This window comes from Dipodomys spectabilis, unplaced genomic scaffold, assembly GCF_019054845.1.
Source record: "Dipodomys spectabilis isolate Male_0828 unplaced genomic scaffold, ASM1905484v1 ptg000026l, whole genome shotgun sequence".
NCBI lineage: Eukaryota > Metazoa > Chordata > Mammalia > Rodentia > Heteromyidae > Dipodomys > Dipodomys spectabilis.
Genome location: NW_024870703.1, coordinates 13359575 through 13647932, shown reverse-complemented (window position 1 = coordinate 13647932; position 288358 = coordinate 13359575). Strand labels below are relative to the sequence as shown.

The following is a 288358-nucleotide window of genomic DNA, read 5'->3' as shown; positions in this document are numbered from 1 at the left end:
ATGGTGCCCAAAAAGCAAGGGAAAGGTTAATGTGCTTAAAGTAAAAGTCTGAGGGTTGTTGAAAGATGACATATCTGTTTTTTCAAATTATATTTCGATTACCTGTATGTAGTTAAACGAAGTTACCATTCAACAAATCAGTTAGGGAATACAATGCAAGATGAGCTATCATTCACAGAAGTTCACTTAACTTATGGTGTTATGAGAAAATGAATTTTAAGCCTCCATGGGACAATATATCTGTGGGGGTTTTGTTCCTCAGTGGTGGTCTCCTTGGAACCATATGCTAATGGATATCAAGGGGCTATTATAAATTCACAAAAGTGGAATTTTGAAACCTAATAAGCTAGTTAGTCATGGTTGTGCAGACAAGCATTAGCTCTACACTCCCTTACATTGGTAAGACACATCTGAAGAGTCTGGTGTCTTCTCCATTTTAAGCTATTGTATGCATCTTGGCAAGGAAGATGTTAGGGTTTGCAAAACTCAGACTGGTTGGCTCATACCTGTAATCCTAACTACCCAAAAAGGCTGAGATCTGAGGATTGAGGTTCAGAGCCAGCCTGGGCAGAAAATTCTGTGAGACTTTTATCTCCAATTAACTACCAAAAAAGCTAGAAATGGAGCTGTGGATCAAAGTGGCACAGCACTAGCCTTGAGCACAGAAGCTCAGGAACAGTGCCCAGGCCCTGAGTTCAAGCCCCAGGACCAGCCAAAAAAGAAAAACTTTCAGGAAATAGCTAATGGATCCAACATTTTACCAACTAAGTAGCCATCTGTCTTTGACACATAGGCACATTCACATTACCTCTTCCCTTCCCCTAAGGGAGAATGCACCAACTTCAAATAGATGTGCTGCTGAAGCACCAAGGCCAGGCCTAACAACATCCCACCTAGCAGAAACTGAAAAGCAGAGGTGACAATGGTCAATATAAATGTATGTAACCCAATAGGTTGATATTTTGATATGCCAATTAATTATTACAGAGAGAGCACTTAAGAGAGCTTTTCAAATTACTAAAGCCTATTAACATATAAAATAATGTTGGAAATGAGTATGTTTAAGAAAGCCAAATGAAACTGCATTCATTTAGCACTATATATGACTTAAGGCAAATGTTTATTCCAGAATGGTGTCCTTAATATATTTCTTACTGGCATTCCAGTGATTTCTGTAGTGTATATAATGTGTTTATTCTATAAAAAACCCTTTGTACAATGATTTAAAGAAAAAAAAATAAATAAATGTTTTAAAAGTGTCTAAAATTCAAATATTCACTGATTAAATTTCATTAGCTAGTCCAACAGTCTCCATTTTATGAGATATTTACAATATACGATCTGAGACACAACAAGACTTAACCAAGGACAGAGTTTCAACTTTTGTTTACTAGTATTCAATACTGCATACTCACTCCGTATTAGACACTGATTTTGCACGATCTCATTTAATGCTGCAAACATCACTCAACTTGGTAATACTATGAATCCACCTGACAAAAATTCGTACACCTGGGCACTTGGACAGGACTGTGGTTGCCCAAGGTGATATTACTAGTAAATGACAAGTCAGGAAACTCACTTCCTGTCTCTCTGCATGCTCTATCGGACTCTGACAGAAAGGTTAAGCTATCCATACATAACAGGATTTCAGTTAAAACTGTTTAAGATTTCGCCTAAAACATATACCTTTCCTTTATATTAAAATGTTGAATAAGTTGTACAATCTTCAAATGATTTGTACATTGAAATTCAAACTGTCTCATCTATATATGACAGTTAATGACTTATAACACCAATTAAACAAAGAAAATTAGTATATTGGTTCAGAGTGTAAAAAAGTAGTCATTAAGTAGCTACTTTGGTCTTTACTTAGGACACAGGGTATATAATGCAAGATTACAGGAAGCTGGATTTCTTGGCTAAGAATTAAGTGAAATATTTTTCAATTTTACCATTTATTAAAGCCTCCAAATCTTGGCTGTCTTTATCTGTGGCCATGTAGTATCCTTGCATGAGCGACAGAAACACATAGGGATGGCAGGGCTGACCAAAGAGACTTATTTCTCCTTGGAAACAGAAATCTGGCCCTGTTCCTGGACAACAGAAAATCTTGCCAATCTCCTTTGCAAATGCCTGCTACTGATTACCAATTTGGTCAGGCAAAAGCCTACACTTGATGTTGCCCAATGCACACCTCCTTTTAATGGTGGGCTAGTAATAACTTTTCTACAATTGACTTTTCATTCATTGATAAATTATTATGGAAAGCCATTAGATAGATGGCCGTTATATGTGAAAATAAATATTTATTCTCGGCTACAGTCATTCCTTCTCACTTTTGATTAAGTTCTCTTCTCACATCTGTTTTCAGACAAGGGTCAGCTTTAGAATTATAATACAATTACTTCACAGGGTTCTGTTCCTCAGAGAAAAACAAAAATAAAGCCTGAGGGCTCCAATTAGCTTTATTAGAATGCCTGGAAATAAGACCGCATTACTGGAAAATGCCCTGAGATATTACTTTTTGAATCATAAGTATTAATATTTGAAATGAGAGACCTGTGCTATTCTCCTAAATATTTACTCCAGTGATTTCTGGAAACTGGTATAGTCCAAACCTTGCAGCCTTCATAGTGCTGGCTAGCCTGTATATTCTCACAGAGCTCTCCTTCTGGAAATAACCAGAAGTGAGGGACAAACACTTGGAGGTTAAACGCTAGCAAACGTAAGGTTCATAAGAGTGTTCACATTCAGTAATGTCATGATTTGTCTCAACAGTATTATCACTATTAAATTCAGTGTCAAAGAAATCAGTTACATCTGTGAATAGCATTCGTGATAGTTAAAAAATAAAGTCTTCTGGAGAAGAAAGGGAGAAAATAAAACTTCACCACAAAAACCTGACAAACAAACCTGGGTATTCCAAGCAGTAACATCTGTTTATTTCCCGACATGAATATATGCTAAGTGTTGAAGACTAGGTTTTCTTAGCTCTCTGCCAGTCATAGAGACCAAAGGCAGTGTTAGCTAACCCTATGAGTCACATAGCAAACTCAATAGCAGTGAAATGGGGACATGGCCAGGCCCATGCCTCAGTCTAACCACAATCAAGTTGACTCCTAATGAGGATGCTCAAGAATGTGTGTAGAATCCCTTACCCACAGCAGCTTCCCAGAAGGCTAGCTTCACTCCAGACACCATCCTCTCCTCCTAACCAGGTAAAACCCTCTTCTTACTTCAGAAATGCAGACTGATAGCTCTGTTGCACTATATCTCTTTCACACTCCCCTGTTCTCTGCTTGAGTAGATGCAGTGGACCCTTCCTGGTTAAGAGATGGGCTCCCCAGTTCCAATCTGCATTTAGCAACTCGGTTTATGTCTTCTCTATATAAAATACAGATCATTACTGTGATAACACTTTCCACTATTGCTGCGAGCCAGACATTTTCTAAATGTCTGGCTCAATAAGAGTTAGCCATTACCTTTACTAATTGTTATCATTCCTACTATTATTCTCCTCACCTGTTGAAACCAAAGTCCCTGGACTCAATGTCTGGATTAGAAAAAAGGAAAGACTGGCCTAATATCATAGAGATAAGACACTTATGTTCTCTGGACTGTGCTTCTCTTAAATTATGCTTCCTAGGAGTCAGTTTAGAAGGCTAGCTTATATAGAGATTCTGCCCCAGGGGCATGATTTGACAAGCTTGATGCGGACCTTCAGTCTAGGTCCAATAAGCACTACAGGGGTGTCTGATGGTGTCTGAGGCTTAGGAATACCACTGAAGACAGTGCCCCCTCACGCCACAACTGACCAGAGCTTTCTCAAGTGACTCACTCTTCCATTCCATCGATTTCTTCCTTCTGCTTCCAAAGACCACCCCTACATCTATCCCCTTGAAAAATTAAGGCAAAACATGAATAATTTCTTAGAAGACTCTCAGTTCTGTCCATGTCAAGAGAGATGTTTATCAGATAGTTCTCTTTATAGACAAACTGTGCTGTTTTCATTTTACAGAGGAGGAAAGAAGGACACCAAGAAGTTAAACATTTGTCCAAGATCACACTATGAAATAAAAGAACAAAGTTTCAAGTCTATACGGCAACAACAACGAAGCCTTTTCCTCCATTCTAGTAGCAGGTGTAGGATACGTCACCTGAAGAATTTTGTAAAGATCTGATTTTTCTGAGCCCCCAAAAGAAAACAAATATTCTAGTTCAATAGGCTTAGCTGAAGTCAGGAAACCAACACTGCCGGCAGCCTGTGTACTTCTTTTTTTTTTTTTTTTTTGTCAGTCATGGGGCTTGAACTCTGGGCCTGGGCACTGTCCCTCAGCTCTTTAGCTCAAGGCAAGCACTCTACCACTTGAGCTACACCACCACTTCTGGTTTTCTGGTGGTTTTTATTGGAGATAAAGTTTCATGGACTTTCCTGCCCAGGTTGGCTTTGAAACATGATCCTCAGATCTCAGCCTCCTGAGTAGCTAGGATTACAGGTGTGAGGTACTGGTGCCCGGCTAGCCCATGTACTTCTGATGCCCATGGTCTGAACTCACATTTAGGAAGTACAATTCAGTAACAATTTGTGTTACTTTGATTTTCAATCTCCTCAACCTTAGTGAATACAAAGAGGTTTCAATGAATCCCCAATTTTTTCCTACCACTATTGCTTTGGGTTGATTTTTAAAGGAGTTGCTAGAAGTTATATGATTAGCACTTGCTTTGGAGAAAATCTTGACTCTATAGTTATCTCCTCAAATGTCAGGAGATAAACAACCAAGGTCCTGTTGCGGTTATGTCTATAGTAGAGATAAAAGAAGATTGTTTTTAAGAGGGTAGTGAATGTTACTTTTTCTGGTCATGTTGTATGAATGAAATAACTTCTTTTTACTTTACCTTGAAAGTGGAAATTGCGTATAGGTTCATAAATAGAAGACATAGACTTTTCCATTTTTTCTTTTATCCTTAAATACCTACAAAAAATCTTCTACACATCTTCAGGACAGATAAATAGAAAGTTGCTCATTTGCAACACAGCATACAATAATATTAATCTCAAATGCATGTATGAAACCAGAAAAACAATGACTGCATTTAACCTCAAAATTCAAATGGGGTCTTAGTATGGTTCTTGTTGTACAGGCTGATAGTGAACACTGGTTTCATGGAAAGATTATTAGTTTGCTTCCTACAAAGTACACGCCCCATACTTGACCCAGAGGAGACCCTGGTCACAAATCAGTTGAATGATGACAGAATCAAGGTGTGACAGTGAGTCAAAATGAGAAGCATTCAGAATATCCCATTCTATGATAAGCTCCTGCATCTTGTCCTCAAAAGCATCAACAGGGGCAGACAGGCCAGAGAAGCAGGGAAAAGCAAGACTTCAGCCAAATCTCTTAACCATTCTGTTTCTCATCTATGAATTGAGGCTAATGGATAGAGAGATGAGAGACATTGCCTCCCTAGTAGAGTTATTATTATAAGAATTAAATAAGATCACTTTTATGGAGCTCTTACCACATTGCTGGCACAGGACATGGGGAAACACTCTAAAAAGATGTTGCTGGGTTATTCCTCTAACAATAAATAAGTTAGAAATGGTTAAAAAAAAAAAAAAAGCCCGCTGGGCACAGTGAAAAAGAAAAGGGAAACGGTTAAATAGTGTTCTCCTGAAGTCTTTTAACAGTGGTGACATTGCTCACATTAGCAAAGTGCCTGCATTTAAAATAAATGGCTTCACAGTCTGATCTTATATAGAAGCAGTAGTCATTTACACAGGAGGCAGCCTGGGGAGTGCACCTTTCATTGATGTTTTAGGCAACAAATTTTACCTAAATACAAATGAGTTTGCATCAGGCTCTTCTGAGGTGTCAATGTTCTCTGCTACAGGAAAGCTAAGAAAATCTGTTTATGTTCTTTTTTGTAGCAAACACCCACTAATCGAAGGTAAAGGATTCTCTCTGGCCTTGCTTCCCTGATTAATGACCCAGCAATCTGCAATGGCTGCAAAGCCAACATTCTCACATTCTAAGAGAGTCAGCTACCTCTCTGCCCAGGTGTTAAACTAATGCCCACGTCCTGGAGGGCATTTGGTAATTAGTGGGACCAGCAGGTGTTTGCATTGCTGCTGTTACTGGTAGTTGCACATATGTGTCAGGTGCCTGTTGGGGGGAAGGAAGAGGGTGAAATAAATGATTCTCCCCAGCTCCCCAGCTCCAACAAGGTCAGCTCCTCCTAGGAAGAAAAGACAAACTTTCTGCTTCTGCATCAAGCACTATCCTTGCTCAGCCTCTTCAAACATTCAGCCAGCCTCCAAGTTGGCTTTGGCACTTTTTCCCACTCCCATTTAAAGAAACCTCTTTATAATGGCTCTTACTAAAGATCCCTTGCAATTTGCTGAGCTCTGGGCCTTTATTATCTGATTTTTCACAATGGAAATCTCTGATTTGAGTTTTACCACATTCTCTCAGACCCTGCTCTGACTTCCAAGGAAATGCCCTATGAGCCTAAAGTATAATGCACACAAAAGTGTTACTGGGGAAAGTTAACCCTAAACCCACATTAAAAAACCATCTCACAGAATATACTGGATCTGCTAGTGGGGAGGGGCAAGATTTGTGGTATTTGCCCATTTCCATGGTGTAAATGCTTCCATCAAAGCCAATGTAATGCTACCAGTGTGGCAGAATTTGGAAAAGGCACACAGGATTGACTCTTACAAATTGGAATCAGTAAGTCACAACCTAGCCTGAACACTACATGATTCACAATGGTTTTCTAAAAGAAAGTGTCATTACTCCCAAGAAGTGAGGATTAAATGACTAGACTTGGTTAGTTAAGAATTGTTTTAGGGGAAAGGGGTTTCATATAACACTTAAAATTGCACTCAGGTTGGCTATAGTGACACATCTATAATCCCAGTTATTGGAAGTCAGAATGAGAAGAATTGAAGATTAAGGTCAGCCTGAGCTACATAGTGAGAACCTGTCTCCAAGCAAATTAAAAGATGAAAAATGAGAAATAAAAATGATTGAGTTGAGGACTTCTACAAGATGAATGCCTTAAAAAAAACCAGAAGATAACTCCTGCAAATGAGAGGGAAGGGGGTAATAAAAGGCAGCTGAGGACAGTAGATCCTAACAAAGTTCTGTAACACACAGATCCATAGTTCAGCGGTAGATACCACAGCACAGAGGAAGTTGCCTTAGGAATCCTTGCAGAAGGACTGGGTAGAGACTTGATCTAGCCTTCCCAGTCTCCCCAAATTTTCCTTCACTCCCTGGGAGGACAAAAGTTGTGGAGTGAATGACATATGACTGAAAGTTACAAAGATGTCCAAAAAAACAGCTTACTGGTGCTTGCCAGTAGAAATGCCAGGCCTCTTTTAGCTGACAAATGATTGGGTAAAGATGGAAGAGCAATGGCATATGAGCAATGAGATACTATGCTGGGGATTCAGCTTCATCACAAAGCACTAGGGCATCTATGCGGTTATATCTGCATTGGGGAGTGGTATACAGTAGTGAGCAGCTGTGTTCATGTGTCTTCGAGTGAGAGTAGCCTCAACATGTTGCTGGTATACCGTACATTCTAACAGAAAAGAAGATCAGAGAAGATGAGCGAGACACTTCGGGGTCTGCTAAGTGTTTTGTGAAACACGAACTTTAGGCAGCAGATAATGCTGCTTTCAGGAAAAGGCTAAGGCCCAGAAGAACTTGCCCATTCAGCAAATGTTCTCATTTCAAAGATATCAATGTACTGTGCATCTCTTAAACAAATATAGATGCACGTTACCAACTAGGTGCCAGTTCTTCTCTGCTATATATTGTGTAAGTAAAGAGATTGATTAGGTGAGGTTTGACTCCAACAGTCTTCAGTAGAGGAAACATGAAAAAAAAACTCTCCATGTAAGCCAGGAGCCAATGGCTCATGCCTGTAATCCTAACTACTCAGGAGGCTGAGATCTGAGAATCAAGGTTAAAGACAGCCCAGTAGGAAACTGATTTGAGCTAGCCTGGCCAGGAAAGTCTGTAAGACTCTCATCTCCAATAAACTACTCAGAAAAAGCCAGTAGTGCTGTGGCTCAAATGGTATAGCACTAGCCTTGAACACAAAGAAGCTCAGGGACAGCGCCCAGGCCCTGAGTTCAAGCCCTAGGACAAGCACTCCCTGCCCCTACAAAAATCTCTATGTAATTTTAAGGGAGCCATAATGCCTGAAGAGAAGGGGATGGCATGGTGGTCCATAAGAGAGATGTAATGTTTCCAGTTGAGGACAGACATTAAGATAGTAGGATTGTGCGATAACGAGTTAAGATACCCTGCACAATCTTATTTTCAGGCCAACCACAAATACTTCTTTTAACCTAAGTACAGATATGACAAACATGAGAGTTGAGTTTTATAAGGCAGGGTAGACTACTGAATTTTTGTGGACATTGGAAGCAATGTGTTCCAGGCAAAATAGGAAATACAGCTAGTTATTCTTTTTCTTTTTAGCTTAAATATAGTATTTTTCTCCACAGTAGTTCTCACAACATGGAATCTAGTCTGCTTGTTTGTTTATCTTCCCCTTTGCAGAGTTTTATAGCAGAAAAAGCTATTTTTGTTTACTGTTCTCTACCCTGTTGCCAATCATGGGTGGCAAAAAGTAGGTACTCAATTAATATTTGTTGACTGAGTGAATGACAAGTGAACAACAAATACGTGAAGAAAATTGGCAGGAATTTATTCACTTTTTTTTCTCTTGTGATTGAGATTTGGTTGATGCTTAGTTTGGGTTTGTTGAACTGTGGCTCACACCTGTAATCCTACCTACTAGCCTGTAATCCTACCTCTGCTAGCCTTGAGTAAAAAGCTCAGGGGCAGCACCCAGGGTCTGAGTTCAAGCCCCAGGACCCAGACAAAGAAAAAGAAAGAAGAAAGAAGGAAGAGGGGGAAGGGGGAAGGAGGAAGGAAGAAGCAGGAAGAGGACGAGGAGGAAGAGGAAGAGGAGGAGGAGGAAGTAAAGGAGAAGGAGGAGGAGAAGGAGGAGAAGAAGGAGAAGAAGAAACTTGAGAATATTTACACAATCCTCATTCTGCCATTGTATTCAAACTAAATGGGGACAGGGAAAATACAATCTATATGATCATAAAGAAATATAAACCGAGTGTTGTAAAATTTCTTTCATTTCAGGCATGCCACTGACTGTCACAGAACTTGCTGGGCTCATCTGCAGCAGTGACACTGTAGGAGAGTGGGTTTAGACATGGAGGAGGCATAGCTCCCGGTCCTTCTGGGTCTCCAGAATAGTGACATTCTTGGCTCTCAGGCCCATGTCCCTCTAAAGGCCACATCTCAGAAAGCAAATAGAACCAAACTGAAAATAGAAAATCAAGCAAAAGAGAAATCAAACAGACCAGAATCCTACAGCTGAGCTCTGCCAGTCATTGTCCAACCTTGCACATGTACGGCAGAGGTAATAAAGAAACCAAGTGCCGGGAGAGCATGTCTTCTGAGAAGAAATGATGATACATGAAGATGAAAATCCAGAACACATTTTTGTATAGCACCTATAGAAGTCAGAGATTATTGAAAGGTTTCTCAGAATCGACAAGATGCTGTAAATTGTGGTAATGTTTCCTTCTCTCCACCTCAGGGGAAGCATCCATAAAAAGGACAACTCTGACAAATAAATCCAGTCCCCGTCCTTGGCAGCCTGTCTCACATGTAACACGCTTTTTGTCAGGTAAGAGGCTCGTGCCTGTAGATGTTAATTGACACGTCGATTTAAGATAGGAGAATCTCAGAACAGAGTTGTTTAGTGGAAGATCCACTAAAGCACTACACTACTACATCACTAAGACCCTTTATCACTTGGCTAATATAGTAAGGTAACCCTTAATGCTTCCTGAATGCGTAGGTAGGCAAAAAAATTGGCAAATATAGATCAAGCTGTCTCTTAAATTATGGTGCATTTGTGCCTCTGGCTTCCTGTTTCTCTGCTTCTAGTAACATCTGAAGACCTTAATTTTCCATTATTACACTGTCAGTCACTATCCTCAGGTACTCACGACACAGACTAACACTGATAGAAAGAAGAAAATAGAAAAAGGAAAGGGAAGAATTAAAATAAAGAAGAGGGAAGGGAGGAGAAGGGAAGGAGGGATGGGAGAAGGAAGAAGAGGAGAGGTGAGGTTTCTGTCAAGGTTTTATTGTCTGTGTGTTAGGTGGTACAAAGATGTTAAAATGGAACAAAATAACATGCGTGTCATTCTTACAACCCAACAGTTACTACCTTCTGAAGTAGCATCCTGTACTTTCTTATTTTAATGATAAGCTACAGACTATGGATAGGTCATTAGAGAGGATTTAGAATTGCTCTCAGGCTTTTTAAACCAAAAAGATTATGCTGTGTTCCCTCTGTGTGTGTGTGTGTGTGTTTGTGTGTGTGTGTTGTGTGTGCGCCCGCGCACACTTACACATTGAGGTGTTAAGTCCTTCCATCTTGCTGCAAATGTAAAATGCTCATAATTACATTACCCTAGTTAGCAATTAAAAAATAAACACAATCCAGTGTCACCCATGGCCATGGTAACCCAGGTACATAGTTTTAATCCAATACTACCATTAAAAAATCTTGTTGCCGGGCACCAGTGGCTCACACCTGTAATCCAAGCTACTCAGGAGGCTGAGATCTGAGGATCACAGTTCAAAGCCAGCCGGGGCAGGAAAGTCTGTGAGACTCTTTCTTATCTCCAATAAACCACTAGAAAACCGGAAGTGGCGCTGTGGCTCAAGTGGTAGAGTGCTAGCCTTAAGCTGAAGATCTGAGGGACAGCATCCAGACCCAGAGTTCAAGCCCCATGACCAACAAAAAAATTTTAAAAAACTTGTTGATGATAATACCATATGAAATAAGATGCATTAAAACCAATATATGGGGCTGGAAGGTGGCTCAGTTGGTAGAGTGCTTGCCTTGCATACATGAGGCTCTGGGTTCGATTCTTCAGCACCACATAAGCAGAAAAAGCCAGAAGTGGCATTGTGGCTCAAGTGGTAGAGCACTAGCCTTGAGCTGAAGAGCTGAAGGACAGTGCCCAGGCCCAGAGTTAGGCCTCATGACCAACAAAAAAAAATTTTAAATAATATATATATATATATATGATATCTGTATTGCTTTCCCCTTAGGCACACTACTCAAAGGAAACTACAAGCTTTTGACATAATCAGCTCTTCCCAGAACTGGATGACCATGAAGGATTCTCCAGCCTACCTTCTACTTATCCATTAAAGATTTTCATTCTTTAATTAGTATATGTCTAGGACAGTCCTACCAGAGGATCTCAATAGCTCAATAGCTATGTACATATAACTATATAAAATGATGCTGATTAAAATGAACTCCAAGATATGGAAACAAGGGGGTTTTGTTTTTGTTTTTTAATGTACTGTGTGGAGTTATTTTTTCTTTCATTTTTTTTCCTTTGTTTTATCCCCTGTTGTCACTGTTTCTGCTTTTGGTACTCTGTGTCTTGTATATACATTTATCTAATTTGGTAAAGGGAAAGGGAACAACAAAATGGTAAGACAAAGGGTGAACCAATGCAACAGAGATACTCACAAGATACTATGTTGGGAATGAACTTTACAATTTGGGGGAAGGGGAGTGGGGGGGGGTTTGAGAAAGTGGGAGAAAACAGGGAGGGGTAACAATGTTTGACAAGAAATGTACTCATTACCTACTTATGAAACTGTAACCCTTCTGTATATCACACTTACAATAAAAAATTTTTAAGATTTTAATTCTTTATGACCCCATATCAGAACTGTATACACTTCCTGGTGATACTTTTGTCCAACTCAGCATGTACCGAATCACTAGAGGCTGTTCACATTTAGTATTATTGTGGTTGTGGTTTTCTATTCAATATTCTCCTTATACTTTATATAAATAAACTCTTAAAATATGACCCATGAAGCCTGCATTCAATCCCAAGCACAAAAAAATTAATTAATAAAATATAAAACATCTAAGTTCCAGTAGCTTCAATTATAATACAAAGAATATTTCCCAAGGGCTGAGAAGATGGCTCAGAGTGCTTGCCTTGCATGCATGAGACCCTGGGTTTGATTCCTCAGCACCACATAAGCAAAAACAAAGCCGGAAGTGGCGCTGTGGCTCAAGTGGTAGAGCGCTAGCCTTGAGCTGAAGAGCTGAGGGACAGTGCCCAGGCCCAGAGTTCAGGCCCTACGACCAGACCCCCCCCCCCAAAAAAAAAGAATATTTCCCAGCCAGGTGCTGGTAGCTCACACTTGTAATCCTAGCTACTTAGGAAGCTGAGATCTAAGGATCACAGTCTAAAGCCAGCCTGGACAAGAAAGTTTATGAGATAATTCTCTCTAAAAAACCAGCAAAAAAAAAGTCAGAAATGGAGCTGTCACTCTGGTGACAAAGCTCTAGCTTTGAGCTAGATATATAGAATATATATAATGTTTATATGATATAGATGTATACCTATATACATGTATACACATATTTGTATATATGAGTGCATATACATGTGTGTATAATCATATATGTGTGTGTGTATATATATATATAGTTCCCACTGGAACAATGTTGGACACAATACTTAGAACCCACACACTTAGAAAGCACCCTATATTAGTCAGCACATGATCTATACTATTTTTTATTTGTTTGTCAATCATAGGGCTTGAACTCAGGGCTTGGTCATTATCACTGAGCTTTAATGACTTTCCTGCCTGGGCTAGCTACAAACCACAATCCTCAAATTTCAGCCTCCTAAGGATTATGGGTATGAGCCATCTGCACCAAGGCAATCTACTTTTTTTTTTTTTTTTTTGTCGGTTGTGGGGCTTAAACTCTGAGCCTAGGCACTGTTCCTGAGCTCCTCAGCTCAAGGCTAGCACTCTACCACTTGAGCCACAGTGACACTCCTGGTTTTCTATGATCCTCAGATCTCAGCCTCCTGAGTAGCTAGGATTACAGGCGTGAGCCACAGGTTCCTGGCAATATACATTTTTAATAGCCTATCTTATAATGCATTGGGCAAACACACACATTAATTTACGTTTTTAATTGACCAATTATTAGTGTTCTTATTAAGCTAATTCAAATTATATTAGCATTGATTAGGACACATGCTAATCTGGAAATCCTGAGTGTTTAAGAATCCTACCTACTCAGGAGGCTGAGATCTGAGGATCGTGTTTCCAAGCCTGCCTGAGCAGGAAAGTCCATGAGACTCATCACAAATTAAATACTACAAAATCTGGAAGTGGAGCTGTGGCTCTCATGGTAGAGCTCTAGCCTTGAGTTAAAAGCTCAAAGTAGCTAGGCCCTGAATTCAAGCCCCAGAACAGGCACACAAACACAGAGACACAAACACACACACACAGAGACACACACACATAGACACACACACACACACACACACACACACACACACGAAGAAAAAGAAGGGAAAAAAAGAGCACATAGTTTGTACTATTATTCCAAAAATTTTATATGACCCAACAACTTATTGTCTGAACATTCCCTGTGTGAATATTCCTTTAAGCAATACTCAAAATAGGCAAAGCTAAAACTGATCATGTATTGTGATACACATGGAATATGATATGCATGTGTTATATGCATAATACGATACTTAACTAACTGAATACTGGTTGTGGTAAGGAAATAATAATTATGCTCAGAAATTTAATTACTGCTGTATCATACAATATAGGCATGATGGACATTATACTCTTATCTTCCAGCAGCAAAAGGAAAAAGAGCCCCCAAACACAATTCTAAATAAACGCATTTACAAGGCTAAGCAAGTCTTTCTTCCAGTCTATATTCATTCCATGAAAAGACGGATTTTCATACTGGAGCAGAACATGGCTCTGAAAATTCCAAACTCCATGTTTCACATGAATTTTTGAAGCAAATAAAACAGACAGTGGTCTTTTTTATGCTGATCTCCTTACCCAGCTAACAAAAGCCCTATGACTCATCCTTGTCATCATAGTCCAATTCCTACCTCTTTCAGTGTCTGTGTACCCTCCACGTACATACATACAGACCACATATGGGTAATTTATACACATTTCATTTGAGATCCCATTGTACCATCTGTTTATCATGCCTTCCTCGGTACCTTGAAGGGATCATAATAGGATTGTCTGTAAGTATGTCTCCCCATTAGTCTATAAGCACACAAAAAAAGTATGCATTGAATCTATATATTGTTAACTTGTATCTTTACTGTCTAGCAAACTTCCTGGCATGGGACCGACAAGCACTCAATAGATATTTGTTACATTTGTTAAATAATTAAATTAAATTAAAATTGATGATAGTCTCATTTCTTATCTTCAGCAGAGAAAAAAAAATGGATGGAATTGATCTGATACTTTCAGACCTGACTTCATTAAGTCAGTCTATACTTCTATTTTATAGTTCTCAATTATTTTTGAATACTTTACTTGACATTACTTTGACCTAATCATGTATATTTTTATGGAAGTGATTACCTCTCCTTTTCATGGATGAATGGCATGAAATGAAGAGAGGAAGAACATATCATTATATAGCCAAAGAGTACAAATTACCACCCAAAAGCATGGCTCAGAAACCTGCCACCTAGAGAGTCATAAGCAGGTTACTGAAGCTTGCAGGACCTCAGTTTCTGATTTGTAAACCAAAGATAAAGATTTGTAGAAATCAGCTATTAACATGTAAAGCCCTGGCATTTCACTTAGTACATAGTAGTTGTCCAAAATCATAACATAGAAAGTGCTTCTAAATGAAAGTACTTTCTAAGCTATGGAGCACTATATGTTAGTTTGAGTATTATTCCCAATTGGTACCTTTGTATGAGATTTATCATAATTGTAAACTGTAGATCACCTTTTAGGAAGAATCCATGATAAAGCTCAATGCTACTAGTACTGAAGGAAGGAAAGCAGAAAAGAAATACAATTCAGGGCTGATTGATTTAGGTTGTATTCATTGTTCTTTGTAGATAAGCAAAAGTCTCCTTCCCTTTACCACCTAATTGCATCTTGGCATGATTAACTATGCTTTTCTATTCCTGAAATTCTGAGTAATTGCTGGCCTTTCTTTTTCAGGACTGGAGATTGAACCCAGGGTATTCGTATGTTATACAAATGCTCTACCACTGAGCTTCATTTCCAGCACTCCACTTCAAACAATGAGCATCACTTCCAATGTGTGAGTTCAGTTGTGGCCTCCCTGAGTCTTCGCTGGGTCTGTTCTTTGTTCCTTTCTCCTATATTTTTATTAGAATCAATTCATTGCACAAGGGAGGTTGAAACTGACCTTTCTATCTCAGTCAAACTCACCCTCAATGTCATTCTCCTTCAAATTTACTCTTTCCTTCCCAAACCAATCTTAACAAGTTTCATTATTCCATTTGCACACTGGTACACAAAATAGCTGGACCATATTCACTTTCCTTCACCCTCTGTTTTTCACACACACACATACACACAAACACACACATACACACACCTATACCACAGAGAGAACCTGTTTTACAATCTTGTCATTCATTTTTTTTAATGTATGTTATGTTCAGTGCTTCTCTTGTCTATCTTCAGTCCTCTCCTTAGTCCATTAACTTGTCTAAAACACTGAGACCAAGTTCCATATTCTGGATACCTTATAATCAATAAGATTTATCTGACAGTTCTGGATGCTAAGAAGCCAAGGATTTATATTCCAGCAGATTCGGTGCTTGGGGAGAAGCCACTTTCTCATAGATGCCCCCTTTCCTGTGTCTTCATATGGGTGAAGAACTATCCAACTCTCTAGGGTGCCTTTTAATAATGATACTGATCCCATTCACGAATGCTCATACCTTAAATGCCTCCTTAAAGGCCAACTCTTCTTATTATCACATTGAAGATTAAGTTTCAACATATGAATTTGGGGGTAGACAACACATTCAGACCCTATATCCTTCAAAGATCAGAAATGGTGTCAACACTAAACTGAAATGGAAGCGTGTATGACACCTTCAAACGCATACAACTCAGAAAGCCCAACCAACTGGACAAAAAGGAATCAAGAAGAAGTAAAACCAGACACTGAAACTACATTAGGAATCCAGAAGACTCATTTGCTCAACTCTGCTTGCCTGATTCATTCATTCTTTATTTTCCATTTTTTTTTTCCTGTTTTTCAATTTAGTCTCCAAACCTCTCTGCAGGTCCATCTTCTACTTTCCCATCAGTGCTATTTTCACCTGGTCTTCAACTCTGACTCCACATAAAAATTAAAGTAGTTACACACCTGTTCTTGTCCACACCAGTGGGGAAAGAATAAGACAGTGCTGTAAATGTGGGAACCAGGTTGGCTTCCGTAGATGCACAGGTGGTTCTCAGGAGTCATGATGATTACAGAGGTCAGGAATACCTGCATCGAGTAAAAGTTTGCACAAGATAAGGTATTTGAGAGTTCCAGAGTGTAGGTAATTACATGATAACAGAATTTAATCACATCATGTAGATTTTAATATCATTCAATACCACCCCTTTTCCCTGGCCAATGAGAGCTCAGGTTTAAAACCATCAGTAAGTTGTAAGAACAGATGCTATTCATCATAATTCTATTTAGTCTTCCCCATATCCATGAAACTTATCTTTGATTAACAACAAAACCAGAAATTAAGCTGTGTCTCAAGTGGTAGAACATTAACCTTGAGACAAAAGCTCAGGGACAGTATCCAGACCCAGAAGTTTAAGCCCCAGGACCAAAAACATATACACATAAATTATTTTAATATGTAAATATATATGTATATGTGTATATGTATATAAAATAAATATGTGTACATAAATTATATATTCGTATATTCATATTTATCTACATGTATATATGTATACATGTATATGTATATGCATGTATAAATGTATAAATATATACATATATAAATTCCTTATATAAATACAATATGTAAATAAATTATATTTTATATTTATATACATATATATATAAAGAATTTGACACCTCAGACTTATTCAGATCCCTGATCCCATTATAGAACAGACAGAAGAGATTTTTCCTCTGTCTCTTATTCTTCTTTGGGTATATCCTTGGTTCAGAGTCCTGTATTTTTGAGGCTCATCAGAAAATGAGATATAGAAAATATCTACAAGATAATGAATAAACTCTATAAACCTGAGAGGTTTATGAAACCTGGAAGTGTTTTCCTTGACTAGTGGAATACTTTGGGATTGAAATAACAGAGGCTTTTCAAATGTTATTATTAGAAATAATCAGTAATTTTTTTCCTTGTCACTCAAAGAAATAAAACTAATAAGAGGATATCAAATGGGTATAGGTGTTTTTGTTTACACAGTATAAAGCTAGATCTTCCTACTTATTACCTGAAATTAAAGTAGGTGACTTGGAGATGGAGTAATCTTCCAATCCTTGGAGATACTTAAAATCACAGGACAGGCTGCTGAAATTGTGTGAGCAGGTTCCACTTTGAACCTTGCCTGCTAGTACTTTCTATTACTCCATCAACCACACTAATGAGGCACATCCTAGAGTTGGGCCTTAGTCTCAGTTCACAAATGGTTGAGAAGAGACCATATCCCAGGAATCAGACTGGTGTTAGTTAAACCTTTCAAGACAGTATCCCCATTTTTTTCTTGGTTATCTAAATCTCAGTCCCTTCCATTAATATGGTCATTTAACTGTAATTCGTACTTCTAACTGCTGATCTGCATAAGATGGTGAAATCAGCTATCAACTTGGTAGATGACAAATTGATATTTTAAACACATTTTCAAAAAAATGTCTGGACAAACCTGCATAGACTTCAACTTCTTTTTAAAAGATCACATATTATGTGACTTAGATGAGTACATTTGGTGATATCTAGCTAGCCATTAAAACATAATAGTTGGTGGCGAAGAGCTTTTTGGTTACAAGTTTCTTTTCTAATACCTGAATAATACATCTCTAAAGGAAAAAGGCAAAGAAGAAATTGGTCATGCTGACATGACCCTCATGCTTAATTCAGTCTTTATATTCTACCTTTTCCTCTTCTCCCCAAACACACAAGAACAACAATACTAATTATTGCTTTGTAGATGCATTAAATCTCCAGTGTGCAACTGTATATAAGGAGGTAGCTTAAGAAACTCAACAAGGCAGAAGTTGGTAGTAGCCCTATCTCCCCAACCCCTACTGCATTACTATCCAAAAATGCCATTGTATTTTGCTCCAAATGGAACACATACATGATCTGCCAGGCTCTGTGGCTCAGGAGTTCACACTTAACTTTTCTGGGTTCTGTACTCAGAATCTCACAAGAAGACATCAATCAAGGTGTCAGTGAGGCTACATTCTTGTCTAGAAACAAATCCACTTCTAACTCCATTTAAGATTAAGAGGAATTTATTTTTTGTGCTCTATGATTGATGCATTTTACTGAGGAACATCTCAGATTACAGACACAACCTGGACCAAAAGGCTGCTCACAGTGCTTTAACACATGGATTTCATTGTCATGGCCACTTGCTTCATCAGGCCCACAAGGAAAATCTCTAGCTCGAACCTACTAAGCATTTCCCATAACAAGACATAATCAAATCTAATCTAATCAAAAGGGTGATATCCTATCACCTTTGTCATAATCTGTTAATTGGAAACAAGTCACAGGTCCCACCCACATTCAAGTAAAAAGGATTGCATATTACACAACAGTGAGTGTTGGGAAATGGGGATTATTAGGAGCCACCTTAGTGTCTGGCCACCAAACCATGCAATGCTCACGACAATGAGGTTAAACCAACAAACAAGAGAGAGGAGGTCTGCCTTTGTAGGGAAAAAAAATTGTGTGTGTGTGAGAGTGTGTGTGAGTGTGTGTGTGAGTGTGTGAGAGTGTGTGTGAGTGTGTGTGAGTGTGTGAGTGTGTGTGTGAGTGTGTGAGTGTGTGTGTGTGTGAGCGTGTGAGTGTGTGTGTGTGAGTGTGAGTGTGTGTGTGAGTGTGTGTGTGACTGTGTGTGTGTGTGTGAGTGTGTGTGTGAGTGTGTGAGTGTGTGTGACTGTGTGTGTGAGTGTGTGTGACTGTGTGTGAGTGTGTGTATGTGTGTGTGTGAGTGTGTGTGTGAGTGTGTGTGTGTGTGAGAGTGTGTGTGAGTGAGTGTGTGTGAGTGAGTGTGTGAGTGTGTGTGAGTGTGAGTGTGTGTGAGTGTGAGTGTGTGTGAGTGTATGTGCATGTGTGTGTGAGTGTGTGTGAGTGTGTGAGTGTGTGTGAGTGAGTGGAGTGTGTGAGTGTGTGTGAGTGTGTGTGTGAGTGAGTGTTTGAGTGTGTGTGAGTGAGTGTGTGTGTGAGTGTGTGTGTATGTGTATGTGTGTATGAGTGTGTGTGAGTGTGTGTGAGTGAGTGGAGTGTGTGAGTGTGTGTGTGTGTGAGAGTGAGTGTTTGAGTGTGTGTGTGAGTGAGTGTGTGAGTGTGTGTGTGAGTGTGTGTGTGAGTGTGTGTGTGAGTGTGTGTGTGTGAGTGTGTTGTGTGAGTGTATGTGACTGTGTGTGTGACTGTGTGTGTGTGAGTGTGTGTGTGAGTGAGTGTGTGTATGTGTGAGTGTGTGTGTGTGAGTGTGTGTGTGAGTGTGTGTGTGTGAGTGTGTGTGTGTGACTGAGAGTGTGTGAGTGTGTGTGAGTATGGGAGTGTGAGTGTGTGAGTGTGAGTGTGAGTGTGTGTGTGAGTGTGTGTGTGTGTATGCTTCTTTATAAACCTATAGCTGTGCGTGTTGGGTCATGCCTGTAGAACAGCTGACTCAGGAAGCTTATTCTAGAAATCTGAGGCCACCCTGTGTAACATGGTAGTAAGACCCTCTCTCAAAATAAAAACAAATACTATACATGAACTCTTGCATCTTGCCATTTGATCTTATAACTTATCCTAGATGGTTTTCCACTCAAATATTTATAAAAACTACTTAATTTATGTAATAGCTGTATAATATATAACCATGACCCTGTTTATATATTCCAAGTTTGCATCCGGTTTTCTCATTTAACAATGCTGCACATTATAAAAGCTTGCACAAGCAATCTGAACCTTTGTATGTTGTTTTCCTCATCTAATTCAGTGGCAATTTAAGTGGACTCATGTTCAGAAACATAGAATGTAGTGTCACTTCTTATATCGCTTGTCCCTTCTATGAATCAAAGATGGATAATACTGTCCTCTTTGCTCCTTGATAAACTAGCCTTTAAAATACATATTCGGTGATCTAATTCAGTCCAATTTGATTGTCTTAACCAAGATCTGTTCCTTCTTCTCTTTATTTTATTTATTTGTGGAGTTTTTTTTGTTTTGTTTTTTGCTTTTTGACAGTTACAGGGCTTGAACTCAGGGCCTGAGTGCTGTCTCTAAGCTCTTTTACTCAAGGCTAGTACTCTACCACCTTGAGCCACAGCACCACTTCTACTTTTTTGGTGGTTAATTGGAGATAAGAGTGCCAAGGACTTTCCTGCCCAGGGTTGATTTCAAACCATGATCCTCAGATCTCAGCCTCCTGAGTAGCTAGGATTACAGGCATGAGCCACCAGTGTCCGGCCCTTCTTCCCTTTATTAAGTGACGTATATACTCTTAAATCCACACTGTCTTCCAAGGAGATATAGCGATAACAGAACTTCCACTTAATATATTTATATAATTCAATTTCATGTTCATGTACTGGTAAGGAACATTATGTAACATACCTCTAAGTAGCATGATGTTCACTTACATGATATACTTGACCCAGGGGTAAGACTTGACTGTCTGACCTTTGCTCCTCATAGAAAGTACTTACTAGTAAAAGGATATTTGAGGTACAAAAAAAAGTTCCAAAAGACAGTAGGCACTGGTGGCTCACACCTGTAATCCTAGCTACTCAGGAGGCTGAGATCTGAGGATCATGGTTCAAAACCAGCTGGGGCAGAAAAGTCCGTGAGACTCTTATCTCCAATTAACCACTAGAAAACTGGAAGTGGCACTGTGGCTCAAGTGGTACAGCACTCACCTTGAGCTGAAGAGCGCAGGGATAGCACCCAAGCCCAGAGTTCAAGCCCCACAACCGACAAAAAAAAAAAAAAATTCCAAAAGACAAAGCTTCAAATCATACTGGGAAGTTAACTCCAATTCTCTTAAGAATTCTGAGAAGCCAGTCACTGCTGGTTCACAAGTGTAATACTAGTTACTTAGGAGGCAGCCCAGGTAGAAAAGTCCTGGAGACTCTTTTTTTTTTTTTTTTTTAGTTTAATTTTATTTTATTTGTGAACATACTGTACAGAAGGGTTACAATTACATGGGCAGGATAATGCGTACATTTCTTACCAAGCATTGCAGCCTCCTCCTTTGTTTACCCTTCACATCCCTTCCCAGCCTCCCCCCTCCCCCCTAATCTCAATCCTTCTCCTCCCCCCCCCCCCCCACCGACGTTGTAAAGCTCGTTTTGGACATGACAACTTGTACTTCTCATTGTTGCAACAGGTCCACCTGTATCCTTAAACAACTGTTTTTTTCTGGAGACTCTTATCTCCAATTAACTAGCAAAAAGCTGGAAGTGGAGTTGTGGTCAAGTGGTAGAATGCCAGTCTTGAGTGAAATGTCAAACAGAATTCAAGGCCCTGTGTTCAAGCCCCAGTACCAGCACATATACACACACACACACACACAGAGAGAGACAGAAAAAAAATTAAAAAGGAGAAGGAAGGAAGGAAGGGAAGAAAGAAGGAAGGAAGGAACAGAGGAAGGAAGGAAGGATCTATCTAAGGAGACGCTACATATTTAACCTGGTGTCACTTGACAGAGCGTGACTAATTTAATCACATACATGCACAAAGAACAAAAGACGCATATGTTTCTTCATTCAAAAATGGCTTTTCTTTAGCTGTGAAATAACCAGAAAGGAAGATGGACAGGAGAAATGGAAAGCAAAAGGGTTTCTTTCATATCCAAATAAGGGGTAGCGTTTCTTTGAGAAAGATGAGGAGGGGCAATCACAGTCAGTGGGTGCAGTATCTTTTCGATGTTACGCTGCAAAGGAGAACAGCTTTACCAAGGAACCCAGTTCTTCCTTGGCTTTTACGTCGACAAGCACAGGGATCTGTGCAGAGTGACACCTAGTGGCCTCCAGAATGCCTTTAGTAGAAAGCGTAAGGAAGGTGCCCATGTGTCTGAGCATTTGTAAAGGAGCTTCTTTTCTTCCAACATATTAATAAGTTGTAGAAAATCAAGTTATCAATTAATATTCATTCCAATACCACAAATTTATGGTAACATGTTCACTCATTGTCAAATCATAGAGTTGCCCAGAGAAATCACCAAGTGGAAAAGAATAATGAGTATGATATGTGCAAGAAATTATCCTGTCTCAACCTATACCCTGAAAAACACAGTATTAAGCAAAACCACAGGATCCATATCAATGGATTTCAAAGAACCAATAGCTTTTTCAGATGGACTCTTCAGAATGAATGTCAGAGTTTGTTCTCAAGAATCCTCCCTCTACCTTTAATGCTTCTGCTGGGTGGTCCCACCCAGTTGCTCATCTCTACCCCTGATCAGACTGAGGAAGTCAGAGACTGAGACATGAATAATCTTCTGAAGACATTTAGCTTATCCTTGAGCTTATCCAAGAAGCACTTTATATATGTAGTGCAGTAAGAGAAGGGTTTATACTTCCTTTCATCAACAAATTATGTTTCTGAAGTGGTATCCATAAATTATGGCTTTCAAGGTCTTCTAAGGTAATAAGTAAAATTTAAATAAGCAAAATAGAAGAAGGTATGGAGAGCCACATAGATTGTGTCAAAGTTAAATCTTATAATCTCCAATTCAAGGGTCAGAAAAATAGGACATAATAAACATCAGAGTTTGACCACAAAAGCAGGTGATTGAGGACAGACTCTAGAAAATAACGACTAGAGGAAAACCTTTGGTAGGAGAATTTAAAGAAGAAATGTGATGGTAACATAAGAGCAGACATAAACATCTATGGAATAGATTTGAGAGCCCAGAAATAAACCCTACATTGTCTGTCAGATCATTTGGAGGTAAATCTGTTGCGATAGAGAACAGATTAGTGGTTGTCAGGAACTAAAGGGAGGGGGAATGAAGAATGACTGCTACTAGTTATGGAGTTTCTTTTCAAGTGATAAAAGAAAAACAGTGTGGATTTTCATTGCAATGATAGTCGCACAACGTTAAAAACAGGAATTCTACACCTTAAAATTATTGAATGAATATTGCAAACCATTTCTCCTAGTTCTTGACATTTAGTAAAGTTTATCCTATTACATAACTACGTCTAACCATCCATAGCCCCATATGTAGAGATTGTATAAAGATTGAGGACAGGGCTCACTCACCTTTGTGTCAAGCAAAATATTTGAACCTGGTGAAAATCAATAAGCCCTTTTTGAATAAATTGGTGTTCCCAATACTTCAAGCTTTCTAACATTTACATTTCCCTGAGAGATGGCTTTAGTAGACTCCAAAACTGCAGATCCAGCCTTGCCCACTTAACTTCGTGGAGAGTCTCTTATGCACTTACCAAATGACTAGAACCAACAGCTTGCTTATGTCAATGCTGATTTTATTCTATTTCTTGTCTGAAGTGCTACTGTGCTTGAGTGTCTGTTCATTGGGAGTTTCAGTTCAATTCTCTGTGGTACTTACCTTCCAGATCTCCCAGGTCCCACCTGATCAATAATCTAACCTTTCCCTTCTCTACCCCTATCCTTCTTAATCCTACATCTCCTGCTTTCTAAGTTTTCACCTTGATTCAAACAGTATAAATCAGTCCATTTTTAAATCAGTCCATTTTTATGGTTGCCAGGTTTATATTTACCTCCACCTTCTCCTTTGACAGTTATTCATTCATTAAGTACATATCAAGAACCCAGAATATACCCTGTACTGTTCACGTTGTTCTGCTGTCCTGATTACTTTCTATGTTTATTCACTGATGTGGAAACAGTGTGTTTGTTTACTTACGCAACTGAAGGAATTTATGTCGCACAGGTAATAATGTGAGAGGAATTTGGTGTTTGTCCATACTAATACCTAGAGATAAACTAGCAGACTCACTGATTAATAATTTCCATATCTGAAGGATCTCAGAAAATGAGTCAACTCCTTTCCATCTGCGATATGCACCAGTATTTTAATCAATGCCAATTCCAAATCCATTTTGCAATTTAAGCAAATTACCATCTGTTGCTGGGGTTGTCCTAGTTATGGCTTCCGTGGGGCTGTTACCATCACCCCTTAAGTCAATAAAAAGAAAAGGGAACAGGAAAAACGGAGCCTTGACATCTTGCTAGTATATGCAGTCATACACTATAACATTATAGGCAGCTCTCCAGAAAACGTGGCCTAGTTTTGGAACCCTCTTTAGTCCATCATACTCAAAAATGCATGACAGTTTAACCAGTTCAAGAATTTGAGAATCTGAACCTATCTCTTCTTTTCTTTTTTTTCAAACAGATTTGAACATTTAATAAGACTTGTAGAAACTATTCAAATCATGAGAAGGCAGACTTAAAACAAAAATTTTATTATTTAAGAACTCATATTTTTGTTGACAGATACATTTTTATATGCATATTAAGGAGGCAGCAATAAGAAATGCAGATAAAATTGAAGAATATATAGAATCCACAAGATAAAATAATTTCATCAGTTGCATCATTCACATCCATGATCAATTTTTATTGGCTGAGATAAAGAAGGCAATTCTTTTTTTCTTTTTTCTTTTCTTTTTTTCCTGTCATAGGCCTTGAACTTAGGGCCTGGGCATTGTCCCTGAGCTCTTTCGTTCAAGGCTAGAAATTTACCACTTTGGCCACAGCTCCACTAGGAAATTCTTATATTCTTCTATTCAGTCAAGAACAAAGGTTTTCCTCGAAGAAAAGTGTTAACAGATAAAGACTGAGCTGATTTAGTAAGGTATAATTGAGAGAAATGACAATCCTCCCATGGCCAAAATAGTAAATGGAACAAACAGAAAACATCAAGTCATCCAATCTATATTTCCCTTTTTTCTTTTTTTCTTTTCTTAAACAGCGCAACCAAACTCTTCAGTACCATTTTAAAAGGGTTCCAGAAACATGGGCGAGCTTCCTTAGCCAGGCGGCTGACACTGACTGCTGAAGGCTCATTACATAATGACAGCCTTTGTAATGAGGCTGCTGTCCCCTGGAGTGACTGCTGCCTGAGGATTGAGGCTCAAAACCCGGTGGACCAGCTTCCAAAGAAACTGTGTCTATGCACATGCTTGCTCCCCATCCCCTCTTCATCTCAGACAACCATTAGTCTCTGTCTTTGTTGTTCCCCAGCCCCTTCTTTGTTTTGCCTCAGCCCCTTCAATCTCAGTCAGTTTTCATGGACAGCTGCCTGGTTTCTTGAGCTCAAAATCAGATCAGTCAGGAACTGGCCACCCTCCACCCACCCAGATTTCTCTCTCTCTCTCTCTCTCTCTCTCTCTCCCTCGCTTGCTCGCTCTCTCAGTCACTCAGGTCTCTCTATCTCTAGCTCTGTTTCTCTCAGTCACTCTCTATCTATCTATCTCTCTGTCTCTGTCTTTCCTTATCTCTGTCTCCCCAATCTGAAAGTGAATGTCTCCACTGGAAGGTTCAATGTTTATTTTTTTAACTGTATTTGTGTGTGTGTGTGTGTGTGTGTGTGTGTTTTCTTTTTTGGTACTAGGGACCAAACCCAGGATATTGTACTTGCTAAGCAAGTGCTTTGCCACTGAGCTACCTTCCAGCACAGGGTTCAATGTTTAACAGATCAGGTTATCATGGGGCTGGAAAGAGACTTAGAACCTGGATATACTAAATGTAGTACATGGGCAGCATACCCAGACCAACATCCCTTGGAAATTTGCAGAAATGCCAGATGTTAGAATGCCTTCTAGAACTTGACAGAATCAGAATCAAGCCCTCCAGGTGATGCTGATGCTGAATCAAGTTTAAGAAGCCCAAGTACGGTTATTGTCTGGTTCTAATACTCTGCTCCCTTGCCTAAAGCCTGTCTACCTCTTTCTCCCTTCCCCCAGGCCTGAATTTCTGTTCCATTCTTTTTTGTCCCTGCCACATTGTTTTTCCTAGATTAGCCTCTACTGACAGCCCTGTATAGACCCCACAGCAGGAAGTATGTCCCTGCATTGCTTTTCTGAACTGTCTGCCTGTGAGAGCCATGTTCATTCTTCACCTCACTTTCTAGCTAGACCTGTGCTCTTCTCCCCTGACTCAAAAGGGTAGGATCTACATGTGAAAGCCTCCAGGGCATGTGGTCCATGAGCACAAGTCTCCATCAATTCTCTGGGCCATCTCTCCCCTCTTGATGCCCATCTTCAACACAGCCACCAGTTACTTTTCCAAGTTCAACACCAATAAGATCTTCAACCTAAAATCTCATCCAGATTTCTAGTTCTCTGTATCAGATCCAGACTTGTTAGCATGACTGTCTAGCTGACTGGAACTGATTTTCGTCTGAAACTCTTCCTGCCCCCAGCACCACACATCTCTCAACCCATTTGTCAGCTTTGCTTACCTGACCACTCACATCCCAGGTGTCTGGGGGGCTTTCTACCTGCTATTTATTTCCTCTGCCTGGCTTGCTCTTCTTATCTTCCATGAGGGAACAGTAGATGTCTTTCAAGGCAGCTCATCCACCATCCTTTTTGTAAGGTCCTGACACCTCATCCAGATTGAGTCATATGCACGGTGCCCTGCACACAACTGTTAACAGCTCTCACCTCATTACCTGTGTCTGAGTTGTTAGTTTATACATATTCACAATCTAGAAATTGGTCATAGGCAGAGATAATGCTGGATCTTCCCCAAAATATCCAGAATCTAGTATAGTTAGGAACAAATATTAGAAACTCAATCAGTACTCTCAAATGAATGTTAAAGATTCTGAGCAGGATTCAGTAATCCTTCCTACTCAAAAGGGGGAGAGATTGAGAGGCTCACAGAGGCCAATCTAGGCAAAAAGTTAGTGAGAGAGCATTTCAACAAGTTAGCAAGGTACAATGGCACATGCCTGTAATCTCAGATAAGCAAGAGAATTAGGTAGGAGAAGGCTGAAGCTAGTACTAGGCAAAACACTATAGCCTGTCAGAAAAAATAACCAAAGCAAAAGGTTTAGAGACATGGCTACAGTGGTAGAATTCCTTCCTAACAAGTGGGAGGCTCAGAGTTCAAACCCCAGTACTGAAAAAAAGAATACTACATTCTTAAGAAGTAGTGTAAATCAAGTCATTTTACATTGTAATAAGGAATCTTTATAAAAGTGCATGAGGCATATGGCCCCCTTTCTAAATCAGAGATTCATTTGTAAAGAAAATAATTGTCAGCTAAGAGCCAGTGCTCACGTTGTAATTCTAGTTACTCAAAAAGCTGAGATCTGAGGATTGCAGTTCAAAGGCAGCCTAGGCAGGAAAGTCCATGAGACTCTTGGTTCCAATTAACCACCAATAAAAGCCAGAAGTAGAGTTGTGGCTTAATTGGTAGACTGCTAGCTTTCAGCAAAAAAGTTCTGGGATAGTGCTCAGGGATAGCATACTGGTCCTGAGTTCAAGCTCCAGGAATGGCACACTCACCCACCCACAAAAATTAAAATTGAAAAAGGAAGAAAGACTTGTCTTGTAATAGAATATAATTCCAGGTTTTCTCTATAGTATGCATTTTCATAGCTATGATTGTATTAATATGGAACCATGACTAGTATTTTTTTTGAGTACTTGTAGGTTTTATTGTCTTTCTAGCTCAAGAATGTCTTGCTTCTTTGAGTGCCTCTAGATATGTCTTCCTCTGGCTTCTGATAGGAGAAAAACACAATAGGGTTATGGCTTTATGAGTATACTGGATTTTTAATTTTAAAAAACTTTATAAAGTTTAATTTTTAATACATGCCATAAATCTTGTAGCCCTCTATGAAGAGAGATACAGCCTGAATAATTTAAAGTACTACTAAAATGAAACTGTTTAAAGAAAAATGTCATGTTATCTAAAATGTAGATGTGCTATTTTCACATGTAATTTGATGGGGTCCAGCTTATGTTTTCTATCTGGTAGGTAGAGAATTGCTCAGAATCCTTGTGACTAGCGTTCTCTGGGTTGTACAGTGTCTGTCCTGTATAACCAGCCTTGAGAGCCTTGATGTAAAGCAAGTAGTCTATCTTTCATCAGAGACAGTCTCTTTACTCTTGTTTGTGCTTTTTTACGCCATCAGCTAAACTGGGGCTTCAAGTTAAACCAGGTATTTAAACCTATTAAGCCTAAGAGAGATAGATTGTATGATGTCAAGAATTTCCGAGAAACGGAAGAGTATTCGAAAAAAAAATCCCTTTCTTTTATTTCCCTCCAGCTTTTTACAAATACCAGCCCTTGGTTATTTTCTCAGAGTTTCTAATTAGTAAGATTGAAAAGAACAAATTCAGTGAGCCCAGAGAAAGGCAGAAAACAAGCAAGGTTTTCAAAACCCTTCAAGAAAGAAAGTATTCTTACATAAACACAACGAGATACCAAACTGAATTTTGAATATGATCTCATTTTCTCATTTTTGTTTATTTGTGTATGTTTGAATTTATATCAATCTGAACAGATAAGTAAGATTTTATTTAATGGTTATTGATCAAAGGCTCTTGATTCTCCTGTGCTGAATATGTATTAACTATACATCAGGAAAAGCAATGAAATAATCATTTGAAAAACTAAACAAATGCAAAATATTGATTTTAAAATAGAAACCCTACAGTTATCATTTTTAATATTAATTATGCCCATGCTGGGTTTCTATAATATCTGGGATCTTATCTCAGTAATAAAACTAACTGAAAAACTTCTTAAACTATTTGCACTTCATGTGCGCTTCTATGTGTACTCATGGCCAAGCCTGTCGCAGTTTTGGCCTTTACTCCATTCCCATTTATCACTTCAGGCCAGTTTGTATCATTTTTCTGGCCCTCTCAGCAATTGTGACATTTCTAATTCCATCTGCAGATTTAATTAACGCACTGCTTATGCACCCTACTACTGCACTGATGACTAGAGACATAAAGCTGGACACAGGGCTGACTGCTGCACTACCTCCACACCTCCCCCAGCCGGACACTTCCGCCTGCTTCACCTAGTTCCTGAGCCACGCTGATTGAAACTGATTTTGCAAGTAAAATCCACTCAGGCATTGCATCAAATGATTTATGAAGTCCACACAGCCGTGTGGTGTCCCATTAATCACAGACACTACAATAATCTATTTGTGTGCAGCAGTCCTCATAAATCGGAATAAAATAAATTCCACAAGCGCATCTTCAGCTTGTGCAACAGGGCGCATGGTGTTATTCAGGGCACCAGCCATATAATGCCATGTTAGCAGACTTGCAGATTCCTGAGCTTGGTCAAGCAAGTGAAAATATGCATTCATTTCCCAACGCATGCCAAAGCTAAAGAAATTATTGCTTGTTCATCCATAGGGTGAGAAACGTCTTTAGGATTCAGCTCTCAAAAGAATTTTTTTTATAGAAGCTGAGGTAAATAAACAGAACAACCATAAAGATGGGAAGATGGTTTTGTTAACAAACTGTCCAGAATTACACCTTCAGATAAAATATTGAGAACTAAAGCACTTTCACCGTTTGGAGTCTCTTGCTTCCATAATGTTATGAAGGAATCTTAGAAATTCTCGCTTGAGGTTGAACTGTGTTTCATGTAGCTAACATGGATTGTCGGAACTGGCAAGTTTATGTCATTTGTGAACTGGTTTCATTTCTTAAAAAACAATATAACATTTCTAAGTCTGTATCCATTAAAGTTTATGAAAGAATGACCTGACTAGGTAATTAATAACTTTTTTCCAAAATATAAGTAAAGATATTGTGTGCTAATTAGGAAAAAAGACATTATTAAAGATTTAATAATAAAAATACACAAAATAAAATTAAAATTGCATAAAATTTTAATATACAAAGACAATAACTCTTCAAGTATTGATGAATACTTTTCCAGAATTTTATTTATATGTGTGTGGTTTGGGGTAGAAAGATAGATCTAGAGATGAATGAAGATATAAATAAAACAAGATAAAGTAAGATTCTAGTGTGATTATCATATTATTATATGCTTTTTTAAAATTATTTTACTTCATTGTTATTATAGGGGTGATGTACGGAGGGATTACAATTTTATGAGTCAGGTCATGAGTACATTTCCTTTTAAACTGTGTCTTCTGTTCCCTTATTCTCCCCTAGTCCCTCCTTCCCACTCCACCCACAAGTTGTATAGTTCACTTTCATCTGTGTCCAGTGAGTTCCACTGCTGCACTTTTCCACCCTTTTTCCCTTGAGTTTGTACCTTGAGTTGCTCAAGTTTCCCTTGAGTTGGTACCTTGTACCCTTCTCCCAATTCTCTTGAAGATACACATTTGAATGCACTATACATAAGGAAAAGAAGACAGAATCATCAAAAAATAAGTAAAAAGGGAAAAAAGAAAAATAAAATAAAATAAAAGACCTCTCTAGGTCTCTTGCTTCCATATCTTGTAGTTCATATATATGTATATATAATTTTATGTTAATATAAGATGCATATAAGCCTTGCACCTTTGTGTTTCTCTCTTAAGAGTATACTTTTTTGGTCTCACTGTGTGTATCTAGAATCCTGTATAATTTATCATAACCCAATGTATTTTAGATCTAATTTCCACATGTCAGACAGAACATGTGCTGTTTGTCTCTCTGAGATTGGCTTGCCTCGCTTAACATGGTTTGTTTTAGCTCCATCCATTTCCATGCATATGACATTATTTTATTCTTTCTAATGATTATGTATTCTATTGTGTATAGGCACTCATTTTTTTGGATCCATTCGTCTATTATGGGGCCTCTGGGTTGTTTCCATATCTTGGCTACTGTGAATAGTGCAGCAATCAAAGTGAATATGCAGGTGTCTTTAAGATCAGTGGAGTAGATTAGAAGACCCAGAAATAAAACCATACACTCAGAGTTACCTGATATTTGCTAAGGAATCCAAAGACATAAATTGGGGGAAAAAATAGCTTCTTTGATAATTGGTGTTGGGAAACTAACAGAAAACTAAAAGTGGATCCCTGTTTTTCATCATGTACTAATATCAATTCAAAGTAGATCAAAGACCTCAATGTTAGACCTGAAACTTTGAAACTACTGCAAGAGAGAATGGGAGAAACATTAGAACTTACAGGTATAGGTAGAAACTTCTTGAAAAGAATCCCAGGGGCACAAGAGAGAAGAGAGACTTGGCAAGTGGTACTATATCAAAGCAAAAAGGTTTTGTATAGCTCAGGACATAGCTACTGAACTAGAAAGACAGCTAACCAATTGGGAAAAGATCTTTTCCAGCAATACGTCAGACAAAGGCCAAATATCTAATATATTATATGCCTTCTAAAAATCAATAATATACTGTGGACATCTTTTCAAATACAGCCAATATACAATAAGTTGCATAGATTGGGCATTCGGTATATTTTCAAGTATGAAAAACATATCCTGGTTTCTAGATATTTGTACATTTGTCATTATTTTTTCTTCTTAGGAAAAAAACCCAAAACTATTCTTAGCCAGGCACTGCTAGTTAATACCTATAATCCTAGCTGCTCAGGAGGCTGAGACCTGAGTATTGCAGTTCAAAGTCAGCCCAGTCAATAAAGTCTGGGCGACTCTTATCTCCAATCAACCTCCAGAAAATAGGAAGTGGAGCTGTGGCTAGCCTTGAGCAGAAAAGCTCAGGGACAGTGCCTAGGCTTTGAGTTCAAGCTCCACCATTGATCCCCCTCCCCGCCCCCCCCCCGCCCCCCACCCCCCAACACCGGCAAAAAAAAACCAACTATTCTTAGAATAACCAAGTGTTTTAGAATAAAATATTGCTCTTAGAATAACCTCTTTCGAATTGTGATACCTGTTTTCAGGTGTACATCCAGATAATATTTGTCATATAGTGCCAAATTTGTTTCTGGAAAATATTTACCAAACCATACTTTTCCATAATCCATGATTCTTACCAATCTGGGCATTGCCAATCTTATAAAATTTTTGGCAAACTAATAGCTGAAAGATGTTTTCTCATTAGTTTGTTTGCATGTCTTTAATTCTATATGTTTAAATGTTTTTCCTAAGTTTATTTGTCAATTTATTTCTTCCACTGGGAGTTATTTGTTCATTTCTATTTCCATGAAGAGGGCACTATTAATCTATGTTATTAAGAAACCGTGGTGTGTGTGTATGTGTATGTATGTGTGTGAGAGAAAGACAGACAGACAGACAGACAGAGAGCGACAGAGAGAGGGAGAGAGAGAAAGAGAGAGAGAAAAAAAGGAAAGAACACAATCACGCACACACACATGATGGTTCTCAGGCTTGAACCAAAGGCCTGAGTGCTATCTCTCAGCTTTTATACTCAAGGCTAGCAGTCTACCACTTGAGTCACAGCTCCATTTTTAGCTTTTTGTAGGTAAGAGTTTCTTAGACTTTCCTTCCTATGGTAGCTTCAACCTTGATCCTCGGAAGTCAGCCATCCTGAATAGCAAGGATTACAAGGCACCTGGCCAAGAAACTATCTTTATATCAACTAAATTAATGGTGCTTTTTAATCAAAAGCAAGCTATGATTCTAACAAATCAAATTTCCTTGTATATTTAAGATTGAACTGAAGGTTAGTCCCAAAAATATTTTGAGAAATGTCCACATTCTAAAATGTTACAACTCTTAAAAACAATATCCATCTGTTTATCAGATTTATTCTCTTTTTGGCAGTAGTATAGGGGTTTGAACTCAGGGCTTTGCACTTGCTATACAAGCACTCTACTATTTCAGCCACTCACCAATAAAACATTAAAATTCTTTAGGTCTGATTAAGTGTTGTACTCTTGGATCAGACAGCCTATCATAAAATCCGTATTCTCCTATTTATAACCTATAATCTGACTAGAGTACATTACTTTTTTTTGAAAATAGGTTTCCTCACCTGTAAAACAAAAACAATAGTAATGCCTGTTATATAGAGTTGCTGTGGGAGTAAATAAAATACATACAAATGATAGAAAAGAAATGGAAATGATGTAAATATTCAATAAATATTAATTACCACTAATTGAAATATTGTTTAGATTCATGACCTGTTTAAATCTAGATATATTACCAGGTTTAATTTAAAGTATTTTTATTGTGTGCTTTATCACCCTGTTTTCAGATAGACTACTATAATAATATGCTTAGACTCTTCGAATGCAATGTTAGAAACTTAAAAGAAGAGATCAGAATGAAAAGCAAACCAGAAGGGATTTTTTGGGGTCTTTAATTCTTTGGTAGATTATAGAATGTAACCAGGAGAGATTAAAGTTGTTCAAATCTTCACAAAGGTCTGACAAGATTTCGATAGGTGAACAGCAAGACATGGATGAGGTGGGCTGATGGAAGAGGAAAGTAAGACTAAGCTGAACTCAAGGTTCTGAATGGGTAAATAAACACTACCCTAATCAGCAGGAAGGGCATGCAAGCACCTTGCAACCCAGAAAAGGCCCTCTGAAATGGAAAAAGATGAGCTGATCTGACTCTGTATAAGATCAGTTGATCCTGGATAAAAAGCAACATAGTGTCAAGACATAAAGATAACAAGACCTGCACCTGAATCCTGACTCATATACATGGCCTGTGTGATTTGGATTATTTTTGTAATGTCTGTGAGCCTCAGTTCCTTTTCTGTAAAAATATGTCTGATCATAACTTACAATGAAATTTTCATAAGGATTAAAAGAGACAAGACATCTAAAACATGTAACCATATATTCAACTCCAGGTGCTCCACTAATAGTTACTAGGCAGCATTGTAAACATTAAATATTTGATTAGTTCTCAAAATATTCAAAAACTTGCTGGACGTCCACGGCTCACGCCTGTAATCCTAGCTACTTAGGAGGCTGAGAATTGAGGACTGCAGTTCAAAGCTAGCCAGGGCAAGAAAAGTTGTGAGACTCTTACCTCCAATAAACCACTCAGAAAACTGGAAGTGGCACTGTGGCTCAACTGGTAGAATGACAGACTTGAGCTGAAGAGCTGAGGGACAACGCCCAGGACCAAAACCCATGACCCACAAAAATAAAAATAAAAAATAAAAAATAATGTGTGGGCAATGATCATTTGTCCAATGTTCAACTTGTAAAGATGCCTACCCTATTGTGGTATCACCAAAATAAAAGGATAAATGGCTTGTACTCACTCAAAAAATGTTGATGTATTTATATTTTATTTATATGTAAATTATATGTATGTTATATTACGTATGCATTTATAGTTATGTGTAAATATGTTTGTGTGTAAATTATTCATCTGAGAAAAGACAGTTTTTAAGGAAAAACTAGCACCATTTTTAGGGGGTCCTAACATTACAGCAAAACAAATAACAAAGTGGAAATCCAAAAGGTAGATTTAACCCATTACACTCAGGAACTCCTAACCTATTTTGCAAATTCAGATTCTGGTGGCACATTTTATTTTGCACGATAGCTCACTATGTCACAGTTGTGCTATTTGATAAGACTCCCAAATGATTTACGTGATACCCTTCATTGCCCCTCTGTTTCTCTGTCCTAATTTCAATTTTTCACTGAACGTAAAATGCTATCATTCATAAGCAGCAACACTATTTTTTGTATACCACTGAAAAAGCAACTGAACAACTGTCAATGAAACTATGACATTCCATCAAGTGTTAGAATAATTTCAAAGTGTGCCTTAGAATCATATATATGATCCAAGACACAGATGCACTGTTTCTTCCTTCTTATTTTCTGCGTGCCTACTATGCTCTAAGCCCTGATTGTAGGCACATCACTATTTTCCTTGCTTGGAAAATCTCCACACACCCCCCCACACACACATATACACACACACACACACACACAGAGATACACACACACACACTCCCAACCTTACTCCGCTCCATTAAACTTTTTAAGTGGCTAGGTTTCCTTCAAGATCCAATCAACTATATTTATGAGACACTTTTTTTTGAGACTTCCTTCAATTTTCTGGAATTAATTTTATAAACTTCTCATTTACTATGTTGAAATTATTGATTTATCAGTTGCTTGTTCTAGGCAGGGGTGCCTTCAGGCACAAGGAAAGCGACCTTTATGTTTGCAATCAGAGTAGCAATTAAGACAGTAGCATTCAAACTCTGGCTTCAAAGTCTCAATCCTCCCTATTGGAACTCATATATTCAAAGTGAGAAGACAGGCAGGGAAAGTGCCAATATCAGAAGAAGCACAAACTGCTAGGGAGCAGACTGACTGGACCAGAAAGATGAAGTTTAAGCCTAAATTCCACAACCACACATTAGACTCTATAATATCAAGCTTTTAATGTAGCAAACATTCAGTAAATATCTGGTTCACTTTTTAAAAAAATCTCCATCACCAAAAAAATTCCCATCATTGCCTGGTACCAATGTCTCATATCTGTAATCCTAGCTGCTTGGGAAACTGAGATCTGAAGATCACAATTCAAAGCCAGCCCACACAGATAAATCCAAGAGGCTCTTATCTTCAATTAAAAAAAAAGCAGACCATGTAAGTTTGGCTCAAGTGGTAGAGTGTCAGGCTTAAGTGAAAAAGATAAGCAAGAGCACAAGGCCTTGAGTTCAAGCCCCAGAATCAGAACAAAGAAAAGATGCTTTCATTAAGGCTTATTGAATATCTATATACTCAGAATCTTATAGCTGTTAATTTCCTAAGTGACTGATAGGTAAAAATGAATCTAAGATAGATTGAAACTATTCAAGCTCACACATTGACAAAAACAGTCAGAACTTGACCTTAGGTCAATCTGATGCCCAAGATCATGTTCTTTCCATTAGAACATTATATGTCTCATAACTCTTCATCATTGAGGACATTCATTTAGCCAACTGTTTGTCAAATTAAAAAAAAAGAATAGTTCCCCTCTTCAAACACCTGGATTGGCATTGATGATTAGTTACTCTCCTTGGCAAAGCCTAAATGGGAAACATGACTTGATCTTTGGCAATAATCAGCTCATGATGGAAAGATTCTTGGAATCTGTTTCCTACATTGTCTCTCTATACACTTCCATGCTAATGAGCTCAGTATTCCACTTGTTCTTGCCAATGTCAGGCTACGAGTCATTCATACAGTCATAGTACATTGGCAACTAGCTTTTGGTTAATAATCTTGATCTATTTTATAAATTTCAGTTTGAGCCTGAAAAAGCTGTGCAGTACAATAAATATAACTCTGTAAGATCATTAAGACAAATTAATCTATCCAGGATATTTAATGATAAAGATTATGAGACTATTTTGGAACCCAACATCATCATATTAAAATATTTTTAAGGTATGAGCCACTGGTGCCCAGCTAAGAATTGTTACTTTCAGTAATATAATGCCACTCTGTATCCTCAACAAATTTGTCTGCTCTGAAACAAAAAACGCAAAGATAAACAAATGAAATATTTTAGCTTCAAACGATCAATAAAAGGAGGTACTATTTATCATTCATAATGAATCTGCAGATACTGGTTCAGTGAAACGTAAGACTGGTAAGAAGAGTGTCAAAGAGGGAAGTCATATGTTAGTATTACAAAGGAGGTTCAAAGAGGAAATAACAGACTCAAGAACTTGGGAGAGAAAAAAAATAGAAGGGTCATGCTCTCCTTTGAATACCTAGGGTCATATTTCCCCATAATGAAGTCATGGAAGAGGCCGTCTGATAATGTGGAGACTTAGGGAATAAAACTTACTGCATATCATGAAACAGCCATCCTCACTCTTAAGGGAAATATTTCATATTACTTATTATAATCTTCACTAATCAGCACCAATAAACAGCTGAAGTTTTCTTAGAATATTATAATACTGAAAATCCTTTAGTGGTGAGGATTGATAACCTAAGCAATCTTAGATTATTGTTATAACATAGCACAACCAAATCCAACTTAAGCAGTGCATGTTAAGACTGCATTTTGTCTGAGCACATACAACAACAGAAAAAGACAAAGCCTAAATAAACAGTTAATGTATTTCTATTTAAGCTAAAATATTATGTTAGGATAGGTTGAATACTGTAACAAGCCCCAAATAACAGTCATTTATCTTAGTAAGGATTTATTTCTTACTCCAATTAGAATCCATCAAGATTCAATGATTCAATGAGGTTGTATGTATGTGAATTTCCTATCAGAAAACTAGTCATGAATCTTCATTCAATGGCACAGCAGTTGTGAGATAGAGAAAATAGGAATAGAACAGTATTCTAAGGAGCATTATCAAACCAAAATTTCTCAAAATGAGTGGTATCTACGAAGGCAGTGATTTCTTGGAAAAGCCACATGTTTGTTCCACGACTACTACTAATGCCTACATTTTTTGTTTTCTAACTCTAGATATTTTCTCTAGGACATGTTTTGATTCTTTAATCTTGTCAATATGACACATCTCTGAGGATGAATTTGATAGCAATTATAAGAAGTAACTCAGTGCCACTTCTGATGAATAAAGAAGATCACACACTTGTGTTATATCAATAAGCCTCCATACCTATGACAATAAGCCTCATATGTAAGGCTTATTTCATCAAGGAAAGATACCAAGAATTGTAAGGATGGCTGAAACTGGAACTTGATCACATTTCCTGACATAGATGCCATATAGATTTGAGGAAGAATGGCAATTTGGATCTATGAAGATTCTAATGTTAAGATTATGCAATAGAAAAGGAGATGAGTGAAGTCAGAAGTAGATGGCATTGTTGCAAAGGGAAATTTCTCCTCCTTTTTGTAATACATGGCTAGCTCCTCTCAATTTTCTTACACTTGCTTTTTCTCTTCCATTTATTGTTTTATTTTAATTCATTCGTTCATTCACTCATTCATTTACATAGGGTTTTGCTATGTAGCTCATCCTAGACTCAAACCTGTGCTCCTTCTTGCCTTATGAAAGCTAGAAATACAAACACAGGCCATGTAACCTGACTTGTACTCTTGCTTTTTACTAGCATGAAGAATTACAAAAGAATTGTAAGTCTCTGTCTCTCCAAATAGCCTCATCTTGAGGAGGGGGCTGTCTCAATAAGTTGTTCAGTTTTTAATAGTTCAGCTTTATAAAAGCATCCCTTCTTAGCACAAAAATCTAATTGAGTATATATACTTTCTCTTCTAAAAACACAATACATAATTTTCCAGGTTAAGGTTAGAATGTATTTCAAAGCAGGTGTTAACTTCTGACTCACAATTTCACTTTAGAAATTTACCAACTAAAATAATTGGTCAAATATTTGAAAGTTCAGTGGAAACACATCACAGCTTTATGACACTGAACATGTAAAACAAAATCTCCAAAGATATATTGGTATGGCATCAATTAAACATAATGTGGTATATGCATCCATTGAGGTATTATTCAGCAGAAAAGTATGTACTTATTAATTCAAAAGGTTGATTATAATTCATGAAGCCAATCATGAACTACTTTCATAATGGTGAAAAAGCAATTCTAAAGGACGATGTATATCTCATTTTGTATTTTATACTTTATAGGGGAAAACAGGTCTTTAAAGATGTCTAACAAGGGTTATTAGTGGTTATATCTCAGTGGTCAAATTACAGGGGTGATATGTCCCTCCTTCCCTCCTCTTCTCCTTCCCTCCCTCCCTCCCTCTCTACCTTCCTTCCTTCCTTCCTTCCTTTGTTATTTGGATGTATGTTCTTATATTTTCCCAATAATCACATACAATACCTCTAAGAGCACACATTAGTAAGTATTATTGCATAGTATGGATTCTGGAACTATACTCCTTAAGTTTAAATTCTAATCTTTCCTCTTTTTCCTTTTTTTTTTGTTATTTGGTTTTATTGTTTGTTTGGTTTGGTTTGGTTTTTGGTTGGTCATGGGGCTTGAACTCAGAACCTGGACGCTGTCACTGAGCTTTTTTATTCAAGGCTAGAGCCCTACCACTTTGAGCCCAGCACCACTTCTAGTTTTCTGGTGGTTAATTGGAGATAAAAGTCTCATGGACTGTTGGAGGTAAAAGTCTCATGGACAGACCTGCCAGGGGGTTGGCTTCGAATCATGATCCTCAGATCTCAGCCTCCTGAGAGGTATGAGCCACTGACACGCTGCCTCTAATCCTTCCTCTTAAAGAAGTGTGACATTGAGTATATTATTTAACCTCTCTGTGCTTCAACACCCCCACCCCATGAAATGCAGGTTAATTCAAATACCTACTTCATTTGTTTACAGGGAGGATTAAGTGGAGATAATAACTACAGTAACTAGCAAATATTAACCTAAACAAACAACATATATCAATGTTTGTTATTGGAAAAATAATTGGAAAAATAACCTATTCCCATTTTGGAAAAAATATTAATCACTATTTTAACTATTATACGCAAGCAACCAAATAAACTAAAATATTGTTATAAATGTTAGTGATTTTACATAAGTATCAGTTTTTTTTAAAAAAAGCAATAGTAAAAAGAAAGCAACTCACCATCTTCCAATCTGCTATAAAGGACACAGGCTCCTAAGGTGGAACAGGACTGGGTTCAAAACTTTACATTCATATGCACAGACTTCTATGCTTCAGATTCCTCAATTGTGAAATGAAAACAACATAAGACCTGGGAAATATATGAGACTTTGAACTGACAGAGGCATTCTCTAGATTAATTAAAATAACCCATATGATGAGTTTAGTATGGTAACTTCTGTAAATGTTAGCTTTCTATTCATTATTTTTATCATAATTCATTAGTGCCCTTTGAAATAATTATGAGAGTCAAATAAGAATCAGAAACTAGAACCGCAAATCAAAACAACAAATACCACCTCACTCCAGGTTGGAATGGCTATAATCAAGAACTCTAATAACAACAGATACTGGAGGGGATGTGGACAGAAGGGAACTCTACTGCATTGTTGGTGGGAGTGTAAACTTGTTCAACCACTTTCGAAAGTAGTATGGAGGTTCCTCAAAAGACTCCACATAAAACTCCTCTATAACCTAGCAATCCCACTTTTGGGAATTTACCCGAATGATCACAAACAAGACCATACTAAAGCTACCAGCACAACTATGTTTATTGCAGCATTATTTACCATAGCTAAGATATGGAACCAACCCAGATGCCCCTCAGTAGATGAATGGATCAAGAAAATGTGGTATGTATACACAATGGAATTCTATGTCTCCATCAGAAAGAATGACATTGCCCCATTTGTTAGGAAATGGAAAGACTTGGAAAAAATTATATTAAGTGAAGTAAGCCAGGCCCAAGGAAACATAGGTCTCATGGTTTCCCTTATTTGCAATAACTAGTATATGTCTGAGACAAGCAGAAACAGGTAAGTTGATGTTAGGTGAAATGAACCCCAAGATAAGGACTCAAATGTTTTTTTTTCTTCTTGCTATTGTTTCTAACATATTTATAAGATGATTTCTTTGTTGCTTTGTATGTCCCTCCCCCACGGTATAACTCCTGCTTTCACTGTATTTGATGTTGGTATAATTTGTGGAGGGGAAGGAAAAAACAAATTGTTTAAATAGGGATACAGGTGGACCCATTGCAACAATGAGAAGTCGAAAACTGAACTTTACAACTTTGTTGGTGCAGGGGTAGGGAGTGGAGATGGGAAGGGATGGGAAGGGGAAACAAAGGAGGAGGCAACAATGCTTGATAAGAAATGTACTCATTACCTTGCTCATGTAATTGTATCCCCTCTGTACAATATTTTCACAATAAAAAAAATCAGGAACTATCACAAAGGCTAAAGTCGCAAGACTTGGCAGACTACTAATGTAGAGCCAACAGAAAATCCTAGGAAGAAAAAAAAAATAAAAAGCAAGTACCTGATCAGACAAATGTCAAATAGCAATGGGTGCTGAAATAACAAATAGCATCGATTCTTGTGCAAGCACAAGTGTGAGGAGACATTCAGAGCAGGACTTTAAAAATGATAGGAGAACAGATGTTATCCATACATTACCTGTAAGGTTTGGATTCTTGTCTCCAGTTTACAGAGGGGAAAATAGATTCAGAATGGATAAATAATTGTTTAAACATGGGGGTGGGGAGATGACCTTAAAGTTGAAGCTTATGGAGAACCTGTGTAATGTGCATAGATCTTGCTAGTGTCTTCGGAGTAGCTTCCGGAGACTAGCAGAATGAGGACAAGAACTCCCTTAGTATGTCTGAGGTGCTAGGTACAATAACATACATAGCCCAAGAACAAGCCCAGAGACCAAGATGAGATGGTTGATCTTTCTACTACTGGTCTGCTTACTTCACTGAAGTAGCTTGAGCCTTTTAATAAGAACCTCCAGCTCTGGGGACAAGAAAGATGAAGGAAGAGTTTGCAAGGGGCCAGATTTGTTATTCTGGTTTCTTCATACATACATACGCATGTATATTATATATATAATATCTATATAATATGCAATGTTTTGTGAGTTTTTTTCTCTTATACAATTCTGATTACATATGTATCCAACTCAAAAAGCAACTTACACATTTTTCTTTTCACTTCAGGAAAACACAACTCACATACACACCCCAGAGAACAGGATTCCAGTGGGGAGGCTAGGTTAAACATTGTGTCAGGGAAGAAACCTTTAATATTGGCCTTTGGTGCTGTCATTTTCACTTCATGCTAGGGCTCCAACTGGGTGCTTTGATTTTCAGACATTTTCAACAATTAGTTCATCCCCTCCCATCCAACCTGCCCAGTGACCAATAGAGGGCAGAATGCCTCTTTCTCTAGATCTCTATCAGGAAGATATTCTAACTTCCTGTCCTATGTTTTTCCTCCAGTTTGGAAGACAACCTCCTGTCCCAACCATCCTTTTCAATGGTCACTTTAGGGGGTTAGAAAAATATTCAAATGACTTTTTTGTCTGTAATTCTTTCCTCTCCCCCCTCTGCAACTCATTCATGCAGGCATGCAGTCTTCTAAATCCTGTGCCCTCCAATGAGCTGACATTTAATGGGGTTCAGAGCTACTTAAAGAACTATTTATAAAACAAATGATAAATGTGACAAGCAGAGGTATTTTCAAAATTTTGTAGAACAGATAAGGGATTAAGTTCAAGAGGTCTTCCCGGAGAGAAGCATGAAATCCTATTCCTTGTATGGCTCTAATATTCCTTGTATGGCTCTATATTCCTTGTATGGCTCTTATATTCTTATATTTGCACATGCCTTTCTGGGGTCATGTAATTTTTCCCAATCTTTGTTATTTTTGTTGGGGGGTGGGCAGGGTTTCTGGGAATTAAACTCAGAGCCTCAAGGTTGTCTATCACTTGAGCTAGGCCTTAAGCCCTTTTTGCTTTTCCTTTTCAGATAAGATCATGGGCTTTAACCCAGGGCTGGCCTCAGACTGTGGTCCTTCTTCCTCTGCCTTCTGAGAGGCAGGAATAGGCCACCCTGCCTGGCTCTTGGTCCATTTCTTAAGACAAATTCATTCTGTAGTTACCCAGACACTATAAATTGAGTATCTAAAGATGTACAACAAGCAATGATGAACAAATAAATAATAAATCTGTGCCAGGTAGAGAGAATTATGGATAGAAAAAAGCAGATTCAGGTGGATTGGGTGCTTTGAAGTAGTGCTAGGTATTTTTATGTGTAAGATCAAGAAAAACCTATTAGGTGATATCTGAGCAGAGACTTAAAGAAAGTAAGAGAATGTATGATGTGGTTTAATCAGTGGAGTGGGGCTTCAGGCAGGGAGAAGAGCAAGTGTGAAGTGAGAACTAAATGTGCCTAATGGCCCAGTTTACTTCCTTGTATTAGGCTAGTTTCACCCTATCCCTTTTTGTACCCTTAGTCTGGTCTCAGAAGATGAGGGAATCTTGTTTGAGCTGGAGCCTAACATCACTGTCTCAGCTTCTGATACCTTATAGTCTCTGCTGGAGCCCAGAGAAGTTTAACCTCCTAGCTCACACACAAATTTCTTATTTGCCACTAGTTACTAGCTTCAAGTAAGCTTCAAGTTTCTATGACTATTCCTTTTATGGCAAACAACAACAAAACACACCTAACTTGATTCTTCTGAGTGGCTATATCCATTTTAGTCTGAAAATCTTTCTAGTTCCTCCTAAGTGTGACTTGAATTCCTGTGAGAAGCAAGCCTTGTATCTATCACTCTCCAGGTGCTCTGTCTTTGGAATCCTGGGAATGATTGTTGGTGACCTCCATATTGTCCCTTGCCCATGCTCAAATTGGCAGTGCTCTTTAATCCTTCACATACTGCCTTTAAACATGAAAATCACGTATAAGAAAGGCAAAACTTGGGCATTGATTATTCCTCCTTTAAAAAAAATTTACAGTGGCCTTTTTGATTTTTGTTTTAATTCCATCACTTATCCTTGGCTTTCCTGAGCCCTATAATGTTATTGGCTACATTTTAATAGTGCCTTTATACTTATATTTGAACAGAAATGTAATTTCCTCTGCAAAAGTGGAAAAGGCCTTCTAACACAGGGCAATGATGACAGCTTGTTGGCAGATTGCATGGTAAAGTGGTGGAGCCTTGTTGGGTTACAAGAAACCATCTTTTTTTTTCAGGGAAAAATATTCGTGTTTGTTTTTTTTTAATTGTGAGAATACCGTACACAGGAGTTACAATTACATGGGCAAGATAACGAGTACATTTCTTATCAAGCATTGTTGCCTCCTCTTCGTTTCCCCTTCCCATACTCCCCCTACATCCCCCTACCCGATCCTCCCCGCCCCCCACCAAAGTTGTAAAGTTCATTTTTCGACATAATGTCTTCTATATCTCATTGTTGCAATGGGTCCACCTGTATCCCTAGTTAAACGATTTGTTTTTGCCCTTCCCCTCCACAAATTATACCAATATCAAATACAGTGAAAGCAGGAAGAAACCATCATATTTAACACTGTCGTCTGTTTTATTATTCACCTTTACTATTAGAAAACCTACCATGCTTTAAATGATTCTACCAACTGATATTAGAGAACCATAGTTTGTGAGGTCTTTTGGAAGTCATCTGATCTGACCTTTCAAGCCATTGCAGAAACTATCTCCATCCTGTAAGCTAGTCCTTCCAGGAACCCTTTGAGCCCATTGCAGATGGAGCACTCACTCCCCCTGTTCAATACTGAACAGCTTTCCTTCTCTCCTCTAATAATCAATGATAACGATAATTAATGGCCTCTCTTTCCTCAGGACAACAACATATGATGGGAAGTATGTTTATAGTTTTCTGATGCCAATGATGGGGTAATATTCCACGGGGTAATATAACTGTGCCTTTTGGGTTGAAGATTAGCATGGTTACTCCAAAATATTCACCATAAATACAAATGTGTTCCACAAACAGATTTCAAAGGTATCTTTGTTTCCACTCTCCTTACACTCCTGCCATTAACTTCTGGTTCATTAGTCATGACTTTCAGGATCCACTTGGTTGCTGCCTTCCTGCATGGAGACAGAGGTGAGAGGGTGGACAGATAAGTCCACTTCACCACTGCGGAAGGATCCGACTCCCCGCCCTCCTCCCCTGACCCATATGGATCCAAGTCACTTTCTGTCAGTTCATTAACTTTATTCATCCTCCTGTGAGTGGGGGCCCTGCTATTCCAACCATCCTTGGTTCTCCTCACCTGGTCACTGGGAGAACCTCTGTTGAAAGCCACAAATGAAAACAATCTCCACAGGAAGCATTTGGCTTTCTTCACCTCGATTCATCATTTACTACGATCTTCTTGATTACTACAATCGCATTATTTTTTTTTAAGAGAGGGAACCCCACCGCTTTGCCGTGAGCTTGGACGCCAAAACGGCTGTCAGAGAACACCAATGCACCAAATCCACGGGTCTGGCTTCCCCAGACGAACTGTGCCGGGCCTGCCCTGCTCCGGGGAGGAGGGCTCAGCGGCGTTACTTTCCAGGCGCCCCCTCCTATAAGACAGCACCCCGCCCTGGCACAGAGAGCAGGACGCACCGCTAAAATCCGACGGTGCCACGGCCCCCCCCCCCCCGCGTCCTCCTCTCCCCTTACCCACCCGCCCCCCGCGGAATATTTACCTAGACCATTTAAAGCACTTAATTAATTCTCCAGCAGCCTCGCTGGAGACGTCTCGAGCTCCCCGAGACTCCATTACATAATATCTTTTGCAAAGTCTATTCCCGGCTCGAGTTGGAAGATGGATTCTCATTCCACTTTGCGAAGGTTCCATGCCTGCGCTCCCCGGGCCTGGGGAAGGGGGCGAAGCGGGGGAGGGGGTGGCGGTTTCTATTCAGCGGGTGCCCCAGCTTAGGCTGCAGCCAGCGCCCCTGTCCCGGGAGCTTCAAGGAGAAGCTGGGGGGGGGTCCCCGTCAGTCTTGGAATTCAATACTCCCCCCCACCCTCTTTTTTTTTTCCAGGAGGTGCAGCAGTCTCGCCCTCTGCGTTCCTAGGCTGAGGGGGGGGGGTGGACACGCGGGACGCCGCGACGCGGGGTACTCGCGGTGCGCCCCGGGAGCCGGTCCGCAGCGCGCCCCGCGGTGCCGGCCCCCCCAGCAGCCCAGGCCGGCTCGGTGCGCCCGGCTCGGAGGAGAGGAGCGGGAGAAGGGGGGCAGCTAGTGGAGGAGGAGGAGGCTTGGAGGGAGGGAGGGAGGGAGAGCTGGGCGGGGAGGGGGAGGGGCGGGGAGGGGGCCGGCCGGGCCGGGCCCGGGAGGGAGGGGTGCAGCCAATGAGCAGCGTGCGGCGCGGGGGGGGGGGGGCGAGGTCTGAGGGAGGAGGGAGGAGGGGAGGGCGCAGCCCGAGCGGCGGCGGCTCCAGCCATAAACAAGCGCCCGGAGGAGCCGCGCAGGAGTGAGGCGAGCCGGGCGCGCGGAGCGGAGCGGAGCGGACGCCGCCGACCTTCTGCCGCTGCGCCACCGCGCCCACTCGGCGGCTTCGGAGGCGGGGACCGGCCCGGAGGGAAGCTGTGGTGCTGCCGCCGCCGCCGCCGCCACCGCGAGGCCGGCCGACCGACCGACCGACCGACCCGGACGGGGGAGGAGGAGGAGGAGAGGCGCCGCCTGCCCCGGCCGGAGCTAGCGCAGCCATCGCCGCCGCCGCCGCCGCCGCCGCCGCCGCCAGAAGTTTGGGTTGAACCGGAGCTGCCGGGAGGAAACTTTTCCCCCCTCTTTCTCTCTCTCTCTGTCCCTCTCTCTTTCTCTCCCTCTCTCTCGTTTTCCCCCTCCCTCCCGGGAGGAGGAGGAGGAGGAGGAAGAGGAGGGGGAGCCACCGCTGCCGCTGGCGCCAACGCTAGTGGGCTCGGGTCGGCGCGGCCCGCAGGAGGGGCGGGGGCCTCGCCCCGCGAGGGGAGGCGCGCCCCGGGGGCCCCGAGGGGGGCGGCGAGGACCGCCGGCTGCGGGCGCCCCGCGCAGGGGACGGCGCCCGCCCCGCTCCCGGCCCGGCTGCGAGGAGGAGGCGGCGGCGGCGGCGGCCGCGCAGGAGGATGTACTTGGTGGCGGGGGGCAGGGGGCTGGCCGGCTGCGGGCACCTCCTGGTCTCGCTGCTGGGGCTGCTGCTGCTGCTGGCGCGCTCCGGCACCCGGGCGCTGGTCTGCCTGCCTTGCGACGAGTCCAAGTGCGAGGAGCCTCGGAGCTGTCCGGGGAGCATCGTGCAGGGCGTCTGCGGCTGCTGCTACATGTGCGCCCGCCAGAGGAACGAGAGCTGCGGCGGCGCCTACGGGCTCCACGGAGCCTGTGACCGGGGGCTGCGCTGTGTCATCCGCCCCCCGCTCAATGGCGACTCCATCACCGAGTACGAAGTGGGCGTCTGCGAAGGTACGGCCGCCCGCTGCGGGCCACCTCACAGCCCTCCCCCCCCCCCCCCGTCCTCCACCCCGCGCCCTCACCCCACGCCATCCCTCCTACCTGGCGCCCGCGCCGCCCCCTCGGCGCTGGCTGCGCCCAACAAAGTTTGGCTGAGACTTCTCCCCCACCCACCCGAGGAGAGCTGGGCTCGGCGGGGAGGGCGCTGGGGCGGATGGGCGCCGCCCTCCCCGACCCCAGATGGTGCCCGTCTGCCGGGTACCCCTGCGGGCTGGTGCCCTCCCTCCACCTAGTACCCCTTGTGGGATGGTACTCCCCCAGTATCCCTCCGGGATGTTGCCCGCTCTCCCCCCCCCCTTAGACCCCTTGCATCCTGGCTCCCGGTCCTCCCCGACGCCCTGCTGCGTCGGACGAGGTTGGTTGCCGTGGGTGGGCGGGTGAGCGGTTGGGTCCCTGGACCCGCGCTTGTGTGAAGGTTCCGGCTTCCGCTGGGGTGGCCCGCCCTCGCCCCCCGAAGTTGGGGTGCCGTGGATGGAGGGCACTGCAGAGGCGCGGGTCCCTCCCCGCCCTCCCCTCCGCTCCCCTCCCCTCCCCGCATAGCGCAGTGTGGCACCGGGCGCCGGCCGTGCCCCGGGCCGCCCAGCCAGCGCTTTGGAGACGCGTCTCCAGCCCGCACTCTCCGTGTGTGCCCCCGATGATCCCCCCCTACCCCCCAGCCTGCGCTCTTCCCTCACCTCCTCCCTCCTCTGTCGCACGTAAATTAGTCTAAGCTCCGGAATCTGTCAGGCCGAGGCGAAGTTACGTCGGGTGGTTACTCATTTATTTGCCTATTGAAAGCGGTCAAAGGCTTTTCTGGGCTGAAAGGGAAGGGGGTGGGGCTGGGGGTTGCACCTGGGAGTGCGAAGTTGTGGCTGACTCTGGGAGCGACGGCCGCCGCGTGTGAAGAGCCGATCCCCGCGTGTCTCCAGGCGTGTGGCCCGCGCCGCCTTTTGCGTGTGTTTGACAGCGGGGGTGGGGGCGGTTCTGCCAGCTTCTTCCCCGCAACGACGATCGTGCGGGGAGGAGATCCCCGACTGGGGAAGCCCTGAGGATGCACCTGAGCCTTCCTCCCTTCCCGCCTGCCTCCACCCCGCCCTCCCCATCCTGCCCGGGGTGGTGGTGCTAGGTGTGGCTTGGGGTCCCGCGAGAGGCTAGGGATTGTTTTTATTTGACTATTAGGCAGGACTCAGTGAGCGCCCCTTACAAGTGCCCCCCCCCCCGGGCTGATATGGGGCCAAGGATTGGGTTCTCAGAGGGCCTGCTAGGGAATGGTGAGGAGGGACAGGTGCCCTTTGCACCTCTCTACCCACAGTCAGCACCTAGGAGACTGGGAGGGGTTTATTCGGAAGCATCCTTCCTCCCCCCCCCCCCTCTCTGAGTGTGTGTGTGTGTGTGTGTGTGTGTGTGTGTGTGTGTGTGTGTGTGTGTAGGGATACGGAAAAGAAGGTAGCAACCCTGAGGATAAAAATGATTCTATTTAAAGGCTCCAGTGGTGTGATACTCTTTAAATACACTCGTATTTATTTTTACCTTGCAGTTAGGGTTTGGACTGTGTTGGAAGGCTGAGGAGACCTTCCTGGCTTGGCGGCTAGTGGGCAGTAATGAGTGGAGGAAACTGTTCTGGGAAGGGAGGGAGGGCCCTTCACGGCTGCGCCCCTACATCCTGTGGACCTCGGTTAGGAGACCCTGCTTTGCTCACACATCCCAAGCAGCCTCTCACCCGGTATGAAGTCTCATTCTCTGACAACGGGCTTGTTTCTCCGATCAGGACAAATGGCCATCACACCGATTCTGACACAGTTTTATGTGTTTGACTTTGGGAGGTGTGAATGACTTAGACTAAAGCGTCTTTGAACTTTACCACTTCGGAGCATAACTTGATCCAACCTCCCATAAATCTGCAAAGAACAACCAGCAGGAGACGAGGTTAAATGCAGTGGAATCTGCTGTGCTCTGAGAAGGTCTCTTGGAGGCTCTAGAGAGTCTAAGCCTTGTTTGTTTCCTCTTTGTGTGTTTCTGGTGAAGGAACTGCTCAGGGAACATTTACAGTAATCAAGTGTTTTGGCAGCAACATTGCATGTCACAGTATGGAGTTATTTTGGCAGTTTGTTGGTGAGCCTTTCATTCCTCTGGAATGCTGGGATCCCTCATGGCTTCCTTTCTTCTGGTAACACCCGTGCACTTGGTGTCAGCTTTGAAAATGTTTGGAAAGTATTTCTTGACATGATCATACTTCAATTAATGTTCTCTAGAGATGCTTTTTCATTTTGCAGGCCTGTTTTCAGAAACCAAAAGAGCGTTCTCAAGGCACTTAAATAAATTTTTTTCTAAGAATTCTAAAAGCAGCAGTCAGGTTGCATTCTAAATCCATGAAGAAGGACAGTGCTTTCTGGCATGGTATTTAATGGTTGGATTTAGAGAGATATTTTCAACTGTGTGTCTAAAATTACAAATAATTTCATATTATTACACGATTTATGGAAAGTATATGATTAGTAGGTAACCCATTTTCTTTTCTAAGATTTAAAGGAGTCTTTAGATATCACTAATTATCTAGAAGGTGCTGGCTTTCCCCCCTTTTTTTTCCTGCTACTCTGCAAGAAAGTTCTTAATGGACAACATTTCTGGGTTCCCATTTTTATTCAGAAACTTATTTGTGATTATCAGAACTAACATGAGTAGGAATTGGCATATTCATGTAAAACTCTTGTGCTGCAATTTTTGCACTAAAATGACCCCTACTGGTTATGTCTGTTAATGAAAAGTCTTGAAACTTTATGGAATTGGCTACCCTGAGAACACATTGCCTGCTATAGAAATATTATCATCACTCATCTACCTGCTTTCAATGATGAGATTTAAACACAAATTATGTTGTTCTGTTTGCCAACTTGAAGCAATTTTTTTACTCCCACACTAGCTTTGTGTGTGGATCAAGTCATGTTTTCACTAGCAGCTCACAAAATGAGTTAGATAAATCAAGGTTCAAAACAGACTCCTTTCACCACTGGCCCACTGTTTTAGGTTGCTAAGATATAGAGACCCATGTTGGGCTCTGAGTGGATGAACAATCCTGTCTAGAGAAAGAACCCCAAAGGGGGAAAAATGGCTGAAAGCTAAAGTGAGGAGTTGTATCCTGTGAATCATGTGAGATGTATGCGTCGATTTCTTCACAGCATAATTTAGATTGCTATTAAGTAATTTTGACTATGTTTGAAAACTCTGGAATGGAGCCAGGTACCTAAAGTTCCCTCTGTTCTCCCAGTCTTAAAAGGGGGCTTTTGGCCCCTGGGAGGGTACAGTTCCCTTCTGTCTCCATTCATCTTGCAAGTTTTCCTGTTGCCCTCTGCAGAACCCTAACTTGCTTGACCCAGGCAGTCTACCTCCAGAGGAGTCAGAAAAGAATCACCTAGAGGCCAAAGAAACAAGTTTGGCTTCTAACCCCAGGGGAAGAAGTCTGGATGGGAGATCTCTTTGGGGGATTAGAGGTTTAGAAAACTAATGAAGTGGAGATTGTCTAGAAAGAATGTTTTGATTGGAGAGGGAGAACTGTATTTTGAACTAAAGGAATGAAGTCCAGTTTTTGAGGATTAGCATTTTATGCTTCTGAAAAGGATGGGGACAAGGTGAGTAAATTTGACTGCCTTTTGTCTCTGGGTAGGAGAAGGGCAAGATAAAGGCTTGAATTTGACAGTTTGTAAGGACCAAGTGATTAGGAGTCAGAGGACCCTCTTGTGCCCACTCTGAGAACCTTGTTATACCTACTGTTGGTAGGTTAGTACCAACTCCTCGCTCCTGACTCCCCCCAAGTGAATTTTTACTGTATGGCTTCAGTCTTCATGAAACTTAATTTTCCATGTTGTTGTTGTTTTATGTTTATTTGTTTAAAACTGCCATTTAAAAGCTTCTCTTTTAGAAAACAGTCTTTCTCTTTCCCCTCCTCTATTTTAGATTTTTCTTCTCGTTTTTCACAGGGCAGCGAAGAGAACTCAGTATGTGTAGTAGCCACTACTATGTGCAGCAAGGAATAATATTTTGTCTTTTTAAACTGTGGCCATGAGCTTAGAGTTTCTTTTCTTATCCCCAGAGGACAAAGTGGTGGCTGCTAGGAAGACAATGTGTAGATCTAAGCTGAGGCCCCTTGAGACTGGCTCCAGGAGGCCACCCAGTGTGGGACCCTGCACATTAGTAGCTTTTGCACTGGCCACATCTGCAACCTACTGTCCGTGTTCTCTTGGAATTAACATTTCATGAATTTTAGTTTTTGTACAGTAAAGGAGAGGAAGAGCAAAGTTACTACTTATAGTGGAGTTTGAAAAGTTTAACAGCCCATGTCTGTAGACTTTTGGCTTTTTGACCAATGGGTTTTTCTTCTCCATCTCAAAAGTCTTTAGGTAGAGTGAATTCTACCAGAGAGAAGGCAAGCACAGGGTGTATAAAATTATGGGTATGGGAAGAGAAACTAATCCAAGTAAACAAGGAAGTAATTAGTTTCTCTCCAATGTAAATATTGACAAAACATGGGGAGACTAGCTATTCACTGCACATGTATCAATGACAGGACTCTGTGACCTTCGCCTGACTGTCAGGCTTATAGAATCTCATTGTTATTAAGGAGTCCTGTCACATAAAACACTTAGCAAAGGACAATGAATTGCACACTTTGTAGCAGAAAGGCAAAATAGCAAGCCTGGAGTGATTTGCTGCCATTAACATGGTTATTGGTGAACAGAAAACCAGAATATGTTGTTAGTACAATTTAAGCTGTAAGGTTAATTTTATAGGAAAAGTGAAAAAAATCCTAAAACAGCATTTTATCCATTTGTGGGAGGTGGTTTTAAGTGAATTAGTGCAGGTTTCTGTGTTTTTCATAGCTTGAATAAGGTCCAGTAGTCTGAATGAACAGCTTGAGACATAGGAGAGAAGGTAAGGGATTGAGAGAAAAGCTGGGCATGCTAGTACATCTATAAACCCAGCCTTGGGTGGGCAGATTGAGGCAGAAAGATACAGAATCTTAGGCTAGCCTGAGCTACCTACCTAATACATACCCATGTAGCCTGGGCTGTACAGTGAGATTCTATTTCCAAAACCCAAGCAAATTAAAAAACAAAAAAAAGGGCCATGAATAGATAACAGTAGATGAAAGACAAATGGAAGAAAGGAAAAAAAAATCTGAATTCATCTTAGTGAACATACCACTCTTTGAAGAATAATACAAAACACATTCTAGACATTAATTGTAAAATTCCTAAAAATTGTAGACGTGCTCAGCATCTTCCAGGCAATGGTGCTGGCAGGAGAGGTAACGGTGCAGCCCTAGGAGGTAATACAGTACATTGAAAGGTGAAGGTGAGCAGTGAGTGGAAGGTAAGTGTCCTTGGTGAAACAGGTCCTCTAACACTGTGTTCCACATGGCATACTTCATGTTAGAATTTTGATGGAGACAGGTCAGTAAAGCTTATTTAATTATCTGAAGAAGACATGGTAGGCTAGCCAAGTAGGCATGAATAACACACTGAAAGCCTGCTGTCTTCAAGATCTAATTCTCCAAAGTTTGCATTTGCAAAAATCTGACTTTATAAAAATTAATCACTGGTTCATTGATTTCTCCCTCCCCCCCCCCCCCCCCCCCCCCCACTCTATACAAGACCTTCTGCTGGGGTTTGGGGCAGCTGGGATCCTGGGAAATCTCACAGGGATATCCTCTATTTTATACATTTCTTGAATCAAGACAAACAGTAAGACCAGAAAAATTAGACATAATCATGTAAGTTCAAGCAGAAGTGATTTTTGTGAACCTGTGTATGATTAATCAGCAATGAAACATGTGCATAAAATCTGTTCTAAGAATTGCAGGATCTGAGGAGATCACTTCAGGTTCTGGTGGGCAAGTGGAAGCCGAGAATTTGAGTTTGAATGAGGCTTAAAAGTATGAGTAGGAGCTCTAGTTAGGTGGGGAAAGGAGCCTACCCCTTCTTAGAGTCTGTGCAGCACCTTGCAGACTGTTTCTTAATATCTAAGGATGAGGCTGCATTCTTCACATGATTCACAGTGGCAACTTTCTTTTTAAGAGTGTTTCTCTCTTTGTTCTAGCTTGTTCCTGTAGGCATATGAGTGGGAAGTGAACTGGGCGGTGAACTTGATGAGCACTTCTCTCCTCCTACTCTGCCACTTGGCTTGGCCAGTACCTGGTCACTTCTCCAAACACCTCTCTGCCCCTTAATAGTAGGGACAGAGGAGTATTTGACAGTACCTATTCTTTGAAGAAAAACCCTCAACGTTAACACTGACATTTCAAGTGTTTATTCTGAGCCCAACTGGAGATTAAGATTAAAAAAAAAAATCACAAAATGACCCTGTTTTTTGCTAGTTGCAAAGTGAACAGATTTTAGTTCCTTACCTCTCTCCTCCAACTCCAGTTAATTCCCCAAGTGAAATACCTATCCTTGGTAGAAAAGTACAATGGAAGTTGGTCTTTGAGGTAGAATCTGCACTTCTGTGTATGTCATTTTCTTGTTCATAGGTTAATGGTAGGGTAGGAACTGTATTGGTGGGGAGAACTAGGAAGGATTAGCTTATGGAAAAGGCTTTCCGTCTACTAATCAGAATAAGTAAAACAATTTGATGTAGTCTCATTCTCTTGCTCTGCTTTACTCCAGACTTCCTGAGTTCTTGATTCAGTAGTGAGAAGTTTGAGTTTTTACAAGGAGGTGAATTGTTCAAGACTCTTCCCCATTCAACCATAATCCAATACCACAAATGCATGAAGATAAACTTTAAGGCCTCTGAAATTGTTACCTCTCTTCCTTAACAACCCTGTTTGTTATCTTGTCTAAATAGCTACCACAAAATTTCTGTGTTTGAGGTAAAAATGTGGGCTCTGAAATGTTTTGTTATGGGGTAGGAATTGTAAATTTAACCACTTTCATTTTCATTTGTGGAGGAAGGAGGCCTAATCGCACCGTAATCAGTAATATCCAGTTTCCTTCCCATTGTATTCTGGAAGATTTTGCGGCTAACTCTTGGAGTGTTCTCTTTGGTGGTCTCCTCAGGGTTGTGCCTTCCCTGAGCTAAGGAAATGGCTTACCCTGGCACAGCTCCACCTCCTTCCCAGGCCCACCTGCTACAAAACCAAGGTCTAACCGGTCTATTTCTTTATAGCTTAACCATTTATTCTCCTCCTATCTCAAGCTTGTTTACCTATTGAACCACGGATTCTTCTTATGCTGACAAAAAAGTTTATTGAGAGTGTCAGCTGTGGGTCTTGTCTCTGCTATCAAGTAGTGACACCACTTGTATAAAAGTGTGCAGTCATGAGGAGTTTTGCTACTTAAAGTGTGGTCCTGTGCCAACAGCACTGGCAAAGTGTCACCTGGAGTTTATGGGACATGCAGAATCACCAGCTTTAGCACAGGGCCTGCCTATTCCCAGCCTGCTTTTTGTTTGTTTGTTTTCTTTAACCCAGGATAACAACAAGTTAAGACCTGAGGTCTCTTTTCCCCCTACTTGTTTCTCCTATTTCTCCTGTTCAGAATGTTCAAGGAAAAAGAAATTAGGCCCTGGGGCTAGACAAACTGTATGTTCCAATCTCAGCCCTGTTATTCTTTTTAACTGTGAAACTAAAATTGCTTAGTTTTTGTGGACTACTTTTTCTCATGTGAAAATGTATGTCAGCTTTCTAGCAAGTACTATTGTGATGATTAGAGATGATGAATATGTTTATGTATGTTTGCATAGATAATGTGTAAATGTAAGATTATTGTATTATTTAGTTGCTAGTACTGTGTTTGGTACCAAAGAGGCTTTTTCATACTCCCATTTCCATTCTTTCTCGTTATCTTTGTTGGCTTTCCCTATATATTTAGAAATATCCTTTGTGGACCACATAGTTCCCTCCTCCACACTTCAGCAGGATGGATAATTCTAGCCTCAGATGTTTGTCCCAGAGAAAAGAACTCTGGTACAGAGAACCAGCCATTCCTGGTTTGACCTAAGAGCAGTTGTAGTTAATTCCCAGCCCCCTTGCAGTTCTGTAGAGAACCTGCACATTGCTTGATTTTGTGGCTCTGGCTCTTTCTTTTGAAAGAGCTATGCCAAAATTATACATATTTTTAAAAGGTAACATCTAATGCTTGATGGGATATGATTTTCTGACAGTGAGGCCCAGAGCATATCTGGGGTGGGGTCTTCCTCCCCCTGGGCATTTTGTCTTTTCACAAAGGAGTATTGCACGTTTTCTATGTATTTGCTCTGTGTGGTCAGTGGAAAGTGGTACAGCTCGGGGGAAGCTGAAAAGGAAGATTGCCCAGAATTAAAATATCTTCTAGTTTCTTTTTCTTTCTTTTTTTTTTTTTTTGGGTCCGGTCGTGGGTCCTGAACTCTGGGCCTGGGCACTGTCCCTCAGCTCTTCAGTTCAAGGCTAGCGCTCTACCACTTGAGCCACAGCGCCACTCCGGCTTTTTCTGCTTATGTGGTGCTGAGGAATCAAACCCAGGGCCTCATGCATGCAAGGCAAGCGCTCTACCACTGAGCCACCTTCCCAGCCCCATATCTTCTAGTTTCTTCAGTTCTTAGTGTAGGTGTGGTCTCACCATACTGCTTATTCTCAACTGTGACTCCTTCCTTTACTATACTTGGAGACTAGTATCATTTTTATCCAGTTAATGTTGGCTAAGACTTCGTGAGAAAGAACTTGAAGATAAACTCCTTAGAATCAGTGGATTCAAGCTGATTTTTTTCTTCTCAAAAGGCAAACCTTATTTTATTTCTTTTAATAGAAACTGGATTTTTTAGAAACACTCCTTCAGTACTTGTCATTGTAGTAAGCTCTGTCTTTCTGTTAAGAATATTGGTGTTCATCTGGGAAGGTGGCTCAGTGGTAGAGTGCTTGCCTTGCATGCATGAGGCCCTGGGTTCAATTCCTCAGTACCACATAAACAAAAAAAAAAGAAAAAAAGCCAGAAGTGGCACTGTGGCTCAAGTAGTAGAGCGCTACCCTTGAGCTGAAGAGCTAAGGGACAGCGCCCAGGCCCAGAGTTCAGGCCCCACGACCGGACCCAAAAATAAATAAATAAATAAATAAAAAAAATAAGAATATTGGTGTTCAAACTAGTAACCTATGAGCAAAATGGGAAGACCTACAAAAATAGTTCCAGGATTTCTTTAATGTATATGTTAATCAAACCCACGTATAACAGACCTATTTGAATTATCCTAAGTGTATTTGTCTGAAGAATAGCTAAGAAAAAAAAGGAACTGTATTTTAGAATGTTGTCATTTTAGTGTTTGAGAATTTCAAGCATCTATTTTTTGGGGGGAAATTTTAGTTAAGTCTTTAATAATCAACTGCTCTGGCTTTCATAAGGTTAAGAAAAAATAGGTATAAGCTGTAACTAGAGAAGATGCCTGTCTTCTGTAGCATTTCAAAACAAAAACCATAAACAAACAACTCAGATTCAAAACAGAATGGAATTTCTGGCCAGGCAGGATGAAACCTGAGTCTGCAGAGCCCAGTCTACTGGAGGTAGCTTCTTCTCCAAAGGCCTTGAACAAACTGGTTCAAGCTGTGATAAAAGCAAAAAGCCATCCCTAAGCTGGAGAAGTGTAATCCTTCCTCTCAAGATTGCAGAGACCTGCCCAAATGAGGCAGAGCTGCCTTGGGATGTTCCTCTCAACTAGACTTTGCTGATAATTATTCCAACCCCTTTGGACCTCATAACATGACATAGCTTATAGGTGAGCTGTGAGAATTCTAAGGACAAAGCTCAGAAATCTCATTGTACTTGAGAACCTTGCTTTAAAAAGTACAATTAGTGAATACAGGTTTAGGACTACATCGTTCAAATTAAGAAAAGGGCTGGGTTTTAGGAAATTTTATCTCTGGAAATGAAAGTAGAGGAATTTTTTTTTTAAACTATCCTGAGAAAGAGTGGGGATGCTGTGTGCCTTTCAAAAGCAATGAGTTTCTGTACTTCAGGCAGATTTTAGGAAAACTTATTACCACTGAATGTGACATAAAAATGAGAGAGCTAATACGTTTCTCAGCTTCAATCAAAAGAGTGTGAATACGTTTGTTTATGTCCTAGCTTGTCATGTAATGGATTTTCAGTTGTGCAAAAAGGCAAATATCATCAGATTCTTATGTATGAGAATAACATGAAAAAGTCTCAGCCATGGTTTCTAGATCTTCCTCCATTGCTTGATGGCTCAGTGACTTAAAAAACAAAACCCCCTCAACCATCCTCAGCTTCCTTTCAGCTTAGGTTGTTGAAAGCAATTCAGTAGTTACCTACCTAAAGTCAGGGGAACTGAGTCAGACAGCATTGTATCTGACCTCTGGCCATAAGATCTGTGTTTTCATGACTGAGAATACTGGGCAGAGATCAAGTATTGCCTCTGTGTTTACAGAGCCAAGGAAGAAAAAGTGGTATCTACTTGACACTTTGCCAGGTGCTATGGACAGAAGGGCTTAGGGATAAAGCCTAAGAATTCTGCTACAGTTATGCATATTGGGAACACTGGAGACTGCATTCCCATTATTATTGGGAAGTCAATGACAGCTTTTACATACTTGCAATCTGTTTAGTGTATTAACTTTGGCCAGTCTGGATCTAAGGTAGACCTTCAGCCTCTCTTCCCTGTCTGAGCTGGCCTGCTGCCTTCATTCTTTCTCCTTTGCTTCATTAATTATTACAGCTATGAGGTAGGTAAGTGACACACTGCAAAGGGTGAAGCTTGAGCAAAGACAGGCCAAAACTTGCCCAGGTTCCCATGCTCCTCTCTGCCTCTGACACTAGGAGAGAGTTGAGTAATTGCTCTTCTTCCTAATACTGCTGGGAGCAGCCAAATTCTCTGCATTCTTTTACCTTTGCTGCTGTTTTCACTTGCCAGGGAGTTTCCTTAAGGAGCAGGCTGAATTTAAAGAAATATAGCAGTAATAATACATGAAAAAGGGAAGGTAGTCACAGACTAAATGTAGCTCTTCAGTCCTGGGCCTCAAGTTAGAAGGATGAAATGATTGTTCCTGCCAGGGATTATGCAGGGAGGGGGTTTCGGGGTGAGCCACTCACCAAGGAACCTTTGGCTTGTTTATAAGACAACAAATCTTCACTGAATATAGTTTCAAGTATGTTCCTACTGTGAGGCTTGGAAAGTTGTCTCTTGAGAGCTAAAGAAGCTTCACGCTTTCTCTGCAGATTGTTCAGCAACAGGGGATAGAATGAGGTTTGATGGTCTGAACGTGTGGTCCTAAAAAGTTGATGTAATGCGTGTTATTCTAAAGCATGTGTCTGGCTTAGCACCAGCCAACTTGTTCTGCCTTGTGGACATGACATTTTTGCCAGCAGCAGCCTTCCAGAATGAGGCACTGGTTAATTCCAGCTGAGCATGTATTTGTTAATAAGTCTGCTGAATGTTAAATACCCCTCTTGGGTTATGTGACTTGAGACAACTCTGGAGCTAATTATTATGTACCTCTCTTCACTGACTCTCAATTTAGTCACCTAAGCCGCCAATTCCTACTTAATTTTTAGTGTTTTTTGTAATATTTTGTTTTTTGCCCCTAATATATTTTTTCCTTCATTCTATAATTAGTTCAATGTTTTATTCTACTGTGGCTTGTTTGTTCTTTCTTTTCATTTTCTTTCTTTATTTAAAAAGGGTATTGAAAGTTAACTCCTGTTCCAGATCTTATCATGTCTCTTCCAGGGTAGATTTCTGGATAGCTAATAGTAGTGGCTGTTTAAAATAGCCATTGAGGAGTAGGAGGGCCGTGTTACTTGACTAACCTGAGCTTTGCCTAAGATAGGTTTTCCTGTATTCTTCTGTGGTATATAAATAGATCTTTATTTGCCTTTTTTTTTCCTGCTTGGTTGCTGCATATTTAGCTTTAGAACTTTGATGAGAGTCTGAAGGCCTGGGTCCTAACACTTCTGCCTTGAAAGCAGGCTGATAGTACTGTATGTATTTACATACATAGAAACACTCACTGGGAGAGTTTGTGCTGCTGAAAGTCCATTAGATATTTCCCTTCTTGCTCACTTCTCTACAGGGTTAATTGCCCTCCTTCATTACCAAGTCCCTGCTGGGAACCCAATGTAAACTGGATCTCAGCTGCCTTGAAAGCCTTTGGAAAGATGCTTTCTAGTCATCTAACATTTGCATCCATGTTTTTCTCAGTATGCTTACCATATAGCCCTTCATCTATATGTAACTTACTGTTCACCAAAGTTGGTGTCTAGTATCCTGCTCTGTGAAGATCCCTCTCAATAGTGGTGTCAGCAGTAATGGCTAAAGAATTCTGTTTGGCAGGGGAGCGCTAACCAGTAGGTCAGATTCATTTATGTTGTGGAATGGGAGAATACCTGTATTTTTAGCTACTCAAGAGATTGAGATTGGAGGATTGTGGTTCCAAACCAGCCTAGGCAGGAAAGTTCATGAGACTCTTATCTCCAATTAATCAGCAATAAACTTGAAGAGGAGCTGTGGCTCTTGTGGTAGTGTACCAGCCTTGAGGGAAAAAGTTAAGGGACAGTGCTCAGGACCTGAGTTTAAGCCCCACTAATGGAGGGGAAAAATAAAAGTTCATAGAACAAGGATCTTTACAAGATTGTGATAGATCTTTTGATCTTCTGGCCTAAGAAGTGCCCAGGACAATAAAATATTTCCATGGCATCAGCACCTGGGCCCCTGGAATGTTAAGGTTATAGAGTCTTTGAGAGAGACTGGAAGTTGTAATGGTTTTTTTTCCCCGTTTACAGTTGACTTTGTACTTTGAGTGTGAGTGGTGTGTTTTCTGTTGCTGAGCACACAACAAAGAATATTCTGCATTGATTGCCAGTGTGCTGTAAACTCTTCCCCAGCTTGAGGCACATTTAGTGTAGTCACTGTGGATCAGCAAACCAAAACTGACTTCTTAATAAAGATCACACATTGTTGTATTTATTACATCTGAAAAAAAGAACAGTTCTAATTAAAGTGCTTTGATTTTTTTTTAACTGCCCAGCTAATTGGAATATCTATAACTAGGCAAGTGAATATTACTTACTTTGTTTCTTGATGGTTGAGGTAAGTTTTGTTATCTTTGTAACAATGCAGAATGACTATGGCAGGCTGTTAAACATAGTTTTGTTTTTTGTTTTTTAATCTTCTATAGGGATTTTGGATGTGATAGCAGGAAGAAAAAGCTGAAATTTGTGGGGTGAGAAATGGAAGATGTCTGTAGGGAAATAAGCAAAATGAAAGAAGCCGAAGGTGGGTTTTTGTTTTGGGGTATCTTTTTTTTTTTTTTTTTAAATAAGATCAAATTATTTTCAAAGACTATGCTGGGAAAAGGTGAGCCCTCAGCAACCAAGTTTATTGACTGTCTATTCCGGAAATTATATTAGATACATTGGAAAGGGAGAGGAAAAAGACTGTCTGCCAGCAGAGGTTGGAAAACTTGAGGGAGATAAAGTATTTACAGGCCTTAATAAGGTAAAACAAGTCCAAGAGAAATATATAATTGCAGCTGCATTTGGCTCTGAATATAGTCCATGTATTCTGTTTTTTAAATTGTGTGTGAATATGTAAGCATATGCCCTCCAGTCAGAAATGCTTGGGTGATATTTCTTGAGAAGGGAAAAGTAGAGGGTAGTAGGAATTAAAAAGAGAAGGCATAAACGATGATTATGAGCAAAGGAGCAACAGTAAACTTTTGTTCTAACCTTAGAAAGGGGGGTATATTTCATGGGCCTGATTATTCCAACTATTTCTAATCTTCATATAATAAGCCTTGGACTTCCCATAGGACCATAGTAATTTGCTTGCTATTACTGAAAGCCCATAGGTAAAGGGAAAATTGGATCCCTAAATTCATGTTCTGATTCTGTTGCTCCTTCAGTTTGAGATTTTTTTTTTTTTCCAACCTTATTTCAAGCTTATCTCAGACAAAGATTTTTAGTCAACTCAGAGTCAGGAGATAATAGTCAGCACATATATCCTAATATCTAGCCCAACCAAAGGCTTCGAGGCAAAACCAGCAACTGGAAAAATGGGTGTGGTGTCAACTTTCAGATTCCCCAAAGTTGTCTTTATAGCCTTTAAAATGTGTTCTCATCCTTCAAGCCTTACAGTTTATGCCATTTCCTTTGTGAAGCCTTCCTGCCCCGCCCAGGAAAAAGTAATGCCATCTCCTACCCCCAGTGTCCTGTAAATAGCACTTTCTCCTCTTGTTATAGAGCTTTTCCTACTGTGTTAGAGTTCACATTTCTGTCTCCCTGCCTCCTCGTTGTGATCTACTCGAGTGCCAGGATTGTGTGTTATTCTAGTGCTTGGCACACAGGAAGAACTCAATGAGCATTTGTTGACTAAATCTAGACTCAAGGTCATCCAAGATACTATACACAAACTTTTCTATCTGAACTGTTTGTTTTGCATTGTGGAAACAAGTGGCCCTTGCTTACCTGTTCGCAGATCGCAGTGAGAAATCCTGTCATGGAGAAGGAACTTGAGCCTGGTTAACTCTGTCCACTTTAGTCAGGTTTTTTTTAGCCTTTTCCTGATTGGTTAGTTTCAGTAAGATGCATTTTGGTAAAAATTTGAAGGTGATCTTCATTTGTGAGTCTTGCCAGTTTGTCATATAGGTGTCATCTCTCATCCCTTCACCTGCCTCTTAAGAGTTTTGTTTGTTGTGGTTGGTGGTGACCTCACAACCAGGCATCTATTCCACTGATCAGTAATCAGCTGCTTAGAAGCATAACCCATTACCGCATTACTTTGTAAACATACTTCAGATGGTTATAGGTTACTTGATGACAGTTAAGAGAGACTTTCAAATTCTTAACTCCAGGATACTGTCCTAAACATACACTTTGGCTAATCTAAAGGGAATTTAATTGAACAAAGATGTAGTGAATGTTCAGTTTATGTTAATTACAGTGAAGAATGTTACTTACTCACTTCTCCTTATGGTCTCCAACTGTCCTAAGGAATTTCACTGAACCATAATTTTTTTTTTTCCGGAAGGAAATCTGAAGCGTTTCGCCAGGATGGTGGAAGTGAGTGACTGAACAGTAAAAATGCCTCACAATAGTTTAAAGAGGAAGTGTACAGGAATGCAATATAAAGAATTTAGGAAAGCAGAGTCCTATTTGGATTTGCTCCAAACCCTGTAATTTTAGGGACTGATGATTAGTGGCCAAGGTCCTGACTTCTTGTATTTAGTAGCAAGGAAATTGTTTTTCCTTTAGCACCAGTCTTGAACTCTTTGTTTGTTTATTTTTCTAAAGGTCTAAAGTGGTTTACAGGTGAAGACAGAATACAACATAAAACATTTACAATAGCAAATTAGACCTTTGGGTGATATTAATCAGTACTAAGTCTTTGAACTGCTGAAGGAGAAAGGTTTAAGAAGATAACTTTATGGAGTCCTAAATTCATATAGAATTATCCTGCAGTTACAGAATTAGGCACCTCTGCTGTCTTAACACCTAAGTGAATGAACCCTGAAAACCTCATTTTCTTGATTTTGATGTTTCTACTATATCATATTCATCAACTTCCTTATGTTTAAGATGCTTATCTCTCTCTTGATGGGATTGTTGATAATGTTCAAGTTATCAGTAGTGGCTTTCCCAATTTTCTACTTTAGATCATTTTGTTCGTGTTACAAAAGGTTTGGGAAAGAAGGAGCTGGAAGCTGAAGTAGATGGCCAAGTTCCCAGTTGTAGAGTTTTCATTGGTTGTCATGCTTTAGTTGGCAATGACTTCAAAGATTTCAAAGCAAGGTAATGTTTTGAAGATGCACTGATGAATTTCCTATAACTCTTTACTATTTTTAACCTTTCTATGGCTTCCTTATTGTTGAAAGTTCAAAAAACAGCCTGGGACTTGGGGTACAAGTATGTTTTCTCTTTGGGTGTTGCCTGGCTTAAGATTTGCTCATCAGGAAGAGTATCTGATTGGATGTCTAAATGAGATTCCATTGTGAATTCAAGGCGTTGGGACCCCTGCGCTGCTGTTGCTGCTGACATAGCACACTTGTCCTCAGTCTTCAGCAAAAGAAATGAATGGAGGCCTAGCACTGGGAAGCACTCTTGAAGAGGGAGTGCCCAACAAACTGTAAGCCAAGGTAAACAGTCCTTGCAACTGAAAAACAGACTTCCTGGAAGGAGAGAACTGGAAAAGTGGGTGTGAAGTACAACCACCAAGTACCACTTTCAGCCACGTAGGTAGCTGCTTGGCAGAGTCCTGCAAGATTCTCTCAGACCTGTCCAGGGAGGGAGTTGCTTGAGGCAGCCTTTGATTGGCCTGCTGTGCCTACACTTAGGCAGAGATGACATTTGAGGAGAAAAGGTGATGTTTGGGTTGGAGACAGCAAGCAGATGGGGCTTTTGAGGGGATAACTTTCTGTAAATTATCATCTACATGGGGATGGAACCTTGTGAAGCCTGTGGACTTGCATTGTTGTGGGAAAGTGTCCCTGAGTCTGCATGTGTGAAAACAGACATTCTCTGCCACTTATCACAGTGGAAAAGTGTATCGTCAGAGTAGACAAATATGTACATGTTACAGACATGAAGTGTGCTCATTCTTAATACATATGTTCATGTCTACAGCATGTACACATATGAAAAAGATTCCTCACAGGTCCTGAACCTGACCTGACATACTCTTTCTTCTTGTCTGTTCTTTTGTGATAGTACTGGATTATTTTTCCTCAGCTCCCTAACTGGAGCTATTAGATTCTGTTAGATCCAATAAAAAAAAAATAAGATTTGCTTGTCTCTGACCATCATTAAGTAATGTACAGAGATACATACATGTAGATTATTTCTAGCAGTGTATATAAAGCTGTTCCTTTCTTACCCTCTGGAGTGGCAGAGGTCCTCCCTAGGTCTGTACTTGCTGGTGTGCTAACTTAGGGTAGGATATACATACTGCATTCACCACCTCTTCATTTGTCTACCCCTTTGCCCTTGACCCCACTCCCACCCCTTTTAAGTACCAGCCTTCTGGTGTTTATTTTGTTGAACTTTGACTTTGCCTTTCTAAGGAATTACACTATTTGAGTTCTCCCTTGAGTCTACCATATTTTAGTTAGTACATTTAGGTATTCTTGGATACCACCCGAGGGAAAGAGTAGGTTGGAGAGAGATGTATGAGAATGTTGAAATGGATGATATTGATCAAAATGCATTATAGTCATAAATGCTTTATTATATGACAATTCCTTTGCACATCTACCTAATGATAATTTTAAAAAATTACTAAAAAGAAAAAAAGATAGACCACTAGAAAGGATTGGTAGGGAAATTCCTTCTAACCTTTCCTACTAAAGCTTCTTGGAGCTTAGTTGTATAATACCTAAATTCTTTCTTTGTAGTTTAGCTTTTTAATATCTTATATTCATTCATTCATATATCCACTACTAGTTATGTGTGCTAACCATCTTTTTAAAAAAATCAATTATGAGAGTAACATAAGTTTGGGAGATGGAGAAGAAACACAGTGCTTTTGTTCAAAAAAATGTTTACTATTAGTGCATTCATTCCCATCTTTTTTACCTTTATATACCTACTTTTTCCCTTTAACTTTTTTGCTCTCACAGTTGAGTCACAGCTCCACTTCTGTTGTTTGTTTTGTTTTGTGTGTGTGTGTGTGTGTGTGTGTGTTTTGTTGTTGTTGTTTTGGTGATGAATTGGATGTAAATCTCAGGGACTTTCCTGTCTGGGCTGGCTTTAAACCATGATCCTCAATCTCAACTTTCTAAGTAGCTAGGATTACAGGAGTGAGCAGTGGGTGCCTGATTATTTATCTTGTATCCTGCTTCTTTCTGGTTAGCATGATATCAAATACATTCTCGTGGATTGTCTCACTCTTCCTTATTGTAATGTTAGTGGAGTAATGAGTATGCACAGATTAGAGCTGTCCACCCAGTTTCCTTTCCTTCTTTCTTTCTGGGCCACACGAAAAGAAGGGTAAGCTGAACAGGGAATTCTAGATGAACTGAATAGAGAATTCCATGTTATCTTAATAGAATTTTATTTTCCTAAGTGCCTAGATGCTTCAAGCAGATGACTTCAATTGTGTCATCTCCCCCAACTAAGGACTGACCACGTACCACTTCTGAGTCTGCTGCTTTATGTGTAGAGTCAGGGCATGAGTGTGGCTCTTGTTTGTTGTGTGTTTGCTACCACCAGTTCTGCATTGACTCTGAAGAGCATGGAAAGTTGACTAATGATATGTAGTTTTCTGTAAATAGTAACCCCACTGGGTAAAGACATTTTAATTCCATTGCATCTTCCTTCTTTTTACAGCATATTATACTATTACATGTTTAGTGTGAAAAATGAATATAATTAAGTCCTAAAAAGGGATGAGATACTAACTTCAAGATGAATTCTCAACTCTTATATATACCATATGCTGTTGTTTCAAGGATTTTGCATGAGGATTTAAAGCAGTTTTTTTTTAAATTTATTTCTGTCATTTTATAAGTCAGACCTGGAGTTCTTAATGTTATCTAGCAAGGCACCTGCAGAATGTGGCAGAATTCAGATCATCCTTAAGATTAAATCTGTCCAATCTTATCAGGAAATTAGACCTATTTTTTTTTTTACATTATTGAATTTGGGTATTAGCTTTGTTATTGACTGAGTTTTTATGCCTTAGTTCCTAGTTTTATATACAACAAATAGCATCAGCTGTGATATTTCAGATTCATTTTTGCAATCTTTATTCAAAGGTACAGTTTCTCAAAACCATTTGCAAAGAAAGTATGCCACATACAATCATCAGGCTTCAGATAAATTTTGAATACATTTTGAGTGCTTTTTTGTTATCAAAGGGAGAAAGAAATTATTACCACTTTCATGTTTATGATTTCTGAATTATAAACTTTTGAGAAATTTATATATGTTTGATATGCCACTCAACATATTCAGTCTATAAATTCACCATTTATTGGTTCCTTGTTATTTGGCGAAAGAGCCTATTGACATTTTAAAGTGTGTATTACTTTTATAAAAGGAATTTCATTGTGATATTCCCTACATGCTTATTTCTATCCTCTATTACTTTTCACTGTTTACACTTCTTCAAGCAATACTGTACCCACTGCTAGCCTATTTCTGGAGGGGTCTTTGGGCCTGGACTTAGGCTTTGAACTTTCTAGGCTAGGCCACTTTCCTATTTGAGCTATATACCAATCTCTTTTTTGCTTTAGACAGGGTCTTAACACTTTGCCTAGACTGGCCTCAGATTGTGATCTAGGTAGCATCTCTCCTGTTACCTTTCCCCTTTAAGTGTGCACTACCACCACATCTGGCTTCTTTGTTAACATGGGGTCTTTGCTAACTTTTTTCCCTGGGCTAGCCTTCAACAGTGATCCTTCCAATGACCCCTGAGAACGCTGATATTGCAGGTACCCAGCCCCACTAGAATTTAGCAGTTTTTAAAGGAATAGACAGACTTAAAGGAACACACTTGTATGAAAGTACTTTGAAGGTGAAATAATACCAAGTTAAACAGTTTAACTGTGGATACTATGGGAACTTTTAATTACGAGATAGTAACATTAGAGTTACTGTGTAAAATTTAGGAAAAAGCATGAAATTTAGTAACTCCATTTCAGTAATAGTACACAAATGTTATTCCCTCCAAAAATATGTATGCTGAAATCATATTTCCAAAATGAAAAATAGGAGTATGAAGAAGTTGATTGTGGTTCTAGAAAGATTTAAAAAAGGGGAAAGGCTTGGGGCTGGGAAGGTGGCTCAACGGTAGAGTGCTTGCCTTGCATGCATGAGGCCCCGGATTCAATTCCTCAGCACCACATAAGCAGAAAAAGATGGAAGTGTTGATGTGGCTCAAGTAGTAAGAGAGCTAGCTTTGAGCTGAAGTGCTTAGGGACAGCTCCCAGGCTCAGAGTTTAGGCCCCAGGGCTGGCAGAAAAAAAGGAGTCTGGGAAAGGCTTGAGACTTTCCTGTGGCTCTGGCCCAGTGTAGTTCCTATAGCTGCCATTGACATCAATTGATGAAACTTTTTCAATAGAGTGTCTCCAGTTCTGTATAGTAAATGTTTAAATAATTGATTCTTATTAGTATCCAAAACTACAAAGTTTTGTTTCCATAGACTTAATAATGTGGTTGTAATTTTTTAAATCCGGATTTAGTGTCCTTCCTTGTTCGATGTGGATACACTGTGTAAGGTGTCTGTGTGAGCAGTATAAGTTACTTGGAGACATATGATTGAATAGTAGGTGTTAATAGTAGGCTGTTCTTCTGGCTTACAGTGCCTTGGAGCTTTGCCAGCTGAGATGTGGGGGGAGGGAGGAGTTCAGTTTTGAGAGACCTGGGTTATTTCTGGCTGTTAGGCTATGAGACTGTAGGAGAAGACATAAATATAGTTTGATATTCTGGCCAGCAGTAAATGCTGGATGGAGTTTTTTTTAATGGATGGATTTGTTTATGGATTCTTTGCACTTTGACAACCTCCTTCTCCTCCTCTTCTTCTTCCTCCTTCTCCTCTTCTTCTTTTTTGAGTCATTCATGGGACTTGAACTTGGGGCCTGGGCATTGTTCTTGAGCTCTTTTGCTCAAGACTAGCACTCTCACTTTGAGCCACAGCGCCACTTCCAGTTTTTTGGTGGTTAATTGGAGATAAGAATCTGATGGACTTTCCTGTCTGGGCTGGCTTTGAACTAGTCTTCAGATCTCAGCCTTCTGAGTATCTAGGATTACAGGTGTGAGCCACAAGGGCCAGGCTTTGACAGACTCTTGGAGTTGGCACTTCCAAGTGGTGATCTTGATGTCTGAATCTTCTTTATGGGTATCTCTGAAGTTCCTGTGTACCACCTTCAAACCATTCTCTTCCTTTTCTTTCTTTTTTTGTATCCAATACCCAACGGCCTACCCAGTAGTGAGAGTTGATCTTCCTTTTAAATAATGATCACCATACTTTAGGTCGTTCAGTATGGAGGTACAAGATTTGGGAGTTTGTGGTTCTGTACCTGTGTCCACTCTCTTCAGTATAGAGAGCTGGGGCAGCAGTTCCTGAGGCCTGCCTTATATCTCTTTATGTATTAGTCACTGAGTTTTCCTGCTCAGGGCCTAGATTCATTCTTTTCTTTGCCTGTATCCATGTTGCTCAGGAAGACCATCAACAGTTGTCTTAGGTCACAAACCCCTGCTCCCTCCTCACTCCTCTTCGCCCCACCCCCTTCTGGGACCCAGCCCTACCCAGAGGTGCTCTTTGCCATGAGAACTTGGGGACACTGCCCAGCTAGTGACCACAGCTCTCGTCACTGGAATTTGTCTGCCTTCCATAGGAGCACCAGTCTCACTTCCAGTGCATACTCCCCATACAGAAAAAGCAGCATTTTACCCACCTGTACAACTACTATACATTGCTTCCATTTGCTAGGGAGTGCTCAGAATACAGTTTCAAAGAAAGGAAAATGGCTAAAGGAAATGGCTTCTTCAGGAAAAATCTATGTGGTTAATTCCTTAGTGAATAACCATATTTTATTTATGAGAGTAGAAGTATGTCCTGGAGTATATGGAGTTCAGGCTGTCACATCATTTCACAGCCTAGCTTAAACATATGCCTGGTATGTGGCACATTGCTTTGGCTAAGCTACTCAACCTGTTTGTGCTTTCCAAGTTTGTAAAATGGGAATAATAGTAGTATCTTCTCATTTGGTTGTTAGGAGGAATGACTAAGTTAACTCATTCCTGTAAAGGATCCATTCCATATTATGAAGCTCACAGTTGTCATTGTATCCTTGTACCTCAGCATCAGACGCACAATAGTTTTTACACAATAGGTGCTCTTTAAATGTTTTGTTAATTGTAATATTCAGGGTGTGTAAAAGTGATTTCTTCTTTTTGTAATATAAGATAAAAGTACTGTTTAGTTGCAGTTAAGTACTGTAGTCACAAAGATATCTAACTCTCTGGTTGGGAGTTCCAGATTCTATATTAACAACATGATTTGTTTATTGGTTCTACTAACATACTGGTCTGTGAGAAGTTCCAATATAGACTGGTTCCTTTTTTTTTTGGTCCGGTTGTGGGGCCTGAACTCTGGGCCTCAGCTCTTCAGCTCAAGGCTAGCACTCTACCACTTGAGCCACAGCACCACTTACGGCTTTTTTCTTTTTGCTTATGTGGTGCTGAGGAATTGAATCCAGGGCCTCAGGCATGCAAGGCAAACGCTCTACCACTGAGCCACCTTCCCAGCCCCTAGACTGGTTCCTAAGATAAAACATGAAGCTGTTTCATGGGGGGGAGGGTCATTCCTTTCTAATAAGCATTATTATTTAGACATTGATAATTCCCAGCATACACAATGGACATACTAAGAAGATTCCTCCCTTTCTTTATGGCTTACTCTATGTTCTACTCACATTTGCCATTGTGGTAGAAGTTAAGTAGGTTGAATCGCACACTGGGCTTCCTTGTAGTCCCTTCAATGCCCAGTATGGGCTGTATGGTTTTTTGTTTGTTTTTTCTTGTCAGTTGTGGGGCTTGAACTCAGGGCCTAGATACTGTCCCTGAGCTCTTTTGCTCAAGGCTAGTGCTCTGCCATTTTGAGCCGTAGCTTCACTTCTGGTTTTCTGATGGTTAATTGGAGATAAGAGTATCATGGACTTTCCCATTCAAGCTGGCTTTGAACTGTGATCCTCATATCTCAGCCTCCAGAGTAGCTATGATTATAGGTGTGAGTTACTGGGGCTTGGGCAGGACTGTAGTTTTCTCATCAGTGGTAGCAAGAAAGTGCTTGTGAGGATGTCTTGTTAACGATTTTCCTCTTAGATGGGGCACCACTGACTTGTTTTGCCCTTGGTGTTGGGGTAATGAATTTGAGGGCAGTCCTCAAGAGTTTTACTGCTCTTTTCATATAAGAAAGAGGTACTTGTTCCACAAATGGCCACATGAGATGATGGAGAAAGGCGTGCCATACTTATCATCTTTGAGGTGTCTGGGCCTTACTCCTACTGAAAACCACAGCTCTAACAGAAAGAAGGTGAGATAATTTTTTTTTAAGGTAAGAAAGTTAACTTAAAAGTTTTCTTCTGTGTTCTCATGGTTTGAGTGGTAATCCAGAGAATAAGGCTTTCAATCCCCACTACTTGGCCTTTACAATTTAGAAAAAAGTGATTTAAAAATGATTATATTCAGCTGGGTGATGGTGGCTCATGCTTGTAATCCTAGCTACTCAGGAGGCTGAGATCTGAGGATCATGGTTCAAAGCCAGCCTGGGTAGGAAATTCTGTGAGACTCTTATCTACAATAAAGCATTAGAAAACTGGAAGTGGTTCTGTGGTTCAAGCTGTAGAGTGCTCGCCTTGAGCTGAAGAGCACAGACAGTATCTAAGCCCAGAGTTCAAGCCCCACAACCAACCAAAAAAAAAAAAATTATATCCAGAAATGGTGACAAAAACATGAATCCCAAATCTTATATCAATGTTAGTTCTTCTTAAACGATTAATATAAAAAAATGGTTCATGTAACCAGGCTCTGGTGTCTCATGCCTATAATCTTAACTACACTCAGAAGACTGAGATCTGAGGATCACGGTTCAATACCAGTCTGGGCAGGAAAGTCTGTGAGATTGTTATCTCCACTAATCTGTCCCCAAAAAGCTGAAAGTGGAGCTATGATTCAAGTGTAGAGTACTAGTCTTAAACAAGAATGCTCAGGGATAAGCACCCAGACCCTGAGTTCAAGCTCCAGGACCAACACCAAAAAAAAAAAAAAAAAAAAAAGGGTTTATGCATTAGGACCCAACAGTAAAGAATCCATTTTGGTTAAGAAATTTAGAATTTTAAGTACATACAGCTTGTTTAAATAAATACCATTTTGGCTGTCATTGAATCTAACTTGTCTTTCGGTTTTGTTTTAGGTCTCGTTTGTTCCACTTTTTTTTTTAACCACCAATTCTTCCTCTGGTACCTACCTTTCTGAATAGAACAATAAATTCAGTTCAGTGGAAATGACTGCAATGTGATTATTGTGTGGCAAGATTATTTCACTAGTATGTCTAGAGGATTCATTATTTTATGAAAAGAGTAGAAGGGTATAAAGTTGCTCACTCTTCTATTACACATTCATCTCACTGTACATTGAAGCAGTCCACCTAAAGCTGGATCTTCATAAAAGCAAAAGCTGTCATAGGCACCACTCATGGTCCATCTAATTACTTATGCTGTAGTTCCACTATGCCTGTGTGCAAAACGTGAGCACTTTTATTTCAGTGCTGACGAGAGTGCAGCTGCTGACAGTCTGGGAAAACAGCCCATGGTGGCAATGTGCAAATTTTTCTGAACCCAAACAGTGAGCCATTTTCTCATGAAAGGTAATATGTATGGAGGAGAGAAGGAGAGAATCCAAATTCTAGTAAATTCGTGATGATTCACCACACAGAAAGTGTATTCTTTCACAAGTGTTAATAAATAAAAGGAAGGTTTTGTGTTGAAACCTTGTCTGGCAGGAAGGAGATGATAGTCAAAAATTCTTTTTACTTTTTTTTTAATCCTCTTGAGATAGAATCTTACTATGTAATTTTGCTGGCCTCCAGAGAGCTGGAGTTAGTTACAGCGTGCACCACTATACCTGGCCCCCATTTTTTTTTTTTTAAATAACAAAAGCAATTGCTTGGGCTGGGAAGGTGGCTCAGTGATAGAGTGCTTGCCTTGCGTGCATGAGGCCCTGGGTTCAATTCCTCAGCACCACATAACCAGAAAAAGCCAGAAGTGATGCTGTGATTCAAGTGGTACACTATCAGCCTTGAGCTGAAGAGATCAGAGACGCGCCCAGGCCCAGAGTTCAGGCCCCATAACAAAACAAAAAAACCAAAAGCAATTGCTTATCATGAGATAGGTCTGTCAGGATATTAATTCTTTTACCTGCAAGCTTAGGTCTTACTCTCAAACTATGTGTTTATAACAGTGATTAGTTTTAAAAAAGGAAAGTGAGAAATTTGGCTTCAGTATAGTTGATGGCTTCCCACCATTCTACTGTATTGACATAGATCTGAACAAATGCTTTTTATGACTTTGACTAACCTGAATGACAACCTTCAGCAGGCTTGTCTTTACTCACTTGATCTGCCCAGTTATTGGTTACCATTTTCCTTTTCCTTCTCTCCTAATAGTTGGTTTCCATCACTCCAGGTATATTTTCTTATACCCTCATCTGCCTCCATCAGATGACTTGAATGTCTTGGGGAGAGAGTTGATGTGATTCTAGACTGAAGTCTGCTTAACTGTTTATTTGACAGTTTGGTCTCAAACTCTTCATTCTTCCTCAGCTTCCCTGTTTGGAGTTCCAATAAAGAGGAACCCTGTGAGGAATTCTGCAACGGGAAGCATATCATGTTGCTCTTGATTGCTCCTTTGGGTTCAGGTGGGGGTCATAGTTGTCATTTGCCCTCATTCTGCAGCCCTTGTCCCCAGTGAGACTTCAGCAGGGACTCATTCTAGAGTCTGATTTCAAAAGCCTTGGGGCCCTCTAACAGGACCGTCTTGAAGATCCTTGAGACCAGGACCAGAGGTGTCTGAGACTTGATTTCACAGAATTAAAACTCCCAGGGACACAGAGACTTAAAAAACATCAAATCTGGAGGACTAAAAGAAACATAAAGTCTGGGGGATACTGAGCTTGAGCGGCAAAGATTTAATACTGAAGCAGGAGAATTTTGCTTTGGAGGTTAAAGTCTTTTGAGTGGAAATGTGTTTATTAGTCAAAAATAGATCAGACTTACAAAATGACTGAGGTGAAAAGGTCTATTACTACACTAGGAATCAGAATTCAAGTATTAGAAGTTTATTCAGGAAGCTGAGTATAGACCAGCCCCTTCATTTTTGCAAGTGGTGGCACAGAGACACTTAAAGATTCATTGTATGCTCTTCTTATTTTTTAAAATTTCTGTCAGGTCTACAACAGCAATGGCCTTGTCTTTCTTCATCCAAACAGTCTGAATTGTTATTTTCCATTGTTTCCTTTTGCCTACTCTGGAGGGAAATCTTCGGATCTTAGTTGTTCTATTTGCCCTAGTGACTTGTCTAGAGTACAGAGCACAGTGGGCAGGATCTACTCCTGCTGAACTTTTCCCTCCCAGCTTCCCTGCCCCGCCTTCCGACCCCCTATGAAGGAATTCAGATCCCTCCCAGTGGTAGTAAGAAACCACTGGAATGTGGCACTCTGACCCTTCTCAGTTGAGTGTCCTCAGTGGACCTGGCCTGGGAAACAGGAAGGGCTTGGGACTGGTGTGTGTGTACTGGTGTGTGTGTACTGGTGTGTGTGTGGGGGGGGGGGTGCGGGGGTGACAATGCCCTGTGGCCTTGGAGTGGGATGGAGGGAAAGGAAATGCAGACCAGTGTGACCCTCTCTACCCACCCCCCCTCCCCATGTAACCCAGGAGGCTCTCACAGAGTAGACACTTGGCTGACACATAGACCAAGCCCATGGGTAGTGCTTAGACAGAGCTGGGCTTGGATAGGTAAGCATCCAGACTAATTGGAGTGAAGAAGAAAGGATTTGAGGGGAAGAAGGCAGGGCAGACAGGAGTGCAAAAGGGAATTGTAGTAGGAGATGATGCAAGGGTTGGATGGATGGATGGATGGATGGATGATGGATGGATGGATGGATGGAAACAAGAAATAGCCAGTGACTAGATTTAAGCACATTGCTCACTTTAGAAACCAAATATACGAAAAGGTAGAGAAGGCCCTCGTCTTTTAAGAAGTTTACCCCATTTTCACTTTAGAATGGAGTAGACCTCATTTAGAAACTCCAGTGTCTTCAGCATGCTCTGTCTTGGCAAATAGCGTATTAAGTGGAAGGTACAAATGTGTACTCAGATGTGAGATCAGTTGTTACTTGTATCTGTCCCTTTCTGTTTTCTCTCACTCAGGGACCACATTAGGTTTCAGTTACCTCCCTCAGAGGTTTTCAGGACAAGCTTCAGGATGATAAGGCTCCCAGCAGCTTCTTGTCCCTCTACAGGAGGGACACATCTTCCCACTTGAAGTCTGTTGGAGAATAAAGATAGAATGAGGTCTTCCACTTGTCTTATACAAACTATTCTCGACTCATGAGCAGATCATACTGTTTCCAAACTGCACGGCAAAACCAGCTTGTTGTTAGAGATACTTGAAATTCCATGCTCTTGGGAAGGGAGTAGAAATTATAGTCAGAGTCTGTTTCCTGAAACACCTGTTCAGGAGGAATGACATCTTAACTGTTGCCTTACCAGAAGGGATTGGGTTTATATACAGCTGAAATCTTTGGGCTGAAATTAACTTCCCAAGCCCAGGGTTGTCCTGAATGGTAGGTAGGTAGTTATCTTTGGTTAGACCACATCATGTCTGGAGTAAAGATGCTGATCTTTCCTCACAGACATTGTATAATGACCAAGGACTGGTGGCCTGGTTCCTAATTAAAACTCTCTTGATTATTAGGTTCATTCGCTGGGTCCATAAACCAGGTATTTGGCATCCCTTTCTCAACCTGGTTAGTACTAAAAGCCACCATGTGAAGCCCAGTGGAATCTGACAAGTAGTGGAACAGCTAAGCAGATATGCAATGTGTGCCTCTTCCAGTGTACCTCAGAGATGAGAAATCATCCTTAAACTGGAATTTCTGAACAACCAAGTTGAGGGATGCTTTGAGTGCTTGTAGATAGGTTTAAAGCTACATAATGCCGTCTATACCTAGTCCTTTGTAAACCTGTAATACTTATAGTTGGTTAAAATAGGATTAAAGTACACTTTTTTTTTGAATTTAGAATTTTATTTTATATCCTAAATCCTCCTAGTTCTTGATATGTGTATTGATCTTAATGAAATATTTAATAATTTTTAATCTTCAAGGTAGGAGGCACAAGTACGTGAATTTGCACAAATTTTAACTCTTACCATTGGAACAATTTTCCCCTGATTTCTTGTCAAGACCCAACTTTATATAGAATGTCATTACAGAGGCATGATTTTTGAAACACCCTCCACCTAACTGCATACAAGAGTACTCATCACTTAGCATATGAGCAAATGACTGATTCACACATTTTATTTATGAAGGATTTCCTGTTTGAAGCATTTACATTTTCTTCTATGTTCAATGCATACATGTGATTGCACAAACATATACAGATGTATAAAAAAATCTTTCTTTGACACTCTAATGTTTTAAAATACCTGAAAGTTGTCTTTTTCCTATATTCTAGAAAGTTTAAATTACTATTAAGTTTTTTTTTAGATTGTGAAAACATTAATATGAGGATCTAGATAGGGAAGAATTAACCCTGACTCGAGATAAGAAGGATTTTAAAGTTGTTCTTTATGGTGACATTATAATAATAATAATGGTGTGGTGGTGGTGGTGGTGGTGGTGGTGGTGGTGGTGGTCGTGGTCGTGATGCATGCAGGCGCTGGGGCTTGAATTCAGGGCCTGGGCACTGACCCTGAGATTTTGTGCTCAAGGGTAGTGCTCTACCAGTTGGGCCACAGCAGCTCCACTTCCAGCTTTTTTGGTTAATTGGAAATAAGAATCTCACTGACTTTGCTGCCTGGTCTGGCTTCAAATCATGATTCTCAGATCTCAGCCTCCTGAGTAGCTAGGTTTACAGGTATGAGCCACCAGCTCTTGGCTTCTCTGTGGTATTAATGAAGAATGTCAGTACTTCAGTGGTCAACTTAAATGGGCTTACCAACCCTTACTCCTTTGAGGAATGGGTATTGCAACCCACTGTGTGGCATTTACCCACCTCAATAGGGTTGGGGCTAGAAGTGACAAAGGAAAGCAGTTTGTGCTCTAAGAAGCAGAGTATAGCTATAAGTAAAGAAATAGTTTCAGTACATCAAGGTAGGTGGGGGTTTAGGGTGGATATGCTGAAAAGGGAAGAGGAGGAATAGATGGAAGAAAAGTCAAACTTCTTTGAAGAAGAGACATTTAAATTGGGTAGAATGGCTGCAGCTTTCTAGTTGAACTGGAAGAGTGTTTCAAAGCAGAGGAATGGACTCCATAAAGGTTCTCTGAAGTGAAAATACAGTTACTTAGGGGGAATAATGGGTTTAGTAACTATTTCTGGAGGGCCTACTGTGTGCTGAGCTGTTTGCAGAAGATAAAGAATTGAATGATAGAAACCAAAATCCCAAATTTGAACGATAGAAACTAAAATCTCAACCAACCTGGAGAGAGAAAAATTAGTAGCTGAAGCACACAACATGCTAGGAAAAGCAGGAGAGATGACAGGGACTGCAGCAGTGGTGTCTGGTTGGCATTTCCAGGAAAGTGATCTGTAGAGATCCTGCTGTGAGAATGAGGTTGAACTTAGACCTAAAGAATAAGTGTGTGAGCCATACACAAACTTGGGGGCTTGCAGAGATGCTACTGGTGGAAGGGACCAGTGCCAAGGTCCGGAGCCTGCACTTGAAAGTAACTGGAGGGTCAGCTGGGGATGAACAAAAACCTCAGCCTAATTTTTGTGGGTTCAGATGCAGCCCTAGCCTCACTTATCAGTATGCATTTTGCCTGGCTTCCTGAGCAGCAGAGAAGCAGACTAGAGCTTTTGGCCTGGTTTGTGCTAGCATCTCTGAGGCCCCCCCAACTGAGTAGCTGGAGATTTGGAGCTGGCCATCTCTTAGGTTTAGAGTCTACAGGATTACATAAAGGAAACTCAAGTTTTGTGAGAAACGTGTACATTTGTCTTTCAGACATGTGGGCTTTTAAAAATCTTGCCCGGGGCTGGGAAGGTGGCTCAGTGGTAGAGCGCTTGCCTTGCATGCATGAGGCCCTGGGTTCGATTCCTCAGTACCACATAAGCAGAAAAAGAAAAAAAGCTGGAAGTGGCGCAGTGGCTCAAGTGGTAGAGCGCTAGCCTTCAGCTGAAGAGCTGAGGGACAGCACTCAGGCCCAGAGTTCAGGCCCCACGACCAGACCAAAAAAAAAAAAATCTTGCCCTATTTTATTTGTTTATATAGCTTACTTCATTTGCTTTTAAGGGATTGAGTCACTGGCATGTAAATCATACTTTTCCCAAGATAGTAATACTCACTCCTTGACATAAATTTAAGGCAAGAGTCTTGCTTTTCATTGCCCTCTAATCTTCATTTCCTTATTTCTGGAGAGTTTCACGATGAATTTTAGGGATCTTTATGTTTTTAAAGTCAATGTTTCAGGCAGGCCCTGTGATGCTGAGATTTCCTAACAGTCCATTCTTTGCTGTGGTTCTCATATTGAATTTACAGCACTGTTGCCCTCATAAACAGATGCTTGGAGAATACAGATTTGTTCATTCACATCAGACTTCCACTGAGGATGAATCTGGGTAACAGTAGGAAATTGTATACTTAGGCACAAAACACTGTTCATTGAGCATTACTAGCAAATTGGATTTTGTGGCTGGGACTTGATAGCAATTGTGTGTGGGGCGTAAGTGGGAAGAAACACTGATAAAATGTTTTACCCCCACATAAAAAAAGATCCCAAGTTTGGCATATTGTTTTTATTATGCAGTGCTAGGGATTGAACCCAGGGTTTGGTATATGCTAGAGAAGCACTCTACCACTGTCCTCCAAATTTGAGTATTTAGTCAAAATACTTAGGGAAAAAACTTCTTTGTAGAGCAGCATTAGGTTCATGGTAAGGATCAGTTTGAAATACAATTGTTGGAATAGCATTCTTTGCCTATTATATTCCACTTAGTGGTGGAAAATTTTTGGAAAATTTTTGGAAAATTTAGATAAATTATTAAGGTAAAAAAGTTCACAGCAAGCTGAAGTTGATTTTGTGAAAACATTCCTTACAGAACAATTGCTGACTGATTTCACAAAGTTATAATCCTGAAAAGATTCCTTAATGCTACTTACAGATCATTACACCTTTTAAAAATCATTACTCCTCAGAAGTCTAGCTCTCTGGGAAGGTATTGTTTGGTTTAACAAAGAAGCTCTTGTTTCCTGGAGAGTAGAAGACTTGAGATAGTGTTTATATTATTGGTTTTTCTGTTTTCCTGATGGTTCCAAAGATGCGCCTGCAGCTTGGTTTGTCTTGGCTGTAAAGTCTGTCTGCCTGTCTCCAAGGTTAAAGGATGATCTGCAATGGGCCTCAGGTCATATTTCCTGGAGATGAGCCCTACAGAATGAAAGTTAGTGGTGTTCCTGTCCTTGTTTTTGTCCTGATGCTCAAGGTCTTCAGCATCGCCTAGAACTTGAAGCTTTGCCCAGGGATCTCACTCCTCTGTGTCCTTAATTACAGATAGCACCTGTCTGGTGATAGAGTTTAGGCTTCTTTGACTCAGCTTCCTTGTTTGTTAATCCCTGGGAATCATTTAGTCCAGTCTCTTGACGCATAGAAGGTGCTCAGTAAGTGTTAGCTGTTATCACCAGATTTGTCTCAAAGATTGAAATGTGTTTTGCTAATCTTTGCTGACTATGCAGCTACTATGACAAGAAATTTATATACTCTATAGTGTTTATTTCTAGAGTATTTCTTCTTCGTGTTCTTGTTGTTTGAAGTTCTGGTCACATTTCTTTTCACTGTAGTAGTTTACACTTTTGGATGAATGCAATTCCCGTATCTAGTCTTCTGTGTTGCACTTGGATATTTGACTAACAGATTTTTAGTTTAGAAATACATTAATATTTATAAAATGGTACGGTGCATTATTCATTACACAAGTACCGTTCTAGCAAGAAGCATTATCTTGTGTGCTATCATCTAATGCTGTGATATTCAAAAGTGACAGACAAGGTGATAAAATAGTTTGTTATTTATCTAAAATGTTTGAGGCATATTCACTCATTTGACATGTCATAAATATAGATATGAGGTATTGTTGGTTAATACCCTGTTGATGTTAAAAGAAAACTTAAATTTGTGTTAATACTTCAAAAGTAGGAAGAGTGAGGTCCAAATATGTTATTTCCAAATATCTGACATTTCCTACACCAAATTCCCTTTTCAAACAGAAAAAGGTTGAGCCTTAAAGATTCATCTTGCTTTGCTCAAATGAGCACCTACTTGTCTAATCCCTTCCCATCTTTTTCAGGTTCCTTTTAATTCCTTCTACAGATGGTTATTTTGCAAAGAGGAAAACTATATCCCTGACATCACAGAGGCCACTTTCTAGTAGAGAAAATTAGAAGAGCACTTTCATTATACTACCATAGTAAAATAATTTTAATAGATGTATTTCAGAAGTCCTGTGGAGGAACTAAGACATAATTCAGTCCTTTTGGTATATGGAATAGGAAAGAGATTTATAATGGAAGAGTTTCTAAAGCCGATGGAAAGAAACTTTCTGGGTAGAGAGTAGCTTGTACACCGCCATGGCGTTATGAAGCAGTGAGGGTCATTTAGGGAATACATGTCAGTATTCCTGGATGAATGGGGAGATGTGAAAGTCAGGAGGCTGAGAAAGTATTGTGGAATCTGTTTCATGCCAAGGACTTGAAAGACCAGATGATGGACTTTACACATCATTGTTTTGCAACTCTTATGTCCTTAAGAAGATTGGTGCTATACTCAAAACATTTTTCATTGGGAATTACTTATAGTGAAGCACCTCTGTAGGGGATCAAGTCATACCTGGCAGCTAAAGATAGCTTATGAAAATAATGTGATGAAGAAGTGAAATAAAAAACAATCCGTGCTTCTCCATTTTTTTTCCTCAACCAAGATTCATTAATCAAGCAGCAGTACATTTGACAACTGATATTCTTTGAGGCAGGATAAACACAGTTAGATGTTTAAATTGACATTTTCTGCTCAGAGGGATAACATTACTTAATATTACTTCAGCATGTAGCTGAAGAGAAGGCCAGTCCATCTCAATTCAGACATAGGCCAATGGAGAAGATTTTGAGGTTTTACTTTAAAAAAAAAAAAAAGGAATTCATTGTCAGAGCAGAGGATATGTGAGTTCTACTATAAAGTGCAAACTAATTGTAGCCAGAAAAAATTTTAAATGAGCATTTAAATACCCAAGTTTAGAAATATAACCATTTAATGATTTACTTTGAGTAATTTCTTGGTAAAACCATTTTAGAGGAACTAATTGCAAAAAAAATACATTTCCAAATAATGTGGATAATTGGTAGTCCTTCAGGCTGTTAAACCATTTGTGACATGCCTTTATCTTTTAGAAGAATAAGTTGGGTTCTTTTATTTAAAATTCTGTTAACCACTACTGTTGCGTTTACTCTTTTTATTTTTTCCCTTGCTCTTGTTTCTTTGGATTTGCTCTTTTCTGCCCAACTTCTTCTTAACTTAACTCATTAATTTTTATTATGTCCTGTGAAATTTCCCTTTAAACAGTGACTTAATTGGGTCCAATCAACTTTGACATGTGTCCCATTGTTTATCATTTTTAAGTAGTTGATAAGTTGTCTTATAAACTCTGGCCATTTAAAAATACATTTTTATTACAGAAGTGTCCAAATATACCAGTATACCAACAACAGTAGCAATTATTTTGGGGAAGATGGGGTGCTGTCCTGGGGATTGAACTCCTAGAGTCTATACTGCCCCTGAGTTTTTTTCACTCACGGTTAGTGCTCTACCACTTGAGCCAAAGCTCCACTTCTGTCTGTTTAGTAGTTTATTGAAGACAAGAATCTCACAGCTTTTCCCACCTAGGCTGACTTTGAACCACAGGTCTTAGATCTCAGCCTCTTGAGTAGCTAGGGTTACAGGTGTGAGCCACTGGTGCCCAGTGAGACAGTTATGTAATAATACTGCTTCTATAGTTGTCACTGCATGACCAAAACATGAGGATAAAATCTAAAGGGACCTCATGAGTTGTTCATGCTACCTCCTTTTAGTGATTAAACAGTTGGAACCCAGTGTTAAACACCTTGGAGTATTTTACCTAGCTTTTTACAATGCTTCCTTCAGCCATTTTTTCTCTGTTTTGAGAATCCTAGGAAAATTATATTCACATAGTTTGCATGATTCTTGCTAAAATGGTGGCACTTCATACTGTCAAATTTTCCTTCCTGGTATTGGAGGCATTAGCACTGGCTTAGTGTTTGTTGCACAGTGGATACCAATCTCTCTTTGAAGAGTGCACAATTGAAAGGAAAAAAAAACCCTTAATGAATGAATTTACATCAATACTTCATTTCTAGCCCTCTGTTAGTTTTATTGCTGAGGTGTGTGATGACTAATATAAAAATGGAACATGCTAATCATTTGGTTTATTTTTTATTGAGTAAATTGGAGCAGCAGTATTGCTTTATTTTCATCTGACATAAGGCAAATCGATGTTGTTTATTAAATGTTTAGGGGTTTTTTTAGACATTCAGGTATTTATTTGTGTGTGTGTATGTGTGTGTGCATGCACAAGTGCGTGCATTGTTTTATCTGGCTTTGTCTACTCTAATGTGTAGTTACATTACACCTAACATGGTTTTATTTCGTGGAAATGCCTGTGATACATATTTTTGTAACAGAAGTCATCTCCACCGACAACCACGAATTCACCCCTCCTGCTCTGCACAGATTACAGCACAGGAAGAGAGGGAGGGGGAACCCCAGCCTTTAGAACATCGGCCTTAAGCTTGAAGCAGAGAGAATGAAGCTCACTGCATTAGCTTCCTCCTAGAGCAGAACTGAATGCCTGATAGCAGCCAGCTGGGAGCTGGGGCTGTGGAGAGCAGCAATTTTACATTACTCTGGAGTTTCTAGGCTGGCATAAAAAGAGATACCAGTATTACTTATTTGCATCTTACCGTAGCCACAGGGATATGTGAACAGCTGAAGAATTAATTTGATATATATTCCCAGAAGCCTCTCCTCTGCCAACAGAATTCCATTACTGTGAGCTTCTGTGTGTGTATCCTGAATTTGTGTCTTGCTTTTTAATATCTGTTCTAGTGTATTTCTGGTAAGTGGATTGTTGCACAATGGTGTGCAGCTGTCCCTTGTTTTGGAGTAAACTCCATTAGCCTAAGCAGGTACAAGGTAGGGCTCTGAGTATAAAAATGCCTTCTACCTTCAAGAAGGAAGAAATTTCAGATGGACCATACTGTCCTTCTGTTCAGGAAGTGTAGTGTTCTATTCCAGGCTGGTGTCAATTCAGACAGGAGCAGATAGAGGGAAAAATACTTGGATGGGCACAGAGTTTGAATCTGGGCCCATTTGTACCTGGCAGGTTCCAGGAACATCTGGGCAGTGTGCTCTCCTCTCAAACAGAACCTTTATCTCTTCCTCTTTCCCAGTATGCTCTCTTTCCTACCCCAGGATGGAAATGTCTTTCTTACTAGTCTATGCATTTACAATCTTTTATGTCAAACATAGAAGGAATGAATTTTTGTCATCACTAAGAGTATCAGGAGATACTTCTGTGCAGTACAAAGAGTCCAGGCCAAGGGACTGAATCAGTGGCTATTCAGGCTTCAGGCTGAGGAACAGTGTTTTTGCTTTGTCCTGACATGTTTGCTATTAAATAAATCCCTCACCTCACATTCTGTGAAACTGCTCACTGCACTAAAAATAAGAGTATTGGGAAAAACAGGGTTAGACCAGGTCAGTGGAACCTGTGGAACCATGTATGTAGGGATAAATATCAACTCTTAAGAACCCAAATCAAAAATACTGACATGGGTAAACTGCACCTGGCTCTTGCCCCATATTCCCCAGCAGCCCATTCTCTGTTCATCCTTACACGCTTAGCTCATTCTGCTGTCTCTCAGGTCAGGGGCCCAAAGATAGTCACTTATGGAGATCAGTTTGTTGTTGTTTTTGTTTACTGATCCTGGGGCTTAAACTCTGGCTCTGGATCTATCCCTGAGCCTCATTGTGTTCAAGGCGAGCACTCTACCACTTGAGCCACAATGCCACTTCCGGCCTTTTCTGAGTAGTTTATTGGAGATAAGAGTTTCATGAACTTTTCCTCCTCCAGCTGGCTTTGAACCACGATCTTCAGGTCTCAGCCTCCTGAGTAGCCAGGATTACAGGTGTGAGCCCTTGGCACCCAGCTGTAGATCAGTTTTATCAGAATTAAATTCAAGATTCAGAATCATGTCTTTCCTTGTTACACAGGGTGTAACATCTCTAGCTTTTTCATTTGTGTATGAAACTTCCCTAGATTGCTTAAGATGGTGAAAATTTAAGCTAATAGAGCATTCATTTTCTTTTCCTAGTAATGTAATTAAAAAAAATCAGTATCAGCTTCAGGTCTTCATATCTTGCTAACACTTTACCTTTAATTGTAAATAAAAAACCCAAACTTGTTTCTGAGTGTTTGTGTGTGTGTGTGTGTGTGTGTGTGTATTCCAGAACACTTTCTAGAACACAAATGTTCTGGAAAAATCACCAAGAAATAAGCAGTTCAACTTTTCCTTTATATACATATGGATACCATTTTCACATTAACCAGTTACATATTAACCATTCACCAGCCATTTATATTTTGTGATTCAACATGTTTTTGCTACTTCCCAGACCAGTATCTTTGCAACTAGGGCTCAATTTGTACCCAGAGGACATGCAAGCGTTTTAGAGCAGCACTTCTCCAAGTGTGGGCTGCAGACCTCTGGGATGCTCCAACAGGTGACACAGAAGGTCAAAATTGTTTCCATAATAGTGGGAATATTTTAGTGCCTTTTTTCTCTCTGTGACTTTGGAACAATGGCACTGTTTCTACAGTGGTAAGTGAACCTGAGAATTAAGTAATTAATTTTTTTAAAGCAGATTCCCTTAAGCAGTATGGATTATTAATTCTGTTACATTTCAGCCCGTTGTTATGAGTTTTATTAATGGTATGTGGGATGAAGTGGGGAGTGCACAGGAAGTAATTGAAAGCCCTATTTTCTAAGATATCTTGAGTGGAGATGATGGATTAGCAGTTACACATACCTAATTTTCCCCTCTAATACCCATATATTTGGGCATGCATGGATTTGAATTTGTATATGAGGTTATTACAGTTATTGTGCTTTATATTTAGGGAAATCTTGTTGTTTTGTACAACTTGTAAACTTTAAAAATAGATTTGCAGAAGTATTTTTCTGCTGGGGATGCTGTATCTTACCACATCTAGAGACTACCAGGGGAAAAAAACCCTACTTGCTCTAAGGGGATATACTCCTGCTTTATAAACTATTGTTTTTTAATTATTTTTTCTTTTTAATTTTTATTGTTATTATAAAGGTGATGTACATAGGAGATGCCATTTTGTAAGTCAGTTAATGAGTACATTTCTTTTTGAACAATGTCACCTCTAATTATTGCTTTTTTTCTAGAGATATCAGACACTATGTCAGAAAAGCAGAACCGTAATCTTTTGCTTTATATAGATTTAAAAATAGAATTTGCCAACTACTATCCAGTACTTTAAGTTGAACGTCCCTAAATCCGAAATCTGAAATGCTCTGATACCAAATTTTTTTTTTTTTGTCGGTCGTGGGGCTTGAACTCTGGGCATGGGCGCTGTCCCTCAGCTCTTCAGCTCAAGGCGAGCGCTCTACCACTTGAGCTACAGCGCCACTTCCGGTTTTCTGGTGGTTTATTGGAGATAGGAGTCTCACGGTCTTTCCTGCCCGGGCTGGCTTTGAACCGCGATCCTCAGATCTCAGCCTCCTGAGTAGCTAGGATTACAGGCTTGAGCCACCAGCGCCTGGCTGATACCAAAATTTTTTGAGCATTGATGTAATATGACCTCTTAGTGGCTGGGAAGTTGGCTCAGTGGTAGAGCGCTTGCCTTGCATGCCTGAGGCCCTAGGTTCGATTCCTCAGCACCACATAAGCAAAAGGAAAATAGCAGGAAGTGGCGCTGTGGCTCAAGTGATAGAGCGCTAGCCTTGAGCTGAAAAGCTGAGGGACAGCACCCAGGCCCAGAGTTCAGGCTCCACAACCGGACCCCCCCCCAAAAAAAAAAATCCCAAAAAAACTGAAGTTTGAAACATTTCTGGTACCAAGCATTGGGATAAGGAATACTCAATCTGTCTTGGGTTTAGATTTACTCAGATTTGATAACTGTATGATTTGATTGAATTTAATTAAATTTTTAAAAAATTCATGCTGATATTTTGTTAAATTATTTTAAAGTCTAATGTTCTGTAATAGAAAACCATAAAAGCATTTGTCTCAAAAGCATGTTGTTGATCCTGTATGAGAGTTGTTGCTAAGAGAACTACTCCCCAAGAAGAAAAACAAAGTGTTGATTTGGAGGGGCCAGAGAATTGTTTTCCTCTCATGCAGTGAAAGAGAATCAATCTTATATGATATTGCTTGCTTCAAGCAGAGGCGCTATGTGGATGGTCAAGGTGGTGATGGCATTCCTGGGGGAATAGTCTTACCTGTGTCTCTTCTGCCATCAATGATTCTGCAGAGAAAGAAGCAGAAAACAGTATAGAGCCAGAGAGGTCATCCAGGGCAATTGACTTTCAGTTCTTAGTCTACATTTGGGGCAGTCCTTCTCCTGTGGGGTTGTGGGGAAAAGCATTTGGCAGTGAAAATAGCTTGGCTCTGAAGGCGAGCTTCTTGGAAGGACTGTTGGTGGCAGCCAGGTGATAAGAAATTGCAGTCTTAAAGCTGAACTGGGAAAGAGACTATTGACAGATGGTACTCAGTGAAAAAATGTACCTTTATGCCCAAGTAGATCTTTAAATATATGTATTTCACACAGTGCTTTAATGATAAGCTTTTAAAATAAGATTTGTATTATTTAAACATTCTTTATATTATCTTGAGACATACAGTTCCTTATGATATTCTACACATACATTTTTTTTTTTTTTTTGGTCCGGTCGTGGGGCCTGAACTCTGGGCCTGGACACTGTCCCTCAGCTCTTCAGCTCAAGGCTAGCGCGCTACCACTTGAGCCACAGCGCCACTTCCGGCTTTTTTCTTTTTGCTTATGTGATGCTGAGGAATCGAACCCAGGGTCTCAGGCATGCAAGGCAAGCGCTCTACCACTGAGCCACCTTCCCAGCCCCTACACATACATTTTTTAAAGTAACTTTCTTCTTATTTTATTTACTTCTTTTTTGTACATTTTTTAATAAACATTTTTTTTTGTGAAAATACTGTACAGAAGGGTTACAGTTACATGGGCAAGATAATGAGTACATTTCTTATCAAGCATTGTAGCCTCCTCCTTTGTTTCCCCTTCCCATCCCTTCGCTTTCTCCCCCCCACCACACCAAAGTTGTAAAGTTCGTTTTTCAACAAAACGACTTGTACATCTCATTGTTGCAATGGGTCCTCCTGTATCCCTGTTTTAATGATTTGTTTTTTCCTTTCCCCTCCACATATACCAACAACAAAGACATAATCTTATAAATATGTTAGAAACAATCGCATGAAAGATCTCTCTCCCTTTTTTTTTTTTTTTTTTGGTCAGTCGTGGGGCTTGAGCTGTAGGCCTGGGAGCTGTCCCTGAGAATTCAGCTCAAGGCTCATGCACTTGAGCCATAGCGCTACTTCTAGTTTTCTGATGTTTTGTTTTTTTTTTGTGATTAAGTGATTACATAATTTCCCAAATTTCACAGTATTATGGGATAGTGATGCTCATTTAAAGTCACAAACTCATTCTAACTTTGCTGGAGCAAATTGTCTATCACGGTCTATAACATATAACGGTGTACATATATACCATACATGTGATCAGCAGCATGGGGTTATTTAGTAGTGGTTCGACCAGATGAGCGGAAGTTCTTTGTTTCTTAAGTCCTGTCAATTTTGTCATATCACCTAACATTTTGGATTTAACATCCACTTATCAGGGAGACCATGTACCGTTTGTCTCTTTGCTCTTGGCTTACCTCACTCAACATGATTTCTTCTAGCTCCATCCATTTCCCTGCAAATGTCATTATTTTGTCATTTCTAATGGCTGCATAATATTCCATTGTGTATAGATACCACAGTTTTTGGATCCATTCATCTGTGGTGGGGCATCTGGGTTGTTTCCATATCCTAGCTATTGTGAACAGTGCTGCAATAAACATGGAGGTGCATGCTACACATACATTTTTAAAACAAAGCACTTCTTTATTAAAAGAAAAAAAGCACAGACAACAGTACTGACATACCAATAATGTGTGTGTGTATGTGTGTTTGTGTTTGTGTGTGTGTGTGATGCTGTACTAAGCGTTGGAGTAAAAGGAATCCATGATTGGATGAGAAAGATTCTGGTCCTGCTTATGAAGACTAACTTTGGGAAAGTTTAGCTTAATGGAAAGCAATATAGTACCGGTCAGGAGTCTGTGCAAATGTTTACAGGAGGGTAGAGGATGGAACAGCTTATTCTCCAGGGGTGGCTGGAAAGACTTCTCGACATTGGTCCAGGTCTTCAAGGACAAGTATGAGCTATGAGAGGAAGGAGGTATTCAGAACTAATAGTACTTTGAGAGCAAAGTGTAGTAGCAATTGTATGTCCTAAGGCTTATAGCATTAGAACATGAGAGGGATTGGTAGAAGAGCTTATAGGGAAAGGTACATTCTTATTGTGAAGAACCCCTTATTAAACAAAAAGCTGGCACATTTTTTTCTTGATGAGAGACTCACTGAATGGGTTTGTTTTGTGAGGAAGATGACTCTGGAAATTAGGGAATGAAGTGGAGGGACAGGAAGGAAAACTAATTTCAGGGAGACTCAGCAGTATCTCAGAAGGGTGGTAACTTCAGGAAGTTCCAATTATAATGGGAGTGTTAATTGCAGAAAAAAAACAATAGTGGTAGAATCAACTAAATTTGGTAATACTGCACATATTTGTAAAAATCAGCAATAAATGTTTCTTCTCAGAAACGTGAGAAAACCAAGCAGTTTTCCAGTGATTCAAGTATTACCTGAATTTCTTAGAAGTTTTGAAATGACTAGGGTTGAACTGTCTTTGAATTACGAATTATTATGTACAGGCACAAGAAGCCCTTCATGACAAATTTCACTGAACTGTATTAAAACAGTTGGACTAGGAACAGTTATGTCAACTAAACAGAAATTCTAAGCCACTTAGATGCACTGCACCATTCTGTCATGACTGAAGAACAGATACCATTTCTCCTGTGTTCAGCTTATTGTTTTCAGAATACTTCAATAATTTTAGTTACCTCCAAGATAGGAATTTTGTTTCTGTACATATTATAAACATGTTACTTCTGAGGACCAGGCTAAGTAGGAAAGCACATTTTAAAACAGATTACTTGTATTTCTGTTCAGACTTTGAAACCAAAGGATAATCATTTTACCCAAAGCCAGTCTTTGATCATGTAAGTGAACCTGATCTCCTGAAATCAAAAACAGAGATTTTTCTCTCCTCCCTCCTCAAAGAATTGCCCTGAAGCATTTTGTATTGTAATTAAAGCCCTTTTAAAGACTCCTGGGCAAGAAAATTATTTCAGTAAGAGAAAGCAGTCTTGCCTATTTTGTGCATTGAACGTGATACCAGAAGTAAACATTAGCATTATAAAAATGAATGCTATTGGTTTACCCTGTCTTCCATGACAACAAATCCCCTTGCTGGGGTTCTCCTGCAGAGCCTCACACCTGTAGGCTAGAGCTCCATCATTGAGGCGCACCCCAGCCAGAAAACACATTCTTAGGATGGCTTGTATTCCTCCTGCCTTAGTGTAACAGGTTTTTAGATTTCTCAATTAAAAAATTCTCTCCAGATGTGGTTATCAGAAACCTGTTTGCTGGGGTGGGAAGGTGTTTCAGTGGTAGAGCGCTTGCCTTGTATGCCTGAGGCCCTGGGTTCAATTCCTCAGCACCACATAAGCAAAAAGAAAAAAGCCGGAAGTGGCGCTGTGGCTCAAGTGGTAGAGCACTAGCCTTGAGCTGAAGAGCTGAGGGACAGCACCCAGGCCCAGAGTTCAGGCCCCACGACTAGATACCCCCCCCCCCCAAAAAAAAGAAACCTGTTTGCTATTTAGTAGTCAGCCCCCAGTTCCGGTGGGAAAACTTTTATCTATCTTTTCAAGATAATGTGAAGAGGAGGGGTAAACATGTGTACAGTGTCCTAGGGATCTATCTGTAAAGGGAAGTAGTCTAGTTTCTTGATATGTGATCTTTCAACTCTGGGGAATATTACTAAGACTCAAAGCCTGCTTCTTGTGTTTTTCTGAGCTGGATTCCAGGAAACCTGATTTTTACATGTGGCTTATTTATTATGAGCATACGAATTGATCTCAGCATGAGTGTCGTAACCTCTGACCCTAACTCAGCCATCACCTTTAGGGTTGAGGTTGTTACTGTCTTTGTTGTGGGGAGTATTGACCCTAGTAATCTGTCCTGAAATGCACTGCAGATCTCTTCTGTTGATCTTTCTTGGCTCTCTGGTCAGTGTCTTGTTTTTAATTTTTTTTTTAAGCGGCCTTGATGTATTAAGTTAAAAAACTATTTTAAACCCAAAGCTGGTCTCTGCAAGAAAAATAGTAGCTTAAAAATAATTTTGTAGATGTGTAAATGTGACTGTAACAATTTTGTTGAATGTGGAAAAAGAAAGCTGTGTTTAAAATTACTTCTTTTGAGGAAAATCACAGCAGTTGTAGTAGTGGATTTTTATCATGAACAGACAACTACATTCTTAGCTATGCAATGTCTACATGTATGTCTGTGTTTTGTTCTTCTCATTGATTAACAGGCACTGAAGCTTATTCCTTTGTACAATTTTAATCCAACTCACTTTCACAAATTGAGGTGCTAAAGTTAAATATCATCATGAGAGCCCTTAGTGTTTTGACTCTCAAGCGGGCCTTTGAATGAAGTAGCAAGCAAATGTTCTGTGGGTAATTGTTTTACAGATGAGAACTGGGATGATGATCAGCTGCTTGGTTTTGAACCATGCAATGAAAATCTTATCTCTGGCTGCAATATAATCAATGGGAAATGTGAATGTGACACCATTCGAACCTGCAACAACCCCTTTGAGTTTCCAAGGAAGGATATGTGCCTTTCAGCTTTAAAGAGGATTGAAGGTAAGCATTCACTTTGTAACAGTTGATTTATAAACTTGAACATTGTAATCTGACTTGGAGCTGAGCCCACAGAGCTTGGAGGTTTCTAGAATCTTGAGATAGACCAAGTGTGTGTATTCAGGTACTGATGCGATGTTGTGTATGTGTATGTGTGTTGCTCAGGAGCATGGGATGATCGCTGTGGTAGCATGAGCAGTACAGCTTGTGCCAGCCAGCCTGGGTCACCTATGCATAATGGATGACAAGGCCTGCACTTGAGAGCAGCATCTGTTGTGACTATGTCCATTCTGCTTGATTGACCGTAGGCTGATGCTCTTTGAGGAGTTTGCTAATTAGAAAGACTGCTCATCTGGCGAAATTGAGAGGCTCTTTTGAAGACTCAAGAGAAGAGTGCATTTATATTGAAGACTTAGGCTGATTTTGTCAGAGACAGGAATCACATAGATGTAGATGAGTCATGAGCCACTTCATCTCTAGGAAGCATTCTGAAATTATGGTAAAATATTAGGAAGATTGCAACCTGAAAACAGGTTGAGAACTTTGAAATATGCCTTATAGCCATAAGTAATTCCAAGTACAGTAATTACAGCTCATTACTGTGGCTTAGAACCAATATTAACAAGGCAGATGTCCTGGACTTGGGTATCAAGCCATGTTCCACAGCAGCGTTAGCCCCACTTTCTTCTTAGAGAATGGGGAAATAGAGTACTGATGAAATATTCTTAAATATATATATATATATATATATTACCTCTATAATAATGGCATTCTAAGATGGAAAGGTTGGTAATATGGTTTAGAATACTAAGAACTGACAAGGTACAAGTCAAGCTGATAGGGCAGTTGAGTAGGACTGATATTTGTGAATATTATTTATAAGTTCTATTAAATGGTAATAAAAATAAGAAGTTTACAGTAACCTTTCAAATAACCTCATTCTTTGTATTTACCAATGCTGCTGAATGATTAAGAGGTAAAGAAGAGCTAAATGAAGCCTGGTGATGTGAGCTGTTATACAGTTTGCTACAATAGAACTATAACTTGAAAGGTGAAAAGTCTTAGCAACAGATAATACAGTCTTTGAATTTAAACACTGGGAAACTGAACTCCCACACAATGGATAAATTGCAAGCCTTGACTATGGCAGACTCTCATAGTCACATCATGGTTCTAAGCCAAAGCACTCGGTACCTAATGCTGCTCTATTCTTCAGCTGCCCTTTGCTCGCTTCTCATTCTCCAAGCATATTTTGCCAACTTTAGTATAGGAGCTGGGATATGGATGATGTGGTCACATGACTATTTAAATGGTTAATTTACCTATGCATACATATTTTTGTTACTTTCTCTGAAATAATACAGCAGTGAAGAATTACTGCTTTTTGCCATTCTCACATTTCACTGCAATTTGTTCAAGTACCTCCAGTGCCTCATACTGGCTTTGGCTGTTACTGTTTTCATTTAAGTAACTTTGCAGCCACTTAACACCATGCTCCTGAGCAGACCCTTTTCACAGTCATCTAAGCTGTTAAGATGTGGCATGTCTTAAGTATGATGCACAGGAAGTTATGTCTCCAAACATAGTTCCTATTCACGTAAAAGTTGGACAGTAGCGTTAGCGTCTTTTTGATCTTTGCAACATAAAGATGAACTTTATTGATTTTTTTTTAAAAGTGATTCTGTTTGTGATATCTTACTGCATCTAATCTTCTTTGTTTTTTTAAAATTTTTATGCATTTTTCACAGATGACCTCTATAATTTAAAAGTAAAATTGGTTGAGGTCATTTAAGGTGAAATGCTCTATTATTCAAAATAAGACATTGTGCATTATGTTAATTTGGTAAGAATTCAGGATTTGGGGAGTCCCTTTTTCTGAGAAATAGTTTTGAAGAAAAAATCCTACCTACATTCTAATATACAGTTTTTGGGTGGGGGAAGGGATCTGGTCGTGGGGCCTGAACTCTGGGCCTGGGCGCTGTCCCTCAGCTCTTCAGCTCAAGGCTAGCGCTCTACCACTTGAGCCACAGTGCCACTTCTAGTTTTTTTTAATTTTTGCTTATGTGGTGCTGAGGAATCGAACCCAGGTCTTCAGGCATACAAGGCAAGCGCTCTACCACTGAGCCACCTTCCCAGCCCTAATATATATTATATATAGAGAGAATAACTTATGTCATACTTATGAATAATTAAGTTATTAATAGCAATGGCATATCTAGTGGTTGGAATACTATAGAAGGTTCATTGTTAACCTGAATTGTATGATCAGGTATTTTGGAAGACAGAGCCTGAACAATTTAGTGTTTGGATAATATGAGCAATGTGGACAAAGAATCAGATGTGGAAATGTGAATTTGCATGATGTATGTATAATATGTATAAGATACTTGGAAAGCTGATCTAAAAGAGCAGGGTTTTATGTTGGTAGGTAATAGGAAATAAGGATGACAGTAAGCAATTAAATTGTGCAATAAGTTTCTGAAGCCTGGTAGGTAATATGAGCTATAAGAAATAATTTCAGATTTTTTGAGCAGAGAGAATCAGAGCATGGTGAAATCAATGTTAGGCAGACCAGGCTTGGGGCTGGGGGAGCAGTGCCCAGTGGATTAGCAGAGGGAGATACTGCAGTCAGGAGGTTGTTGGAGAGCTATTTATAGTGTCAACCAGAATGGTAGCAGGAGAGACATTGAGGTAAGAGAGTTGCATGCCAATTTAATGGAAGTATTGACAATATCTGCTAGAAGATAAGAGAGGGATGAAAACAAAGACAGTCCTAGAGTTTCTGCTGGAAATAGTAGAATGAATGATTGATAGGCAATTAATAGAAATAGGAAAACTCTTTTGAGATGTTTTGTGATAAAATAGACCCAAAAAAATAAAGTGTTTGCTTCAGAAGACTGTCAAGCCAAGGGACCTTAAAAAATATGGAAATAACTACCAGTATATTTGAAAAATGATGAGAACAACCTGGCAGAAAGGGGAAAAGCCAGTAAAGTAAGCAAGGCAATGATTCAGAAGAAATGGTCTTTGGAAAATAAGAAGATCAAAGTTGTTTCCATGTTCCAGAGCACTATAGAAAGGTCATTGGCTGAGCTTGAGGTGGGAGAAGGACTGTGGAAAATTGAGGAGGGAAAAGAAAATATAGAACAGATATTTCAGAAGTGAGGATGAGTGAATTAAGAGAGCAACATGGATGGGTTGAGATGGGGGTGGGAGGCTACCCACTTAACAGGTGTAGGTGGTTATCAGTTGAAGAGCAGCATGGGTGTATGTATCTTTCTCTAGCTCTAATGCAGCATGGATAGAAAGGTAACTAGATTGCTTTTTTCTGATTAAGTGTAGAAGCGAGGGGAAAAGAAGGGAAGGAGGAAGGGGTGATTGAAGGTTGTGTGAGAGAGCATATATGATGGCCAGCTGTGCAGTTTGCAGCGGGAGGGAGCCAAATGCAGTGAGTAAGTGATGAGATCAGTGAAGGAAAGAACCTAATGAGGTGAGGAATTACTGCAGGAAGATAACTGGAGAAGTAAGAATCTGGAGAGTGGACACTGGGGTTAAAATGTTTATTACTTGTAATGAGGCTGAAGAATGACTGTGTCTGATCTAGTTGGCTGAGGAGAGCTGAAGAACAAGATCATGGGAGGTGGCAGGTGACAGGGTGAACTAGGATGAACCAAACACCAACCATGAACAGTCATAAGGAAGAGGCACTGAGTAAGAGGTCCTGTGGGTGAATGCAACAACCTTTCATTGCTGGGCATACAATCTCATGATAAATGCTTCAAGCAAATAAGGTTTTACTTTTTGAAGGAAGAAAGAAAGAATGATCTTAAAGTAGTGAGCACAACAGGACACTTAGCCGTCCTCGTCCTCTCAAGACTTAGAGGAATGTTACAGGTGCTGTTGTTCTCTCTATCAAGTAGTCAGGCACTACCCAGGTTTTGGCTAGAGCAAGAAGGAGGTAACATCCTTTTGGGAGAGTGAAGAGAGAGGGAATTTTAGCTGAAGACAGCTTGTGAGATCATGAGTTCTAGAAAGTATGGAGAAGGATTTGTCCAGTCACTAGAGATTTCTCAAGTTGTGGTCAAGGTCAGTGTATGTTTACATTCGTTCTGGTGGTGGTGATAGTGGTGTGTGTGTGTGCGCCTGTGTACAAGTGCTTGTGTGTCTCCACATCAGTGTTCCACTCAGGTTTGAACTACTACTTGCTAGGCAAGTAATCTTACCAGCTGAGCCAGGTACCCCAGTCCTGATAATATCTCCTAGCACTAACCCTGACTGTCCTCAAGCCACAGTCTTGCTAAACCCAACCTGGTGTGGTGGCATCTTATGGGAAGGTGAATTATTTAGAACTAGACAAAGCTACCTTTGGGGGACTATTCCTTGAGCAATTTATAGTATTAAGGTATCAAGTGTTGATGGGGGAGTTGCAGGAAAAGGTGTAGTAGCTTTAGCAGAGAAACATAGATCTCCACTTTTGTATCTTTGGTCTTGAGCTGAAAATGAAGTCTATTTAATTATGACCTTTAAAAGTGTATGGAAGCCAATAAAGGACATTTCAACAACATTTATTAATGTATAGCTACTACTGATAATTACTAGCTTTATAAAGTTCTTACATGTTATTTGTGTTTGTTTAAAAGTGGAAAGGGTTGGTACCAATTTCACCAGGTTTTTTTTTAATCTAAAATACATGAACATAGCACCATAAAATTAGCTAGTCAGAAATTTAATGAAAATAGGATACTGAATAGCTGGCATCCCTGAATAGTTTGTCAGAGTAATGTAAATTTTCCATGAAAGAAGTCTGGTGAAGAGAGTCGATCCCACCCTAATCATAACAAAGCTGGAAATCCATGCCATACCACCTGTTGATCTTGCTTTGGTATATGCTGTAATGAGAGTCACAAAAGTAAAATTGATGGATTGTGGATCAGAAGAGGGACCAACATAGAAAACAGTACTAGCTTCAGCAGGAACCATTATAATTTATAATGATCCTAATAGATTCGAGAATTAGAGTTATGAAAACTATATTGAAGAATACAAAACACAGGAGAACGTTCACTTACTTGTCCAGTGAATACTTAAGGGAGAAGTACGTAATAATTGCTGAGGATGCAGCAATTACTCCCATGGAACTTACATAATCAATACATACATGAACAAGAAAATAACTTATGGAATGATAAAAGCTGTAGTAACCAATTAGGATGCTATGATGGAAAAATGACCAGAGAAAGTTGCTTTCAGTAGGGACGTCAGAAAAGTGTTCTCTGAAGGAAAGAAGTTCACTTGGAATCTGCTTGCAGAAAGGAGACTGCTTTGTGGCACTCTGAGGGGAGAGAAGGGAAGAAGCCACAGACCTGAACAAACTCAGCATATGAAAGAAATACCAAACCAAACAAAAATTCAGTATGATCAGAATGTAGGGAGGGATAAATGGAGGGGGACAAGTTGGATTACCTGAAGCCTTGTGGATTACTGAGTCATATAGATTTCGTGATGACTATAGGTATAGCTACTAATGGATTATCAGCAAAGATGTAACAGTCTGTGCTTAAAAGACCAACATGCTGCAGAAGAGACTAGGGACAGAGAGATGCCAGAAGGGAACAGCCCACAGGTCTACAGGGTCCACAGTTCTTTTAGTAGTTGAGGTATAGGATAAAAGGGAGAAGCTGGAGATGAAGATAAATAAGTGAATTTGAGCTATCATTTGAAAATAACAGAAGTTGATGTGGATGGGGAAGGAAAGCAAACTGGAGGAATGCTCTTAGATTTGGGGTTGTAAGCAATGTGTGATACCCTTTACTAGGGAAAGGAGTAGACTCGAGTTTTGTTTTGTGCACATTGAATTTGACACCCACATAGAGCTAGCTGTTGTCACTTGGGTAATTTTTTATGCAGATTTTTACTAACATTTAAACATGGATAGTTCTATGGTAAATGTGCCGAAGATTGCCAGGATATATATACTCCTGAAAAAAGTTATAACTTTCCACCAAGAGGAACAACCTCATTAGGAGATGGTGAGGTAAAAGGAAAATATGCGATCACACTGATTTATCACCTGGAGGAAACTAGCCAAACCAGGAACTATGAGAGGGTCATAAAATGTGTTCTTGAACGTATATATTAGCCCTTGCTACTTTACACATCACATGGATTTCCAGAATGATACAGGTTATATAACATTTTCTCCTGTTTGGAACTGCAAAAGGAGGAAGACACTTGGATTTTTTAGAATTTCCTTCTTTGAGGGGTTGGAGAGGATTAGAAAGAGTAAGAAAGGGAATGAATTTGATCAAAACACATTATGTGCCTATGTGGAAATAACACTGTAATATTTGCACAGTTGATATTTGTACAGCCCTTGTGTACAATTAATATATGCAAAGAAAAAAGGAAATCCTTTGTTTTAGGTTACAGCATTTAGAGATAATGTTCAGTGGCATTTCATTTGTGGCTCAACTGAGAAAAATGGACAACTATAGAGTCAACAAGTAAGAGTTTGTTCTATATCCATGTTCAACTTGGATAAGTCAAGGAAAGTTTGATGGAGGAACTGGAAATTGAGACCAACTCTGAGAAATTTATTGGGTGGCTGAACTAAATGGAGAGTGTAAAAGCTGCCTTAAGTAGAAAAGAGAATGGATAGAGGACCTGGTAGGAAAGAAAAAAGTCAAGGTGTGGTGGTCAGATGCTGTTATTTACCAAATATGGATTATGGGAGAACAGATGACGTATATACTGAGTTTATTTTGCTGTGTTTGAGGTGTCTATGGAGAAGCAAGGGGCAGAGAAGAGTTACAGTTCTGGAACTCAAAAGTGATCTGGAGATAAGATTTGTGAGTCATCCTCCCAGAGAGAGTATGGTGTCCTGATGACTTCTGTGTGTGAGGAAAAGAACCATTTTTAGGAACATCATTGTGACAACAATGTGTGTAGTGGCAGGAGAAAGTAACGGCATTGGTAACACACCAAAAGCAACATAAAAGGATGTGTATGGTGAAGCTGATATAGGAACTATTGAATACTTAGTCAGGACCATAGCAGAAAGTCTGAGGACTAGTACTGTAAGCTTAGTGAAAGTAGCTTCCCTCACAGTTGTGATACTGGAAGTGTAAAATGGAATATATAATTTTAATTGATGATTATTAATTGGTTGATGAACTAATTTGTACTCTCTTGTTCATAAAAGCCTTTACAAGTGCTAGCGAGTGCTAGAGCCCCCAGCAGACTCATTCCTGGAATTTGCACTGGTTCAAAGCAAGAGTTCTAAAATACCCAATAATTGCATAAGGAGTGAAGACATAGGGCTGTAGTCATAGACTAAAAAGAGCCTTTCCCCTCAGCATTCTCCAAGGTACCTCCACAGGCTCCTTTCATGTTAGAGCTACTCCAATGGTTTATTTGTCCATGCCTTGACTCCTGTGCTAACTCAGTAAGGTTTTGTACACAGGCTATGTGCTACTAAATCCAGTTTGACTTTGGTTTGTCTTCACCTGAAGGGCCATTCTCTGAATGGCTCTAAGAGTACAGACACATATATTGTATCACATTGCAGATCGACTGTGGAAGTTTGCTTTTGATTTTTTTTTAAAGTTATGTTACAAAGGTCCTAATTAATATTTCAAAACATTTATTCTAGACTCTCAAATTACATAAAATGCATGTCCTTAGCCAGAAAGTAAAGATGAGAAGTAATATAACAAAGACTTAGTTTATATGGGGTTTCATGTCTGCTTTTTTTTTTCTGCTGCTAGAACAAAAGGAAGTTTGATTTTATGTCTGATAGCCATGTTCCTGAAGCTAAACACATTTTGACATGGAGACAAAAGAGTTCTGGTCTGAAGCTTCTTTTTTCTTCAGATTTTAAAAACCTTTGAACATTAACTGATAATTATTCTATATTTTAAACTTACCCTATCAGTTCTCCCTAAGAAAGTGCTATCATCCAGAGAGTTTATTTCACCTTTAGTTTTCTTTTCTTTTCTTTTTTAAATTTCCTTATTTCATACAAGGAAAGTGTGACTGCTGAGTTCTATTCTTAGTTGTTACCTTTCTCCAGGCTGCAAAGACAGCCTGTTCTCTGAGTTACTACTTGATCTGTAATGTCTGTCAGGACACAGTGTAACTTGTGCTTCAAAAGAAATAGATTGTATGCTTTTACAGAACTTTTTCTTTAAAAGTTTCTATTTTATTTTTAACACATGGGGTTGGGAAGACTGCTCATAGAGATCATAGCATTCTCTTCAACCACCAACCATGCTTACTACAGCTACAGTACATGTTTCAATCGTTAGGCAAGGAGCCCACTGCTATCCTATAACCTAAGTGCAGGGACAGTAACCCCTGCTCTTCTCCCATACAGGTTCTCAGGTACGGGGTCCTGGGTGTCTTGCAAGGACCAAGCCTTCTAGGCATTCTTGATTTACTAGGTCTGGCCTAGGGCTGCGTGTCCACATTTCCAGAACACTCTAGGAGAATTTTTGACCTTCCTGCAGTCACGTAATGCTTATGTGAGTCCTCTTCCCTGTTGATTTCTGCTACTTCTTCCATTGCCTTTAAAAAAAAATCATGTTCTACAAATGGCTTTACCCCACATATTAATGGCTTCAGATTCAATTATAATTCTTTTCCAAGTAAATGTTAAAAGAAATTAAAATACAGTTGAAGCATTGCATCTCAGGTCTTGAGGGACAAATTCTGGTACTTGATGCTAATATATCTATCAGTTATAGAAAATATAGATATATTTTCTAATATATCTATCAGTTTATCTATTTCACCTGTAGATATATATCTAAGACTTTCGACAGTAGATGTTTTTGTGGGTGCTTATATTAACTCGTGCATGGTAGTATATGCCATTGCCCCCAAATCATTCCTAATGTTGTATTGGCTGAATTGGAAATAATCCAGTGTAACCATTAGTTGACAGGGTCAGTGATACTAAGAATTAATTATATATTCTCCCCAAATATAGCTACTTTAAGATATCAATTTACCTAGTTAAACTTCTGAAACTATTAAAACTTAACATTATTTCTTACAGAAAAAGGATGGAAATAGGGTGGATACTATCCATTTAATGAGGTTTATAAAGTTCAAGGGAAGGTTTTGGCCTTTACAATACTCACATTGATAATAGAATGTGTATATAATGATATTCCTACCCTACCCTCAAAACTCTGTGTTTATTACAAAGCCCAACAATCTGCATGACTTCTCTGCTTTAGGACTTTCATTTATACAAATTCCTAATTTATAAATTAGTCAAGTTCTTTATCATCATGACTATGCATAGATTCTCTTTTTCTTAAGCTTAGTTGCATCCGAAAGCTGTAGTGAATTATGCTGGGGAATATATTGCTCATGTAAATTGTTTTAAAAAACATTTTAAAGGAATTCATTTAACATTGTTTATCAAGTTTGGAAACACTAGCCCTTCCCTTGGGCAAGTGATAAAAAAACAGATTTAACCTCATTTTCCATTAGGATGCTAGTTCGTATTCCCTTTATCCAAGTGCCATTTATGGGTACTTGATTATACATATTTAATTAAGATAGGCAGTTTGGGAATTTTAAACCTGTATTGCTGTTCTATGTAAAGACAATCAGTATGCTTTCCCTGTTTTGGAGAGTATATGCTTAAATATATGAATGGATATTCACACATAAATGCATTCGTGTATATCTGTATGTAAGCAATTCTGAAATCTAAATGTATTTTATTTTAAATCACAGCAATTTCATGGGGAAAGGAAATATAGACAAAGTTCTTTATAAGTAGTTTACTTTGAAGTTGATGGTTGAATCAGTATTTTAAACTTTGGAGAATTGTCTTTAAATCATTGCTGTTTTGGATGTTTTGATAATTGGTACAAGGAAAATAAAAAGGGCTACCAAAAGGCGGAAGCCAGTGTCAAATATCTGGGAAATGAAAACAGGAAGCTCAAGAAACTTGGCCAATAGCCAGATGGAGAGGAGCAGTTGGTTGAATAATTACACCTGCATTTTAGCTGTGGGAAGTCATACAATGTCCTTCTTGTGGCTGTGATTTCTTGTGCCCATCAAGCAAAAGAGTCACGATTAAAGACATTGTATCTTATTGCCAAGGAAATGTGGGTGGATGGGTGGGTGGGTTTAGGAGAACATTTTATTCAGCCACATTGGGGTTACTAAAAAGGATTGGTAGAAAAACCAAATTTTTAAACTGGTATCTAAAGCAATGCTTTCTAATGTCTTAATATTCTATACCATTCATTGATTCTCCCCTTTTCTCTGCTATAACATTTTTGGGGTTTTAACTCTTTAAATCTATACTTTCAAGCCATCTATCCCAAGATGTTCTTCATCCAAATACCTGTGTATGTCCTCTAGCCCCTAACTCTTACTCTGTTTAAAGGAATACTAGATGTAGATGAGCATTTTTACTATGCATCTGTGTTTTATCTTAAAATTAAATACCAGGAACTTAATACACATTTAAGAAAGAAAATGAGGGGCCACAAAAAAAGATACCTGGCAGTTTGGAGCCATGCTTAAATTCTTTATTTTTACCTGCTGGGACTGCAAAGAAGATAGATGTTGATCCAGTGCCTGACTTTAGCAGGTTGAGGTTATGCTGTTGGGTGGCCCTGAGCGGTGACTCGCATGTTTGTGGTTTCTGTCTTGGCTGGAAGTGACCTCTCAGTTATTCCCAAGGCTCCACGTGCTCTATTCACACAAAGCTACTGAGTTACTGCCTGGTCCAGCTGTGTCCGGCTGAGACCTGGCCCTCACAAAGCTTTTTCCTGATGTGAGTAAAGGATCTAGAATCGGAACCCTCTGAGCTGCTGGCAAAAGGGGTTATGAGTGGAGACCATGTCCCAGGACAGGGACAAGTTCTTCAGAGAAGAGTTGTAACTTTTTTCAGTGTGGTTTTTGAGAGCCCCCACTTCCTGAAGCTGCCTCTGGTCTGGTTGTCTCCATCAGTCTGAGGGTGTATACCATGAGGAGCTGTCATTTCTGAGCTCCCAATCAAATACTCAAATAAGTATAATTAATATTCCTTGTCTGTTATCTGGGTTTATGGCTAACTCATCTAAGCTAGAGAATTTATATTTGTTCTTCCTATGAGGTAGAGGTTGGCAAGGGAAGGGGGTCTGTGAAATAGTTATAGAGTTTGCAAACACAGTGACTTTAGCAGGAATTTGCATTCCGTCAAAAAAGTGATCATTTCAAATGTTCATATACAGTGTTATATATTGAAATAGGATTTGTTGATGGATACAATGTTTTGTTTTGTTTTCATTTCTCAGTCTTTCCAGTGTTATATATTGCTAATGTCTTGATTAAGAGATCAGGTTCCAACTTTTTTTTCAAGAAAAAAGAAAAAGCAAAAATCTTTAAGGAAGCAGTCCCGAATGCATAATCATGCAAAAATATACCTCCAGAAAAGTTGCAGTTTCTTCTGCTTCCAGCTGAGGACTAACAGAGCTAACCTTACAAGAAGAGATGACCATGTTTGTCCTCTTCCTTCCTTCCTTCCTTCCTTCCTTCCTTCCTTCCTTCCTTCCTTCCTTCCTTCCTTCCTTCCTTCCTTCCTTCCTTCCTTCCTTCCTTCCTTCCTTTCTTCCTTTCTTTCTTTCTTTCTTTCTTTCTTTCTTTCTTTCTTTCTTTCTTTCTTTCTTTCTTTCTTTCTTTCGGGTGCCAGTCCTAGGGCTTGAACTCAAGGCCTCCCTGAGCTTCTTTTGCTCAAAGCTACTATTTTACCACTTGAACCACAGCACCACTTTTGGCTTTTTTTTTTAATCGGTCATGGGTCTTGAACTCAGGGCACAGGTGCTGTCCCTCAGCTCAAAGCTAGTGCTCTACCATTTGAGCCACAGTGCCACTTTCAGTTTTCTAGTGGTTAATTGGAGATAAGAGTTTCATGGACGTTCTTGTCGGGGCTGTCTTTGAACCACAATCCTAAGATCTCAGCCTCCTGAGTAACTAGGATTATAGACATGAGTCACTGGCACCTGGCTAACTTCTGGCTTTTTATTAATAGTTAACTGAAGATGTGAGTCTCACAGATTTTTCCTGCCTGTCTGGCTTGGAACCATGATCCTCAGATCTCAATCTGCTCAGTAGTCAGGATGACAGGCATGAGCCATTAACAGCAGCCTATCTTTTCTATGGCTCCCAATTCTATTCTTTTACTTTTTTCTTGCCTACAGTCCAGTGTCATTTTTCTCTGCTTGCCATTCTCTCCTAAGGTCAAGGTAGGAAAAGATTTAGATTGTTGACTGATTGTACTCTAGAATGTTCTCTTAGCCAATATTGAAATTCCTATTAAAAGAATTAAAGTAAGAGAGCTCTATTTACTTTTTAACTTTGTTTTGGGCAGCACTGAGGTCTGAACATAGGGTCTACCACTTAAGCCACACCTTCAGCCCTTATTGCTTTAGGTTGTTTTTCAGGATAGGATGTTGATTTTTGTCTAGATGGCTTTTGACAGAGTTCCTCCTACCCATGACTCCTGCATGGCTCCAAGGGATGAATCACAATGTCCAGCCAGGAGAGCTCTATGGAAGGGAGCAGGAATCTCTGTGGTCTTCCTTGCCTTCTTCCTGCCTGCATCTTATCATCTAGGGAGGACAGACCTGGGACGGGCCTACTGCATAGGGTCTTTGTAGAGGCCCTTGCTCTAAGCGTCTAGGGCATGAAAGATGTCCACAGAGGTAGGGATAATGGGGTGGAGCAATCATATGCCATTTGCATCTGCAGGAAGACATTCTCGGAGATACTAATGAGTTAAAAAATAACTAATTTTAATCAGCTGTAAGCCTTTTATAATTTATGGACATACTGTATTTGCCTTTAGAAATTATGCCTCCATCTTTGTCAAATGTATAAGAAAGGTATTTCAGACCATTAAAATTTAATATTTGAATGTTGTAAAATTTAGAAATGTTCTAATAATAAAATTTGATTCATTCCTTGGTGCCACTGACTTTACTAAGCTAACTATCATGAAGCATTTGGCTAATATCCTTTGAAACTTTTGAGATAATTCTCTTAAAGGTGTATATTCTTTAAGATAAGAATAAAGGACTCACTTTGATTGTGATTGTTGATATGTCTGAAGCTCGGGACATTCTCTTTTATAGAGTGCCTTCCTGCTTTTGATTTGTAGACTCTATTGCTGAGTGGTTTTTTTTTTTTTTTTTTTTTTTTTGAAACAAGGAGGAAGTGACAGCAGAGCCTGTAAAGTTGGAAGAGGGAAGGGATTAACACAAGATGAATTAATGTTTGTTGGGGTTTTCAGGGACTGGAATGTTCCTTCCCATTGAGGATGTGTTCTTTGTTTCTGACTGACAACTTCCTAGTTTTCCAAGTGTAGGAAACCTTTTTTATTCTTTTCTCTGTCATTGATTTTTTTTTTTTAATTTCCCGAAAAGCAAGTAAAGTGCTTTCTCCTTATCAGTAGCCTTTGTTTTCCTGTTCCAATAACAAAAGAACAATACAGGAATTTAATAATGTTTAAAATTGATATGGCAAATAGTTCTTTTTCTTAATCCTTGCATTTGCAGGTAAAATACAAGTTCTATGGCTGTAGAAGAAAGCTGTTTGTCTGTATAATGAGATAATATAGCACAATATACTTGCCAGGTTTCATTCGGTTTAGAAAGTGAAGATGTCACTTTTATAATGAAAAGATTAACATCTTTTGTAAACTGTGTTCCTGTGTTCTGTTTTGAGAGGAAAGTCCTGAAAATTAGAAAGATTGACTCCTATCAAGAAGACATTTTAAAGGTGTCTAGAATACATTCCAGTCTTGTTTATATGTTTGTTTATATTATTTGAAAGGTTATCATTTATAGTTCCTCTGTACTGGAAGAAGAGAAAGTCCATTCTGCCTCACAGAGCAGTTATAAACATGCTTTTGTGGCAGTGGATGTGAAAGGACACTTTGTCAGAGTTTTGCTGCAGCTCCTGATCATACCAGAACAGGAGCAGAACACTTGGCTTCCTCAAGTGTCCTTGGAACTCTAGAGAAGGTGGTGACCTATCTTGTGGTGGTCCTGCTGTAACCTCAGGGGTCCTGACTCACTCACTTCTCCAAGTCATTCTCAGTTGTGTAGGACCCAGGTCTGGGTAACTAGTCAGGTTTTTAAACTTCTAAATATCTTGCTTATAATGTCTAAGGTGATGTTTAGCTCTGCAGTAATAAGAAGAAAAATAATATTCCATTTGTATGTTCACAGCACCCTTTGGGCATTTGATTACTAATCACAGTGGAACCTTGCGAATGCTTTCTGATAGAGCCAACTTGTTTTTCTATTTGGTCAGGAATTTTTCAAATGAAATTATGCTGTGGTGGTGTCACACCTCAGTGCGACATACAACTCTCAAAAATGTTACCTATGTGTTCTTTCATGCCTCTTTGCCTGGCTACATGTCTGCCCGAATGTAGTCCTTCTAATATTGGCCCAGGGAGTCCTTTGTTTGTTTTTGTTTTTTTTTTCTGAAGGCCTTTTTTTTTTCTTCTTTTTTATCTTTCTTCTTTTCTTTTTTTCCTTTCAAAGTTAGTGCTCTACCACTGGAGCCAGAGCTCCACTTCTACCTCTTTTGGTAATTTATTGGAGATAAAAGTCTCATGGACTATCCTGTCCGGGCTAGCTTCGAATCATGATCTTTAGATCTCAGCCTCCTAAATAACTAGGAATACAGGTGTGAGTTTGGCCCTGGGAGTCCTTCGAACATGATTAGGACTGATTAAACATGTATTTAGACACCTATTAGTCCATAGTGACTAAGAGGTAATATTGGTTATTAAGTTCAAGCATAAGATTTCTTATCTATGCTAGTATTCATATGTCTCCATTTATCTGTGCACTGGTACCTATGGCAGTTCTTTTCTAAATTATATTTTTATTATCTTTAAGCTGTTCTACAAAGGGGTTACCAGTCAGCATCTCAGGGTATAAATTCAATGCTTCTTGATCATTGGCACCCCATGACAATTCTTATAATGGTGTTAAATTCTCTGGCTGAGTCTCTTGAAATTTTCATTCTTCTTTGATAAAAATGGACCCTAACCTCTAGCCATGTGGACATAATCAGTAGTTCTTTAAGAATTGGTGTGATGCTAAGCACATTGTAAACAGTGTCTTGAAAACAAGCTGTGACTCTTCAAATAAATATTATTCAAACTCCTTCCACTTTCATTTCCCTTATCACTGGAATGGCCACACCTAAGTTTGCTATTAAACTGTGTTGTCTGTCTGCTTCCCACGCGCCAGGGAAGCTGACCCTGTTGAGTAGCAAAGGAAATATGAGAAATAAAGTTGAACACTGCCTTCCCTTTGTTGACATTTCTAGAGCAACAAGTCAGAAAGTTTGTGTTTTCTGGTAGGCAAGTGTGCTGCTCCGGGTCATGATTAGATGGTATGTCTATTAGTAACCATGATGACTCCCAACAGAATTATTTAAAATATTCCAGTAAATAACCCAGAAATCGGGTAAACAAAAGAAGCATGACTGTTAACTCAGATGGCTTCACTTTTCTATATTTGGAGTGGGACATCAGGGACAAAGGTAAAGATGACGTGGGATGGAGGTCCCTTGAGTTGAAGACATTCCAGTCTTCCCCAAGTAAAATCTTGTTTAGGAGAAGCTTCTGTATTTAGTCATCTAAATCTCTCTAGTGGGAGTTCTTTGCTGAATTTTACTCCTCCTGTTGAAGTGAAGCCTTAGATTTCTTTCTTTTCTTTCTTTCTTTCTTTCTTTCTTTCTTTCTTTCTTTCTTTCTTTCTTTCTTTCTTTCTTTCTTTCTTTCTTTCTTTCTTTCTTTCTTTCTTTCTTTCTTTCTTTCTTTCTGTCTTAGTGTTGTATCACAGTTCAAAGGGACCTTTTTTTGGGGGGGGAGGGAGTTGGTCATGGGGCTTGAACTCTGGTACCTGGGTGCTATTCATGAGTTCTTCAGCTCAAAGCAAGTGCTGTACCACTTGAGCCACATTGCCACTTCCAGTTTTCTGGTGGTTAACTGGAGATAAGAGTCACAAGGACTTTTCTGCCTGAGCTGGCTTTGAACTGCCACCCTCAGATCTCAGCCTCCTGAGTAGCTAGGATTGCAGGCGTAAACCACCGGCACCTGGCTCAAAGGGACTTTTAAACAAATCATACACTGACAGTGATGCTTCAAGCCTTCTTGCTGTCTATGACGGACATGGTCATAGTAGCTTTTTCATCAAGATTTTTGCCATCCCTTCAAAAAATTGTTATTGAAAACAGGCTAATTCAAGTCATCTCGCCAAATGAGGTAGCCCATTTGACAAGGATTTGCTGAACATAATGATTCTGATATATTTCCAATGCACTGAGATTCTGTTTTCTATTACTAGAACAGTCATTTCACATCTTTATAAATGTGATGTGAAGTATCTCCCTACAAAGGGAAATAAAACGATTATATTTCATGTTGCTTACTGTTTCCGATATCATCAAAAATAAATGAATGTCCTCAGGAAATAAAAAAAAGGTTATAAAATTATAACACATGGATATGTGTTGTAATTTAGGAAGGGATTAGGAGGTAGTAAATCTGAAATGGGCTTCAGAATGACTTCATTCACTCACTGGTGTTTCAGAGGGGCTAAGGCGGTCAGGGCAGTGAACCAATCTGCATTAATATCAGGCACTAGAAATTCAAATAAATCATGTTTGAAAGTGATACCAGGATTTTCCTTGAATGTTGCTAAATAAATTCTACGTGCTCTGTGTGTCATTGGCATGCATAAACTGAGGGGCACAAAAATATCCACTTATGGCTTTAAAACCTTCAAGCCTTTAATGTTCTTTTGACCTTCAGTTAAAGGACAGCGTCACATAGCAAAGGAAATGCCTCAAATTCTAGCATCTGGGTTTATTTCTTTATACTTTTTTGGCACAGTTACAGCAGTAGGGCTTTTCTTTCCTTGAATGTTTTTCACAGTACAGTCAACCCAGGCTTTCCACACAAATAGGAAAGGACAGTCCTGGGGCCAAAAGCAATATGTTTCTGCTCGGCTCTGTGTGGCAGCATCTGACTGAATGGCTAGTTGTTTTAGAGGGAGGCCTGAACCCAAAAGTAAACAAACAGAATCCCACACAAACACATTTCATATAAAATTAGATACTTATACACATGCATGTACATGTATTTCTGTGTATTCAAAACTTAATGCAATGAATGCTTTATTATTTGGGACCTTTGAGACACTTAGTGTGTTAGGCTGTTTCATCATACTTCGTTTTTGGATCATCACCTGGATTTTCCTCTGTCTGAAGATGTTTCTACAAGGGTTTCTTCTGTAGCTGCAAAAAAAACTTCGTTTAATTGAAGTTCTCATGAAGTGTATATGTTTTGTCAGGTGTGTTTTAACTTCAGCTTTAGTTAGGTTTTAGCCAAATTTGTCATTTATCACTAGTAAAAGGCCACTTGAGAGAACGAAGCAATGAGATCTGATTTTCCATTAATTACAGTATTCATATGAAAACAGTAAACTAGAGACATGTCTTCCCAACTTTGCACTCAGTGGATTTCAGTGTGTGTGAAGTTTTCTTCAGACCATAAATGCTGTGAAGCAGTCTTGGCCTGAGTAGTGTGTTTTGGAGAAATCACAGTTGGTAGCATGTGCCCATCTCTACTGAAAACTTCATGCTTTGGAATTGCTACTGTCTTTTTACCAGTTATTGTGGGCCAGTTTTGATGAAGAAGTTATGAAGCAGTACTATTATATATGAACCCTTTTACACTTAAAAGCAGGTCTTAAAAGTAGCCTTAAAATTATTTCTCAAGTTAACTCACAAAAGCTTGTTTTGTCTGAAGTTTACTTTTTATCCTGTACAGTTAGATTGAAAAGGTACTTACCCTTAGCCAACACTTCCTATATAGTTTTCCCTGATTTATTCGTTCACTCATTCCATAAGCATTTTCTGAGCAACTACAACTCTCCAAGTATGATCTACATTAAAGGTGAATAAGACAAATTTCTAGTCCTCACAGGCTATAGTCTTCCAGGAAATAAAGTCATATGGCTACTGCTGACTTACAAGGTGCTGTTGAGCCTCTTGCAGAGATGTTTAAGTTGGCCGGACAGGGAAGGAGGCAGCTGTGCAAAGAGCCTAGACAAGAGCATTCTAGGCAGAGTGAACCACATGTTGGAGAATCACAGTGTATGGGAAAGGTCCCGGTGCTGGGGGACTAAAGGGTTTGATGTTACTGTGGTCTACTCAGTGAAGGGTGAGTAGGTGCCAAGAGGGGAAGTTGGAGAAGTAAGGAAGAATCAGTTGTGCAGGCTATTAGGTTAAAAAAAATAGGGATTTTTATCTCTAGTGTACTGGGAATTCATGAAGGGTTTTAAGCCTCAGGTGGCGCTGATAGGATGCACTTTTAAAGAAAATAATTTCTGGTTGTTGTGTGGAAAATGGATATTAGCTGGAGGACAGATTGGGATCAGGAGGATTATCTGGGCACTGAAGGAGAGCCAGGAGACTGTCATGTGGCCAGGATGCTGGCTGGGGTGGTGGGAAGGAAAAAGGGAGTAAATTCTGTGTCTCAATTAGAAACACAATTGGAAGAACTAAAATATTGAACCCAGGGATCGGGGACGGGATGGACTCTAGAGTGACCCCCCCAGAGTGACCCCCCCATGTTGGTGGCTTGAATGGCTGGGGCCATTTCCTGAGATGGGAAGAGTACAAACATAGGAGTGGAGTTAAAATGCCCCTTTAAAAAAATGCATCAGCCATATCATCTTAGAGGTGATTCATATCCTTTTCTTCATATGGTAGTGATGATTGGAAGGACAGTTACTAGCGTGACTAGAGTATCTGGAGCCCAGGAGGAAAATTGTGAAGATTCCAGACTGGTGATTCCTGATTCCTGTTGCTCGGCATTATCTTCTGTTTTCATGGGATTCCCCTGCCTCTTTTCCATAGGCTGTTGACCTTCTGCAAATACTTGTTTCTTCCCCTGGGATCTTAAAATTTACCCTAATTTGCCTGGTTTCCCTTTAAAATTATTCACAGATTCTTTCACTAGGTTTTTGACAACACGCATTAGCTGTGTCCAGCATGGTTAGTCTTTTTTTTTTTTTGTCTGTCGTGGGGCTTGAACTCTGGGTCTGTGTGCTGTCCCTCAGCTCTTCAGCTAAAGGCTAGCACTCTACCACTTGAGCCACAGTGCCACTTCTGGTTTTCTGAATGGTTTATTGGAGATAAGAATCTCGTGGACTTCACTGCCCAGGCTGGCTTTGAACTGAGATCCTCAGATCTCAGCCTCCTGAGTAGCTAGGATTATAGGCTCGAGCCCACCAGCACCTGGGAGCATGGTTTTCTTAAACTAGTGTCCCAGGAGGGCCAAGGCCCTGTTGTAGGTAGCTCCAGAGTGTGCAGACAATCTATGTGTGGTCCTCCAATACTTTAATCAAGGTTATGCATATGAATGAGGTGGGACCTCATTGACTTTCCATGTTTGAATCATACAGACTCCATTTTACTCTCCTGTGTGCCTGCCTCTTTTCCCATGGAAACAGAGATAATGTTTGGCACCTTAGGGATAGTTCGTATGTGATAAATGAAAAAAAATAATGAAATGAAACTAAATGATAAAATGTAATCATCATAAAACTAAAGCCCACATTGAACTACAACTCGTAGCCATTATGAGGCCTGTGAAGCGAGGAATAAACATACAGTTAAGAATATAATGTGGCTGGGAAGGTGGCTCAGTGATAGAGCGCTTGCCTTGCATGCATGAGGCCCTGGGTTCGATTCCTCAACACCACATTAAAAAAAAAAAAAAAGCTGGAAGTGGCGCTGTGGCTCAAGTGGTAGAGCGCTAGCCTTGAGCTGAAGAGCTGAGGGACAGCGCCCAGGCCCAGAGTTCAGGCCCTATGACCGGATCAAAAAAAAAAAGAATATAATGTGTGCCCATTTGAGAACAGTCGGTAAAGAGGTATTATAAACAGATTGATTGTCTGAAATTATGCTGAAGGAGAAAATGTGCTCAAAATTTAGAAGTGCTTCATAATGAATACTAATTATCATTGATCTGATGAGGAGACAAAGCATGAGGTTATTGGAGATTTCCAGTCAGTAGAAAGCAGGACACAAATTAACACTTACTGTGTTTGTATGCTTGTCCTCAGAAACCTAACAAGTTATTTTGACCCATATTTGGTTTTAGTTATGCCTCAATTTGTCTAAGCTCATCCTTTCAGCGCTGATCACATTTCTTGGAGGTATTAATGCTGCCAGGTTTTTTTTTTTTTTCTTTTTAAGATACAAAGGGAAAATCATATTTGCTGTATGCACTTGGAAGAGACCCTGGCACAGATCCTCCAGAAACCTAAGAGAGGAATTATTAGCTATATCCAGACCAGTAGCTGACTGGCTCCAATTCTTTCTCCCATGAGCATTCCTGATTAATGGGAGAATCTGTTCTGTAGTCGAAAAGCCTCTTTCCTGAGCCCAGTCTCTCCTGGCTTCCGAGCATGACCAGCTGCACAGCTGCAGCCACTGCCAGGGCTCTGTTTCTGATTCCAGTCCTTAGCACGGAGGTGGTGGATGGGGATGGAGTGGTGGGAAGAGCATCCAGGGCGATGTGGACATTTCAGCTGATAATACCCAGAGCCCTACCAATCATAGCCCCCTCACTCACCGTAACAATCTCCTCAAGAGCCTGTCTCTCTCCATGGCAAGGCTTCTTTCATTCTTTTCTCCTTTACTTTTATCCAGACCACTTTGCTGCTATGTCTTGAGAGATTAACTTGTTTTGCCACTTTCCTGACACTCCTCTCTTCACCCTCTTTTTTCTCCCTCATGCTTCTCATCTCCTTTGTCCTCCATTCTTCTCTGCCACTCTGTTTTCTCCCTTTACCCCCAAATAACCTCGCATCTGTTTGTAGAAATAATATCCCACCTCAGGTTTTCTTTTCACTATAATGCTTTCACAGTATATGGCAGCATTGGTAGCCTGCAGTGATAAAATATTGTGACAGCGCATACATGTTTAATTTCTGTTACTGTCCTTCTCTCTCCCATTCCTCTCTTTTTTCGTACTCTACAAATTATTTTATTTCAGAAACTTCTTTTCCAAATGATTAAGAGTTTGGGATCTTTATTAGGGCATTCAGAGCTAAAGAAGTATCTCTACTATGTACGATCTTTAAAACAATAATATAAAGATCCAGGTGAATTTTAACTTAAGATTTTAATGTAGTAAAAATCCAAATACATACAATAACTACATCAATGGCCTTACCTCAAGATATTTCTAGCTTTCTTGGAAATATCGACAGAAAAAATAATTCATTAGAATAAGAAATCGAATGAAACAAACACTTCAATAATACAAAGGTCACAAAAGGCCACAATTGCTCAGAAAGGAATAATATTCTGACTGGGAACATCAGGGGTGATTTTCCTTTCCATGGAAGGTTGCATTTTATTTATTTTTTTAACTAAGTTTTTTTATTGTGAAAATACTGTACAGATGGGTTACAGTTACATGAGCAAGCTAATGAGTACATTTCTTATCAAGCATTGTTGCTTCCTCCTTTATTTTCCTCCTACCATCCCTTCCCTCCCATCTCCACAGCTACAATTCCCCCACCCCCTGCTGCCACTTAAATTGTAAAGTTTGTTTTTCAACATAGTGTCTTGTACATCTCATTGTTGCAATGGGTCAATCTGTATCCCTATTTAAACAATTTGTTTTTTCCCTTCCCCTCCACAAATTATACCAACATCTAATAAAGTGAAAACAGGGGTTATACCGTGGAGGAGGGACATACAAAGCAACAAAAAAATAACGTGGTACCTTACATTAGAAACAATAGCAAGAAAGAAAGAACCACTTGTGTCCTTATCTTGGGGTTCATTTCGCTTAATATTGTCTTATTTGACCTTTTCTGCTTGTCTCAGACATAAACTAGTTATTGCAAATAAGGGAAACCATGGGACCTATGTTTCTTTGAGCCTGGCTTACTTAATAGAATTTTTTCCAGGTCTTTCCATTTCCTAACAAATCGGGCAATGTCATTCTTTCTGATGGAGGCATAGAATTCCATTGTGTATATATACCACATTTTCTTGATCCATTCATCTACGGAGGGGCATCTGGGTTGGTTCCATATCTTAGCTATGGTAAATAATGCTGCAATAAACATAGTTGTGCTGGTAGCTTTAGTATGGTCTTGTTTGTGATCATTCGGGTAAATGCCTGAAAGTGGGATTGCTGGGTTATAGAGAAGTTTTATGTGGAGTCTTTGAGGAACCTCCATACTACTTTCCAAAGTGGTTGAACAAGTTTACATTCCCACCAACAATGCAGTAAGGTTCCCTTCTGTCCACATCCTCTCCAGCATCTGTTGTTATTAGAGTTCTTGATTATAGCCATTCTAACTGGGGTGAGGTGGTATCTCAATGTTGTTTTGATTTGCATTTCTTTTATGTCTAGAGAGGTTGAGCATTTCTTCATATGTCTATTGGCCATTCTTATTTCTTCTTCAGAGAAGTTTCTCTTTAAGTCTTTAGCCCACTTATTTATTGGGCAGTTGTTTCTTTGAGGATTTGCTATTGGGGGATTTAATTTTTTGAGTTCCAGGTATATTTTAGATATGAGACCCTTGTCCATTGTATGGCTAGTGAAGATCTTCTCCCAATCTATGGGCTTCTATTGATCTTGCTAGCTATGTCCTTTACCATGTAGAAGCTCTGCAATTTCATGCATTCCCATTTGTCCAACCTTTCTTTGATTTGTTGTGTTTCTAGGTCTCTATTAAGAAAATTTCGGCCTGTGCCAAGGAGACCTAGGGTTTCTCCTAGTCAGTCCTGTAGTGTTTTCAGGATGTCTGCTTTGACTCCAAGGTCTTTGATCCATTTGGAGTTGATTCTGGTGTAGGGTGCTATAGAAGGATCTAGCTTTCGTTTCCTACACGTTTTTGCCAGCAATTTTTGCCAACCAATTTTGCCAGCAGAAGGTTGCATTTTATTTAAACCTTGGAGAATAGGAAGGATTTCAAGAGACAGTACCAAGGGTATCTACCCAGAATATCAGAGAATGGAGGGTGCAGTCTACCCAGTGAGCACTAACTACTTTCTAGAAGGCTGTAGAAGAATCCAGGTGCAGGGGAGATGTGTAGCCTGGGGGGCAAAGCGAGATCTTAAACAAGAGTATGTTTTTACTTTGTTATATGTTAGAAATTTGATCATGTTCATAGGAAGGGGTAAAGAACTAGTAGAGAAGAAGAAATGAGGGATATAGGGCTAGGAGTATGGGGAAGATTTACTTACAGGACCTGGTTTCTTGGCTTTTTCTTTATCTGCTCCTATTCTTCCCTGTTACAGCTCCTTTTATTCTTCCTTGTTATATACTGTGCAGTGCAATGGGGAGATAGACTTGCTAAACCAGGAATCAGACACAGAGATGAGGTAAAGCCACAGTCATTCAATAGAAAATCACATTTCCACTGTCTTGATTCAAAGTCTGAGTCTTGAGACTTCCAAGTATTTGTGACCAAGGGCAAACAGTTTACCTCTAGGAGCCTTCCTTGGTTAAAATTAGTAGCGATTAGAAGCCTAGAGTCCCCCCACCCCAAAGAGTAAAATCTAGACTCAATCCTTCCATTTGAATCCTTATTTCTCCCACTACCCTCCACACTTTCTTCCACTTGTCCACTAGTTTTTTGCCTGGACTTGTCCAGACACTATCCCTGTGCTATGTATGAATGGCTGTTGTAAGCACAAGCATGTTTAAAGAAATTTCCTAACCATTCAGTAAGGCAGCTGAGTGGCATATAAGTATCATGTTCAAAAGGAAGGTGCCCAATATGCCTTTAACACACAGTTCTGGGTAGAAGAAAGGCTTTCAACAAGTAGGACAATGGAGTGGTTTTGTGGAGAGAGTACTTGAAGCTCTGTAGAACCAAAGTGCACTTATTCTTCAGTGAATTTCATTAATAACTTGGTCTTTTTAGTTTGCATCTACTGCCTCTTTGGACAGCTGTGATGAATGTCAGAATGAGCTTCTTAATATTATACTCTTTTACTTACTTCATTAGCAAGAGTAATTTTTTTTATTGTCACTTGGAATAAATTTAGTGACATTCCATAAGTTTGAATATCGGCAACTTAAGATTTGCACAACCCCTTCATACTCATGTCCTTCAGAGTATCCCAAGAACTTGGTACCATTGCTCAGTAGATGCCTGTTTTAAGAAGGGAGTGGCATGCCAGGACCAGCTCTCTCAGTGTACTCATGTCTGAAGTTTATGTCTAAAGCATAAACTTCATGAAGCATAAAAGAGCGTAACATTTTATTATTTATGTTTTGAAACCAATTGTTTTAATGTGAGGTTTTCATTGGTGAATAATACCAAGGGGAGCTTTGGACGTAATTCTAACAGGATACTGTTCAGCACATTTGAAATTTCTGGGATGTGATTATATACAGCGTTAAACTCAGTAATGAGCTTGAGAAACAAAAGAAACTTCTTTCATACCAAAGTGCTTGATACTTGTGATTTATACCAAATTGGTAGCTTTAATGCTTTGTGATACAGTTGTCTTCTTTATTTCATTTGATTCTATGCTCTTAAACATTCCTCACTTCTGATTCTTATTGCCTTTATTTTTTTTTTAAGTTTTATTGTTTGCTGTCTGAGTTTCTTTGAGGCCTTGCCTGATAGATACTTATTCTCTCTCAACTTTCTGCCATCTTTCTTTATCTCTTATTTTCTCTTTCAGATCTTTTCATGGTCAACATGTTCTCTTTCCTTGCTAGCAAACCAGGTTAATTTGATTCCTTTGTCTAAAAATAAATTCTCTGGCTGAGAGGGTAGGTCAGTGATGAAAGTTAGATCACAAGCTCTGTAGACAAGCAAAAATAAAATCAATGTAGAATAATAACTAATATTTATAACGTGTACCAGAAGTCACAGATACTTGAGATGGATTATTTTATTAGCTTCTCACAAGAACTCTGTAAAGCAAGTTACAGTGGTTAAAAAAAAATTACTCAGGGGTTCACAGCCAATTCTGTTGCTTTATTGTCTTAACTGTTCAGCCTGTGGAGATTAATGACCCCAGTGATGTCACAGGCATGATGCTACTGGAGCCCTAGCAAAGATTTCCTTCTTCTTTTAGGTCTTAAGTGTCCTTTGAGATATGTGAATGCCAGTGCCTAGGTCTTGCAGAAGCCAGGGAACTCCCAGAGCAGACAAAGGAGGTAGAGTTAGTGACCATGCCATGTTTCCTTTCCTTTTGTGTGTTGTATAGGTCCTTAATGAGATTTAAACTCAGGATCTCATCTCATGTTTGCTCAGCTTTCTTGCTCATGGCTAGCACTCTATCACTTAAACAGTGACTCTGGCCTGGGTTTTGCTGCTTAATTGGAAATAGATTCTTGTGGACTTTGGTGTACCAACTGTCTATGAACTGTGCTTCCCCAGATTTCAACCTTCTCAGTAACCTAGAATTATTGGTGTGAATCATCACTAGCATTTTGCTAATGTGTTATATGCTTGTTTGCTTATTTATTTTTGCCGGTACTGGATTTGAACTCCCGACCTCTCATACTTGCTTAGTTAGCCTGCTGCACTGGTGTTCTGCCACTTGAGCCACTCCTCCAGCCCATGTTTGCTTCTGGTGTCCCTCCTGCCTATATTGCTTCTTTCCATGCAGGCTGCTGGAGGTCTAGAAGCCTGTGGTGTGTTATAACGGCAATAGCTGAGAGCATCAAGTGATCCATTCAGGACATTTTATTGCCATAGTGTTGTAAAAACTAGTTTCCATACAGTCTTTTGATCTTTGGAACTGTATAACTACTGTTAAATCCAAAGTTGTTAACAGAATTTTTTAATTTCAGGGGCATATTCTTACCTTGTAAAATTAATAGAAATTTTTTTCCAAAAAATGTCTTTATATAAGCTTGAATGTATGACTTTCATGCAATCGTAGTTTGTTTTTTCCTATTAAACTTTTTTTTTTGAGAAACCAAACATTTAAGTGACACTTTGAAGAGACACTTGGACATTGATAAAGAACTGTAATTAATGCTGTTTTAAGTGTTTTAGTTTTGTTAGTAACTATTGAAATTAACCTTCATAAAACAAACATTTCTTAATGGGATATTTTTTAAAAAACAATTTTTATTAGTCATTTTTCTGTCTTAAGATTACTAGATACGAGACTAAATATTTTCTTTTCACTTAAAAATCTTTTCTTTCCTACTCTTAGAAAAACAATCAGAAGCTGCTTATATTTTACTGAAATTACAAATATGTTGCTCTCCCTGATTGAAGGAACTACCAATTGTCAAAATGAATGCATAGTAAAGCATGCCTCACATTGAGATTCTTTAGTACTATTAGTATTCGTATGAGCATTCCATTACTGCAACAGAATACCTGAGATAATCAACTTTGTTTAAAGAGGAAAAGTCTTGACTCACAGTTTTGGAAGTTCCAGTTCACAATTGTTCTGCTGCTTTGATTTTATGTCAATGCAGCATATCTGGTAGAACAGAACTTCTCATCTCATGGCCAGGAAGCTAAGAGAGGAAGGACCAGAGTCATAAAATCCCCTATAGGGGAATCTAAGAGTCTCCCACAAAGCCCCACTTCTCAAAGACCCTACCACTTCCTAGTAACACCACTCTGGCGACCCAGCCTTTAACACTTCAGTCTTTGGAGGATACTCAAGATGCAAATTCTAACAGTTGGGACTATGAAAGAAACTGTAAGCTCTGCACTTTTTTTTTTTTTTTAACTAGTGAGCTGTGCTGTATGTAGGCTGTTTCTCCTGCCCTTCTCTTCTTCACTCCGTTTCCCTCCTTTCCTATCTCCCCCTACCCCGCCACCCTTTTAATTGCCTACAGTTTGTGGCACTTTGCTATTAAAAGTCTTTGGAAGTTGAATTTTTATTTTGGGAACTAGTCAAAGTATATGGAATCCAGCCTGACTAATAACATAGGTGAGCATTTTGGGGAATTCTGTTTTCACTAAAATATAAGCATGAACCATGAGGCACCAAAAAAGATTTTTATTATATATCTTGTAAACTACTGTAAAAGAAAATGTCAAAATGAACATTACAGAAAAGCCATTGAAAAATTAATAGCTTTATAACTTCCTAAAGTAACTTTGAAGAACAACATGATTTGAATATATTTTTTAATTTTTTTTTTTTTTTTTTGCTTCTTAGAGCTTTGTCCCTTTAGTTTGCTATGGCAAATGTAAACACTTCTGAATGCAAAAAGAACTTTAGGATACTGTAATACCTCTTAGTCTTCATTGTAAACTTGAGTGTAACTGTATAGGGGATATACCTTGTCTCAGTTAGTACAAGTTTACAGTAATACACAACTGAATAGTTTGGAGAGCCATTCAAAGTCCCAAGTATTCAAGATCGCTGAATTCTGATAAGTGCATCTGAAAAGCTTTGCTCTCAGTAACTGCAGCGTTCATTTGAGAAGGAATTTCACTACCTTCCCTCCTCATATTTGCCATTAATGTAGGACAGACATTTACCATTGAAGGAGAGTACTATGATGTGATCCTGAAATAAAATTTTATAACCACATGGCACACTTCACTTTGTGAAGTGAATGCCCCCCACTTTTTGATGCCCATTTTTCTGGGACCATCTCTGTATCCCTGACTCTTCATGTACTATTTAGAGCTGGCTGTCATCTCCGGACCCATTTCCACTGAGCAGAATTAGTTCCAGGTTGACATTGCTCTCTGGTGGATGCCTGTCCACTGTCTTTGTTGGCACAATGCCTCAGTTTCCTTACATAACTCAGAGTAAAGCTTGCATATGCAAATACTACAAGCATCATCCAATTTAAGCCTCTTTTACTGCTGTTCAAATGAGCTTTGAAGCATATAGGCAGTACACTTGGTGGAAACAATATGTAGAGTAAGTGGGGAATGCCTCTATTCGAGAGTACTTGGTAACTAAGGAAGCTCCTTGCTGTTTAAATCAGAAATTTGTTAATACTTTTGCATTCATTTCACTGTACTGTAGAATACTCTTAAACTTACGATGGATTTAGGCAATTTGTTTCTAGAATTGAGTGCTCATTGTACCTGTGGTAAGTAATACAGTGCTGGGAACCTAAGCTTGAGTTGACCAGGTCTGCTAGAGCCACATAAGCACTTCAGGCTTCTGATAGAGCATGCCTTAAGTTATGGACAATAATTTCCATGATGGACCTGAAGATGTGAAAAGTCCGTAAAGTAAACCACACCTTGAGAAACATCCTCTCCACTGCTGGTTAAGGCCTGTGTCTGTGTTGCACCGTTCCTGCAAAATCAGTGCAGTTGACACAGAGTACATAGTATGCAGACTTTTCTAATGAAATCTTGTTAAAGATTCCAGAACTTTTCTGATGGTTGTATAGCTAGCATAGGGAGTTGTGTGAACTTCATTATCTGTGTGCATAGTTTGGAGTGGTCTTATCTGGGTATTGTACTGAATTGAGACTTTTACATTTGTATCATTTGATTCTTAGCATGTACAATGTTGATTTGGTACTATGACATGAAAAAAAATCCCTGAATTTAAAAAATGAAATTTCAAAGTCAGCAACTAACTAGGTGTTACTTTAAAAGTCTTGTCAACAAGTTAACGAAGTAGGGACTTGTGCTTTTTTCTACATGAGAAAACAGCCTAGGAACAATTAGCTGAGATTACCCAGTGTATGTGGCCGAGTAAATGGGAGAGGAATGTTAGTGAAAAATACAACCTGCTGTTTAAGTCTCTGAGTGGTCTAGGAATTATGGTAGGCAACGGAAAATCCTAAAGAATTACAAGAGTCAGGTCTAGACGTCTTAGAAATCACTTTGGTCATGGTTTATAAACATAAGTAATAATACAATATGTGCATTATCTACAATGCAAATACTTGGTAAACAGAGATGGGGAGATATTTCCCAGGATACATGGCTTTTGCTTGACTCAAAAAATAAAAGCAGAAAGCTCTTGAACAGTGGGGACTTTGTATGTGCAGAGTGCCAGGATGTCTTCAGTGTTTAGTGAATCATGGATAGGTTGATACCAGCAGCCTGGCCAGCTGGACAAGTATGGGAGAAGAGCACTGTACAGCATGAGTGTACCTGATTGAAAGCCCAGAGGCTGATGAAGACTTGGGTTCTGTGGGTGTGGCACTGGCCGTGTGACTAGTTAGCAGTTGCATCACATGTTACTCTGACTAAGACCACTGATATAGCCTGTATATCCCCAGTATATTCACTACACTGTTCAATTCTGTTAGTATTTCACAGTCCTGATAAAAATTTTCCTACTTCCCTGAAGCTACTTCTCACCTGCTATGCCACCTGATTTCTTCTCTTTCTTCCCCAGTCACCACTTTGAACCACTTCATAGTACATTGCCTTGGTATACCTCTTCCATTACTGTTTTAGTATTCAGCTTTACCTGTGTTTTCTGATCCTTAGAGTATAGAAAACTTAGAACTCATGAATTCACATGAACATATCATGACAGACCCATGGCCAAGCCTAACTAAGCTGCTAACTAGCAGCTTCTGTTCCCATGAGCTCAGTAGTGAGTATGAGGATTGAAACGGCCTCCCCTCAGCGTGGAGGTGAGACACTGTCCTACTCACTGTGGGCCAGGTAGCTTCCTGGCAACATGAAAGAATGAACATTTCTTTGCCCTCTGGGTAATATAAAGATGATGTGGCTCCCACCCTCAAAGATGAGCAGATATAGGATTAAACATACAGACAGCATATCCACTAATATTAGATGTGTTTATTCAGAAACAATGTCAGAAGAGCAACCATTGGGCAGGTTTCTTGGTACGCATTTCCCCGGGAGAACTGGAAAAAGTGGATGCTGATCACATCCTTTACTTCAGCTCATTTGAACAACGTCTCCATCAACTTTCATTCAGTACCTCTTGATAGTTTAAACTTGATTTCTTGTTTTTAGTAAGTCACAGTTCAGTCATTTTCTAATATAAAAATCACTTAATATTTTTAAGTCAGTGAAGTCCCAAATTGCCCTCGGAATTGATTTCTGACCAATCCTTCTGTGACTCAAAAGCAAGTTTGCTGGTGACACCCCATTATCACCAATATTCTCCTAAGAGAGCCTTCTGGTTGCATGTTGAAGTGAGAGTCAATGGAAGAGGAAGAGTTAATGGTTAGATTCCTGCTAAATATGAACAGCCATGATTTATACAAGATTTATTGCACAAAAACCAGCACAGGGGCCCTGGCTACTCATTGATTTACCACTCACGAACTAAGTTATTCATGATGTAGCAGCCCAGGAGATCTGTGGCATGCAATGAGTTCTAATTTGAATCAGATGCGATGTGAAACAGCTGTGCAGGAGCAGATCACGTACCCAGTAACAAGCCAACTGCCCTGTTGTTCTTAGCTCATTGCCACGTGTAAGAAGCCATGAATGGCTCAACACCTTTTTCCTTATAAAAGCCAGCTCCTAGAGCTGGTGATAGCAAGGTTCTAAAAGTGATGGCCCTGTTGCAGATAACTGGTAAGTTGGGTCGCATTTAAAACTTGTACTTGGAGGTAGATTGAGCTTCTGAAATGCATGTACTACAGAACAAAAAGAAAAAGTACAATTCCTGGAAATACCTCAGTGAACCCAGTGTAAATTGTACTTTGGGGACAGTTGTAATCTATGGTATAATCACCAGATAGAAGACAGGCAGAGGCCTGGGGACTAGTTTCCTCTAGACATCCTCAGTTCACTGTATGTCATTGCCACCTTATAGGAAAACCAGTATGGAGGTTGACTGGGTATCTTCTTTGAATATAGCCTTAGTCTTAAAGATCAAGTGAGGAACCTCTAATCTCTTTAGGCTTTAAGATCAGATAAAATTCCTAGTATATATTAGTGGCCACATATCATATAAAGCATATTTTTATTAAAGAAAATATTCTCATTTCCTCTTCTCCCTCCCTCCTTCCTTCCTCAAATCCCCTGTCCTGGGACTTGAACTCAGGGCCTCAGGGTGTGGGCACTATCCCTGAGCTTCTTTTGCTTAAGGCTAGCACTCTACCACTTGAGTCACTGCACCATTTCCAGCTTTTTCTGTTTATGTGTTACTGAGGAATTGAATCCAGGGCTTCATGCATGCTAGGCAAGCACTCTACCACAAAGCCACATTCCCAACCCCTCCCTTCCTCCCTTCATTCCTCCCTCCTTCCCTCTCCCCTTTCTCTCTTTCTCTCCCTCTCCCTCTCCCTCTCTCTCTCTCCCTCTCTCTCTCTCTCCCTCTCTCTCTCTCTCTCTCTCTCTCTCTCTCTCTCTCTCTCTCTCTCTCTTTCCTTCTTTCCTTGACACCAGGGTTTGAACTCAGGGTCTTATACTTGATAGGCAAGTACTTGACCACTTGAAATATACCCCCACTCCTGTTTTTATTTTAGTTATTTTTCTGAAAAAGGTCTTAGGCTTTTTTGTTTTGTTTTTGTTTTTTGTTCAGTGCTGACCTCAGACTGAGATTCTTCTGCTTATTCCTCCTACATAGCTGGGAAACAGACATGTACTAGCATGTTTGTTTGCAGAGATAGCATCTTGCCAACATTTTGCCTGTATGACCTCTAATAACAGGTTGTGTCACTACACTGAGCCTTTGCTAATGGGATTTTCCTGGAGAAAACATGAATTGGGAAGAGGATGGAAAGTGCTTTCTTTCTCCTGGTAGAACTAGGAATTGGAGCAACCTAAATCATAGAGCTTGACACTGCACACAAAGTCAGGGAGCAAGGTAACATCTCAATCTGTTAAAAAATGCTTAGAATAGAAATTCCACATTTCCAGTCTGTTAAGCTCCCAGTATCATTAAAGAAACCCCATGGAATTACCTCCTCACTTGACTGTCTGTATCTGCTCTCCTGGGAAACTCCTTTTCCATATGTGTGTTCCCCTTTCAAGGCAAAATTTGGCATTTTCTGTTATAACAGGGCAAAGGACAAGCCTGAGTTTTCAAATATGACTTTCCTTGAGGATAAAAAAATCACTTGAAAACAAGAAATAGAGAAAACTAGCTCTATCTTTTGCATAGCCAGAGATCTGTATTGTTCCACAAGACCCATCAGACAGCTGCAGGTAGACACTGTCAGCCTTGGCCAGGAAGAACTGTGCTCAGATTCAGGCCCAGCCTAAGACTCAGGCGCCAAAGGATAGCAGAGCCACATTTTTAGAAAGGAGAGCATCAAGTCAAGGTCTGGAAACAGATATCCAGCTTCCATATGAGGCACTGTGCCATCTGTAATGCTGTAAGATTCTACCTACTTTCCCAAAAATCTGTTCCTGAATTTTGCATGTTAGTCTCCTCAAGCTTCTGCAGGGGCTAGAAATGCTACTGTAGGAAGTGCAGACAAACTTCATGGAGATTAGGTTACGACCAAGGAGCCTGTAGTGTGGAGGCCAGGAACTTGTCCTAAGAGGTGTCTCTTCTGGAGCCTTAGTGTGAAGACTAGTGTTGCAGACAGATTGCCTTTGTGCTCAGTTCATTGTGCTCAGTTCAACAGACCCGCCATTCCTAGCATATTTCTTCCCATGTCTCATAGGCCAGGGCAAGGCTCTGCATGTCGTATGCGGGTGGGAGCCTGTCAGCACCTGGCTGGTGGACAGCACCACAGCCTTCCTTGGCCTCTCCACTATAAAAATATTATTTATTTATTTACTTGCTAACCTTTTGTTACTAAGATTTGAACTCAGGGCCTTGTACTTGGTAGGCAGGGGTTGTGCCACTTAAGCCCATACCACCCAACCATTTTTACTTTAGTTTTTGGATAGAGTCTTGGGGGTTTTAGCTGTGGCCTACTTTGGACTCTGCTGCTCCATCTGTGGCTCTTTGATGACAAATTATGTCATCACACCTGGTGTATTTTGTTGAGATGGGGTCCCACTGACTTTTTCCAAAATTAGATTCTAAGTAATTTCAAGGAAAGAGATTTGAATATCGGAGAAAGATGTAGACAACTGTCTGAAGGAGGAGAAGATGGAGGTGAGGATTGCCAAGGCAGAATCAGTGCAGGCTTCCTCCAGGGAGTGGCTTCTGGTCATTTATTTAGTAGAAAAGTCATTTGGCTTTTCTGCAAAAAAACATTTTTTTTGTTATATAAAGGTAATGTACGCCGGGACCCGGTGGCTCACTCCTGTAATCCTAGCTACTGAAGAGGCTGAGATCTGAGGATCACGGTTCAAAGCCAGCCCGGGCAGCAAAGTCCATGAGACTCTTATCTCCAATTAACCACTAGAAAACCAGAAGTGGTGCTGTGGCTCAGGTGGTAGAGCACTTGCCTTGAGCTGAAGAGCGCAAGGATAGCTCCCAAGCCCAGAGTTCAAGCCCCACAACAGACAAAAATTAAATAAAATAAAGGTGATGTACAAAGAGGTTACAGTTACGTATGTGACGTAATGAGTGTATTTCCTTTTGGACAAGGTAACTCCATTTGGCTTTTCTAAACCAATGTTCTCTTCCTGATTATCTAAGGATTCTAATACTTTCCTTTTGATTAAGTACTATGGACAGATCATCCCTACACTTTTTTTAAATGCACGAACTAGTATATTAATTCTTTTACTCTTTTGTAATTGAATCTTTAATTCTCCAGTTCATCTTATTCTCATGTGTTAACTGTAGGAAAGCTTAGATTTGCTGAAAATTTTGAATTATATAGAATATTGCAATTGAAAGCTTGGCTTTCAATGGTAGGGGAAAAACAAAGGAGAAAGTAACAGTGCTCGATAGGAAACGTATTTATTACCTTACTTACGTAACTGTAACCCCTCTGTACAGTATCTTTACAATAAAAAGATATATATTATATACAAAAAGAAACCTTGGCTTTCCATTCAAGGCTCATGTGAAAGGAAAATCTAGGTTCAGTGATGACTAAGGATTTCCTACATGACACTGTGTTTATTAAAATATTCCTTGGAAACAGCAATACTGGGCATGGTGTGTGTTGTGTTACCTCAACAGCATCTATGACATCTTTTCCCTGGAAGCCTAGCAGTTTCCTACACTGTGTACCTCTCTGAATTCTATCACAGAAGAAGATGGCAGCCTCTACTGGGTTGCTGTTCAGCTGTTGGGCATGGCCTTTGGTTGTTCAAATCTACCAAGCATGTCAGTGCTGTTCGTAGAGTCAGCTTGACCCTGTGGAAAGGCAGGCAGGCAGGCAAAATAGAGAGAAAAGCACCTTTTCCTGGGAGAACGGTGGATGGGACAGCTTACAAGGAGTCAAGAGTTATCAAGCAGCTGTGAGCCAAAGCTCCAGTTTTCAAAGCATGATACCTGCACAGCAGCATCAGGAACCTGTGTGTTAGTTACCAATGCTCAACCTCAGAACTCACCACAGACCACCTACATCCGCAAGTTTGGGGCATAGAACTCAGCCGTCTGCTTCCAAAAGCTCTCCACCACATCCAAGTTTGGGAATCACTAGTGCTGGAAAGCCTGACAGTACTCATTACAATCTTGGTGTAAGTCCAGAGGTTAGAGAAACTTAGACAAGAGGTAAAGGACCAGGTAAGGATGAATAGAGATGCTAGGGTTCTTGAGTTGTTCCTAAAGATGTCTGAATAGAGTGAATGCCTTCTCTTTGGTAGCAAGGGCTGATTGAGCCTTGTCTTTTGTTTCATAAACATCATATGCCATCCTAACTGTTTTGCACTATTTATGCAAAATGGTGATTCTTAAATTGCTGATATACTTTTTTTATTGTGAAAATATTGTACAGAGGGGTTACAATTACATGGGCAAGCTAATGAGTACATTTCTTATCAAGCATTGTAGCCTCCTCCTTTGTTTCCCCTTCCCATCCCTTCCCATCCTCCCCCCGCCGAATCCTCCTCTTCCCCCCCCAACCAAAGTTGTAAAGTTCGTTTTCCGACATAACGACTTGTACATCTCATTGTTGCAGTGGGTCCACTTGTATCCCTGTTTTAACGATTTGTTTTTTCCCTTCCCCTCCACAAATTATACCAACATCAAATACAGTGAAAGCAGCGGTTATACCATAGGGGAGAGAAGCTGATATTCTTGAAGTGAAAAACTCCTGTGATGTATAAACGGGGTGGCCTCAGTTCTGAATACTGAGCCCCACCTCACCCTGAGGACAGCTTTGAGCCAAGAGCCAAGCCTTTAATGGCTTTGAAAGGAAAAAAAAAAAGTATAATTTCCATGTAAGGGCTACTAGGAATATAAGTTCCTATTTAATAAATTATTTTTTGAAATGCCTTTTCCATTTTGGTAGTTGCAGTTTGAAAAAAATGTTTGGAGTACTATAATTATCATTTCTGGGAAAAAAAATATACACATAGCAGTATTTTTGTTTTTGCTCCAGGTCAAGTTGTAGTTCAGGATGGAAAGTAAACACGTCCCTTTGCTCAGCTGCAGATCACATACTTGTAGTCTCAGAGTGCCCTCTTGGCGGTTGCAGTGGACCAGGGTTTATGCACTGGGTACACAAAGGACACAAAGAAGGCATAGAAACACAGGCCTCTCGGGCTTGTCCCAATGCAAGTATGCTTGGGAAGTTTGTGAGGCCTTCGGAGAATGAGTCATGGGTACTTCTCACGGGGAGGGCAAAACCAGGCAGCATGAATGTGTTGGGACCCTTGCCTTTTTTTGTAAAGATACTTATTATACCATTATCAATCCTCTTGTCAGTTTGACCTGTTTGTAAGCAGGACCATATCTATTGCTAGAATGTAAAAATGTCCAGGGAAGACTGGCTGTAAAAAGCAGTTTCCTTCTCTTCACACAGAGAGGAGACTGTTCTTGCAAAAATCGTGTTTTTTAAGGAATTAATAAAATAATGGAAGCTGACAGAAACTTTGGGCATGCTAAGATGAGTGTGTGGGGTAAGCATGTGTGTGAGATATGAATCTGTGGAGGGAGGGTCTGTTTTTCATAATCCACTTTACCAAATTTTTAATAACACTTGGGTTCTGGAATGTCCTATTAGATATTAGGTGTTAGTATTAAAACAAGAGGAAAAAGCACAAGGGCTTAAGCATGGTTATTGTGTGTGTGTGTGTATGTATGTATGTATCATGTGTATCTGCACACATATATGCACATACATACTGAAATCTTAATATGTGAATGTAAATAGTACATACTCATCTAACAAAAAAATATATATCCTGCTTTCCAAGAAAACCTTGTAGAGTAAGTATCCTTAGGCCCCAATGAATGCATTATTATTCTGAATTTCCATTAAGTGAAATGACTTTCTGAGGTTCACAAAGGGTTATAGGTAGTGTGTGTGCAGGTACGTGAGGGCATGCACAGAGGTCTTTCTCACCCAAAGCTAGGCTCTTCTAGTAATTAAGATGATAACCATGAAGCAATTGCCAAAAGCTACTACTTATTAAGCACTTACCTAAGTCTGCATAGGGCTACTTGCAACATCTTTTATCTTGTTTAACTCTTACAACAATCCTGAAGAAACTCCCAAGCCACAAAGGTCAAGAAACTTGCCTAAGGTCACATCACATTGCTAGATATAGAAAAGCCAAGATCAGAACTTAGTCCTTCCTGGCTCTTAAAACTTCACAGTAAACAAGTAGCTACATGGACTCCTATATTAAAAAAGAAATTACACATAACTAAAAGATAAAAGATAAAACATTGCGTAAATGGGTTAGAATAAGTACATTTTCTTCAGTAAAGTAGCCATTCAAAAGAGAAAGGAAGAAAGGCCGAGAAAAAGTGGCCAAGATATTTTTGCAAACATCTATTTATAATTTAAAGCACGAGGTTGTTTTCAGCACGCCTACACTCCCGTGAGAACTGCAGTTGGATGGCTGATGGTTTACCTTTTAACTGTTGTCATCCACAAGCACAGCAGTTGGCTCTGCAGTGCTGCTTGTCCCTTCTCCATTCTACTCAGAGCCCTCTTTCTTCTTCTTTTTCTTCTCTTGTTGGTTGTGGGGCTTGAATTCAGGGCCGGGGCACTAACTTTAAAAAAACCCCGCAAGGTTTTATCTGCCACTTTGACCCATAGTGCCACTTCCTATTTTCTGGTGGCTAATTGGAGATAAAAGTCTCATGGACTTTTCCTGCCCAGCCTGGCTTTAAACTTCAGTCCTCAGATCTCACCTTCCTGAGTAGCTAGGATTACAAGTGTGAGCTACCATGCTTGGTCCCTTCTTATTCTTTTTTTTTTTTTTTTTGGGTCCAGTTGTGGGGCCTGAACTCTGGGCCTGGGCGCTATCCCTCAGCTCTTCAGCTCAAGGCTAGCACTTTACCACTTGAGCCACAGCGCCACTTCCGGCTTTTTTCTTTTTGCTTATGTGGTGCTGAGGAATCGAACCCAGGGCCTCAGGCATGCAAGGCAAGCGCTCTACCACTGAGCCACCTTCCCAGCCCTCCCTTCTTATTCTTGACGTATCATTTATACCATCATTTTAGGAACTTCTGAAGATCTCAGATCAGCACAAAATATTCTTTAGAGGCATGCTGAAGACTCAAAATCCATATGTCACCTCTGGGACTAGGGAACTTGTTAATAATATTACTTTTACAGCTCTCAGTTTGTTGTCCCTTGCTTTGTTTTAAATCACAAAATACTCTGCTTTCTCTTATAACTGCTATAACTCTGTACTGTTAACAAGTCTCAGGTTTTTGTTTTTTGTTTGGTTGATCAAACTCAGGGTCTGGTCACTATCCCTGAGCTCTTTTGCTCAAGGCCAGCACTCTACCATTTTGAGCCACAGAACCACTTCTTGTTTTCTGGTGGCTAATTGAAGAAAAGGGTCTCATGGACTTCCCTGCTCAGGCTGGCTTTGAACTGTGATCCTCTGATCTCAGCCTCTTGACTATCTAGGATTACAAGCGTGAGCCACCAGCACCTGGCAGATCTCAGGTTTTACAAGACTGATTGGCTGCTCCTTCAGTTCAGCAAACATTTATTGGTCTTCCTTGGATGAATTGAGGCCAAAGCCTCCTCACTGATTGAGGAGGATGTGCCCTCCTAGACAAGGGTTGGAGAATAGCCACTGAGGTATCCATCCTCCTGTCCAGGCTCTATCATCTGCAAGCTCTGACACCTTTTTGAACTCTTCAAATCAGTGTCAGAATTTCAAGGGGAGCTAAATTTCAGCACTCATTTCTCAGTAAGGGACAGAAGGAAATCCTCCCAAAGTCACAGACTGCTCTTCCAGCAAAATCTAAGGATTGTTGTTGTCATTTGTCATTTGCCCTAGTCCTTTTGATTCCTTTTTGTTGGTGGGGAGAGGCAAGTGACAGAGTGAGGGTGAGGGTTTTGAAACCAGCCTTTTAATTCTTTGTATACCTACTATCCGCACTCCTCGTTTTTATTGCCATTTTTAAGAAGCAATCATTATTAACATCTTGAGGTTTGTTATAATGTCTAAACATACAAATACAATTGTCTGATTGGCAAATCCTTCTGGAAATAATTGAATAAATATGCTTTCCTGGTGGGAATGAACAGATGATCAAATAAAATGTCTTGGCTTAAAATTTCAGTAAACGTTTATAAATTATGTTTAAAATTCAGGAGGATGCATATAGGTCACATCTGGAATTTAACTACTGTCTACTCCCTCAGCCCTTATCAGAGGCACATCTCATTTTCTTTCTCTTGAAGATTCCAGGGATTGCCCAAGAATTAGAACAGTGGGTCAACCTTGACTTCATATTATAGTTGCCCAGGACAGTTTTAAGGCGCTTATACTGTGGTGTATGTAGAGCTTCTAGAATTGTTTCCCTACTCTGAGGCAAAAGTGAAGAATCTTTGTTCTGGCAGGGAGGATCTTAAACCATAGTATGTATGGATCATTTGGAGGGTTCTTCAAGGACACATTCCTTCATATATATATATATATATATATATATATATATGTATATATATGGTGGTAGATGAATCCCTGGAGGGTTCAGCTATCCTTTGCCACTGGCCACAGGTGGTTTGCCAGGGTTTTTTAATATATCCATGAAATCAATGGTGAACATCGTTGTAAAGATTCTCACTTTTCTCAAAGGCTAGTGCTTCTTAGTCTGAATGACACAATGGAGTTAACCCCAGGAGCTATTGAAATACAGTAATCAGATTTAATAGTATCCCAGTATTCAGATATAATAGGTTTGAGGTAGGATGCTGACAGTGGTAGTTTTAAAGCTCTGTAAGTGATTTTTATGGGCAGCCAGGTTGAGAACCAGTGGGTTAGTGTATCTCACATGTTTCCGTCTTACACATCATTTATTGTTTTTACACTTTTATATTTGGCCAGTTTATATTCCACTGTGATGCAAACAAACTTTATTAGGCAATTGAAAACACTTTAATATGGCATATTAAGAAACCACTAAGAAAAGGCTTCTACGTAAGTTCTATAACCTTGATTCAGTAAAAGGAAAGGCTGGGAAAGTACAGTGGGGGTTTCTGAAGGAGCTAAAATATGAAATATTTCTGGGACTGTATCAACAAGCCTAATTTTTCCCCTTGGGGTTATGATGTGTGGAACAAGTCTCCACTGCAAAGCTTGCCAAAAAAGGTTATGATAAAATCATGGAATGTGAATGAAAGGAATTCACAGTGTTACTTTAAAGGAGTCAGTCTCTAAATTTAAAAACATAGGGATGACATATGTAACATTTAGAAATTTTCAGAACAAAATAATGCCAAATATAAGAGACTCCTCCTTTATCATGTGAGGTTTCTAGGACCAAGAAGCAAGAAAAATAGTTCAGCCAACAAGAAAGTAACAAGGACTTACAAAAAAACCCTGAACCTCTTTATCTTTGCAGATTGCTTTTGTACTCTATTTGAGCAAACACGAAGCCATTGACTAAACCTATATAATACCAGACAAGCTGACTAGGAAAGTTTAGGCCTCTTTTGCTTTGGAATTATGAACTAGTGGGGAATTGTGGAGTTAGGCAGCTCTGAGACGTGCTTGTAGCTTTGGCCAAGTGTCTTAGTCTCTTTGGGTCTGTCTCCCCCCCTGTCAAGCAGAGATGAAGATGTAATCTCGTTTTCAGCCAAGAGCACAAAAGTGGGTTAGAATGAGTACTACAGGCAGATCACACTTTCAGGAAGCCCTCAATTAATATAGATTTCTTTCATTTCTGTAGCAAGACTGTGAGATGTTAGTCCTTAGTAAGTGACATTATTCATCAGAGAATTTTCCTTGTGAAGTTTCTCCTAATATTTTCTACTGTTAGTTGATAAAAACCCTTTTTTTTTGCTCTTCCTGTTTCTGGAACATTCTCGACCTATTATTTGTGTGCTCTCTTCTTCCTATTGTTGACTTCTCTATTCAGATGTTGTGTCCTTAGAGAAACTTCTAACCCCCTGGCTGATGCAGTTTCTTCACACTGCTGGCTATGCTTCAGATCTTTCAGCACCAGCTGATACTATCCTGGGCAGCTCTTTTTTTTTTTTTTTTTTTTTTTTAACTTTCTGTGTCTCCTGGAATTCTACCTCCAGGAAAGCAAGGACTTTGTTTCATTCCCAATTCCAAGCCTTACAATCTAGGATCTTTGGCACATAGAAGTAATTCAGTTAATGTTTGTCAAGTGAATGAGTAGAAGAAAGGGAGGGTTTCATAGACTGTATTTTGGCTGGCACCACTGTCCTACCATGTGGCTGAGGGGACCTATTACCATCCAGGTCAGTGCTACAACGGCCCCAGATCTTCAGATTATAGGTTAAACCACTTCAAGGTATGGTGGCAAAAGTCACAGATTGTCCTCCTGACTTTCTTTAAATTCTGTGATAACAAATCTAATCCAAATCTGAGATTCCCTAGGAATTTCTCTCAAGTAATTGGAACTCCTAAGGATCATCCCAGAATAGTTGTATATCCTGTACATGTTTGCCCCATGTATAAGAAACACAGAGACAGAGAAAATTAGGATAGAAGTTGGAAGAGGATGTAGGACAGCATCAACTTTGTGGTTGACTTTTAAATTTTTACTTGAATATTTTATGCTGCTTGTTTTCCAATAATATGTTTACAGCATGTCTTCTGATATGGTAAGGGACCATTTCAAGAGATTTTTAAATAGATGGAAGACTAGGGTGTCAGGTGTGGGACTCAACTAAATTTAAATGGAAATAAGTAATTTTTGTGCCATTTACTTAAATCTGTTTAAACTAAACACTGTTAAAAGTATTTGCTGCTGGTATATCACGATTGAACTTTTTCTGTTGACCTCTGGGAAGGTCTGGAAATAGCCATGATACAGTCAGACAGATTGAAATGTTTAGGACTGATAAATGTTTTCTTTGTCATTGTGAAATTGCTTGATACTAGGTATCCCTGTCAATATTTTAAGACCTAACCTCTTAAAGGAAGATAAGATAGTGAAATAAGCTTATTTTCTTTACTATAACTAAAGCAATATTTAATCAAAGTACCAAATTCTTTTGCAAGTCATTTATCATTATAGCATTTCTGTATCTGAGACAGTTTTTTTTTGTTTTGTTTTTTGAGTGTGTGTGTGTGTGTGTGTGTGTGTGTATGTGTGTGTACATGTACCAGTTACAGTTGCTAGGCAACCATATATAAAAGCTTGTTAATTAACTTAAGTATTATATATAGACTTGTTAGACACCATAGGGAAAGAATCTGGAGAGACTTCAAATAGAATTTAAAATCTCAAAAGTAATGTTATGAAAGTCCCCTAATTGGTGGAAATTTTGTGGTGTGGCTATAGTTTTTCCTTGTTTTAGCCATATAAGAGGAATAGAGACAGATAAATAAAATTTTCTGGCAGCCTTTATGTATTAGAAGCAAGCTGAGAAAGTATCAAAAAGACAATTCCTGATGCTATGGTAACCATGTGGAATATAAGCCTAGATTCAGTGAGCAAAGGTTCTCAGTAATCTTTTGGAAGAAAGGAAGAAGAAAAGCAAAGGACAACTACAAAATAAGAAAACTATAGACTTTAGAAATCTAAATTATCATGTATTTAAAGTTTGATCATAAGGCAATATATACACACGTGGGTGCCAAAAGCCAAACTTAAAAAAAAATCAAGAAATTAATGAAAGTTGAAAATTTTTTCATACTGCCAGTGGCAACAAATTAGTCAAATTATGGTTTAACTCTAAAAAAAAAAAACCTTTCTGAATTTCTCTATGCAGAAACATAGTAGTGTATTGCTAAGATTTCAAAGACAAAATCCATGTTGAATTATAGATAATTTTAAAAATCAATCACAACGAGAACATTGTACATAAAAATTAGAATGTAGGGCTGGAAATATGGCTTTCTGGTAGAGTGCTTGCCTAGCTTGCATGAAACCCTGGGTTCGATTCCTCAGTACCACATAAACAGAAAAAAGCAGGAAGTGGTGCTGTAGCTCAAGTGGTAGTGTGCCAGCTAGCCTTGAGCAGAGAGAGAGAGGCTCAGGGACAGAGCCCAGGTCCTGAGCTCAAGCCCCAGGACCAGCAAACAAACAGAAAAAAAACCAAAAAACAATATAGTCAAAGCAATATTTAAAGCATTAAGGTAATTTAATGTTACTTTTTTAAGGATAAAAAAAAAAATAGAAGTGAGCTGAGTAGTAACATTAGGATACCACAATAAAACTAAAAATCATGTGAAAAGGCAAAGAATTGGAAACCTTTAAACAAAGATTTGTACACACAGTACAAAAAGAAACCCTGGTCAGTGAAGTCTGAAGTGAATTTGAAATTCTAGATGAATTTTATACTTTTTACTAAAAAGTCATGCTGTAAAATGATCCTAAGAGGTAGTCTACCTGAGTAATCCAGTGCCTGAGGAAGAAACCTCCTTCTTTCCCCTTTGAGAACTGTACTGAGTTCAGCTAGTTTCACAAGTAAGTTGTGTAAAGCAGCAGAGACTAGAAAATATTTTGCTTGTAAAAGCACTTCACAGCAGAGAAAGAGGTAGAATACTAAAAACAACTTGTCTGAAGAGTTCCTGTAAGACTGAAACAGAGAATGTATGTGTCAGACAGACTGACAAGACAGGGAAAAAGAGAGAGGCAAAGAGAAGGGGAGGGAACAAGAACTACTCATTTATAAATGTAAATATCTTAAAATATTAGTCAAAGCGAGCAAAATCTTCAAAAACAAGAGTTTATTCTAAGAACATAAATATGGTTGAACATCCACCAGTTGATTAATTATAAAAAGAAAGTCTGTATGATCCTCTTGAGAACAGTTGGAAAGCATTTGATAAGATTTCACAGTAATTCTTTTTTTTTTTTTTTTTTTTTTTGTCGGTCGTGGGGCTTGAACTCTGGGCCTGGGTGCTGTCCCTCAGCTCTTCAGCTCAAGGCGAGCACTCTACCACTTGAGCTACAGCGCCACTTCCGGTTTTCTGGTGGTTTATTGGAGATACAAGTCTCACAGTCTCTCCTGCCCGGGCTGGCTTTGAACTGCGATCCTCAGATCTCAGCCTCCTGAGTAGCTAGGATTACAGGCGTGAGCCACCAGCGCCCGGCTCTTCACAGTAATTCTTAATAGTCTTAGATCCATCTAAGCTCAAAAACTCTGATGCCCTTATGATTCAGTATGTCAGAGATAGGCTGCCCTGTCCTGCTGTGTCAAAAAAGTAGCTTTTAAAATCTCTGCAGAACGGGCGCCAGTGGCTCATGCCTGTAATCCTAGCTTCTTGGGAGGCTGAGATATGAGGATTTGGGTTCAAAACCAACCCAGGCAGGAAAGTCTGTGAGACTCTTATCTCCAATTAACTACCAGCTTAAGTGGTAGAGCTCTCACCTTGAGCTCAAGAGCTGAGGGACAGCATGCAAGCCCAGAGTTCAAGCCCCAGGACCGACCCCCACCCCCCAAAAAAAAATCTCTCTAGGCTTGAACTGCAAAGCATAATCTTAAGAGGTGACAGTGTTAAAGAATGTTAAAAAGAATAGAGTTGAATAACCAACAAGAACTAATACGTTGGTTTTTAATGGAATGTTTAATTGAAGCATTTGTTTGAAAAGTCTGATTACATATTCTGAGTTGTTATAGAATAACAAAATTATAGAATGTGATGCCGAGTAAGTTAATTACAGCAAATTGCCAAGAGTAGGAACCAAGTGCTATTTGCAATTAAATTCATAGAGCTTTTCTTAATTATGAAATGGTGTGTGTGTATTTGCCAGATAAGCAGTCTGCTTACTGAGTGAACTTTACAAACTCCAGCTAACAATCCCCATAGTTAAACTTGCCTTCACAGCTTCTTGATTTCTTCCACCTCATATCAATGGGAGTCTCAGAAGAGAATTGTTCTTCCTCTTGTACTTTTCTTAGGATAGTTCCTTGGGATTGTAATATGAAAGTGGGATAGCTGGATTCTCTTTAGACTAGAGGTAACTGAGCCCAGACAAAGTAGAATGTAAACTCGTGAGTTCCAGGGGGTTCTCAGTGGGAGAAGGCTGGATAAGAGAGAGGAGGAGTCTGGATAACTTATATAATTTTAACAGAGACCACAGTCGGGTCAGGAAGAAGCAGAGTATGGAGAAATGAACTAAGAAAAAGAAAGTCAAGGCCAAGATTGAATATCATCAATACTAGTGAATGGCTAAGGACAGGAGGCATGTTAGCACAGAAGAATATAAATGGAATTTGATGGACTGTCACATCATCACATCATTTACTGGCTGTGTGATCTCAGGCAATTACCTTGACCTGTCTCAACCTTAGTTTCAGAATCCATAAAGTTGGAGCAAAGAATAACACCTTGTGGGAGGGATTATTTTGACCTTAGCATATAGCACCTGTGTTAATGAAATTTGCTCAGAGGATGGAGCCTGTTATACCTTCCACTCATTGACAGTGGCTAGAAGAGAGACCAGAGGCAGTGAGGTAGTATTCTGTCCAAAAATCATAGGATGAGTGGCAGAAGATGAATCACATGACTATTAGAGTCTAGACTCATCTCTGCCTCTGACCACATCCACTGTCCAGCCGTGGTCAATAGTACACTCATCTGAATTTTTTTCTTGGTTTTCTGTCCAAAGGCCTTTCCAATCTCCCCCACATCTCACTTCTCCCCAGATGTTCTTTGCTGGTGCCCCAGATTCATAAGTCCTATGATTCTAAAAGTGTACCTATTTTTCTGAGACATTCCTCTTTCTCCTACATAACCAAAGAGCTAGCTTAAAATGGGCCCGAGGACCCCTAACTAATCATATCCTCCTTTTCTCCCTCTAATCTTCTTCCATCTAATCTTTCACTGTCCACACTGGCCTCCTTCTTCTGTCTGGGACACAAACATGATCTGGCTCTTCCTCTGCGGGAAGACCTTCTCACTTTGTCCCCGGCTCCTGGAAGTCTCCTTAGCTCCTCCATAATGCCCATTCTGTACTAACTAGAACTGTCTTTCTTTCTCACAAGAGCTCTAGCTCCTTCTTACACTTTTCTGCCCTCCTCCCCCCAAGTGCTCATCACCTTTAGTACTATATAATTTATTTTTCTGTTACTTCCCTGTCACCCTTTAAACTGTATAAGGGTAGGGATTTTGTTGTTTCTTTTTACTGATCTGTGCTGGGCTGATGGAAAAACTGATGCTCAATAAATGTTTCTGACTGAACTACTTAGAACTAGGGAGTATGAGTGACCTTCGATTAGTATGTTTCAATTAGGTAAGAAGTAGTTACAAATATGAATGTAAAATAGCCATAAAGTGAAATATACAACAACTGAGTTAGAAAATGTCTGGGGGAATGGAATAGGCTTAGTTTTGGAAAGAGATTTACTCTTGTGATATCAAGAGATAGCTGTGTGACGTACACTTGAAATCCCATCTACTTAAGAAGCAAAGATAGGAAGATCTAGATTCAAGGCCAGCCCCAGCAGAGTTATAATCACAGTGCAAGGATATCCCTGGCAAAAAAAGTTGTAGCAATTTCTAGTCCCAAAAGCAAGCCATGCCTGCTGGTGCACACAGAGGTAAGAGGATCATCGTCTGAAGCTAGCCAGGCAAAAATATCAGATTATCTGAAGAACTACAGCAAAAGGGCTGAGACATGGCTTGAGGCCCCAAGTTCAAACATCAATTCTCCCAGAGGGAGGGGGGAGAGGAATTAGAAATGAAGGGACCTCAATTTGGGGTATAATTTTATCATTTCGCTTAGGCAAGTTACCTGAACCTCTGCCTAAAGTTCTTTATCCACACAATTAGAAGACTAAACTATCTTAGGTCTAATCCTACTTTGCAATTCTATCTCTGGATTTTAGGAAAGACAAGTACCCCAGCCCTATAAGACACTGTTTTCACCTAACACCTTCTGAACTTCCCCGCCTCAAAGATCATAGTATACAGTAAGACTTTTCTTCAAGGACCTTAGGTTTAAAGTACATATTAAGAACTGAGTTATAGATTGGAGAAGCTAAAGCTTTGCTACCTGGTCCTAAAATTGGATAGCCACCTTTATTTTTTCCCATCTTTAAAATTAAGGTGTCTCGGCAGAGAACAGTGGAGAAAGGACAATAGAGTACATTAGTGAGTCTGCTAGAGATGTAGAAGCATACAGTTGTTTGTAGGGAGCTATATGTGAATTTGGCTCATCATAGAATTACATGGTCCTAAGTTCATCTCATTGAAACGCAAGAGTTTGAAGGCACCATTCTGTGTTTACTGACAAGCACAGTCTCCAGTCCCTGCAGTTGCCAGGATTTATTACTATGTCTCTGTTTAAATATACACCGTTTTCAAAGAACAGTCCTTAAAACTCTTGAATTTAGAAATGTGTCTGTCTGTGCCTCAGTTTTCAGATTCTTCATGCCATGCATAGATTTCCTCTTTGTCTCTCTTCACTTTGGGTGTGGCACTAGACAGCATGTTCAACATGTGTGACTAGGAAGATGGAGAAGAAGGGAAGTTGAGGCTTCTAGTTGAGAGAGATTTTCATGATAGAACTAAGTCTGAAGGTTTTCACTAGATTTCTTCTGCCACCCTGGTCATTAGTGAGTAGGTAGACCCTCAGGGTTATCTGTGCTTCTGACAAAAGTGCCCACATTGCTCTGGGCATGAGCTAAATTCTTTCTCTTCCCATTTAGAAGAGAAGCCAGATTGCTCCAAGGCCCGCTGTGAAGTCCAGTTCTCTCCACGTTGTCCTGAAGATTCCGTTCTGATCGAGGGTTATGCTCCTCCTGGGGAGTGCTGTCCCTTACCCAGCCGCTGCGTGTGTGACCCTGCAGGCTGTCTGCGCAAAGTCTGCCAGCCAGGATACCTGAACATTCTAGTGTCAAAAGCCTCAGGCAAGCCGGGAGAGTGCTGTGACCTCTATGAGTGCAAACCAGGTACGCCTGAGCTCTGTCTCAGCAGCCTCGCCCCTTTACATCAGAAGGTAGCAGGGCTCCTCAGCCTCCCTGGCCTCTTCTTTCCCACACAGATGGGCATCCTTACCAGTACACTTTGAGTCTGACACTTAATGCTGATAGCCAACTTCAGGCTTTGTTATCAGAGAATTAAAGGGCTTAATTCCCTGATACACGTGTGCCTTCAGGGAAAACGCATATCCTTTTCTCTTTCTTGTCTCTTTTTTCCTTCCAAATTTGCTTGCAGGGAAAGGTGGTTGAGCTTTATGGTACTACAGCTACCTGCTTTGTTCCTTAGAGATGGCCAGAGGCTGTATTTGCAGGTATCTATTACTACATTTAAAAGCAATCATACATAAAACAGGGAAAAGAAACTATTTTTAAATAAGAAATGCACCTCACCACGTCAGCAGTTTAATAAGGAGATACTCAGCCCAAATCTTTGTCAGTTCTCCACCATCCTTTTACTTGATCGCATGTGCTAAGTTATCTTTAACTGTTTGCTCACCTTCTTTGCCAATATTGGATTTGTTGTCATGGCTAAGCTGTCTCTTGCTTTGTATTATTTCTAACATCCTTGCTCTTGTGGCACCGTTTCTAATACAGTCTGGGTTGTAGTAATTTCCTCTTTACAAGTTTCTAACAACTGGTCACAGTTTTCCATTTTTTTATTTCTACTTTATTTTTACTTTTAGGTAAATGCTTCAAGCAAAGCAATCCCTTTTCCATCTGAAACTGCTCTGTCAAGAATGCCTCTGGCCACTTGTCACCATCATGTATCCACTGTTGGTCTAATTCTGTCTTCATCTTAACTCTTCCATGTCTCGTCCCCACCTCTTGCACAGACAATTGGAAATATACTACAGTTCTGTAGCATTGAGTGGCATAAAAATGCCAGCACCCCGATTTGAGTTCCTGGAACACTAGGAAACTTTAGAAAGTAGTCGAGTCAGTGTTTCATATGGGGACTCAAAATGCAAGTAAATGTCACAGTAAACGGTGCCTCTCTGTTTGCCCCTTGCAGTTTTCAGTGTGGACTGCAGCACTGTGGAGTGCCCCCCTGTCCAGCAGGCCGTGTGCCCCCTGGACAGCTACGAAACCCAAGTACGACTCACAGCGGATGGCTGCTGCACTCTGCCAGCAAGGTCGGTTTGTCATCGCTTCATCACATTTCTTCTCTGTCTTGCCTATTAGCTTCATCTAAGCACAGTATAACGCAGGCAGCTGCGTTGTCCTTGGGAAACCTAATACTTTTCCTGTTTCTCTGGCGAAATCACTGAACTGTTACCATTACTTGGTATTTACATATATATTTCCTTAGATCAAAGCCAGGTGTCATCAGGTGAAGTCATTAATTCTTATAGATTATTCCTGTAAGGGTGCTTGTGCACTTTTGAAGGCTGGGAACAAGTCAGACAAAGCTGCCCCTTGTATATAGCTAGAGAGGCAGTGATGTGTCTATCACTAGTGCACATGTCATTTGATCCTCGGCAGTAAATCTTGCAGGTGCTTAAGCAGTATGTCCCATGTGTGGTGAAACATTACACACATTCATAGAGCTACTCTCCAGGAACCCTCAACATTTAGAATCACACATCTACCAGGATCCATTTCTTACCAAGATGAAAAGAGGTACCTAAATTTGTATAACATCTTCAGAAGTAACACACATATCTCTTTTAATGAGAGTAAAGCTGGTAACATTTCAATGAGTGCCTAGGTTTTGTCCCTGATAGCCTGCAAAAGTATCACTGTGGAACTGGTCCTTAGTACTTTGCTTTGGGGTACACTAGTTTAGAAACATAACTTGCAGTCTGCTCCCCGACTCAGTACTCCTCTTCTCTTCCATGACTTCCCCTCTACTTCTTCTGCAAGTCACTATGTTATCTCTATGATAAAGTCATCTTATTTCTTTCAACTTTAGTTGTACACATGATATTCAACTAACTTCATTTAACTTCATTTCTAACCTCTTCTCCTCTAGTCCCAGTCCTAAAGCTAGGCACTTCTATCTTTGTTGAGTAGTTGTGCTGATAGAAATGGTTTGATAAGCTGTGTATACATGTGGTCAATAAGTAAAGTAAGTGTTAGTCGTACTTTGATTACTATGATAAAATACTGGAGCGAAACAATGTAAGGGAGGAAGGATTATTTTGGCTCTTGGTTTCAGAGGTATCATGTCCATCCTTGGCACAGAAAGGGCATGGCAAGGCAGGGCAGCTCATGTCATTACAGTAGCCAGAAGTGAGGGCTAGGAAGGAGGAATTGCTTAATCTCTTTGTTAATCTCCTCTAGAAATACCCCTCATAGACATACCCAGAGGTGTGCTTTACTAATCTCCTAGGCATCCTAGTCTAATCAAGTTGACAATCAAGATTAACCATCACAGTAAGTTTGAGGTTTTTTGTCTGTAATTAGAGTAGACATCCAGAGCTGGTTCTGATAATTAACTTTTTTCCTTTCTTTTCTTGAGTGACATTAGGTCTTTGGTGGCCTAGCCCTTTGTTTTATCTGAAACCTAGGATTCTCTCAAACATGTCCTTTATACTCTTGTCATAGAACCGATGCAAAAATTGTTGTGAAGATGATGTGCTAGAGTGGTGCCCCAAGCCTTCTTACAACATTAGAGGGTGATAATTTATAAGATGCTTGGAAAGGAGTAAAATAATGTGCACACATAAATAAGGCATCACTAATCAGTGGAGGAGAAAAATGGAGCATCGCTAAGGGTAACAGATGTCCCTTCAAGGTCTTCATTAAAAAAAAAGAAGAAGAAGAAAGAAAAAGGAAGGTGGTAAATTGTATTGGAGAACCTAATTAATCAAAGCCAGTTGTTAAGTAAGTAGTCCTTGAGTAAGGAAAGGGAACAACTATCAACTCATTATTATAGAAGTGATTTAGCACATCTGTGTATAGGAGTTGCAGTAGGCTATTGTTCAGTCCCTCTGGGAGATCCAAATGGGTAGTAGCTATAAGCAAGCCTACAGAATCTCACAGCTAGTGATGCTGACTGATGATGACTATTTCCTAATGAAGACTGAGCTACATGGTGCTGGATAGATTTCTTTCCATTTGGATGGCCATCTGCCAGTAATGTTTAAAAGAAATGAAACATTGGAAAGGAGGTTGAGTTAGATGCCTTCTTTTATCCTGGATCTTCTGTAAGTCTAGTAAAGAGAAATCTTAGGATGGTGATTATCAGCATAATTTTTGACTTTGGCATTCAACCAAAGAATGCTTAAAGGTAAATGTGCCTCTAATGATGAAATTGGAAACATGGAAAAGGAAATCATTCAGAGCTCCACTGTAAATGATTTGCAGTGAAACTATAGGTTCTCACAGCTCTTTAGTTTCCTGTATTTCAGATACTCAGTGACCCGTATTAGTCCCCTGCCCTTGCTATACATGCAGCCTTTGTTCCTGCCTGATCAGGCCCCCTCCCCGAGCTTTCTCATGCACTGGACCTTTGCATTTTCAGCTGCCTCTTTCCAGATACCCTCCTTCTTCCACCTAACAGTTTGTTCTCTTTGAAGTGTTTGCAGTCTTCAGTCCCTAACTTAGGTGTCTTTCACAGAATATGTATAGCCTCTACTACCTAGATGTAATATGGACAACTTATACTTATTGGTGAAGGAAGGGTAGAAGGAAGGGAGAGAGGGTAGGAGGGATGAAAAGATGAGTATACTTTGTTTCTTTTATCTTCCTGCCATTAATTGGTGATGCTGCTCCTAGTCTCACTTTAAAACTCTTGCACTTCTCTCCCAGAGGCTTTCTCTATGGCCTGGTACCCCTCAATAACATAGAAACCCTCCATTGAGCACTGTGCTCCATGTTCCCAGCAGGAGTTGTCTTTTTTTCTCCATTCCACCTTTGCTAATATTGCTCATCCTGCAGGACTCCAATTAAATTCCACTTTATCCATGCACTCTCCGTGCTTCAACTAACACCTATCCTATCTCCTGGGAACTTCTAACATATCCTTTTCCATGTTGTAAATTAATCATATACTCCCTTACACTATTAATTGTTACATACCTAAAGTCTTACCTCACCAGCTAAAGGATTTTTCTAGAGGTCAGCAATTATGTCTTCTTTTCCTCTGCATTGCATTAATATTAATGCAATGAGTTGGTAAATGCAGAATATGCTCAGGTTGTGGCTTACAGCTATTTATCCAAGCTTAACCTCTGAAGTGGGTTTCTACTTATTAAGGAAGATGAGAGATAAGTCATATTTGGATAAGAAGAAAAACTAAATCGTGGAAATAAAAATAAGAAATCCTAATATGTAGCAGTAGTGGTAGTATTTATTCTTCTGTGTTAGCCATGTGAAATGTTCACTCTTTAAGAGCTTGATTTGTAGTCATAAAGAAAAACATAACGATATATAAAAGCCTATTGTGATTATTGACACTTATCTACATAAAAAGAGCACTGCTAAGAACCTAGAGTTCTTGGAATTTAACATTGAGAATTCTGGGTGGAAGGAGGCCCATGTAGGACAGAATAAGCTAAATTTGAAACTTCAGATCTAAAAATTTGCCTTCCGTGGAAGTAACAATCTCTTTTTGAAAACATGTGTTGTAGTTTTAAAGACTTGGAAAAGAGTTCACTCTCTGTCCCCTCCTCAGCAGGACTATTTCACTCATCCATGCCCTGAGCTGCTTATTTCTCTCTGACCTCTTACTCAGTTTGTGAATTTTCTCTTGAGCTGTATATTTCAAATGTACTTATTCAGTGTTCTTCATTGGTCAAACATGACCTGAGTCCTTACAAGTGTCACACCCTAGATGTTCTTATCATATCTGGAAATCACTTTCTACTTCCGCCCCTGACAGGTACTACTTTCCCCTCCTACTCTTGAACTTTCTAAGAGCAAATTATTCCTTTTTTTTCACGAAGCATCTCTGCCTTTTCTTAATAGCCCATCCTTCATTTTGGGCTCTTCTGTGTCTAGTCCCCTGAGACTAGAGATAAAATTTTCATGTGTGATGCATTTTGACCATTATTAATTCCCTAGTCAATCTGGTTGAGAGTTCCAGGCACCCTGTCATGTTTTGTCATCTTTTTCTAATGGTATCATGACATGTCAACTACTGGCAGCTTGTCATACCTTTCAGGAGTGGATGGAAAGGAATAAGAATTAGTAACTCAGGGCCTTATGTAGGGCCCAAAGGCCACTGCCCAGTAACAAAAGGAAAAATTGGGACTAATGGTGAGTCTGTGTGCATTGTGTGTGTGTGTACATGTATAAATGCTGGCATGCATAAAGAAATGTGCAAGAGAGAAACTTGGAAGTCATACACATTGATGCAAGAAGCATATTAGGGGGGAAAGAAAATCTTCAAGCCATATGTAATATACAGCAATAGTGCCACAGTTCAAGTATGCAATGTGCTATTTACAGATATTTTCATTTTTGTCACTTTTAACTATGTGAGGTACTGATAGGAAAATGGAGGTGGAAAGAATAAGTTACTTGTGCAAAATCACAGGTGTTCCTTGCTACAAGGGTGGAACAGGTCTAAGGCTTCAGTCTGTGTTCTTTGAAATCCCTGTGCTCTTTCTGCTACAGTATTTTAAAACAATGTTCCATTGCTTTTATAGTCACAAAAGAAATCAATGAATATGAATTTATATCTCCCTGACATATTTATACAAATTAACAAAATGTACCCGTTTCAATTATTTCTTGGTTTATAACAAGCCACCCCTAAAAGTAGTCCTTGAAAACAAATTTTTTTTTTTATTTCTCACAATTCTGTGTTGACTGTGAAGTTTCTGTGGTCAGCTGACTGGTCACTGCTTCTGGATATCACTCATATGTGGGAACTCAGCTGGGATAGCTGGAAGGGCCTTTCTCTACTCATCTGGTGATGGAGCGAGAAAAGAAGTAAGAAAGCCTTTAGAGACCAGGACTTAAAAACCACACAACCTCCTTTGCCACATTCTGTTAGTCAGAGTGAGTCACGGGCTGAACTTTTATCCCAAAGACAAGAGGGTAGATACTACTTTTTATTTATTATTATTTTTTTTTAATTTTATTTTATTTGAGAACATACTGTACAGAGGGGTTACAATTACATGGGAAGGATAATGCATACATTTCTTACCAAGCATTGCAGCCTCCTCCTTTGTTTACCCTTCACCTCCCTTCCCAGCCTCCCCCCTCCCCCCCACCCAATCCTTCCCCCCCTCCCCCCCCACACCGACATTGTAAAGCTCGTTTTTGACATGACATTTTGTACTTCTCATTGTTGCAACAGGTCCACCTGAATCCTTAAACGACTTGTTTGTCCCCATCTCCTCCACAAGTTATACTGACATCAAATATAGTGAAAGCGGGGGTTACACTGTGGGGGAGGGACATACAAAGCAACAAAGAAATAATCTTATAAATGCGTTAGAAACACATGCATGAAAGAAAAAAAACATTAAAATACATATTTAAGGGATCGTTTTCCTAACATCACATTATCTGACCTTTTAAGAACTCCAACAACAACAGATGCTGGAGGGGATGTGGACAGAAAGGAACCTTACTTCATTGTTGGTGGGAATGTAAACTTGTTCAACCACTTTGGAAAGCAGTATGGAGGTTCCTCAAAAGACTACACATAGAACTCCCCTATGACCCAGCAATCCCACTTTTGGGCATTTACCCAAATGTTTACAAACAAGACCACACTAAAGCTACCAGCACAACTATGTTTATTGCAGCATTATTTACCATAGCTAAGATATGGAACCAACCCAGATGCCCCTCAGTAGATGAATGGATCAAGAAAATGTGGTATATATACACAATGGAATTCTATGCCTCCATCAGAAAGAATGACATTTCCCCATTTGTTAGGAAATGGAAAGGCTTGGAAAAAATTATATTAAGTGAAGTAAGCCAGGCCCAAAGAAACATAGGTCCCATGGTTTCCCTTATATGCAATATCTAGTATATGTATGAGTCAAGATACTACTTTTTAATAGAAGAAGAAGCTGCAAATAGTTTGAAAATATTTTTCATCTACCACAATATACATTTAAGGTCTTCAGGTGTTACTTAGACAACCTAATAGTTAAGCTTCCTGGCCCTAAATACCAACCTCTGCCTTCTTCCCTGCTTGCCAGTTGGTAGCTCTCTGAGAGTACACATGTGAGCAAATAGTCTCTGAGCATCACTTAGCAGACCATCATTCCACCTTCTGTGCTCTAGGATTATTGTCCTCAGGAATATTGTCCTCAGGAATATCCTGACTGTTACTACATGCAGATTTTTACAGCAGTAGATGGGTAATACCTACTTAGCAGGAGAAAGGAATATCCAGCCAATGGCTAAATCTGCCAGATCAGGATTTACTCTGTAAAAGGGCTTTCTAATGGAATGTGGATATCTCTGCCTGTCAGCCTGCAGTGAGACATAGTATGTACATGGTCCTATATGCCCCTCGTTTCCCTGCATGAACTATATCAGTCATTCATGGGTGTGTATGACTTCTCACTGGCTCCAGGACCATAGTCATGCTCTCATCTGTGGTCACTGCATCATTACCACTGAGGTTCTGACAATTTGTCTTCTCTGTCACTCCCAGTGCCTCCATATTTTTGTTGCCTTTTCCCTATATTTCATGCTTAATCATATAGACACACATGCTCATTACATTTATAGGAAAATCGCATCCCATCATGGCAAAATAACTCCAAACACTGTAACTCCAGGAAAGAAAATAAGATGAAAGGAGTGATGATAATCCCAATGTATTTGGAAGCTATACCACACTTACCACTATGACTAGATGGAGGTCATAGACTGCCTTTATTTTAGTAGTAACATCTAGATATTTGTCCTTAGCTGCTTTAGTTCAGAAGTGTCCATCTTAGATGGTTTATATTCCCAAGAAGCTTGCTGTTTCTTGTGAAGAGATGTAGATTTTGAAAGGAAGCTTTCTGGAGTTCCCAAATTCACAGCCTAAAACTGACTCATTCCAGATGAGGCCAGCAGAATGGAATCCTTGGCAAGTTCTTTCTTCCCTTCAGAAGCACTTGAGATAATTCAGAATTAATCTATCCACATAGCTGCAGTGAGTGAAAACAAGGTACAGCTTTAAAATACTCAGATCTGTTCAAATAGTTAAATGGATCCTCATTGAGAACCTCATAGAAGACAGAACATTGGGCTTGGGGTATGGAGATGAGTAAAATTATGGCTTAGGCTTGATACATTGTAAGTATCACCCACCAGTGCCAGTTGCAGGAAGGCTTCTGACCTTTGGAAGACAACACAGAGTACAACTTGCCATCAAGGAAAAAAAGGTTGAAAAAAGAAAGTTAATAGACTTTCTTTCCACAAAAAAAAAAAAAATGGAAGGAAAACTAAATTTAAAAAAATGCTGTCCAGAATATGCAAGTTTTATGTCAGAAATGAGTGGACTCAAAAAGCACACAGGTATAGAAAGCAGCAGATAATAGTTTTATTCCTCCTTGTTTGCTGCACTTGCAAATCTTGAATCACTCAATTCTTCCTACTGAGAAATCAGTGTATTTTCTTATTCCTTGCTCAGTACACCTGTCCACTTCTATGCTCTAAGTTCTTACTAAGAGTACCAGAGTAATTTCATGTTCTGTTTGCTTAAAGCACTTAAACTTGGGTAGTTGAGCTCGCCAGGGTTCCTCCAGAAACTCTTGAGTCCCAGCCTGTAATTCTGCTGTTTGAAGTCTTTAGGAGGGTGTTAGGGGTAGGAGTGGTGAATCAGGGACTGTCAGCATAGGGTGTCATCAACCCAGCAGGCAGATACCGTAAATTCAGACCCTCCGTAGGGTGGTTTGGAATGGCTAGGTTCATGCTCTGAACTCAGGCATTGCTTCTCTTTCTCTTCTGTGAAACAATGTTAAGATCTTTAGATCACCAAAGTAGTGTTTATTACAAAACCATGTGCTTTTAAGATTGTGCTAGTTCAAACTGATCAGTGGAAATTGTCCTGAATATGAAGCTTCCAAAAGACTTTACCAAAGTAAGAGCCTTGTAATGAATTATTCTATCCATCTCTCTCAAAAAATATAGTATTGTAGGACAGTTTATTTATTATGATTGGTCTGAGTACACTGTTTTATCTAACTCATTTTTAGTTGCTCTCTTTAATTTGAACAATTTCCCTATCTGTTTATTGGAGATAAATAAACGTATATGCTATGTAAAATATGTACTTGCATATTTAAAATGTTCTTGATTTTTGGTGTGTTATCATGGTAGCATTTTGTTTTTAAACACATGCAGGAAAAATTTGGAAATATATTTGAAGCTGTTCTTTCTCAACTAAGAAAAGAACATCTATTCTTCTGCCCTCTGTCACAGTAATTTTTGGCCCAAAAGAACGAGTCATCTCATGACAAAAAGCCAGAGTCTATATTAAACTCTGATGTTTTAAAAACAAAATAATCGTAGGAATTCCATGTTATTATTGGACCTGTCCCCAGATTGAAGAAAATATGCTTTCCTAGAAGTAAAACCCTTGCCCATTGGAAATGCGCTTTTCCCTCCAGTTGAGTGCTTGATTTGTCAATAATGTACTTCAGATGTTGAACCCAGCACTTCCTGAACTTAGACCTTATTTCTTGTGTGTTTTCCCCATGAATTTGATTCACTATCTAGTCTTATTTTGTATTTACTTTAGTCTCCAGAGCAAGTAAGGCTATTCATTCAGTGACTTATACTTTGGTCTGAGTTGTCATGGACATCAGAAGACCTTGTACTTGGCCCTCTGACTCAGACTACAGAAGGTAACTGAATTCCATAACATGTTCAAAGAAGCTTGAAAGAAGAATTCCATCATGGATAATAATGAACTTGAGAGCTTTCCTCACCCATCCTTGTTTGTCATATCAGCATGTTGATACAATAATGGACAACTCTGCAAAAATGCTTTTTTGCCTCATTTATACTTGCTATAATAAGCAAATCTATAAACTGTTTAAATCATATCTCTTTAGGAAGTATGGAAAGCACCTTGAATAGAACATGTTTGTTCTTTAATTATACCTTTATGTTAGATATTAAGAATAGGATTCCCCATCACTGTTCAGGATTATATTTGCCCAGTAGACATGTAACTACTTGACTAGAACTCTGGTGGCAGAGGCAGCTGATTTCTCATGGATTTTGTCAATTGGTCTGTTGTGGATGGTCCACATAAACAGGGGCATTGTAAATTACTCTATCCTGACTTTGATCATGTTTGGAGAATCATGAATTCTTGGGGAATCTTAGGATTATCCTAATTTTAGGATTAGGATTAGACATTACAATGCTCCCCACTTACCCTCAATAAATAAGCCACAGAGCCTCAGTGAATACTTCAGACAGTACCAAATCCTATATGTACTATGGGTTTTTTCCTTCGCATGCATGATAAGCAATAATCTATAAATTAGACACAGTAAAAGATCAACAATAGTAAAAAAAAAAAAAAATAGAGTAATTGTCATAGACTATGAGAAAAGTTTTTTGATGGTTTATTCCTGGAATTTCTACCTGACCGTGAGTGGAGGAAATTGTGGAAAGTGAAGCCATGATGAAGGGAAGACTACTATTCACTGTAGGCCTTTTCAGGCCGAGGAGCCAACACACATGCAACTTCCATGGCGTCTAGCACAGGAAGATAGCAAATCTGTTTAATTACATTATGTAGATAGCCCAAGGAAAGCCTCAGTGTGAAAATTCTGTAGTATGACTGGTTTGTTCAGAGAACAAATATTTTTCAGTTTGTCATATGCCAGGCATTGGACTATTTGGCAGGAATAAAATGTAGTCAGGAGTCAAGGAGTGTACACTGTCTGGGAAAACAAACAGGAGAAATCATTTTGCTTTCAAGTGTATGCAGTTTTGAAATACATGTGTGCAGTATAACAAAAAGAACAAAGATACTAATTCCTGTTTGGGAAACTGTCAGATTTGACTTTGAGCTGAGTCTTTAGGAATGAGTCAGAGATCGCCAAATAGAGAAAGAGGGTTAGGCTATTATAGTCATTGGGTTTTTTTTTTTTTTTTTAATTTTTAATGTGTTCTGCAGCTTAAAAGAGTACTAATCCCACCTGTCTTTTTGATTCACCTATAGTGGAGTTGGTTTTTCCCCCCAGATAACCACCGATTCCAACTTTATCACTTGTTTAAAATGTGTTAAGACTTTCTCATTTCATATAAGCAAAGCTGCTTCTTAGAATAGTATGCAAAACTTCTGGCCTACTCCTCTGGTCATATCATTTGCAAGTCCATCTCATTGAAATGTCTTAGGAATAAGTGTAAAGTAAGGCAACATTGAATTAATGGTTCTGCATTTCTGTAGACATTCAGGTTTATTGTCTTTGGTTTATATGTCTTGAGTTTGCAGTTGAATGACCAGATATGAAAGAGAAAAATCACCATTTTTCTAATAGTGATTCCAGATGACTTTTCATGGGTTTGGGATTGTTTTGCAAAGAAGACCCATCAGGATAAGGCTCAGGCCAGGAAAGAAATCTAAAGAACTGGAAATAGGTGGCAAGATAAGATGGAAGATTGTGATCTGTGAAGACAAGGCATGACTTTAGAGATCTAAGCTATGGCTGCAGGAGACTGTCCCTCCAGTGAGACAATAGATATTAGCAAGGGCCATTTGATTTTAAAGGTCAAATAAGGCCAGAATATTGGAAGTGCTTTATCCACATTACCCTGAAGCCTCCTGTATTATTTAACACAAACAAACATGTTGACTGCCTCTGAATTCCAGGCACTGACCTCAGTGTTTCTCATGTATATATCCATTTAATGCACACACTAGCACATGACAAATGGCTACTTTAGCCACCCTGTTTTACAGTGGTTAATCTGAGGCATAGAATGATCACGTAACTTCTTCAAGGTCCCAAGGTGACATAGCACCTAAATAGCCAGAACTCAAACCTGAAACTGTGTCCAAGTGCATTCTCTCAGGAATGCACATCACAGAAAGAGGATTTTCATGAGAAGTGAAGCCCACAACATGGGAATAGTCAGTAGTCAATGAGAAGAATACTTGCCTCCCTTCCATCTCAGAGGAACAAGTAAGTGAAGGGATTTTTCATCTCACAAGAGATAGCTGCAAGAATGTCTTTAGTGGAGAGCTGGGAAAGTGTTCGATGCAGATTTGAGTGATTTGCTTTATGATGCTCAGATGGTGAGTGCTGGCTGCAAGGAAAGATTAGGAAAAGCAGAGTCACTGCTGGAAGAAAGATGCAGTACCCTAGGGATGTGCATTCCAGGGAACACGAGAGTCCTCCATCCTACACTTGATGCTGATGACGAGGATAAGAGGCTGAAAATTGACCATCCACATGGCTCCAAGTGGATGCATAGTTGAAGTCATCTGCTTCAGCACCAGCTCAGGAGACCTGCAGGAGTGTGAGCAGCAGCACAGGCAGTATAGTCTGAGCTCAGGTTTTCAAACACAAAGTGTCTTCAGATGTTGTCTGTTTGTTCATGTCTCGTGGAGTGGACTGTGCAATCTATATCCCATTGTCCTCCCATTTGTGGTTCTGTATCTGACACCTTCCTAAACTAAGGCCAGGGCCTTCTATATCCCCAGACCACACCCAACATAGTGTTTGCTGCACGTCCACTCTATGTAAATAGTTACAAAACAATATTCATAAGCAAGCTGTTTCCCTTTTTCCAACCCATCCTTTGCTAAAGCACTTGGCAATCTCAGGCTGTGAAATGGAAATAATTTATGTTCCTCTATTAAAACGCATTTTATATCCAAGCCTAGTCCTCTTGTACACGATGTTATATGCCAATTTTCCTGTTGTTTTTTTTTTTATTCTAGCTGGTCCATTGAGGAAAGCAAACACTGAATTCTTCCCTTCATCCTCCTCTCCGCCCTCTCCCCCACCCCTCGCCCCAAATGGAGTCAGAGAGCCCTTGGTCCCTCTGATGGGTAACTTTGGATATTCCAGGGTGAATTGTTGAGCTGGACAGTTATACTGGAGTGGTAGAGGATGGCTGCCAGGGCCCAGCCCTAATATTTTCAACAGTGGTCCAGAGATTCTTTTCAGGCCTCTGGTTAACCTGCTGCCAACACTAAGTCCCTTCAGAATTTCCCCAACTCTCTTCCTTAGCCAGGCATTTTAAGTTAGTGGTTTGCAGAAAACACCATTACTCTCTTCTCACCACACCTATTCACTTAAGGCCCAGTTTTAGAGGATAATATTAATGGCTTTTATAGGAATCATGTGGAATTATGATTTTCATTTCCTGAAGTTTAGAACCTTAAACTTTCCCAAGCCACACATCATCCTTGAGAGGCAGATCCTGTAGTTGTCTGTCCCTTGATAAAAGAAAGCTAAGAAGAGAGAAGTATGATGACTTTATTAATGCTATACTGTGGAATTCATTGATTACTAATATTAGGAAATGCAAACAAATGTTATCTAATCAGCCTTAGTTTATACCTCCTGCATGGGAGGGTATCCTTCAGTTCCTCCTTGCAAAGAGTGGGGGAAAGGAAGAGTGAACAAAGCATGACAAAACTGAAAGCCCGAGGGATTTTCCTCTTGTGTCTAAAGGAAAAGTGCAGTTTCTTGTTAGGAAAGGTAAGGAATGTGCAGGTTCTGGTTGTGCCCAGGCAAGGATGGCCATTGGATTGTATGGCTATGATGGTAATGGCTGAAGCATGTGTTAGTGGTAGGATTGCAAGGAGATCAGACAGGGGTTAACTGGAGAAAGGGTAGAAAGAGTAAGGAACAGAGTTATGTACAGAGTAGTATGTCTCTTAGGGAGAGACGTGAGGATTAGAGGCTGAGGTACTTCCATAAGGAACTATATACTGATTCTCAATAAGTATAGTTGGACCCTCCCATGAGACCCTCAATAAGTATAGTTGGACCCTCCCATGAGACCCTTTTTCTTTTTGTATTTTTTTAAATTTATACATTCCTGGAAAGACTTAAGGAATTTAATCAGTGAAAGAACAACACATTTAATTAACATGGGAAGTACTTTTTATAGAATTGAATTGTATCTTACATGTCATAATTTGCACTTTGCAAGCTATTTCACTCATACCTCGTGTGGAATCCTACTGGTACAAATGTTTTACCATTTTAATGTTTTTCCCCCCTTGTTTCCTGTCTCAAGGGGACACCTCCTACCCCAAACCAGTAGTTTTGATTTGAAGACTGCTGTCTCTCTTGAAGGGCTCAGGCACTCTGTACAGATGTGGAATAAAGCCAGTATTACAGGGAATCTTTCCCAGAGAGCCTTACTGACTTGTTTTCCATCCAGGATGTGGGCAAAGATAAGCGTCTGTTGGGGAAGATGAGGAATCTGATTGTTTGCTACTTCCGAATTTCCTCCTCTGAAGAGGGATCTTATTGTAGGGGATGTTAAAATAACATTTGCCCTCAGCGTTCTGGCTCCCACCCCAGGGTCCATTCCAGGGGACCTCCTATTCTTTGAGGAGGCGGCAGAGAACCTCCCCTTTCCACAGCTCCACCAGCAATACCTCTAGTTTAGCATCTTTTAAAGTTTTAAAAGGAAAAAAAAAAAAACCCCGAACCAGGGATTCTTCAACTTATTTTTGAAAGATATAAGGCATACCTCACAACATGGGCACAGTCCCTACCATATTACTTCTGCGTTTAGTGTCTCCCTTTATAGGAAAAAATATTAATAAGTAATTATTTTACCTCAGGAAAACAAAAAGTGACTGAGACATCTTAGTGCAGGGGTGGATAGCTTCATGTTGAATTAGATCAGAAAGCTGAGGTGCTCACAGGGGTGGGGGAGAGAGGGAGGAGGAGGTACAGAGGAAGGGGACATAGGCCAGGGACTAAGTATAGACTAGTGAGAAGCTATAGAGGAGGCTGAGCTGGGATTAGATCACAGCAATGATATGGATGAGAATAGAATCATAGAATGTTTATTACAATCCAACTCTCTCACTTGATGAATGAGAAAACCAAGAATTGAAGGAGGAGGTTTGCCAGTGGCCACACATTTTTCTGTTGATGATGTTATTAGTAAAAGGTGATTTATACTCTCTGAAAAGAAGCCAGAGTATGGATGATGGTATTGGATAAATGAGTAGTTGTCCTTTCCTTCCCTCAGTCCAGTATTCTCATTCCTAAAAAAACAATTCAAGATAGAAAGGAGTCTATTTAAATGATTGAAAGCATGTGCTAACCAGAGTCATCCTCATTCAAGTGTTAAAAATGAGTCATATTTGGTTTTCCCCAGTGGAAAGTATAAATTAAACTAGACACACACCCACCATGTCCAGGCACAAGGGTCTCAGGAAGTAGGTTACAGATTCCCCTGGAGAGGTATGATATGACCAATCCTATAGCCCTGCCCTAGAGAGCCAGAAACATAGCCCTCAGGTGTGGTACCTCAGAATCTGCATTATAAACAGGTTTCATAGTCTCATTGCACATAGCAGTGTTGAAAAATATTACATCTAATCTCAAATGTATAAATAAATGAAAACAATACATGCTGTTAATCTTTATAGCCATTTAGAGGGGTTTGTTTCAGATTTTTGTTTGTATGTCTATATTGTTCGTTTTCTTCACTTTTAAGACAAATAAGACATGCTCCCTCTACTCAATACAATTCACAGGACAGTCAGTAAGATTTTGATTGAGTATAATGAGCTGATGTACTCTGAGAGTCAGGTACCTCTCTGTATTGTTAAAGGTCAGAAAAGGTGGAAATATTTTTTAAATGAATTTTTGATCCCAGAAAATTTGTAGGGGAGGTATTGTTCAGGAATGTGAGGGATTTTCCAGGGATGAACCAAAGGCAAGGATTTGAAGCTGGAGCTTACCTTGGCATGGTGGCAGTATAGGTAGGTAAGTTCAGAGAATGACAGATCACCATTGTTGGTAGAGTAGAAATGAATAGACTAGCCAATGGAATATGCAATCTAAATGATAGGTAGAGGTCAGGCTGTGAGCATCTAGTCAGTGGTGCCAGGAAAAGGACTTTGGCCTTTTGGCCTGCCTGGGATTATCTGTTTAGTCCAGGAAGGAAAATATATGAAGGGAAAGAAAGAGAAACTCCTTGGAGCCTACAGATACAGCAGCAGCCTTGAGCCTTCTAAGGTGGTGAGTGCCCTCTAGGGGTTTAAATGATTTCTGAGTACTGTGCTTCATTACCCTCAGTGGCTCAAGGGCTTGCTAAGTTAAACCCATTACCTATTTGAGAAAGAAGAAGGAGAAAAAGAAAAAAAGCTTAAACAAGTCCTACCTGGCTGCAGCTGTGATGACTTATGCAGAAATTTATTAATGTGGTACTTTGATTGATCATTATCTTAATACTCAGGATAACATTAGATGCTTGATTTTTTTTTTTCTGGCAAATTGCAAATACAGGTTGCTTCTTGTTTGAAGTAAAAAAGGCATTCACATTTTTATTGTATGATTCCATTTATATGAACTGTCCAGCGTAGGTAGGCCAATGGAGACAGAACATAAATTAGTGGTTGCTGAAGTTGGAGAAAATGAGGAGTAGCTGTTAGCAAGTGTAGATTTTCTTTTTGAGGTGATAAAAATGATCTGAAAGTAGGTATCAGTATAAGTTGCAGAACCCTACAAAAAAAAAAAAACATCAGCCTGTACACTTTAAAAGTGTGGATTTTTATAGTAGGTGAATACATCTCAATAAAGCTTTTTTGTTTCATTTCTTAAAGCCCTTAGTACTTTTGCTCAAAGTGCATGCATATCGTTCTATCTGGAAGGGCCTGATTGAGCTCCCACCCCATCTCTCTGTCTCCAACTCTAACTTTATTGTGTATCTTTGTTTTGTTGCATTATCCCATGTCATCCTTCTTTCCTTCCTCTCCAATTCTGTTCCCTTTAAGTTTTTATGTAATGACTGTATGTGATGAATGCAAAAAGAACTTGGTCCATATGAACACTGTAGACGCTCAAAGCAGAAAGTGATAAGGACTGTGGACAAGTAGCTGCTTGGAATTCAGAGAAGGAGCTGTTATCTGGAAAGACAGCTAGACACACGCACCAAATGAGAAATGCCAGGATTCAGTAGAGCAAGCAATGCAAACATAGCAAAGTGAGGACTTGTCTGAAAAACAGACTGTAACAAAAGGAAAATGAAGGGAAATACTACGAGAGAGAATTAGGAAAAGGTACATGGACTTCAGAGGGTTGTATGGTAGGTAGAGACACTGAGAAATGAATGAGAAGATTGTAGACCATGAATACAATAACTAAGCCTTAGGCTGGGCTGGGTGTGCCATACCTCGTGTAAAAGGAGATATATTAGAGCTGGAAATTGGGGAAGAGTAAAACAAATGATGACATCTACCTAAGTAAAAGGCTTTTTATCTCATGTCTCTCCATTTCTTCTGCTCTTAATCCATCAATTTCCTCCTTTCACTTGCTCCTTATTCAGAGATTGGGAGTAAAGGGCAAGGGAAAAATTAGGATGGGGGGGAAAGGGGCAGAGGGTGGAGGGAGACGAGAATAAAAAAGAAGAAAAGGTGGTGAGGACAAGGTACAGTCAGTCAGCATGCTTCAGTTGTTCTGTAAGTCAGCATTTTCTCTCATGTCGCAGAAGAAAATATCATTTCTTTTCTTGGGAGATGCAGAGAATAGGAGACCCCATTTAATTTAACGCATCTTGCTAGCCATCAGTAAAGAGAATAATACTTGGCTGTCTCCAGAGTGGGTAGACTAGGGAGTCTTTAATCTTATAGCAGAATTTTTAAAAACTGTACTGAGTCAAATAATTTGTAAATATAATAAAGTGTGTGCCTTTGTTTGTTAGCAGATAATTCATGTGAATTTGTGTTGTGTTGACCCATATGAAATTGCTTTTTGACCATTTCCAACCTACCAAAAGTAGCTTTATAAGATTTCAAGCTGATAGCTAGCTGCCTAACAGACAATCTGCCCTGAGCCCAGGTTTTCATTTTTTGTGGTTTCTTCCTACAATTCCAAGGAAGCTGTCAGAATCTGGAAGATGGCAATGGATCGGAATTGCACAGTGTGGGGAGAAATAGACAAGAGGGCTGGAGCTGGGAACAGCTTGCCAACAAAAATCCTTGGCTCTTTACCAACAGTCAATCATTGTAGGTTTAGCAGAAAATATTGATGATAGATATTCCTGTTCTATGTAGGTTAAAGATCGGAAAATATGGAGTTATTTAAATGTTGGGAAATAGGTCAAGTGTAGGGCAAACATAATAGTGTTTTTCAGTGTAATGTTGTTTCCAGCAACTCAGCAGAGTGTAGCCTAGAAATTCATATATGTGTTTAGGAAAAAAGATGATTGAAGTGTTGGATACATATAAAGAACTTTTTGGTCACATGTTAAATTTGAATGATTCTGTGGAGCACATTCGCAGACAAGGATGCGACTGTGGGAGATGTGTAAGAAACGTTAGTCACCTGTACTTACACAGACACTTTCACTGTAACCACATCTAGATACTCCATCAAGGTGTGGGCTCTCAGTACTCTCAGTCATGTTTGCCTGTGCACACTAATGAGTTCATTGCACAGTGTCAAGTACACTAGATATAAGCCATATGGTACTGTTATATCACAGTGACATGACTACTTGCTTAGCATTGCAGTGGCTAGACACATAAGCAGGGAATATAGAATAACCTTCTTAGCTTCCACCTAGCTCACAGTACTCATCCGAAGAAAGTGATTGTCCTGAAGGAAAACAGTCCATGAATTGAGAGCTCCCCATTTACGTAACACAAAACAGGCAGGCAGTTTACTTTAAACTCTAGGTGAAATACCATTATAGCAAAACCTTTATTATCTAATAACTTCTTCCCAGAGTTCAGTATAACCATTACCCCATGTGGAAGAATTTGAAAGGGATTAGAGTAGGTAGAAGGTTGTCCTCAGACCTTTGCAATGGCTTTAGTAATTTTCAACTTCCTCTTTTCTTGTTCCGCAGTTAACTGCAAATGTCATTAAATCTCTGGCCCTGATTATTGAGGTACTTGAAAAACTATACCAGCACGTTTTAAATTAAAAATCCAAAGAACAATAAAAGAACAAACCAGTCACTTAAGAAAGAAACATAACAGAATAAATGAATATGCTAATAGTTCTTTCCTGCTGGGGAGTGTTGAATCCTGATCTTGATCCTCACTGTCCAGGAATACTCACCCTTCCTCTTGGCATGCCTCTTTGGAGGTTGGGGTGCTCTTCTTTTGCACTTGTCAGTTGGGAACACCCTCCGTCATCCTCTCCTCCTTTCACCAAGAGAGTCCCGGACAAATTATAGTTTTTCTTTTCTGCTATGACATTCTCATGCCCACGTGCAGCTGCCCTGAGGATCTCATTTCTAAACTCTTTATTGCAGAAAAGAAGACATTTTGGCCACATCTTACTTCACCTGTCTTGTATTCAGATTTCTGTGTTCATGTAGATTTCATAGCAGAGTTGAAGTTAAGGGTGACAGCCAGCATGGTTAGATTGCAGTTTGTTGAACACTTTATTCACACATGTAAAGATAAATGTACACATGGTAGCTTACAAATCCAAAAAATTAATGCCTTTTTACTTCAAGATAACTGTAACAAAGTTCACTTGCTAAAGCTTATGTCTTCTATTTGTAGAGCCTTTCAGCTTTCAGTCTCAATTATAAATTAAATACTGCTCATGATGAGAGTGCTCCTACAGACAATCATACTAGCATGAATAGACAAAAGCTAATAACTTAATCCTTACATAAAAAGTCCTAAAACTCTGGAAAACACCTACACATCACTAGCAATAAAGCTCCAGCATGGGGTTACCTAATACAAGGAGCTCTCGTTGTATAGTAACCCCAGAGAGTTTCATTGATTTACTAATATAATGTATGCATTTGATGATGGCCCTTAATCATCTTGAAAATATGTGATGCATTCAATGCCAGTCTGGTTAAATAAGAAATGAAGTGATTCTGCATTTTAGAAATGTATCTGTCAGAGTGATTATAGTGAGACTCTTAGAATATATATAAAGTTGATGAGCCATACTTAATTAGAAAGCAGATGATCTTAGGACCCTTTGCCCTTCCCAGGTCCCCATGTCCCCATGTCACTAGATTATGAGGCCGGATCATTAAGGCCAGATACTTGCCACTGCCAGTTTGTTTGTGGTCTCCCAACTTCTATGTTTTTGTTTATTCATGGGGTTTTCCTTCCCTTTTCTTTGGTTTCAGATGCGAGTGTCTCTCTGACTTATGTGGTTTCCCCATGTGTGAGGTGGGATCCACTCCCCGCATAGTCTCTCGTGGAGATGGGACACCTGGAAAGTGCTGTGATGTCTTTGAATGTGTTAATGGTACGTGCGGTTTCTCTTGTTCTCAGAGAGTGTACATTTGTGCCAGCAACAGGAAGAGGAGGAGGAGGGGAGGGCTCACTGTAGATGTCCCTGCCATTTACAGAGCAGGGAACATACTCAAAGACTTCGTGAATGTCACTCAAAAAGGAGGTTTGCTTGACTCCACAGTGCAGTGAATAATAAAGTTAGGATGAGAAGCATTATCCTGTTGATGAGAACTTGGAAATGCATTAACAGGCTACATGTATTTCATACTCTGCTGGTTTCAGAATTCCAGAAGTTATGGGATTTAAGAAAAGGGATGAAGGAGGCTTGATAGCTTGATATCTGTTCTTCCTATGTCATTCAGTACCTGTCCCATGCCATCAGAAGGGAATCTTAATTGAAAACCTCATGGGAGTTATCGCAATTTGAGATAGAAAAGGCATTGTGCATCCACTGTAATATACTTAAAGGGAATTTCTTTGACCAATGTTTACTCGTTGGTATTGGTGTGCTTTAGGCTTAACCTTCATGGCCCAGAAAAAGGATTCTTCCATTACAGGATTTCCCCAAACAGCATCTACTTCACTCTTTCACTCTTCACAAGGGAGTTTGGTGCTTGGTGACTTGGTGCTTATTTGTTTAGCTGCCAGAAGGAAAGAAAACCCAAATAAATCATACTTCTCCTCCAGAATTTTCAAGACTCTCATCCCCCCTAAAAAAAAAAAAAAAAAGGAAAAAACTGAAATGAGTACATTCAGGAAAATGGAGATGAGTTTAGGCAAATACAACAACAATGTAGAAACACTGGTATTAACTGCATCTATTAACTACTACCTTTAGAAAGTCTCCCACTTCCCAGGTCCCCCCTCCCACAAAAGAAGTCATGTTAGAGTTAAGTTCCCTTTGATATGTCCTTGAATATTTAGTCCAGTGGTCATAGGTTGTGTTGCTTGGTTCACTTTGGAAAAGCTTTGTGGTTAAGATTAAACACAGAGCAGAAAATTGGTTTATTCCATTACTAGCTGAGAAGGTTCTTTGGTCTGTCTGAACCTCAGTTCTACATGTATAAAATGAATAGTAGTAAATTGAGATTTTATATATGAAGCACTTGGAATTATGCTTCTTTATTACTCAGGGCACCTCTCGGTTCACATCCCATAGACATTGTTCTGGGCATCAGTTGTGGGGCTACAGATGCTAGAGTTGAGCATCATGATGTACAAACTTTATCAATACAAGCTCACAGGGAGGGATGCAGGAAAAAGTCTGAGTGCTTGGATCACTTCTCAGGGCTTCTTTCTCATCACTCCTCCTAACCACACAGCTAGCAGTGCTGGCTGTTAAACACCAGCCAGTAGACAAAGCAGACCTTTTCTCTCTGGCTTTGCTACAGTGTAATTTATTATAGGTGGTATTCTGTGAATGCTTAACTTTTACCATCTTCCTGTGAATATTTAACTCGAATCATAATTCTTATACCACTTGAGACCAAAATCATCACACCTTACCCTGGGCTCCAGCACCTCTGAAGTACTTCCTTCCACAGCTCAACTCAGTGCAAATGCTCTTACTGTAATGTGAGATGCTAAGGGATGGGGGTCTTTTACATTCCTCCTTGTCTGTGGGTACTAGCATACCATGTACCTTATAGAGAGCACCCAAATTTTCTTGAATGATTGTACCATCTTAATTCCCTTGATAAGTGGCTATTAAAATATCAGCTAATAGAAGAATTACTTCAAGGGAATTCTCATACTGTTGATCTGACGCCATTTGTTTTCTGATACTTATTTTCTTTTTGCTTCTTGATTCTAGAAACCCAGGTGTTGTGTCTTTATATCAAGACATTAATTTTATATCTCTCTCCAATTTGAAGGCAGCTAATAGCTGCACCCCTTTTCAATGACTATGAAATCTGCCCTTTTGTTAGACAGCCACTTTTTATAGAAACCTGACTACAGGAATAGGATTTACCATCTGCCATAAGAAAACATTGAGACAGAACAGTTACTGCATTTCTTGTAGGTGCTTCTTTCTTGCTACCATAAACTTGTATATTGATCTTTGTTTCATTTCTTACCCTGCTGTAAAGAAAGCATCTTTTACTGTATTACCTATTTATTTACAGAAGACCACAAACTATAATACCATGAGAAATTGTAATCTCACAGAATATTTAAAGTATAGTTTATTTCAAATTCTGTATTTTACTTACTTTGTTATGTAGATACATGTGTGTATATACTGGTGATGTTCTGTGTGTGCGTGTTAGGTGTATGTACTTCATGTGTGTGTTTATCTTCCAGTGACTTAGAAATAGCTTGGCTCATGTCACATGTCACCATTAGAAAATACTATGTATCAAAGATTATCATCACTTGGGAAAGTAAAGGTCTGTTTTGTGTTTATATGTCTAAAGAGTGCTTATCCACAGGGATTTGAGGCAGCTTTACAGTGAGAGCAGATTCAATAACGTAGTGGTTAAACATTAATTAGAAAAGAGAAGTATAGCCATTGAGTTATCAATAAAGGCTGAGAGTGAAGGCTAAACAATGCCCACATATGTGTGAGCTGACGTTTCTGTGTAGCTACCAGAGTTCATCATCAGGTTTGAGCCCCAGTTCCCTTCCAGCAAAGTGAAAAAAAGACAAAGGCTCAGACATGTAGTTTTTATTTTCAGAGGTAAATGTTTGATGGACAAGGTGATACACACTCTCCAGTGGACATTTCTCACACGCAAATGAAAACATGGAAGCACTGAGTGATGGCTAGATCATATATTCAATTGCTTTAACACAGCAAATGCAAAATCCAATAACCCATAGTGGTTCTTCTTAACAACAACAAAAAACAAAAAGAAAATATTACAGTGCAAATCAGTGAAGACAGTTTCAAGAGGTCAGGTTGGCATCCAGGCCTGCACATCTAAAGCACTGTCTTTGAGAACTCCCCACATGGTGGGGGGCGGGGGGGTAGAACTAAAAACCCTACCTAGTTCAGAAGTGTTTAATAGTAATATCAGCAACATCACATATGAAACTGAGATTAGACAGCACCACTGCATTCCAGGCTGCCATCATATTCCACAGGTCTGTCTTATTTTTTGAAGATAAACATTAAAATGAAAATATAAGGTTTAAAAATACTTGCAGGTAGCACTTGTGTATGTGTCTTTGTTGAATTTGCAACAAAGCCTTACAGACAGGTGCATACAATAAATCCTCTTTTGCAACCCAGAACTCATTGTTGAATATGAGATTTTGGTTCATGTAAGAAGGAATATGATTCCTGTAGTGGTTGGCAATATGGGGATTTGTTCACACAGGTTGACTCTGAGAATAAAGGGATGTAAACACTAAAAAAAAAAAAAAAAAACTAAAAATAAAAATACTTGCAGAACTCAGTACTTAGCCTGGAAGAATAGATAGGAAAACATACCACTGTGATGTTCCTTGTTTCGGTGGTTTACTTAGGTGTTGTTTTGGTGGAAAAATTAGAGGATTGCTGATCAGATCATGAAAGTTCAGGTATCTAGCTGCTCTGGGATTTTTTGTTTGTTTTGTTTTGATGAGGGGAGGGACAATCCTTTTATTTTTACAGAACAAAAATCAAAGAAATAGCTGGATACCTGGTGCTGATGCCTCTAATCCTAGCTACTCAGGGGGCTGAGATCTGAGGGTTGTGGTTCAAAGCCAGCCAGGGCAGGAAAGTCCATGAGACTCTTATCTCCAATTAACCACCAGAAAACCGGAAGTGGTCCTGTGGCTCAAGAGGTAGTGTGCTTGCCTTGAGCTGAAAAGCTGTGGGACAGAGTTCAGGCCCCACAACCAAAAAAAAAAAAAAAAAGTAAAAGAAATAGTGTAACCCCTCTCTACAGCATCTTTTCAACTTAAAAAAATTGGGGGAAAAATAAAGCAGAGAAAAACCTCTCTCTAAAACAAGTGAGTACTCAGTGGGCTAATACTTATGGGATATGGTTGAATAAGAATTCTGTTATATAAAAACTAAAGGTACAGGTATGGTATAGTTAAAAGGTGAGCAGTCAATCCTACACCTGCTTTGAGAAACAGTTCTGCTTCTGTACCAGCCTACAAACAAATGTTTTCTGAGGCGCCAGCTGTTACTGCATGTGGCCTCTACTTCTGAATGGGTGTATCTGCCCAATTTAGTCCTAACACCTCCTGTTGTCTTACTGTGGCCAACCTCTTTCCTGTATTGTTTTACTGTGGCCCACCTCTCTCATTCCTGGAGACATTTACGGTAGAAGTCCCAAACAGAAAAAGTTTGAGAAACATGGTCAGTTGTCCTTTGTGTGTACATAAACATTTGGATAAGAGGAGAGGGGAGGGGAGAGGGGGGAATGTAGTTGTAGAGGTGGGAGGGAAGGGATGGTAGGGGAAAAACAAAGGAGGAGGTAACAATGCTTGATAGGAAATGTACTCATTACCTTGCTCATGTAACTTAACCCCTCTGTACAGTTTTTTTACAATAAAATTTTTTTTAAAAAAAACTCTAGGTAAGATAGAATATTTGATTTGAATGATATAGTCAGTAACTGACTTCCAGGATAACTTAGTTATAGAATATTCCCCAAGTGAGTACAAGAATGACTACCATTATGTTGTAAGTTGAAACTACCAGAAATAGAGCATTTAATAGTAGCAGTATATAGTAAGGAGGACCAGGTAAACCACGTTCATTAAAATTGGAAATGATCTTATGCTGATTAAATCAATCAGTTACAACAGAGCTATAAACCAAATCAGTTTGGACTAGAAAACCCAAACATGCCTCCTGTTCATAAGAAAACTAGTAATAAAGACATTGTTCAGAACTCCCTGTCTTTATAGCAACCTACAAGACACATAGTCTACTGATACGAAATGGAGACAATCTAGCACTTAGGAAGAAATATTCTCTTCAGTATGTACTTACTGAGCACCTCTGGTGTTCCCAACGCCTTATTAAGCTAACGTTTAAGAGAAGCCTTTGTAATCAGTTCTGAGTATTGCTCCTTTTCCTTTATCCTGAAGTGGTATTTGCTAGGTCATACTCTGTATATACCCTCCAGATAACCAGAAACCCTCCTACCCTGTCTTTGTATTCTGTGGCCTTATTGTCAGAAGGTTCCCATCTGTCATACCTTTTCTCTCTGCTGGCTTCTGGCTCTCTGTCCATGTGCTTCTTGTCCAGTTCACCCCAGTGAGGAAATGAGACCAGTAGCAATGCATGAGCAGGTATATGAGTTGTCTTCTAACGAGAGGCTGAAGAAAACAAACAAAAAAAGGGAGAAATGCCTCAAGTTCAGATTTCTTCATTTTCACATTTAATGTGAAGTTCTACCTTTCAGTCTTTTCCTTTGCTCCCATGAGGAGGAGGGGGCTGCCCTCACCATCTGCCAATCAGAATTGGGCAGGAATTAAAGTTTGCTAGTAGTTTGTATTATAAGGGTCTTTTTTCAGGAGTTCTAAAAGACAATATAAAAGGAAGAAAAGATTCCAGAACTTAAAAACAAAGATGTAATTAGCAGAGACATAGAATATGCAGAGACATAGAATTAAAAAGACACCTTTATGCAACTCTGTGTTGGGTAGTACAAATTACATAGTAAATAATCTATAATAACGTTTCTATTCCACATCCACTACTTGGATGAGGTAGTAGATTCTGAGATTTACATCTGTCTGTCCTCAGCAGGTGAAGGATTAATTGGCCATTTGTCCTCAAAGACCCTGGCTAGCTTCTCCGTGATGCTGGAAGAGCCTTTGCACATTTTTTGAAGTGTTTATAAATTTCTTTCCACATCAGAGATTTCATTGTGCTATGATTTTTTTTTATCTTACCCTAAAGGATTGTGTTTTTTAGTCTGTAATTTGTTGCTACTCCATCTTTCTAAATTCCATTCCCTTACCCCTGTGCTGAGACAGTGGATCCGACCTCTCTATCTTCTCTCATGTCAGTTTTTGTGCAGCCCACCGTAAGACAAGTCTGCTGCAGCAGATTCTGCACCATATCTCCATATCTCCCTGCTTCTTCAGATCTTCCAATAGGGTTTGTGACTCGATCCTAGATTGTAGCTGTGGGTGGTTAACTCAACTAAATAATTAACATTGATTGGCTTATAAAATGATTTTTTTCCAGTTTGGATGCATATGTAGAGTATGGTATTCGCCTTATTCGCAACATTTAGGGTGACATTTAAGAAATGTTTTGGGGACCGGGGAAAGGAAGAAGTGAATATTACATTCAGCTTTGGCCATCTGCATGATCAGAGTACATCAGCTGGGGAGAACTTTCTTCAATTTGGGATAACTTTTTAAATACAGCTTCATCAAGACATATTCCAGCAGTTCACCAGCTTCCAGTTGTACAAGGTATCTACAGAGTTGTGCGGGTAGCAACTCTGTAGATGTGCCCATTGTAAGTTAGGTAGTGTAATAATGGTTTTGTGACTGGTTTCTTTTAGTTATCTTAAAGTTCTCAAGATCCATTTACATTGTACCATATAGCTCAACTTTATTAGTTTTGGCACAGTAGCAAATAAACAATCATTAAGTAGTATATGGACAATTTTCAAAGTACAGGTGTGATACTTATTTATAAATCTATTCTAAATATGTTACTGAGAATGGTTTGTTTGATTTTTTAGCTTCCTCATATATAGAAACAATTATTTTGAGCTTAACAGTTTGTATCCTATTGTTGAACTTGGAAATAAGTTCTGATGATTTTCCCCCCTGGTGCTGAGGCTTAAATCTGGACTTAGGCACTGTCCCTGAGCTGCTTTTGCTCAAGGCTAGTGCTCTACCACTTGAGCCACAGCGCCACATCTGGCTTTTTCTAATAGTTAATTGGAGAGTTTATTGGAGACTTTTCCTGCCTGGGCTGGCTTCAAACCATGATCCTCAGATCTCAGCTTTCTGAGTAGCTAGGATTACAGGAGTGAGCCACCAGTGCCCAGCGATGATTTCTTAGTAGCTTCTGAAGGATAATTATGTCATCTACCTATGTGTGTGAGGGGGATGGTATGTTAGTATTAAGGCTTGAACCCAAGCGGCATTTTTGCTCATGGCTGGTACTCTACCACGTGCCCCCAAGCTGGCTTTGAACCTCAATTCTCAGATCTCACCCTTCTAAGTAGTTATGATTTGCACGTGTGATTCACCAGCACCCAGCTCATTTCTTCCTTATTAATCTGGATAACTTGTTTATTTATCTTACCTATTGCTAGAACTTGTACTACAATGTTGAATTGATGGGCTAGGAGCAGACATCATTTTCTTATTCCTGGTTTTAGGGACAAACATTTAGTCTTCACCATTGATGGTATGTTAGCATAGTTAAGTGTATTTTGTAGATGTTGTATTCATTAGAGTTTCATTGCAGTGACAAAATACTTGAAAAAAGTAACTTATGGGACAACATGTTTACTTGGACTCATGGTTACTGAGGGAAATTTTTTGGAGGGTACTAGAGATTGAACTCAGAGCCTCATACTTGCTAGGCAAGTGCTGTACCACTTGAACTATGTCTCCAGCCCTTTTTTTTTTGCTTTATTTTTTATTTTCAGACAGAATTGTGCCTTTTTTCCAGGACCCAGGCTTCCTTTGAACTTCAATACTTCCATGTCTGCCTCCCAAGTAGCTACAATTCCAGGTGTAAATCACTATGCCTGGCAGTTTCTGGACTTCCTTAGGAAGAGCATGATAGAAGAAAGTTGCTCACGTCTTAGAAGCCAGGAAGCAGGGGGAAGGAGAGAAGAGTCAGGGATAAGATACAGCCTTCAGAAGCATAGCCCAGTGTCCTTCCTCCAAACAGGACTCAACTCCTAATAGTCCATTCACATGTAAACTCATAGTACCCACTTGGACCAATTACTTCTCAGTAGCACAACCAAGCTGAGAACCTTACTTTCAACACATGAACCTTTGGGGTCCACTTCTCCAAACCATAACAAGGCTATCAAGTTGAGAATGTTCCTTCATATTCCTTTCTGTTGAACATTTTTATTATGAAAGCATAAGATTTTTTTCAGATGAGTATGACTTGAGATAGTCATGTGCTTTCTATACTCCATTGATGTGTCATAATATTTGGACACTAAACCAACCTTGCATTCTTGGAATAGGATAAATGCCATTTAGTAATGAAATATAATCCATGTGGTCTGCTTGTAATTCCTTTGAGAATTTTTGTGTCAGTACTTGTTGTTGAACTTAAAATAGGTTATTTATATGTATATATATGAAAGTCTAAGCACTATGCAAGTTATAGATAACAGACCAGATAGAGAAAAGACTGGATATAGAAAAGATTGGCATGTACAAAAATGCCAAATCAAAATTTGTGAGGCAAAATAGAAGTATCTCTGTGGAGATAGGATCATTGATTTGAAGTAGGGAATGATTTGACAAAACAAATGTAATCTTTTAAAAGTATGTACATGATAGAGTTTCATGGTATAAAGTATTCCACTTGGGGGATGGGAGGAAATAAGTGTAGATTTTGCTAGGGGAAATTTCCGTTCCTTCATATGAGCAGGATTACATTGTATTTATTTTATACCTTATTTTGCTTTATTGTTTCTCTGACAAAGTGAATTTGATGTTACTAAATTTCTATCAGATAATGATTACCTGTTTCTGTCAGACTTTTCTATAGACAGTTTGCAAAGCATAAAGGATCTCACTCACCAGTGACTTTATATATGCATTGTTTTAATTCCTTTCAGAAACAAAGCCAGCCTGTGTGTTCAACAGCGTGGAGTACTATGATGGAGACATGTTTCGAATGGACAACTGTCGGTTCTGTCGCTGCCAAGGGGGTGTCTCTATCTGCTTCACTGCACAGTGTGGGGAGCTGAGCTGTGAGAGATATTACGTGCCCGAAGGGGAATGCTGTCCAGTGTGTGAAGGTAAGAAAAGGTGCTAACTGAAGATTATTATATCTGTACATAGTCCTTTTGTTTCAAATTGACCTAAATCAGTCATACTCAAAATTACAGGAATATGGAAGAAGGTCCTTTTTATAATATCATGGCCTGTCTTGTACAATGTTGGTAATGTCAGGTAATATCAGGCAGAACATGAAAATACTTCCCTTGGGCATAGACAGTGGGTCCCTTGTTTATACAAGTTAATATGAGATTTCCCAGAATTGTTTTCTTTTTTTTATTGTAAAAATACTGTACAGAGGAGTTACAATTACATGGGCAAGATAATGAGTACATTTCTTATCAAAACATTGTAGCCTCCTCCTTTGTTTCCCCTTCCCATCCCTTCCCATCCTCCCCCCCCACCCCCTGTTACCCCACCCAATCCTCCCCGTCCCCCCCACACCAAAGTTATAAAGTTCATTTTCGACATAACGACTTGTACTTCTCATTGTTGTAATGGGTCCACCTGTATCCCTATTTAAACGATTTGTTTTTTCCCTTCCCCTCCACAAATTATACTGACATCAAAACAGTGAAAGCAGGGGTTATACTGTGGGGGAGGGACATACAAAGCAACAAAGAAATAATCTTATAAATGTGTTAGAAACAATCATATGAAAGAAAAAAAAACATTTGAATACATATCTTAAGGTTCATTTCCCTAACATCACCTTATCTGACCTTTTCTACTTGACTCAGACATATACTAGATATTGCAAATAAGGGAAACCATGGGACCTATGTTTCTTTGGGCCTGGCTTACTTCACTTAATATAATTTTTTCCAAGCCTTTCCATTTCCTAACAAATGGGGCAATGTCATTCTTTCTGATGGAGGCATAGAATTTCATTGTGTATATATACCACATTTTCTTGATCCATTCATCTACTGAGGGGCATCTGGGTTGGTTCCATATCTTAGCTATGGCAAATAATGCTGCAATAAACATAGTTGTGCTGGTAGCTTTAGTGTGGTCTTGTTTGTAAACATTTGGGTAAATGCCCAAAAGTGGGATTGCTGGATCATAGGGGAGCTCTATGTGGAGTCTTTTGAGGAACCTCCATACTACTTTCCAAAGTGGTTGAACATGTTTATACTCCCACCAGCAATGCAGTAAGGTTCCCTTCTGTCCACATGGGACATATCATGGCCTATCTTGTACAATGTTGGTAATGTCAGGTAATATCAGGCAGAACATGAAAATACTTCCCTTGGCCATAGACAGTGGGTCCGGTGTTTATACAAATTAATATGGGATTTCCCAGAATTGCTTTCTTTTCCTCCTCGGTGGTTGGTGTGCTTCCTTAGCAAATCCTGAGACCTTGACATTGAAATTCATCACCTGCTCTCTGTAGACACTCAGCTAGGCCTTTGTCCCCATTAGACTTAGCCATTGAGCTCAGAAAGAAACCAACCCACATCCTTACCTCTATCTGAGATCAGTACCTGCCTGCCTCTCCTCCTCCTCTGAACTTATGTGGTAATCAGAGTGTGTTTTCAAGTTGTGTGGTGACACCAGCTCTAAGAGTAGGTAGTTAGATATAGCCCTGAGTATCAAGTATGCCTCTTCAGGGACTAGACTGTTATGCTGTGCGTTCTCCAGGAAACACTATTCCATGATCCTCTGGCAGGCTCTTCAGATAGTCATAAATAACAAATATGTCAGAACAGTACCTCCAGATATCATTTGCTATAACCATCCATGAAAGATTAAGAACAAAAGTTCAGAAAAGTCACTTTATAAGGAAACCAGGGATATGCTTCCAGGGCTGATAGTGACTCAGATTTTGAACACACAGGACCTCCTCAAAAGAGAAGGTTTGTGAGCAGTGTTTTGTTTTGTTTTGTTTGCCCTGATTGGGTTGTAGCTCTTTAGTTTGAAACCTCCATGTGTGTCTTCTTTTATAGATAGATAGATAGATATAGATGTATAGATATAGATATATAATTTTTTTGTAAAGATACTGTACAGAGGGGTTACAGATACACGTGTAAGGTAATGGGTAAATTTCCTGTTAAGCATTGTTACCTCCTCCTTTGTTTTTCCCCTACCATCCCTACCCTCTCCACCATCATGTATATCTTAAGCTTGATTTCTGTACACAAAACAAGAGAACAGTGTCCTGTCAGCTTCTAAACTTTTTCCTGGTTTCCTGGAATCCTTTCCTGTAATTTTTTGAGTCACATATACAATGTTGAAGACCTAAAATGTTTAATGTATAAAAACTCCATTCCTAACACTGAATAGTTGTTCCTCATAAGAACAATGAGTCCTTTCCTCTCTTAGAAATATTTTAGCCAACAAAAGAAAAATTAACTTTTTAGATGTCATGGGGAACATTTGAAAGATTACCTCAAACTCTTAGCCGCCCCCCCCCCCAATTGACTGGTTCTCTAGCTACCCCTAGTTTGTAATAGCACTGGGAACTATGGAGCAGTTGATGATGTGAAAACATAGATATGAGTCATTGTATAGTAATCATAGGAAGGTTTCTCAGCATGGATCTATTGTGTTTCACTTCACGGAATTCAGCTCCATTCCCGAAGTAGAGATGAAGTAAGTAACTTACTAAGTCTTACTGAGATGAAGTCTAATGGCTACTTCCCTCAGGCAGAGTGCCTTGTTAAAGCAGAAACTTAATTATTTTAAATTTTGACCTTTTATCTTCTGTTTGATGCCTCTATCTCCTTAGTATAAAGACCACACTTCGAGCTGTCTGGTTCGTCTTCCTGAATAATAGTCATTTATTGAAGCCAATATTTATGTATTTCTGTGAAAGAAAATGGAAAAATTTATGTCTCACCGTAGTGATACCTGGGGATTTTTGTGTGCAGTATTTATACTCTTGTTAATCACTACAGAAAAAATATTTTTAGAATAGCCTTAGGCTAATTCTGTACCCCAGCCTTAGCTTAATCTTGCCTGCCCAGTTTATGGAGAAAAAATGGCCTATGTTTACAGTGTTTCTCCAACGCACCAAGAGTGACCCATGGATGGATGGCTGCCTTGTCATGCTCAGAACCCAGCAAGAGCCTGCTCTGCCTCTCCCTTTTCTCTCCCTGTGTGAATCTGGCTGGTTAATCTCAGAAGTAACAGCATCACTCTTAAGTTTGACAAGTTTCTTTCCATATTATAGGTGGTAAAATTGAGGATAATAAGCATTTAAGTCAAGAGCTTAAAAGAAATTGGTAGAACCTAAAATGGATTAGTGTTTTCTGAATACCAACACACGGCTCTGTCCCCAAAGCTTTCTAACTTTATGAGTGACAATATAGATCCTCCTCCCTCACTATAAAGTGTCATGATGCCAGGCAGGCAGAAAAGTCCGTGAGACTCTGATCTCCAATAAACCACTAGAAAACCGGAAGTGGCGCTGTGGCTCAAGAGGTAGAGCACTTGCCTTGAGCAGAAGAGCTGAGGGACAGCACCCAGGCCCCAGAGTTCAAGCCCCACGACTGACCAAAAAAAAAAAAAAGTGTCATGATGACAAGGTACAAAGCCCCATGTGACAGTTGCTTTTTGTGTATAGCAGAAGAGACTCTTCACATGACCCCTAGCTTCTGTGGATCACAGTTAGAGTGGAATTGTTGATGAATCGAACCTAGCGGGGGAATATCTCTTGGTGCACAATCTTACTCTGCACTTACGTTTTTATTTAGATCCAGTGTATCCTTTCAACAATCCTGCTGGCTGCTATGCCAATGGCCAGATCCGAGCCCATGGAGACCGGTGGCGGGAAGATGACTGCACATTCTGCCAGTGCATCAATGGAGAGCCCCACTGCGTGGCCACAGCCTGTGGGCAGAGCTGCATGCACCCTGTGAAAGTGCCGGGGGAGTGTTGCCCTGTGTGTGAAGGTAAACTTGTCCCTCTAATGAGTCTCTGGCAAAGGTCTCCTGTTGCAGAAACTTCTGCCAATGTATTCTTGTTTGTTTCTTATTTCCTCAGGCACAATGTCTGCTTCATGCTGTTACCAGTTGCAAATGAATTTTTATTATACAGCCCACATTCATGATTTGGGGGAAATGTTGGGAATATCAAGTGGGAATAGTGTGGTTTTTATTTTTACCATTGTTTATGTGCTTGCCTGAATATATTGCGTATTAGTTGAAATCATCACAAGCCTAGTTAATAGCCAAAGCTCAGCATAAGGAAATAAAACAGGAAATAAGATTCATGACTCAAGTATAGCATGTCCAGCCTGGGATGTCTCTCTAAGCTCAGGTCCTGACAACTAGAAAAAGAAAGATATTTAGAACCATCAATGGCAGTTTGCACTGTCTAGTGCCTCATTTTGAACATACTTTCTGCTTCTAATATGATTGATCGTGGCTGTGTCTTCTCAGTTCTGCCAATGGTTTACTTTCATGTTTTGGTTACCAATATTTGCTACATTTCTATTCTTGGGCTACATTTTCTGGGCCAGCTATTGTGCATTTCCTCTACCCTGAGAAGATTTTTTTTTTTTGCCCACTTACTCATGTCTTAATCTATCTGTGTCTGTTATAGACAAGAGATTGAATGTTTATTGATGGTTAGAGAGTGTCATCATTAAAAAGCATAGTTGAATAGTAACATGAACTAATGAAGGCCAAAAATTGATCCATGGTAGAGGTAGATCCTTGGAGAATTTTTTAAGAACAAATAGTAAGAAACCAATAGGTTTTATTATGTCTTTTGAATATCAAGATATATTGAAGCCCGGCACTTGTAGTTCATACCTATAATCTTAGCTACTCCGGAGGCCTGAAATCTGAGGATCAGAGTTCAAAGCCAGCCCAAGCAGATAGATCCAAAAGCCTCTTATGTTCCAGTTAACCAGCCAAAAAGCTGGAAGTGGCGGCACAGCTTAAGTGATAGAGTGACCACCATGAACATAAACACCCTAAATTTAATCCCTAGTAGCAGCACACCACCGCCAAAAGTCTTTTCCTTCCACATAAATTTTAGTAAATTCAGACTTCAGAATTTACTGGCTAGAGCCAGGCTCCAATTAATTGCTCATACATATAATCCTAGCTACTCAGGAGGCTGAGATTTGAGGGTCAAAGTTGGAAGCAAGCCCGAGCATGAAAGTCCATGAGACTCGTATCTCCAATCAATCATAGAAAAAGCCAGAAGTGGAGCTATGGCTCAAGTGGTAGAACACTTGCTAGCCTTGAGTACAAAGAGGCTCAGGGACAGTTCTCAGGCCTTGAGTTCAAGCTCTAGGACCAGCAAAAACAAAAAACCTAAAACCTCAGAACCATTTGTTTGTTTTTGTTTTTGTTTTTACAAAAGTAAATGTACATCTTAATCTTTGTATCCATTAGTATATCCATCATGGTAAGTAAAAATGTGTATATGTATATGAATTTTTTTAGTCTTACCTCATGTAAATGTTTGGATAGGGCCTTAGTTTGGTCACTTAGTGTTGGGCTCTATAACTTGTGCAGAGAGTTGTAATCTACTGCTTGGCTGCATGAGAAAAGAGTGACAGGTAGGGTGAACCAGTAATTATAAAAAATAATTGCAGAACCTCTTGTAGTCCAGGAAAAGCAAAAACAAGCAAGAAACAGCTTTAACCTCAAACAACATATTCGAGTTAATTTTAAATTAAACCAGGAAAAAACAAATATTCATATTGGGGTATTCTTGAGTAAATGCTTTACTTTTGATCCGATTTTTGTTTAATTCTTACAATACTGTGCTACAGGCCTTGCTGACCCATTTTAGAATGGACAAACTAAGCTTTATATATAGTGATGTAATAGCCCCCAAACTGCCATTTTGTGACCTAACTGGGATTAAACTGAAGTCTGTCAGACTCAGCTACATTCTCATTTTGCTCCTCCTTTTCTCAGATGTCACCTCTACTCATTTGTGAATTCTATTTCTAGTTCCTTTAGTAATCTCTATTCACCTATGACATTTGGCTCTGTTTTAGGGAGAGACAGGAGTGGCATAGTAGGGGAGAAACTCATTTGCAGTTGGAAAATGACTCCAGGTGTTTTGGATGTGATCACCCACCTACCTTCTTCTTACCAAGTTTGCTTACCACAGGTAGAAGATGCCCCTAAGATACCTCCTGAGTTTGCTTCTCTAGCTACTTGACCTAGTAGCACTGTCTACCTCTATAGAACAGCATCTTCATTATTTCATCCAAGAGTCTGCTGGTCCCTTTCTTCTCTATTTTATGCTTGTAGTACTTACGTCTCTACATCAAAACTTCCAGAAGATTCCACATTCTAGTTCTCAGATAACTAATTAATGTTTTTGTTTCTTTAAGGGTGTATTAGGGACAGATTCTTCAGTACAAAATTAAAAATAAAACAGTGCAAATCTTTAGGTAATGCTTCTAAAAGTTTATTATTAATCATCATAAATTTACAAAGTAATACCAGATGAGTGGGTCTAACTGTATAGTGTCCAAGAAAGTCTGAGGAACCATTTGAAATATTCTCAGCAGCCATTTGTAGCATACTTAAATATAATTTCAAGGCAAATGATTATATGCGTGGGTAATGTAAAGTGTTAAATGTATAATAAGTAAACAATCATCCAGAATCATTTAGAGAAAAACAGAAGCTCTGCTGCTTAGGCAGTTAAGACACACAGTAAATTCCTCAGCACTCAATTGCATAACAAGTATTAGCCCTACCCCTGTTAGCTCATCTCAGTCTGAAATTAGAAAAGAGGACCCCACACTAGGAAAATGGTTCTAAATTCTTTCTAAATAACTTACTGCGTCACCAAATAAGGCATGTTAGGACCTATAGGGAGAAAGAACTTTGTTGTAGCTGTCTTTGTTATAGAAGATATGTGCTTTCCACATCAGCTTCAGCTACATTTTTGTTTTGCATAGCATGCCTGCTTCCTCCCAGAGGACCAGGGACATGAATCTGGGGCCCTTAAAGACAACGCTGTTACTTGATAGCTAACTTGATTCACGAGTACCTAAGTGCTTTTTAAGATGGTACTTAAGTACTCTCGTATGGAAGTCTTAGCAAGTTTTTGTCAACACACAGTTCAGGTATAAAGATAAGCCATTCTTGTCTGTAAGTCTGTAACTGATTGTGTTGTCGTGTTTTGCTATGCTGGCATTTCTCTACATCTCATGTTCATCAATCTCGTTATTTCTATTTTTAGACTCTTATAACTAGTTAAGATAGAATTATGTGGAGTAGTGTGTAATGTTTGCAATATATTTAAGTGTACAAAGGGAAGAATAACATTTTAAAAACTAAAATCATTACACTACCTCTGAGGCAAACAGTGCACTGCACCCTAGAAAGTAGCCATAGCCCATGAAGCAAGGAATTTACCAGATCCTTTTGAATTCTTCAGGTGGTATCTATGTGTAAATGGATGCCCAAATGTTCCCTGAAGAAATAACAGGTAGGATAGGAAAGAAGGAGTAGAGTAGGAAATCTCAACCCTTCCTGCAGACCTCTTTACCTGAGAAAGGCCCTGGTAGGCTCAAAAATCAGACAGACATTTTGACCCTGGCCAGTTGAAGAAAGGGTAATGTTAAAATGCTGTATTGAAAAAACATATTTTAATATATATTTTATTGTAAAAATACTGTACAGAGGGGTTACAGTTACATGAGTAAGGTAATGAGTACATTTCCTACCGAGCATTGTTATCCTCTCCTTTGTTTTTCCCCTACCATCCCTTTCCTCCTTCCCCACACCCGAAGTTGTAAAGTTCGTTTTCAGCATAATATCTTGTACATCTCATTGTTACAGTAGGTCAACCTGTATCCTTATTTAAGCATTTTGTTTTTTCCCTTCCCTTCCCCAAATTAGAAAAATGTATATAGAAGATATATATACAGGGCACCTGAATCAAATACAGTAAAAACAGGGGTTATACCGTGAGGGAGGAACATATCAAAGAAACAAAAAAATCACATACTACATTATAAATTTATTTTAAAAAAATCAAGAAAGAAAAAATCACTTGTGTCCCTATCTTGGGGTTCATTTCACTTCACAACATCTTATATGGTCATATGTACATAGCTTTTGACCTTTTCTGCTTGTCCTAAACTTATACTAATTATTGCAAATAAGGGAAACCATGGGATCTATGTTTCTTTGGGCCTGGCTCACTTCACTTAATATAATTTTTTCCAAGTCTTTCCAATTCCTAACAAATGGGGCGATGTCATTCTGAAAACACATATTTTGAGAACAGAAAGAAGGGTACTTAGAGTATTTGACATGTGGTGACTCAGCTCACTTTAACTACTTGTCCTTCTGATGAACATTTATCTCTCAGCTTTATTTAGGGTAGCCATGTAGGCCTTCCAACACTGGTGTTTGTTCTTTCTCAGTTCAGACCTTCAAGTTCAGAATCAAGAGTTTCCATGGAGTTTTCCTAGACTCTCTAAGGCTAATGCCTGCTGTCACCTTTAACCCTGTTTTAATGACACACCATGTACATGTGTAGATGCTGCTGTGTTACTTTGTTCTCTTTTACACAGGTAATCTTTGTTTCTTATGTCACAGGTATTTAAAATAACTTTCTAATTTCCCCCAGTACTGTCTAGTATAAATGTTGCATAAGCTGATTTTTAATGTCATAGGAACCAAAAGGACAAGATGACATTTCCTTTAAAACTCTTTGATTGTCTTTAGTTGAAGGTGGTAAGTTAAAGTGTTGGGAAAGGAAACTTGGCTGCAAGATGTATTTAACATATTCATGATCACTAAATAATAAAAAAATCAGATATGGACAGGTGTGGGGCCACCTTAGTTATGACACTTGATGCAAAAGATAAACATTTCATCATAACTTACAAGTGTCAGTTTCACTCTTGACCTGTGCCTCATCTTGACTGGGGCTGGCCCTGGCTCAGTCGACTACTCTGACCTGAGTACTCTGACCTGAGTATTCTTCAGACCAGATTGTATACGCAGCTTCCCGAAGGGAGGAGTTGATGATTTTGTTGACCTATAGGATTTTGGAACCAACATCAGAATATCCCTTATATTATTTTAAAAGGTAGGACTCAAAATTGTACTTCAGTCACCAATAAATTAATTATATGCTTAGAGTTTGGTGAATAGGTAGCTTTCTTTCTATGATTTCTACTTGTCTGAAACCAAAGCAGAATCTATTTTCCATCTCAGAAAGGAAGTCCAAAGTTATTTATAATTTTCAAAGCTGGATGATTAGAATATGAGGGACTTCAGTATTAAAAAAAAACGCAAACTTTTCCGACTATAAGTTAAAACAGTGTTATTTCAAATTTCAAATCTATTACCAGATACTAAACCTAATTTCAGGCAGGCCTCATAAGTCTCTTCACCTGGACTTAATCAGCTCTTGAAGTAAAGGAATAAGAGATTCACTGCTCGGATTCTTTTTAATTCTGTGGATTTAGGGTGGAATGTGAGTAAGCCAGAAAATCAACCTTTTTTTTCCTGCCACCTGTTTTTTTGTTGTTTTTTTTTTTTGCTGGTCGTGGGGCCTGAACTCAGGGCCTGGGTGCTGTCCCTCAGCTCTTCAGCTCAAGGCTAGCACTCTACCGCTTGAGCCACAGCACCACTTCCACCTTTTTCTGCTTATGTGGTGCTGAGGAATCGAACCCAGGGCCTCATGCATGCAAGGCAAGCACTCTACCGCTGAGCTACCTTCCCAGCCCCCCACCTGGCTTTCTAAAACTCTATTTACTTGGGGAATCTTAGCCCTACCTGGGGCTGGGGTAAAGATCAAGTCTAATTTGGTATACCTTGACCTATGTGGATTTTGAGTCACTTCAACTCAACATCATCTCTGCTACTCCAAAAGCTGGAGGTCTGTGAGCTGTCAAAGCTACTATCCTTTCTCGTCATCAATCCTAACTTTATAGGGGCACTGTATTCTTTCTCATAAATGTTGATGCTATAGTTGAGTCAAAATGCCCTACAAGTGAGATTTCAGCTGGGCTGCCAGAAAATTCTGTACCAGGCACATATCTGGGTGGGAATTCCTTGAAGAAAAAACAACAACAACAAAAAAAAATGTTTCCACCCCTGCCCTGCCCATAATGCTTCCTCTCTGAACAGTATCTGAAATGATTAAGCTACTGCTTCTGTGGCAAGGAGTCAAACATAGTTTGGCTGACCCTGGAGAGGCAGTGAAGTCAAAGACATTACAGGGTCACATGTTATTAACATTCTGTTACATTACAGGGATCAAAACTGAGTTTATGGGTGGTAGTGCTTCAGTGCAGATCCTATGCTATTCTTAGTAAGCCAACAATAATAAAATATTCGTAATATCCTCAAGACTGCTAGGCATGCTATTTCATCTTTTAACTCTTAACTGTCCTGGAAACTAGTTCCATAAATGGAAATTAAAATATAAAAACCACAGTCTCTTTTCTCCTTGCCCAAATAAGGTCATACATTAAGTATCACATGACCATGTGTTGACCTAAGTCTATTAGAAATTTATCAATGACAAATGTTATAGTACTTTTGTTTTTCTCTGTTCCTCTAAAGTGCCTTTAGGTACTTAAAATTAAATTAGAGTATAGCTGAAATGAATGTAATCTCTAATGAATGACTTGTTAGATCCACCTCTTACATTAGTAGCTACACAAGTGTGACTGTACACATTGTAGGAATAGTTTAGTAGGGGAGAAGTTTTTGTTCTTGCTTTTAGCCAAAGTTCTTCCAGTTCTTCGGGTTTGTAATGTGTTTGCCTGTGTCAGAAACACTGTGCACATCATACTTGATTTCTTTGGTAAAACCGCCAAGCCGATCAAAGTTTTAAAAAATAAAAAAAGAAGGTTGGCTTTAAACTCTTTAATTTACTGGAATGGACAAACTGCTTACAGCTTTAACTATTCAGAATTGTCTAGAGCTGATTCTGAAGCCCACAATTAGGCTCAGAAAACCCAGAAGCAGAAGAGTTTCTAACAGTCCCAGCTGTTGAGTACTTCTATTGAAGTAACACACAGGGAGTGGGTGGATTCCTCTTTACTTCCTCTGCTATCCACCTCTCATACCTAGAAGGGAGTCTCCTGATTTTCCTACTCAGATAATAATTGCATCTAATAGATCACACTTGGGCCTGCTCATTTTCATCTAATCAACAGAGGCAGGAAAACATAGTCAGGAATGCTAACTATGTGAATAAAAAATATTTAGTCATTCTTGAAATGATAGGAATGTTTTTCCAACAAGCTTAAATAAACACCATCTCTTTTGAGACTGTGTTAAACTTTTTGGATAAGAGACAACTCTTAGGCAACCAAACAGAAGTTAATGAAGGTTATTAAAAGACATGCCCTTCAGAAAAGGCTCTCAGACTGGGAAAGAAAGATCCCATCTTCTTTACAGTAAAGCCATTGATAAGCAGCAGAACAAGTTTCCTTTTAGCTTTTGTCAGCAAAATAAGATTTAATGTTTTAACTAGTAATCAGTTTCCAACTTGGAAGTCATTCTGCTCTACTTATTAATGGCAGTATTCAGCTGCCTTATTTTTAAATCCTCATCTCCATCTTCTTCCCCTGTTGTTCCTGGCACACCTGTATGTAAAGTGCCCAGTGGTGCCATTCTTGGGAAAAGCATTGGTTTATTCTCACCAAAACTGTACATTCTGACTACACGTTGAAACAATCTTCCAATTTAAATGAGTGTTAGTCCCTTCAACATGGTTGCATGGGAAAATTTTACACTGAGTTCAGAAGTACAGTATCATTCACAATATTTTGAGGCTTCTCTTTGGAAATTGGCTTTAGAAATCACCTCACATTCTTTGAAGTATCATTAGCTTTGTAAAGCCCTGACTTTGAAAGTTTGTTAGATCCTAGGAAATAACTAACATCATTCACATTTAAGTCTTGCAAAAAAAAAAAAAAAAGGCAAGTGATGTAGCTGGGTGAAATTGTTCAGATATAGCAAAAGGTGACCATAAAGTAAAGGCTTTTTTTCTTCTATGACATAGTAATTTTCCCCCAAAAGCAACCTTGAAGACAAGTTTCACATAGAATTTTAGCATCAGTATATGCACAAGCATATAACCACCAAAAATGAGTGCTTTTATCAAAAACATTCATGAAAGTGTAACTCCTGATGGTATTTTTTAATACCAATTTACCTACTGTGTAGTACTTTTATAACTTCTAGTAACTAGGTGTATATTCAAAAGTCACATTACAACATTTTTGTGAAATTGCAAATGTTCCATTCAGACACATTTTCAAATGAGTCAAGACTATAATATTTTACCCCTAGAAGTAACTTAAAATATACCTTATATTTTATACACTTTTAAAGTGTATAAATGATTTACTTATTTTATTTTTTATTTTTCTAATTCTGCTTCGGATTGTACCATTGTACCCATCAGTGCCATATACTGGCACAGGGATAGAGCTACCAATTCATCTAAATTTGAACAATGCTGAACATTTAGCACATTTTTGTCATTTGCTAAAGGACATAAGAAAAAAGAGAGCCTGCTTTTATACTTTCTTTCAATTTGAGTTGATTATTTACAGTTGGACCAAATTTCTAATTACTGTTTATGTCTGTTGCATAAGACTTAACTATCAAGTTTATTTTGTTAGATTTTTTTTTGTACTTGTGAGATTAGCTGGATTTATGAATTCTATTTGAAATAGAGAACCATTCAAGTATCCAGACTGTGAGAGGCCACAGATTAACACTAACTGCTAGTTGGAAAGAGATTTAGGTCAAGCCTCCAGCTCCTGTTTTATAATATATATATAATATATATACACATATATGCATATATATGTACTGTATATACTATATATGTAGTATATATGTAGTATATATAGTAAAACATAACTAAGCATCTCTGAATAAAAATCCTAAGGCCAAAAAGTGGTTGGTTCTTTTGAATTCAGAGTCAAGTAGCATCCCAGATTTGCTGAAGCAAACAGGAGATGAGTATATAGGCCACTCCAAAACCAGTCACAGACCTCCTAGGTTGTCTTCTGAATAGGACCTCATCCTGGTTACATTGTACTCTTTTCTATTTAGAATATACATGGGTACTTTTTGAAAAATCATTCATTCATAACACATTGTCTGTTTTGGCTCTATTGTGGAATCACACAAGGTTTGTTTATGTTCATTTGTGTGCACAGTACCCACCTTGTCCCTATTTCTGTGCTTTGCATTATAGTGAAGCTGCCCATAGCATGACTATCAGTGGGAAGGCCAGAGATCCACGTTCTTTCTCACCCTAATTGGACAGCTATTGCTTTGCATATCAGCTCACTTTTAAAACAATTCAGGGAGGCTGTATTTGTTAGTGAAGCTAAAATATATTCAGAGATAATAAGCTGTCAGCTTGGGATGGCCTCAGGCCTTGGATATTCAGAGGGATCAGCAAGCTAAGATCTTTTCAGAACCATGAATCTGTCATCCTTTCTGGGAACCAAGTTAAAAAAAAATTCCATGGAGCTTTTATGCCAGATGAATTTAATGGGGGGAGGGGAAGTGGGGAGACTCCACAGTCATGGAACAGATGAGAACATTATTTTTCAGTGACACACCCCCAATGTTATTGTTATGAAAGTACTGATTGAACTTTCTTTTATTGTTGACATAAATTTTGAGATCACTGACATACTGAAACTAAGTTTTGTTGATCAAATAGTTTTTAGACATGGGCATTCTGTATCCCATTTTAAATTGAGAATGAAAGAACTACTGGCAAAGATACCAAAATAGTGTTAAGTGTACTGTGATGAGTTCGCTTTTGTTCCTAAAGATATAGTAAGGTACCCACCATGAGAGCAAAAACAAGATCAACTAGGCACACCCAGTCATTGTTTAAGCTCACATTGGATAAGCTGATGACTAAGAGATTTCTCTTGTCTTGGAGCAACCATAGACAGTCAAAATGTCAAACAATGATCTCAGACTGCCACTCAGCAAAGGTGAAAGGCGTCAGTGGCTGGTCACTAACATGATCCAAAGCTTACCAGACCATGTAAAAAGATGTCACAGACCCACTCACATCCCAGATGCCTTTCATGTTTTCAGTGCAGTTAAAAATAATGCTTAACTTACAACACAAGTCCAGAACGTGGAATTGTTATACTGTTTATTAGTTGAACATTTGAGGCCCTTGAAAGGGCTTGTAATTCATTAGTAAGCCATTATCTGAGACTAATTCTAGCTCTGAGCAAGCAGGATTAACATTACAACAGTTGCAGTAACAAATATTCATATAATACTTGGAGTGTATTTCCTCTTTACAATTTTATTTGAGCCTTACAGGAATATTGTAAGGTAGGAATATCGAGCATTCCTCTTTTGTAGAAGTCCAGAGACAGTAGGAAAACAGGCACACACCTAAGTTTTCTGACTCCAAATCAAAGAACCTGGCATTGCTTCTCTTTAGATCACTACTGTGAAAGAGAATGAATGAGGAGATGAGGTGGTAAGTATGAAAGTACTTGATCACATTCAGAAGCCATTCTTGGTCCTCGCTACATTCTTTTTTTTTTTTTTTTTAAATTAGTTTTATTTTGTTGTAAAGGTGATGTACAGAGGAGTTACAGCTACATAAGTCAGGCAATGAGTACATTTCTTCTCAAACATCGCTACCCCCCTGCTTTGCCTCCCCCCTCCCCCGCCCAAAATTTGTAAAGTTCATTTCCAACCTAGTGTCTTGTGAGTATCACTGTTGCATTGGTTCACCCTTTGTCCTTGTTTTCTCATTTTTTATTCCCCTCCCCAAAGCAGCTATATATATAGAGAGAGACAGACAGACAGACAGACAGACCGACATAGAGAGACACAGAGACAGACAGAGAGACATACAGACAGACACAGGGTAGCAGAATCAAAAACAGTGACTACAGGGAATAAACCAAAGGGGAAAAAAAAGAAAGAACTTCATACAGTACATTAAAAACAAAACATCAGCAACAACAAAAAATCTCCATATCTTGGAGATTTTGATGAGCATTATTTTATATGGTCATATGTACATAGCTATTCTTATTGTTGAGACCCAATCATTGTTACTCTGATCTCTGTGGCAGTTAGTTTAGTTAGTTATTTGTTTTTGGGACTTAAACTCAGTTTTTTCCTAAACCTCTGCCTCAAATTTTGACCTTGCTGTTTTGATCTCAGGTAAAGCTGACTCTTTCTGCTTCCACTTATCTGTGGCTGCTTCCTGCTTTTAGCTAGGAATATTACTCAACAAGAGAGCTCTGACCTGCTCTCCTAGCTTTCTCCATCCTTTCTGGGAAACCTTTTCAGATCCAGCTAAACCCTTACTCAGATCTAGCCTAAGTCTATTCAAACCCCTACCATGCAAAATCAGTGGGCTACTTAGCCCTTCTCTTTGGATTAGCCAGGTTTTGGGCTACCACCATCAGCACTTAGCATTCTGGTCTGGACTCTTCCCTTTTTTTCTCTCTGATTCCTGCAAGAGTTTGCTTAATCAAGCAGTAAATTTGCTGAGCAGTCAGCAAAAGTGTCCATATTTGATCCAATACCAGTTCCTGAGTTGGGTGAGTGCCCAGTTCGTCTCAGGACTATTCTAATCTAACTTTTTTCCCCCTTCACTTGGAGCCATCAAGGGATGTGGCAGTCCCAGAAGTGAATTCTCCAACCATTGAAACTTGGGGTGACAACTTTATATTGAGAATATTGATGAATAGGAGGGAGGCCTTCTGCAGTGCTTTGTTTACTTCTGTGCATTCTTAAGCCAAAGACAAAGATTATATTTTAGCCCATCACAGGAACCTGAGCGTTATCACTGACTATTTTATTTTGAACCACTGGGTTTGGGAGATTTCCATTCTGTTTTCCATGTCACAAGTGTACCAACTTCACAGCAATCCTTAGATCTAGCTTGCTGCTTCAGTGGAGTTCATTTATTGACTACCCTACAATACTGCTGCAGTCATGGGGACCCTAAGGAGCTTAATAGTTAAGCTTCAAAGTAGGAAATTAGAATATCAGCCTTTTAAGGACACTATGACTAGGGGTCATTTGTCAAATAATGTGCCTGTGACTTTAGGTGATTCGATATTTTTTTTCCTCCCTGTTTATTCAGTAAGCAATACTCTAAGTAAATATTTTGCTAGAAACTGAAGTCATTGTTCCTAAAATGAAGACCCAAACCCTGACAGTGCCACCTACCATGCTGAGTAAAATGTCACTATTAAAATGCACACATATAAATGCAACGTCTTTTCAGTTAAGGAGCACCAAAGTATATTCTCACTGAAAATGAACACTAAAATAATACAGGATAGAAGACAAATATAAAAGGTCTTCATTATTCTTGGAATCCAGTTACAGTTTTATGAATTTGTCTCAAGCTATGTTCTTGGGAATAGATAACCCATTCTATATAAGAACTTGAAAAAATTTGTCTTTGAGGTCATTTAGTAATAATCTCATAATCATACAACTGTCTTTTCCTATTAAATGTGAAATTGGTAAAGGAAGAAAAATAGATCCAACAGCCAAGATTCCTTGGAAAAACACATGCAAAGTTAATAAATAAAATCTAAAATAAATGTATGATTGTTACTTTATCTGACCACAAAATAATACAGATCTTGGGAACGTTTTCACGCTATTCATTTCAAAATAAAACAAAGTTCTCTGAGATAATAAGTAGCATAGAAATTTTAAGGATGTAGGTGTTGTTATGAGAAATATACACAAAGGAAAAAAAGGATAATTTAATGTGTAATGGTCAAAAGAATTTGAAAACTCCAACTGTAGATCTTTTTTTCCATGACTTAATGAGACTCTTAAGTATAGACAGAGCATGGAAATTCCCACTTCCAGATTAGGGAATTTTTATATCCATGCCTTTTTCTTGTTGTCTCTCTACATTAATAGAGTTTTTCCTCTAGCTTCATTTAGGAAATTTTGGGCTTTGCTATGCTTTTCTTCCCAGGCAATTATGTTGACAACTTGGTGATTTATTTGAATGGTGTTCTAACTGGTTATGGGTCAAGTTTGAAAAGCAACTGTGGTAACAGAATGACATATGAAGATACAGTAAAACAGATAAGCTATCTCCTTCAATTCTGTCCTGACCAGCCTTATCTCTAATTTTATGGCACTGGACAGGCTGTAGGAGTCTTGATATATGTAGCCACTGAACCACCATATAAAGTGAGTGAAGTTTTGGAATTTTCCCACTCATTGGATATTCACATGGCTTAACTACCTCCAGTCCTAACCTTCCCATCAAAAACAAAAACAAAAAACAAGAAAAACAAAAAACAACCCACAACTTAATAAGGAGAATGCACAATTAAGAAGACACAATTGCTCATTTTTGTCTCTTACAATCAAGTTATAAGCCTTAGGAATTTACACAGATGAGCTATGTAAAAAATGCAAAGCATGATTTAAACCCAAAAGAAGTAATACATGAAATGCAAGACAGATAAGAATTACCTTCATTTATCTTATTGACCCTACTTGAATTTTTTTCACTAATAAAAGACATGAAGGAATGTATGTACCCTTAAAAAATATTTTTTCCAGATATTTTCCTATAATGAGGCTTTTAAAAAAAAATTCCAGAAAGACTTTTCTACACTAGTATGGGTGTGTTAATATGCATAAGAATCAAGAGCTGGCTCAATAGCTACTGCTCATGGCCAGGCCCTCCAGAGCACAGCACCAAAGAGGCAGTGCTTCTGGATACAGTCAAAATCTGGAACCAGTTAATTAGCCCTGAGAGAAGTAATGCTACAGCTGACCTAAGAAGGCTAGTTCTACATGCATCCCCAGTAGTACATTTCCAGAACTGCCCACCCATATTCAAGAACTGCTAATTGGCTGCAGCCTTCTTAGGATTGCTAATCAGAACGTGCTCCTTCATTTCTCAATAGAGATCGTATTATTTAAGAACGAGAACCAGCTCCTAGTAATCAAAATAATAAGAAGAACAATGTATCGATCTACTCACTACTAGCTTAATAGAATAATACAGATTAGAAACAGGTTAAAATCACCTCTTAACATTTTACAGATACCTGGAATATAACAGTGATTGTATTAATTGTTTCAGAAACGTTATCATAGTGAATATCAGCATTTTTACTATAACCAGGAGTCAAAATACGTTCTTTTTGTTCTATTCTTCATGTGATAAGTCTAAGCGACTATAAATTATCAAAGATTACATTTGAGTTTTAATTCTTACTTCCCTCACTGCTTTTTAGTGAAATCTCCATAGAAGATTGTAACAAAAACACAGAAGTAGATCCAATTGCTTAACACATTTGTAACACCTGAATAATCCAATATGCTATTTTATGATCCATCATGATGGCCTCGGAGTTAGAATCATGATTTTCATTTTAACTTTGTTTTCTTTAAATTCCTAATGATCACAATGCCTCAATTCCCCTATTAGTAAAATTGCTTTTAAGGAAAAACTTTATCTATAAACTAGGAGTTGGTATTTAGAAAGTTAGCATTTGAGGCTAACTTTCAATTCTTGAAAATGGTCAATGTTTTCCCGAAAATATTTTTCCTGGTAAAAAGATATGGAGCTTTCTAGGACGTAACAGAATTATGCTTAAGGAAGAGCCAGTATGTGTTTATACTATCACAGTGTTATCAGAGGTTACCTTGTAAGACCTGGGATAAAAAAATTGATGGCTTAACCCTGACACATTCCCAGGGGTTCTTGTACAAATGGCCTTTCTGGAGAGTGTGTGATTCTTAGTCTTTAGACTATTCAGAAGGGGAATAGCAAAATGGTGAGACAAAGGACAAAGGGTGAACCAATGCAACAGTAATACTCACAAGACACTATGTTGGAAGTGAATTTTATAACTTGGGGAGGGAGGGGATTCCTGGGGAGGGAAAGTGGGAGAAAACAAGGGAGGTGGTAACAGTTTTTGGCAAGAAATGTACTCATTACCTTCTTTACATAACTGTAACCCCTCTACATCACCTCTACAATAAAATTAAATTAAAAAATAAAATAAAATCAGGAAAACCAAAGGTTGAAATAAGTAGTGGCTCCCACTCAAATGCAGAGTAGGAAACAGCAAGCTGGATGTAGACATAACAAACACCCATTTTTGTTCTTTATTGCTTCTAGGCTCAGAAACTATTTCTAGAATTCTTCTCCACAAAGAAGCTGATCCAGGGTTCCCTTTAGAAATAGTTATAGCCAAAGACAATGAATTCCTGCTGTTTCAAGCCTTCTTCCTTTGGAGGACATTAAGGTATTTCTTTAATTCCTCAGCTGATTCAATTCAAGATGAGATGAAATTTCAGGGTGATCCTGCAAGCACTGCTTCATTGAATTTCCCTTATAAAGCTCTACCTTGTGCGAGCATTTCCCTATTTGTCCCACGTGAAGAGATTTTTTTTTTAACCATTTCTCTCTTTTTAGAAGGAAGTCGCCTAATATGTCTCTGCCCAACTAATTAAAGAGGATAGGTTTTGGGTTTTGAGTTTTGGTTTTGGTTTGTTTTGTTTTCTCCAACTAACAGGTATCATATACTCTAAAAGTCAACTCAGCCTCTGTTCGACCAGAAGATGATGCTTTCAAAATGCAAAGCACTGGCATTTAGGCTAGAGAAAAGTATGGAATAATAAACATTCCCAATGAAACTTTTGAGACAAGTCCATGCACAGTTCACGTATTTTATTAATACTTCCTCAGTGCCCAACCGTATCACAATATAGAGATTCCAGGTTTTTAAAATCTCTTCTTTTCTACTATTGAGAACTTCCTTGAATTAAAATCTATGTTTAAAATTTCACCATCTCTTAGCCATTATTTTTTCAGGACTATAAATGTGATATTGATTTCAAATACTTTCATTCTAGGAGGGTGTCAAATATGTCTCACTATGGAATTCATTACTCAGAATAAGGAATTAAATTTCAGTTTTCTTATTGTACATCTTGCTCAAAAAAAATTGCTTTGATGTTAGCAATAGGACCAGTTCTAAGGATACATATAAATATATTGGAAGAAAGCAGACTCTCAGCTCTGTTTTATCATAACAGATTTTTGTAGATCATTTATACTTGTTTGTTTGGTCATAGCTACTCTAAGAACAGCCTTACACAGGTGCTGAGCAGTAGAATGTTGGGAGAATAACGAAAGGCAGTAAGTAGAAATGTAGAATATAGGATTTCAGGTAACATGTTTACGAGACAGCTAGTTGTTTGTGGATGTGTCCAATATGTACCAACACTTACTCCAATGACTGGAGAAGGATTAAAGCATCAAGAACTCAAGGCACACGTGTTATACCCCAAAGGCTAATTTGTGTGTATTTGAATAGGGAAAAGATAGAAACCTGTTAAAATGTAATAAAATGAGGTGCCAAATGTAAGATGCCTTTTAAAAATTAAACTACTTTCTATAGTAACTATATGTCACAGAGAATGTTATAAGAGTCACCCTGGAATTGAATAGGTTCAGAATAAATGGACAGTTTTTACAAATGAATGATTTGTTGTGTTTTTCTGTGTTTTAGTGTTAACTATTGAGGGTGTCAGACTTTATGGTGTCCTTACTTTCCACTGTCTTTCATGTAATGAAGTCCACAAATAAATGGGAAGCATTTTCATCTTAGAGGCATAAAATGATGTTTTATCTCTTGCATGCTACCACATTAGTCTGAGGACTGAAGGGCATCCATTATTTTACCTAAGATATTTAACATGCACATTTTAAGACCAGCACATACCAGTAGTATTTCTACATATTTGATTTTTGTTTGGTCAGCTAAACAAAAGCTATCATGTTTCCTGTAGAAGACAAACATTTAATGTAGTTTCTGGCTATGTTAGGCCATGCATCTGTGACTGATTGGAGCCTTTTGGATAAAACATAGGATTTCTCAAGTCAGTATTTTTATGTTCTAATATTCAAACAACCCAGTCCATTTTTTTCACTTTCTTGCCTTAAATTCACAATCCTGATCCAATATTCATTCATCATAATAGATAACAAACACCACTATTGAGGGAAAACTATTATTTAGAAGTAGAAGATCATTTGGTATGGTTGGACAATACATTTTCCTAAACTCAGTGAAAGTAAAAATTAAATACTTCTCTATAATGTTATGCATTTTTGTATTGATTTAATCTCCCCAAATATTTTTTAAAATATGCTTTCTGAAGGCAAAAGTTTCTGTAAGCTTCCTATTTGAAACATCAGTAAGAACACAATGTTCCAGTGTATAAATGGACAGAATACCTTTTCTCATAGGCTGAACACTGAAGCAGTGCCAGTGGAGGTGAAATACATCCCAAAGCCTTGGTCTCAGAACTCTAGAACATAGAACTCCTTCCACACTGGTTTGCTAAGAGCTGTATACATTTTCACTTTTTTTCTTATACTTGTGGTTAGAAGGATTTTGGCAGAACATTGGACAATCTTGTGGCTGAGGGCTAGAAGAGAACCATTAGTTGGGATAGATAGAGTAGTGATAAAAGAAACCTATTCAACTTTGAAAACTGAATGTTTGCACTAAATTTTAAAGATATGTAAGAAAGAAGCAATACTGTATCTAATTCAGTATGTCCTAAAACTTTTCTTCAATATTTATAGTTATCTATCAAACTCATATCAGTCATTAAGGAAATTAGAAATTTTGTAGCAATGGGAAGTTTATGTAAAAATGTCAAGAAAGATGTTCTTTGAACTCTGCGATGTAATAAATGAGAAAACATGGTGACCATGTCATACATGTTTTTACTGGGTGCATATTGCTCAGAGCATCTTGTTATAAGTCATCCTTGTCTCCTACTGGTATAAATGGAATCACTATTCCCTTTTAGTAGGTAGATAAAAATGTAGGACTCTTCATTTGAGCAGGAGCAACTGAATAAAACACTTGTTTTGTTCTATGTTCTGTGGTAACAGGAGATGAAACTTGAGAAGACAGTGTGGACTAATGGATAGAGTGTTGGACAGGAGGTCAGGAACCTCTCTTCTATTCCCAGACAGCTACTGAGTTGCTATGTAAACTTAGATAAACCAGTTGCCCTATCTGCACCTCCTAGTTTCCATCTGTGAATATGTAGGTAGAGATATTCAGTACTTGATTTTGTTACAAAGATACTGTGAGAAACAGCTCACTTTGAAGAAGTTCATAGTAATCTTTTGGTTGAAAAGATAACACATAAATATGTCAGTGTCTCTGTTTTCCTTTGGCAACTCTTTCCACAACTTGGCATCAGTGCACCACAGGATAGGTACCATTAAATAGGTGTTGCATGACACAGAAACTGAGAATGGACCTCTGGGTTGGAATCTTGGGTCCACCAGTCACTACTACAGTAACTATGAGCAAGTCGACATACTTGATTCCTTCCCTTTTAATGGGGATGATGATAGCACTTAGAGTGATGTGAAACTTCAAGGCAATCATGAAGACTACTATAAGCAACATATAAACACATAATATGCTTGGTGTGTGTGTATATGTGTGTGTTTGTGTGTGGTTACTATTATTGTTCAGAACAATTCTTTATTCTGCAAGAGTGGTGGGGTAAGGTCAAATATACCCTCTGGTCTTTTTTTTATTTCCTTGCCTCTCTTCCCAGCATGGCTCCTTAAATGCTTGTTTCTTATTCTTCCACTCCCATAAGCTTCTGGGCCCTGAAGATAAGCTCTTAGTCATATAATTCATCATAAGTGAGAAGACTGTCACATAAAAGGTAAAAGAAATCCAGGTGTTTTAAACTATTCTCAAAAACATTTCTGCCTATTAATTTGAAAATATGCTTGCAGATTTCAGAAATATTACCAAATAGGAGTAAGATGGTTGACAGTATACAACTATGTCCTGATCACTCAGAAAACATCAGGAAGAAATTTAAATGGAGTGTTATTTTTTCCTGCTGGTCGTGGGGCCTGAACTCTGGGCCTGGGCACTGTCCCTCAGCTCTTCAGCTCAAGGTTAGCGCTGTACCACTTGAGCCACAGTGCCACTTCAGGCTTTTTCTGCTTATGTGATGCTGAGGAATCAAACCCAGGGCCTCATGCATGCAAGGCAAGCACTCTACCATTGGGCTACCTTCCCAGCCCCTAAATGGTATTTGTTAACCTTCTTTGTCTATTTTCTTTCTGGTGACCGACAGAAAGACATCATGAAGATATCATGAGTTGATCAAGTATGGAGTGGCCAGGACTGTAATTCAGTGGTTGGGAATTTGCCTAACATAGAACTGAAGCCCTGTATTCTTTCCCCAGTTTCAGAAGAAAAAAAGATGTGTGTTTTCTAAAATCTGAATAAAAAGAATTCAGTTTCAGGGATTCATGACATCACAAGATTCTAAAAGTTTAGTATTTTATTCAATTTTTGTAACTTGCTATATGTAGTGTGAGATTTCAAAGCGTGAATAGTATCTGAAGGTAATCATATGTTTCATTGATTTTTTTTCCCTCTTTTTATTATTAGAACCAACCTACATCACAATTGATCCACCTGCGTGCGGGGAGTTATCAAACTGCACACTGATGGAGAAGGACTGCATTTATGGCTTCAAGCTTGATCACAATGGTTGTCGAATTTGTCAGTGCAAAAACAGTGAGTAGAAAGAAGACTGGTTTTTTTTTTTTTTCGCCCTCCCCTCTCTGAGGCTTAATCAAATCTATCTTGTCAAAGCATATTATGTGACTGAATGTCTTTTTCACTCCTGTTCAGATATTCCCTTCACAATGTGAATACATCATACTTAATGCAAACAAATACGCAGTCATTTGTGATGGAAAGAGCTGCCCCCTTTTTTTTTTCTGGTTTTCATCTTTGTTGCATTGTGTGTCCGTGGTCCTTGACTTCCAGGGGCTTCAGGAGTAGAGATATGAGTAGCTTGAGAGTGCATCCCCTGACCACACAACTGGCTCTCTAGAGCACTGTTTCTGGGTTATCCAGTGGCCTACTCTTTCAGCTCCCCTTCCACATATGGTAGCCGGAATCCTTAAAATAAGCTTCACTTTATTGCCCCCAGCTCTGCCTACAAGTAGATTCCAGCCATGTCTCCAGGCCATGACCTCTGAAACTAGATTAAATATTTTACATTTCGCCTGGGGGAGCAATGTGTCCTACATGTTTGAAACTATCTCTGAATTCTCCCAATTTTTCTGTCAGAACAAATACCTAATGTTCCCTCCACCATTTCGCAAATGACATCATCTCTAGAATTTACAGTGTTCTTTTCAACCTTCTGACACACAGTGTATCCTTGGGACTTATACAGAATGACCTCAGGTCTGGTCATGGAGAATGAGAATGCTATTTTGTAGAGCCTTAGCTTTTTGTTTTATACCATGTTTGGTAAAACTGAGTTTATAAGCCCCTAGTTCTTTCTTAGCAGCTGTCAGATGATTCTCATTTGTTTTAGTATATAAATATTAGAATTTTTTAAATCATACTAGAGTCAGGGCAAACTTAACAAGAAATTATGCTAATTGTTTTAAGCCACTTTCCAACTAGTTAGAATTTTTTTTTGTTCTTAATAATAGGATTTTATTCCTTATGCCTCCTGGTTTATAATAAACAATTACTACTTTTATGTCCTAATCTAAAGTGAATTAAAATTCATCGTACAGAAACAAGGGCAGATCCCTGTAATGCTGGTCACTGTTCTGACCTTGAAAAAAATCTTCCTAGCTATTCTAGAGATAGTAATCAGGAGAATCACTGTTTACAGACAGCCTGGGTAAAAATTTAACAATGCCTTATCTCGACCAATAAAAGCTGAAGTATGGTTGTGTATGCCTGTCATTCCAGCTACCCAAAAAGTATAAAATGGAAGATTTTGGTCTAATCTCTTGGGCATAAATGCATGATCCTATTTGAAAAACAACTGAAGCAAAAGAATCTCAAGGGCTGGGAATGTGGGTTAGTGGTAGAGGCTTGCCTAGCATGTATTAAGCCATGGGTTCAATTCCTCAATACCATATAAACAGGAAAAAAATGGAAATGGCACTGTGGCTCAAGTGGTAGAATTCTAACCTTGAGGAAAAGAAGCTCAGAGACAGTGTCCAAGCCCTGAGTTCAAGTCCCAGGACTGGCAAAAAAAGAATCTTAAGATATGGCTCAAGTAGGTAGAACATCTGCTTAGCAAGCACAAAACTCTTGAGTTCAAACAAAGAAGATAAAAACAAGAGTTGAAGATGCCGGTGGCTCACGCCTGTAATCCTAACTACTCAGGAGTCTGAGATGTTAGGATCAAAGTTCAAGGCCAACTCAGGCAGAAAAGTCCATGAAGTTCTTATGTCCAATAAACCACTCAGAAAAAGCTGGATGTAGCACTGTGGCTCAAGTAATAGAGTGCTAGTATTGAGCACAAAAAGGCTCAAAGATAGTGCCTAGGCCCTAAGCTCTAGGACAGGCAAAAATAAAAAAAAAAAGAGAGAGAGAAAGAGAAAATAGTTGAGTAATTCTGTCTTCTCAGTTATGTATTACCATCATGCTCTCTGCACAGTAGAGTTAATGCCACAGGAGAGTTTACTACAATGTAGTTAAGCTTGTAGCTATTGCCATCTTTAAATTTCCAGCAAGTTTCCGCACACGTAGGACAGCCCTGCCTTCCTGATTCTATACAGTCTCTGTTTGGCATCTGTCTACCTCTTGGAAAGCCAAGTTTTCTGGAGAATTTTTGGCAGCCACATTTGTTTACATAAGTTGCCAGCCTTGCCTTTTTAACGCCAAGATCATTGGTAGTATGTCATCGTGTTTATATTTCAATCCTTCCAATACCTCCTGAGCAATACATTGCTTCTTAATATGGGATCATACCGACATTTTTCCTGAGCTTCCAAAAAGTTTAAGATACAAATTGTATTGTGTCCAGTCACTTCAACCACCTCCTTCAGCTGGGCTTTGCTATTACAGAATTTCAGTCATTTGGTCATACTGGCATAAGACTTCTGCCCCTTCATGAGGCACTTTCAACCATTAAATCTGAAGAAGCAGTTTTCCTCATTTGCCACTGAAGCAAATCAAAAGATACACTGGCCTTTTGCAAAGTGAGACTGTTAGGAAGACTTGTTTTGTTTTTGTTTCCTTATTGTGGTTTTAGTTTTTTGTGCTGGTCCTTGGCATCTAATCAGGGCCCTGTCCTTGAGCTTCTTTGACTAGCACTCTACCACTTGAACCTCAGCTCCACTTCTAGTTCTCTGGTTGTTAATTGGATATAGAATCTCAAGGACATTTCCTGCCTGGGCTGACTTCAAAGCAAGATCTTCAGATCTCAGCCTCCTGAATAGCTAGGATTATAGATGTAAGCCAGCCACACCCACCCAATGCCTTGTTCTTGAGTTACTATTGCATTCTTACTCTTTAAATGGAATTTCTTTATGTACTGCCTTCAGAAAACCTTGTCAATCTCATATTTAGGAAAAAATAGAGAACATTGGATTTTGCCAGTGTTTTTTTTCTGCATATAGATCTTTTTTAGTCATTCATTCTTTGTAGTTTTTAACCCATTTGTAGAAATAGATAACTTCTCCCTATTCTCTAACTCCCTTTATTCTTTCACCACTTGTGTGTTGTGGAGACCATATAGGAGTCTGAGCTAGAGAGCTGACTAAAATGCAAGACCTACTCTAAGAAAAAAAATCTGATACCTGAAACCTAAATGAAATGTCTCATTTTAAACCTAGTGCTGTAACTTACAAAGTTAAGTCCTGCTAAGGGGAAGCGTCAGTCTTTCAAGGGAGCTTGGGATTTTGTTCACAACCAAGTAGGGAAGTCACTGTCTTTCTCCAGAGCACTTGTTTGCATCTGCAGACAGTGCAGAGAGGAGCATGGACCCTGCAGGGTAGGTGATGCCTTTAGGCTCAACGCTCTTCTGCATCCTTTCCTCCCATGAAGTCTCATCATTTCATTCCTCACGATCCTGAAATGTTTGACATGGGTCGGTCTTGCCATCTCACTTGCTGCCACCCTGTACCTAAAACTGTAAGAATCAGTTAGAATTGGTCCGTTTGTCTGTATCATACAGAAGTCTAGGTGTTTCACCCAGTCCTGTGAGCCATACTGATTGTGTGATGTTTGAAAGCCAGGTCTTTGAGAAACGAGTCAGATCCAGCCAGGTTACTAGGTCCTCGGATTCTTGGGATCACACACTGTTCTCAGGCTCCGGCATTAGTCTACCCTAATCCTAAGATTAGATCAAGCTGCTTTGTTTCTCTGGGTCTTCGTGTCCTCATCTGTAGAAGACAGATAATAGAACCTAAGTAATGGTTTTTCTGAGGATTGAATGGATGGATGGATGGATGAATGCAAAGCTAGCTTCACTGTCTAACATGTGGTAACTGTTTATTCTGCATGCCAGCTGTTTCATCACGTTCTTTCCTGAGTCAGCCCACGCTAGCTGAGGAGAAAAGCCCCCCCCCCCCCGACTCTTTTTGCTGCACCATCCTGTCCCCAGCTCTTCCTGTCAACACCAACTTGCTTTTTGCTTTTTCATTTTAACACTCAAATTGTTGAGTGCTACTAAAAACTAAACACTATAGAAATACAAGAAGATAAAAATGCCTTTACCATTTTCTAATGTTGGTAATAGTTTAATATGACATAATAATGGTACTGTGTTTTCTCCTTAGTGAAAAACAAAACCCCTCATAGTCAAGCGGGCCACAAGAAATTCTTTGTCCCATTGCAGTGGCTTGATAACTTGTCCAGAATTCTCCATTCCATCAATACCTTTTTTTAAATGCAGCCATCCTAACCATTCCTATCTGTTTTCCCTTTAAGAATTAGACTTAATTCCCAGTGCCATCAAGATTTCTTAAAGCCAACATCAAATAGTTCTTACTGGTTTTTGTTTACTCATTCTTTTGGCACATCTAGAGTTTGTAATGTGCCTACTGTAGGCTGTTATAGATAGAGATACCAAGAAGATAAAAATACCTCTACCATTGACTAATATTATTAAAGGTTAATATGGCATAATGATATTGTCTGCTATATCATAGACAATCACACTAAAATTAAAAGCCCTTCAGAGACTTGTCCTTCAAATGTATGTAGAAATCAGAAATAGGTTAATGTGTTAGTTTTCCATTGCTGTGACAAAATGTTTAAAGTAAACAACATATAAGGAGGAAAGGTTTATTTTGGTTCACCATTTCAGACCATTGATTGGTGCTTGACCCGGTTACTCTGAGCATGTGGCTAGGTAGTACCTTGTGGTAAGAATGCATGGCTAGAGGAGCTACTTACCTCAGAGTGCCCTGAGACAAAAGAGAGAGAGCGGGGGTCCCTATGTCCCTTTCAAGAGCATATCCCCCAATCTCTTAGCTTCTTCCTACTGTGCTTCACCTCCTAAAGGTTCCACTACTTTCCAGTAGCACTGCAGGCTGGTGACCAAGACTATCCCAGGCCACAGCTTGACATAAATTTAGCTTTTATTATATTATTTAGACTTGAATGATGATGCAGCAGTTCTTTTTTTTGGGGGGAGCGGGTGAGTACTAGATTTGAACTCAGAGCCATATGCTTGCTAGATAGGCACTATACTGCTAAGCCATACCTCCTGTCCTCACCCACCCCTCTACACACACACACACACACACACACACACACACACACCCCATACACACACACACACACACACACACACACACACCCCATACACACCATACACACACTGGTTATTTTTCAGAAAGGGTTTTTGTTGCCCTGAGAGCTGCAGTCTGCCTAGTTTAGGCTTCCCAGTCAGCTAGATGGCAAGCATATGCTACCACATCCAGTTCCTTCTGTGGAAATAGATTCTTCTTCCTAATAGTGGACTTTTCAGTCCTGGCTCAAATGGTGATCCTCCCAATCTCAACCTCAAATTGCAATCTTCACTTTCTTAGCCTCCTAAGTAGCTTAAGATAGGATTACAGTCATAAACCACTGGTACTCACTCACTGTGGTAGCTATTGTGGTTTTTGTTGTTGTTGTTGTTATTGTTGTTTAAAGATGAGTAAAGAGCATTCTAGATTGAGGTCTGTGGAAAGGGTTGCTTTTATAGAACCAGAAAAATAAAGGCACAAAAGTACTCAGCATCCAAAGTTTCAAGGAATGTAATCCCCAAGAATGCTGACTCCAGGAAGATCTACAAATGGTTTTAATTCATCTTTCTCAACATAGTCTACTTGGTGTTGTGACTTAAAATTTCTCATGATAGAAAAAAAAATAGTTTCACAGCCTATAACTGTGTGTTAGAGAGAGAGAAATGTGGCTATGAAAATCTTCTCCCTTGTCCATCATTCCTTAATAATGAAAAATTGAAATATACTGCCCTTCCTTCCAACTCATAATTATAAATTTTAAATAAGCCACTTAAAATCTCTCTGTTGAGGATGCATATTAATATTCAGTTGCTTCTCGGGGTAATACAGTCCCATGAGGGCATATTTAGTAAGTATAATGAAAGGTTTATGATCATGACAAAGTGAAAAAATATGCCGCAAGTCACATTTTTATTTTTAAATGATAGCAAATTAAATATGCAAGTATTGCCAGCTAACATTCATGGAAGATGCTGCCTTAAAATATTTATGTAAAACATGAATCTATTTAACCTATTAATTGTAGTTAAGGTTTGCTGTCAGGTTACAAGATTTGTCAATGAAAGGGACAAATGTATTCTGATTTCTTTAGTGGCATATAATAATGACTTAAATGATATTACAATATTTAAGGTTAAAGGATGTCCAAGTAAAATAAAAATCCCTTTGTCCACCCAACAGTAATAATTCCCCTCTTATTCAGTCCCTGCACAGCACCATTTAAGCATTGGCTACATTTTGCTGTTGCTCTATCAGCTTTCTTAAATTGATTTTCTTTAAATTGGCTGTTCTTTCCAATTCAGCATTTAGTTCAGATAGGTCCCAATTCATTTTATTTATATCATCAAGCATGCTTTTCCTTACCCTAACATTCTTATTCTCTGTATTTTTATGTAAGCTCTGTATCACCTTTTAGAATCATTTCATGAAACTTTTTTCTGTTGAGCTAATGACCTCAATAGTTTCTTTTGATAGTTACTATTGCTGCTTTCCTTCTTCTTCTAAAATAATGTAAAAACTGAGTAGCAGAGGATGGCTAAGCATCACTCCAGATTCTGCTACAGGGCATGATATAAATATTTCAGATAGTAGTTAGGTACCCATTGGTAATAGCATTTTTTCTCCAAAATGTACCTTGTCAATTAACTAAGCATCCAGACACCTAGATATCTGTTAGCAAATAGGAGAAAAGATAGCCAAATGATCAGTGAGTATTTTGCTATCATGTTGCAGAAGATGTATTTTATTGAGAGAAGGTTAGAAATCCCTTGTGCTACATAGATTATGCGATGTTATACCATCTAACACCCACAAGAATAAATTTTATGTGAGCATTTTAGCACATCATTATCTGTGATGACATGCATTAGAAATAAGATATATACAAGAATTTGGAGTTTTAAAGTTTGTAATTTCCACATTTTAACATAAATGGCCATCAGTGGTTTGAGGTGACTAAAGGATTCGTGGAAATACTGAACTTAGTCTAATTATTAATAATTTCACTCATGGCCTACCAGATCTGATGGGGCTTCAGAAATACCTTTCTCAGAGTTGAAATTTATTTTGTGTATTAGTACCAAAACATGGAGCCATGTCACGATAACCATGAAGGAACACAGTCTCTACTTGTTAACCGTGCCTTTTGCTATGACAGAACTAAGAATTAAAATCTGTGGGAGACTGGGAGGTTGAAGAAAGGTATGAAGTGACAATATGCTCTGGTCTGTTTGCCTTTGGAAAAAACCCACCGTCCATATGTCTTCACAGGGGAGGAGCTATGCTCGGGCCTCAAGCGAGGCTGCACCTTGGACTGTCCCTTCGGTTTCCTAACTGATGCCCACAACTGTGAGCTCTGTCAGTGCCGCCCACGACCCAGGAAGTGCAGACCCATAATCTGTGACAAGTATTGTCCACTTGGATATCTGTACGTATTTCCTCATTCAGAGAACCTGTGACTGATTACATGTAACTTGTTGAAATGTTCACACCCTTTTTGTTGGCTGTTGGTGTGTTTGTGAATGAGCCAGTGATATTTTTAGTATAGAGTACCTATCCTGGTTTTTCTTAGGTAATTCAGAGAACAGGGAAAAAAAGATTGTGTCTCCAAAGATGGGAATCAAGTTTATTCTTAAACCCTTGGAATTTCCTTGGAGATGAGGCTCATGATGGATTTTTTAAATATTCCTGTGGTCATACCCCATGAGAGTCAAGATTATTCCATGAGGAAATAGACACTTCACAATCATTGCTTTCTGCTTTTACAGCAAGTTGACTCCTGAAGGGGAAAAACACCTTTCAGAATCTTTCATCATTCTTCCCTTTGTTCTCTTCCATTTCAGTCTCTGTTTTCCTAACTTGATATATTTGTATCAAATTATAAGATCCATTATCTTCTGACTATCTTCTTTCAGTCATTGTTTTAATTCTTGCTTTTGAAAAACTTACATTGAGGGGTAGGTTTTATTTATGCGGATTAAATTGGGAATATTATTCTTCAAAACTGGTTATCACCAGTCTGGGAAGGTGGCTCAGTGGTAGAGCGCTTGCCTTGGATGCATGAGGCCCTGGGTTCGATTCCTCAGTACCACATAAGCAGAAAAGTCTGGAAGTGGCACTGTGGCTCAAGTGGTAGAGTGCTAGCCTTGAGCTGAAGAGCTGAGGAACACTGCCCAGGCCCAGAGTTCAGGCACCACAACCAGCAAAAAAAAAAAAAAAAAAGGTTATCACCATTTTTAATCCTTAATTGTGAGGAAGATACCAATAAATACATGGTTATTTCATCATTTATATGCTAATGTAAAATATAATCTTTATCATCATAGTATCTACTATATGCTACATTATTTGACAGTTCAGAATCAAGGCCATATTTAATTCCAACCTTGGAGAATTATGGGTTTCACGTTGTTTACCTGATGATAGCACATTTGGGGTGAACCCAGTTGATCACTGTTGTACAACGAGTGTTGTACTAGCTGAAAACTGTTTCACTAACAGCTTCTAAAAAAATGAGTGATGAAGGATGAAGATGTCTACAGGTGTGCTAGTGAATCCTTGCTGTATGCTTGCTCACAATAGGGATGCATGCATGCATGCATGCATGTGTAGATGCGTAGGTCAATGAATAGCAAATCAGTCAAAGCCTTGGCAAAATTTGAAAGTGATGTGATATGACTTGAATAAGACTAGCTCATTTAATTTATTCTCATTATGTTGGAGTAAATAAACAGCCCTTAAATTTGGTCCTTCTTTCACTTAGCAAAACGTAATTTGTTACCTGGACAATTGTCACATGTCAGAGGTATCCCATAAGGCCATCATTTTTTAAAGCCTCTCATTGACCCACATGAAGAAAGAAATGGAAATTTGTTTCACTTGGCCTCTATATTTGGCATTTGGTGTTACTTGTGATGAAACACGAACATACATAGAGTAATTCTTGTTACTCTGTGACTCAGAACAAGTTAGAGACAAGCTTTCAAGGGAGACACTGGGCCTGAGAACCCTGAGCCCTGTGCGATGTACAGGAGGAAATGTAGAGTGTGTGGGCTCCTTCAGTATCAGCCTTTGTAGAGAAAAGAATTCTTGGTAAGAACTTTTTGTCCAGATAATCTCCACCTAAACTACTGTGACTTTTAAATAAAGAACATATCTGTTTGTTTGATACTCATCAACACAGAATTTGGGCATTGTAGCTTACTGAAGGGAAAAACTTTCTCCTATACCTCATGGACAGAGGAATTAAAAACTGATATTCTTTATGAATATTGGACCTAATGAAGTCAATACTGGACATTGATTGAGTGTAAGCTTGTTATTCCTTGTCAGCATTATGGAGTCTTTTAGGTCTGTGGATCTTTACATTCTCCTGTCTTCTATAAGTTCAGGAGATAGTTCATTAAAATTTTTACTTTTGTCTGGACTCTCAGAGAATGTGAGGAAACCTGCAGCCTCAATGAAAGGACTTTGGTCCCTAATGCTAATTTCCAGCCTTGACCAGTGATAGGTCCTTCCCCTTCCTGTTTGTGGAGTTGTGTATTCATCTTTTCTGTTGTGGTACCACTTTTCCTAATTAAATCAATGATCATGCCATTGTAATTCTGACAGCCAAATCCCAGAAGCACAAAAGTGCTTCGGCAATTCTAAACCTTAGTCACGGATAGTCAGTGGTCATCAGCTCAGAGAGCTAATTATACAGCACCCCAGTGGTTTTGATAGAAGTCAAGTCATTCTGCTTAAATGGTGATATCATTTTGTTGACCCTTGATCTGGGTTCTTGGGCATCATTTGAGACTTTTTGATTTTCTGACCTCTGGCAAAATTTTAATTACCTAGGAAGAATAAACATGGCTGTGACATCTGTCGTTGTAAGAAATGTCCAGAACTCCCCTGCGGTAAAATCTGCCCCTTGGGCTTTCAGCAAGACAGTCATGGCTGTCTTATCTGCAAGTGCAGAGGTAAGTATGAGCTTGTGGCCTTCCCCTCACACAGCCTGGGGGAAACAAAGAACAGAGCGATATCCTGCCAATGAAACAGTTTAAGTAATTGCTGCCATTCTGACACAACTGTCACCTTATATATGGCCCTCCCAAGGGACTCCCTTTTCCTTTCATCTTAATGGAATTACAGGGCTCAGCACAGAATTTAAAGCAAGCATAGGATGGATAAGCACACTGACCAAATTAATTAATCACTTCTAAGTTCTTCACTTTTACCTGTCTCAGGAATTTTAGCCTAAAGCTAAAGTTTATCTCAGCCTCCTTAAACTAGAGGCCACTCTTTCCTGGAGCAGGATTGATATAAATGATAAGGTAGACTTCATTTTGGTGCCTATAAGAGTCTGCTCTGGGAAAAGAGTTTTCCCTGAATATGTAGAAACTGAAAAGCACATGACCATTCTGGATCAGACTGTGAGCCAAAATCCTGGGAATCCCAACTGCCTGAGACTTCCTGATCTGGTTATAGTCTTAAAACCATTGTGAATATTCCACATGGGCCTTTGCCTCATTCCCACCTCCCATTCCCGTTTATAGATGTCAACAGGATACACAGACTAATCAGCAATAAAAAGTCCCTAAAGTATGTTCAGTGTCTTTTCAGAGTTGGACAATAACCAATTTAGTGGTGGTTTTGAAGGGATCAGAATAAACAAAAAGCTAGTCATTTGCTTTGGCATATCTATTAGTTGTAAGGGGCCCAGGAGTTCCCCATCAGATGAAGCTTCTTAGAGTAACGTTTCTCAGTATACAAATGTGTAGTAAAGTCAGTGCTTGTTTTGACTAAAATACAACCAGTGAAAAAAAGTAAAAATTAACAGTTCTTAAGGAGAGTGAAAGAGAAACATATTTATAGGCTTTTTTCTTTCATCTTTTTTTTCTTTTCAAAATCAAGAGCCTATTGACTTAAATTCTTTCCCTGAGCATTTCTGACGTGACTGACTGTCCTTTGTAAACATAATTTTGGTGGCTATGTTACATTCCATGTAAGGACACTACAGGCTGTTTCTCCTGTGCTGTAGCTGCTTCTTTACCAGGCTGCCTTCTGTCTGTCCAGAGGTCCTTGCTTCAGCCGGACCACCCGTCCTGTCAGGCACATGTCTGTCAATGGATGGCCATCATCATAAAAATGAGGAAAGCTGGCATGATGGGTGCCGGGAGTGCTACTGTCACAATGGACGGGAAATGTGTGCCCTGATCACCTGCCCAGTGCCTGCCTGTGGCAACCCCACCATTCATCCTGGACAGTGCTGCCCGTCATGTGCAGGTAAAAGCTGAATTTGGCTGTCCCCGGTGGGCTCCAAAAGCAAAAGGCTTTGCTGCCTTGAGTGGCCTCATATACACCTGTTACTCTGGGGGACATGCAAGGTTAACCCCGGAGACACTTTTTTAGCTTTCCATGGCTTCTGTGAACAGCCACGGAATCAGCCAGGTACTATAAATGATTAGCCGAAGATTATAGTAAATTCTTAATCTCTAGAATTGTTTGCCTGATTTTGAGTTGTTTCAGTGGTTATATTGATCTTTGAATTCCTTTTTTGGTGAGGTTTGTGGCTTATATACATAAGTCCAAATCTCCATTTTACTGATAATGTATTAAAACTTAAATACTTCAATTTGAGGGGTGCTAACATTATTTCATAAAAGCTTATCACTTATAAGAAATACTTAAGACTTAAGAAGAGAATTTTTCAAGTCTGTGGATGTTGCTTTTTTTAAAAAAAATTTATTATCTTTAAGTAGTTGTACAAATCATTTATGAATACAATGTGTCCAGATTAGAGTCACCCTTTTCAACAATCTCACCCATTCATCTCTCCCACCCCTTTCCTCTCTTTTCTTAATTTTGTAAGATATACGTTGAATTGCTGACTGCATTGTTTTTAGTAAATGAGCATGTGACACTGTTGCCAAATGCAACAGAACATTTAAATCCAGAACATTTAAAATTATAGGAGCAGTAATTAAGTTATTTGAAGAACAGATTTTTAATTCATGGGGTTATGAATTACAGTTGTCAATAATTATAATACTTCATTTAGTACTTTTTATCTCAGGAGCTCAAGTCAGTTCTATTTCTTCTCTCTGCAGGCCACTTGACGATACAAAAGAATACATGTAGACAGTGTTTTATTTGGAAATCACATAGAAATATCAGTTCTTGTACCCCAAGTAACATAGAATACCAGGGAGAAGCAAAGTGTCTGTATTCTTACATCAGATTTCTTCTGATGTTTCAGTTCATGGTCATTTTTTTCCTGGTGCATTATGGCCTGTACCTCCTTGTGGACTTCTCATCAGGAGTCTGAAGCCTGCTCCTTTTGCAGAAAGACAGAATTAAGCTTAAAAGGGATGGTGGCTCCTGCATTGCCTCTCCTGGAGGCAACAGGAAAAAGAGACATATGAAGTCCCTTTTAGCTCTGAGCTTCTGCACACATTAGTAACTGCACCATCAAACTGAAAGGCAGCTTCCATATCCCCCTAGATATGGGACAGATTACTAGAAAAACAAGCCAAGAATAAATGGCTGTTTTGTTTCCCCAAAGTTCAGTTCGGTATGCTCTGTATTGCAGCTCTCCTTTTTTCCGTATTTTTCTACTTTAACGTGAAAAACGACTTTGTCCAGTGGATCAGATGGTAAATGAGCAGCTGAATGATACAGAACTCTATAAAGACCTCTTTGAGAACAGAAATAGCATTTGTTCCCAAAGGATCCATGCTTTAATGATTTCAGGTGGGCCTGTTTAACGTGGGGACCTTCACCTGACTATGTTTACATGTGTGCATTGAGTCTGAGTAGTTAGATGGGTAGAAATGAAGACTCTTCTCAGAACAAATGATTGGCCAAAGAACTAAAAGTCAGTGAGACTAGAAGGATCTTTCCTACAAAGATATGGGAAGTTCTATATACATTTTAATTATATTTTATTGTTATTTTCTGGATATACATGTGCAAAAACATAGATCTGTCAGAGATTTACTCCTATAGTCTTTTTTCAAAAAAATAAGTTTTTTATTGTGAAAATACTATATAGAGGGGTTACAATCACATGAGCAAGGTAATGAGTACATTTCTTATCAAGCATTGTTGCCTCCTAATTTGTTTTTTCCATACCATCCTCTCCCTCCCATCTCCACAACTACACTCCTCACCCCCGACCCCCACCCCCCACCCCCACCCCCTGCCTAAATTGTAAGGTTCATTTTTCGACATAGCATCTTGTACATCTTATTGTTGCAATGGGTCAACCTGTATCCCTATTTAAACAACCTCTTTATCTATCTGTCTATCTACACCTGTAGTCTTTAGTGGACTGCCACATGTGGTTTCTGATGAAGTCCCATTGTACTCATGGACCCCTACTGTAAGGAATATTTTCTCCCCTCTCCTATTCAGGATCAGCCAACAGGTTTTTGTTTTTGTTTTTGTTTTTCTGGAATGAATGAGAAGCTACCATGAAAGTGATTTTTTTAATTTTGTTTTTCCCCCTTTTTTCTTACCCTCTTCCTTTTTCTTTCTTTTCTGTCTCTCAGCCCCTTACTCTTTTGCCTTAGACACATAATAACAAAGAGATTGTGGATATGGGACTCTCCAAGCCACCCCTCAGCACACCAGCATTTAAACAGGTGGCAATGTTCAGTCCTCTGTAAACCCTTTCTAAATGCATTAGGGGCAGCCTTTCTCCAACATTAGTTTATTGATGCTTTCTGGGACAAATTTTCTCTTTCCCTACAAGTGACAATAAACACAATTTTATCATCTTGCCTACCTTAATTTCTGTTGAATTTCTTTTCGGTCTGCTGTTCATATACTATAAAGTTTGGCATGGTTGCTTGTGAAATGTAAGCGCTAACTTAGAGCAGTTTTCTGGGGGTACATCCACTTGGGTAAAGTTCTAGGCCTTCCTAGTTCTCTGAAAATCATTCCTTTAATTGGAAAGCAGCCTACAGCACTTTATCCCATCATTGTCGTTGACCCAATTGCTTTGAAAGTAACCCCAGCACACTCCTAGATGATTCAGCTCTGAGTATCTCTGCACAGATGGGGTAGTTCTCCTGGGGCCCTGGCCTGAGCCAGCAGTGATGTCTCCAGACAATTTCTCAGCAGGATTCAGCACTGTCAACACTTCCTTGAACTGCTTGTTGTATTTGGACTGCAGGAATAATGTTAATGTCTTCATACTTCTCATTTCCTCAGCACAACTTCAGGGCAACTCCCAGTACCTCTACAGACATTTCAACATTAAATTCTCTCTCTATCATTATCATCTCACCAAGGGACCAAAACCACCTCTCCTCTGGGGGAAGAAATCATAGTTATCATCAGCCTCTCGGCATTTCCCTCTCTGGATGATGATATCGCCAAACAAATGTTTAGTCTCAGGTGAGGGTTTTCAGACTGTTGATACCATGGGAGCATTCCCACTCTGTGTGCTGGCAGCCTGCTGAGATGAGGTGTGGCCTGTTGACAGTAGACCCTACTTCCCAGTGTAAAAGTGCCAAGGAGCCCAGAGATAATGGAGTGAATAGGGAATACATCAGTGGAAAGTTTTGTTTCATCTAGGGACATCCATTATCCAAACAACCATAGATGTGAGTTCTAGGCCCCTGACCATGCTAAATACTCTGAGCTCTAAGTTTCTCCTCTGTACGGTATGATAATGGAACCCACCTCATAAGGTTGCTGTTACGAAGAAATGTCGTGAATAATGGAAATAATTGGACCATAACAAATATTAAGTAAATGAAAGATCTTTATACTAGACAACTCCTGCACATTCTCAGGAAGGCTCAAGTGGGGTCTCCTTCCTGTAATATAATTCTCATTGAATTCTCTCATGACTACTGTTAGGCTTGAGCCACTTGAACCTTACTTCCACTTGAACCTTACTTCCTAAGATCAGCTCTTCTGCCTTTTTTTTTTTCTATTTCTATGCATGGAATATTTTTCTTCTCTTCACGACTTATTCTCTTGATAAGGATAGGGTGAGAGAACTCTTCAGACAATTCCACTTTTCTTTCCCTTAAAACAAAACATCACCAGTTTCTTCAGGAGTTAGAAAGACTGAAAATGAATAATTTCTTGTGTTTTGATCTTGTTTCATTCCCCAGATGATTTTGTGGTGCAGAAACCAGAGCTTAGCACTCCTTCCATTTGCCATGCACCTGGAGGGGAGTACTTTGTAGAAGGAGAAACATGGAACATTGACTCCTGCACCCAGTGTACCTGCCACAGCAGCCGAGTGCTGTGTGAGACTGAAGTGTGCCCACCATTGCTATGCCAAAACCCTTCTCGCACTCAGGACTCCTGCTGCCCACAGTGTCCAGGTAACCAGCATGGTATATAGGACAATACTTGTTGGGGAAGGAGCTCTGGGCATTGTCATTCTGACCAGCAGGTCAGGGTAAGCTTCGTATGGGAGCGTGCCAAACCTTGAAACCTGCGCAGAAATGTCTGCCAGCCTGCTTCCTAAATTCCTTCCTTTCTATTGACCACATATTTACGCCATCAATATTCCTGGCACCTGAGGTGACTTTGAAAAGCAAGAGATACTTTGTTTTTCCTGCCATTTGCCCTTTAATCCTACCTGTCAGACTCAAGTGGGGGGGGGGGAATATATATATATATATATGCACCTTAGTAGACATAGTCCCTGTGTACCAAATTGTTCCAGGTGACTTTGCTGATGCAAAAAGTCATCTTTATCTCCAACAGATGTGGAGAATAGTTAGTTAACACAAATATAATTCTTTGGAAAATAAAGATGGTGATGATATTTTGAAATAGTCCCATTGTTCCCTCCCTCAGACCTCAGGTGATTAATAAGATCTACAAGCATTATGTGATAAGCACTCTCCGCATATGTCTCTGACTGTAAAAGGTAAATAGGTGGTCATGTAAGAAGTAGTTTTAATGAAAATTTGTCAAGATTTTAAATATGAGTTACTGAGTCTACAGAACAGTAATTCTAGTAAACTGTAAGAATATGTGGCTTTTTACAACGACACTTAATTTGATATGCAAAATGACCAACTTGATAGAACAACTGGCTTTACTTGGATGTTGTTTAATCTCTCTTAATTTTTCAACTCAAGTGAGTATAGTAATCACTGCCCTTGTAAACATATACTCTTTTTTTCTCTCTTGTGCCACTCAGAGCCTGGGCACTGTCCCTAAGCTTTTGTGCTGAAGGCTAGTGCTCTACCATTTGAGCCACAAGCCTGCTTCCATCTTTTGGTTTTAAGAGTCTCATGGACTTTCCTGCCCAGAGTAGTAGCAGAGATTACAGGTCTGAGCCAAACTAAACATATATTCTTAAAGCAATTTGATTGGTAAAACATAAACCCTTGTGTTTAGTTACTTTTTTTTTATTGTATTGGATTATCTAGTTAGCTGTCCAAAATTGTGTTCTATATTAAATCCTGCACTCTAGTGTCTAAATCTTTTGGAGTTGATGCTCATAGCGGGTTTTTAATTGTGTCAGATGAACATGTAGCCACATTGTTTCCTCACTTTTCAGCCAAAAATGTTATTCTAGTACAAGAACTTTGGTGTGATCAGCAGCCACCTTAATCTGATAAGCTTAATAATTCATGTGATATTTTTGGTAGCATAAAGTAAATTCCCAGCCAGGCGCTGGTGACTCATGCCTGTAATCCTTGCTTCTCAGGAGGCTGAGAACTGAGGATCACAGTTCAAAGCCAGCCTTGTCAGGAAAGTCCGTAAGACTCTTATCTCCAATAAACCACTAGAAAACTGGGAGTGACAATGTGGCTCAAGTGGTAGAGTGCTCACCTTGAGCTGAAAAGTGCAGGGACAGTGCCTAAGCCCAGAGTTCAGCCCCACAACCAACAAAAAAAAAAAAAAAAAGAAATTCCCAAGTATTAAGTTTTTTAGGCTATGTGTGACCCATTCCCACTCTAGTGTTTCATTTTGTTCTGGTTTTGTCATCACTATTTTCCCCAAATGCAGTCTCTGCTGTTATTTTTCTATGATAGAGAACTGTGGCTGGCTTGGCAAAAGTGGCTCATACTCATAATCCTAAACTATTCAGGAGGCCGAGACCTGAGGATCAAGGTCCAAAGCCAGACCAGGAAAACAAATCTGAGAGACTCTTATCTCCATTTAACCAGCAGAAAGCCCAAACTGCAGACATGGGCGAAATGGTAGAACAACAGTCTGGGCCAGGGCAGGGGGAGGTGGCAGACCATGGTTATTCCCATTCTTCGGGTAGAAATCATTTGCTAGTGACAGGGAACTTAGATCCATTTAGTTTTTCTTCTAATAGATAGTTGTGGAGTATCTAAATTGACCCTATAGGATCCTGAGGTTGATGAGAAGAGGAACAACTTGTGCTGTGGAACAGTAATGCAACAGAAAATCAGATACTCTCCAGTGTGTTCCATATTATGTAAATAACCACAGAGTGAGGAGTGTTTTGAGAGGGAGGAAGACACTTCTGCAGGACTACAAGTGATTGCCTAGATTCACAGATGGGAGACCTAATTGGATTCAGAGATTCTGCCTGGGAGAGAAGGAGTACTCCTTAGTCAAGACAGGACACCTCAGGAGAAGAGCACACATGTGCAGAGCCCTGCAGGTTCTGACTGAGTAAGGTAGCACTTGCTGTAGCCCATCCTGTGCCTGGCTTTACTATCTTATCTGTAAAATTAGACCTTGGAGGTAGATGTACATCTATACAGTGATGAAAAAGCTTTGTAAAACATGCAGGTATGAAAAGGAACACAGCAGAGGGTGGTGACAGTAGCATACCTGGCCCTCTGGATAATGAAAGGTTTTCTAGAAACCTCCACAAGACACAACCAAGTGATGTCACCCCACTGTAGTCGCAAAGAAGATTGGGAAAGCAGGGGGAAAGGATCACCCTTTCCAAGTCTTCGGACCACCTCAAATAAAATCAAGACTTTGTTAAGCTAAGGAAGAAAGGGTAGAGCAGCTGCAATACAGATAACTAACAATCTTGCTAACAGGTCTCTTTTGATCTTTGTTATTTTGTTTTATAACTCAAGGCTCTGCCTAAATTAGACATCCTGATTCATGACTGAGCAAAATGTTTTAAAGAGGCACCCAGAGCTGTGGTGGTTAGGACTGCTGGAGAGCCATTCAACTATTGTGCACAGTTGCTGACCTGTTTGTTCATTTTTCCAGATGAACCTCTCCGGCCTTCCCCACCCCATAATGAGAGTGTGCCTAGTTACTGCAGAAACGAGGAAGGGGACATATTTCTGGCAGCTGAGTCCTGGAAGCCTGACGTTTGTACCAGCTGTGTGTGCATGGACAGCGTGATTAGCTGTTACTCTGAGTCGTGTCCTTCCGTGTCCTGTGAAAGACCTGTTTTGAGAAAAGGCCAGTGTTGTCCCTACTGCCTAGGTAAGAACAAGGAAAAGCGTATTTCATCTCTAGCGGTGGCCATTACATTATCATTGACAGCCATTTGCCTAGATCTGTTAATTTTTAAATGTTTTTTGTTTTTTTTCTGGTCACAGAGACTTAATGAAGGGAAAGAGGAACTGCCAAGACAGATTATCTCTTTGTTGCTTTGTATGTCCCTCCCCCACAGTATAACCCCTGCTTTCACTATATTTGATGTCAGTATAACTTGTGGAGGAGATGAGGAAAAACCAGTTGTTTAAGGATACAGGTGGACCTGTTGCAACAATGAGAAGTACAAGTTGTCATGTCCAAAACGAGCTTTACAACGTTGGTGCGGGGGTGGGGGGGGGGGGAGGATTGGGATTAGGGAGGGAGGGGGGAGGCTGGGAAGGGTTGTGAAGGGTAAACAAAGGAGGAGGCTGCAATGCTTGGTAAGAAATGTATGCATTATCCTGCCCATGTAACTGTAACTCCTCTGTACAGTATGTTCACAGATTAAATTAAAAAAAAAAAAAGAATAAAAAACGTTAGCTGGGCTCACGCCTGTCATCCTAGCTACTCAGAAGGCTGAGATCTGAGGATCATGGTTCAAAGACAGCCCAGGCAGGAAAGTCCATGAGACTCTTATCTCCAATAAACTACTAGAAAACGGAAGTGACAGTGTAGCTCAAGCAGTAGAGCGCTGTCCTTGAGCTGAAGAGCTGAAGGACAGCGCTCAGGCCCAGAGTTCAAGTCCCACAACCGACCAAAAAAAAAAGAAAGAATCAATGTTCTCGTGGGATGGAATGGTATTATAGATTGCACTGCCATATTCCTTTGGGATCCTTTGTCAATTCAGGAATTTCAATATAGAACTCTCTCTGATAGTTTTCAGTGATTGATTTTCCCATCATTTTCCACATTAGAATCCACTTAATGTATAAAACTCATTGCTGTCATGAGATCAACTAAATATGAAATATTAATCTCCCAGTTTTCCTGTCTTACAACGTTTAACTGATTCTATTTAAGCCACATGGTTGTCCATGTTGATGGCCTAGGCACACAGTGAAGCCTGAGTAAGTGACAGCGTCCTCTCCTTGTGACTCACGGTGATACAATTTGTAGGCAGAGGACATACATATATTAGCCCCTAATATCCATTCCAAACTGGTCCTGTGGACATGAGCCAGATGCTGTTCTGGGACCAGAAGGCAAGGCTGAGACATCTGGCAACTCTAATCAAGGACAGTCCCTCCTCCCAAGGCTCTCACTCTTTATTGCTTTTGCATCCACTAAAGCTAATAAAGTCAATTGAAATACAGACCCATCTTAATCCAATAGTGAACTTGTAATCAGAGTAATAAGTGAAAAATTAAGACGGTTCATATTAATTGCAGGTAGTGTGCTGCTTTCTAGACACAGTGTCATTGTTAATATTTGGAGCGATACCTAGACTAGAGATCGAGCCACAGGACTTTGTGGCAGTTTAAAATATATACCTATGGGGCTGGGAAGGTGGCTCAGTGGTAGAGTGCTTGCCTTGCATGCATGAGGCTCTGGGTTCAATTCCTCAGCACCACATAACCAGAAAAAGCTGGAAGTGGCGCTGTGGCTCAAGTAGTAGAGTACTAGCCTTGAACTTAAGGGCTGAGGAACAGCTCCCAGGCCCAGAGTTCAGACCCCACAACTGGCAAAAAATAAGATAAAATAAAATATATACTTATTCTCAGGAATTTTGTAGTTCGGTTTCTCCGTATAATAAACAAAAGAGTATTAAAAATTACGTTTGGGAAGCTGGATTCTTTCCTTAAACAATATCCATATAATTTATTTTTCAAACTGTGATGCTTTTGAAAGTTAAATGGAGGCTATTAATAATTATGATAGCCTAGCAGCTGAAGACCAGGAGTGTCTATGAGACCAGGACATACGGTAGCTCTTAGTGACTGTGACCTTGGCTCCTCTGCACTGTCCATAAGCTTAATATTTTCTAAAAGAAGCCAGAAATATATCAAGGCATACATCCAACTTAGTGCCTCTATTTTTGCAAAGGGTTGACTAATTTTTTTTTAAGATATGTCTCTTCCTATCATGATATTTAAATGAAAGCTGGAGTTGTATCTAGTACCTTAGTTAAGCTGCTAGTTCAGGCTGAGGAGGGGGGGGATAAAGCTAGCATCACTTTATGTACATATCAGGACTGCAGTAACAAAACATTGATAAACCAACCAGGGGTGCTTAGGTCATCCCTGAGAAACCAAGGCCCAGGAAGCCTGAGAGTGTAACATTACCTTCAGAGGAAAACTAGCAACAAATCTCAGTGTCAAAGATTCTCAGTTTCTTTTGCTGAGCTAAACTTCCTGTTATGTCTTCCTACTTAATAGGTAATTTTGAAACTAGCAAAATTTTCAAGTAATAAATCTGTGCTAATAGTAAATCATTTCTCACAAAAAACAATAAAGTCAAAATTATGGATAGAAATCTGAATCAAAGTATTTTATTTAACATTTGCTGTTTCTTTTTCCTTCATACTTTGTATTCCTGCATCATTTAGACTATACATTCTCCTTTAGTGAAGGAAAGAAGACCAATTTGACTCAAATTTGTGATTTTTGACTTAGATTGTAAGCACTTTCACTGAATTGTGGTTAGTGTGAGCTTATAATGATATAATAGAAATTTTGTGTTCCATCTCCCTCCACAACTACCCCTCCCACAGGTGTATGTGTAATTATATGTGATAACACCCCTTTGGATAAACTTGAGACTTATCTTCAGGGACTATATTGTAAAGATTTAATATACCCTACGTAGCAACTGTGTGTGGTATTCACTGGATCATCTTAATGGTGCATACTGTTTGTTATATTAGTGAAATAATTATTAAGCCTCTTTTGCCTACATGATGCATATTTTGTAAAAAGTGTTATTAGATATTAGATTTCACCCCTTCTTACATGGACTCGGTATGTCCGTAAGTTTAGTTCACAACTGTCACAATCTTATCTGACTCTTCAGTTGGTTTAGGGGCCTATTCTTTGACCAGCTAATAGGTCCTGTCTTCCTTTCAGCCTGATCCGTCTTTAAGGGTGCCAAGCTTGCACAAGGCTGGCAGCCCTAAAGGCACTTAACAGCTGTGCCTCTGTGGCAGACCCTCATCCCCCTGCAGTGGTCACTTAGCAAAGGAAGAAGAGGAAATGTGTCATGGGTGGCTTGTGGTAAAGCACCTCATTGGTTTTTTAGAGGGCCTTGAGGGCCAGTGTTTACACTGCAGGCTTTCAGTTCCAACCCAGTTTGTCTTTCTCAGTTCTCAACCCAGATGAGGTGTGCCTCACTACTGACTGCACCCTAGCAGTTGCCTCACCCTAGCTGGTGGCACTGACCTAACCATGGCTGCAGGTGCTCCTCCTGGGTGAACATCTCCCTGATGACACAGCTCTAAGAACTTCATACGTGTCATGAAGCTGACTGCTCAACTGACTTCTTTTTTAGGGATCAAATATAAAAACTTTGCTTGTTTTCACCTTGTGAGGTGTCTTTTTTTTTTTTTTTTTTGCCATAGAGATAGAAACCAGTGATTCTACTAAAAGTAGTGTTCTAATTACGAGCATTTGTGTTCCTTTCAGCTGAATTATCAAGTCACTAATGTGTAGTGATAATGCTCTCCTTTGATGTGTGAAGGCCTCATATTATGTGTGCTAATTTAATAGGATGTGTAATACAGACTTAATTAATAGGATTGATGATTAATTTTGAAACGTGAACAGCTTTGTCTAATTGCTGATAATACCCATCATTAGAGAATTCATCCTTCTACTAGAAAGAAAGTAAGTAGTAATTACCCAATCATTTTCATGGAGCACCTTAATTGATTTTCTAATGTTTTGTATTTTGGCCTCTTACAAATATCCACACAAGCTTAAGCTTGTATTTTCATAGGTTTGGGGTTGTTTTTTTTTAACTGTAAAGATGATATAAGAATGAGTCAGATAGAGAAAAGGACTTCAGGCTGTTCTAATTTATGAGAGCAGATGTGACATGTGTTTCTGAATAGCAGAACTCTATGGTGACAGGCTTTACGTGAGAGTGAGATAGAGAGGCTGCAAAGAATCCCTTAGCCATATCACCAGCGCCACACCTTCCTCAATCCTTTTCAGTTGTTTCAGTGCTTGAATGAGATCTTTATTCCATGACCACCCAAAGGATGGCCAACAAGTAAACCAGCAGCCATTCTATCACTATATCTCACTATATCTCAAGGCTGCACACTTCCCTGCCAACCCCACATGGAGGACCAAGCTACAAGGAGCATTAGCAACAGGGCTGTGAGTTTTCCCACTAAACCCCCTGCATCCAGGGAGGACTCAGTCCTTCATCATCAGCTAGTACACAAAAAGAGCAGTACTTCAATAGCAAAGTCCTTTCTTGATCTAATTTATGGAACTTTCAGGTCCACATCGCCACTACATCACACTTCTTGACTTCAGGAAGTAAAATGCTCAAATGTGCCCCTTATCCAGCTGATCTCATAGACCAAGACCAACAGTCAACAATTCTGTGCTGCCTAACTTGAAAACATTATTCAGTACATAGAAGATGATCTAGAAAATTATGATTAGCAAGGACTTAATTGTAACTGCGGGTTATTTTAGGAGATATTTGAAGTCAGACATTTATAGTCATATTTGTTGGCTGGAAATCCCTGAGTTAGTCTATCTTCCTTATTTAAAAAGGTTTTGCCAGGAGCTGGTGGTTCCTGTCTGGAATCCTGGTTCCTCAGGAGGCTGATGGTGGTTCAATGTCAGCCCAAGCAAAAAAGTCTGTGAGACAGTTCAGTTATCTCCAATTAACTGCCAAAAAGCCAGAAGTGGAGCTGTGGCTCAAGTGGCAGAGTGAAAAAGCTCAAGAACAGTACCTCAGTCCTGAGGTCAAGCCTGTGTGTGTGTGTGTGTGTGTGTGTGTGTGTGTGTGTGTGTGTGTGTGTGTGTGTGTGTGTGTGTGTGTGTGTGTGTGTGTGTGTGTACCTATACACAAAGTTTTTATTAAAGGTTACTTTGGGATAATAGTTGTTTATGTTTATTGCATATAATGTATGAAAAGGAAATAAGTATATATGATACCTATGTTATGACTTACATGTGAACAATCCTAAAATAGTCTGATTACATGACTTTGTTTTTAAAATGTCTTTAGCTCTCGTATATGTTTAAGGCCTATGAAAATGAGCTTCATGATGGCTCATAAAAAATGGTGTTCTTATGCATACATCTGGCTAACTAGGGGCCAGCAATTTTTTATATTTATATACTATGTATTATTACTTGGAGGTAACGCTTCACAATGAGTCAGGCAGGATCTGGCTTGCGTTAGAAATGTATTTCTTTCTTAGCTGGCTGTGATGTTATAACTGTATATTGATCTTCAAAGAACAAATGATAAGATTTCTCCCTATAGGAGAGAGGTACTTCATATCAAGTCTATCCTTTTGCTTAGATTTCTGTTTATTCTGTGTATCAAAACAGTATCTTCTTTTTATATCTATATTCCACAATACACACATCAGGAATCAAGATTTTTTTCAGCATCTTAATAATAGGTAATGTTACACTTTTTTTTCTTTTTTTGCACCTGACCTGGGGCTTGAACTCTTGGGTCTGGGCACTGTCCCTGGGCTCCTTCTCAAGGATAGTGCTCTACCACTTGAGCCACAGTTCTACTTCTGGCTCTTTCTGTGATTAATTGGAGATAGGAGCTTCACAGACTTTCCTGCCTGGGCTAGCTTTGAGGTACTATTCCTAGATCTCAGCCTCCTGAGTAGCCAGTGTTACAGGTGTGAGCCACCAGCACCCGGCAGTGTTACACATTTTTAAACTGTAGTGTTATTCTACTGGAACCCATTTTCACAGGTTCTTCTCCAGTGTATTTCCTTAAAACTGAAAATGTCTGCACATTGGAAAGAACTTATTTTGGAGCCAAAGGATTATGATCACAATGCTATCATATTCTGGTTACATACAAGATTCTACCCTAGCTCAGCTGCCTCATCTTTGAGAGGTCCTACACTTCACAAAAGTGCCATGAAAACCAAGTGGCATAATACAACATAGAAACACACTTTTTAATCAGGAAGAGTGATATAAATGTATACTGGTTAAGGAAAATCACTGCTTTTGTAGCACAGATGGCAGCCGATCTGAGTAACACACACCAGGTAAATTTTAGTAGCTCATGTTCGGATGAAGCTTCCAGATTCTCCAAGAGAACGGTCGGCTAGTGATGAGCTTATAAAGAATGAGAATTTTTTAGGTAATGCTTTGGCATAGTCTCTTTCTGCCTGCTCTTACCTTAAGGAGCCTGTGAGTTCCCTCACCTTTGTGATCCAGGTGGAAATAGCAGGCCTTCTGTAGCTCAGATGACAGTGCCTCAGCCACAACCTTCACTGTCCATTCATGCCTTTGGACATTGTAGAAGTGAGGAAAATGGGACTCTTACTTTATGTTTACGTTGAGAAGCTAGTTCCATCTGAGGAGTCCTTGAACTACTGGCTGTGGAGGTCAACTGTGATTTCTGGACACCAGGTACTTGCTCTCACTCTCCAAGGGGAGGGTGTGTACAGGCTGCCAAGGCTAGTGCTGAAGAGATTTAAAGGAAAGGAAAGCGATGTGGTATGTTGTTTAGAGGCCCTGAGAACGAGAGCATGTGGGTTGTCATGCACAGCACTAACTTTGGAACTGGTCTGAAGTTATCACAGCAAAAATAAACAGTTTAGTTCAGTTTGTTTAGGTCTTGCCCGGCACCCTAGGAAGCATCTCTTCCTGCTTCTCCCATAAGCAGCTTTCTCTTCCCAATCAGTGTCCTTCAGTGGTATAAACAGATTCCTGTTGCTGTTGACTCCGAGGGGGCCTCTGCTGCCTCTTCTCAGCCTGAGCTCCTGCCCCACATCCTCGCAGAGTGAGTCTGGCGCTAGGGTTTCTAGAGTCTGCCAACATCGGCTTATTTCTGTCTAGGAAGCCAAACCTGATTTCTGTTCTCCAATGGTAGGAAGGGACATCTCTTTCACAGGCCAGTCCATCTGATGAAGACCTTCTGGAAACTGCTAAGGGCATGTTTCCTGACAGGAAGAAACATCTGCATATACAGATTCAGACAATTTGGGAAGCCCATTGGCTTCCACCTCAAGGTCTTTCTAACAAGATACTGTGCTCTGACTTTCACACAGACAGCTGCCTTGATCTTTCTTTGCTCCCACCTGCCTTTTACACTACATTTAATTATCTAAAAATGAGTTTGGTGTATAGTCTTCATGGACTCTTACTATATGCCTTGCTATGAAAAAGACTGCATTAAAGTAGAAAATGGAATGCTTTCTTGAACTTCTGGCTATGAAATGCTTACTTAACCCATAAGAAATGCTTACCTAATACAAGGATTATATTTTTTTTTCCCAAGAAATTCTGTCCTCATGGCAAGCAGTAGGAATCAACCAAAAGTCACCATATTTACCAACTCATGGAGATTTCTCTTCATGGGACTCAGAAAAAAATTACAATTCTTCTGTTGATTGGGAATAACAATATTCCAATGTATTGAAGGAATATGAAAGACTCTATCAATCATTTTAAATAGACTTAAGACTTTCCCTCCCTATATATGGAACTAAAATAACGCAAAATGGGCTTCTAAGAAAGAGCTTTTCTGGCCAGTCAGCATACAGGGCAATCAGTGTAAGGCCTTATAAAGAGGTAAGAGTGAGCTTACATGATAACGTTTGTCTCTTTAAAAGAGATAGATTGAGATCAGATATTTTCTTTATTAAAATCATTAAGCGTTCTTTGTAATTTTTTTAGCCAAAATCCTTCAGTCATTTTCCAGCAGAGTTACCATGTATAAGATCTCTGTCTTACTTTGAATTGTATGGTATTATGAACTTCCTCTTCACACTCTCCCCTGTCATGTCCCCTGAGCCAGTGTGCTCAAATTCAGTTACCTGTGCTGGTGAGTTCTACACACCTTTTACTGACTTGTTTGTTATCTGCTCAGATTTCTGCTTCTTGAAATTTCCAGTTGAGCTTCCTCTTATGTTGAAAGGAGAGGGAAAGGGAGAGAAAAAAAAAACAGTGACAGAAAGAAAAAGAGAAAAGAAATAAAACTAGTTTTTCAAACAGGCTGTTCATCTTTCATCTATTCTCCAGAAGTGAAGCTGGTGCCCAGCATATGGCCACGTTTCAATATAGAAATTAAAATGACAAGGCAGGGATTTGAGTGTCTTATTGGTTGGAGAAATCATAGATAAGATAGTACTTTTTTTTCCCGTGTGGGTTGGAGGAGGAATATTGTAATGTGCCGCTACAGATACAAACTAACATTTAAAAGATATTTTCTCTCTACGTGGCCAAGACAGCTGTGTCATCGGCAATACTTAGCTGTCTTTCCTAATTCCTTTTCTAGATCTCATGTTCCCCATCCTATACATGGTACCTACGTGGGCCCAAATGATTCCACTACGTTTTCTGTAACTACTTCAGCTGTTAAGAGTCCACACTGAAGTGGAAGCCAGGAGCCTGCACTCGGCACATCTCACCATCTTTGGCACTGAAAGCTTCGTGGATATGAACTCACGAAGCTGTTGTGTTGCTCTGTATCCAGAATGTCCCTGAGAGTAGGGGCTTTGAATGCCTTGTTCCCTGATGTGTCCCCAGGGCTAGAAGGGAGATTGTAGGAGTCAGGGCCCAGTCTCACTATGTAGGAGGAAACACATGCTCCACTGTTGGACTGTGTTGGATTAATTTGCAGTGGGCTTATTCTGAGAGCAAGAGCTGCATTTAGCTTCTGGGCCATTAGGATCCCAGAGTAAATTACTTTTCCGAACCCTGAATAGTACGCAGGAGATTTGAAAAGAACTGATGCAGTTTCTAAAGCTGCCTAACTTCCTCCCAGGAACTCACTCCCACACTGTGACCATGACCACCAGAACAGAATTAGAACCTGAACTATCAGTCCCAGAAAGTTGGCTCCAAGGCTGAAATTGAAAAGCCAAATGTATGGTATAGAACAGAGTGAATTTGGAGTCCTGTATCCTCCCCTAGAGCAAAGGAAGGACACTCTGGAGACACTCACTTCTCAGGGGCTCAGTCTATCCAGCATCTCGTTATTTGCACAAGCACATGTGTCTACAGCACTGACTCTGAGACTAAATCGGATCTTGATAGGGGAAGGAAACAACATTGCTAGGTTTCCTCAACTGTTAATTAACTTTATGGTATAAAATAGCTCCAGAGTAAAAACAAGTCCAATTCGCGCAGCACCTTCTTAAAGCATCTTTTCTTACCTTGAAAGGACAAGCGATTTGAACAGCTTGAAGTTTGGACAGATGAAGAAGCCAGGTGGGAGGAATGATACGAAAGCCTTGTCATCCTCCTCTCCACACACACCCTTTCTGTCTTAACTAGAGTGCCAAAAAAAGGAAAGAGCCCATGCTGAAGCCTTCGCTTTATAAAGACATTGCATATTTTTATTGTGATTATAGTGAAACACAGTAAAGTGGCTCATATTTGAATCCAGAAAAGAGAAGATGAGTATCTGAGCATTTTGTGAGTTACACAGCCCCACTGGCAGAGCCACTGGCAGTGGAGCTCTGGGCCCCTAACACATATAGTGTTGATTGTGGTTGCAGAGGCAAATCGTTTATCTTGAAAGAGGCCAGAAGTTGTTTTGAGTGGAATCCCAGGGGTAAATTAGAGGTCAGAGCTGAGGAAACAAAACGCCAAGGCTGATCTAAACCAAGGTATGGCCAAGAAGTACATGTTCCCAAAACTGGCCCAGGAATCCCTAGCAAAAGGAAAAGCCCAAAGAACCAGGAAGCTAAGGCAGTAAATAACATTGGCGTGAAGTCAGAGCCCATGCAAGGACTCCACAGAAGAGGATCATTTGTTTGAGCATGTAATTCCTGATGTGTTTGTTTTCAAAATGAAAACTTTAATAATAGTGTCATGCCTTTTGTTTTCCTTGGAACATACTTGTGTAGTCATCTTCCTCTGGGGGTAAGGAGAATCCTGGGAGGGAGAGAGACTTTCCAAGGAAGTCCCTGAATCCTCAGTAACCATCCCGTGTTAGTACTGTGCAGACATCCATGCAGTCCATTGAAAGAAGGGTTCATTTCCAAGAGTCACTAAGTTGTAATAACTTTGGTTTGTTTGACTCTGATACAGGCCTCTTCTCATGGATCATCCCAGTGCATGTGGGCTAGGCAGAAATTGTGGAGGGGCTATCAGACCCCCACTTTGGTTCCCACCCTCACCCTGACACTTGCTGGCCATGATCTTAGGGGTGAGTGACTCCAATTCCATGGTCTACTTTTCTGTGGAATTGAAACAATACCCTATCCAAGGAGCTGTTTAGCATGTTACCAGGTACACAGGCAGCCATTCAGTAAGTAGAAGTTATGACTGATTGATTCTGGGTATTGAAGAATAAAACACAGTGTCATTGTCAGCATAAGCACACACACAGTGTGTCAAACTAACACAGTGGTCAAAATTAAATGGTTCAACCCAGTCAATAGGCAAAAGTAAACTGAGTGTTTTTAGTTGGAGAGGCTCAGTCTCGGTTTCTGTATTCCTCTTAAGACCAAGTGCTTAGAATGTTACTTCGTTTTGTTTTGAATAATTTCTTCTCAGGTTGTGCTGGTTCCCCCAAAGGCTTTGGTGACTTTACGGACTTTGTACAAAGTAGCCTCCACATCTTCCTGTTCCTCTTCACTCTGTTCTATCAGACCTCTGTTGAAATTCTTGGCCTTTCAGGGGAACTTAAGTCAAACTCAAAAATGCTTCTGTGAAACCTTATAACTAAAATCTAATCTGATCTGGGCCAGGCAGCAGCCACCCTGGTAAAGATGAGCCCAGAGGCTTTCCAAAAACAAGTGTCCTCCATTTACTTCACGTGAAAATGTAGTAAAGTGGCGATCAATCCTTGTGTTAAAGACGAATGTGATGTGGTTTTATACTGGGTTTGAAGAAGCAGAATTTGCTGTTACGAAATATGTTGCTACTAGGCTTTAAACTGATTAAATGTAGAGGTTAAGCAAAGCACCCTTGTAGAGCAACAGGAAGGAGTGATTGTTGTAATCGCTGGGGCATTTGGGGACCCTCCTAGCCTAGAGCAGTGCATGCTGACTCACTCCTTGTTAGACATTGAAATCAGCTCAACCTCTGATCACTGAAAGTTTGGTGTCATCAGAAAGTATTTCTAGGAAGTGGCGCTGTGGCTCAAGCGGTAGAGCACTCACCTTGAGCTGAAGAGTGCAGGGACAGCGCCACAACCAACCAAAAAAAAAAGAAAGTATTTCTAGAGAGCCTCAAGCACATCAGAGGCAAAATAAGAAGGCTTTTACTGCAGCTCCCATCTGACGGTGGACTGACATTAGCCTGTATGCCCTGCTCAGCTAATATCCCAGTAATACCACTGAGATAACTTTCGGGTCTCAAATTGACTTTGTTGCAAGTAAACTGAAGCTATTAACAAGGCTTCTACCACTTTCTGACCACCCCTAAGTCAGGGTCAGGTTTTTCTTAGCACTGATAATAGTAAAAATTTGTTAAATGTCTCAATGCCCTTGTAATGCTTAACACAGAATTGGCATTTTTAACCTCTTCGCCTAATTTTGACCTTACCAATATTAGTAGTGCTAATTAAATATTCTCAGATGTAATGAGCGTCTTTTCAAAGATCATAAGAAAATATAGGCCATTGTTTGGCCTTGAGTTGTATGCCATTTCAACAGAATCCTCAGCCTTTGTGGTTTTGCTCCTGCCCACCTCCTTTTCTTTGGAAGATCACTAGCAAAAGCGCACAGAGGTAAGGGGCAGAGAATGATGGCTGAGTTGGAGCAAGGAGTTTAACTTCTTAAATCACCGCTCACAGTAATGGATTACTCAAATTTTACCCAGTGATAATTGGTCCCTCACTAGCTATTACTAGGTTTATGTAAAATGTAATCAGTAGTATTGCTTTGTAAAGAGATGTTTCCTTTCCTACTGAATTCTCTACATAACAGACTCTAGATTTGATGGCCAAATGAGTGTCCTAGATGAAATGATGGCTGGCGGTTGAATGACTGCAACTTCCAGGTTGCATTAGGCTCACTAAGACTATTCATCCAGTTTACCATGTACACTTTGAATACATTAGTGACATCGCCTCCTTTAAGAACTATGTTTTAGCAAAAATGGGTGCCATGCATTTGGCTTGTGAAGCTTATATGCAATACATCAGAACACTTTGTATAGAACATTTGCAAATGTAGTAAAGTATATGTAATTTTAATAGATAATGGAAGATGGATTTCTGGTTACAGTTAGAACTTCCTATCATTACTCAGTGTCCCCTGTTGAACCTTAGCAGCAATAATGAGTGACAAATATTGAGAAATAGAGATTATGCATTATAACACCCGACCTGTTTCTTCCTATGATCAAACATTCTGGGTTCTGACCTTTGCATCTGCTCAGTCAACAATGGTTTCTAAGAGATGCTGGACTCTGGACCACACAGTTCTATGGAACTTGCTTCCAGATTTATAGTGTTCACTAGTGGCCAATGGTCCCTGGAGCTGCCTTTAAATTTAAGCATAAACTTTTCCACCTCAGTAGGATGGTCTAGCCATTGGCCTGCCCACAACAGCAAACCCTTCAGGCTTCTCCATGGACTGGCCCATCTCTGCCTGGCTGCTAGAACTGCTGGTCACTTGGGTTCACTCAGAACCCCTGTTCTTGAGCTCCAGCTGTGAAATGTGATCACTCATGAATAAATTAGAAGGGAAAGGAACTTTCAAGGAAAAAGGTTGGCAAATGGGAACTGAGGATGGGGGTATGACAAGAATGAGAAAATGAGGATGGGGGTGTGACAAGAAAAGCAATGTTTAAGCTCTAAATTCCATGTCCTCCATTAAAGTAACCCTAATGTTTTTCCTCAACTATGCTTTTGAAAAAAAGAGAAAACTGAAGTGAAATAAAGTTGTTTCTGGAATGGAAATGTCCACAATGGTGAGAGGGAAATCCACGCTGTGTCCCTGGAAAAATGAAGGAAATGGTTCTCTCTGGGTGGCTTCCTCTACTCCACTCACCCCCCCCTCACCTCCTGTCCCCAGGGGAGGGGTGTCTGTGATGGAAGAAAGCTATCTGTTCCTGTAATGTTGCTCACCACTCTGTCTGTACATCAGGGTTTCTTGACTGTGTCTCTGTAAATATACTTAGCTGAACCTGTATCTCCTCTCTACCTCTTTCTGATAGTCTAGTGGTACTCTCCCTGTGGGGAGTATTCCCAAGTGGTTGTTACATGGACCACCTGCATTAGTCAGCCTCGTTCTTGATCAGGTTCTGGCCACAAAGGAAGATTCCACAGGTTCACCAAGGAAAATGGCAATGGGACGGGAGGAAACCAGATTCCACAGTGTGATTTTACTGAGCTATATACTGCTCTGCTTTCTAAGCAGAGGATGAGCTATTGTATGCTGTTACCTCAAACAACTCCACCATGTATTGTTTTTTTGTTTTCGTTTTTCACTAGAAGACACAATTCCAAAGAAGGTGGTGTGTCACTTCAGTGGGAAGGCCTACGCTGACGAAGAGCGGTGGGACATTGACAGCTGCACACACTGCTACTGCCTACAGGGCCAGACCCTCTGCTCAACTGTCAGCTGCCCGCCTCTGCCCTGTGTTGAACCCATCAATGTGGAAGGAAGTTGCTGTCCAATGTGTCCAGGTATCTAAGTCACCATCCTTCCAATTTCTAGCTGTGACCTTGAGTTAAGATAGAATTCAAGCAGCTTACTTACCCACCCACAAATTCATCTGGCCCAAGTAGTGTGAGCCAGTTTAACATCCTCTGACATGGAGTCTCTGGGGTTCCAGGTAAGTGAGAGCTGATTGGCCAGAATTGTTAGGTTCCGCTGATTTGTACTCTTAACATTTTGTGGCAGTATACCACATTGGTATAGCACCCTCCTAATGACACCTTGCCCTATCAGAGTGGCAATTTGGGTGCCTTGGTGGAGCAGCCGAGGCAGAAAGGGGTCCAAGATCAACCTTAGGAGAGAATATGCAGCCATTCTCTGAGTGCGTGGCAGAAGCCAAATGGAAGTACAGCATTTAAGGAGTGCAGCTCTCATTTATGCTTCTATCCGTTGTCCGGTTTCAGGCTTCCACCCTCCTGTCACATGCAGCCACTCTCAAGCCACTAGCTCTGTTGTTCATCTCTGCCCACATGCAACATAACCACTGAGCCCGCCCACTCTTCAAGTCAACTGTGTCATTCAATATCTTTGTTTCTAACCTAAGCCCCTCACAGCTGCCTAGATCAACCCCTGAGATCTTCTAGTTTCTATGCCTCCATCTCCTGCCAAAACAGCTCCTTTATTTTCTGCCTCTGATCCCAGAAAAATGTGGCCTTGGCCTGTCACAAGAGGAAGGGATTTAAGCTAGATCTGAAAGTCAGGTGGACTCTCTTCATTGGATGAAGAATAGTTGGGAGAGGTGAAGGCTAATGCTCCTGGAGCAGTAAACTCTAGTTTCTGTGCCTTGCACATGGAAGTAGCTGAATCGTTCATGAATTCTAGAAGAGAGAACGCTGCTTAAAACATGCCCAAATGAAAACAGGTAAATCACCAGGTGCTCCCTGTTCTATCTGCCTCCGTTCATCCTGATCAGTGAGGTTTGCAAAAAGAAAAAAAAAAATGATTGTTTTGGTAATTGTACTATTTTTTTAAATGGTGTTAGAAAAATTATACTATAAAAGTTCATCTCCTACAAGGACTGATGGACTTGTGGAAACACCTCCACACTAAGAAGCCCTGCTCACGCACCAGACGCCCTGAGACAACTCACATGTCCATAGCACAGGCACCAGCCTGCTGCAGGCTACCACTGCTGCTGCTGCTGAGCTTCAGGCTACCAGGGAGGAGGCAGTCCTCTTAGCTCAGAAACCATGGTGAAGGTGAATGGTGCCCAGGATAGCACTGTCGCCCCGCTCCCCCCATGCAGCTAAAGTGTTTGGGTACATTGCATGACTCAGAGATGCATGGTAGTGGACATAGTGCAGGTTCCCCCCATGTCCTCTGCCCAGGAAAGCTTGCAGACTCTGCAGCTACTCAGGTTCCTCATCAGGTCCAAAGAGCTACACATCTCAGAGTGAACACTCACAGAGACCTAGGGATTGCAAAAAACACTTAGCCATTAATCTCACCCAGGAAAAAAATCTGAGGTAAAACTGAGTTGATCCCAGCTCTGGGACTTCTGCAGAAGCAAGCTGTGGACATTCACGGGTTTGGTGGGTACCGAACTGAGATTCAGCTTTCCACTGAGCCCTCGAGGTCAGGTCTCTGTCCTTGTATAAGTTCATGGGAAGGCCCATGGTTCAAGGTGCCCCGGGCACTAAGGCCTGTGGAGGGCTTATGTACTGAAACATGTCATCTAAACATTTTTCTTCCCAAGTTCATCCAGAGACTCATCACACACATCAAACTTTCTTAATAGGATAAGCACCACTCCTACCAGTGTGCACATCCCCAATCACCCAATCTACGCCTACCAAACCAGGGCCTATGGGGTCACATGGTTTATAAATTCTTCAGTAACTCTGACAGGATATTTTGATTGAGAGTCATTTATACTCAGTCTCCGGCTCCTGCAGATGATTCTTTTCAGTAAATTCAGTTTTTAATTCTGGAATTTGCAGGGACTTTACTTAAGGGAAACAGTCATTCTTAAAGGCCTTACACGTAAGAAAGCAGAAGGTTAGAAAACTGAGGCTAAAGCAACTTCATTCTTGGAGGCAACAGGAACACTCCAGCTGTGGAATCACAGAACTACATTTGGATATAGTTACTAGATGCACAGTCTTGATTCCTTACAGTCTCTTGAGTGTAAGTCCCTGGCTGGATGCCTCGTTAGAGCACAATGGGCCTGCTTTTCTGTATACCTCTCATGGCTCACATTCATCTCAAGGCTCTTCTGAAAGCCTGGTAATTTGGGGATAGAAAACAATCACTCTCATCAGAGAAGAGTATTGATCCTGTTTTAATCTGTATTTTACGTATTTTGTTTTCGTCTTTAGGAAAGAATATTTAGGAGTATAAATGTCAATTGATCTCTTTTTAAAAACATTAATTAATCACATGACAAGATCTAGCTGAGAGGAAATAAATGAGTGTCACATTTATTAAAAATAGAGACTCTCAAGAATTACATCTTTAAAATCTAGGGCTAGCTGTTGTCAGCTAGATGAAGTGTAGATATAAAAATATATTTGTATTTTCTGAGAACAGCTCTGACTTTTTCCTCTGGTTTTAGAACTTGACTCTCAACCTAGCCTACTTAATTAGATGGTTTGGTTTGATGTTGTATCTTGTGATCAGATGCCTGTATGATCAACTAGATACTGTAAATACAATCACTAAAGATTAAATTCTGGACTAAATAGTTCTCTGGGAAACATGATGGATATTTGAGTCCTAACTCAGGCAGCTATCATGTAGTCTATATGCATTCATTCCCTGTAGGGAAATGGTCAAGAAATGCATTTGCAGAGTAGATAAGCTTTAACTTTTCAAATTCTGCTGACATTTTGTAGAAATGAGTTAACTTTGACAGTTAAGGAGAAAAATTAAAATTAGTACAGTATTTTGCCCGTGCAGGGTAAAAGAAACCATTTTATTTTAGCCAACATTCATCAGTTTATCATTTTGTACAAAACCAACACCATTTGACTAAAAAAAAAAAACACTCTCTTTTTATGAGAAGAAATATTTCCTACCATGCAACAAAGCTAGTGACTCTGTAGCATTAATGATAGATGGAAAATGGAAGTGGAACTTCCATGTCCCCGTAATAGTGTTGAATATCCTTAAATTGAGGATATGAAAACCAAAAATAAGAAAGGCAGCATTTCCATCATCTCTTACACAAAATGCTTCCTTCTAGAAATGTATGTCCCAGAACCAACTAATATACCCATTGAGAAGAAAAATTACCGTGGTGAGATTGACCTAGACATCCCAATGTGGCCCACTCCCAGTGAGAATGACATCATCCATCTCCCTAGAGGTAAGAATTGAAGTCACTTGAGATCTCTTCAGTCTCCTTTATAGTCTGCTTCATTTTGTCTTAATTTTTTTTCTGTATTTTCAAATGCATTACATTTAAACTTCAAATTCAAATAACTACCCTAGGAAAGATCTGGCTTGGCCTGTACACTTTAAACACTGTGGCCCAATACTGCCTCCTGTTGAATCCAAGCACATTTTCAAAAATCATTGCTGTACAATTTTTTTATTTCTTTTGGAAGAAGCAATATTCATTGCTGAGAGATTAATGGTCTGTTATTTAGAAATTCTAAACGCTGCTCTTGAATCAAGCCAGATGACCAGAGAGCCAAATTCCTAGACTCCAGAGTTTTGGCTTGTATGCTTGCTCTGACTGAATGTGCTATAGCAGGCTACTGCCACTTGTTCAGCCAATCGGTATCAGTATCTGCCGTGTGCCTGGTACTGTTCAAGTTGCTGGTCTCTGGTCATGAGAAGAGCCTTACTTAATGCAGTATGTCAAGGACCTGTGCATTTCATGGTATCCCTATTTAAAATCCCTGAAGAGAGAGTTGCTCGTATGTCAGAAGCAAGAAATGTTAGGATTCTCTCCTAGGCAACTGATTTAACATGAAAGACATTGTGAAGCTTCTTGATTATATTTGTTTCTGTTTTGGCTGCTGGAAAGTCAATGGCACCTTTTACAGCTTGCTTTTATTTTAGCATCACAACATAAACTAAAAGACTAAATTTTATAAGCAGACCTCAGTTGAAGCTTTATTTTCTTCCCATCAAGATTCTGCTGAATTTACTTTTTAATGTTTCTTAAAGCTTCTCATTGAATCCTTTGGAATACAGGAAGATAAGGAGTCATTCCTTATTCATTATGTATTTGAAACCTAAACTCATCAATAAAATGTTATTTTTGTCTTTCATTTTTCTTGATGCTGTTAAATATGTTCCTTTTCCCTCCCTATAAAGTATTACCATCGGTACTGGCTAGAATGAGTAGGAATCTTCTCTTCCTATTCCTTCCCTCACCCACAGAACACACAGAAGTACACAACAACAAAAAAGTCTTAAGTTTTAAAGCCTTAGACTGTATTCATATCACAAAGCTCCATTACTTTTTTATTATTATTTTTGGGTCCGGTCGTGGGGCCTGAACCCTGGGCCTGGGCACTGTCCCTTAGCTCTTCAGCTCAAGGCTAGCGCTCTACCACTTGAGCCATAGCACCACTTCTGGCTTTTTTCTTTTTGCTTATGTGGTGCTGAAGAATCAAACCCAGGGCCTTGAGCATGCAAGGCAAGCGCTCCACTACTGAGCCACCTTCCCAGCCCCTCCATTACTTCTTAAGCTGATTCTTCAGAAATATTTATGATCGACTCCTTTTGATTATATGTATCTTGTATCTTTGGCCTTGATGCATTTAGGAAAAGTTGACTTTGAATGTTTATTTGAAACAAGAAAGTAAGGAAACTCCAAAGAGTGCCTGTTAATTCTATCTGTGTCTGCAACATTCATTTTAAGAGTGGTGTTTTAAAAGAACAGGATATTCATTCATAAAAGCAAAATTAAATGTTGCCCCCTCCAGCAGTATAATTAACCAAGGAGGGGAAATAACAGACCTAGTGAGGTTTATCAACACATATATGAAGAGTAAGACATTTCAGCTTAGAACTCAGCAAACAAGAATAGCAGACAAAAGAAAAAAGCTCCTAATTAAGAATTCTGGTTTAGTTTTTGATCCAGTCAGTCTTAGCTGTTACACCAGGAGGTAAGTAAGATGTTTTGTCTTAGGCTCCTAATTGCAATTAAGCAGGGAGCAAAGCTAGTGTTCCAGCTTCAAAAATCTTAGGCCATATATGTTCATTGTAATCAAAATATTTTTACCATTTGTCACACAGTACTTGTAGATTAGTCTAAATTTAATCCTTTAAAACTCTACAGAGTCCTGGGAATGGTGGCTTCAAGCCTATAGTTCTAGCTATTTGGAAGTGCAGAGGAAGAGATCACAGTTAGAGGCCAGCCTAACATAAATAAATTCACTAGATCATCACACCAATGGCTATACATGGTGACACAAGGAAGCACACTAGGATCAGGCCAGGCCAGCCTTGTCATAAAGGAAGACACTATCTCAGAAAGTAACTAACATCAAAATGACAGGCAGAGGGGCTCAAATGAGAGAGCACCAGCCTAAAAAGTATGAGCCCCATAATTATCTCCCCCCCCCAAAAAAATTTAAAGCAGTACTATGCTCTTGACTAGCCAAAGACAATATTATCTTACCCAAGTAGTAACATTTTTTTCCTCTTCATTTATCCCTGAAAACTTTATCCCCCAACAGTTCTTTAGCTCTACATTAGACTTTAATCATGTTTTCAGTCCAAAGAACTAAGCATAAACCAAGGTACTGATCTCTATTTGCCATGCAATTAAAATAACGCTTTGAAATTCTGGTTTATTTTTTTTCCTTCTCTTAGATATGGGTCATCTCCAGGTAGATTACAGAGATAACAGGCTGCACCCAGGCAAAGATTCTTCACTGGACTCCATTGTCTCCGTTGTGGTGCCCATAATAATATGCCTCTCCATCATAATAGCACTCCTGTTCATCAATCAGAAGAAACAGTGGGTACCACTGCTGTGCTGGTATCGAACACCAACTAAGGTACAGTTCTGGGAAAGTCTCCAGAATGATGGAATGATGGAACTAGGAAAGTTTTACCCCTTTACATTTCCAAAACTTCCTAATACCTTTTATAGTTGCCAATTTATACTTTGCTACTTTACTTTGCTATTCATAGCCTTAAACATAGATCAGTCTTAGGAACCAAATACACAGTACTTGCCTAGATTGGGTCAATTATCCATCATCCACTAGTTAATGAGTTCTGACCTCATAGACCAACTTCTGGATGTTCTTTCAAATGAACAAATACCTCTGCATTAGGAGTTGTTCAACAGTGATACCTCATATTTCTCACTCATCTTAGAATCTGGAGAGAAATCATGAAAGGGGAGAGATCTTTCTTAAGAGAAAGCAACAAGAACACTGAAAGATAAGGATATACGAAGTGCAGAGGGCAGGTGGATGTGTCCAAGCATGAAGTGGAGAAGTAGCTCAGGATGAAGAGGCTGGGGCAGCACCAGACAAAGTAAAGGCAGACTTCGGGGAGGGGGGGATGTATTTTTTTAATAAAAGAGCTTAATCTAGCTATTTAAATCAGAAAAATATATTAAGGGAAATAAATTATAATTCAACTCCAATCCTTTATGAAACCTTGCAGACTAACAGTATTCCAAATAACTACTTAACTAGTTCACCAACTAGTTCACCTTGCTGTATAAATTTCTTGTCACCATGGTTAGCTTGCCTCTGACTTTCTGTTGGCAAATATGCATGGGACACAGCTTGTGTACTGGGCACCTGGCTGGGTCAAGCAAACAGTGCTAAGCAAGACCAGATTCAAGTCTACTATGACAGTCTAGTCTATATTCTGACCATCAACACATTGGGATGCTATTGCCTTGACTGAATTAGCTCCTGGATATTTGTTTATTTGGGTTATGTAAGGCATCTAATTCATTGTCCTTTCTTCCTCCTCTCACTAAATAGCCTTCTTCCTTGAATAATCAGCTGGTATCTGTGGACTGCAAGAAGGGAACCCGAGTTCAGGTGGACGGTTCCCAGAGAATGCTAAGAATTGCTGAACCAGATGCGAGATTCAGTGGCTTCTACAGCATGCAAAAACAGAACCATCTACAGGCAGACAATTTCTACCAAACAGTGTGAAGACAGGCAGCAGGGATGAGGCTTTAAAAGACAGAAAACAACGAAATCTGCTCTTAAACGTAAACTAGAATTTGTGCACTTGCTTAGTGGATTGTATTGGATTGTGACTTGATCTGCAGCGCTAAGAACTTACTGGGATGGGCTCTGTCTACAGCAATGTGCAGAACAAGCATTCCCAAATTTTCCTCAAGATAACTGACCAAGTGTTTTCTTAGAACCAAAGTTTTTAAAGTTGTTAAGGTATTACTTGCTTGTAAAATAGCTGTAGAGATATTCGGGGGTGGGAACAGTGAGTTTGGTTGGGAAAATGGGTGGGAGGGTGGTGTTGGGAAGAAAAATTGGTCAGCTTGGCTCGGGGAGAAATCCAGTCAAATAAAAGCAGTTCATGGCCCAGAGGATAATTTTTTTTTTTTCCTGTTGCTCTGAAGACTGCACTGGTTGCTGCAAATCTCGGGCCTGAATGAGCAGGAAACAAAAAAAAAGGCCTTGCGATCCAGCTGCTGTAAACCACCTTAGAACCACCAGAACTTTGATAGCCATCCCAGGTCTAAAGCCACAGTTTTTCTATACAGTCACAACTGCACAGGCAGTGAGGAAGCCAGGGAAATGCGATAGCCACATTTCTCTAAAGCGGGTTATTAAGAATCTATACAATTATACTTTTTGCTGCTTTTTGTTTTCTTCCAAGCCAATCAGCCAGTTCCTAGCAGAGACAGCAAATGAACAAGAGCTAAGCCATTTCTTGATGTGAGCACTGGAGTTTTTCTTACAAAGTGGCAGGAAGAAGGGAGAAGGGAGGACACCAGGCATTTCCAGGGCTGTATTCATTGTTTCTCGTTGCTTTGTTCTGTTATGTTGTTGGTTGTTCATAGTTTTGTGTTGAAGCTCTAGGTTTTTAAAAAAAGACTGGGGATTTCTTTCTTCCTTATTATATACTGATTCTACAAAATAGAAACTACTTCATTTTAATTGTATATTATTCAAGCACCTTTGTTGAAGCTCAAAAAAAATTATGCCTCTTTAAACTTTAGCAATTATAGGAATATTTATGTAACTATCTTATGCTTCAAAGAACAAAAGTATTTGTGTGCATGTGTATATAATATATATACATATATATTTATACACATACAATTTTATGTTTTCCTGTTGAATGTATTTTTATGAGATTTTAACAAGAACAAAGGCAGATAAACAGGCATTCCATATCAGTGCTTTTGATCACTTAACAGATTTTTTGAATAACATAGAATCTCATTCTACCTGCAGTTTAATTGGAAAGAGAAATGTTTGTGCAAGGGTGTGTGTGTGTGTGTGTGTGTGTGTGTGTGTGTGTGTTTGTGTGTGTGTGTGTATGTGTATCTATCTCAAGCAGCCAGCATCACACCTGCTATATGGAGAGGATATTCCTTAATTAAAATCTTCCTTATTTGGATTTGCTTTCAGTTGGTTTTCAATTTGCTTACTGGCCAGAAACATTGATGGCAATTTTTATCTGCATCACTAATCAGCTCCTGGATTTTTTTCAAACAACTGTTTGAAACAACTACTGGAATATTGTCCACAATAAGCTGGAAGTTTGTTGTAGTTTGCCTCAGATAACTGACTGTATACTATAGTGTTAACTTTTCAAACAGCTCTTAGCACTTTTATACTAATGACCCATTTGTGCATTGATTTTTTTTTTTCTTTTAAAAATGCTTGTTGTGAAAGACACAGATACCCAGTATGCTTAATGTGAAAAGAAAATGTGTTCTGTTTTGTAAAGGAACTTTCAAGTATTGTTGTAAATACTTGGACAGAGGTTGCTGAACTTTAAAAAAAATTAATTTATTATTATAATGACCTAATTTATTAATCTGAAGATTAACCATTTTTTGTCTTAGAATATCAAAAAGAAAAAAGAAAAAGGTGTTCTAGCTGTTTGCATCAAAGAAAAAAAAAGATTTATTATCAAGGGGCAATATTTTTTATCTATTTCCAAAATAAATTTGTTAATAATACGATGTTATCAAAATAGATTTACATCAGCCTGGTTAGTATAAAATTTTGTTGACAATTAATCCATTCCTGGCATAAAAAAGTCTTTATCAAAAAAATTTGTAAATGCTTGCTTTTTGTTTTTACAATCACGGCCATATGAAAATACTAACAGGATATAGGACAAGGTGTAAATTTTTTATTATTTTAAAGATATGATTTATCCTGAGTGCTGTATCTATTACTCTTTTACTTTGGTTCCTGTTGTGCTCTTGTAAAAGAAAAACAAATATAATTTCCTGAAGAATAAAATAGATATATGGCACTTGGAGTGCACCATAGTTCTAGTTTGCTTTTGTTTTCTTTAAAAAGGAAAGCTGTAAGGGGTGGTTTGCAACTTGGTTCTTGGCAGCAAATAAACACCCTGAGTTTTAAAAAATCACACACTTTGGAAAAGACTTCTTATTTGGGATCAGGAAGATGAATAGTCCTTTGAAGGTCAATGAACCTCTGGCAAGACAGAAAAGTCCCAGGTGGCCCTTCTCCAAGGAATCCGGGCAAAAGTGCCCAATTACACTGTACAGGGTACTGTTCTCAGGAAGACCTGAAACCTACCTACCTATCAGAAATGTGTTCATCACTAACACAGGCTGACCACCATCCCTTACCCAAAATACTTGGGATCAGAAGTGTTTCAGACATTGAATTTCTTATAGTTTGGAACTATTTGCCTGTACATAATGAATTGAGACCAGACCCAAATACACATTATACATATATAGTCTGATGCTAATGTACACAATTTGGTTGGTGTACCTGCTTTCTCTACTCTATCACATAAGGTCCAGGTATGCAATTTTCTACTTGTACCATCAAGCTGATGCTCCACAACTTGGATTTCCATTTTAGGGATTTTCGCCCTTTATCAAAACTACTTCATGAGGCACAAGGAGGAATATGCTGGGAAACCCCCCAATAGCTTACTGAGAAAGAACCAAACAAAATTACAGAATTAATTAAGACTGAGAACTGATAGGGAAAAGTCATTACAACTTGCATATGATTTAGAAGCATCAGCCAGAATGAGCTATAAACAGAACAATCAGTTGGCCCAGAACATTATACTATATCTCCTTTAAAACTACATTTCTTTAATATTTTAAGGCATCCATTTTATAAATTCAGATCAAATTAAGTTAACATTTTGTCAGTATACAACATCAGCTTGTATAGCAAGTTCCATATCTCACTATCAAAGAAAACAGTAACAAAATAATAATCTGAAGTTCTACATACCCCTGGAGAACAGCTGACATGCCAGGCTGATACCTAATTGCAGACAGACCTGCTGTATCTTATTAAGCAGAGGAAGGAGAATGGGCAGTACACTCACAAGATGCTAAAGTAGAAACATAAAAGTCACTAATGGCAGGGTCACATTGGAAAGGGGGCTGCCACAGCTCTGGACTCAGCCCCACTAAATTGAGGAGGAGCTACCATTACACAGTGGTTTGGTACGACCTAGAAGTCTTCCTCTCCCTTTAGCATCCCGAGGTTGCTAATCAGTGCTTCACCAGCTCCCGCACTGTAGTGGCAGACTGTACAGAAAAAAGTAAAAACCTAGCTCTGCAAGGGGAAAATGAAATGCAACAAAAACCCAAGGTTCTTCAGTATATATTATTTTTACATTTATTAAATGTCATCAACTTGAATGAATCTGGCAAAAATGTTCATGATTGAGTGTAGCATCCATGAATTGCTGTTTTGTAGGATTAAGCTCTAAGAAAGCACAGGGGCATGAATTAACACCAGTTATCAACAGCAGTTTCTTCACACCTTAAAGGACACCAAGTCCTTTCAAGGCCCACACCCTCACAGACCAGGGAACAGACATTTACACATCAGAAGGTAACAAGATTCTAAAGTGGCAACCAAAATGACTTAAGAATACGAACATGAAACAAGCAGCAGCCCACAACACCAGGCCTCAAGAGTCTCCACATTAATCAGAGCCAAAATGATACATGTTGCGGGGCATTACTGCTTCAAAAAAGCCCGAGTTGTTAAGTTTCAGTCTCTGGACAACACTGGTAGGTAATATGTATACTGACAATTCTCATAAAAATGTACATTGCTTCCTGCCATCACTGGAGGATAGCTGTAGTCTAAAACTTCCAGTGCTTTAGCTCTTCAGTGCAGGTTAGATGTAGAAAACCATAAAAGCTCAAATGGAGTATATTGTCAGTTAACAAAAAATATAGCTGTGCACAATTAATATTATCCTACTGTAACAACGTAGAGAATAGTTTGTTAGAGTGAGTTTACCAAAATCCATCTCTAGAATTCAAAAGCGTGCCATAGTACTCTTGATTCTATATAAAGAATTAGTGAAGTCTTCATCTGTTAATACTGAATCCCAAACCCAAGTCCAAGTGTGTTGGGTTTCCGATAGCAGGAAGATTATGTAGCAAGTCTTCCAAATAGTGCTGTAAGAAATTGAGCTCGCAGTTCATAAAAAGTAAAGCTGTTCCTGCAGCCACATGGCTCTATGTAGGACACAGAACTAGAAGAAAAAGAGGAAACCTTTGAGGTAGAAATGTATCCTCTGCATAGATGTACACCAAATGACATATACACATTTTATATACACCTTACATGTATATAAATGACGTGATGAGAACCCAGTGTTAACACAAGGATCTACAATAGCAAAAACATGTTCACAGGTTTTAGGATCTACCCAGAAGCCACATTCATTTACACCAAATGAAGTCTGCACATCTTATATACACCTTAAATGTATATAAATTATGAGACAAGAACTGAACATGGATGCAAGGATCTACAATAGCAAAAAAAAATGTTTATAAAGGTTTTAAGAAGATATAATAACTAGGATTTAAGACACATTAACTAGAATTTCCCAGAAATGAGACACCAAAAGTCCATGCCTCTTTAGGGTAACACTTAAGAGAGGCAAGCCTGTAACACCCTACACCATGATGCGTTTAGCAGCACAGCTCCCGGTGAAGTCAAAGAAGGCTGTGAGACTCTGCACACATTTTCATCCCTGTCTAGGATCCCTTCCTAACAGTAGCCAGGCCTGGCCTTTGGTACTGTAGCTAAATGGAGGGTGGCAACAGGCCACAGTGGGACAGAGAAGCAGGTGTGAGGAAAAGATACACTGGTCACACAGCACCTGGCCTTTCACCTTCTTTCACTTCTGACCTTCCTTTGCATTAGAATCAAGGCAGCAGCCAGATCAAGCTCATCTGTATTAAAACAATGACAAGACGAGCCAGACAAGGGGAAGGAGCATCTCCCTGTGACCAGTAACCTCCTCCCAGACTCTTTAGTACTGGTGCCAAGGAAGAGGGCTAGTTGACAGGCTGTGAATGTTCGCAGGATGGGTGGAAAAGAGCACTTGAAACTCCTCCCCGTCAGGACTCTCCTCCCCCCACCCCCACACCCCCACCCCCACCTCCAGCCCTCACCCCTGCCCAACCTCTTCATTTTCACAAGGGCAGAATCACACCTCTGGAGTCTGAGTCGCAGCTTCTTTTCCACCCAAAAGCAGAGACAAAAGCACAATGCATGCGTGCAACAGCATATCAGAAGCAGGAACAGTCTGAACAGAACTGGGCTTACAGATGGGAGCCAGTGGCTGGAGCACCAGGAGTCCAACTAGATGGGTGCTCTTCACTAAGGCATGTGGGAGAGGCTTACAATTACAATTTCTGAGTCAAGGATTAAAATTCACTTTCCTCAGAGCACTCTGCTCCAGGGGTCATAACAAACTTCCACGAAGACAAATATTGACATAGCTTATCTCTGGCACTACCCTAGGGACCCATTATAAAATTCAAAAAAAAAAATTATAAAAGACATGGTTCTTTATGTTTGTCTCATTCCTGTTCAACATCTAGAAGAACAAACCTAGAACAATCCAGCTTTCTCATATCAATGCTAGCACAACATGAAAGCAAACAAAGATGTCAGGTATTAAAAAATACTTCATAATTTAACAGGGAGAAAAAGGTCATCTATCAGAAAAACAGTGCATTCAAAACTGGCATTAATTCGATTTTTTTTTTCTACCGGTGTAAACTCGTCACTAATGGCTGGCTCCTGCTTTTACATCCAGAGTAAGTAACTTTGATTCACTTTCAGCCTCTTCCCTTTTTATGAAGAATATGGTTGGCAAAAAGCACCCCCCTGAAATTTAGAAAGCCCCAGGAATCCTACGTTCAGGCATTTCTGTAATGCTTCAAAATCCTCTCCATGGATAACTGATGTTTTTCATGTTCACTGGTATTAGTTTTGTCGAAAACTAAGTTCAGTTCTTCAGTCCTCACTTTCCCATTCCAGATTTTAGCTCTTTTTATTCATACTCCCATCCAGTGTGAACTTGATGCTGCTCCTCAGGTATATGGCTCATTTTTCACTATCCCCAGTTGGCAAAAGTCATTCTTTTGATTTTCCCCTTCCCTTTGCCCACTACACAACCCAATTTGTATTCATCTTGGTACTGTTAACTGCTTTGACTGTTTTGTCCATCCATCCTCACTGCCCTTCCTTTCCTACTTTCCAAGATCACAGCTTGCCCTTCTCAAGCCTCCCCTCTGTCCACACCCGGTGCACAGGTAGCTACAGCAATGGCCTATCAGTTCTCTACTGCCTCACTCAGCGTACAGAACTCAGACGTGGACATTATTTCCAGCCCAGGATCTCCAATGAAAGCTCAATCTTATACAGCCACATGTTGGTAGCATATGTCAGTCACTTATCTATCTTCATTCTGTTCATTAATAAAACTGTGCATTCATAAGGTACTTCTTAATTTGTTAGCAAGATGATGTATTTACTGACTAATCAAAGCTTCGCACCCACTGCACACATACCATTCTAAAACTCACCTTTCAGTATGTAGTCAGTCAATAAGCTTGGAACTTTTTCACTGTCCTCCTTCATAGCACGAAGAACTAAAGTAAGGAGAAAAAGACAAAAGGCAGCAATTTAAAGTGCAGATGAAAAGTAATATTTAATTCAAATAATGCAGTATTAATGATATAACAACTGATTCATACATATTAAGGATTATTTCCTAGGTAAGAAAATACACTAAATTAGGCTCAAGTTCAGTTGAATAAGTCCTTAGAGTTATTTCGAGGTCATTCCTAAGCGCTGGAGACAGGAAGGAGGAAGTGAGCTATTTTCATGGCACCTCCGCCTTGTCACAATAAGTACTGTGAGGTGAGTTACGGTCATGTGGACTTCGATGAACTCTGGATTTGGAGGATCTCGGTGCTGTCAATCATACAAATGGGAGAAACCCCTGGATAAACAGAGAGGTAGCTATACACTCCAAGGAGCACATCTGCCAGACTTGGAAATCTTTAAGGAAAGACTAAATGAAGAAAGGATTTCCATGAGTGGCACCCAGCATCTGTCATGCTATCTACTTCATCCAAGTAGCCTTTCTCTCTCCCCTCCTTCCCTTCTCTACGCCTCTTTTCTCTCCTCTCTCTCCTCTCTCTCACTCTCTCTCTCTCTCTGTCTCCTCTCCTCTCCTTTTTCTTCTCTTCCCTCTCTCTCTTCTCTTCCTCTCTCCCTCCCTTCCCTTTCTATGTATTTGGTGATCAAACCCATGCCTTGTCCATGTTGGCCAAGCAACAACCAAGCTACACTGTGCCCCTCTATACCAGGCTGACAATTCTGTATTTCACAGTAAAGACAAAAACAAATAGCAATCTACAAAGAGTAAAATGCTTTTGAGACTGTGTGTTGATAGAGAGAAATTCACAAATTTGAACTAAAACTGTGATTGTCAATTCAGATTTCCTCCAGAGCATCCTAATACTAACCTTGATGAACATGGTAATTTTCCTTACTATTATTATTATTGTACTTCCATTCTTGTAACTTTTATTAACAAGGCTGCACATCCATAAACAGGCTTTCTTTTGGCAACATCTTACATAGCTGCAGCAAAGGCTTCAGATCAGCCCCCAATTTTTTACAATATAACCTTTGTTGTTGTTGTTGTTTTTCACTTACACAAGAAAGTTCTTTCTTCCATCTGTTGTCTTCACAACAATATTGTCATTATAACTGTTTTAACTTGCACTTTCACCCATCCAAACACGTGCAAAGGTTCTTCACTGCGTCAATCTATGACTGTTAGAATCAGCCTACAAACATTCCCAGGATGGAATTGCAATGACTGATTGGTCTTTGAGAAGCTAGAGCTTCTGAGCAATATTTATATCCCTATCTTTTTAGAGACTGTTAAGTTCAGTGCTTCTGCTTTCAAGCATGTTTTGGAATTGTACGTAAAAATCACACTCCATAAGCTGGAACTGCCTGGGGCTGAAGTGACCCAGCCCTGTCATTCCTGGGTGATCTTGGAGATTCATAAATTTGCAAGCTCTTCTCCAAAATTAGATGGCTGACCTCCCAGTCAGTTATGGATTCATTATCACAAGACCCACTGTGGTCTTAAGATTTATTAATCCACACGTAAATATAAAAATGGTTTATGGATTATTCACCACAGGAAAGAATAAAAGCTCCACATCAGTGGTCAGGCAGTACATGTGCAATAAACAAAATACAGACCTTGTTTCTACTCTTATTCTCTCCCTAGCCATTTCTCCACACCCAAAATTTCAAAATCATCATAAATATGCATTCATGTGATACGTGTTCTTAATAATCTACTATCATAAAATTTTAGAAGAAATCTAAATAGTTAGCAAATTCAATCCTTTCATTTTAAAAGTAAGAAAAACATGACTATGGCTTACCCCCAAATCAAACATAATTTATTTACTGTGAGATATTTTTTAACATAGTTTGTCAATATGACCAAGAGAGGCTACGTGACTTCAAGGACATCTCTGAAAATAATAAGGATAAAACCAAAATCCTAGGCTTATGTTTTGGCTATCCTAAGATATACTCAACAGAATGTACATTTAAGCCTCACACATTATTTTAAAATGAAAGTTTCTCAAAGGTGGATTTCTTTGCTTTATTTATTAAAACATCCTAAGTGCTCAGGGATAAAGTGGACCTTTAACAAATACTTTCTGGGTGAATGCAAGCTCTTAAGACATCACTATCAATTTATGTTCTACTTATACCGACTACCTTGAGTTCCCCATTCAGAAGAAGGCAGAGTGTTTGCCATAAATCTCTTCTATTCAGTTACTAACAGTCATACTTACATACAGTCTACAAGCATTTTATTCATTGACAAAAGAATAAAATTGACAAATGAAGAGTCCAGTTATGGTTTTTTCCAAAAATGTAGCTCATAAATATTTCAAAAAGTAAGAGAAGAGGAGAAATTACAACTCAACACTAGAATTAGTGTATATTTGATGTTATAGCCATTTGGGGCCTCACTGGGATCAGAAGAAAGGAAGGTGTCCATCATTTACCATCCTATAACAGCAACACAAAATCAAGAAACCAAACTCAGGCATTTAGAGCCAGCTAAAGTACATCAGGTAACAGGTGTTGTCTTTGCTCACTTTTTGTTAAGATCTGAAGATCTTCAACAGATGGTGGTCCATTTTTTTTCTCGTAAGGAATGACTGTGGTCAAATACTGCCAAATTAAAAAACAAAAAAAAAATTAAATAGGAACTTAATTGCCTGCAAGAAACAAAAAGTGTGATATAGTTACTAATATTTTATACCATGAAACATAACTACTTTGGTAGTGAAAACATGAGTATGGTTAGAATATGAGCATCTTACTCTTCTGGCTAAAGCTCATTTTTCTGTTGTATACCAGCTGTGTGCCAACATAAATAATCATTGGTTTGCATTTCAGTTGTTGAAACTTTCACAAATAAGGTGTCAGGGTGATGTGTACAAGGTGTTCATTTTGAAAGTAAAGTCTCATCTAATATATCCTTGCATATTTTTCAACATATTTTTAAAGCAGTAATTAATCTAACAACATAGCTTGGCAACTGAGAAAGAAACAATCTCCAACATCCAAATAATCCTGTTATCAGGCCATCCTTAGCCTATTTGAGCATAACTGTCAACATGAGTAATGACAACTCCTTCTAGAATTTCAGAAGCATATGTTGTTACTGTACATTATGATATAAGCAGTTATAAATGTTTTTAGATACTAAATGAAATGAGAAAAGCGAAAGGAGAGAACAGACTAAGAGGAAGATGAACAATAACTTTTTTTGTTTTAACTTGAGACAATTTGCCTAGTTCACTACCTGTAAAGGTTCTCGAGTTAAGTCCTGAAACTCTGACCCCTGACAGCATGATCAGAAAATAATGGTCCAGTTTCTCCTATTCTGACTACTCCACCAGAAACTATAGAGAAAGCTAGTAGTTTACTGTGAATCTCTGAGTCCTGCTCAGTAGTGCCAGGACCTCAGTTTCAGCTCTATTCCTAATGCTTACTGAGTGATCTTATCCAAATCATAACTGGAAAACAAAAGAAAAAAAAAGGATAAAGCAAGATGCTTGATAATAACTGGACTTACAGATCCAGAAAAATAGAAGCGGTGTAGCTTGATGTCCCATCATCTTTCTAGAAGACTTCTTCAAGGAAAGGCTCATTGGTATAACCAAATATGTTTCTTTATAATGAACACCAGGGGAGTTAGAAACATGCTGCCTGGTCGTTGGCCCACAACAGAGAAATATAAGGAACCGTGGGCTTTCCCGCCTTCCTGCCAAACTCCCATGTGGAAGTCAGTTTGGAAGTCATTGGTCCATCTTGAATTGAGAGGTGACCAATAAAGAATAAAAACTAAAATTAGGGGCTGGGAAGGTAGCTCAGTGGTAGAGTCATTGCATGGATGCATGCATGAGGCCCTGGGTTTGATTCCTCAGCACCAAATAAGCAGAAAAAGCCAGCAGTGTTGCTGTGGCTTAAGTGTTAGAGTGCTAGCCTTGAGCTGAAAGAGCTGAGGGACAGCGCCCAGGCCAAGTTCAGGCCCCACAATTGGCAAAGAAAAAAAAAAACTAAAATTAAACCATCTTCTTACGGAGCCTCCTTGTGAGCTATAAGTCAGTGATTACCTGCTCTATGGAGCAACCAGTATCTCCATGAGTAACACACAAAAACCTTCCATAAGCACTCTAGGTATGACTCTTTTGATAAACTGCCTACACATTAAAACACATCGTTAATCTTTATTTAGGACCTAAATTAGCCCTCAACCCAAAAAGAAATCTAATTTTTAAAATCTTTTTTGAAATAGAATTTTCAAATAGTGAAAGGTAATTTTAAGCACATCCATTAATGGAGATGTGTTCACATGTCTGATTGTCCTTTAAATCATTACACAAAAATGTAAATAAAAACCAAATTGTTACATTGGACTGCGTAGTCATACAACATACAATTTTTTATCAGTGAGGTCAGACACAAAGTTGGCTGATAATATACTACATCTTAAAAACCACATGAATTTCAATTAAAGGAGGTAAAGAATCTATGTACTTTAACCTAAAATCTAGTCTCAAAGATACTAACATTTGCCTCTCTCTTCCCTAAAACGAGACCTTATTTCTTAGATTTGTAGGATTAGAGTAGCATTATACCAATACAGTTATTTTCACAATCAGATCTTTGTACACATGCAATTTGCTATGTCAATACATTAATATGTGTTTATATTAAAAGCAAGCATGAGAAATAACATGTCTTAAGAACCTGGTTAGTCTATTGTCCGATTTGGAAAAGGAAATTCTGTTACCAAGACATTGAACTTTCATCTTTCTCTTTTAAGCCATGTTCTTAGCAAATTAGTAGAGGTGTCAGTTTTTAGGATCTTCACTTGCACAGACTATGGAAAGGCAGAGAATGAGGGAAAAAAGGAGAACAGAGCACCTGTTTGTCTCCACCTGAATTTCCAAAGGTGTGGCGAAGGCCATTCTGAATGACATGTGAGATCCCTTCCATGCTGAAGCGCTAATGGCAGCAATTTACAGCCGGGAAGAAAAGGACAGAGAGAAAAGTTCACAGACTATTAGTAAGAATGTACCATGATTACATACGCCCAAGAGGCAAGCAGTTAGAAAACACCACAGTTGCTCATTCAGAGAAGGCAGACACAGTCATGCTAATTTTTAATGGTTTCATTTTCATTCACGTGCGAATCAAATGCAGAAGTAACAATTTTATGTTACTACTCATGAAGATCTTTCCTTGATGTAGCTGGAAGATTGGTTCCAATGTAAACCTTACCAGTTGAACATGTATTTTGCCATGTAATTTTTTTTTTTTTTTTGCGCCAGTGTGGGGGCTTGAACTCAGGACCTGGCCGATGTCCCTGACCTTTTTTGCTTAAGGCTAATGCTCTAACACTTGAGCCACAGCTCAAGCAGGAAGCATACTCCTGCTTTTTGATGGTTAACTAGAGATCATTGTCTCACACACTTTCCTGCTTGGCAGGATTCAAGCCACGATCCTCAAATCTCAGCTAGGATTACAGGTGTGAGCCAGCATGCCCCGTTTGCCATGTAATGTTTAAGATACCTTTTGATATTGTTTTACCTGCATTTTTTTCAAAAGTCAGTATGTCTATTTTCTGCTCAAATTTGTAGGTTTTAGCCATCAATTTGGAGAATATTAAATTCACCTTGGGAGGTCAAAAAGCTAGACTCTGGAGAGAGAACCATTGCTTCCCACTCCCTCTCCAGACCCTGCCACTGCCTTCATGGAAAAAATGAAAATTGGAAAACACCTGGCACTTTCTGGGGAGCAGAGTAGCTCCTACCTGCCAGCTAAGCCCCCAAAAACTTCTGAATATTTTCTACCTCCGTTTCTAGGAAACAATTCTAACTGCTTTCTCCCAGTAACCTCCAAGACTTCCTAGAATTCATTGGAGTGAAAAGAGAAAATTCTTTTCCTGAACTACTTATCTTGATTTGTAACCAGACTACAATGTCATGAGGCCCAGTGAAAAGAGTCCAGTAGCACCTTGGTGGCAGCTGAGTCAAAGGCTTTAGAGGGATTCTTGCAACATGAGGAATGGGAGGAAGTCATGCTGAAAAGGAAGTTGCTGCCAGACACTTCCTTTCCCTGGGACTTTATGGTGGAAAGTTGAACAAGTAAACACGCTGAAGGAGTCAACCTACAGAACACTGCAGCAGGCCCTAAGAAGCAGAAAAAAGGAAACAAAGGCAGCGGTCTCTGTCCTCAAGAAATGTATGTATTCATCCAAGGGTTCTCAAAGAGTGTGGTCTAGGAACACTCTGGAAGATTCCTGAACATCTCTCAGGGGCCCATGAGCTCAAAGTTATGTTCGTAATACTACTAAGATGTAATTTGTTTTTTTCACTGCCAATCTTTCAACTTCTGATGAAATATTCCAAATGAGAGATTAAATGCAGAAACAGATGAGAGAGTATAGTTTCCTTCAATTAAGCCAGACAGCAACAAGACTAACAAAAAATGCCCAGCAACAGCATTTTTCTCACCTGTGTATTTAAAGTAGAATCATTCTGATAAAAATTGAGCATTTGACTAATGATCAATGTATTTATTGTGGTTAATTTTTCTTGCATGTACGCCAGTCACGGAGCTTGATCTCAGGTTCTGGGAGCTGGTCCCTGAGCTTTGGTGCTGAAGGTTATCACTCTACTAGTTGAGCCACAGCTCCACAAACAGCTTTTTTTGGTAGTAAATTTGAGATAAGAGTATCACAGACTTTTCTGCACAGGCTGGCTTTGAACCGTGATCCTCAGATCTCAATCGCCTGAGCAGCTAGGATTACAGGCGTGAGCCACTAGAGCCCAGCTTATTTGGGGCATTTTTAATGAATCAGTTTTTGCGTATGTGCCAAAGCTGGGGCTTGAACACAGGACCCAAAGTTCTCACTTGACTTTTTCACTCAATCTACCACTTGAGCCTCTACTTCTGGCTTTTTGCTGGCAAACTGGAGGTAAGAGGCTCACAATTTTTCTACATGGGCTGGCTTGGAACCTTGCTATTCAGATCTCAGCTTGTTAAATAGTTAGGATTACAGGCATGAGCCACCAGCAACTAGCTATGAATTAATACTTTTAATGCAAACCATTTTAATTTTGAATATAGTAAATATTAATCAATATGGCATATATAAAGATATCATACTTTTTAACAATGTAACAAAGTCCAGACAACACAAAGCTGAGACATGCCAACGTTTAATCCTTGATGGGGCCTACCACATGCTCCTGGAAATCAGAGTACCACACCAACCATCTGTGGGAGCCTGTGACCGATACCCCTCCTCCTATACCATCCTCCTACCCCTTGCCCATCCCAGATCCAGTTCTGCATACCATCTTGTTTGGGCAACAATAAAATATCTAGTCAAGATCGTCTGACTACTCTTCACTGTGCTGAAAAAATAACTATTGCCTTGGATGAAAAAGGTTAGCTTTACAAGAAAAACCTACAGACAACCAATTTCATAGCTTTTTTTCACATTCTAGTATACAATTTGTCCACATTTTTGACACAGATTATTCAATGAGATAGGGATCAAAGTCTGCAATAAAAACAATAGCTACTGCTTGCAGACCAGCCAAGTCAGTTCCTTTTATAAAAACGCTATCAAATACACTTCATTTGACAGACAGTAAAGGGAAAAAAAAAACTAAATTTATTTTTCCAGTCTCAATTATCTGGCTTCATTGTCTATGGATGTGTTACAGTCAGACACACATTTGGAAAATCAAACAGGGTGAAGTTTTAGAATTCACACATTAAGAGACTAAAAAAAATCCACTTTACGTTTGGAGAACACATTCCAAAACACTAGCTTTATTTTTCCTAATTGTAAAGCTAACTACCATCACTGAAAAGAGAAGAAGAGAGGGAGGGAAAAAGGGAAGGAGAGAGGGAGGATTGTTTTTCATTGATTAAAATATTCTGTTGGGAGCAAAACTGGCCTGGTCAGGAATGATCACACTAAAGTACACTGGATGATTGGTCTTCTTAATTCTTAATTCTCACACCATAGGAAGCATGCCCATGGGTGGCTGAAATTTACTTTGCAAACATGTAAATATTTGTCTAATAGAAGTAGACAAAGAAAAGAAAACCTATATATAGATATATAGATATAGCTAGGAATAGATTTTTTTTGACCCAAGATCTGTGCTGCCCAGGCTGATCATATTCCTAGACTCAAGTCATCTTCGTACCTCAATCTCATAAGTAGGGCCATACCACGATGTTCAGCCAATCAGAATGAAGGTTTTGAGGTTTTTGTTGTTGTTGCTGCTGCTGTTTGGGTTTTGTTTTGTTTTGATTTGATTTGAGACACAGTCTCACCATAGCCCAGGCTAACCTGGAACTTTACAATCCTCCTTTTTCAGCCTTCCAAGCACTGAGACCCAGATGTACAAAACCACACCTGGCTCAAGTTATTTTTAATGGAAGTTACAGGGTACAAGACCAAAGAAAAACAAAGAAAAGCAAAATCTTAGTTAACTTTTTCATAAATTCAATTCAGTTCTCCAAATCTTTGAGGACAGAAATAGGGTCAGATCAGATACTTCTTTTATGTTCCAGGGAACACAAACTAGTCCTCATTATGCCAGCAGTAGCTGACGGACAGTCAGTGATTTAAACTGCAAAATTCTATGGCAAGTACTATCCACAATGGTGAACTACTTGCAGGTTTTTCTATGAAACCTGGAATCACACCTGAGTCAAAACATTTGGAATGAGAAACATTCTGAAAGTCAGCTTGGACAGGAAAATACTGGACTAGAAATCTGAGATGTGGATGCTCCCAGCTCTGACGATCACACTCAGGGCTGACGTGAGTGAAGTCCTCACACGGCTGAGGCCTCTCCATGAAGGAGCCACTCAGTGACACCACTTGCAAATGACTGATTTACAAACCCTACAATCTACAAACTATCTGAACCAAAAGACACAACCTGCTGACACGGAGTTGCCCACTCAAATGGCTTCATTTCTCTGATGAGAGAATGAAAACATTTTGAGGAAAGAAACAGATCTTGTCTGTCTGTGTCAGGGATTTGCACAGGGCCTGGCCTATAGCAAGCATTTGTAAATACTTGCTGAGCTAATGTTCTAACACAGGTAACACCAGACACAAGAGTCCTAAAGCTTGGGAGTCTTTTTACCAGAACACAAGGCCTCTGGACTGTTTCAAGGGGAAAAGAAAGAGCCAAAAGGCAAAACTGATCTATGTGGGAACACAGAATGATGTAATCCTAGAACAAAAAGTTACTGGTCAAAGGAGAAAACCGTAACAGAGTTCTGGAAAAGTCTACTGAAGAATCTAGTTTAGGAAATAAAAATGAGATTAATAAAGACAAAATAAGTCTGGTTTATGAAACCGAAAAGAGACCAAGGGCCAAAACTCCTACAATAGCAAGGAGGAGCAACGGAAGATCAGTAAACAAGGGGATAAAGGAAAAGATGGAGGGAGTGGGAGTAGTAATCGGAAAAAAGCTTTGTAGAGCACAGTGGATTCTGCTTTACAACTGTTCTGTAAATTCAAAAAAAATACACCCTTAAGAAGATAAAACCTCAGGGGCAGATTAGATTTACTTTTTTAGTAAACATCACCTTATTCAGAAATGCAATATTTACAACCTTGAGAACAGATGCAGTATTGTTAGGTACTTAGGGTACTTAACTGGACCAGAGGGAAGGTTTTTCCCTGTACCTAACTTTTATAGAAGGAAACAAAGAAAGGGGATGGAGAGGGGTGGGGTGTCTTTGTTGAGCATTTCTTAATGTGAAAGTACCACAGACATCTCAACACCCCAGCAATAAGTGGCAGGACTATAAATGTAGAATGCATGTTACAGTTTAATTAAACCATTAATATTAACTGATCCTCTCTCCATTTAATCTACAATTCCCATAGATGACTAGGGAATTCAAATGACCATAGTAAATGACTGATGAAGATCCTGACTCTAAAGTTGTTTTGTTTTAAATTTAGTGTGTGTGTGTGTGTGCGTGTGTGTTGGTACTGTTGTTTGAACTCAGGGTCTATAGCTCTTGCTGATGCTCTACTATTTGAGCCGTAAGTCCACTTCCATACTTTTGCTGGTTAATTGGAGATTGGAGATGTAAGAGTCACACAGAACTTCCTGTCTAGGCTGGCTTCAAACCGTGATCCTCAGATATCAGCCTCCAGAATAGCTAGGAATACAGAGTGAGCCACCAGCACCAGACTAAAGTTATTTTAAATCTATCTGTCCATTTCCCACTCCATCTTGAGAAGGGAGGTAATAGTTATATAAAGTGCCCTTGCCCAAGTGGAAATTTTGATGTTAGTCTATCTGTAAGCAGGAAAATGATTAAGCATTACAGAATTTACCTTTTGTTGCCCTTGCTACAGACAAATGCCAAAGGAATGTGGCAAGACCAGGCAGAGGAAGGGGTTATTGGACACAAGGACTTCAACCGCATTATTTACACTTGCAACACTCACAACTGCCTCATGATCATTTCCTTCCTGGCGTGAGGATGTATAAAAAGTCTCAAAATCAGTCGTTCTCGGGAAACTGTTCTCAGATAAAACTGGGAGCAACAAAGTATAAACAAGATATAGAAGATCTTTAAAAATCCATAAAAGTCTAAAAGACAAGGAAATTGGCCAAGATCTCTGAGTCCACGTACAACACGCCCATGTAGAAAATTCCAGGCCTGGCCCAGTTCTCTGTTCTACCCCCCACCCCCAACACACACATACTTCCTCTCTCCAGGACACAGTGCATGTATGATCAAAGCCTCTGTTGAGCTTGCATTTACTCATGCATAAAATGGCAATAAATATCAACACTCTAAATTTGTTGTAGGATAAAATGAAATAATCCATAGGAAATCATTAAGCACAGCACTCAGCAAATATCAATATTTTTTTTAAATCTGGGCTATATTCCCTAAAAGAGGGGCTAGAATAACATTTTAGATATCACTCCAAAGAGAAATAACCACATCCTTGCTACTTTTCTCCAAGCCAGAAAAAAAAATAGTATATCAAGTTCTTCAAATATAAATTAAACTGTCACTGAGAAATATTAAATTCCTGATTACAGGCTCTACCTTAAGAGTCTGGAGACAACCAAAAGAATAGACATTACTGTCACTGACTATAAATATCAACTAAAAACCCAGAAAACAAGTAACAGTTTTCAAGGTCTTCCTGAACAATAAAAAGAATTAGAGAACATGATGCAACCCTAAAAGCAACAAGAATTAGATACAATGTTGAATTTGCTCATTCTTCTCCAGAAATCAAAAACAGCAACTGTTCCATGCACCACATATTTATCAGCTCAATAAATTTCACAAAAAAAAAATAAGAAGAGAGAGAAAAAGCTAGGACAGACAGAAGCAAAGCAAAATTTAAAACTAAGAAGAAAGCAGGACTATTCCCTACTACCAGAGTTTGCTGTAAACCTCCTTTGAACTGACTGGCAGAAATCTCTAGCCAGAACAGCTTCCCAAAATCTCAATATCAAAGCTCAGGGACAGGAGAAAGATTAGGAAAAGATATTAAGCAATGCTTTTCATCTATTTAGGACTTACTCTCGTTGACTCTTACTCCAGTAATATTCTTTATACTCAAGAAGTTCAAAAGGAAGAGAAATGAAAACATAATAATTGTTCTTCATAAGTCACATACTCGATAGCTTGATGATCCTCAAATATTAAACTATTGAAAAATACTTTTAATTTTTAGTAAAGTAAAACTCCTAAAATAATCAAAACTTAAAACGAGAGTATTACAAAATGAAAGGCAATAGTAAAATTCAAAATAATTACAAGGTCAGAATATCCAAGTTAAGGTAATAGATATGAAACTAATTGCTATTTTTGACACTGTAAGCCAAGTAATTTCAGTGTGGATCATAAAGCGAATATTAAAGTGAATTCTACCAAAATATAATTTTTCTCAAAAAAAAATATGACAGAAAATATGAAATATTCCAGAACAGGTAAATATTTGATACTGGTTTGAATATTAAACTCCTGTTTTTGTAAGTTCCCTCTCAGAATGGAAAGCTATGACACCAGGATATTCAAAGTTAAAAATCAAGTGGAATTATTTTTTAAAAATTAATATTTTACACTTGAAGATCTTTCATATTTATGTAACCTAATATGAATATGAAAATTAAATTATCACCCAGCATTCTCAAAGCTACTAAAACCAAAATAATCTTAACAATTTTACAAATTTTCTTTACCAATTCTTATGGACATTCTAAACCAAGCATGTAATAAGAATTAAACATCGTGACATCTTATGGCTTTTTTTGTGAACTTGTGTTATATAATAATGATCTCTGAGATATAAAAAAGTCACAAATGGACTACATTAAGTATCTGAAAGATCACTATTACCATCCTAACACACATCAGAAAAAGTCAATATTAACAGATTAAAAACAAACTGATACATATTCTACTAGTCAATATATTCTCAGGAAAAAAAAACATTTTAATAGCTAAAAGAATCCATAATACCTGTGGGGTATTGGTGGCTTACACCTGGAATCTTAGCTACTCAGCAGACTGAATCTGAAGCAGATAGAATGGAACCAGGCAGAAAAATCTGTGACCCTCCATCTCCAATTAACTAGCAACGAAGCCAGAGTGGGCCCCTAGCTCAAGTTGCGTAACATACCAGCTACAAGTGAAAAAAACATGCGAGAGCTTAGAGCCTGAGTTCAAGTCATGTACGGACTCAGATCACAACAGTAGCAGTAATTTCTAATTTTCATTTAACCATGACCTTTCATAGCCCTAATACGAATTGTTAAAAAATGTTCTTTGCAATAAAGAAAGATATATAGGAATATGTTCAGTTATCAACGAACTATTGTTGAAAATACATTCATGAATATGTGCATAGCAGAAATTAAACTCTCAATAATAAATTAGTATTGGGGGCATGTTCACATGTAAAAAGGAAACAACAGATTATTTATTAGTCATACTAGGAACTAAGTCACCAAGACAAAGCAATGCATATAGACAAAATATAAATAAAATGTATAAGAAAAAACATGTATCATCTAAGCCCTAGGTCTCTAAGCTCAACAGTGATAAATTAGGTTGATATGCTTCTTCCCAGCACTGAGTTTCTAGTTTTCTCTAGTCACCAATAGCTAACATCCCAAGAGTTTTCAGGGTAGACTTTGTCAGGTAGGCTGAAGCATGTATACATTTCTGATGATGGTAAGTGTTTAAGACTCTAAATTCTCTCGTGAAAGGTCAATGTATTAAGAGTAAACAAAACAATATTAATTCCTAATTTCTTAACTATAGACTTAGGATGAGGAACCTCATAAGTTTTCAGGATAAGGAACCTCACAAGTCTTCTATAAAATCAGATATGACTTAATGCTCAGGGATTTCCTTTTTCTTCCATATAATACTAAGGTATGATTCTAAGCAGGTAAACCAATACTAATGTCTTTGAAACACAGGGCAATCCTAGAGGAACAGCAGGATATTTTTAACTACTGTTGTACTCAGAGAACTGCTTCCAAAACCTAAATGGCTTATATTTTTTTTATATATGTCTCTTCTTCCCCCACCCAAAATAAAAAATACTAATGGAATAATCATTAAAATCCCCAAATCCAAGTCTTCTGAGACTCAATCTTCATATGTGACATGAGGTGCTCCGTAAATATGAATTAGCTATTGACAATGCCCCGTGTCAGAGGAGATCTGAGCCAAAGATTGATTGCAAGGCAGTATGGTAATGTACCATTAGAAGTACGTACACAGCACAGATAAATATGAGAAACAACTCAGACACAGAAAGCAACACATCAAATGATACAAATGGTCAGCAGATCCAACCACTGTTGGTCTATCAAAAGTATACAGTAGGCCAGGCGCCAGTGGCTCACGCCTATAATCCTAGCTACTCAGGAGGCTGAGATCTGAGGATACAGTTCAAAGCCAGCCTGGACAGGAAACTCCGTGAGACTCTTATCTCCAATAAGACTAGAAAACCAGAAATGGCACTGTGGCTCAAGTGGTAGAGCGCTTGCCTTGAGCTGAAGAGCGCAGGGACAGCACCCAAGCCTAGAGTTCAAGACCCACAACCCACAAAAGAAAAAAGTGTAACACTAAAAGTCTAATAATGTCCATTACTCTTGGGAACTGTGGGGAAATGGTCATTGTTCTCCTGACTGGTTGGCATTTCTGTAGAACAATTTGAAGAGCTGCTCGTTTAAACCCAATATTGTTTCCCCAAGAAATTCCAGGGGTTTCAGTGAATGAATGAGTAAACTAGTTTCACTAACCAAAATAAGTCTTTAAAAAAAAAAACTCAAATTTGGCCCAAGCCCAGGATTCAAGCCCCAGAACTGGGGGAAAAAAATTCTCACCTGTTCTTTAATAAGAGACAAATAAAAAGTGTAATCTGGGGGGAAAAAAAGCTCAAAGTTGGGAAAACGGTAACTTTGGTTTAATAATTTCTGATCCCTACAACGTATCCATGAGATGACTGGTAGCAGCAGGCATGGATGATAAATAACAGACACTGGGAGTGCATTCTATACCATTCCTACACACATCATTTCATCTGATCTCTCCCATACTCAAAGGTGTCTATGACCATTGGCAGGATTCAAATACAGCACTTAATTCCTAATCAAGGCTCTATTTAGCCTCATGGCTTTGGTATCTGGGAGAAAATACAAATTTGCACGCTGATCCTTCCTTCATTCTCACATTCATTCTTGGGTTTCTCATGTTAGTCCTAATGAATGAAAATATACAAAGAAAATAAAGTTAAATTTCTTTTCCTTAAAAAGTCATAAAAATAGTATGAATTTTAAAAAAAAGAGGTGACGGATAAGGAAGTTCAGTTAAGAAAAGGGGAACAGAAGATAAAGAAACAAGATTCAAAATAGCATAAAGAAATACAAATGCAACTGTCTCTATGCTGATGACAGTGCACACAACCTTCCACTCCTCAGCCTTCTTCAAGCGATGCAAAACAAAACAAGGCAACCTCAAGCCTCTGCTCTCCTGAATCAGTTTTCCCCAACGGATTTATTCCTCGACCTTTCCTCTAACCCAAGAGCTGGAAAGGGGCCAGCCAGCATCCTCTGCAGATCATGAAGAGCTGCAGTACAACTGTAGCCTCTCACTTTCCAAACTAGCTCCCTACCAGCAACACTGCTGTCTTGTTCTTCCTAAATGCATTTGTTGTTACCTGACTTTACATCGTCCATTCATCCTTTTGCTCCTCTCTTGTTTGAATCCCTCATAAGAATTTAGGTTCCATGAGGACTGTAAGCCTTGTCTGTTGTATTTGTCCCTCCATCTGATCACAGCCAAGCACCAGGAAGGTATTCCACAAACATTTGCTGAGTGAATGAATACTGATATATCCAATATATGACATACCGTTATTTTAAAATTAAAACTCAAGCCAAGGTAACACCTCCCTTTTACAAGACACTCAATATGGCATTTTCTAATATTCTAAACGGCAACCCTAGATCACTTTTTTTTTAATCAGCAGCAAAAGTTTGAAACAAAATATGTCTCTAAAATTAACACCTATAGTTTAACTACGCTCTCTACCCAGCCAGAGGCTCAGCATCACTAGACCAAACTCAATAAGCTGGCAATTAGAGTCAAGAATTATACCAACTACAAACTGATGTATTATTGTAATGAAATATGGAAGAAAGAAAATGGGAGAAAAACTATTCCATACTCAAGGAAAGAGTTTAAGTTCTACTATCTCAAAAGTATCTGCAGTAGTCAGAAAAAAAAGGACTGATACTAGAAAAACAGGTAACATAGGGCATCTATAAGATCACCACTTTTTTAAGTTAGTATCACTGACACTAGCTAACTCAGAGAGCTCAGGACCTGAATGGAGATGTAAAATGTCTGGGAACACATACCTCCAGCAATCTGTATTGTCTCAATAGTCATTCTACTGTAGAGTTTTTTTGGGTCACCTGCCACTACCTTCCAAATCCCAGGTTTCAAGCTGTTTGTAGGACAGATGGGATGCTCATTCTCTGGCATTTTAAGCTAAAAACAGATACAGGGAACAAGTACCAGGAGCTAAGCTGTGCCATTACTGTCCTGATTAACATTTCTGACATCAATAGTAGATGGAGACTCACAAAGCAACTTCACTAGTTTAAATATTGTGTGGAAAAAAGGGTACTTTTCTCTGACACTCAAATAGCTCCACACACTGTCATGCCAAATCCATTTCTCAATACAAACAGCATGTAAAGTTACATATGCTAACGCTGTTTATTTGAGAATTACAAAAAGAAGTCTTTAAACCCCCCTAGGTGTAAATTTGTTTTCTTCAGCCAAGTGTTAACTTTGATAAACAGAAGATCTACATGTTATCCCAAACAGCAGATAGGCAGAAATTACTGACAAGGTGGACTTTTTCACTAAGCATTTTGTTTAGTCCTGGTAGTCTAACAGGGCAATTTAAAGGGTACAATTTCTTAACAACTTCAGATGCAAAAGTAAAATACTTCCTTTGATCTTTTAAGGCAAAATTTTCCAGAGCTATATATTTAAACAAATATGAAAGTATTGTGTTTTTTTTTCCCTAGACATGACTAACTAAATGCCTTTCTTACCAACACTACCATTTCTCAAAAATAAAATATAACTGAGCATTTTTTCTTTAGCTCTGTCCTTTCTAACTTCTTACAAATGGCCACTTCACTAAGAAAATCTTAACTTATTCATAGGTTTATAACAGTATCATGAAGTAAGTGACACAGAATGCTTTTCTTATATTGACTGCTTATCAGTGGCCCAGCAACCCAAACTGTATTTTCAATCCACGGGTCCATCAACAACTGTCAACAAGATCTATTTCTCTGGTAAATACTTTTTTCTTTCTTTTTTGTGCCAGTCCTGGGCTCCAGGCCTGAGCACAGTCCCTGAGCTTTGACGCTCAAGGCTGACACTAAACCACTTGTGCCACCATTTTCCTTTTCACTTTTTTGGTAGTTACTTGGAGATAAGAGTCTCTCAGACTTTCCTGCCCGGGCTAGCTCTGAATTCTAATCCTGATATCTCAGCCTCCTAGGTATTACAGGAGCTCATAAATCTCTGGTGCCCAGCTCTGGTAAACATTCATTTTTTTTGTTGTTGTTGTTCGGTCTCGGAGCTTGAACTCTGAGCCTGGGCACTGTCCCTCTGCTCTTCAGCTCAAGGTGAGTGCTCTACCACTTGAGCCACAATGCCACATCCGGTTTTCTGGTAGTTAATTAAGATAAGAGTCTCACAGACTTTCCTGCCCAGGCTGTCTTTGAACCACGATCTTCAGATCTCAGCCTCCTGAATAGCTAGGATTACAGGTGTAAGCCACCGGCACCCATCTGGTAAACATTCTTTAAAGAAAATAATCGAGCCTTAATCAAAGAGAAAAATTTATATTATTGTAAATCACAATAGCCAGTTTGTGATACACATTATCATGTTACCAATATCATGGACTTAAAAAAAAATGTGTTCCCTATAAAATGGATCCCTTGGTCCAATCATTATACTGTAAAAATAAAACAAATCTTTTTCCACATGCAGTCAAGGTAGGAAATTATATATAAGGCCTCAACTGATTACACACAGTGAAGGAGCCACACGATCAATAAGGATATGTGTCTTACATCATTGATAATGTCATTATTAAGTTTAATTGAGTGAAATTAACAGAACCACTCAAGAAAAGTGACAAAGCATAAAATTAAACACCTTATATAAAGATTCAAAGTTCCAGACAGTCAACCCTGTTTTCATCGCCCAGTAACACTCTGGTCTGCCAAACACTTGGATGAAACGTTGCTATCACTCAACTGCTACTAATAGGAAGATACTAACTAAAAATAAACTAGTATGAGCCTTTCCCAACCATGCTGAGAAATCAAGAGACACTGGCTAGAAATCAGTCTGAGCTTTTAAGATCTGTACAATTCTGCTACTCTTAAATGGACCCCCTTTTCATTTTCTTATTACAATCTAACATATTAAACATAAATAAGAAAATTAAGCCATACATAAGCCCACCACCCAAATTTAAATAACCACTATTAACATTTGGATGTAGGGAGAAACTATCACTTACTAAAGCTTCTTTTCCTTAAGACATTCTTCCCTTCTAAACATTTAGTGCTGAGTTATTTGGACAACCACTAAAAGCATTGCTAAGAAACACCTTTCTGAAAAAGCTAAGAATCATGTATCCAGGAAGAGTCCTTGTTGCCCTCCGGTTAGAGGCATAGCTCCCACACAGGTACGACCTGCCCGGGCTGGGACTGGCCAGGTGTGCAGGGACTACCTGCTTCCAATCCTCGGTGCCTCCGGTAGCACATCACTTACTGTGCCGGGCATGGGACTCCTCTCATTCTTCCCATTCTGAGAGCTCCCATTTTTGAGCTTCTTCTTCTTCTTGGCTGTTTCTTTGTGCTCTTTCTGTTTATTCTGCACTTCTATCAGGACAGAAATAAAGCTGTTTTTCACTTCCTTTTCAAACTCCAGTTCATCTCGCAGGGCCAACTGCTGCACGAGCTCCTCAGAGAACTCCTTGATAGCTGTCTCAATTTCCTCCAGGAGTTCATTTAGTTCAGAGACAGACAGCCTTTTCACTCCTGTGACCAGAACCAAAGGACAGCATATTCTGAGACAAAAAGCACAGTGGGGGGTATTACACCAAAAGAGCAAAAATCATATTCCTATCGATCAGAATTCTAAAACTTCGTGTGGGCAGGTCTGAGTCAGAGGTAAGTGGACAAGGTCACTTCTCAGCTGGCTGAGATGAAAAAGTAGGACGAGCTTTTGTACTTGGGTAAATCAAGTACACCAGGAACACTGAGAAAGGTTGAACAAGGAAAAGAACAAACACCAAAGGTAGAGCGAAGTACAGAAACTACTAGCTGACAGGTGGTGAGCACAGCGCAGGGTTCTGAGACACTTCTGAAGAAAGAAGTCATAGATTTGATAGAATTAAACTAAATAAATGTTCAAACATGGATTTGGGGATATTGTTGGAGATTAGAAGGATGGTGAAGGGAATAATATTTCCTGAAACCCCATTTGTTTTTTCCTGAACATTCCTCCTCATGGAAGAGATAAGATATTGCTGAAGTCCTATCCCTCTCCGCTACTCACCATGTGATTATGTGACCTGGAGCTAAGTCTTTGGGATCTAAAGGGTACATGTCTCTAATCTCAACTACGTGAGGAGCAGGGTTGAGGAGGATTTGAGCTTTGAGGCCAGTCTGGGCAAAAAGAAGTTAAGACCCTATCTGAAAAATAAGCCTGAGGCCCCAATTATGTAAGAGGCAGATACAGGAGGATCACAATCTGATCAAAGTATTATACAAAAACCATGAGATTTGTCTCAAACATACCTAAAGCAAAAAGGGCTGTAGGTGTAACCCCAGTGGTAAAGCTCCTGCCTAGGAAGCACAAGGCCCCAAGTTCAAATTCTAGCTCTACTCTTAAAAAAAAAGAATCTTTCAGAATATGCTTAGGCTGGTTATGCTTGTTTGGAAACGTTTCATGCTAAGCAATTGTACAGTTTCCATAGTCTATTATTCTCATGTCGATAACAAAAAAAGATCCAATTCGAACACAATTTTGATTCCCTAAATTCTTCCTGTGGTACTAGGGATTGAACCCAGGCCCTTGTATGTACTAGACAAGTGCTATACTCAAGTGAACCATGTCCCAGTCCATTTGTTTTTGTGAGATAAGATCTCACTAGGTCTTCTTGGGCTAGCCTCCAACTCACGGTCCTCCAGCCACTGCTTTCAGAGTACTAGGATTACAGGTGTGTCCCACCACACCTAGCCCCAAAGTCTTCACTGAAGACAACTCTTTATAAAAGATAGGAATTGTTTTCAATACATATTTACTGAGTATCTTGTTTGTTGTAAACTACACTATATCTTTTCAATAATTCATCTTGATATCCTAACTCCTCAGAATATACCAGTATTTGAAGGCAGAGTATTTACAAAGGTGGTTAGATTAAAATGAAGTATTCATATTCAGTATGACTGGTATTCTCATAAGAGGAGGAAATTTGGACACAGATACATTGTAGAAAGAAGGGCACATAAAGAAAGCAAAATTGAACCCAGGGCCTCGTACATACTAGACAAGTGTTATACCAGTGAGCCAAGTTCCAATCCATTTGGGTTTTTTTTTTTTTGAGACAAGCCAAGAGGAGAGGGCCTGGAAGAAACCAAACTTGCTGACAACTTAATGTTGGACATCTAGCAGCCAGAATTGACAGAAAGGAAATTTTAACTGCCTAGTCTGCTGTACTTCCTTACAGAAGTCCAGCAAACTCATGCAAGGTATGAGGCGGACACCAATCCTGAGTGACAATAAAACATGTTTGGATTTCTGTATTATCAGAGGGCATATAACTAATCCTGGGACAACCAAAGCTTTCTGGAAATAGACAAAGAAAACTGATATAGGGAGAGTCTCTTACTCTCTTCATAACTGCTCGTACTAGACCTCTTAAGAGTTTGAATCTCCTGGGAGAGCATTGAAAGGTGGTCTGATTGTGTAGGAGTTTCATCATCCTCTGGGTCCGGGGATTCCTGCATCATTTCTTCAATTTCTTCAATAACCTTTTGAAACAGACACACCATCATTAACTAAACATACAGAAGGAAAGATCTCGCTAAAATACAGCACTCATGAGGCTACTCCAGTACAAGTGCATTACATCCATATTAACCAACAGTGTTGGGCAGTAGATGTTCTGAACAAGCAAACTTTTTGACTCTAAGAGTGAGTAAGCCTGGCTTATCAAAGGAAATGTGCAAGATCCTAAACATACAACTAAATTAGATTTCATATTCCTATCATGGTTTACTATATCATGAGATGATGTGACACTGAATAAATTTATGCCAGACATGCTTGAGACACATCATAAAATTACAGTTAAAAAGAAGACAAGAGAAAATTTACTATCATATACCATCTACAAGTGCTTAGTCTCGGGCTAATCAAAAAATGTGGCATAAAATTTAGAAAGTACAATGGTATAAAATATTTATACATAACGCAAGAAGTTGGCAATCTGGCAGCAATGTTCTCCTTTAGCTGCAGAAAAAAAATTCTTACGTTAATGAGGGATAAGGGGTTATTTACCAGTTACTCAAAATGTGGAAGCACAAATAGGAAAAATGCTTCAAGAAGCAAGAAGGCTTCAGAACTCCATCTGCCTTTCATTTAAACAATGATCTACAGTTAGAAACAATGCTGCTCACGCCTTACCACTGGGTCCTGTTCCAGATTCTAAATGTAGAGGAGGAAACAGAACTCAATGGAACTTTAAAGCCAAGCCAGAAAAGTTACTCAGTGCTTCAAGAAAAGAATTTAAGGAGTGAAGACAAAAATTACTGATGAAAATACAATTCAATGATGGTGTAAAAAATAAAAATCATGAAGCCAGGCACCAATGGCTCATACCTGTAATCCTAGCTACTCAGGAGGCTGAGATCTGAGGATCATGGTTCAAAGCCACCCAGGTAGAAAAGTCCGTGAGACTCTTATCTCCGATTAACTACCAGAAAACCAAAAGTGGTACTGTGGCTCAAGTGGTAGAGTGCTCACCTTGAGCTGAAGAGCTCAGAGAAAGTGCAGGCCAAGAGTTTAAGCACAAATACTGACTATATATATATAATTATTATTATATTTCACATGCTTTGTGAGTCAGCCAGCATTCTAAGTAGCATTGGTGTTGAAAACTGAAAGTCATTCTGAAAAGATGGTATTATGCTAATTAATAAGAACATTTCTCCAAGCAGGTATTATAAACAGGGACAAAACACTCAAGGAAGCTATCAAATACGTTTCTCTGAATCTTAAGACCAGGGATTGCTTGTTGATGTTGAGACAGCTTTGTAAGGGACAGTGAGTACTCGGGGTCTGCAATATCATACTTTACCTAAAAATAAAAAAATCAAAACCAATACTACCTTGCTTCCGTGCTCTCTAAGCCTGGCGCTCCTTCCCAGCCTAGAACAATGCAACCACAAACACACTAAAGAGCACCATGGCGGTATTTTTAACGTACATTTTCAATGTGCTCCTTCCAACCTTGCCATAAAGTATCTCCTTACTGACCTCATCTTTCCAGCTAAAAATAGAATGTGACAGAATCCACAGGCTCAGGAGCCATGGAACATTTTAGTTCAGGAAGAAGTTCTGGTGTTCCATTTTTGACAATACAAGAGAGGTAAGAGGACTGGTCAGGAATAACACTTACTTTTTTTCTGGCATGCATAACAGGTCTAATATGTGCTAGTGATTATGAACCGCAGTTTTACAGGAACAATTATTTTCTACATGGGTATATTATAGTTTGCTCCTGTTTGGGTAAATGTAAAAACACAGTGGGAAATTCACAATAACCTTTTATTTTTTTGTGTTAAGCAATCATCCTTCCTCAGAAATTTGTTGGACTTGTTAACAATGAATGTCTAAATTGAAATTCTTCCTAATTCATAAAATCTCATCTTGTTCAGGTGATAATGTACTTTTCTTTCTTCAGTGGAAGAGTTAACTCCTAAGTCTATTTACCTACATAGTCCAAGACATGCAAGTAAATTCTGCACAAGCATCATTACTGGCACCATGAACAATGGCTGTCAGCTCCAGACTCCACTTTTCCCAGGTGGATGAATGCCCATACCTGGTCTGCTGTGAACAGGGGCTCCTCATTCACACAGGAGACAATAATCGAATGCATATCCAACTGCTCTCTCAGCTCCTCCTCATCTGAGGTGTCGAAGAGCAAACCTTCACTTATCTGAAAGCAAAGAGACCCAAGATTGAAAGCAAGATGCTCAGACCAAAGTCAGGTCAACATCTCTGGGTGACAGGCGGCGAGAGTTCTCTCTTGAAAGGGAGAAGTTACTAGCCGCCCTGGACCACACAGTCTAGGCCCTGCTTTACACCCTCAGCCCCAAGAAGCACAAGCCATGGAGACAGATGCTAAGATGCGGTATAGGTCCCTTGTCCTGATATAGATACATACTACTTTCCAGAAGAAATAGCTATAAACGTGTTGTAAGCGGAGAACGATGAAAGAGGTCACATTGATCAAGTCAGATTTGTACTTTGTACAGATGCTTAACATCTGAACAACTGCTTAAATTTTAAAAAAGCGTTCTACAGGAGCTAAAACCTAGACAGGAAAAAAAACCAGTATTCATTAGTAGGAAAATAGAGTAACTAGAAGAAAATGAAGTTTGGCAATGAATGTTACCTAGGTAATAAACTGGTATAAGTTAAAATCTACCAAAATATAAAGTAAAGCACTTGTAAGTTACTTTCTAATATTCAGAGGAAACGATGAGTGGATCAATGCCATGGAAGACAGGATTTGTTCAAAAGAGCCACCCTTATTCTTTCCAGTTATATATTTCATCTCTAGTTTCCAAAAGCATCTTTACACCTAACAATGCTAGAAAGATTCCAATCATCTCACCAGCACTGTGCTGTGTACCCAGGAGATGACCATGTACACCACATCAAAGGATACCTTGACTTCCAGCTCCCAGTGGAGTTACACTACCCTGCAGACACTGGGAGACTACAAGGGGAGAAGGACATTGCTGGGCACTTCTGCTGTCCTTTCCCTGCCAGACTGCCATTTGTCAGTGCTGGCTCTTCACCAAAGGCTACAGCTCCTGTGAAGCAGACTTCTACACAGATTATCTGTCCAGGTTCTAGAAACATCTTCCTCTTTTTACCTCTTCTTGTCAACACTGCTAAAATATGCCTGGCTGCTGCTAGCCTGATGGTATTTCACCATATCTAGCTGATTTCCTTTAATCCTGTTTAGAGTTTAGTACCTGTACTACTTGTAAAAGTTGGGGAAATTTCAGCAAATTAAATTACCTATCCAACTAACATTTATTCCTCTCTATCATGCCATGAATATTTTGATGATCAACAGAACTGGAATGAGAACTCTACTCTCAGGAAGAATCACCACACCCTGAGTTCTTGAAAAACAAATGAGCCGCAGGACATGCAAGAAGAAATCATGTCATTCTGTCACATTTTATATTACTAAAATAATATATTGTTTACATTGTATAATATCATAGATTGTACAAATTTAATCCCAAAATTGAAAGCCTAGAAATTCCAAAGGACAAAATGTTTCAAACTTTGAAACTTTTTGAGTATCACACCTTGACACATCAACTGGGAAATCCCACACGTGACATCAAGAGATGGGTTGTACTCAAAATTCAGGCATACTAAAAACAATACATACACCACCTCCATCAGGCCATGTATGTAAGACATACAGACTTAAGTTGGGTTCCATCTCCAAGATAACTTTGTCATAAATATGCAAATATTCCAAAATCCAAAAAGAGCCCTCAATCCCGGGCCCTCATTTCTGGTCCCACAGCATTTCAGATAAGAGACACTCAACCCAAATATAACTATATTGTATTTAGTCTAATTGTTACAGTACGAACTTTTCTCTGGGAAGTTATTTGAATGACTAGTACAAAGAACATAACTACAACTGATGAAACAATGAGATGGACTTAGGTAGGAGGCTCCCACGGCCTCCCCAGTTCCTGAAATGGAAGCATACCATGTTTCAAGGGCAAACCTGGAGCCCAGAGTATAGGAACCCTGCAGGAGACGAGGCTGGCAAGCTGAGTTTCCAAAAGGAGCCTGGAAAGGGTGGCCCAGCACTGCCGCATCACAGTGATGACACTCTCCCTCATTCTCTCACAATCTTACTCTACCTTCTGCACACTCAGCCCACAGAAGGCCAAGCCACACGGCATCTGACACAGAGGATTTCAGAAAATGAAGGGGGAGAGGGAGATAAGAGCTTTCAGAGGAAAAGAGCTATCACATTAGAAGGATCTAAATCAAAATGTCACTTGAATTCTCACCAGCAACAATAGATGCCAGAAAACAATTTAATTTTCATGTTCAAATGAGTTATACCCTGGAATCTAATATCCAGCTAACTTAACAACTAAGTGGGAGCTGAAGAGAAAGTCATTTCAGACATGCAAATAGCCAGGGAATTGACCTCTTCTCCACCCTTTCTCAGAAAGGATCCAGCAGGGAAATGAACAAGGAAGACACAGAGTCTAATGCAACAGAGAAGTGAGGGGAATTCTTGTAATGATGGAGGAAGTAAAAATCCAGAAAGGTTGGAAGGCTAGGCTAGACAGTGACCAGTTCAGACTAGGGTTGTCATGCTGTGAGACACAGCAAAGCACTAGAAAGAGACTGACTGATTAGTTACTGTAATCCACTTACGGAAATGAATACTAGGGCTCTTTTAAGGCTGAATTGGTACACTAAATATACACTTTAAAAAAAAACAACAGGCAGTTGCAATCACAATAAAGAAAAGTAAAAATTGAGTCAGTATGGTATGGTGACACAGAGAAGATGATCCCAGGTCTTCTTTCCAGAGAGGAAGTCCATTTCCCACACAGAGGCACGCACACACGGAGGGCTTTGAACACTGATCGTGGCTGTCGTGGGGATTATTATTTGCTCTCCCATTAGGCGTCAACAGGACATCTTTGTGCCACACTGACCAATCACTCCTCTCTATGCCTGGCGTAGATGCAGAGCTGGTGACACTATTTTTCCTCGTATAAAGTTACAGATGCAGTATGGAAAAAATGGGTCCGACGAGGATGTGGAACATGCCAGCATTTTTACTCCACAAAAGAACCATCAGATTTAGAAATGTGCATTTTAATCTTCAAAGAAAGAAAATTTACAAAATGAAATCTAGCAAACTGTGAGATACATGAACAGTTCTTTCAACTTAATACAAAAATAATTAGACACCTCTTTTCCCATCATCAAGAAAACAATTTCCTTATATACTCTGCTTTACAACTGAGGCAACGTGAAGAATGCTTTAAAAGTTAAATTTTATATAACTCAGACATGGAAAGAACACAATGCCCAAAGGACAATGGTAACTTTCCCAAGGTAAAAAGTTTTCAAACTTATTTATCATCTATTAGGGAGACTTGGAGAGTTTTTATATAATCCTTTTTACCCATTTGCTCTTTGGGAACTCAACGCATGCTATAATCCTTTCTGAGAAATAGTTTTAATTTCATTCTGTTCATCAGCCCAACAGACACATCAGGGTAAATATGAATGATTGACTGACTGACAAAGAGACAAAGAGGGGACTGCTTGTTTATTTTAATCTTCTGAGGTTTTCCAGATGAAGTGTTCAATCAGTTCTAGTACTGAACACCAAGTTGTTACTAATCATTACCATGGCTACAGTATTTCTCTGGCATTGAAAACAGCATTCAAAGGGCAGGAAGACGGGAAACACTTCCCAAGACACAATCCAACAATACAAGATGTACGTTTTATTCAGTGAACCTGTATTAGAGTGTCCCACTCAGGCAGCTAATGTGCTTCTCTCTGAAACTATGAAAAGAACTCTTTTATGCTTATTTGTAATATGTCAAACAAAAAAGTACTCATGGACAGATCACGGTGGACTCAGCACAATATTCAATAGTGGAAAAAAGATTTTAAAAAGTCTTTTATCTCTGACTTTAAAGATAAGGTCATCCACTGACTCACTCAACAAATAAACTCAGTATATACCATGTTCCAGGTACAGTGGTAATTAATAAAAAAAGACAACAAATACAAAGATACCTGCTAGGAAACCACAGTCTAATGGACAGATCCGGAAACATGATTAATATGAGGACACAGTACTGTCTCTATATAGACATAGACAAAAGGCTGTTGGGGACTCCTCCCATGAGACAACAGGGCTCTTAAACAGCAAGCCCTTCCAAAGCTTACATGTCCAAAAATGTCATCATTTCCCAGGCAGAAGAGTTCCTTTTCCTTCCATGCAAGGATTTAGGCCATGGCTGCATGGCCATCTGGCAGAGATGATGTAGGTGGGGACTGCCCCCACGAGGGAGAGGCTGGATTAAGTGTTCTTTACAGCCCCTTCCAATTCTGAAATTGCATAATTCCATAAGATCAGCAGGCTAAATGGTGATAGGAAGCTTCAGAGAGGGGGAGAGAGAGAGGCGGGAACTGAGCAAAGCCCCAAATGACAGCTATGACCTATAACAGAAGACAAGCAAATGTGCGCCAGGTCAATCTGCAAAGCTTAACAGGGTTAATAATTGGAACCAACAGTGAAGACTCCACCTCTACAGCAATACTGCAGAATACAATCAGAACTCTAGATGTTACTAGAAAATGAAAGCAGCAGGCATCTCCAAGGCACAGATTTAAGAAAGTCATTTTCACAAAACACTAGCAATGCTATTTAAAATACTGGCAGCCCTACTACATTATACTACCAATAATCACACAATTAACTCTGGTGAAATATGGAGCAGTCCAGAAGATCTGTCATGAACTTACACTGCTATTTGATAAAGAACCTAGCCTGTAAAACTTATATAGTTTGGCTATATTCCTCCTCCATGTTAAACAAAGTTAATACTGCGATTTTCCACTTCAAGTCGATCCCTTCCCTTTTCTGGCTCCCAAGTCATGTTCCCACTTCTTACTCAAGTCATCTCCCCTTGACAGTACAAGGCATAGGCACCTCCCACTGAATAAGTGAGCCAAGAACACATTCAAATGTCAAGCAGTGAAACTTCTCTTAGTGCTTCCCCAATATTCACAGCAATCTACAATCTTCTGACGTGTCATGTCTAGTATGTCATCAAATTCAACAAGAAAGTATCTCTACATTGATTTTCCAATACCCTTAACAAATTAATTAAAGGCTAGCATCACACTGAGTGTTCTCAGCAGATTAAAAGTACATAGGCAGTAAGAGATGGCTGACCATTGGTATTCACCAATCTCCACGATGATGAAGGCAAAGCCAACAGGGTGGCAGCTACATAATTAAGACAGCAAGACCTAGCTTGGTGAATATGCACCCTAACCTCTCAGCATCAGGTATGTAGAAACTATGGGCTGAACTCCTGACTTACCCCTTTTTCTGAGAGGTTCAGAGTAAGCAAATGCAAGGTCCTAGTATGGGATGACTTCCAGTCCACAGGCATTACATTTCCATAATTGTCTGTCAGGGCATTCCAAATCCTTAAAAAAGAGGAAAACGACAATGAGTAACACAAGTCTACATGTCTTTTATGAGTATTTCTTACAACAAATATCCAAGCAAAAAGTACAAGGCACCTCGTTTCTTAGGGAAAAAAATAGCAACAAAGCAATCTGCTAGATAAGACTAAAAATACTACATGAAGAAAATTCTATAATTAGAAACTATATGAAAATCATACAATTGGACTGACAAGAAGTCCTAAGGGAAAGTGAAGGGTCCCAAAGTGTTATCAGTCAATAACACTTCCATCAAGTGACATGACCAAAAAAATTCATCAAAGCAATTTACATGTATTAACTCATTTAATCCCTAAAAACCACATTAGAAGTAGGAAACATTATTATCTTCATTTTCCAGATCAGAAGACAGGGGCATGAAGAAGTTAGGTAACCTTTCCAGGCATTACAATAACATTTTTCTTCGGTAACTTCCAAACACAGGGAACATATTATAAAGCGAATAATCTCTACCAAAAAGTTTGTACCTTCTCTGGAGAAAAGATTCTATCTCAATGTGAGAACAGAATTTAATATTTTGCAACATAAGAGGCGAAGAACTAAGACTGAATGAATGAGCCAGGAAAGAGAGGTCACAAAAAATGCACATAAGTTATATTTAATGCAGTTTCTCTACCTTATTACCAAAGAGCACCTTGGTGAAGTGCTAGCGTGAAATGAAAAGGGCATTTGAGACAGGATTCAAGCAATGAATTTTCATCTCCAATCTTCCTCACACAATGAATCTCTTTGGCCAAGTCCCTTAACCTCTGTGGGTATCAGATGCCCTCTCCCTCCAGCTCCACTACTCCAAGCATTAATTCAAATGAGCTACACTGAGTAAAGTCTCCAGCCACACCAAACAGATATCAGACTCTTATTTCATGACTGAAATTAATTTCAGTACCAAAGAAATAACCAGCACTGTAAAACACAACATTTCATGAACAAAAAACAGAATTGAAGAATGCAAATAAGATAAAATGAAATTAAAGTAAGTAAAAAATACTACGTATTTTTTATTGACTAGAAAAAGATACATGATGTGGTATTATTTAAAATCCTAACACTGTCATATGGTATCTCCTTATAAGTCATTAAATAACTGGGGAGGCCTTTTGTCAAAGTGTGTAATGAACTAGGATATACAAAAAAAAATTCCTATTGGAGGCATAAATATAACAATGTATATTTAAGGATGGAGGAACAACATACTTCATCTAATGGACAGGGATTTGGTAAAGAGCAGAAGCAGTAAACCATAGCTATCAAAAGTGTCTATTTCAAGGGATGTTTGGCCACAGGATATATATTAGCCTCAGTGAAAATGTGGACCCAGGAAGCTCTAGAAAACCAGGTTTGGAGGGTTGGAGGGGTGGCTCAGTTGGTAGAGCTCTAGCCAACGAGCAAAAGTGGTGGCAGATACCAACTTTAAATCCTGGTCTAGATGGAAGGAAGGAAGGAAGGGAGGAAGGGACTGGAAGGGAGGAAGGGAGGAAGGAATGGAGGAAGGGAGGGAGGAATGGAGGAAGGGAGGGAGGGAGGGGAAAGGAAAGAAAAGAAAATCTAGTTGGGCACCAGTGGCTCAGGCTTGTAATCCTGGCTACTCAGGGCTGAGATTGGAGGTTCACAGCCAGCCTGGGCAGAAAAGTCCCCCATAAGACTCTATCTCCAGTTAACCACTCAAAAACCAGAAGTGGTACTATGGCTCAAAGTGGTACAGTGCTGGCCTTGAGCAAAAGAGCTCAGGCCCTGAGTTCATGACTGACAGAAAACAAGAAAAGAAAAACAGATTATACTCAGAAAATTTCCCATATGCATGGTTCACTCCTATTCTCTACTAGAGTCTGATCTCCTCTAAGACCAATGAGCTAGAATTAGAGGCAATATCTCTGGATTGCTACTTGCTGAGTTTCTGACTCACACCTTTGCGAGTGAAAAAAAAAAAAAACTTTTTCAAATACCAAGTAATAAGTGATATATGTGTCCCTGGTCAGGGCCTAGCGTAAAATAGTCTAGCCCATGAGGACAGTCCTCAGTTTGGGAGCTATATTCTCTGTTTGTTGCCTCCTCCTTGAATGAGGCTTTCAGACAAGAACAGTGGAATAGAACACATCACCTGTAAGAAGTGATGAGTTTAATCTCCCAAGAAAGCAGACAATTAATAATCCTCTATCTCTACCAATGTCAGAACAACTGTAGTTAAAAGGGACACAGGGCCAGCTTTGGTGAAAATTTTTTAGAATTCTCTAGTCAAGACATATGAACTGACTCCCTCCTTATCAGAAAGTATTACCAGCAGTCATAAACAATGGGCAGAACAGCACTTTTCAAGGTCAAAGTCCTGCCATCATAGAATCTTGCACAAACCCTCTTAACCTAAGGTGTCAGTAGGTAAGTAAAATACACATTTACCAAAAGGAAAACTTCTGGATTCCCAGAAGCTAAGTAAAGTACTCTCAGGCAAGACAGTATCTGAATAAAAGAAATCACAACTCTCACTAGCAACAAGACATTGGAATAGATTCTATCAAATAATTCATATTCATAAACATTTCTCTCTTCTTCACCTAGGCTCTGTCTACACCTAGGCTCCTCCATACTACAGAGGAACCAATATAAGGAGCCAAGTTGATAGCCCCACACAAACACACACACACACACACACACACACACACACACACACACACACACACACAAATTTACACAGTTGAAAGAAGACAATAACAGTGGTGACCAGCCCCAGTTCATGGGTAGATCTGTTATGTACCCCCAAATCACCAGCATTCTATTAAAAACTATTATCAAGAGCAATAAAATATTCTAAACTTTACAACCTAAGTTTTAAGCAAAAGCTAAATAAACTAGCAAAAAGACCAAGTAGCCAGGCACCAGTAGTTCACACCTATAATCCCAGCTACGCGGGAGGCTGAGCTCTGAGGATTGAGGTTCAAAGCCAGTCCCAGGAAAAAAAGTAAGACTCTTATCTCAAGTGCGGCTTGAGATAAGTGTGGCTCAAGTGGTAGAGCGCTAGCCTTAAATACAAAGAGCCTCAGGGACAGTGCCCAGGCCCTGAGTTCAAGCCTCACAACTGACCAAAAAAAAAAAAAAAAAAAACAACAACTAAAGCAAAATTAGGAGCCCCTAATTATCTATGTACAAGCCACTTGTCTATTTCAAGTAAATTACTCCTAGAAACATAACTTAAAATCCAGAATATGCCCTAAATTTTAAGTTATACTGAATATGTAAATCTACACTTATATGAAATTATCTTTTCTTTAGCAAATAACGTTCAAGCAATATCATAATTTGCTACTGACTACATGCTTGGCTCTTTACATAAAAATTCATATTCATAAACATTTCCTTCTTCTTCAACTAGGCTCTGTCTACACCTATGCTCCTCCATACTACAGAGGAACCAATATAAGGAGCCAAGTTTATAGCCCCACACAAACACACACACACACACACACACACACACACACACACACACACACACACACACACACACACACACAACCCCCAACACCCTCTTTTCAAGTTCCCTCTCTTATTTCCTGAAAGTATCCAGCAAACTGGAGACCAGCAAACTGGGAGCCCCTTTCGGTGCCCATGGATCTTTTCAACTCTTAAAAGAATTTCTCCTTCCAGCTACTAGTCTCTCCATCTCTTCAGTGCTGTTGAAACCCATCTTAAAAGTAAAGGGAACCCTACTGCATTGTTGGTGGGAGTGTTGTTCAACAACTTTGAAAAGCAGTATAGTTTCCTCAAAAGATTCCATATAGAGCTCCCCTATAACCCAGCAATCCCACTTTGGGGTATTTACCTGAATGATCACAAACAAGACCACACTAAAGCTACCAGCACAACTATGTTTATTGCAGCATTATTTACCATAGCTAAGATATAGAACCAACCCAGATGCCCCTCAGTAGATGAATGGATCAAGAAAATGTGATACACACACACACACACACACACACACACACACACACACACACACACACACAATGGAATTCTATGCCTCCATCAGAAAGAATGACACTGCCCCATTTGTTAGGAAATGGAAAAACTTGGAAAAAATTATATTAAGTAAGTAAGCCAGGCCCAAAGAAGCATAGGTCCCATGGTTTCCCTTATTTGCAATAACTTGTATATGTCTGGGACAAGCAGAAAAGGTCAGATAAGATGATGTTAAGTGAAATGAACCCCAAGATAGAGACACAAGTGTTTTTTTTCTTCCTTGCTATTGTTTCTAACGTATTTATAAGGTACCATGTGATTTTTTTTTTGTTGCTTTGTATGTCCCTCCCCCAGGGTGTTATAACCACTGTTTTCACTGTATTTGATGTTGGTATAATTTGGGGAGGGGAAGGAAAAAAATTGTTTAAATAGGGATTCAGATTGACCCACTGCAACAATGTGATGTACTCCACGTCGAAAAACAAACTTTACAATTGGGGGGGGGGGTGGAGAGGGCGGTGTAGCTGAGGAGGTGGGAGGGAAGGGATGGTAGGGGAAAAACAAAGGAGGAGGCAACAATGCTGGGTAAGAAATGTACTCATTACCTTGCTCATGTAACTGTAACCTCTTTGTACAGTATTTTCACCATAAAAAAAAAAAACAATTAAAAAAAAAAGTAAGTACTCCATTCATTTCACCTGCAGCAGCTCCGCGGGTCCCTCTCTACCTACAAGTGCAAATTTGCTTAAGCTTCCCGGCTCTCCTTTTCCTTTTACCAGGTAAGACTATGTACAGCATAAGAACCTTAATTTAACCAAAGTCTAACTGGGGCTCCAGGTGGTTAAATAAAGTATACCCAGAAACACTGCCCCTTCTCTCGTCCCTGCGCACCTCCAACGTTAAACCTGGTCACTTAGGTGATCCTGTAATCATTATTTGTTTACCCATCAGCTTCTGGGCCACACTAGGAGATCCTTGCCATTAATAGCCAGGAGCCTTTCATTTCTGCCTCTGTAGAGGCCCGCACTACACCTGGGCCCTGGGGGTAGTCCCAACAGACTTCTGGGGCTCAGCTGTGGCCTCACACCACCCGGCCTGGTGCCTCTGCACGTGCTACATCCTGGCCCTCAGCTCCCATTCAACCAGCAGCATTCGATTTTGCAAGTGACTTTCTCTACGAAGTGAGCCCGACTGCCCCCCCTCCACCCAGCCGCCCCCCAAATCTCAGGAGCCTTTATCACCGCGCCGCAAACACGTGTTCACAAACCCAGGGCCCAGCCTCCGCCGTGCCGGGTGGGAGGGGGGCCGTGTCAGCCAGTGCCACGTAGCGGACGCTTCCACGAAAAGGGAGCGGAATGAACGAATGAACGAACGAATGAATGAATGAATGAATGAATGAATGAATGAATGAATGAATGAATGGAGCCCCGCGGGCCCCAAGAGGGCTGGTTTCTAACCAAGGGCTCCCACGGGAGACTCGGGTAAACCAAGTCAGGGCTTGGCGGGAGGGCGGAACTGAGGCCCCACCGCGGGGCGGGGATTTAAACCCCCTCCCGCCCCGCCCCGCCCGATCGCGCGCGGACCCCGCGCCCCGGCGGGGCGGGACGGGGAGGGGCCGCGTCCATGGAGGCGGAAGGAGGGCGCGGGGCGGAGCCTGCGGGGAGCCCCGCGGGCTGCGGGCCTGGGCGGGGACCGGGCCCCGGGGCACTCCCGCCCGCCCCCGCCGGCCCCCGCACTCACTCGTCCCCCTGCAGGAGGCTGCGCTCCGTGATGGGCCGCACGGCCGCCCTCGGGGGCTCGGCGCCAGGACCCGAGGGGCGGAAACACAGGCTCAGCTTCTCCTCCAGGCTGCAGGCCAGCGCCGGGAAGCCATCGCCGACCCCGGCCGGCCCGGCCTCAGCTTCGGGGCTCGCGTTACAGTTTTCCTGGTCCAGGAGGCTCCCGGCTGGCTCCTGGAACTCATAGAAATCCTGCCAGTCCCCGTCCGCCGCCATCGCGCCGGGTGCCGCCGCGCGCCCCGCCCCGCAGACCGGCCCCGCCCCGCAGGCCGGCCCCGCCCCGCCCCTGCGTCTGGCTCCGCCCCGGGAACCCCGCCTTGGCCACGCCCCTCTGGACCGTCCCGTTCGAGGCCACGCCTCCTGCTCAGGCCCCGCCCCATCCCCAAGGTCTGGTTCCCAGGCTGAGCACCCGGTCTGGTCTTTTCCTGTGATTTTTTTAAAAATCAATTTATTTTTATTGTAAAGATGCTGTACAGAGAGGTTACAGTTACATGAGTAAGGGAAGGAGTACATCTCTTGTCGAACATCATTACCCACTCCTTTCTTTTTCTCCCACTACCCCCTCCCTCCCCTATTTTTCCCTCCCCCCCCCCCACAAGTTGTAAACTTCATTTCTGACATAGTGTCTTGTGAGTATCGTTGTTGCAATGAGTCATCCTTTGTCCTTCTTTCAGCATTTTGTTATTCCCTTTCCCTTCCCCAAATCAGATAAATGTATATACAAAACGCATGGTACCAGAATTAAAGACAGTGATTGCCAGGGATAAACCAATGGAGAAAGAAAAATGAAATAAAATAAGAAGATAGATACAGTACATTAGCGACAACAAGGTCAACAACCAAAAAACAAAAAAGACCTGTTGTTCCCCTGTCTTGGAATTCATTTCAATTAGCATCATATATATATATATATATATATACATATATATATATATATACATATATATATGCGTGTGTGTGTGTGTATAGCTATTGAGCTATGATGATTCTCTGCCAGGACTATCCTAGGCATATATTACTTATTATAAATAAGGAAAACCATAGAGCCTATGTTTCTTTGGGTCTGGCTTACTTCACTTAATAGTTTTTTTTTCCAAGTCTTTCCATTTCCTTACAAAAGGGGCGGTGTCATTCTTTCTGATAGAAGGGTAAAATTCCATTGTGTATATAAACCACATTTTCTTGATCCATTCATCTATTGAGTGGTATCTGGGTTGGTTCCATATTTTAGCTATGGCAAATAATTTTTCCTGTCATCTTTGAATGACCCCTGGGTAACCACAGGAAGGAACTTAACTGTATTGAATCACTTCCTATATTTTCTAGATTTAGGAATCACTTTCTTCTTAGCTTCCCTGGTAAGAAGACTCCTAAAACTTGAGGCCTAGAGACAGACTATCCCTGAAGGCATTTGTCCCAGGACCACTCTCTGTCTGTAACTGTCTAAGTAACAACCACAGTTACTGGGAGATGTTGATGTGGTACGTCAATTCCACAAATATTTCATATCTTGCACATAACAGACCCTGGGGCACGTGCCAAGATGAATAATTACCTGAGATAATATTTGCAAAGCACTTACAAAATGTCTCACAATTACTCGATGTGCATATTACATTACTGATAGATGGATGCGCTCTACAAGGACTTACAAGGTAAACAGGGAAATAACACTAATAGGAAATCCTCTCTGCTCTGCACCTCTCACATTATTGATATTTTACCACAATAAAGTAACTATAAAGAAAATAAATATAAGGAAGTGTGGTGTGTCCAAGGCATAAATGCTCAGGAGTTGATAGAATCACTACCTTTGGCCTTGTGGATATTTGGCACCAAGGTGGTGGCTGGTACAGAATTTACCAAGACAGAAGAACAAGAGACACAAAGCTTTATTAGGACACAGGTATAAGAGAGACAAGGAAGTCAGGTACAGACAGAGCAGCATGCACGGTCAGAAGCAGGAGTTTATGGCTTTGTTTAGACTTTTGATTGGCTATTCCATTTTGTAGAACCCATTGATTGGCTGTCTCCTTCTTGCACCGTGATTTAAATTTCACATTGAATAGAAACATCTGACCCATTTCCCATTCCATGTGGGCCTTGGAACTTCTCTGTCCACCTTGTCACCTTAAATGGGGTCACTTCCACAAATGAGTTCTTGTTTTGCCGATCTGAATTTATTATCTAAAAATATTACATATAAACAATATTTTTGCCAATATGCTTTGTCCATCTCGACAGCATGGAAATTAATCCTCAAGTACACAAATTAGGTGGGTGCTGGTGACTCACACCTGTAATCCTAACTACTCCGGAGGCTGAGATCTAAGGATCACGGCTCAAAGCCAGCCTGGGCAGGAAAGTCTGTGAGACTCTTATCTTCAATTAACCACCAGAAAATCGGAAGTGGCAGTGTGGCCAAAGTGGTAGAGCACTATTCTTGAACTGAAGAGCTGATGGATACTACCCAGGCCCAGAGTTTAAGCCCTACAACCAACAAAAAAAAAAAAAAAAAAAGAATATTAGTTAATACCAAAATTTCCTCATTTACTTTTCCAATGAATGTTGTCTTCTGTTTTAGTAATTTATCCCAGAAAAAACAAATTTGTGATTAAGCCTAAGAAACTGGATAATTAACTTAAAAGCAATATTGTTCCTTATTTCTTTGAAGCCTAAATGAAGCAAATGATAGATTCTACCTTGCCAAGAGCTAAAACTAATTGTCAATGTTTAATAGCTTTTGTGTTGCTTAGAAAGTATGCTAATTCAGCCGATAATCACATATCTAAACATTACTCAAAAGTGATTATGTAAAAGTATCAGATAACTTGCTTTCTCTATCTGAGGAAGCATGCAAAATTATGAGCACACATTGAGTTATCTCAAACTCTTCAATTTATGTATGCAACTAATGCAAAATTATTTTTTTCCCTTGAGTCATATTTCCATTTGTTTGCATGGCGTGTATACATATGACTGGAAATGAAAATTACTCATAGAATCCACTGTTGGGGGGGGGGTTGTATGCCTTTAAATAAATTGTAACTGGGGGGGCTGGGAAAGTGGCTCAGTGGGTAGAGTGCTTGCCTTGCATGCATGAGGCCCTGAGTTTGATTCCTCAGCACCACATAAGCAAAAAGAAAAAAGCCGGAAGTGGCGCTGTGGCTCAAGTGGTAGAGTGCTAGCCTTGAGCTGAAGAGCTGAGGGACAGCGCTCAGGCCCAGAGTTCAGGCCCCACGACCAGACCCCAAAAAAAAAAAAATAAATAAATAAATTGTAACTGGGTTAACTCTAATGATCTCAGAACTTTATTTGAGCCAAACTTTCCCCATGGGATGTTTTTGCCTTTAATTAAACACAAGTTATTTGTTATCACCTCAAACATTATGAAAACTCCATTTCAAGACCAAAGTTTACATTACTTTGCTTAGTTAATTTGTATTTGTTTGTATTCCCATACTAACTTTGGTATCTAACATAAGCTGTTAAAATGATTTTTACTTATTTATTTATTTTTGTGCCAATCCATGGACTTGAATACAGGGCATGTGTTCAAGTCTAACACTTTACCACTTGAGCCACAGTTCGCCTTCTGGCTTTGGGTTAGTCAATCTGAGATAAGAATCTCAGTTCTTGCCCAGGCTGGCTACCAACTGCAACCCTCAGGTCTCAACCTCCTGTATAACTAGGATTGCAGGGGTGAGCCACTGGTGCCTGGCTTTGCCACTCTGTTGATATAGAGAAATGAGATTAGAAAAGGAAACTTTAAAAAAAAAAAACCATCATAATGGGAAACAAAATGTTACTTGGTGTTTTTATACACTTTAAGTACTTACTGTAAAAGAAGTCATAACAAAGCAACCAGTTTAAAAAGGGGGAAGGTGTGTGATTGGGTACATATGCTTTAGCAATATTCTCCTTAATAAGTTCCACGCGTCTCCTCTCACGTGAGATCTAGAGGTTGCTTCACCACTTCCTCTAGGCATCCAATAGGAAACCTAGTTCCAACTAAACTGTGCCCGTTCCCTTCTCCCCACACTTTCCTTCTGCTCCTTTAACTCAGATTTCTTATTTTAGAGGTACCAGTTACTATTTCCTACTTTTCACTTAACATTTCTTTTTTTTCTTTGTTTCTTTTTTTTTTTTTGGTCTGTCATGGGACTTGAACTCTCAGTTTGGGCGCTGTCCCTCAGCTCTTCAGCTCAAGGGAGCATTCTACCACTTGAGTCACAATGCCATTTCCGGTTTTCTTGTGGTTTATTGGAGATAAGAGTCTCATGGACTTTCCTTGCCCGGGGCAGCTTTGAACTGTGATCCTCAGATCTCAGCCTCCTGCATAGCTAGGATTATAGGTGTGAGCCACTGGCTCCAGGTGACTTAACATTTCTTGATACCAACCTTATTCCTCTTTCCAATCACTATCCTCCCACCAGCCAACATCTACCTTCCCACACTAACAAAGATCTGGGGGCTAAGGGGAATGTTTCTTGCCAGCCTCACAGGTTTAGACCAGTCCACCTATGCCCAAAGTTTAAGAAGAAGAGGATCTTTCATGGTTATTATATCTCATAGCCTAATTTTACTAATTCATTCACTCAAACACATTTTCTTACCATTTTTTTCTTACTAACCCCTAGAGACCATATGTGAATGAACACGCATGAGTGTGTTTGCTCACTTGATATATTGTATTAAAAAGTTAGCCTATAAAAATAATTTTTAGCCCTCAATTCAAAGTTAGAAATAAAATATAGAGTAATTTAACTTTACAAAATAACTTCCTAATACTGGAGTCTTTCATTTAAGGTGGAAACTTCATTGGTTTTATAATACATTTAAATTTTGTATACATCATGCAATCAGACTGGAAATTTAAATTACAAAAAAGTAGAAAGCTAGATTACTCGACATTATGTCACCTAAAGATATAATTAATAAAAATCTAGAAGAACTACAAATGAAATAAATTACTTAATATAAAAACAAAAAATCTGGTTGTCAAGGTATCATATTTAGCAAATGCTAAAGGCATCACTAGAGGTATATAAATAAGTAGGTATATAAATGAAAGTTTCTCAATAAAAGTTTGGGTAATAGCTAGTTTATTCAATAATTACAGGAAAAACATCCGAGGAATATAAATGAAAAGAATTTTAAAATCAACATGTTAACCCAAGCATTTAAGGAATGGCTGCTTGCATCCTTGTTAAAAAGACAGGGTAAGACTAGGTGCAGTGACCCACTACCATAATCCCAGTTACTCAGGAAGCAGAGATCAAAGCAACTACTGTTTCAAGACCAGGCCGGGCAAAAAGTTAGCAAGACTCATCTCAGCAAATAAGTTAGTTATAGTGGCAGATGCTTATCACTGCAGCAGGAGGTACAGGTAGAAGGATATCCAGTCTGAGACTGGCCCCAGGCAAAAAGTGTGAGGCCAGAGCCAAGGCAAGATGGTCGATTAGAAGCATCCACCATTTTTTTACTTTGACAGTGAGAGGAGTCTAGTAGCACCATAGGAGTTAGATTCTAAAGAGAGACTAAAAGGAAAAGCATCAGGAACCACACACGCACACATACACACACGCACACACACACACACACACACACACACACACTAACAGGAAGGCATCAAACCACAGATAAATGAAGCCAACACCAGGGGGGAAAAATCAGCAAAGAGTTCTAAGACCATCCCTGGCTTCCTAGGAGAGGGAGAAAAAGATCAACATACTATTACATGGTACAAATACACAGCTATGGCAACAGATTGCCAATTGTAGCATCAGGGTGAGAACATACATCCTAGTGTGGGGATTTGTAAGGCAGTGTGAAAGTCTAGCCTTGATAAAGAAAGTCATTCTGTCCTCCCCATGTTTGGAAGGTAATTGCAAGACACCATCTTGTTGGAGGTTGGATTACTCTAGAATTGTCACAAGGATCTTTGCAACATCCTGACGCAGAGTCTGAATAAGAGTCAGCCAGAGGAGGTAGTCAAGCAGAGGAAAAGCGTCCAAGAGGACATGGCTGAGGAGTTCAAGCTGTGGGAAATGGCATCAACGCCTTGAAGACTGGTGTAGGGTGCCAAAAGCCATAGCTCGAATCACTGCTTAGGCACCTGCAACTGGGGAGGAGAATAGCTTGGGCATGGGCAACACACAACAGCCTAGATGTCAACCACAGCAACTCAGAACACCTTTCAGGGATTCGCAGCGGGACCTCAGGGAGCCTGGTAGGGATGTACAGTGGCAGTTTGGGTATCCACAGTTTGGACCTTGATGGAGGCCCATCCTTTCTGGCTAGGAATGACTCTTGAAATCTGTAGCTAAGGAGGCCACAAAGCATTGAGACTGTGTATTCAGCCTTTTGAACCTGCCATTTTCATACATACATGTGTGGGTTGCTGAGTGAGCCAGAGACCTGTTCCCAGGCCCTTTGACATACTTGATACGCACAATGACTATACAGAGAGGCAAATAATTGAGCAGGGCCCCCAGAGCATAGGGATACTCCCCCTAGGAACTGCATCCCTCCAGGTGTGCAACAGGACTGAGACCTAAGTTGAGACTCTGTGAATCACAAAGTTTGCATAGCTATCTCCTCTGGAAACAGAGGTGAAGCAAGGGATGGTTCTGAACAACTGAGGCCAGCAGGCAGAGTAACTATGTTCTTCAGTTTTTACTCAGTCAGGGCAGTGCTCAAAGCTCTCTATTCACCTCACCCATTCTCTGTCACATTTAGGAGTCATCCCAAGGCTTAGATGGTTGCTTGTCCCTGAAGGCACAGACTGGTGGTAAGATACAAGTGAGAACTTTCTTGGCCCACAAACTATAAAGCTCTCTGTGGCACAAAGGAGCTTATTTTGTACTGAGGCATAAAAAGAAGGAAATCCTCTATGGCAAAGAAACCCCTATGGTAAAGGCAACCAACCTTCCTAAAAGGAACTTCAGGTGGTTTAGCTGGATGGGAACCATGCAGGGAATCTGGCCTAATCCCCTGAGCACTGGATGAAGGCTTAGCTACTGAACCAAACCATCCAGTCCAAGGGTGAGAAGGAGCATCTCTACACAGCCTAGCACTACACTGTCCTGCCTGAACATTAGGATTATTTCAGATGAAAGATGATCAAAACTTCCAACAAAAGACTCAGCTTCAGATGGGTAAATTTCAATGTAGCAACTTGAGTAATAAGAAAAATTAAAGTAGTATGTCCAATTCAAGGGTCATTCAAGGGCTTGGTGACAGTAAAAGAGATGAGGTTTCCAACAATGAGCTCAAAAGAACAACAATAAGAAGAATCAATGAAATTTAAGAGGGCATGTATGAACACTTGAGGGAAATCAAAGAGGACAAAAGTAAACTCCTGAAAGAAATCGAAGAGAGTTCAAATAAACAACTAAATGAAAGAAGGGAAACATTGTGATATATAAGGGGGAAATAAATTTAAAAGATATAGAAACTGTAACAAAAATCAAATCGAAATACTAGAAATGATAACCTCAACAACCCAAGTGAAAACATCAGTCAAAAGCTCTAATAGCAGAATGGAACAAGTTGCAAACAGATTATCCGAGATCAGAGATAAAACCGGGTAGATCCCTCTGACAAGGATATGAATAAATATAAGAAATAAATATAAATGTAAGAAAATATAAACTACTTGCAAGATATCTGGGATGCTGTCAAAAGACCAAACTTATAAAGCACGGGTAAAGAAGAATAAGAGAAACAAGCTGAAGGCATAGAAAACAGCTTAACAAAATGATAACAGAAAACATCTCCAAACAAAAGTTTGACAAACCTTTGTTCACCCAGGTACAGGAGGCTTTCAGAGCACTAAGCAACCAAAAGCAAAAAAAGAAACACTGCTGTATACATTATAACTAAAACACTATAACACTGAAGTACATGTAACAAAGAATATTTAAAGCTGCAAAAGAGAAGCAATAAATACATAAATACAAACCTATCAGAATAACTGGTATTTTTCAAAAGAAACTTAAAGCAAAGAGGATATGGTATGATACATTCCAACTCCTGAAAAAAAAACTGTCAACCTAAGTTAGTGTACACAACAAAGCTGTCCTTTATAAATGAGGATGAAATAAAATTCTTCCATGGCAAACAAAAACTAAAGGAACTCCTGGCCACTACACCAGAAAACATAAAATAATAGCAGCTTTAAATTTTACTACATACAAAAGGGGAAGAGAAATAAAATGATATCCTCTAAAGTCAGTAAGGAGACAAGGGTATACACTCCCCTACTCTTAATCAAGAGTACTGGAATTCCTAGAAAAAGCTGCAAGGGAGAGAAAAAAGAATAAGAACAATTCAACTAGAGGAGAAAGGAGTCAAACTCTCCCCATTTGCAGTTGATATGATTCTTTACCCCCCTTCCAACCCCAGTGGCAGGGGTTGGAAGATCCAAAGAGTAAGCAGATTCCAGGTGGGTTAAACAGTGTCTTTTGCTCCACCTAAATGGTTCCTCAGATAAAGGACCCTGCCCCAACGATGGGATCCCATGAGTGTTCTTAAGAAATCCTGAAGAATTTGAGAGCACCAGACAACATTAAGAACTGGGGCTAAACTTTTTCTAGAGAATTCTGAAGGTGGGAGGTTGCACAAGATAGAGGGCAGCAAAAGGAGCAGCCCACATTGAGCACCATTTGTTAAGCAAGGATGTGTTCCCCTCCAGACCCCCCCCAACCCAGGAGTCAAATGGATACTCCAAGCTTTAGCTGGACTTGAGCCATCTTGATAGAGACAACTAAAAATAGTTATTAAAGCTGAGACCATCTCAGCTTAGGAGGAAGAAAGAAGGGGCTGAGATAGAGGCAGAAAGAAAGAATTCGATTTTACCCTACTGCTGGTTCCCAAGTCAAGTCTGAGGAGGTGTGGAGAGATGAGCACAGATGCAAGGCAGAAGTTGCTGTCTACATCTAATCTCACTTGTTAATGCCTAAAAACAAGACGAAGCTTCCCCTTCACTATAATCTAACAAGGTCAGCCCTTTAGAAATGCTAATTCTGTAATATTTGACAAAATTTAGCTCTACCTCCTTGGACAGATTCCATGCTAGCTCCTCTGTTCTCATCAATGTTAAATAGTTTCCACCTCCTACTTAGCCCTTGTACAAAATCCTCTCCTTTTCTTTCAAAAACAATGGCAGTGCTCACCCAGATAAATATCATTTATGCAAATATAAGGCCTTAAGGAGTTTGTTATACCAATGCAATCAACCTTGACTGAGGTCCCTTGGCACCACTGTAACAGCAATCAATTAACACATGGAACACCAACAGCGATCAATGTCAACAAAGGTAAATATCAAGTGGAAACAGGTATTACAGGAGGAGAGTACATATGCTGACCAAATGGAAAGTCCTCCAAATGCCAGGCTGCAACGCAGATCCATTGCAATTATATATATAGGGCAGAGGTTAAGGGGGAAAGTGCCTCAAGTCTTTTTCCCCATCATAAATTTCTGGTGGATAGTGCAATAAACATAGTTGTGCTGGTAGCTTTAGTGTGGTCTTGTTTGTGATCATTTGGGTAAATGCCCAAAAGTGGGATTGCTGGGTCATAGGGGAGCTCTATGGAGCCTTTTGAGGAACCTCCATACTACTTTCCAAAGTGGTTGAACAAGTTTACATTCCCACCAACAATGCAGTAGGGTTCCCTTCTGTCCACATCCCCTCCAGCATCTGTTGTTATTAGAGTTCTTTATTTTAGCCATTCTAACTGGGATGAGGTGGTATCTCAATGTTGTCTTCATTTGCGTTTCTTTTATGGCTAGCAAGGTTGAGCATTTCTTCATGTGTTTATTTGCCATCCTTCTTTCCACTTCAGAGATGTTTCTCTTTAAGTCTTTAGCCCACTTATTTATTGAGCAGTTGTTTCTTTGGAGATTTGTTGTTGGGGGATTTAATTTTTTGAGTTCCAGGTATATTTTAGATATGAGACCCTTGTCCGTTGTATGGCTAGTGAAGATCTTCTCCCAATCTGTGGGCTTTCTATTGATCTTGCTAGCTATGTCCTTTGCCATGCAGAAGCTCTGCAGATTCATGCAGTCCCATTTGTCCAGCCTTTCTTTGATTTGTTGTGTTTCTGGGTCTCTATTAAGAAAATTTCGGCCTGTGCCAAGGAGACCTAGGGTTTCTCCTATTCCATCTTGTAATGTTTTCAGGATGTCTGCTTTGACTCCGACATCTTTGATCCATTTGGAGTTGATTCAGGTGCAGGGTGATATATAAGGATCTAGTTTTAGTTTTCTACAGGTGATTAATAGAGAATATTCACTACTGGAAATCACAGGGAACTAAAGACACCAGTCCTGAAATTAAGGCCTTTTCAGAGAACGTACTTTTTTTTTTCACTGTGAAATGCTTCAATGTGTGTCAGCTCCTAAGTCTGTCATCCCTATCTCGATGTATAGCACTTTGGTATTTGACAAGTAAGAACCTTTCTTTATTGAATACCTAATTTAATGCTAATATATTATCACTTAACCAGTCAAAAATGTTTCAGAAGTATTCATTTCCTCTCTTCTATTATCAAATTTGCTTTATCACAAACCTCAGGTTTCCAGTCCGCTCATATGGATGCTTGTGCATTACACCCACGGAAATTGTGATAGCAAGAAAAATAATAGATCAGAAGATTGTAAAGACTCTGGTTTCTGATAAGATTTCAGTTCTGGGTTGGATACTATTCTAGGGATGGGATAAAACAGCTAAAACTGAAAAGCAACTGAGGTCATGTCCTCTGTCATTAGCGCCTGAGAAATGGTAGAGAGAAGTGAAAACATTTCAGTTCTCTTAGTAAAATGCAAAATATACAAATGAATTTTGCTGGAACAAAGAAGGGACTATTTCATGACTGTTAAAATAGTTGATGTCCTAATTAAGAATTTGATTTCTCAAATAGAATTTGTCTGTTTCTATGAGCTGTTTTGAAGATTGATTTGTTTCTAACTTTGTTCAGTATTGGTAATATTAAAACTCCATAGGCAAGGAGTGACATGAGCTAGTGACTTTACTTTTAACACTCCATGAAGCAGCATTGATTTTTACATGCACTTAATAATAAATGTTAAATGACCCTGAAAACAGACTTATCTCTAGGGTCCAATAAAATAAATAAAATTTAGTTCTTGAAAATTAAATTCTTTAAGCAAAGATCTGCTATAAGGAAATATAGTATTTACATCTTTCAAAAATTCAGAAGAGTAAAGAAAGATTACCAAATTACTAAACTCCATTGTGTTTTATAAATTCTATAAGTATTTAATTTCCAAATGATAATGGCTATGCATACATCAAACTACTTTTGAAAAATCTAATTTATTTTTATTGTCTTCATAAAATAATGATATTTTCAGTTATAATCTTTTGAGTTTCTAATTAACCTCTGAGTTTCTCAAATCACAGAGAAAGTTCTTTTTCATGTTTGGTGATTGCATTATTGTATTGATTGTTATGAGAATTTAAAATGATCTGCCTTAAAACAAATATGGGATAAGATACATCATTACAATTTTTTTAAAGCATTGGCTCCAAATATAGGCTTCAAATATTACTCCTTTCTCAAGCTCTCTGTGTACCACCTTGTTTTTCTACTCTCCTTTGAATGTTTCTATCCAATTTGTCTCTTTCCCCATCTACAAAGGCTTCTATTTCTCCATTCTTTCACTCCTTGCTTGTTCCCAGTGATTTTCTCCACTCCATAGAACTTTTGCATAAGACTTGGACTGAAGCCAAGGCTTTACTTAGAACCTGCCTTTTCTCAGTCACTCCAGTGTTCCCACTGTCCCTCACAAAGGTACTTAAAATGCTTCCATCTAACTAGACTTTTCTGGCCTACTCAGGCTAGACCTTAAGGAATGACTAAAGCACCTGTCACTCACCAAACAACTTCCAATTTCCCCCTAGAGTTATATCCCGTGATCAGGCTGAGCCAAGTCTTACCAACCAGTTCAGTCAGGAGAAACGGAGGGCCTGCAACTGGGCCTGCTGCTGGAATTGGATCAGCCTCGGGAGGAAGAACGCAGGATCTGCTACCAAGTGATAGCCAAGTTATTAGCACAATAGAATATTCATAAGACAGTGATGGCCTCCACAGTATGGTCTCCAGTTCACACAGTTCTCTGTCCTCACAACTAGCAAAGCTTAGTGGTGAGGGTTCTGGAAATAGGCAGTACCCCTAGACTCAGCCAGGTTTAGGGTAGTCTTGCAAACAGTTGGATCACCGTAGGGGGACCTGGATCTGGTACGATCTAATACCTTCCAATATCAACAGTCTGAAATGAGAATAAAGTAAATAGTTAACTAACTGCATTACTACTGTGGCCTACTTTTGAAATTTGAGCCTTTGAAGAGAAAAAAAAATTGAAGTAAGAAGGAAAAGTAAGAAGAAGAGAAGAAAAGGAGGGGAGGGAGGGAGGGAAGGAGAGAAAGGAAGGAAGGAAGGAAGGAAGGAAAGAAGGAAGGAAGGAAGGAAGGAAGGAAGGAAGGAAGGAAGGAAGGAAAATAAGTCTATTCACCTATTCAATAGCTTACTCTGAATATCAGGAGGATAAAGAACTAAGTCGTTCTGATGAAAAAGAACTTTACAACTTTGGTGTGGGGGGAGGGGGGAGCCCGGAGGATTGGGTTGGGGGGCGGGGGGAGGATGGGCAGGGATGGGAGGGGGAAACAAAGGAGGAGGCTACAATGCTTGATAAGAAATCTACTCATTATCTTGCCCATGTAATTGTAACCCCTCTGTACAGTATTTTCACAATAAAATTTTTAAAAAGAAAAAAAAAAGTATTGTAGAGTGCAGAGATTTATCTTCATGAATGTCTCAGTTCATTTTTTACTGTTAGAACAGAATATATGAAACTGGGTAATTTTTTAAAGAGCAGAAGACCTTAGGCCTTGGGAAGACTTAAGACTAAGAACCAAAATTCTATGTTCAGAGGATAGCATGATAGGGCAGTATGGACCTGAGAACTGAAATATAAAGCTCCAGTGTATGCATTAATAACACAATGTTCTAATAGAGTTCCTATAAAGGAGTTTCAAAGGAAAAACAGCAGGAAAACCAAAGATTGAGGTGCCAGGGCATTTGTTAAGATAATACTCATTGGTAACATTTGCCATGTCTGGTTGTCTTTCCTTCCCTGGCCCCCTAGTGGTTGGGTGAGGCGGTGCAACTAGATCTAACCAATAAGTTTAGGGTGTGTGTCACTTCCAGGATGCATTTAATTGCCAATATGACTCTTCAGAGCTATCTTTTCCCTCTGGCACGTTGACCAACGACATTTGAGATGTCAGCTGTTCTGCTAGACTTGGTTCCGAGGCAGCTTTGCTATGCAGAGGTCTGTTGCTAACCCCATACGTAAGTGAAAAATAAATCTCTGTTATTTTAAACCACTAAGATCTGGGGGTTGTTTGTTTTAACAACATAGACTAGCCAACTCTGACTTACACACATTGAATGACTTAGGAAAGTAAACAATGATAAACAACCAATGCGTTCTCTAACATGGGAAAGTGAAATAAATTGTTTTGCCTACGTCTGATGGATTGTGTCCTTGGCAGCTAAAAATGCTGTTGAAGAATACATAATGAGAACAGAGAAGTCCTCACTGGAAAATTACGTGGTAAGAGAGCATTATACAAAACAGATTACATGAGTTCTGTACATGAGCTAATGTAAAAGAAGTGCCTTGCACAGTAAGTGCCCAGTGATGTTAGTGAACGTATAATCAGAAAGGTATAAATGACGAGCCACACACATATGCTGCATTGGCTGGTCCTAAGCTCTGCCCTATGCTGTCTTGGAGCTGTGAGTCAGGCAATGCTACGAGCTGCCAGTGGACTTCACCAGCCAGCAACACACCTGGACTTCTCTCTTGCTGCTACAGCATGAAATGCTGTGACTTTTGAGCTAAATGCGGCTACAGAACCCACTGGGCCTGCCCTGCAGGAGCCTGGGGGATTGAAAGTTGCAGGCAGGAATGTGGTGAGTGCTGCTGACTCACACCTTCCTACTGACTTGTCCTGTGAGTTTTATCCTTTGCTAGAGTATGCCCCGGCTACCATCTTGGATCTGGCCTCTCCAACATCTGATGCAGATAAAATAGAGGGAACAAAGTCCAGTAGAGCAAGTGCTGAAGATCAACTGGGCACAGAAGCCAGACGATAACTAATTTTTTTTATACCTCAGGAAGGGTGACACAATAGCTCTACGCTAAAGTAATCAACTCCCTTGTAACCAATTGTGGTCAGCTTTAAAACCCGGTGTGTGTGTGTGTGTTACTGAGATTGAACTCAGAGCCTTGTTTTTGTTTTTGTTTTTGTTTGGTCGGTCATGGGGCCTGAACTCTGGACCTGGGCACTGTCCCTCAGCTCTTCTGCTCAAGGCTAGCAATCTACCAACTCAGAGCTCTGTATTTTGTTATTTGCTAGCCTAGTTTACTGTCACTTGATTTACATCCAAAACTTGTTTTTACTTTGTTTTCCAATTGCTGGCATTGGACTCTATTTCTCCTATCTCTACTTCCTAATTAGTTGGGATTATAGGTATGTATCACCATGCCGGGCCCAAGAACCCATTCTTTAGTATATGGTTCTCTTTCTCCTTTACCTTCCTCCTTCATGGGATTATATTCCCAGCTGTTAAGGTACATCCTCAGGCCATCTTCCAGAGAATGATTCCACATATCAGAGAGATACTTCTGTGTCCCCCCCAGATCTCACTCCAGTACACAACAATGAGTCCTTCCAACTTCACCCCCAGTGTCTTCCAGGAAGAAGTGGAGGTGAGGATATGACAGAGCCAGAACATGCAATGGAGATTCGGATTCCATAATTGATTAAATCTTAGCCACGCTGTTCATTTTGAGATAACTTGTGATCGTTTTAGAAACCATAAGGCAAAGTATAGCAACATTCCTTTTCCCAAGAGTTAATCACAGAAATGAAGTTCATAGTCAAGCATGTGTAGCTCTACCATGGCTCTGCTATGGGAGATTTCCATTGCAATGTGCTACTAGTTTCAAACAAATACTTTCTTTTTTCTTCTCACATCTGTCTAATTTCTTGTCATCCATTTATCTACTTGTACATGGAGAATACAGGTATTTCCATTTGTAGTTGACTTCTGACTTGCATGAGCCTATAAAACCCAGAAACAGCTATCAGCCAAGTCCCCTTGGCTTGGGGTTATGCTTTGGCCTCCGTAGGCCTCTGGCTGGCCCCTTTGACTGTGGACCTTCATCTCTTGGCCTGCCCTGCTCTGGAGTAGAGCCTTCTGTGGTAGTGGAGCCAGGTTCCTGACATGCGGGTGTCTCGTTACGTGTGAGCCACCTGCTTGTTGCCTCTTGGCCTGCCTTCACTTCCTGACAACTGAGCTTGTGCTGGTAACTCTTGCCCTTCAGGTACTGACCCTTGGCCTATGGCAGATGTTCTTGGCTTTGACTTCTTGCCTTCACCGCCCAGACTGATCCAAGCACTCTGTGTGTGTGTGTGTGTGTGTATGTGTGTGTGTGTGTGTGCGTGCGCGCTGGTCATAGGGCTTGAATTCAGGGCCTGTGTGCTGTCCCTGAGCTTTCTTGCTTTCTTGCTCAAGGTTTACACTCTATCACTTGAGCCATAGCTCCACTTCTGGATTTTTTGGTAGTTAATCGGAGATCAGCCTCACAGACTGTCTTACTTGAGCTGACTTTCGAACTTCAATCCTCAGATCTCAGTGTCCTGAGTAGCTAAGATTGCAGACATGAGCCACTGGCACCTAACTTCAGAACCCATTTTTAAAGACCCCCCTACAGCTTTCTTTTGCCAACACCATAAAGTAAATATTTAAAAATTTTAAAAAGTCTAGCATCCAATGGCCTTCTACTTAAAGAAAGCAAAGCCAAAACTTTCACAATGAAAGCTAAAAGGGAGCTCATGCATGAGATTAATATTCTTTATAGAAAAAGCAATATTTTACTGAGCACCGACTATGTCTCAATCTAGGAGTTTTAGAACTATTACTTATCTCAGTCATCAAAACAATCTATGGCAGAAGGCACTAGTGGCTAATGACTGTAATCTTAGCTATTTGTGAGGCTGAGATTAGAAGGACTATGATTTGAGGCTAGCCTAGGGCTAGCATGAGCCCTTTTTTCCATCCATAGGTGGGAATAATAGTAAACACCTGTCATGCTAGCTGCATGAGGGCTCAAGTTGGGAAGGATAGTAGCTCCAGGCCAGACTATCCTGGGCCCACAAGTTCACAAGGTTTTATCTCAAGGGGAAGAAGCTGGGCATGGTGACATTGTATTTGCCATCCTAGCTATGGATGGGAAGCCAGAAAAAGCTGATCACACTCAGGCAGGAAGCAAGACCTCATCTGAAAAATAATCCACACATAAAGGGGTTAGAGGTATGGCTCAGTGGTAGAGCACCTGCCTAACAAGTACAAGGCCGGAGTTCAAAACCCAGTATTACCAAAAAGAACAAAACACTCAAAGAGGCCTAGGAGACTATTCTTATACACGATGAGGGTGATTAGTTGCACTTCATGCCCTCGGCCCTCTAGACGATCAATCAATACCTTGAACTCCCCCGGCAGCTCTACCTTCTTTTTCATTAACAAAAATAATGACTTCATAGCTATTAAATTTAATGTGACCTCAAAACCTTGTATTATTGGCCATCTTCCAAACTAAGGAAAGTCATTAGAGCTCATAACAACCTATAAACACAAATAGCATTATGTTTCAAAATTGAAAATAATCATCCCCTTTCATCTTGAAATTTCACTTCTGAAATATACAAGGCATTCTCATGATAGGTAAATATATGCATAAGGATGTTATTGTGGGGGCTGGGAAGGTGGCTCAGTGGTAGAGTGCTTGCCTTGCATGCATGAGGCCCGGGGTTCGATTCCTCAGCACCACATAAGCAAAAAGAAAAAAGCACCACATAAGCAAAAAGAAGTGGCACTCTGCTGGGAAGGTGGCTCAGTGGTAGAGCACTTGCCTTGCATGCCTGAGGCCCTGGGTTTGATTCCTCAGCACCACATAAGCAAAAAGAAAAAAGCCGGAAGTGGTGCTGTGGCTCAAGTGGTAGAGCGCTAGCCTTGAGCTGAAGAGCTGAGGGACAGTGCCCAGGCCCAGAGTTCAGGCCCCATGGCCGGACCCCCCCAAAAAATGTTATTGTGTTGTAGTTTATAGTACCAAAATACTAGAAATGACCTATTGGCAAAAGATTCATTAACTTAGTGCAGGTATATGTGGCGTATGAATACTATAAAACCATACAGAGGGGAAAAGTAGATAAACTAACATGGAAACATGTCCCAGATGTGATGTTGAATGAAAAAATAACAAAAAAAATGGACATTCTGTTCTGCCAAGAAAAAGTATATTTATAATGTACATGATTTATTAAGTTAGAATATAAAATGTATACACATAGGCAATGTCTGAAACATCAAGTCAATGATATCAGTGAGTTCTCTGTGATGTGAGTTCAGTAAAAGGGACAGCAGGCTATCTGGAGAACTTTCACTTTGTGGTCCATATGCAATTAAGTTTTCATCATTTAGGCGCATGTAGGCCTTTTATAAAGAAGAAACATTCTGTAGATCAAATTTCAATTTGAGATTTGGAGGACCTTGGTTCTCATCCAGCCCCAGTTGAAAAGTCCAAATGACTCCCTCTGAATGGAAAGAATCTGGGAATGGTGCCTCATACCTGTCATGCCCCCGGTTGAGAAGTCAGACCCTACCTCAAAAGTAGAACTAAAAATGGACTGGTGATGGCTTAGAAATAGAGCACCACATTACAAGCAAGTTCAAACCCTTGTGCCATCAAAACAACGTCAGTTAGTAATTTGCCATTCCAGTGTCTTTATGAGGACTTTAAGCCTACACTTAGGTGACAATTATAAAAATCCTATTCTTTTTCTTTGGTCATCAGGTGTCAATATGATGTGACATGAATCCAATCTTTTATATACAAGTAGCTGTATTTTTGACTTTGTTAATGTTTAAGAACTCAGGCATATGTTAAAAATGGAAGAATTCTGATATAATTCTGTTGTAAGTGGTATTTCTTTTTAAACAATGTTAATTTTTTATGTCAGCATGCTTAGAAACCATATTTTGTTATCCATACTGCATAAAAGAGCGCAAGGAATGCCATGAATGGCTCATTAATCTGGGAGGGAGAGGGGTTAATTGTAACTGTGTTTTCTTACATCTGAGAATTTTTTTTAATCTTTCATATGCTTTTAAATCATGGGTTCCTTATTTCTACATTGACTTGTTAGGTAGAAAAGGATCAAATGGAGGAAGATTTAATTAGAAACAAAAT

The 288358-nt window shown here is 39.6% G+C and overlaps 2 protein-coding genes and 1 non-coding gene across 5 annotated transcripts; 2 read left to right on the top strand and 1 right to left on the bottom strand.

Annotated features, from left to right (window-relative positions):
* Positions 1 to 45922: 45922 nt before the first annotated feature.
* Crim1 (cysteine rich transmembrane BMP regulator 1) lies at positions 45923 to 231435 on the top strand. Of its 2 annotated transcripts, XM_042675511.1 has the most exons (17): positions 45923 to 46885; positions 89646 to 89819; positions 136864 to 137106; positions 138149 to 138269; positions 157321 to 157442; positions 166159 to 166341; positions 170023 to 170220; positions 189756 to 189884; positions 197135 to 197291; positions 199703 to 199824; positions 200921 to 201130; positions 204976 to 205191; positions 208034 to 208255; positions 221804 to 221998; positions 225214 to 225336; positions 227802 to 227989; positions 228938 to 231435. In XM_042675511.1, the coding sequence occupies exons 1-17, from the start codon at positions 46555 to 46557 to the stop codon at positions 229112 to 229114; spliced, it is 3111 nt and encodes a 1036-aa protein (XP_042531445.1). In that variant the 5' UTR covers positions 45923 to 46554; the 3' UTR covers positions 229115 to 231435. The 2 variants fall into 2 exon arrangements, with proteins under 2 accessions (XP_042531445.1, XP_042531446.1); XM_042675512.1 differs by lacking the exon at positions 200921 to 201130 and having other exon boundaries at positions 46516 to 46885.
* On the top strand, positions 160582 to 160711 carry LOC122104604. Its single transcript, XR_006146959.1, has one exon. It is a non-coding gene; the product is annotated as a small nucleolar RNA SNORA40 (small nucleolar RNA).
* Positions 231436 to 232760: 1325 nt separating the features above from the next.
* Fez2 (fasciculation and elongation protein zeta 2) lies at positions 232761 to 270288 on the bottom strand. Of its 2 annotated transcripts, XM_042675513.1 has the most exons (9): positions 269969 to 270288; positions 264133 to 264241; positions 258813 to 258929; positions 256596 to 256737; positions 254471 to 254739; positions 240974 to 241054; positions 238633 to 238708; positions 236011 to 236076; positions 232761 to 233657 (listed from the first exon to the last, which is right to left on the bottom strand). In XM_042675513.1, exons 1-9 carry the CDS (start codon positions 270220 to 270222, stop codon positions 233641 to 233643), a joined length of 1131 nt encoding a protein of 376 aa, XP_042531447.1. In that variant the 5' UTR covers positions 270223 to 270288; the 3' UTR covers positions 232761 to 233640. The 2 variants fall into 2 exon arrangements, with proteins under 2 accessions (XP_042531447.1, XP_042531448.1); XM_042675514.1 differs by lacking the exon at positions 240974 to 241054.
* Between the last annotated feature and the right edge of the window lie 18070 nt (positions 270289 to 288358).

Excerpts from the sequence above, each read along its gene's own strand:
- Fez2 (XM_042675513.1), bottom strand. The coding sequence starts at position 270,222 with ATGGCGGCGGACGGGGACTGGCAGGATTTCTATGAGTTCCAGGAGCCA. Across the intron at positions 264,242-269,968 it reads AGCCTCCTGCAGGGGGACGA|GATTTGGAATGCCCTGACAG; the intron begins GTGAGTGCGGGG and ends CTCTTTTTTAAG. Across the intron at positions 241,055-254,470 it reads GGAGTCCCATGCCCGGCACA|CGCTTCAGCATGGAAGGGAT; the intron begins GTAAGTGATGTG and ends TGCTGCCATTAG.
- Crim1 (XM_042675511.1), top strand. The coding sequence starts at position 46,555 with ATGTACTTGGTGGCGGGGGGCAGGGGGCTGGCCGGCTGCGGGCACCTC. Across the intron at positions 157,443-166,158 it reads TGTCTTTGAATGTGTTAATG|AAACAAAGCCAGCCTGTGTG; the intron begins GTACGTGCGGTT and ends AATTCCTTTCAG. Across the intron at positions 227,990-228,937 it reads GGTATCGAACACCAACTAAG|CCTTCTTCCTTGAATAATCA; the intron begins GTACAGTTCTGG and ends CTCACTAAATAG.